The sequence below is a fragment of the Oreochromis aureus genome, linkage group 2 (assembly GCF_013358895.1).
Source record: "Oreochromis aureus strain Israel breed Guangdong linkage group 2, ZZ_aureus, whole genome shotgun sequence".
Taxonomy (NCBI): domain Eukaryota; kingdom Metazoa; phylum Chordata; class Actinopteri; order Cichliformes; family Cichlidae; genus Oreochromis; species Oreochromis aureus.
Genome location: NC_052943.1, coordinates 9,649,473 through 9,925,287, shown reverse-complemented (window position 1 = coordinate 9,925,287; position 275,815 = coordinate 9,649,473). Strand labels below are relative to the sequence as shown.

The window sequence follows — 275,815 nt, the reverse complement described above, 5'->3', positions numbered from 1 at the left end:
CTGTGGAAAAAATCCTGTTCACAGATTGCCAAAATCCAGAGGCACATTCTTGTTCAGTATATTTGGGGAGATAAACTCCAAATATAAACCTCTCTGGGGGGCGGTACATGTTACACATGCACGTACATAGTCATCATCCCCTTCTGTAACATGACAACCACAACACAAGAATATGCAGGCAAAGGATGAGCAAGCTTCTGTTTTTAACTGTGTGATTCTTGTACTCATTTTAAGGATTACAAACTCCATAACCAAAAACAAAAAATGCATGCCAGTGTTACAGTCGGAAAAAATAAATAGATCACATTGTTTGTGGTCTTTATTGTCTAGAAGGAATGTACACAGCTGAGGCACCAACTTCCTGACAACGAAAAGCGAAATAATAATCAAAAAACGGCAGTGCACAAAAAATTTGTTTTCGCTGTTAACAAACCACACTGAGCCATAATTGTTCACAAAAGAGAGCAAGGAGAAATATAATTAATTAACTGTTAATGAGCTTAAGTGTTCAGCGAGACCTGCTTTGGTAAATATGACATAGAAAGTAAATACTGAAGGTTTTATGATCCGTGCCCTGTGAATTTCTTTATTTGGTAACCTGCTGATAGGAAGGCATCTTTCACAACAACTTCAGCTCCGTTTCATCCAGTAAACTGCAACAGACTCACTTTAGTGATTGACTGAATCCATGAAAGTAATTTTTACCATTATAAGCAATGATGAGCTGTTCTCTGGCACCTGAGAACCAGATTAAAGGCAAAAGGCTCCAGCCAAGGATGATGTCTGCTGACTCAACAGTGTCTGAAGCATATATAAGATATAGGTCCATAATCCCCAGACCTTGTTTTTAACAGATGTGCTTCCTATCAAGGATTTATTCCCTGTGAAACTGTTGGTTATTTTCTGTAACTGAGAGATGGATTCGGCAGTGAAATTCAGAGACGCTCACCTCTATTGTATAAGAAGTGAAAGAAAAATATCACAGACCAAATAAATCTGCAGTAAAACTGCAAAACCTGAACTACCAGCAAGATGACGAGAAACTATTGATCAGTTAGATAAAGGCAGTGGATTTATGACTCACTGTGTTTTGATCCATTAACAGATATGTTCAGTTAAGCTAGAACTAATTTGCAAAGAGATTAGAAGTTAGAATTAAGCCAGAACTGGGTTTTGATTGTGTGGATACAATGTGACAAGACACATAATCAACTAATCAGTCTAATCAAATTACGATGGTTGGGTATGCAGTACCCACAATCTCATCAGATAAGCTTGTGAGATACAGAAACAGCACTCTTAGTGGCTATGTTGGGTATATTGTACAGCATTGGACCCCCCTTTGCCTTCAGAACTACCTTGTTCAACAAGGCGCTGGAAACATTCCTCATGTCCACATGGACATGATGGCATCACACAGTTGCTGCAGATTTGTTGGCTGTACATCCATGGTGATAATCTGTTACTGTTATCCTGCTGGAAGTAGCCATCAGAAAACGGGTACACTATGGTCAAAAAGAGATGGACATCATCAGCAGCAACAGTTGGGCCGTTCTTCTCTGGCCTCTGACATCAGCAAGGCATTTTCACACAGAGAACGGCTGCTCACTGGATATTTTCTTTCTATTTTCTGAAGTACTCAGATCAGCCTGTCTTACACCAACAACCATGCTACGTTGAAAGTCACTTAAATTACCTTTCTTCCTCATTCTGATGCTCGATTTAAACTTCTGCAGGTCATCTTCACCATGTTTACATGCCTAAATGCACTGAGTTGATGCCATGCGATTTCCTGGTTAGATATTTGCATGAACTAGCTGTTAATATATGTAATATATGTATCTAATATAGTGGCCAATGAATGTCTAAAAATAAGTTTTAAAAAAGACAAATGTACACACCACTAGAAAGTTCCCATTAGAATACAGACAGGAGCAAGTGTGTTCTGCAAGCAATCCTTTTTAACTAAATAATTAATAGCTGCCTATATTTAAGCCAAGCTTGATGAACATAAACCTCACGTGCCAATCTATTTAGGCATAAAGCCCAGAGAGCAGACCCTTCATTGTAACATTAACTAATTAAATTCCCTGTTGCAACTTATTGCATACATTTGAAAAGTTGTTAAACGTAAAAACGCAATACACTAGTAGGCTTATGACCACACAATGACACAAGGAGAAAATGACAATTCAAATGTTACAACTACAAAGCAAAACAACTATAAAACAAGCCTTTTAAGAACACAAATGATCACACAAGCTGTAAACTGCAATATCCTGGAGGCTGACATTTCAGATGCCATACAGGCTCAGCAAAACATGGCATCATCATAACAGGCAGTGATTATGGAAAAACCTTCTGTAACCATTGCCATCATCACTTGCTTCACAGACAGAAGGTTGATGACCTCCTTTTAGCAGGGCAGCCCATCATCAGGGGGCCCCAAACCAGATCAAAAGGCTCACTAATAAAACAAGAGGGCTTTTGTCACTTCCTCATTACCTGCATACCATGTTATGTGATCAATCACCTTAGTTTCCACAGCTGACATAAGTAATAACCGCTCTCTCTCTCTCTCTCTCCCTCTGTCTGTTTGTGTGTGTGTGTGTGTGTGTGTGTGTGGTAACCACACCTTACCTTTCAGGGGTGGGATCTTCTCCATCCCAGACTTCTGGCCTGGCACACCTGCGGTAATCAACTCACCTGGTGATCATCTGGTGATCAGTCGGCTCCCTTCAGATACTGAGGACATTATTTCAATTGTTGCCATCCCACTTTTTTTTTTTTATAAATAAATAATGTTTAGGGTTTTACATGTTGCTTATCTTTGTATTATAGTTCTACATTCTTGATATTTGACTTTCGGTTATTTCTTAGTGTTTTTGCACCTTGCTTATTTCCTTATCTTAAACTAGTTTAAGGTAAAGAAATAAGAAACTTTTGGAGTTATCATTTATGTGCTCCTGTTCTATAGGTTTGTTTTTTCTTTTTCTGTTTCCATTCTGTTCCTCTAGTCTGGTCTCTGTTTGTCTTCTGTCTGATTCAGGTTCCTATGTGTTCTTCTCAGTCTTAGTGATTTCCTGTTTTATTCTGATAATGCACATAGGATTAGAGACTTCAGTTACATTTGGCCGTGTTCCCCAGGTGTCTCCACTCTGCCCTTATATTTAAACCCTCATTTGGCTTTTGTTGCATCCTCCCTCATAGCTGTGTCCTTCCTCGTGTGTGTTTCCTGTGATGCATTATAATTGGATCGTTTACTCCTGACCTGTTTTTCTTGTATTCTGTGACAGCTCAGCAAGAAAACTGTTTAGTTTTTAAAGCGGAGTTTTAACTCGGGCTTCTGGAGTCCTGCATTTGGGTCCTAACCTGCCAGCCACACTTTCAGCTTGACAGTTAATCCATAGCTGACACCTTTATAATAACAACAGGTTCTTTGACTTGGTAAATGTGTGCTCACTAGCTACAATACTTTATTAAGCTTCAGTCCTTGGTTGCATGTTTATAGCTAAATTGCCCTAAGAATATATTTGCTCAATTAATACAATACTGCAGTCTTCCCCATCACCTTCATGGCAGACCACACCAGCTTAAGTTTATCTCTGACTTCAGGTCTAGTGGGCTGTAGTTACAGTTAAAAACAATGAAATTGGGAAACAGTAACAAGCAGATTTCAGTGTTAAAGTAAAATAGCTTTTTTATGCATTTACAAAGGCTTAATGACTTTGATGAAAGACAAGATGCAACACTGATGTGAAATATGCTCTCCATCAATTTCAATTAGTCATAGTTAAAGATATCTAGATAAAAGCAGCAGGAGCTTTAAATACAAAAGCCATCCACACAAGTTACTATGTGAGACTTTACTGAACAGTGGGTTTTGATGTGAATTCCATCTCATCTTTGTGGAGGTTCCTGTCATCTCCTGTGAGCAATAAACTGTGAGAAAATGTTTTTTCAATATATAAGAGATTTGAGCATGTTCCATATTATTTTAAGCGTCTTTTAAATTGAACAGCAGAAGCCATTACACGCATACCATCCTGCTTTGAATCAAAACAGTTATCACTGAATCATGTTTCCTCTGACCCACAGCCAGTTTCAATGAGAAACTCACAAAGCACTTGACTCTCCTTTCCATTAGTTAAACTGTAACACAGTAATGTTGTATACAGAACGTGGAAGAAATTAGTGATAAATGGCATTACATATGCTTTCCTTCCTGACTGCTGCAACATGGATGTGATGGGTCAGTGCTGCATTTTCTATGGTCAGACTGTTTACACAGGCTGAATGTGACTGTGGTTTTAAGGCCCACATTAATCACCCCCTATGTCCATTCAGGGCCTTGAGTGACCTTGCATTGTTGGACTAAATGAGGAGAGTACAGGAAAGAAGACAAAAAAGCCTCCTGCTGCACTCTGTCCTGATTTCACACAGCTAATGTCAATGCTTTAAGGGCACTTCCACGCAGGAATCAGAGATGGTCAGCTGTGAATGCCCTAATTCATTTAAACCACCAAAGTACAAAAAAGGGAATTGTACAGGGCTTAAAATTCCTGCTGTTCTGCTAGTTTCTCAGTCATAAGTGATAATGAAATAAAGATGAGTAAACGGCACTTTGATTTTCTAATAAGTCATTATAAATTTCTAGTCATTCCTCATTAAAGGTTAAAATAAGTTTTGTTTATTCAGCATTTTTTGCTAGACTTGCTTACTCTGAGCGATAGCTCGGGCACCGGCGTGCAGCCTCAGGAGAATCAGAGCTTAGCTCTGTCCCCAGTTGCCCTTTGTCACATGTTGCACACAGCGGGAGATCGTGCATCAGATGTGTTCTCCCTGCTGAAGCAGACCGTGCAGACGGCAGGACTCATGATGCCCACTTGGTCACTGTGAATTCTCTGGACAGTTTCCTGTACTATTCTTACATGGGATCAATTGTACATCACACAGACTTGTTCCTGGGGGACTGGCAACATAAAGACTGTGTAATGTCCACTCAATGAGTTGGGATATTTGTGTTCTCACCTGCTCCTCTGAGGAATTTTCTGGAAAGCTTCCCAGTTGCAGTGCTTTCTGTGAGTGTAAAAGCCTGGTGCTTTAATCACTCACAGAAATCTCACAAATTAACAGTGTACTTCAACATGTTAACACATTAACCATTACAAGCGGGGCCAAAGACTAGAGTCCACTGGTGTCCATAATTTCCTCCAAAGAAACTCAAACAGGAAATTTGTGTCTCGTCTGCATATTAAATAGTCACTAATCCAAATGGTTACAACCACTACAGTGAAGGCAGAGACTTGTGGGCTTCTAGTCCACAAGTATGTGGCAAACTGTGAGCACTGGATGGTCAAGCAAAGCCATGGCCTTTTTGGCAGACCCAGTCAAGTTTTCACATGGGAAGCTGGTCACAGCGGTCTCTTGCTGGGACTTCGGAGGAAGACAGGGAGAGACAGGAAGCCACAAATGAGAACAGAAGCTGTTTATATGGCCTTATGCATACCAGGCTGTCCATGTACATGCTTGGTCTACCCTTTAGGGCAAGTGGTCAAATGCCCCTGGGCCATGGACTACTGTTAAAGATTAAACACATACCCAGATAATGTGATTTTTGTCCCTCTGGGTATTCAAACTCTGCAGGTGAAATCAAACTTTAGATCCCCACAGCACATTTGTGCCCAAGAACCTTTGCACTCGTGTAGCTGTTAACAACAAAGTGCTCCAGACTGACCTTCTTGTTAAGACAAAAATATATTTGTGGCATTAAAGACTTACCTGGAGCATCAAGGACACAATAACCTTTCTTAATTTAATGTGTTCATATGAACAGAAAGCCAAAGAGCACCTTTTACTGGCCCAATAATGCCCCCTTCTATAAGTGGATAAGTAGAGATCACATTGTTGTGCATGTGCATTCACTTTCAAGCAGTAGGGAACACATTCTGAGCAAACGGATCATCAGTCACGCCGACCTCTTCAAGCTGTTAAAATATCAACTTCATGTCATATACACAGATGTTTTAGCAGCATAAGAATTTCCGTAGTTTTTGAGGCCGGATGCTGCTCCAGTATCTCTTGGTCTTGAGGGAATCCAAACTGATATATCCCTCGAGGTTGTATTTTTCAGCAGTAGTCATTGAGGTTGAAAGGGTGCTGTAAAATATATCTGTAAAGGCGCTTCTTGTTGTGGATCACATGAAATAAATCATAGAAAAGTTAAGATTGTCTTAAAAATTTCAGAATGATGCGATCCTCCCCTGAATTGTCAAGGCCAAAAACATGGCTCATTGCAACCGAGTCGGCAAACATTTATCAGACTTAACTGAGACAAGCAGAGAAAGGGAAAAAAACCAAACACAACGAGCCGCAGTGCAGCAGCTGCCATGGGTCTGCTGAGTTCAGTCAACCACGGGGACTGTGGTCTGCAAGCAATTACCGCTGGCTCACACTGACACTAAAATTACAACCATTACATTACTACACTTTGGTCTAGAATAGGAGATCCCTGTAGATTTTGAGCATGGTAATTAAGTTTGCTCCCTCCTACTAATGTTTACCAATTGCAGAGTGCCAGATTAGATATGAACAAACGTTTATATATTTTAAATACGTTTACAAGGCTTGTCTCTTTTAGAGATCTTTAAAATCACTCACTAATGATAGTCAATGATATGGAATAAATACTTCCAACTGTGTGTAATTCGGGGATTTCATAACCAGTTTAGATAGCTGACAAATTGCACTGATGACCAACTTGCAGTGGTACGATATAACAATGTCAAAGTAACTGTACTTTGTTGCAGGGATGGTAAGGAGTGTCTCAATAAGTTCTCTCATTTGACATTTGTGTGATGGTTTGAGGCAGTAAAAATCTCCCTCAGGTTTTCAGTTAGTTTGGCTCCTGGTCATAATCGTTAAACCATTCAGGAAAGTCTTTGGACACCTCCTTCATTTTGTTTCTGTAATCATTTACTCATTTTCAATTTACAACCTCCCTGTTTGTGTGTCTGTCTGTGTGCGTCTGTGGAGATGAATAACAGCAGAGGTCCTTAAAAGCAGGTGGTCTTTATTATCTGAGAAAACATTCAAGTGAGTCTAATGTGAAATTGCACTGTTAGTGTAGGCCTTTCTCACAGCTGACACTTGACTGGTCATGGTAGGAAAAGAACAGGTGTTACTAATAAAATGTGTGATGGCTCTGCTTGATTCGAGTGTCACAGCCTTGACAGTGTGAGAGTTGCCAATAGCAGCACCCTGACAGTGAAACGGTTTACATTGTAACTTGTCAAAATGCCTTAAAAAAAGGCTTTCACACTGTACCTCTTTTAGGAAGAAGTTTGTGTCGCTATAGAAAAAGAGGCTGTTGAACCAAAGCTGTTCAAAGTTTGTTTCTGTGTAGAGTAATGAGCTCTTTGGCTAGAAAGAAAAATAAATTATAAAGGGGTTGTGTTTTAGCTGGTAATAGCAAGGACATGAAGAAATGGTTACGATACACTCTAATCATCATATCTAATCAGCCAATCACATGGCAGCAATTCAATGCATTTAGCCATTTTTATGCCAATAGTTATCTGGGTGAAATTGCCTTGTTGATGCCAGGTCAGAGGACAATGGCTAGACTGTTTTGAATTGATAAGAGGGCAATAGTAAGGACTGCAGAAGAGCAGCTCTGAACACACAGCATATCAAATCTTGAAGCAGATGGGCTACAGCAGCAGGAGACAACACCGGATGCCATTTCTGTTGGCTCAGAATGGAAAGCTACAGTTTTCACTGCTCACCAAAACTGGACAACAGAAGACTGGAAAAATTTTGCCTGGTCTGATAAAGCTTGATTTCTGACCCTACCACCCTCGATAGTAGGGTCAGAATTTGGCATAAATAACATGAAAGCATGGATCCATCCTGCTTTGCATCAGTTGTTCAGGCTGCCCACGGTGTAGTGATGTGGGGATCCTTGTTAATACTAATTGAACATGATTTAAATGCCACATTCTACTCAAGCATTGTTGCTGATCATGTCCATTCATCTTCTAATGGCTCCGAGATAGCATGCCATGTTAAGAAACAAAAAGTACGAGACTGGTTTTCTGAACATGACAGCGAGTTCACCGTCACTCTCACCAGATCTTGGACGGATAGAGCAGATTTGGGATGTGATGGAACGAGAGATGCATATGGATATTCAGCCAACAAATCTGTAGCAACTGTCATGCAATATGAACTAAAATCTCTGAGGAATGTTTGCAGCAACTTGTAGAATCAATGCCATCAGAATTGAAGGCAGTTCTGAAGGCAAAAGGGGGTCAAACCTGGTAATGGGAAGGTGTACACAATTCACAGTGAGTACACTTTCAGTCCTTTTTTAAAAAAATATATATCATAATATATGCAATACATAGTATGAGTGGTTTTCATCAAAAAGCTGTTCAGAGGTCAGAAGCCCAGATCAAACAGAAAACACTTGCATCAAAGCAGGTGGGTCGGCCTGCTGCTCATCACGGTGGTTTCAGCTCAGAGCCTTGTGTCTGACCGATCACACAGTCCCTGATTACCTGTGTCTTTAGAGCATTTAATATATTTGTCTTTTTCAGTTTAATGTCAGTTGGCATTAAACAATTTCCCCATCTTGCCAAAATATATTTCAAGAGTTTTTCACCAAACTTTAAAGCAAGTAATAGCAATATGTGATTAATCCTTTTATTGCTCAAAAAGTCATGGCTAACACGCTGTCAGTGGAAATGAATCCCAACTTATTGAGCTTTTACACTGCAGCTCACCAAAAGAACCAATGTTCCTTGAAATTAGTATCACGCAGGCCATTGATCCATTACCTGAGCGAAAATTGAATGGCACATTTTCATTCCAATAAAAAAAAAGTATAAAGAGTATTTACCAAAAAGGTGCGACTTAAAAGAAGACAGTATGACAAAGGAGGATGAAATAAAAAGAGACCCTATCTGAAAGCTTGACTGTATTTTTTATTAGGTTCTGGTGAAGTAAATGGCATTGTATGCTTTTTTTCTGCTTCAAAAGCTCAGTGGGGCTTTAAATAGACATGCTTTCAGCCAGTGTTCCTGATATAAGATACTTCTAAGGACTGAAGGACAAACAGAATATCTCAGTCTTCTGAAAATTAAATTCATTCTGCAATAAAATAGGATTAGCTGAGAAATTATTAAGTATAATTAGATCTATGCTGTGTTAAAATTGAGCAAACTAAATTAGAACAGCACGCTGCTTTAACGTCCATTCATTAAAAGATTGTTACATTTTTAAAAAGTACATTTTCCAGCAGTAAAATTCCAATATTACAGTCGTGCAGTAAATATGAAGGCACGTCCAAGAACAGCTCCGTCCAAAGGTAACAAAATCAATCGAGCAGCACCGCTAAAACTCACACCTCGTATCTGGTTTGTTTAATACGTCCAAAAAACCTAAATTTGAAAAACGGCATTTTTCTGTCGCGGCAGCTCTGGAATATTTCTCGGCTGGATGCGGCAACTTCCTGGAGACACAGTGTCCAGTCGTACCCACACGTCCTGTAGACATGCACATGCCACACACATGCAGTAGATGCACTCAAGCTAAAATAAATAAAACATACATATACAAACACATTTGTCATTGTGCATGTTTAGTATCTCTCCCAGCGTAACTGCAACCATGTGTTCCCAACATGGAAGAATCTGAGCTTTTCCTAAATATTTATATGCTCCAAGCATCTGCGCTCACACAGTTTCATGACATCCAAAAACCCAGCTGAGATTTGTTTTTATTGGGCTACATAACTGATAATATCCTCACAGGGAAAGCACGTTGATTTCTATGAGCAGATATTAATGTAAGAGCCTCTCATGAATCGAGGATAAAGAAAAATTTTGCAGAGCCCCAAGTATTTTCCTTCAGACCTTACTCCTGGGATGAGCCATAAATCACCAAAGTGATGAATGACAGTAAACAGAAGTGGTTTTGATATCTTTTTTTTGATCACTGGCGAGTAAAAGCACCTGAAATTAGTTTCCAGTGGGAGCTGGACTTGGAGGCTTAAGTGCATGTCTCACAATTTGGAATTCAGCGAATGCCGATAACCTATTGGGTTCTCAGTGGCTTTGAATGGGTCCAGACCTATTTTTCGATCAGCTACAGAAAGTCCCTGGTTTTCTTTGCCACCGGAGGATCTCATGGTACACGACGATTCTCAGGATCAAAATATCTCCCTCCTCACAGAGGTTTGGCCATGGTCAGTGTCAAGAGAGCTATCTGTTAGGCCTTATTTTGGGACTTATTTACAAACTTCCATGCAAAGTTTATTTAGATTCGTGTCCTTTTTCCTTCTTGGCACGTCCCCCTGAAAGACTCTGAGATTATCACAACGCCTTAAGCAAACGTTTCTGCTGTTCATGTTGCGTTTCAGCGTGTAAGCAAACTAGAACTTATGATTGATATTTTCCAGTTTGTTGGAGCAGTTGTAGATAACAAAAAGCAGAAATTCCACATTAGCGAGTGAAGACAAGCTCAGTGTACTCGCATCGTGAAGCTGAGGTTTTAAAGTAGCTACAAAAAGAAAAAGTATGTGACCCAATAATTTTTCCCATCTAACCTTGGGAACGATATCTCTGTCTAAGGAAAGCATCTCTCTTCTTAGACTTTATGCGATGAGTTCTTCCAGCTGACTGTTGGGGGATATCACAACACAGCACGACCTTCATAATCTCCTGATGCACTCTTAACCTCATTGTGGGCCTCTTCATTTACGAGCTATTTTCATTTTTTGCCATACTACACACTCGCTCAGCAGAAGAACTCATCTATCTGCCTTGACGGCCTGACAATTTAAAGGTGATCAGATTATCAATTAAAGTTCAGGATTCTTAAACCTGGGGTCTGTTCTTGCAATTCTTATCATTTAAACTATGATTTTTGTTAATTTTGCACTCACCTTTGTCTTTCTAGAGGTAAAACCTGGATAACTCCAGCACAAGAATACACATTGAGGTCAGCAGTGCAAGTTTTCTGAATTTTCACAAGTTTAAATCAGATGTAATCAGCGTTTTTATATGTACTATGAGTCAGTGGATACAAAAATAATAACTACAGAGGGTTTTTTTAATCTTTTTTTTTAACCAAAGAAGAAAATGGCAGAAGTTCTAAAACACTGCACCAAACAGCAGACAGGCACGGTCTGGAAATAGCCGGTGAACAAAGTGCACCATTAAGCAACTGAAGAGCCAGTTATTCCCTGGAGAGGGATTGGTGAAGCACAAAGCAGAGCTAAATGAGAGCAAATAACAATTTACATTCAGAACAAAGTTAGAAACATGGGTACAAATGGCTGCAGACTGAATAGCTCTAAATCTACTGGATGTGTAATTTTTTATTTTTTTTTAAAAAAAGTAATTTTTATGCCATTTGTACTTCACACTCGTTTCTGCTGCCCTGTGTAGCCAAATAAATTTAACCAAACAACAGAAATAGGCAACAATTTGTTGGTCAACACCCAGAAAGGTCAATTTTTTTAGAATTTCCTTTAAGAATTTATGGTTTTATTCTTGATGAACACTTATTCAGCTGCTTGATGCTACAAAATGTCCATGCCTATGAGGATGTGATGGAAACTCGTACAGGGTAATGACCTTCAACTCGAGCAACACACATACCAGCTAAGCCACAGCTGCGTTATAGATATTTTTAAATGCAAGAACGGCAGAGGGGGATTCTAAGAGCATAATGTTTTTATGAGGAAAAACTAGTTTGATATATACTGACAGCTTTTCTTTTTTTAAAGGGGGGCCTAGTGTAACCAGAGAGTTCAGGGACCTGCGCACTCTGGTTGCACTCGGTAATATCAGCGTGTGCCATATCTTTTCAATGTCACATGTCCAGGCTATCCAAACAGATCCTGAAAGAGTGTCTCTTCCACTAAGAAATGTTGTTGTTTTCTTTGCATATTTTCTTTACTGGAAAGGCATTCCACAGATTCCTGAATGTCTCTTCTTTTTTTTCCCCTGCTTTTAATTATACTATAGGTGTCTCCTTTCTAACATTTAAGACATTTTCCAAAGAGTAAAGAACCTTTGATGGGTTTAAAGCACCCCAAAATAAATTTTCACTGGAGACAGAAAATAAGTGTGGGATGAGCACGGTGCAGCTGGACCTGAAGGAAAATCTCTACACTCTCAGAAATAGGGGTACACTGAAATTCCATTTATGACCTTAAAGGTACAGTCAGCATGAGTGTATCCCCAAGGGCTAATTCTTACACCTCAAGGTTACAACGTGTCTGTTCTAAAAGGCCAAAAGGCACACATATGTCACCAAGCAGTACATATTTATACTTCTTACAGTTTAAAAGGTACCATATACGGGGTTATATGACCTTACCGATACATTGTTGTTCTCTGTCTTGCCTGCACATTGGTTCTGGGTTTGAATCTTTACTCTGCCGGTGCCTGGTGAGTTCTCTGAGAATTCTCCCAAAAGATATACCTGCTTGGTTTGTTGGGCAGATATGAGATCAAAAAAAGGTTTTTTACAGAACTCAAAGCAGTCCTGGAAAAACTGAGTACACCCTGTGATTCAGTGGCTTCAGCTTTTCAAACCAGCTTTATCACCAATAACTTGAAGTTCTGTTGGACTTTATCAGTCTCTCATATTGTTGTGGTTGACTTTTGGTCCACGCTTCTTGGCAAAGTGACTTCAGTTTATTGAAGTTTTGCAGGAAGTCATCTCTTAAGGTCTTACCACAGTATTTCAGTGGGGTTGAACTTTTTTATTTTTGGTGTTGTGCTTGGGATCATTATCCTGTTGCATGACCCAGTTTTTACTTTTAGTTCTTGGATGGATGACCTCACATTTGACTCTAAAGTACTTTGGTATATAGAGAGGTTCATGGTCAACTCAATGACTGCCAGGTCCCAAATTCCTTTGGCTGTAAATTAAGCCTACCATCGCCCCACCATCATGCTTGACAGTTAATATGAGGTGTTTGTGCTGATTTTTGCCAGATGTGGCGCTATGTATTACTGGCCCAAAATCTCCACTTTGGTCCGGTCTGTCCAAAGGACATTGTTTCATGAGTCTTGTGGTTTATTCAGAGGTAACTTTACAAACCTAAGCTGTTCTGCCGATTTCTTTTCAGAGAGAAGAGACCTTCTTCTGGTAACTCTTCCAAACACACTATGCTTGTTCAATATTTCTAATTGTGCTGTCATGAACTTTCCACAACTGTGTGTTGAAACACACCTAAATGCTCCAGACCAATAAACTGCCAAACTCTTTTTATAGAGGTGCTGACACTTGCTGATGATCAGTTAATCAAGTGCATTTGATTAGCATCACCAAGTGGCAGCTAGTAGCAGCTACTTGCAGCTAGGTGCTTCCCATGGAAGCAGTAAAGGTGTATTTACATTTTCACAAGACTGTATTGTGACAAAGTGGATGAGCAGTTGCAATGCTCTCCATTTGTCCCATATGTGTTGACCTTTTTTTGCACATTATGCACATTATTCTGTTTCTATTTATTTGCTATGATTTGCTATTTGTCAAGTAACATTGCTGCACTAACTATCCCGTGTTTGTTTGTGTAAGCGTTCTGTTGCCGGCAAAACAAATATTCTGCAAATTAAGGCAAATACTCAGTTACATGTTTCTTTATATTTTATTGTGTTACAGATTAAGTCATTTGTTCATACTTACTTTGTTCTTTCTTTTCAGTCTTCATGTGGGTCATGGGGAAACGCCCGCCTAGCATTTCCTCATTTTAAGTCCTGATGATGTCAAACATGACATCAGCAGGTCGAACCAAGTGGAGGGGTTTCTTTTTCCATAGAAATGCTTCCTTTTGTTTGTTTCAAGGTCTGAAGGGATTTGTTGAAACGTTTTCTTTTCATTAATACAGCCATTTAGTTGTGTAAATGTGCTAAACAGACGTGTGAGGAGATTTTGTGTCTTTTTTAATCATCTGTGTAGCATTTTAGATCCCTCAGTTCAAGTGAGTGGTACTGCCTGGGCTAACTGAAGTTAAATTGATGGCCCTATTTAAAGCCAGTCTCTGCCAGATTCAGATAAGAGAGGAGAGGTGAACTGTGTTACTATAGCCATGTACCGTTGAGTTTTGTTAATTGAGTTATTTTGGGGGGAGGTTTTGTTAATTTACACATTAAATGGAGTTCACTGTAAATAAATTGCTCACCTCTAACAACCCGAAATGTCTGCGTAGTCTGCTTCCCTACCACCTACTACCAACTACTTCACATGTATAGAGTCCTGTGAAGTCTTTCGTTTCTAACAATACTGTAGTTAAAGCTTTTATTGGTGATTGAGTTTGGGAGCTCTGTACGAATAGAATAGAATAGAATAGAATAGAATAGAATAGAATAGAATAGAATAGAATAGAATTCCTTTATTGTCACTATACAGTTGTACAATGAGATACAGAGCATCTCCTACTCAGTGTAAACATGCTGGGGGGGGTACAGTTCTGCAGTGCTATGTACATATGGACAGTATTAACATAGGGAAAAAGATATATATATATAAAATGTACAATATACAAGCCGTATTTTTAAGAAAGAAAAAAAAGTAATATGTAATAAATAGTGTTATGTATATACAGTTGAGTTATTGCACATAGAACTGGTATTGCACAGTGGTGGTCCATAGAGGAAGTGGGAAGTGGGGGGCTGTGTTATCGGTGCATGTGTGAGTTCAGGGTGGTTATCGCTTTGGGGAAGAAACTGTTTTTGAGTCTGTGGGTTTTTGTGCTGATGCACCTGTAGCGCTTCCCTGAGGGAAGCAGGCTGAACATGTTGAAACCAGGGTGGGAGCTGTCCTTGATAATGTTTGCTGCTCTGCTGAGGCAGCGGGAGGAATAAATGTCCATCAGGGAGGGGAGAGGGCAGCTGATGATCTTTTGTGCTGTCTTGACCACACTCTGAAGCCTCACTCTATCCGCCTTGGTGCAGCTGCCGTACCATACCATGATGCAGTAGGTTAGCAGGCTCTCAATGGACGAGCGGTAGAAGGTCAGCAGCAGGTTGGAGTTCAGCTTGTACTTCCTGAGGACTCTCAGGAAGTGCAGCCGCTGTTGGGCCTTCTTGACGACCGCTGAGATGTTTTCTGTCCAGGAGATGTCAGCAGAGATGAGGACACCAAGGAACCGGAAGGTGTGGATCCTCCACACACTCCCCATTGATGTAGAGGGGGGCCAAGTCGGTGCTGTGTCTCCTGAAGTCAACAATGAGCTCTTTAGTTTTCTTAGTGTTCAGTGCCAGGTTGTTTTCTGAACACCATGCTGCCAGCTTCAGGACTTCCTCTCTGTACTCTGCCTCGTCTCCCTTCGAGATGAGTCCGACTACCGTGGTGTCATCAGCAAACTTGATGATGAGAGTGTTGTTGTGGGTCGAACTGCAGTCGTGGGTGGAGAGAGAATACAGGAGGGGGCTCAGCACACAGCCCTGTGGGGAGCCGGTGCTCAGTGTGCTACTAGTCCATTTCCAAGTAAATGAATGAAGATTAGTAAAATATGAACAATTAATTTCAATCCACTTTTCCCCTTTCTTAAATTGACCATTTTTCTACTATAACATTAAGGTACAAAATTCTTAGCTGAGGTTAAAGACATGTCTCTGTAACATAAACCACAAGAGTGGAAAAAAATTGCAACAGTGAAAAAGGAAAACAGTAAGAGCAACAAGCATTTGTTTCCTTGGGTACAATTATTATCAGAGCGTACACTTTTGTCTGGATAATTTTGACAACCTGGGGCCACTGGGGCTTGCAGAGTCATCACCTTCACCCAGACTCAATAACCTTTCCTTAAGGCTTCTGAGTTGAGCTGATATGACCCAACTTGGCTCTTCCACAAATGGGTCTGTTCAGTTTACTTGGATAAACAAGCAATATAAACACAGCGGCTGATATCTTGTGTACAAATTGCCTATACTGACAGTTAATACCGCAGGACAGAACTTCGCGGTGGAGGGGGGGGGGGGGATTAACGAGAAACTGGGACTATTCCCTCTGGGTTAAATAGCTGATAAAGAAAGGTCAATTTCCAAGATATTTCCAAGCTATCCTCTGGACAATGCACATTTCTTATCTTAATGGGTAATTCATGTGTAATTACCCATGCAAAAAAGCCCATCAAGATTTATCACCAGTCAGTTGAAGCAGATAACAGATTAGGAAATAAAATAATTGTGAGGAAATTTTGCAGTTTTTACCGAATCCAAAAAGGTATGAGCCAAATTCCATAAAGATTTATGGCTCATATTAGGGAAGGCAGATGGCTGAAAACGTTGGCTCTGCTTGCAGCACACCATGTACACTCCAAACCACAACAAATATCCTAAGACAGACGAGCAAAACACAAAGTCAGACTGAAGACAATGTCCAATCCTGATATCTGTTTAGGAAAAAGTGCGTTTTATAGAAGTCAATGACTGATTTGTTTGTTCTGAAACACTGTGAAAGTGTAAACACTCTAGAGCCATATGCTAGTGCTTCTGTACGGGACCACCAAATACTAACATCAGTCAACCCAGTATCACGGCAGAACGTGTAACAGACATCCCAGTCCACTGTGACCATTTCATGCTCTCAAAAACATAAAACGAACACACACATGCAGAAGTTGCAGTAACAGCAGTAACATGCTAACAACTCACAGTGACAGGGTTTAGCACTTTTAATGTTTACAAAGTTCAGCATCTTGGGTTAATTGTGTTAGCATGCTAAAGTTTGCTAATTAGGACTAAAGTGCAACTGTAATGATGAAACATCATTAGTTATACAGTGAGGGTATTTATGTTGGAACAGCAGTGTCAGTGTGATTAATCCTCTCAGGCTTCACAAATGTCTTCATGGCTTCAGAATCTGATATGTTTTAGGTCTGCGCTTTGTCGTCCTTTGAGCCATGATTGTGGTTTCTATTCCCCAATATATCACCTGTGTTCAATACTGTATAAAATAATCCATAACCTGTCATAGGAAAGGTGTGCAACTCACCAAGAAAGTGTCACTTTATCTTAACTTTATCTTTGTTTCTCCTATTCAACTTATTGATTCTACTCTCTCTATACCAGACAAGCAAGACAACCTAAACATTTCCTTGATATATTGTGAATGCATAATTTAAATGAGTGGCTTTTACTGACAGCAATTCATTTCACTTTAATGGTCCAGCGCCAAGTTTAGATTTAGTTTGCAGCCCCGCAGTTGATTAGCATACAGAGATGTCCTTATCATTCAGCAATTGATTCACAAAGGTTTCCGTTCCCTTTTCTTGCCCTTTTAATTTCCTTGATGTACCGAGACACAGGCCGAAGCCGGATATGAGGACCATAAGTGAATAAAACAGCGCAGTAAAGATTTGAATTTATTGTAACTGTGATTCCAGTTGCATCAGCTGCAGGATGGACGAACAAAGAAAACTGAAACACTATAATTTATCTGATTGCTTTTTATTCACATGTCAATATTAGTTTGTCAGCTCCATTTTTTCCACAATGACAAAAAAAAAGAATGCACACTACACACTTAACACATTTGTAGTCTTACATACTCTTTAATCACAACTTGTGCCAAAGTGACAATCAATCTTAAATTCTAATGACAAATACTTGCACTTTCTTTTGAATTTGAAAGACAATTCCACATCAACAAATTGCTACTTACGTCCATTTCCAGGTGCAGTAACATGGTGCAATCACATGGATTGCTGGTATTCCTGGAATAATGATGTTGAGCACAGAGGCTTTTTGTTTAGCAAATTACTACAATACAGGTTTTAATGTGATGAGAGTGCCACGAACATGCTATTTGACAGAGCGTATTGTCACGTCTTTGCAAAGCGGAGGTGAAACGGCATGCCTCCAGAGTAAAAAGAGACTAGATGTTTTCTTTATGGGGAAATAAAGATGCAATTTAATTTACATACCATAAACTAAAGAATTGCCTAAAGGCATCTCTCGTTTGAGTCTGCAATGAGAGATCGCTCGTGTTTTTTCCATATCATGCCAGAGTCATTTTTAAGATTTTCCAGAGTTGCTGTGGTGGAACATGGTGGATCAAAGACCTCATCGTGATCCTTCAGAGGAAACTTTAAAGACATAACAAGTCTCACCCCCTTCACAAAACCACAGAGGCAATCATCTAATGGTCGGATCTCACCGCATTGCTAAAGTGTCCACTCAGCAGCACTCAGGCTGTATGTACGGCCTGGGCTCCTGCCAGGCCATTTCCAGCCTAAGCATCATCGGCCAGGAATCCACTCTGATGAACACACCTTCTGACAGCCCAACTACAGTAGGGTCTTTTGTCTTTGTCAAACAACTGCACTAACAGTGATTTTGCAGGCTTGAGCATTTCAGCCAGAAACTGTACAGGATTTTATCAAATTCAAGTGATCCATTCCTACCTTCATTGGCTACAGTTTTGGGGAGGGGGGGGTTCAAATATAAATAGCACTTAAGATAGTGCAAGACTTGCAGTTTTTCCACTTAGAGAGGAAATCACTTCTTTGCCAGCTGTGCATTTCCAGTAGAGCAGATCCCATATCAATAAATGTCCCGTCGTACGGTTTATGCAACTGTATGGGCAATCATTGTGACCGTAACTGTGTGGGCAGGTATTATAACGTATTGTGGATGACTCAAAAGAGAGGCAGGGAGAGGTGGAAGCAGATAAAGTGAATGTCAGAGAGATCCTGAGCTAAAAGATAGTGTTTCCATGTATCTTCTACCAGATAAACTCAATCATGCGCTGGGCTTTTTACAAACAAGAGAAAAGGCTATTCATCTGTTCTTTTGTGAAGCCAAAACAGTTTAGTCTCCTCTGGCAAACTGGCAGCTGAGCAGCATTGATGAAATCCGTTTTCTTCCCTTTTCATTACTCTGCAGTGACTGATGCCTGCTGCTGAGCCGCCTCGAAGCTGTGATGTAACCACCGGGATCTTGTTGTCCTTAAATTATTGTACAGCACCGATCCAAGATCCACAAGTGCGAGAGCAATTTTCAAATAGTTTAAACTGCTTCGATTCACATTAGACAAAAACAAATGAATCAGTCTGATCAGACTGATAACAGTCGCTGTGTCAACAGTTTTCTCGGGCTCGATTTCGTTAGCAGAGGAAGTTCATGTTACAGTGTAACCAACAGGTAATGACACCACACAGCAGCCAGCACTATAAGAACCAACCGCAGCAACACACTTAGATTCTAGCTCGGTGTTGCAATAATTATGAAAATAAAATAATGAGAACAAAAAAGAAAAGCATGGCAAATGGTGAAGTATATGTTGGATACTTCTCTGTCTGTGGTTCAGAGCGGTTAATGTTAAAACCACCTGACTCTGAAGTGCATATGGTTTCACGGTTTTTCCACCATTCCACTGAAAGCACCTCATTATTACAATGAAAAACTTTTACTGACAAGAATACTATAAATCCCGCTACTTCAAACCAAATACAACATTATCCTCGCCACTACCGTTCCAGTAGCCTTTAAACTCTAATGCAATGCAACTGATGCAACCCAGAAACTGGAGAAGGAGTGTAAAAATGCAGGGAAGATGTCTGGTTGCTGTTCAGACATAAATTCCAGCAGGACACGGTAAGCAGTGCGCACATTGTAAAGCATATTAAATTATATTGTGGCTTGTCACGGCTGCGTTCTTAATATCCACCGTCTCTGCAGGTATTTCAATTTGCAGCAGAAAGCAGTTTGGGCAGAAAGGCATTCATGAAACATTGCCAAACTTCTAAAATCAGCAGTTTGACTTATTGGGAGAGGAAATAGCTACTACTCTTTTTTGTTTTTTCATTTTAGGTGAAAAGATTTGGTCCACGTCTGGACTTTTTTGTATAGATATCCAGTGGAGTATGTCAGACACAAGACAATAAGGCTGAATTGATAACTGCACAGTTTTTCTGAGCAGCTTCAGCTGATACATTCTTTTCCTTCCTCGCTTTCATTTATCCATAAAAAAAAGTCTCAAAGGACATTTTAACTCTGTTTCCCATTTACAGTGACAATCGTTGGAGACTTGGAAAGACATGTGGGTATTTTGCCAAAATATTTCATGTTATCTTGAATTAGAAACATTAATCAGTTGCCCCAGATGTCTGTTGCCAGGGAAATGAAAACATTAAAGCCGGCGTGGGTTTGGCTTCTGTGCTGTGGTTCATGGGAAATGTGCTACCAGACGCTTATGCCTGTCACATCTATGAGCTGAGGTGTGAATCGTCTGCTCCTCTGAACAAACCCAGATGGGACCTTCCTTTAGAAAAGTTGTTTTAAGAGACTTTTATTGTTCAAAGTATGACACATATGGAAGGCTTTATTTGATAATCAAACACTGGGAGACACTTGAAAGCACCACAGAAGCACCATTCTGACAATTTCAACCCAGCAAATGATCGTTTTGTATCAAAAGTCATCCTCACTACCTTCTATCAGGGTCAGTATACTGTTGTAATCCAACACAGATTATACAGATTATGGTGACTACTGGTCATGTGAGAAGAAGGGCATAATTTCTAGTGGTAATTATCATGGTAAGGTAGCCAGAGATGTGTGGTAACGTGTGGTTTGCACAGTGTGATCTCGAAGCTAGGAGTGGCCAGCAGTGCCTAAAGTCTGGCTACCGCACACAGCCCATTAGGGGACCACACAACGGCTTATGCTGCTGGAGTTAAGCCAGTAACAACCATCTCGAAAAGGAGGAATTATTTCTCCACACGACCGGCCTATAAATTGGCATCCAGTTATTATGAGCTCTAGCAACAATGAAAAGTTTGATGTTTTTTTAATCAGTTGAAAGTCTTTTTTTAAAGCCTGTTATAGATGTGAAGTTCAAAGTGCACTTCTATCTGCATGACCAAAAATATTTTTCCTACAGTGAAAAATAAAGTAAGGAGATGGTCTCAGCCTGGCTGTCCCTATGAAAACCGTATGGTTCCACTGACTGGGAATTACTTTTTCCTAAACCTTATCAGCCAGCACTTGAAAACAAATCATATTGTAATTATTTTAAGTCCAAAAGACTTTAAATCTGCCAATCCTGCAGCCTTAAATGCAGAATTTTGTTGCTATTTTAACCTGATATAACCAAGCACATAACTTCCATTCAGCAGGGCGAAACAAAAAACACTGAATGACATGATAACTGCCAACTAGTTGGCAATGGAAGCCGTGGATTGGCAATGAGGATAAAAACAACTGATAGGAGCAAATTAATATGCCAATACCATCTGAAATGGCTGACAGACCTCAGGGTACCTCAGGAGTGGTTCATCACAGCGAGCAGCCCTTTGCTGCATTATTGATGTAAAATCATTTATTAGTGAAGCTGTGAGGGTTTCTGGTTTAATTAAAAGCAGCATTTTCACCTCTGTTGTTATGTTTGGTCTTTTCTACCTGAAACTACTGATAACAAAGCCTAAATCAAGCCTCGCTTTCAGATTGTCATTTGTTTCCACAAAGCTTGTGCCTACAGAGAAAGCACCGCTTTAACCACATGCAGTTATCCAGGTGGAGGATTGCTCCCCGAGCCACCACTGCGGTCTGATGGATGATTCTGGCTTTAGTCAGTTAAGGAGGAAGCCACTGATGTGATGCTTATTGAGTGAGTGCGATAACGTTAATGGCTATGTTTTGTTCAGTTTGCTTTCTGTTTTTCTCATTTTGCTTCCTTCGTGCTCGCTCTATAGTCCTATATACAATATGTTAGACATCACTATAAAACATCCCCAACTGTTCCTAAATTATGAAGAAATGGTTGTGACTTCTTGTAAATTGTATCTTAAGGCACTTTGTTACTAGCAGCCTGTTGCAACAGCACATAATTTGTTCTTTAGCTGAATGTGTGAAGAAGATAACACAGTCTGACAGGCATAAAATTATAAGTATTATAAGTATTTTTAGCACCAACAAGGTTATTCCCAAAGAGCCATTAGTATGTCTTTAAACTTTTAGGAAACTGAACAAAGTGGAGGACAAAAGGAGAATTGGCAGGCCTAAAAACTATCGACAGTAGATGCACAATATCTGAAAGTCATGCCCTTTAGAAATAGTAAAAAATCCAGCAAAGACCTGACACAGGACCTGAGAGATGCATGTGGCGCGTCAGTTAATCCATCTACTGTTCACTGAAACCTCATCAGAAGTGGTCTCGGTGGAAGAGTGGCTGTCAGGAGGTCGTTCATAAGGAAAGGAAACAAGGAGAAAAGACAAATTCTGACCTACCATGAGACAATTTTTCAAAACTTCTGATGTGAAATTTTGGTGAGCCCGTGTAAGGTGTAATCCTCAGTTTGATGTTCTTAGCTGACAGGAGTGTTCACTGGTGTGGTCTCCTGCTCAGCATGTTGTGCACTCAGAGATGCTCTTCTGCACACCTTGGCTGCAAAAATAATGTTGCCTGCCTATCAGTTCAAAGGAGTCTGGCCATTCTTGTCTAATCTGACATCAACAAGGCGTTTCACCCAGAGAGCTGTCACTCACTGGATATTTTCTATTTTTCTGGAGATGATTGTGTGGGGACAATCCCGGCAGTTTCTGAAATACTCAGAACAGCCCACTCTGGCACCAACAACCACCAGTTTAAAGCCAGTTAAATCACCTTTCCTCCCCATTCTGATTTTTGAACTTTGACAGATAGTCATGACCATGTCTGCATGTCTATATGTGCTGAGTTGCTGCCACACGACTGACATCTGCTTTTTTGATATTGCAAGTTTTCCAAAAATTTTTGTTTAAATATGGAAAAGAAATAACTATTTTTCCCACTAATTGATCATTTTTATTAACATTATTCTAAATGCACTGAAATATAGCATCCGCTGAATATCCAAGCCTGATTTATTTCACAATAGAGCAGGAGCCTGTGTTCTTGGCTATTCATTACTTTGATGACCAAGAAAAGAAAAAAACATCTCTCTACGAGATGGATGCTCGAAGAAAAGAGTGACAATCCTGGAAGAGCAGATCGCATTTTATGTCTCTGAATCTCAGCTCCTCGAGTCTATTTATGGTCATTCCAAAAAATCATGCTACTAATCTGAAAGCCCAGTTATACAACAACAAAAAAGTATTTTCTAGGTCTCTGAGTATTACACAACATCACCCATATATGGTCTGGGAGAGGCTACATGACTAAACTACAGAAGCCCACTCAACCAGGTGGGCCGCTATAGATTAAGTGTATGTGGGGGCTTCACTACCAGCTGGCATCTGCGTGCCTATTGATGGCATAAAAACATCCACAGCAAGCATAAGGAGAGAATCCTGTGAAATAAGAAACTTTCTTACATAAGTAAAAACTGTATGTGTGTGTCTGTTTGTCTATTTTTACAGGTCACGCTGCGCTGATCCTAAACCAGCACTGTGTGTTTGGATTGTTCTCTTTTATTGGACTGCATAATACTGAACATATGGTGTGAGCATCCACAGCTTTTCCGCCACCACGTCACTTAGAGGTCAGGTTGTTGAACAGGAGCAGCACAAGGTCAAAGAGGGACGCATTCGGCTCTTAGCTCTCCACAGAGATGTCAGTTTCAAGCAAAGCCTCCTTCTCGCATTCGTGTTTGACAATCAGTCCTTAAAATATAACTTAGAGAAACAGGATTGTGCAAACACTACATAAATCTTTGACGTTTCAGAAGAAAATAAATGTGGAAAATAAATGTGGGTATGTTTTTATCTACTGTCTACTTTCTTAATCTCATTTGATTCATGTTAAATAGATTAAAATAATGACAAAATGCTGCGCAGAACTAGAAGCCTGTGTCTGTACAAAAGAAGGCAAATTACTCCTTGTCTTATGTAATTCAAGATTTATATTGTTTTTCCTGCCAAGAAGAAAAAGTGATCCTCTTGAAATTGAGGCAAATCTCACCACAGAAGCACATAAAACGAAAGGAGGATGCTCCTGCTGAAGTCGAATTTTCAGCAAATGATACTAAAGGTTTCGCTCACCCGGGGCACTTGGCAGCACGCTGAGCAGCTTTTATGTTATCTGCAGGCTCAGTGTATTCAATCAAGTGAAATGGTCAGTGAAACGCAGTAAAATCCAGTCATAGATACTATTTGAGATAATTCCAGGTGATTCCTCTTTTAAGGAAGATGCACATAATACTTAAGTACTCTGGTGCCTGCTGAAGGATTGAGAGGCTAATTCCTAATCCTCCTCTGAAGGAATGTCGCTCCTCGTGGTAAAGAAGCCTCTTGGTTTTTAGTTGGGAGTCTTTCTGAGCCCTGATTTAGCTGAAAAGGTGCTTCCATGAACTCTTTTCATTTATTTATTTGTGTTGGGCGACTTAAATGTTTTGACCTTCTAACTTTCAAACAGTGATAAGACCAAGGCTGTTTAAAGCCTTGTTCACATAGCCGGGGGACTGAACACTAGCTTCTGTTATGAGCTCTATCAGGATGACTGATCGTTCTTACACTTAATAAAAAATTAAGCTCATAAACTTATAATCATAATCTTTAGGACTTGACAGGAATGAAAGCGCTCTGTGTTCACTGACGCTGTGAATTGGTTTAGATTCAAATGATAAATAATCTTCTTGGCACATATTTGGTGTGAGTGTGAGAGGAACATAAACAAGTAGTCACTGTGCCCTGAAAAACATGGAGAAACCTGCAGGACGAGATCAACGAACGCAGGTCTGAGTTAAACTTATTTACGTGTTTCACTTCCTTATTTGTTTAAAATGTCGAGATAAACCAGTCTGGAGAGCAAATCATTTCTCTCCTTTTAGCAGGAAAATAAATTCCACTCTGGTTGTTTTTCAGAGAAACAATTTTGGCCTTGAAATCGTCGTTTCCAAAACCATTAAATGCTTTTACCTTTCTTTTCACTCTCGGCTTATTTTGCATTTTTTTCTACTCTAAAGAGATGGATGCTATTAAGCCTTGTGAATATGCAGGAGGTGGAAGCAGTCACTTCACATATTAGTCATGAAGAACCTGTTAATGCTCAGTTCAGAAATTATGCGAGTTTTATTTGGTACATCAGTAGAAAAGGAGAAAAAAAAACACATTTTACTTCATGAGTCCTGCATATTTCATGACTATCTTTATAAAAATGTTTGACACTATGACATCAAAGTGGAGAATTCATTTTCAGCACTTTTGACATAATTTATAGATATAGGTTAAATGAAATTAGTCACATACTTTTGGTCTAACCTGTATTAATTAGTTTGTCCAAAGGAGACCACTCAGGTTGTTGCTGCAGGTCATGTGTGTGTTGTGTTTCCCACAAATATTAAACATGACAAATTCTTTCAAACAATCTGGTCTGTGAATAAAAGCCGACTTTGCAGAGCACCAAATCGTAAAGCATGTAACTTCAGGTTTATCAGAGGACACCTTTGTGTGTTTGTCAGCTGCCTGTGTAGCATAAATAGTTAAACAGCTCAACAGCACTTTATAATAAAGCCCATGATTAAAGGTGCGATTTCCCTAAAACTGAAAGAAATGTTATTACATTTTATCTGACATTAAAAATGTAATTATAGTTACCTACAAATACACACACTTGGATAAGGGAGTAAATATTCAAGGTTTTGCAGGAAAGAAGAAATAATTAATTTGACAGTATTTAAGTAATGAGTAACCTCAGTTATTTTCTTCCAAGAAAGAAATTACACTCTAAGAAATGTTAAATAGGGTGTAAATCTGATGCATTTTAACATATTCACAACATAAAGAAAGGAAATATTGTTTGTTTCTAAGTATTTACAGAATACACTGGGGGAAATATTGTTTGATTTTATGTTATAAATACATGAAAGTAACTCACTACTAAAATTACTTACAGCAGAATTATTGGTAGCACTTTATAATAATGTCACACTATTAAGATTTAGTAAGCTATTAGTGTGTAATTTATCATTTATATTTACTCCTCCTTAATATATCATTCATAAATACAGATATGTTTACATCTGTAATTTTTATTATTTATGACTAAAGTCAGTGTGTAGTTATAATCGTGAACATATATTTTATTTATAAATGGTATACTAAGGAGGATTAATGCCATATAAATTATAAATTCATCACTTTTTGACACCTTGCTGATGCTTAATAGTGGGACATTATTTTAAAGTGCTGCTGTTTTTTTTCTTCTTTTCTGTAAACCTTTCAATTTTACTTTTAAATTCTAGTTTATGTACTGGTAATTATTTGCAGGCACATATATTTTTTGTAATTCAATAAACGTGAAAAAACTATACTTTTTTGGAAATTAGACCCATAGTGGTTGGCCTCATTTTAAAGTGCTTCTAAGAGAGGAACGTGTCTCTGGAATGCGCATGTGCCAGTCCATTAAGCCTGCCACTTCTTCCTAACTTATACCCAAGATGAGATTACTCTGAGGAACTCTTGCATTTTACCAAAATAGGAATATAATTCACGAGAGATACCTGTCATATGAGAGAGGATTGTATGTGATGTGTAATCTACGTTTGAACTTAATCGGTTTGAAGTTGAAGGCTTAACCATCTAAGCTGACTGCTGGAACATCCTGAATATTTACCGCAGTGAAACTGAGCATCTCTTACAGTCAGGGCACCTTGGCTTAAAATTATGTCATTATTTTCTCTGTCAACAAAACACTTTTTTACCAGCGTACCGCCAAGCAAGCTAGAAGTACCTTTAAAAAAAAACTGCACCAACGAGGTTTACTCTCACAAAGTTAAGTGGTTGTGGAACTTGTAAATGCCCAGTTAAGCACCCTCCCACAGTGGGGAAAAATAAATCGGACACCAGTGAAGTGCTTCACCCAAAAAGCGCGATTCCTCACTGCGTCCTGCAAAGTCAAAAAAAGAAAGAAAGAAAGAAAATGAAGCAACGACACTATGTGCGTATTCTGCGCAATCACGGCACTTCGTGCGGTGCGTCACGCGCACTTCATAAGCGCGTATTTAGGTATGTTTGGTCAATATATGGCAACGCTGCGTGCGGAGGAGAGGAGGCAGGAGATGACTGCTGCCCCCCTCACTTCTCCACAAACCTCTCAGGAGAGTGGGGGGAGACGGACTGCATGGGGAACGTACGGCTGCACAATGATCGCTTTTCTCTGATAAAACGTTTGGAAGCGAACTCGAAGAAGCGCAGTGAGCCATGCGCACATAGACCGTTTTGGCAGTTTGTGTTAAAGCCCTTTCTTTACAGCTACAAGTGGTCTGGAGCCTGCTATGGAGGACTTTGTGAGTCAAAATGAGTCTGAGCATTGACAATGTCACAGACTTGTGGAAAAATGGTTCCTCGAAACTCGACGGGGCGTCTTCCCAGTTCAATTTCAGTAACAGCTCTGGGGGTAACGATACGGTGCGCAGCGAGATGGACCTCACCCGAGCCATCCCGCTCGGCTTGGTACTCGGGGCTTTCATCGTGTTTGCCATCGCGGGCAACATCCTCGTAATCCTCTCTGTGGTGTGCAACAGGCACCTGCGGACCCCGACCAATTACTTCATCATCAACCTGGCTATCGCGGACCTGCTGCTGGGCACCACGGTGCTGCCTGTGTCAGCCACACTGGAGATCCTGGACTACTGGGTGTTCGGCAGGATCTTCTGTGACATTTGGGCGGCGGTGGATGTGCTGTGCTGCACCGCGTCCATCATGAGCCTGTGCGTAATATCTATTGACCGCTACATTGGAGTGAGCCACCCGCTGCAGTACCCGGGCATCGTGACGGAGAAGCGGGCTCTGCTGGCCATGCTTGGGGTCTGGGCGCTGTCGGTGGTCATCTCCATCGGCCCTCTGCTCGGGTGGAAGCAGCCACCGTCGCCGGACGACACGATATGTCCCATCACCGAGGAGCCGTTTTACGCGCTCTTCTCCTCCCTCGGCTCCTTCTACATCCCTCTCGTCGTTATACTGGCCATGTACTGCCGTGTGTACATAGTCGCCAAAAGGACCACTAAGAACCTGGAGGCAGGTGTGATGCGGGAGAGGATGAACTCCAGCGAGCTGACCCTCAGGATCCACAAGGGATCTCAGGTGCACGAGGAGCCCGGCAGCTCTGGCACCGGCAAGGGCCGCGCGCACCAGGCTAGAAGTTCGCTCACGGTGAAACTGCTGAAATTCTCCCGGGAGAAGAAAGCAGCTAAAACTTTGGGAGTTGTGGTCGGCATGTTTACCCTTTGCTGGCTGCCCTTCTTTCTCGCCTTACCCATAGGTAGGTTCCGTACGTCACTCAGTGGGGGTCTTTTGTACGCCCCATGACTACACTTCTTTTTTTCTTTTTTCTTTTTTTTTTCTTTTTTTTTTTTTTACATGAAGCAGTTTGCAAAAAGACGTCCACAACCTTTTCCCCCCTGGACGCCAGTTTTAAAACAGATATTTAATTTTTAAAAACAGCCTGCAGAAAATAAATCTCAGTCACATAAATGTCTCTGGGAAGCTAAACTGTTGCTGTTAAATGCTGCCGCAGGCATTGCAAATCATATCTGCCGCACACAGAATCTCCTGGTTTGCTCTGCTGTCATTAAACGTCTCGGTGGGCTCTATGGGTTTGGCCATTACTGTTGAAGTAAAACCCCTATCTTGTAGCAATATGTGACACAGAATGAATGAATCTATATCATTGATCTGGCCTAAGCCTCTATTTATGTCACAAAGTTAAAAGTTCACCATTTTCCTTTTCTCTTTCCTGTCAGTGTCTCTGAAATCAGGGCCCCATTGGAAACGCCAAAACATTTCAAGGAAGTGGAATTCACTGAAAGCTCACCCAAATACTGATTTGATTTGTTGTTGCACTAAATACACTGTGAGTGGTAGGTGGCCTCTCTCTGCTCTGGTCAGTCATTTCAGAAGCCTGTGGAGCCTGCTGAGGCTCCCTTATGATGCCACTGGCACTGGCGAGCATTCAACAGCGCTTTGCCATGAATGTTTAAAAAACTGCAGTGGAAATGAAGCAATATATTGCAGCCTGAGAAAACATCAAGTCTTTGTTTAGCGGTGGCATTTGGGAGGGGTGGGGGGGAAACGGCCTCACTGAAAAACATGCACTGTAGACAAGAATGTGCCGGATGGTCTGATTGTGTGGGGATTAACCCCGCAGGGGCACCGTGGGCTATATGTATATATTTGTGTACAGCCATGTGTCTGCATGTGTTCATTTAGCGTCGTTATAAGGGAGTGTGTTTATGCACCTGGCTTCAAGCTGCAGCTCATCACGTCCTCTCACACACACACACACACACACACACACACACACACACACACACACACACACACACACGCAGTACTTGAGGCAGGATCACTATGCAGTGCTACAAAGCAGGGCTTATTTTGCCCCAAGGCATCCTGGATGAGATACCGAATGTACATACCAAATGTGATTTTACAAAGTTCTGAATTTTCAGTTCTGAGAGGCTTCTACGCCTACATTCAGGGGTGGACTTCAGAAGGGCCCTCTTTAGACACTGCCAAAAAACAGCCCCCAAGTTTTTCTCTTTACAGTCTCTGGTGTAGAATACTGATACATTGTGACAAAGCACCATGCAGCTTTATTTACTGCCCATTTTAAGTGGCTTAAGAGATTCATAAAAGCATCCAAAGAGAGAGTCCTCTGGCATGGAATGGTGCTACTATATAGTCATGTTAAAGCTAGGCACTGAGTTTCCTCTGATTTTTTTTTTTAACATATTTTATTTTAGCCTTTATTTTGTTTAGCTTTTATTGTGTTGGGACAGTGGAGAGAAGGCAGGAAAGCTGGGGAAGACAAGCAGTAAAAGGCCTCGGGGCGGATTCAAACCTCTGGGTTAGCCTGGGTCGCCTGCTCAACCCAGGGAGCTGAACCGGGGCTCTGAGGCACCTCTATTTTCAGATGCAGATTTGTGGGAGATGTTGTTTTGAAGTTAAAGTTTGTGCTGCTCTCTGCTCTCTGGTGTGACTCACGTCTTAAGTCTGATAGGACAGCGGCACTATCCCTGTGTTGATCCGAACCTCCACCCACAGAGTGGGATTTCCTGTTTCACACTTGTTATTATCCTGCTCCTTCCTCTGCACACTGCCACTGTGTAACTTATGTGGTTGGTGATGTGTGCGGGCGCGTGTGTGTGTGTGTGTGTGTGTGTGTGTGTGTGTGCTGGTGTGCAGTGGATGGGTGATGAAATATTTATCCGTGTTTATGTGAATGCACTGCAAGTTATGCTCGTTTGTGTCTTGAGCGATTGTGTCAGCGTGACTGCAGATGCTTCTGCCTCATCCGTCACTGCAGCTTTTTAAACAATTAAAAGCTTTCAGAGATCAAAGTGAGGCTGGCCCTGCCAAAAGGAGCCACTGCAACCTCAGATCCATCAAGTTTTAACCTGTGAAGAATTATGTGAACTGTCCCTTAGCTACAGGTCTCACCTATCTTACGCAACGTCTGTTAATACTGTGGAGTTTATTTTTTTGTCATTGTACATAAATGGCAAGCAGGCAGCAACGGTTCCCACAGTTTGAGTCATTCCTTTTCAGGTTTTAAATGTCCTCTTTCCTTTTACGCCTTTAACTTGGAGCAAAAACCTCCGGATTATAAACACGACATCAAATTTTTTTTAAGTTAGTGTACTCCAAGCCAGCTACTTTGGACAAAAAGTGGTCCAAAATCTTACACTCGCTATGAACTTTCAGCATCTGCATATTTGTCGGTAAAAGCGACATACCTAAACTTCGAATGTATTAGCCTATTAGTCTGGCTGTTTCTCATAAAAAAAATGTAAAGCTTGTGATCACTTCAGGTTGGTTTCAGCGAGTTTCCAAAGTTTATTTGATTCTGATTTTGATTTTTCGGGAACAAGATTTAAGAAGTTCAGAGTAGGCACTACAGTGCAAACACAACAATTTGTAAAGGCAACTTTACAGTCATGTAAACATCCCACTTCCATTAATCATGTGCACCAGTGCCTCCTGATGCTTGTTGTGTTGACTCATCTGACAAACTGACCCAAACTGAAGCCGATTTCCAGTCTTTTAATTTTTGTTTTATTTTTCCCTAGAGACTCATTTTCATCCAAATATCTCAGTTATACTATATCCATCCAGTCCAGGTTTGCACTGGGTGCTGGAGCCTATCCCAGCTGTCATAGGGTGAGAGGTGCAGTAGGGCAGCCAGTACACTCCATAATGTACTTTTACTGTTGATAACAATATATTTACACTGACACTGACCCTTCAAATCTCATGTGTCCCTTAAGCAGGTCTCATTTAACACATGCACGATAAAAGCTTAAGGCAACTCTGCAGCAAAAGCTATACCAACATGGGTTCACATGCAAATTAAAGTGTTCCAAGGCACTGTGCACAGAAGCAGATTTTATGATTGTTTACAAATATTTATTTATTTCATGTTTGTGATGAGATGAATTCCATAGTTTTAATCAGCTTAATTAGACATTTTCATGTGTTTATCTTATTCATAAACAATTAAAATCTACAAAATCTACAAGATTTACTGAACAACAAAAGTCAATTTGCCCACATTAGTAAAATGACTGCAGCTCATATTGAATTGCTTGCTAAATAACTGAAAGTAATTCTGAGTTATCAGCGCTGTTACTAATTAATTTTTGCTCCACCGCCTAATCAGTTAATTGACTTTTCAGGCCTGCATAGACATAAATGAAGAAAAGGTTTCTTCATATTGATATTAAGGGAAAAAATGTGTTTAACTTTAAATAAATATACACACAAATAAATATATTTTAGAATCAGATCAACTGTTATGCTCACACTTGTCCTCATCTCTGCGCTCATCCAAAGAAAAGTTTTTAGTGCTTCATTGCACATATTTTCCCACAGCTCTGTCACAGCCAGCGCAGGCACTAATGTCCTGTGAAGGCCTCGCATCGAACAAGTGGTGCAAGCAGCGTGTCTAAATGTGAGAGAATCCAACACCTGAGGTGTTGTTTCCTCATTTTTTGGAGCAGAGAGTGCATTCTGTGGGATTCTCAGACAGTTTCTTTGGCTTTTAAGGCCGCTGAACTGGCTCGCCTGTGCGCTCCAGGGGTAACTCAAATGCTTTTTTGAGGAGGAAAAATAATTAGAGAGCTAAGTGTCAAAGCAATGAAAAAGAAAGGAGGTGGCAGAGCAGAGCAGGAGGTGCCACGGGGTATCGGGGTGAAGGCGAGGGGTCTCTGGGATGTCAGCTCAATTTTCCAAAAATAGCTTCATGCTACGGTTTTCATTGAAAGCAATGTGAGAGGGCAATATTGCTCGTGTCCTCTCAGATCAAGACATATTAATCATATTTGCTGCTGTGCTATGAAACAGGATGTGTGAGAGCAGATTGTGTGTGTGTGTGTACATGGCACAGAATAGGCATCACTACTTCAATTAGTTAGAATAACAGGATGCCATGTTTTGTTAAGATGTTCCTGTGTTTCAGAGTGAAATATGCGTGTGCCTGTCCTCAGGAAGGAGGTGCAAACATTTCTATTAACAGAAAGGGTGAGGCCGCAACCCGCCCACGTTTATCTATATACTATTGTCCCAGGGCTGAGCCCATCGCCTCCTCTGCCGTTTATACTATAGCCTTTAAACATAAACACTTGAGAGAGGACAAAAATGGACCACGTTCACACAGAACTTAAACACACAAACATGAACCATATCTGGACACTGGAAGGTCTGCTGTCAGCCAGCGTTTCCTACACTTTTATCCCACGTTTGTGTTGAAAGGAGACACGGGAACATGATGGCAGGTCCCACCTTATACTCTCTGTGGGAGGATCGGGATGTTGTTAAAGGGGGTTTCCGAGGATGGAGACGGTGCTTCGTATCTGTTTTGCCTGTGCAGATGCCGCTCTCGGTGTCCAATCCAGATGCACATGGTGTAGATTTATACAACTGTCGACCAAACAGAGAGATTACAGAACGTAAGCACGCAAAATATTTAATAATCAGGGTTGATCAGTTTGAAAAGGTTATGGGTGAGGAAAGAATAAGCAGAGTTGTGATGCAGGCAGTCAAATCCTTTTGATCTGCAGCCAGCTACTACACAGCGAAACAGACTGACAAATGGAGATGAATGGAGAAAGACAGACATGGAGAGAAATGAAGGAATGACCATATTTTAATTCACCAAACCCCCTCCTCTGTATCCCAATCACGCTCATAACTCACACAGTTATGTAATCACATTTAAGTGGCCGAGCAGAGGGGAAAATAGCATGTGAAAATACCAGCCACCAAGAAGACACTGATTCATCTGGAGTTTATGGGGCCAAGACTCATTCAGACAGCTCTAGTTTCATCTCACAATCTAGCTACCACACACACACACACACACACACACAGCTTCTAGTACTTGGAGCCACTCATTAGGATGAAAGCTGAAAGCGACATTTCCTCATATTGTCAAACAATCACTTTCATCAAGATTACAAATTGTCCAGAGCAGCGTGTACGTGTGCGCGTGTGCATGTGTGTGTTTTGGAAAAATCAGGCCTGGTTCCATGCTCTCGTGTTATTGCGACGTCGAAATGAAAGTGTGCTTTTGACCCAAGTACCTGCGTCAGTTCACCCTTTGGCTGTGTTGTGTATAATGCACCTTGTAAGGCTTAGAGTAATCGTTAAAGCTGTTGATCTGATTTTCATGAAGAAGTAAGCTGAGGTGTCTCTGGTTGTCAGAGGTAATTTCACACTTGAAAGCCTGAGATCGTGGTGCATCCTCAGCCTATCCAGGAATGTGATATCAATTTAGGAATGTGGGCTGGTGTAAAGAAACGTTGTTTTACTCACATCAGCCTACACACAAACACGCACCCGCACACACATACAATGTGTCTGTTTCACACTAATCACGCTGTGCTGTGCTTATTAATCCCCTATTTTAGTCTTCAGGCTTCCCCTCTCACCTCATTAGCTTGTAAGATATCCTTCCTGTATTTAAACTCAGCCACAGCAGGACAAAAAGCACCCCGGGGGGTAGATTAATGCAATTTAACCCAGCCCAGATCCACTCATTATCATACATGGCAAACTTGCCTCAGACTCTTTCAGAATGATGCTGTTTCCGTCATTTCATTTTTCGTGTAGAGTCTGACCAACGATCACGTACGCACAGCTTCAGCCGTGTTACCTGTGTAAACACAGACAAGGCCACTAGGCACCGTGCGGAAAGGAGACACTTGTGTTGCTAGTGTAACCTCCATAACCTCTGACAGGACAAACTGTCATTTCACTTCAACCTTTTTTTCCCCCTTTTCAGACCAGCTCGTCTCTCCCACGGTGTATTTATCTAAACGGGAATTCAGGGTCAGCTCACCTTTTCTGCTTACTTGATCAAGTGCATTGTTTTGCTTTGGGGGTTTTTTCTAAGGAAACACATTATCTGCTTGTGAAGGCCTTCCTAAATACAAGGCTTTCTGTAATGATGAATAACATATGGAACTGACTGTCTTCACATCCTCATGTGGAGACTGCAAATGGTCTAAGAGTAAAAAACCTCTGTATTCTTAATCAGTGCTGCCACCTGTTGGATTTGATGCAACATCAATAGAGGATAACTAAACCAGGAAGTCTCAGTCAGCCTGTGTAATGAGTATAAAATGATCTTAAAAAGACCTGATTAAATGGCTGTAATTGATCCATGTTGATCACTTTCTGTCAGTTACATTTATTCAGCCTCCTGCTGACTTTGAGCTGCCATAGTACACTTTCATATTGCCTTACAGAATATATAAATAACCTCTGCTGACTTTCACAGGAGAGATTCAATCCTCAAATTTGGCAAAAATGAGCATATCATCGCTCAGTATACAGTATAAATGTAGCTCAGGACTGCATGCTTATTCATGAGTCATCTGGTGAAAACATTTCTTTAGCACAACTTAATACACATTTTTTCCAACATGTACAAGGTCGTTGGAATCTCAGCTTCGGATGCTTCAGGTGAAAAGGTCAACTTTCATGACTGTGTTTCGAGTGTGGAGGTTGAGTCAGAAGGCGAGTAGCTTAGCTTGCTATGAACCCTGAATCTCTGCTGGTGAAACAGTGAGAACACATGACACTACCTAAAGTGAGTAAGGTCTTTGAGTAAACAACACTTTTAGTATGTTGATTGTTGAATTACTGTAGCCATCAGATCAATTTTTAAATTAAGAAAGCTGTTTCGATCCAGCTCAAAAGCCACCACGTTTTTATTTATTACTTTTATTTAACCTTTTTTTATACAGGTAGTCCCATTGAGACCTAATGTCTCATTTACAAGAGAGACCTGTTCATAAAGTGGAGATTGACACCAGAGAAATGTAATCTCCCCCAAGCTATCCTCAGCCATGCCTTTACCCACACCTCTGGAAGTGTAGACAATTGGCAATTAAGCCTTGGCAACACCCAGAGACTCTTGCACTGCCACTACAAGGCGAGAAAGAGTTCCAGAAGGGTGTAACAAGGTAAACAAGCGTATCTCTGAAAATAAAGCAGTCATTTAAAGACCCTGACATCAAGTTTTCAAATCTGAATTATATCAGAGATTTTTGATAGTTTGTTTTTACAGTAACAATTAAAGTCTAGTTAAAAAACAACATTATTTTTAACATTATTTTATTATTGGGATAAACGGAGTCTAACAGTCAGAAACTCAGCTGATTGGCTTCATTTGTACTGTGCAGGCTGGTTTGCTGAGATTTAATTGACGGCCTTGCATGCAAACAAGTTAATAAAAAGCTCAGGGAAAATAGTCAAAGCTGAGACGTTAGAATATTTGTAGGGTAATAAAAGAGTTTGTGGCTGACACGTGTTCTTATATAGAAAAATGTCTTTCACTTGAATTAGGATTTGACGGTTTATTTATCAAACTAAAGAGGTAATAATGAATACCATTTAGATATAATCAAAAATAAGAACTTACTTGTGTACAGGTCAGAAAACCATGACACCGTCGTCTTCTTAGGCCACGCCCCTCAAGTCACTAAACCACTGCTGTGATTGCATTGACATCCTTAAAGTGGTAAGCACCCATTTTAGCTCCTAATCACACGGTATCACCTGAGTTATCATTACATTAGGTTATTTAAACTGGCCATTCTAAATTGGCCTTAGGTGTGAATGTGAGTGTGAATGGTTGTCTCTGTGTTAGCCAAGAAGCTAGCTATAATGGGGCCTCTGGACTCCAACCCCTCCACCACCCCGCATTACTGACTGGATAAGAGGAAGAAAATAGAAGGATTGATGTTAGTTTTTTGTGAAATAGCCAAAGAACAGAAGGTTTCTGAGGCCTTTAAGAGGTAAAATTTGGATTTCTGTACAGAACTTCTGCTCTCTTATTCACAAAGGGGCCCGAAGGCCGGTAGCTCCACGTTTGATTTGGCAGATTCTGTCAGATCCCCGGAGCGGTCTGTGTCTCCTCCCTGGATCGAAAAAGGATCTTTCACTTGTTGTTTTGCCGAATGTGTAGACGACTACATCAGCCATGCTTTCCATTCATGACTCAGCAGCTCACTGTGCAGCTGGATACTGGACTTCCTGAGCAACAGACCCCAGAACGTAAGAATGGGAGAGCACACCTCCTCCACCCTCATTCTGAATGTGGGTGTCCCACAGGGCTGTGTCCTCAGTCCCCTCTTATACTCACTTTTCACCCACACCAGTAACACCATTATAAAATTTGCTGATGACACCACTGTCATAGGACTGATCGACAACAACGATGATTCAGCCTACAGAGAGGAGGTTCAGCATCTGAAGCAATGGTGTGACGACAACAACTTGCATCTGAACACAGCCAAGACCAAGGAGATGGTAATCGACTTCAGAAGAACAAAGCGATCTGAGCACTCTACCCTCTACATTGATGGGGAGGAGGTAGAAAGGGTAGAAAGCTTTAAGTTCCTCGGAGTCCACATCTCGGCCGACCTTACCTGGTCCACAAACATCTCCCACCAGGTAGGGAAAGCACAATAAAGGCTGTACTTCCTCAGGAAACTACGCCAGGCCCAATTACCCCAAAGACTGCTAGTAAACTTCTACCGCTCCACCATTGAGAGCCTTCTGACTTACTGCTGCACACTCTGGTTCAACTGCTGCACCGCGGAGGACAAGAGGAAACTGCAGCAGGTGGTGAGGGCAGCAGAGCGGGCAATCGGCACTTCACTAACCCCCCTCAGAGACATCTATACTGGCAGACTTCAGCAGAAAGCCAGCATCATCATCAAAGACCCCTCACACCCTGGACACTCACTTTTTTCCCTCCTTCCCTCTGGTAAACGCTACAGGTCCATCAGGTCAAAGACAAACAGACTCAACAGAAGTTTTTACCCACAGGCTGTCAAACATGCCCTACCTCCACCCTGATTGGAGGATAACTGCACTGTCAACACTCATGGACATTACACCTTATTTATAAATCGTATTTCTGTTTATACTTCAATGCAACCAACACCCTTACCTCTTTAAACTGTATTTATTATAACATTATTTAGTATAGTTCCAACAGCACCCCCCCACTCAATGTGCAATATCACCCCCCCACACACACACACTCAATGTGCAATATCACTGATCACACTGCACCTCTCAATGCATGTATGTGTATGTATATAGATGTAAGCGTGTATGTGGAAATATGTGTGTGTATGTATGTACGGATGCATATATGTATATATACATATATGTATGTATGTGCGTGTATGTTTGCAGGTGTATGTATAACTTGTACATATCTTTCTTGTGTAAATGTAAATTTGTCTGTTATTGGGTAAATACTTATGCTATTGTGTACTCCACACACATGGAGAGATGCCAAACTGCCTTTCACTGTTCTTGTAACAGTGACAATAAAAAGCTATTCGATTCTATTCTATTCTAAGAGCAGCTTCTCTTTTTACCCCCTGCTGTCCCCAGGGTCCTTTAATGTGCACCTGCGGCCACCTGAATCCCTCTTCAAAGTAATCTTCTGGCTTGGCTACTTCAACAGCTGCCTGAACCCCATCATCTACCCCTGCTACAACCGCGAGTTCAAGCTGGCTTTCATCCGGATCCTGAAATGCCAGTGTCACCAGCGCAAACGTCCTGGCTGGAGAGAGTATAATTACCGTTCCTCCACCTTTAGCTCCTCTGGAAACTCACGCAAAAACTCGACGGACCACAGCTCCGGCTGTCTGAACGGAAGCCAGCGTACTCTGCCATCCTCAACCAGCCCGAGCCCGAGTTACCTGAGTAAGGGTCTGCCACCTTGCCCTGAGGGGGAAGCATTATACATCTGGGGAGCTACCACCCCGACACCTTCCACCCCCAACCTGCTGCCCGGCAGCCCCATCGACTGCCAGCCGACAGCTCTGAGAGGGGGGAGAACCACTGAGGAAACTACAGGAGGAGTTTTCTCTTTCTCCTTTGTGAAGAATAAAGATAAGGGACGGGTCAACAAAGACCTAATTGTGCCTGTTGACAAAGTGTGACTCATGCGTCGTACTAAGATGGGACTTACTGGTTCATTCCTTATAGGGATCACAGTAACAAACAGAGCAGGGATGTAGGGTTTCACAGGCTTCACTGTACATGGTCCCATGATCATTCATCAGTCAGTGGATTATCATTGTCATAAGCTGTCAATGTAAGGTGAAGAGTACTGACTTTGCTGCTGTATCACAGGTATTTTGTTCCATGTTGCTGTAACTGAGATTGACAGTAGGGTTTCTTTCAGTAGACAGTAACAGCTCTGAGACAGTGTTTGCTGCCCTCTTTGGACTGGACACAAATCTGTGCATGCATGGTTTTTTTTTATTCAGACTCTAGGAGAAAAGACTGAAAGGACCTCCATCCAGCACAGCCTCTCCTTCACTCCCTTTCAGTTAAAACTCCACATCCGCTCTGTACAAAGACTGAACGTGTCAAAGAACCCGAGTCGTGTAAAAAGCGTGGAAAGACAAACGATCACTGTTCTGTTGCAGTCACTTGGTATCTTTATGGTATATTGTGGAATAAAGTATAACCTGTTTTATCTGCTGTGCGCACAATCATCCCATATCATCTTCTTTGTATGTTTGTAGAAATGTGATGAATAAATAAAAGTAGAATGTTGCTCGAATGCTGCTTCAAGGCCAACCCTTCATCTATTACTTTCCTCTGGGAAACAAAGAGCTCTCTCAGGTATTATCAGAGGTGTTAACATCACTCTGATGATGGAAGCAGAAGCAGATGGTGGTGTTTATTAGATTTTTTTTTTAAAAAGGTTTTCCTCATTATATAGATAGTTAACGTAAACACAGCTCATGATCGGTTGTCATTAAAGTATTAATCACCAACTACCAATTAAGAGTGTGATAAATCTGATTTTTTAGAAGATATAAAAGAGAGGATCCAATATTGGAGACAGAAACATGAAGAAGATCAGAAAAGTGCAAAAAAAAAAAAAAACTCAAGAACAAAAACTAACACAGAACTCAGAGGATTGTCTGCACTTTTGTCAAATAATTCAACACATAGAAGTAATCATTACACATATTTAAAGATTTATGATGTTAATTTATCTGCTTCTCATACTCTATTACATTAGCAGCAAAAATGATCCAGCAGTTTAGTTTTTATCTACTAAAGGATGCAAAATCCACCTTTTTATTTTGTCCTTTATGTATTTCATAAAGTCACACTTCCTGGAACTTTCCTTGACAGTTGTTGGTCCTTTCAACCAATGATCCAAAGCAGGCTTTGTCTGTGATGCATTACAGGTACAAAGACACACAGTTACACCGTTTGATTTGTAATAAAGGTAAAGTGGTGGTTTGTACTGTCACGTCACAGCATCCTGGCATATCCTGCACCTTTCCCAAAAACCGGGATAGGCTCCAGCTCCTCCCTCTGCAAGCCTGAACCGGATAAGAGAAGAAGCTGGATGGATGGATGGATGGATGGATGGATGGATGGATGGATGGATGCATAAAATAAAAACTGAGCAATTAGCATGCCTCTGTCACACAGTGACAATATCCACCCACCAGCATGTCTATAGATCACCAACACATCATAAAACACATTATATTTAAAGAATCTGTACAATCCACATACGAAGCTGTTTAAAAATAACAAGATAAGTGATTTTACTTTGTATTTTGAAAAAATGCAAATATTTTACATGGATTTTGCCACTTAGTACAACACAGTACATTCAGCACTTCGAGAGAGACCAGCTGTTTATTCTGCTTCAGAGAGTGGAAGGTGAGTGGAGCTGACAAAGAGTTGCAGGTAGCAGAGGAGGAGATAAATTAGCCCTGCGTTTCACTCTTTATTACCAGCTGAAATGAGGCCATCGCTCTCGCAAAGGTCCAAGATTTAACGCATTCAGGTGAGAAGGCTTTAGCATCTTATTCAGCAGCCTTGTTTTCACCTTATTTTCACCTCCTTTCAAGATGAAATACCTTCCTGACAATGTGCAAAGGTCTTGCATATTTCTTTTTATTCATTTGAATAAATCTTTTTCAGAAAAATGTCACATATTCAGTCTCAGCTGTGAATATTCTGGCATCTTCCTTTTATACTAAACAGTGATATAAAAAAGTATATTACTTGTTCTGTGGAATTGAATTTCAATTTTTTGCTGGTTTTTAGCCACCAAACAATTTTTTTTCACAGCACAGCAGTAGAGATCAGACAGGAAAGCAGGAAGAGAGCAAAGGGGAATGACACACAGTTTTTTTCCATTATTTCTCAATAACGCCCACAAAACAGTAGCTTCTACTTTCATTTAAAGGAAGTTCTTTTCTGGTGTAAACTGCTGAAACTCACCTGGACGACCTCGTTTGACATGATGCTGGCATTAGGACATACTGTGTTTACGTTCTGTTCTGTTCTGTTCTACACCACATGCTCAAACATGCAGATGTCCTTTTTTACGTCAGCGAAGGGCTGGAAAAACCTGATACAGGCAGGAGAATGGACATACTTTGCAGCTTGTGACACTCGTCTTAGGAAAAATACCACGTGTGGGGGTGACACATTGTGAGACGTGTAAGTGGAAAGGAACAGAAAGGTGGTTCAAATGGAGCAGGCCACTCCTTTCTTGACTCAAGAACTCCTTCCCTTTTTTTATTTCTGCTCTTTCGGCATCATGGCGTTCAGTGGGAAATATGAGCTGGAGAGTCAAGAGAATTATGTGGAGTTTCTGGAAGCAGTTGGTATGAGGATACTTTTTTAAAAGCCATTCATGGACTAATGTCAGGCATCATTTGTTGAAACTTTGTTGGACTTCTTGCTCTGGGATTTAACCCACTTGTTCACAGGTCTTCAAAATGCCAAGACAGACCACAAGGTGGTGACTGAGGTGTTGCAGGACGGGAATAACTTCACCTGGACACAAACCATCCCGAACTGGACCTGGTCCAATAAATTCATTGTTGGTCAAGAATGTGAGCTGGCGACGATGACAGGATCCAAATTCAAGGTGAGTAACTAAAATGCACAGATGAAGTGTTCACAACTTTTCAAAAAACCTTCATTTAACCAAAGCTCCATGGATATTTTTCTTAAGGCGCCTGTAACTATGGAAGGCGGCAAGATTTCAGTGCAGTTTCCTCAGTACCACTTCACAGCAGAGATCGTTGATGACAAGCTAATAATGGTAGGAGAAGGAGCCACTTATTCACTGCACTTTTTCAGTGAGATGAATAATTCCTTAAATAAATCCATTTGCTCTTTTAATACCAGATTATCTTTAATCCTCTTTTTTTCTTTTTTGCGTATGCAGACTTGCATAACTCCAGGAGAGAAGGGTGTGACCTTCAAAAGAATCAACAAGAGGATCTAAAGCCACGAGACTCAACACGCTTGGATGGAAAAGAGGCTGCAGAAGGTGAAGCATGGCAGTGACTGTTAAATGGGCCGAGGAAGAGCGTCGCTGGGCCTCACGGGTCTGAAACTTAGGCCCAACTCAGCAGAAGGGGTGAAACAACATTATGTACTGTATGTTTAAACATGTTCATCTGTAACACTGTTCATTTTTGATCCAATGAACATCTCCTCTTTTACTTTCAAAGTGCTAATGATCTGTCACTGTGCTCTGATTTTGAAAGTCAACATATTTTCCATCCACTTCCTTTATGTGTCATTCCACAGCCTTTTTTTTACTTGTATGTCACTTTCATGTGAAATCATAAGCATAGGGTGATCCCTTACATGGTTTAGACTGAATGAGTTTTTCATGACTATTAAACTATGATTTGATAACTAACAGAGTACTTTATGAGTTTTTAGTCAGTCTTTTTGACTGCTCTGTCCTCTGTCTTCTTGTGATGTGAAGAACAGCACGAGCTGAACTCACACTGACATAAAAGGCCTTTATTAGTACGATTATTAAAACCATTAGTCACACTTTCCCCTCTGATTCTAATGCTGCAAGCACACAGCGACCTTAAGGGTGTTGCTTTTTGGTCTCTTACTTTGTTCAAACTTGCGAGACCTTGTTCTGTAATTGCAGAGCGTCCTGTGAAAGATCATCATTCTCATCTTTCTTTACCAGTGAATGAAACTCGCTTACGCAGTGCAATCTTCCACAGCTGATCTCAAAGAACAGAAGTAAAACCACATCTGCTGACAGAGAGGGGAAAATGGGTCTTTTGCTCATATTACACCAGAGCCTGTGCATCTGATGCTTTTTCAGTTTCCCTTCCTTTCAAAACATGTTATCTTTTTTTTATGCATTAACAGAAAAAACACTTCGTTTAGCTTATGGTATGAATCGTCACAGTACTCCTTAACAAAGGCATAAACAAGAGGTACAGTAATTTTAATAACTTCCTCCGAGTCTTTTATTATCTTCATATTTTCCCTGAAACTTGACGGTGATACCACAGAGTTGATGCGCTGATGAACAAGATAAACTGCTGAAGAACTTCTGCAGCAACAGTTTTTAAAGTGCAAAGTTTCCTGTCATTTTCATCACTTCCTTTTTGTATCGAAATTATTCATGAACTCAAAGTCAACTTCTCTTTTACTCTCTTTCCTTTATGTTACTGTTTTATCTTGTTCTTGAAACTGTAAATAAACTCCGTTAAGTGGAAAAGCAAATTCAAAGCAAATTCAAAGCCAGTTTAACACATGGGAAAATATATTTCTGTGCATATTTGATACATGAAAACCCGAGGAGGGACAGATATCATAAATACAACCCCATACACATCTGTGCAAAATAAACCTGCTAGTAAAGATTGTTTCAGGTGGATCTTTAATCCTTTTTGTAGTTTGTGGTGCTTTGATTCATCAAAACCATTAATTAACCATTGACGTGTGACAATAAGCATTTAAATCTGTGCTTCTCCCCATCCCATTAAGTTTTAGTATTTAAAAATGGTCCCACACAATGAGAGGTAACTGATGCTACATCTCCTCTTTCAGCTCTGCTTTAAAATTATAGACCTTGTACATTATGTTTTCCAAAATAACAGATTATAGATAGATAAAGGATCAAATCAGATTCTAAAACCTCTAGAGTGAGGAAAGAGTGGAACAGCACAGTTTAGTAGTGAGAAAAATCCCGATTGTTCGGTTATTGCACGTCTAGTCCGTCCTACTGACCGATTCACCCTCAGCATGTGGTTTTGTGGCTGTTGGCTTTAATATGAATTTTGTGCTCGACACTCCAGGCTACAGGTGCGTTTCTCTAATCTCACCACTAGGAGGTGCCCTATTTCTTCATAAAAACAGAAGAGTTTGGCTTTTAAATCCATTTCAGAGTAAAAAAGATTTCAATCTTTGCAAGAGAAAAAAAAATATTTAAGAGATTTTCAGTCTGTTTCGAAACACTGTGGGAATTATTTCCCTAATAATGCAAAAGAAAATTTAAAAAAATACAAAGGAAAGTAAATATAGTTGAAAAAACTTTTTTAGTCTTATAAGACTGCTGTGTTCACTTGGACAGTGGCAAATAAGAAGTATTTATGCATATATACTTCTAATGCACTTCTATATCAGTGATACATTTCATCATGAAAGAGAAAAAACAGAACCTCTGTCATCATCATCTATAATCTGTCAAGTTTTAAGCTCTTGTGTGGTTAAAATCCCGCATATGATGTCATATCATAAGGTTCCTATCATGTAGCTGGGCTTTTTTATTGAGCATAACATCAAACATGTGGGGGTTTTTTCATGTCATGTGTACTTATGTGGAGGGGGGTGGGAGGTGTATTTAACAGAACACCTGTGCTTCTGAATCAGTGTTTTTAAGTGACGTTGGATAAAATAAAATGAAATAAAATAATGATACAGGGGGAAACATATGATACATGATCAACCATGCTGTTTACTGTCAAGTCAACTTATATACACATTTATTACAAATTTACATGACATTATAAAAAAAACCCTCCAATGGATCCTTACTGTATTAATCAGACAATGAACCCACTACAGTAAGCACTGGATATTTTAAACTATATATAGCACTCCCCTGCTGTACCAAGACAAAAAATATCCATTGTATTAAAGAAGTAGCACCCACATTAACCTTTATAAACAAAACATTTCTAGCCATGTGTTAGATGCAATTACAGTATAAGCCCTTCAATAACACTGATTAAATGTTGCATTGTGACATGAGGTGAGCAGCCTTCTCTGCATCCCCCTCCTCACCCAACCCTTTTCCAAATTCCTCTCTTGAGGACACATTCAAAGGAAGCCGGGAGCTTTCTTCTGTAGCTCTGCATACAAAAGCCTACAGGAAAATGATCCATTAACAAACTGACGCCTGGAGCACCACCCTCCCCCTCCCCTCATCCACACCTCTACAGATGAGCCCCCGAAGACTGAAGATCTGGAAAATTCCTCACAGTGGTATCATGTTTGTTTGTTGGTTCTTTAGGATTCTGTGACTGAAATTGTTAAATATTTGCAAGCAAACATGATTAAACAACGTTCCAGATTTTCTCAGTTCCACAGTAAGATAAATATGCCGCTGTGCTCCAGGGAACAAAGGTAAGGCTCAGCAGTCTCTAAGAGTTCACTATTGTGCATGCGACATGAGGAGGGTGGTCGGTTTGCAAGCATTATACAAGAGGATAATGTCTTGTTTGTCAGAGAGAGCCCCATCACTGAATAGGTTTCTATATGTCAAATGCCACACAGAAAGCACTGATGGAGCTGTGGAGGTGGACGGCAGGAGCAGAAGAGAGGCTTCACCCTCTACATCTGACTTCAGGTACAAGTCTCAGTCATGTCATCTGCAGAAATTCTCAGATGACTCTGCCATCGTGGGCTGTATCAGAGATGGACAGGAGGAGGAGTACAGGAGTGTGGTGGACAGCTTTGTCGAGTGGTGTGAGCTAAACCACCTACAACTGAACATCACAAAGACAAAAGAACTGCCACTTTAGGAAGCAGGCTCCTCCTCCTACCCCTGTCACCATCAGAGGGGCTGATGTGGAGATAGTTGAGGACTACCGGTACCGGGGGGTACACTTGGACTGTAAACTGGACTGGACCATGAACACCAATGCTATCTTCAAAAAAGGGCAGAGTCGGCTTTTCCTACTGAGGCGACTCAGGTCCTTCAATGTTGGTAGGAAAATGCTGACCATGTTCTATCACTCGGTGTTGGAGAGCGTTGTGTTCTTTGCAGCTGTGTGCTGGGGAAGTGGGGTGAAGACAGCTGATGCCAACAGGCTGAACAAACTGATCAGAAAGGCTGGTTCTGTCCTGGGTGTCAGACTTGAGAACCTGGAGGAGGTGTCTGAGAGGAGAATGCTAAAAAAGTTTCTTTCTATCATGCACGCCCCCATGATGGACCATCGGAGCAAACGCAGCAAAGGACTCATTGCCCCAAAATGCAGAACTGACTGCCACAGTAAATCCTTTGTGCCGGTGGCAATAAGACTGTATAACTCTTCCTCACTCTGTAGGTGATTTTCCTGAGACTATTACCTATGTTATTCTGTTCCTTTTCAGACCGTGCAATATTATCCCATAGTACCCTATTGAATATTATATATTTGTTTCATCCCCCCATCATACGCTGCTACTCCCTTTATTCTATTGCACAATACTATGTCACTTTCTAGAATCGCCTGCACTGATAGTTATTTATTCTCCAGGATACAGTCATTTATATTACTTCATTAGAGTTATTTGATACCATGTCTTGCACTATCCTACTACTGTACATTACTGTATACTACTATTCTTATTGTATATCTTGTATATCATCTTATTTATCTGTTGCTCTGTCTCTCCTGCTGCTTTGAGCATGTACATGACAAAAGAATTTCCCTCGGGATAAATAGTTATTCTTATTCTTATTATTCTTAACTTGTTCATCAGCACTCTGATTAGCAATGCTGCTCCTTTACTACCCCACCAGTGGTTACAGTGTGGGACTGACTGATTAAATTATTTGCTTTAGATTCGACCTTAACTGCAAAGTGCTGGAAGAGTATGCACATGCTAGACTGCATTCATGCATAATCTAAACACCTGTGCCGGGTATTTTTATTATTTTAAAGCAGAAGAAAAGACGAGAAACAGCACTTAAATAAATGTATTTAAACTGCTCCAGTGGCTTTAGCTCAACGCAGGGCAGGTTTAATGAATGGTGTGCTGCAGTGACAGCATGTGGTCACAGCTGGAGGGCTATGTATAAAACCTGCAGGAGTTGTTACATTGTCTTCTCTCTAAGACAAAGTAACAGTGGAAACCATAGTGCACCCGAAAAGCTGCAGGCACTTGAGAAGAAACACACCTTTCACACACTCACTTCAATCACTTGTGTGTTTATTTTTTTCATGGCACCTTATGATAAAAACAGATCATTTTATCATTCAGTGTCACATAAACCAAGGCTACAAAAGAATATAAAAATACAAATTGGATGTTTGTGGTGTCATTTCGTTACTATCACATTAGACGAGGGTTGTTTGGTGTGACTGGCATCAGCATTTCTTAAGGAAAAAAAGAAAAGCAAAAAAAGCATGGTTAAACTGGCTAAAAGACAAATGCATTCGGTAATATCTATCACTCCCAAGCCTGATGCTGCAATATGCAACATATTCATTGTGTTCAGAACCCGCCGTCCCCCTCTAGAGGAGATCCAGCTTACAGCAAGTCAAGTCACAATTATTAAAAAAAAAATTATATATAACTTATAAAAGATGAACCAGTGGTAAACATGAGACAGTGATGGCTGTGGTCAATTTAAACAAACAAACAAAAACAACGTATTGCACCTTTGACACCTCCATGAGAAGTTGCTCTTGAATTGAGAGAAAGAAAATTTAACTAAAAAACAAAAAACAAATCTAATTCACACCAACAGCATTCAATGAAAGAATATGAAAAAGACTGAACTAAAATATAATGAAGACAAATGGAATGCATAAAATACAACAAAACTGTACACAGAGTTAGAAAACAAAAAGGCATAGTATCATAGTTCATATGACTGAAACGCATCAACAAGTCCTTTTGGTGGATGCAGGATTATATGAATCTGGGTAATGCTGTTTCAGGAAGCTTCATGTAGTGTTGTCTAACAAATATCTGTACATGTCTGTGAGCCTGACAGCTGCTCACGACAAGGCACGGACATGAGGAGGCTCCCCAACGTCAACAACTAACACCAGAGTGAAGTGAAAAGTCGGGACATTTAAACGACAGGCAATTCAAGGTTCAAGAAATTCCAAGTAGCATATCTGAGTTTACACTTCTTCCAGAACAACATCACAGTTTTCTACAAAGCTGAGAAGACACTTTAAGTTCAGTCAACAGCGTGAACAATTAACAGATTCACTGATGTGTACTTTAAATGTTTCCTGACTCCAGCCTGCTTTTCTTTGCCATATATAACTGCAGATTTTCTATATTTAAGTAGAGTTAAAAAAAAAAAAAGTATGAATACATCAAACATCATTAATGTTTTTAAGCTGATTTCAGAAATATCACACAGTTCCTCAACCTAAAACCCAAACAGACGATTTGCAGCCCTAATTCAGTCAAAATATAGTAAAAAAGATCCCGAAATTGGAGTCAGCAAAGTTACAGTATCACTATGATACCAGCCGGCACCGGGAAGACTGAAGAAATGTGGAACAATTAGAAACAACAGGCTGCAGATCCTGGTGTGTCAAACAAGCAACCGTGGGCTTATTCAGCTATGTAGCAGACTATTTCATGCATTCAGTTACTGAGTTCTACACAGTATGGTCCAGTGATGAAGAAAGGGAGTATTACAGCCCCCGCAGATGCTGAATTAGCATCCACTTTAAAGCATAAGCACAGAATAATGAAGGAAAGGCTGCTAGCTTCAGCCTCAAAACCTGAGCCTGTTTCTATGAACAGTTACAAAGAAAACTAACTGACCAACGGTGGATTTCTAAGCTGGCAAAAAAAAACTACATAATATCAAAAATGAATATTTAAAAAAAAGTCATAAATAAAAGCTATGACATGTTTCAATGGCATCATATTCAAGTATAATCTTGTTAAAGTCCCTGATACTTAGTGGTTCATGTAAACATTTGAGTCATTAACACAGACACAGAACCAACAGTTCAGAAGGCAGCAGCAATTCATATGTACAACACACACCAGCGTCGTGTCTCCTTCACCACGCTGGTCCAGTCACATCAGTTTGTCTTTTAATTCTTTGAGTGGTGCTGGAGAAATTAAAACTTTAGCATGACAAAGCCTGCAGCTTTAACAGAGCCACACGTTCACCTGCATGCGTTGAGGGCTCAGCCACAAGGCTCGACTTTGGAGGTGAGAGAGAAAAAAGATGACGAGGGAGGGGGGGATAAAAATACCGCAGGCATGATCGAGCTGCGGACTTCACCTGCTGTGCACAGAACAATGACTTCTTCGTCCCCTCTGAGGTCTTATGTTGTGAGGAATTCTCAGAGAAGCCCTTCAGCTCATTAGATCAATGTTCAATGACATGCAGGAGACAAGTAAAATTTCCACTGACATACACAGTCTCTTTGTGCCCTGCCACGTCAGCAACAAGCCTCCATTTCTTTCATCTCTCTGAAATGGTGGCTTTAAAAAAAAAAAAACAATATCAGCCAAATTTTCTCTATAACACGTGTTCAATTTTTGGGATTAGTAATTTAAAACAAAAAAAAAATTAAAACGTCAAGCAGCAAGATATGCTTATCACAAATACTTTGTCTTCTGTGCACTTCTAAAATTGGCTCAGCTATCACAACTGAGAACAGGCACTGAATGAGGTGGGTGTTGGATCACACTGCTGCTTTCATCTCATTCACAGTGATGACAGTCTCAAAATAACACAGATTTATAAAGTCAGCTCGGAATATAGGGATAAGAATTTCGCAGCGCCTCAGTATTTCATGAGGCAGAGGAACAGTTGTCATGTCAGTGTGATGACTTCCACTGGATCTGTCTTGCTTTTGGACCTCTGTTTGCGTCTGAGGCGTCTCTGTGAGAGGGACGAGGGAGCTGGGCAAGCTGAAGCTGTTGCGGTGGCGACGGAGAGAGAAAGGAGGTCTGTAAGTGGGTGTTTGGGGATTTGGAGGTCTCTATCAGCGGACTCCCGTTGGGGTTTGCGTTCCCTCTCCGTCTCCTGGCGTCACCTGTCAAAGCAGCCAGCTGTGAACATGTGATGAGCCCCCAGGTAGCTCCCACTGTAAGCCATGCTCAGACAATGTCGCGGCTCTCCAGCAAGGGCCATCTGCACAGAAATAGGGCCCTGGAGCGGCAGCCCACGTGCTCCCGGTTGGAGACCTGAGGTTAGGCTTGGGTAGGAGGGGAACGCCCCCGCAGGAGTGATGGAGGCGGCCCCAGCTAGAAGACCCATCCTGTGACTCTGAAGAAAGTCCTGAGACATGTTTACCACAGACCCCAAAGCCTGGGAGTCAGCTAGTGCCTGCAGCTGGGACAGGGATGGGGAATGCTGGGAAATGTGTGGAAAGCTATCTGGCTGAAAGAGCAGCTGTGGTGTGGAGGAGGCTGGTCTCTGGATGGCTGACACTGGAGAGAGGTGAGAGGTCTGCGGCTGGGACTGCAGAGAGGAGGGCCGGTGAGGAGGCGTGGATTTGGCTTTATTGGCCTCCTTCACATCGTTGTCATGAGCACTAAAAGGGAAAGGCACATATTTCAGTCGTTATCACACCCCCTGAAAAAAATGAAATTAGTCAAGAAATGTGTGGGTTTATGTGTCCCTTACAGCAACATCAGCTCAATGCACTGGGTGAGGTGGTCCCATGTGTAGCCTGTTAGTAAATGCAAAGCAGTTGTCCAACTTGGAGAAATCTGAAGGCAAATACGAGATGCTGCCACACACGCAGCAGCAACCTGGGATGGTCTGAAACTCAGAAAGGCATGGTCTGTAAAAGAGAAAAAAGATCATCACTCTATGTTCAACACCTGTGTGACACATTAAGTAAAGTCCAGTTCACTACCCTCTTTTAAACTCACCCTGCAATGAAACCTCCAGGAAGTAGTGTGTGTATTTCTCCATGAAAGCCTTGGTCTTGGAGAGGGAGGACAGTGGCCAGCCATTGTAGAGGTCGCCCTCCTGCACTGAGGCATGGAGGTAGTAGTCAATAAAGTGGGCGGGTGTGGGCATACACAGATTCCAGCCAAAGGTCTCGAGCAGCAGGAGCTCCATTTTGATCAGATCCTTCTTGTTGAGAACTATGTTTAGGCTGCACATGAACCCCAGAGAGTTCAGCTGCTCCAGTTTGGGGACCCGGTCCTCCTTCTCCTCAAATTTGCCTGCAAAGAAGCAAAGATGTAGTGAGGGTGGCTATAAAACTTTAGTTACGCCTTCAGACTTTAGAGCCATAAAGACAAACAATAGAAACATCTAATATTTATTTAACTTATGTAACAGTTTACATATGTATTCAAGGAAGCAACCTCTGTATTGCACTTAGCTTGCAAGTTCTTAAAAATATAAAACCTTACACAAATGCTGAAGACTTTTAGATATGTTTTTTGTGTTATGAATAAAGATTTTCAACCAAAAAAAAGTCTTTACCATCTTTAAAAATATAAAATACATTTTGTAGGCTTTAATGGGTTTATAAAATATGAACCAACTCATTTAAACCGTCATAAGCTGCACCTCTCATAGTGACAAAAACATGCAATTCATAACTAACATCATCTCATGTACTGACAGGAAAGTAAGAATGGAAAATCAGAACCAGAATGAGTTGCATCTGGAAAAGGGTGATGATGATCTTTGCACAAGAATGTTATTTAATTGTTTTCCCTCTTTTTTTAACAAGACAACCATCATGTGCAGCAGGTTTACGGTTAGCTCTAAAGCAGTTTATTACCTACTAAGAATTAGCAATTAAGTTGGCTACTCCTGAACATCTGGCCATAGACCAAAGTGATTACGCTAATAAGCCCAGGGAGGCTTACAGTGGACCATAAAAGGACTTTCTATGAAAAACACGGTCTGCTCAATCCCCAGTACTTTTATCCCTTTGTTTCACTCCAGATCCTCGCAGACATTAGAGCAATGTCATTTTTGGTGAGTCCCCCTCCCCGTCCTAAGACTTCCTGCTTTCCATAGCAACAGCCCTGAGGCCTCAGGGGTCCATGTGACCAATGAAGTGGGGTGTTTCTGCCTTTAATCCAAGGGTCCAACAGGCCTCTTCTCAAACATTAAGAATGAGGGAGAGGAGGGGTCGGGTTACACTGATACAGACTTCTCTTTAAAGCCTGCAACGAACTGCATGCAGCTTTTACTACTAACTCGCAATGGAAGTTGCTGGCTCTCAAAGCCAGAGCTCACATTTTTTTAAATACTGCTTTTAATTATTGGGAAGAAACCTTGGACATTTAGCTGTGCAATAAGACACTTTAAAATTAAACAAATGGGTTATGGGATGAAACGTAATGTAGCTATAAGCAGTTTTTAAACACGTATAAGTCCTCCTGTGGACATATAAAAGTGCATCCTAGCAGATAAATTACACCAAAAATATAGTCAATGATTACAAAATAATATTCTGTAACAAATGTTTTCATACTGCTTAGACTTGCTAAATAGGAACAGATCAAGTTAATACAGTTTAGTTTAATTGCGAAGCACCTAAGAGAAGCATTTAACAAATAAATAAATACATACATAAACACATAAATAAATCAGTGCTGTATTATAGACAAAGAAAGAGAGAAAAGGTTTCTAAACTAGATTAAATATTTCTTTGGCCCTGACAACACGACTGCATGTGATCGTGTTGCCAGGGACCATTTGCAAAAAATACAGATAACCCAACTGCTTAACAATAAGCCAATATCGATCTGACTAATTAAGTATTTTTCTAATTTTGAGGACCACCAAACTTGTCATGTTTATTAAAGCATATTTATGTCTAAATGTCCAATTTGCCCTCTCTCGCTTTCTTTTTAAGGACAGTATTTACATAGTATAACATTGAGAAAAGAAATTTATTTGCGGACATTTAAATAATCAAAAATACATATTTTTCCTGCCTGGAGACAAAATGTCACCCCATTATATCACGCTGGTAGGATTAAACTGTTACGCTTCAGCTTGGTGAAAATATGCATTAATCTGGAAACAACGAAAACTCTCCGCAGGGGTAAATCTTCAAATCTAAGACAAGGCCAACGAACAACTGAAAACAGGAGCTTTACTGACCTTACCCGGCTACAGTTATAAACAAACAGCAAGAATTACCCGTTACTGTCATTGTCTTCAACAGACCTCATTTTCATATTTGAGCCCACGTCTAGTAGAGCAGAGTGTCTTCGTACAAGTGTAAATTTTATCACCTGGGCTGCAAACCACCATTAAGCAGGGGGAGGAAGAGAGGGAATGGGACTGGCAGGCCAACATGCAGGGATGTGGGGGTGAGACAGTAATTAGTAGAGGAGCAGTAATCGTGTCTATCAGGCAGAACAGGAAGCACAAAGAAACAGCGCTGTTTTACAACCACTCGGATTCAGTCCATGGCTCAGTCCACACTCGTCCCATTCTCTCACCCTCATATCCTCTGGATCAGGTCCCTGTCTGCTCCTAGACTGCTATGTCCACACAGACACTGCCATAAAAAGGCATCACTGCCCCCCTATCTCCACATAACCCCAGTCTCTTTGATCCTAAGAGACACAAGTCAAGCTCCTTATTGTGTTCTGTGCTTATTCCTCTGGTTTACAACAATGAGTGACCAAAAATAATCTTCAGTTAAATCTGCAAAACCATAACAAGACTTTAAACCAGAAACAGGTTTAAATTAATATCGTGGACATTACAGTGTGTCATTTCAATAAGTGAACACATCATCAAAAAACACAGGACGGTGAATAAATTCACTTTATTCACCCACCCACTTCTCTCCTGCAATCTGAAAGCATCTGAATATAGCAACTTAATGTCTGAAAGGGCATCCTCGTGTCATTTACACTTCATATTCAACAAGTCTGAACTACATGCAATCACACTAACAGATAGGCTTGATCAAGATTAGCACATTTTGTGCTTCTCTGCATGCCTCAGCTCACTAGAGAATAACCCTAAACAGCCATAACATATACATAATAAGAGTGTCTCGCACCAACTCTGTTTCTGATTTGCAGTAAGATTAAGACATTCTTGTATGATGCATTGCTGCCATTCCCGGTACACGAGAGCATGCTCCAAGAGGCTGTCTGAGGAATGATTCGACTGTCTAACCTAAACACATACTGTGATACTGCGCTTAGTGGCGATGACAGAGTGCTCCTCTTGAACAAAAAAGTTTAATTATACTTCACTAGATTGGACACACACTTGCAGCAGCAAGTCTTTTTCATGTGTGGCGAATACAGTGTAACATAGCTCTCTCTCTCCACCACCGACATGGGTCGGTCTGAGGAATCTTGTTCTGAACGACAGAAAGCCTGCACCATAACAGACAGATGAAATCAAAAAGCCTACAACTAAGACTACAAGTAGTTGCTGGTTCTATTTTTCCTGAAGCACAATAAATCAGACCAGTTACCATGGGGAATGTTTATCTAAAAGAGCACTAAAAATGTAACTATACATTATTCAGCCATCTATTCATAGTTTTTTCTGATTAACTAGCTTTAATTAAGTTAAGAAATAGTGAAAAATAGCCAATGTGTTCCTCAAAATTGAAAGATAATGTTCCCCAATTTTCACATTTTTATCCAAACAGCAGTCAAAAATGAAAACATATAATTTCCTCTAACAGAAGGCTTAAGTCATTTTCACACATACAGTGCAGCCAGGATCTATTTTTGAGATTACCAGGTGGAGCGGTGGTGGAGCGGACATCAAACAAACTTCATGTTTCTAGCAGAAACTCTGTGACGTCGGAATACCATTTCTAGGACTTCTAGGATCATAGTTTTTTTTCCTCCTACAACAGCATCTAAAATCTAACTCTGCTTTCCAGGAGACAATGGACAAGATGAACTACAGTAAGAAAATTACTTTAGACTAATTTGAGACATTTGTCTTCAAATACTATTTAAATCGTTAATTACTTACCAAAACTTTTGTCATATAAAATTATTGTTAAATGATAAATATCCAGAGCTAAATAGCATTATAGAGTCATTCCCATCTGTTTTGAAAAGTATAAAACAAAACCAACTGTGCAAAATAGTATATAGCACTACCCTGTTAAATCCACAAGTGTACACATACCAGTACTAATCATACATACAATCATACAAGTACTAATGTCAGTGTTTGGCTTTGTAAATTGTATCATATCTTCTCACTGTTATTTTATTGGGATAACAGTGTGCCGTTTCACTGTTGCCAGTATGAAAGAGATGATGCATTCCTCTCCTGTGAGTTCAGCTCACCTGGAATGCAGACGGCTACATGATTGTATCTCAAGTCAGTAAGGAGCATAGAGTGACACTCCAGAGGTTTTATTTAAAAGCTTTCCTTTTCATCTAAACCTGCTACTTCTCCATACAGAGCAACTACAAGACACCCATTTCTCACAGAACCCACTGGTGATAATAATGATGAGAAAATGTAGAGCAGGTTGTTGAAAATATTCAGACTTAATGATGTGTGTTACAGGTTAAGGGTTAGGAAGAGGTAACACCACGATGCAAGGCTTCCTCCCAGGTGTGTCATTTAGGGAAGAAATGGGAGTTGGGGGTGGAGATGGAAAGCAGTTTAGAGTGATAGGGGCTGTTAGGAAACCTGATAGTTGTACTCTCACACAGACAGGACTCATTTTCTGTTTCACTCCATTTTGCTGACAATGTGCAACTCTACCAGTTTTCAATCAGCCTTCAAACTTTCTTCACCCGGTAGTTCTCCACCAGATCTAAAACCATTTAAGCGTCTTTCCAGATTTCTTGGTGAAAATCTAAATATATATTTGAAAAGGGACACATTAAACCAGAAGCCCTGAATGACAAAAAAAAGACTTTATACACAACAAAGCTTCAAAGAAATCGACCAACAGCTCTGTGTACATGTGAATGACTTCCCAAACAGGATTTGTTACTGCTATCAATTAATGCTGATAATCTCACACAAATAAAGTTCACCCTGCTTTCTCTCTTCAACTTGACAGCCATAAAGGAATTTCCTCTGCTCTTTAAACACAATGAATTTGTCGGTTCATCTTTCATTGGCAGGGAAAAATTGGTCACAGCTCCATCACAGAACCTCTGTGTTGACACCCCTGGTTCTGCCAGCTCTTACAATGTAGGCCTGGGCCGACCCTTGACCCCTGATGCTGAATGGTTGGGTGAGCAGGGAGAAACTGAGAAGACTCAGTCCTGCATGTATATATGTGTGTGAGAATGTGTGGGGGGATTCAGAGGCTGACTGTGTGAAATGCCATGCAGTATGTGTGGTGACACAGGGAGTTTGTGGGGAAACAGAGCTTCAGGCATTGCACAACAAAACACAAAATTCGACTAAATATTGACATTTGCCTGCAGTTGTGGGTTATAATTACACAAAAGATCTCAAACAAAAAGATGGACTGCCGCATCTGTTTATGGATATTTTTAAGAACATTTTCAAGCAAACTTGTGGATCACAACACTTCTTTATTGTGACCACATGTCAACCGTTCCATCAGAATCACAGATTTGGACAGCGAGGGAAGTGAGTCCCCTATTAATCAACATTTTAGGGTACCCCGCTGAGTGGTTCAGTTCTAACATCTCCCATTTTGCAGGCTACCACCTCGCCCTCCCTTTCTACCCTGTTTAACATCAGCAGCCAACCTGCCTTTGAAGTACCGCTCCACTCATTTCCCAACCCCCTCAGGGATGTGGGAGTGCTTTTTACTGGCTATCCTGTCCCAGGACTGGCTCTCTCTGCCCGACCCTGACAAGGTGAGAGAACGAGGAGGAAACAGAGCCAGCAGCAGCAGAAGGTAAAGGGACATTACCAGAACAAGCCAGTTTTATGTATGTGTGTTGGTGGTAATAGTGGCGCCCTTTTAATGGCAAACTCTGAAATGGATCAGACATGAATGTGGATTTTAATTAGGTGACCACAAGAAAGAACTCAGTGGGTTTATCACAAGGTTGCCACAGCAACCACGTCCTCTTTTAGTGACATTAGCTTACGGCAAATCTCTACCATACACACACACACAAACACACGCCTGCACACACAACAACCTCCACCCCTTGGAGTGTGCTCCCCTCCCCCTCTATGGGAAGGGTCTGGCTGGCTGGCTGGCCTGCTTGCATTGACTGGCTTTTGTTTGAGGCCTGACTCGGAGAGCATATGGCAGGTGCCCCTCGGCACACAGTTCCTCCCCACCCCCGGGCTCCGACGCCTATGTAAGTGCACGATGTAGTCAATATGACTGAGTCTCTTTAGCTGTGTTGTTTCACAGGATGCTCTTTTCTTGTAGGGCTCATGGAACAAAATATTAAAAACCACTTTCAGCGAGAGCTTGTAAATGAGATTCATTCAGGAGCGTTCACCTGTCCTGATCAGAAAAAAAAAAATGTCAAGAAGACTGATGTATCACTGCAGGACTTCAACACAACATATACTTAATTCTGAGGGAATATATTGGCTTTCTTCTTAAAATAAAAATTAACAGTCAATAAACCTCAATTCCACTTAATTGGTTTATAAAAAAAATGACCATAACATTACCACAAATGAAGAGGAGCTCACCTTTGCGTAAACACAAGCACTCACAAGTTCCCACAAAAACACACATATAATGGAGTAACAGGATTAGGCAGTGACTGCTGTGAAGTATAAAAGAGGTACTGATTAATTAACAGAGTTTGGAAGCCAGGAAAGTTTAAAGAAAGACAATGTACGTGTCTGTCAAAGGCAGTCAGTTAGACCTGGGGAGGTTGTTCAATAACTAGGCCAGATTCCAAGGCACAGATGAAAACCCGAGACAACTTTGATTCAAATGCACTTTCAAGCCCTCATCAATCATGACAGAGACTCCCTCAAGTCCTGGAGGATTGTGAACACGGAGGAGAGCAAGATAAAGCCTTGGTATCTGAAAGCCACAATCAAAAGATTTTTTTTTTTTCTGAAATTGATTAATTATTAGTGATTAGAAGGATAACCTCTTTCCAGGTTGAGTTGATAATAATTACATCACTAAATTAACAAACTCACAAAGCTATTCTTGGATTCTCAGGAGATTGATTTTAAATAAAACCTCTTTCAAGTCTTATATTCAAATTTATCACACCACAGAGACTTCTGATTGCAAAAGCGGCATGTATGTGACTATCCATACACACACACACACACACACACACACTAACTGAGCCCTCCCAAGTGAACAGGCCCCATTCCAGACTCTTACTCTGACAGCATCATTAGTCTAATTACCCATGATGCCAAGGGCTACATTAACGTACAGAAATCCTCACAGTCTGTTAATCACCAGACAGGCATACAGACACTAATAACTACCACACAACCTACACCCTGCATCAGCACTAGGGGGGAGGGGGTGAGATTGATTAACACACCTGCTTTACACAAAACACAAAGAAACATTTTTTGACTTCAGAGCAGAAAAGCAAATTGTTACTAATCAAACTAAACCACTACTTCACTCACTTCTACAGAAAAAGACATTTTGAAATGGATGCAACTACAACCAAAGCATTCACATCTGTGCACACTGATGCATTTTTAATAAGTTTGAAACAACAAAGGAGTTCTATGACAAAGATGGAAAACAACAGTCTATTAGCAGGCTCAAATCACAGCTGGATTTGGTCTTTTTAAGTGTTTGCTGACAATAAGAAAGCACACAGTATCTCCATACTTTCTCTGCTGATCATAGCAGAAAAGTGCCATTAGAGTGAACATCTAATGGTAGTAAATTAGATTTGCATTGGGATGTTGTGTAAGCTGGAATTTGCAATCAATTAAATGTTTTCAATAAGAGTTTTTTTTTAAAGAACAAAATGTTGCAGCTTTAATTAGAGGACATTTTAACCTCAGAAAGTGCAACACTAGTTCATCTCGGGCTCAAACTGAGGTAGCCACTCAGATCATATTACAACAAGGATCAAAGATAGAGATAAAGTTCTGCAGGCATGAGCATAATCCCAACGGTTTCTCAAAAACAATGGAACCATCATGCTGTCACATTGGAAACCTGGTTTTATCTTAAACCAACAACTCAGTGAACAGTAAACTGTCAATACGGTTCAGTTAGAAGGTGGAGCTGGAAGGGGAAAAAAGCATCTCTAGAGTGTAACTCAAAATAGCTTAGTTGCAGGAAGTGTTTCACCTTGTGCCATCTGTGCACAAACCACAGTCAAAGCATTTCTTTTAGCACAACAGACTCACAGTGCAACCATGTGTAGTTACAAGATGAAATATAACACTTTTTAAGATGAGAACTTAAACCTTAACCTCAGTAAAGGTTCCTGTCAGATTAAAGCTTAAGAAAATCATCTAGAACATCAATTAAAACTTTCAAATAAAAAAAAAAGAAGAGTTTTAAGAAAGAAAATCAACTTCATGCTTCTTAACATGTTCATATGGTCCTTTTTACGTTAGAAGACACAAGCCAAAAAGCACCACAACCAAGCGTTTTTTATATTTATTGCTCTAAAACACAGAGTATCAAAAACACAGACCGAAACAGCCATGGCTTCATAAATAAACTAATTCCAATCAACTTGAATAGTGGGGCTAACTTGTGAAAGATAGTGTTAGAGAACAAGGTTTCTCTAACAGCAGCCCATTTATTACCTGTGTGATAACACGTTCAGCTATCAAAAGGTGTGAAATTACCTCTAATCCATTTAAAAGCATGATGGGATTATTTTGAGATAACGTTTAGGATTTTTATCAAGGACAATATTTTTTTAAGTGCTTGGAATATAGAAAAAGCAAGGGGCAAGTTTTGAGAAAATAAAGAGCTGATTCTGAACTTACTAGCTAGCAGCAGACAGGAGAGAGCAATGACGTAGAGCTGCCTGACAGCCACATCATAGTGGTCCATGAACAAGTCCAGCAGGTAGACTGCCAAGTGACGTGCTGTAGGACATAGCTGGTAGCGATTACTCAGGATGGCCAACAAGTCTGCAAAGTACCGTCGCATGCCAATCTGGGGAGAATGGGCCCGGTAGGCCGGCAACTTCAGCTCCTGAGGAGAGAAAAGATAACAGAGATGTTAACAACGGGGTGTGAGAGGAACAGGGTGGGCAGGAAGCAGTGATGAAAAAGCGTGGGGGTTGAAAAGAATATGCATAATAATGGTGACCCATGCTGACTAGATTCACTACTGTTAGGAGAGTGGTGAGTATGATACTCATATTAAGAAAGGAAATTAATTTTATACCAAAAACTCTTGATTATGATTCAACCCTGGACTAGTTTCATTTAATTCACCATTGAAGCAGAGAACTGGAGCTAATCTGGGTCATTGCAGGGGTCTCTGAACAAAGGGGTGAGGGTTTGTGTGTGATGAGTTGTGTATGTGGTATGGGGAGGGAAGGGGAGGGCCTCCAGTGGAGGTTGAGTGGTAGATAGGATTAGGTTTCACCCCTAGCCCATCTCCTATTCATGTTCAATTAGCTGCATGTGTTTCAAAGTGGAATGAAGACACTTGGGGGCATTTGCATTGAATCAGCATTGGGTATCTTCCCAATCAGCTACAGAAAACTGGAGAGAGACCAAGTTTCTAGTTTCAAAATCTGCCTCAGAGTAAGAAATAGGAGACATTTAGAACTGCACGTACACAGAACAGCTATTCCCCCTGAATTCATGATACTAATACTTGAATATGTTTTTTGTTTTTATGGGGGTTTTTTGCTCTCTGTATGGATGTATAAAAACAAGGGCTTTGGGATTTGATAAGAGATCAAGGATTGGCAGATTAATCTCCTTAGGGCCAGCAAGGGGTCCTTAAAATAAAGGGAAAATATCCACATTATGTCGGGACTGCTGTTCAAGAATATCCCATAGTTTAGGTTGGATCAAATCGTCCAATCTGACTAGTAATCAGTTGTTATATATCCATAAACTGCTGCCTTCCATTCTTGTTTATCATTCTTCGATTATAATGAATCACAAATTGGAGGGCAGCAGCTAAAAAACCTGGCAGATCAGCCAATACTAGTATCAGCCCTTTCTCTGAAATGCACTAATGGAAATGTGTACTATTATAGCCGACACGCTGCACAAAAATTATTTGCTGTGAATGCAAAACTAAAAAAAAAGTCCTCAGACTGGCACTTCAGCGGAATTTAAAAATAAACAGTACCCCCTACCAAATCAACATAGCAACACCAACCCCCGGTGCCATGACCTATCATATCACCCAGTCCTCCCCAAACTCTGCTCCATCTGTCTGTCTCGGGGTACAAGGGCAGCAGGAGAATGGGGGTGGATGTGAAAAGAGGGGAGGGCTACTGGAGTCTGCAGGGCTCTGGGGGGGTCTGCGAGGAGTGCAGAGGAGCCTTTGTGGGGGATCCGCACCATAATTAAGGATTCCACAGCTGCCTACTGATTTGCATGTCTGATAATTTGCCACATGCTACACACCACCGCTATCTCCCACATCAGGGCATTATCGCTGCAGCACACATCATTAAGACTGGATGAGACTGTGGGGGTAAAGGCGCCATGCAGGAAATGTGAAGACCGCGTGAGGGCCTATTTAAACACTGTTCTGACACTGACTCACCAATCTTTTCCATTACAGGTTTATGGAAATTTACTGTTTCTGAAGACATAAAACAACCAAGCAACTGACAATTATTTTATTTTTGAAAAAAAAGAAAAAAGAAGAATTACTCTAGATAAACGAGTTGTTCTGTTTGTCAGCTTTCAAGCCATCTAAAAGCAGCATTCTTTTTTCATCTGGCATGGTTAATCATCCATAAGTAAACAGTCATTTCAACGTAAAAACAGTTTAGTCTTGAGAACAAAATCTGAAATCTTGAGGTCTGTTCAAATTCAAATGAAAGTCTTATGGTCATTTATTACATGTAATCGGGGGATAACAGTGTACCCATGCTTCAATTTGCATTATCTGGTTTAATCCACTTTATTTTACTATTATTATTTAACTTGATTCTTATCTTTTTTTTTTTACTACTTAAAACCCAATGTGATTTTCTATGCTCTGTTGTCTTTCCTATATATCTTTTATTCCCCATATGGCCTAGGTAAAGCAATGATTGTCAAGCACTTCCCAATTTTCTTTGAAACAACTGTAGTGTGTTTCTGCATGAAGACATCTAGTGGTATCTGCGACCTTGCGTAGACGAACAAGACTCCTGTGAATTTGGGTAAAAGATTAAAGTCCATGACCAGAAAAAAATGTATAAAAAAACACCACAACCGTTTACAAATCAGTCGCCTGATCAAAATAATTTAGAAACTGAGAAAAACCTGACTTGAAACTGTCTAACTCACTGCAGTAAAACACAGGCAGGTCTGCACGGCATCCACCAGGTATTTCTGTATTGTAACTTTACATCATTTAGTGCTGCATATCATACTGTGGTGAAAACAGTTGCTTTAGATTTGACTAGAAACACTTGAGACGGACACCATGTCTCTCATTGTCACAGATGAGAAAAGAGTGGGCGTGTTGTTTTGTTTCCAGCTCTGCATAGAGACTTTCAGTGTAATTGACAGCTCGCTCTGAGTCAGACACTGTCCAGCATGCGTAAACTGATTCAAACGCTATGTAAGCGAGTGACTCATTACATGCAGCTCACAACCACCCGATACGCTACACTCCTCATTCTACACACATTCTTCCGATTTGTGGCACATTTAAGATACCTGATCTTCTAAACCTGAGCTCCATCACTATGAAGATGAAAATGCCAGAAAAGTGACAGATGTCTCCATTAAAGTGGCACATGGGGAAGAAATATGATCACACTCTGAGGTTAATTAAGATGTTCTCAATTAATGAGCCTTAAATCCTCCATGTAATCTAATTTAGACTATGTTTAAACAGACAGCAGGACCGAGTAATTATATTTTCCTCGCAACATTACATCTTGTTGTGGAATATCAATACAGCTCAGGGTTTAATCCAAATGCATGCTACAACTGCTCAAAAAAAGAAAAATTACTTTTAACATTTTCTTCCGAAAATCAATAGTAATCACTTGGTCTTTAGAACAAGGCTAAAGTGCAATTAAAAAACTAAAACTAAACAGTTATAATCCCTTTGAGTAACAAATTTTGGCAAAGCTGCAGTTGAGAGTTTAACATCAGTGTTTGTTGACTTACCGTTAATCACTTTAATTCACGGATTTGATTAGGCAGAAGTAAAACTGTCAATGCTTGCTGGCGTTTTTCTAGACTTCCTCTGAGCTGGTGATAAAGATAAGCACTGCACTGCAAAAGTGTAGCACGTTTTTTATTTTTTTAAATTCACAGACTGTTGATTTTGGCCTCACTGTTTGAAAATGTCAGCTGCAAAAGCCTAGTGCTGTGAGGAGAGGAAGGGGGTTACTGTCTTTAAAAGTGAATGTAAGTTATCCTAAGCGCAAGCAGTCAGAAGAAGGTCGGCAAAATAAAACTTCCTGTTAAAACAGAGCTTAGTTCAGACAAACTCACCTTAATGCGGAGGGACTGATGGATATCTGCAGCTAACTGATCCTTCCACCATTCCAGCTCCCTCTCCATCTTTCCAAGTTTTACCTGCTGAAAGCAAAATCAGACAAAGTTCAGGTACTTGAAGAAAGAAGCAAGGCCAAGCCAGTATAACCACCAAACTGAAAGTGTTGCGAATGATTTTACCACATGAGAGGAAAGAAGGTGAAGCTTAATTTAAGTCTTTCTACAACTGTTCTCTTTAATTTAAAATGTAGGATTAGTAAGCTAGCTGGTTTTTTTTCTTGTTGACAGTAAAAATATAATAAATTCCCTTTCGAGAAATGCGTTTTTGCTGAAGTTTTTAAACACCTTTATCTCGCTGCACAGGTCTATTTCTCCGCATAGGCCATTTTCTGTGTTCGGAAACGTAATGGTTCGGTTAAATGCCCCCTTCGACCACGCTGTAGGTCAGTCTCATCAAAGCAGCCTTCCATAAAATCTCACTTTTTAACGTGGTTGTTCGTCGCGACGGCAAATCACCAACCAGTCCTACATTTAGGTTATAACTGAAGGCGATTCCGCACCACGAGACTGCGGCCAAACAGACGGGCTACAAGTTAACTGTGCCCACCGAGCTCAGAAATACTGAGCCTGTTTTAAAAAAAAAAAAAAAAAAAAAACGATACCACAAAGCCGAACAACTCATCACAAACTCAGCTTATTTTTCCGGCAATCAGCAACAAAGAAAACTTTTTCTTTTTTTTTTTAGTCTTGGTAGTTCCACTCACCGCTCCGTCGGGAATGCCCCCCAGACCCCTTTGTCTCAGTCCGACATCCTGAACGAGAGAACTCCTCTACGGCTCAACTTTGAGTAAGACCTCTTTTTGTCGGCGAAAAAACAAAGTTAATAACACAAAACAGAATAGCTGCCACCGTTAAATCCCACCGACAGGCCTTCGGGTTCCCCGTTTCCCCCAAACTGCTCACACTTTTCCGAGAGAAACCGCTGAGCCGTTTTCTCTCCGGTGGCTTCGCTGTTAACAAAGTAGCCTCTTCGGCTCAGCCAGCTGCTACTGTTGGTCTACAGAGCTCGTGCGCTAAACGTGAGGTTCCTCCCCCCGCCTGGGAATTGTAGTCTTTAAAGGTCACCGCTAGAACTACAAATGGCCACAGTTCAGCAAAGGATCTCTTTTCATTTATTTAATATACAAAATGTTAACGAATGCATATTATATTATATTATATTATATTATATTATATTATATTATATTATATTATATTATATTATATTATATTATATTATATTATATTATATTATATTATATTATATTAAACATTTACCTATCTTTTAAGACAGAAATCCCAGACAGTATTCCATTTGAGCAAGAATTCCAGTGATTTTTGAAATGCTCTTAGTATTGAAGTTGTCTATTTAAATATGCTAGTTGGTGACACATCAAGTGTGAGAGCTAACTGTACAGTGCAGTGAAAAAGTATCTGACCCTTCTTTCTTTCTTTCTTAATGACCTGAAACATGTAAATATGACAAATATGAAACAATAAGAAATAAAGAAATTTGCAAATAATTGTGACAGCACTGTATCCCTGACTCTAAGCTTTTCCCCTGTACCAGTACGAATAAAACTCAACAATACACACAGGCTTCAACAGCCTTCATAAACTGTTCATCTGGGCACAAGATTTATGCTAATAATTATCTTAAACAGCAAGATAAAAAGAGCTTGTGTGTGCTTCTTAAAAACATTGGTTGAATGCTTTGGGCTAAATGGAAGAGATCCCCAAGTAAATGCTGAAACCCTGTGAACCACAAAAACAGTGAAGCAGATACTTTGCTTTCAGTATGGTATCTATTTGAATTAGTTTGGAGAAGGAATAGGATAGGGTCTAGCTGAGGAATTGCTTCAGTATATTTGTTTGATCCTGACAACAGCAGTTTAAACGAAGTCAGATATCACACTGACAATCATTTAGTCCAAACCTGTGTGAGTCCATTTTGCTAAACATCACTCTTGGCTGACTTTGGGGGATTTAAAGTCAGCATCTCTGCATGGGAACACCAGGTCCTATAGTGGTGCATTGGGTTACCTACTGAGCCACTGACAGAGATGAGAGTAAAGCATCATATTTTCACATTTTTGTTGAAGGAAAGTGTTTGATTCAAGTATAACACTGTTTAGAAGTGATTCTGTTATTTTTAGCTAGAGCCATCTAAGTAGGAGACTATATAGCATGCTTCCATGCTCCAAACAAAAAGGAAGATTTTGCAAACATAAAAACAGGGGAGCTGAGCCTGTATATAAATAAAATGCTGATTTCTTCCTGTTTACTTAAGAAAGCTGTTATCTGAGTGTTTGTAGCAGAGGCTGTGCCTGCATGAAGTGTACTGCAAATGATTTGACTCCAAATAGCTATTAATGCTTTACATAAGATTGGGTAAATTGTTTAAATTAGCTCCACACTGACTAACTATTCTAAAATGAAGTTTTCAGGTTTGCCATTGATGCATTTGTACTTTTACATAAGCACAAGCTTAAATGCAGAATTGCATTTTTTCCCTGAAATATCATGGGTTATGGTTACTTTAGTTAAGTAACACATTAGATCAAGTGTGATTAATTGCTTGCATGTGTGATGTGAATACCCACAGATGACTTTGAGACATTAGAGTATAAAACCCCAGTTAAAAATCCCCCCGTGGTCCATGAAATGGTGATAAACGGCCTCTAAAAATAAAGAAACACAGGAGGTGCAGCATGTTCTTGTGTTTCTCCCATCCTTTGTCTCCTTAATGCAGTCTGTCATTGTCTTGTATTTAGTAACACTTCACAATACAGCCCACGACTAATTAAATGGAATTGCAGTGGAATGTAGTTTATTTGAAATTACAATGTAATTATATTTACCTACAAATACTTGAAGGTAGGTACACTGGCATAAGGGGGCAAAAGTCTTTTTTTTTTTTTACAGAAAACAAAGAAGTATTTATACTGTGAATAAATTTAGTTCATGTTTAAGTAATTTTAAATAACACGTAACTTAAATTCACTCCATAATACGGCCAACACCCCAAAAAGCACAGTGTACTTATAATTTATGATGGCATAATTACCAGGAAATTATGCAATACTTATAATTGTTTATGCAGTTTTTAAATTTACTCACAGTATCATTTTTGTCTCCTTTCCTGTAAAATACCCAGAAGTTAGACATTACTTACAATGACTTAAAATGTCACTATTTCTTCTATCCTGTAAGTTACATACATAAAATTACTTATATGCTGCATAAATTTGCTTACAGTATAATTATTTCTCTTTGTTTCCTGTAAAAACCTGACTTATTTCCAAATTATTCTAATGTACCCACAGTTACGTATTTGTAGGTAAATTACATTGTAATTTAAAACAAAATACATAAAAATTCTGTTTAATTGCAGGAGGATTATGTCATAATCGCAGATTGTATTATAAAGTGTTAACCTGAATTCTATTAAGCCATTCAGCCCATGAAGAAACCTTAGACTGGAGCATGATAGCATTAAGTGAGAAATGTTTCTTTTTTTTAAATTCTACAAACACAAAACTGCAGGTTAATATTTACATAATTTGATACACAAGTCATTGGCATGACGTGCATATTATTTTATCTGAGTGCATCATTTCTGTTTATAATCATTTATTCATTTCAATACTCGCTGGAAGAAAAACATTTTGAGTTGAATAAATTTTCAGTTTGTTCAAATCATTTTTTTGGCATAAAAAGAGTGATGCAATAGTCTGATTTTTTTTTTTTTCATTGTTAAAATAATCAAATGCATAAATATCGGTGGTTTTAAAGCTGTTTTGTCTGAGCAATTTGTATGTTCTCAGATGTCAGGGTGGTGCAGCCAGAAACATGACACTTTTATTATTGAAGTAAAACTGTAATATCAGTAAACAGGATATTTCATCGTACAGAAGAATCCATTGTGTTTTTATAGCTGGCTTGAAAGGTTTGCAACTGTCTCTTAAGTATGTTTAAAACTGTCAGATTTAACTCAAGGCCACGCTTTAAGCTACAACCCATGTAAAAATGTTACTGTGTCATAAAAATCTTTAATCCAAATTCATTATACACATGTTTTTGCTACCAAACACAAGAGTTAATACAAGTGTTCAAGTAAAATGCCATTTAAATTGATAGTATGTGCAAAACTCCAGTGGCACAATCGGTAGAAATTTCATTTAATTAAATTAATAAAACTCTAAGATTAGTTATTTGATTTCTAAAATGCTTATTAGTTTTATTTAAAAGATGTTAGTTTATAGAATACACTTCTATGTGTCATGAAAGTAATTATGAACTTGAACACAAAAATACACGTCATGTTAATGAACCATACACAAATACTGAAAAACTGTTCCACCTATTTTCCTCCACTTATCCAATTCAGGGTTGCAGGGGTGGGCTAGAGCCTATCGCAGGTGCCACAGGCAGGGTACACCCTGGACAGGTCGCCAGGGCCAACACAAAGAGAGAGATAACCATTCACATTTATATTCTACCGGCAATTTAGAGTCACCAATTAACCTGATGCACCTAATTGCATGTCTTTGGACTGTGGGAGGAACATGAAGAGAGGAGGAAAATTCCACACAGAAACACTCCAGAACAGTGCTAACCAGTATACCATTGTTTTGACTCAAAAACACAAACACTGTAAAATAATTTATCTTACAATATAATTTACATTTTATTTCAAATTGTGTTTTCTAATGATTAATAAAGGAAAAAAGGAAAAAAAGAAGAAGATGGCACTGTGCCATCTCCTATCAAGGAGTTAAAAAAAGAAACGGAATTAAATTATTTAGGTTATTTTGGGCTACATCATTTAAAATATTTTATGAGAATAGGGCATAATATTGCAGGTAAAATGTTTTTTGTTCATTATTAAGGCTTTGTTGGGTGATTCCTCCAGTTGATTTTCTTTCTTTCCTAGTGCGCCTCCTGGTGACGGATGTCTTAAACAACTGAAATTCCACAAAGCCCAAACTTGTGAAGTTCAATTCAATATATATTATAAATCTTCATTACAGTTCATTCATTTTCATCCTGAGCATTTGCTTTTCTATCTGCTTCATTGAGAAATTCCTGGTCAGGGTAGATTAGGAAGCCCGTAAAGGTGCTGTCTGTCCAAAAAGGGTCAAAAAAGAGTCCGTTCTGTTCCGAGTAGAAGATCTGCAGCCAGACCTGGTCTGACTCCTTCAGGTGGAGAACAGTAGAACCAGACGCCACGTCATAATTCCCAGTGTTTGCATCAAATGTTTTGATCTTGTACTGCCCATTGTGAACTAACCCGATGGCGAGGTGCTTGTTGGCCAGTGTGATGTCATAGGTAAAGTAATAAACTCCAGGGATAGCACAGACAAACTTCCCACTGGAGGCATTGTAGTGATTCCCCTCATTCAGCAGGATCCGGGTAAAGCGGATGGGCGTGCGCTCTTTAGGATAGCTCTTTGTCACAGCCACCGAGAAAGCTGATCGTGCTTGCTTGCCACAGTTACAACCACCTGGAGCTCCTTCCTCGCCCATTTCACCCACGTCTCCTTTTTGTGCCCGGGTTCCAGATATTCCGGGTTTTCCACGTTGTCCTTTCAGTCCACGAGGTCCGGCCTTGCCAATAACACCCTCACGACCTTTCATACCCGGTTTACCTGGGTTCCCAGGTCTCCCTGGATCACCTGATAACACATAATCATAAGTATAATCTGGGCACCAGTATAGCTGACATGCTTGAGCAGCTTAGCTTTGTTCTATAAGGCTATTGAAGATGCCTGGGTTAAAGTCCATTTATCATGGGTCTCACCAAGATCTGATAGCATTCCTGTCTTCTCTGCACTATTCTCTCTAAATAAAGGCTAAAAAGTCCAAAATCATGTTTTAAACAAATACTGTGCTCAAAATAAATAAAGGAACACATTTAAATCAGAGTATAGGAAATCAGTTAGACTTCTGTGATATTGATCTGGTCAGTTAAGTGGCAGAGGGGGTTGTGAATCACTTTCAGCTGCTTTGGTGTTCATGAAAGACAGATTCCTAAACAGGAATGGTTTTACAGGTGAAGGCCACTGACACCCTGAACTTTGTTGACTGTTTTTTTTACTACTTTTACATTTGTCTAGGGTCACTTGTAACAAACTGGCAGGATGAGGTGATACCTGGATCCTAGAGTTTCAACAGGTAGTTCAACTCTTGAATGGCACATCACTACGTGTCATTAACAGAAGGTTTGCTGTCATAGAAGAGATTCCAGGGGACAGACAGTTACTCTAGGGGAGCTGGACAGGCCATAAAAGGGCCTTAGAGACTGGTGTCTGCTCATTTGTGCAAAGAGGAACAGGATGAGCAGTGCGAGAGCCCCCCAGTATCATGGCAAAGCGTGTGGACATGGTGGACTAGCATGCCTATTACCCTCATTTTTCCCCCATATCTGATTGTTTTTAAAGTGTCCTGTTAATTTGATGAGTAGTTTAATTGTTTTGATGACTAAAAGCTCTTAAGAGCCTAAAACATTCCCCAAGAAACTGTCACTGATAAAAGAAAAAGGCATATTAATTGGCATGTTAGGGCTCGTCTTTAGATGTTTTCTGACTCTTCAAAACTTGTGATAATAAAAATAAACCAATAAACCAATAAACCATATGATGTGAAGATCATTCAAGTTCACAGTAACATACAACTAGAGATTAACTACTACCTTGATCTCCCTTCTCTCCCTTCTCTCCATCCTTCCCATCTTGGCCGTCCACCCCGGGGGGGCCCATGGGGCCCATGGCCCCGGGTGATCCAGGGGCTCCTGGGTTCCCTGCAGGCCCCGCTGGGCCCGGCAGACTGCAGACCAGCTGGGATGAGTGGATGGTGAAATTCCGACCTCTCTTAGATGGGGGATTTGTTGACTGCGAGACGACAACTGACAGCACATAGATCATCACAAACATCTGGAGCATGATGGGAACTGTAGAGTCACAACGAGGCAAGGGGAAGCAACTGTTTACAACAATTATACTGACTTGAGTTTTGCAGCCATTAATCAGATGATGCAAACATCTGGTAAAAGATTCCTGGAGTCAACCAGAGACTAAAACCTAACACAACATGTGGACGGGCATCTAGATGGCGTGGTCATTTTCATGCTATCACTCAGTAACTAATGACAAATGTGATGGATCTGTTATATGTTCTGGTTACATAAAAACATGCAGCTTACAGCAGGTTATATAAAGGGAGTGTGTCAGCCATTTTAAAAGCACAGAGTAAGAACTCACCAGTTGAGAAATTATGACCCATGGGTATTTTTCAGCTCTGTCCGAGCCCTTTCTCTGCATCAGAGCGCACAAACCTTCCTACATTTCCAGCAAACGATTGAGGCAGCATTCTTCAAGAGAAGCTCTGCAGAGAAATGTGCAGCCCAGAGCCTCCGTAACATCCGCCCTGTTTATGCGAGTGATAGGCCAAAAAAAAAAAAAAAATACTTTCACCATGATGTCATTACATTCAAGTCAGTGCAACAGCTGAAGCAGTGACACATCAGTGGCTCACAAACTCTGCTGTTAGGAAGCAAGACATTACACAACGAGGGCTAAAAAAGATAAAGCAGAAACATTTAGCTTGTTACACTTTATGCATTTAGATACTAATATCCTCAGAAGCGGTCTAATGTTGCAATAATAGAAAAAGAAAATGAAAAAAAAAAACATTTGCGTTTCCTTCTCTTATTAAGAGCACTAAAATAGTCCTGCACTGTACACTGCAAAAAACACGTCTGCCATGTTTTAGGTTTCGGACTGTGTTCATGTGTAATGCACGTGGATAATGTGTGCACCTGGTTAATGAGGCACACAAGGACAGACTTCTCCCTGCAGTCTGAGATAAGGCACGCTGGGATTGACTGCTTGTTTTTGGTGTCCTCTTCTCCACCTCGGAACCCTCATCAGGGCTTTCCAGAAAATCACCCAGTGAATGAAGAGATAGCCATCTCATCTTTGCATTCATTTTTCTGTTCAGTCCATTAGGTTAGGTGACGCTCTGGGTGACTTTTTTTTTTTTTAGGTATTTGAGATTTTATTCATTTCCCTTCTTTCCCGCTTTATCTTTGCCCTAGTTATGCTTAACACACATCCAAGGCTATAAAAAGCAAAGTTAAAAAAGTACATAATTATTTCTTTTTTTCCCAAATAAATTATCCAGAATTGTTCTTCGCTGCTTTGAAGCAGCATTTCATTCAGAAGGAGAGCGTTACGAAAGGTAAACACACCTTGCAAGGTGGTTTTTAAAAGCTTATGCAGTAAAATAGTTCTAAAACTCAATTTACATGTGAAAAACCGTGTTACCTAAAATAAAAACTAGACTTGGCGGGGGTCAAAACTAACTGTGACATGATTTTGTAATCCTGGCAAACGAATACAATTAAATTAAATACAAATATTGATGAAATGTCTTTAGTTTTTGTTTGTTAGTTTAGTAAAGTTACAGCTTTCCCCGATGAGGTTTCAACTGACATCTCTAATGAGAGTTTGGAGGTCTACAAGACTGTGAATGAACTGTTTTCAGAAGCTGCGGGATTTTTGTGTGAAACTTGAACTGCTCTTCTTAAATCTTGCCTCCAGCATTTGCCCTCTGTAAAATGATATTTTGCAAGGCTAAAGCTAATAGTGAAAAAAGCAAAACATTAAAACAATAAACAAGTAAAAACTAAAGTGAAAAGCACAGGCTCAAGAGAGTCAAAATGAAATTTAAAAATAATAAATAAATAATTAGAAAATACAATAACTAGAATAACTCTGGTGGGCACTTTTACAAAGAACTGTGGATTTAGACCCTGATCACTTACACAGGGAACATGATCACTGAGCACATTACATAAACGAGCCGTTCCCTACAGCAGGGATTCAGTGAAGGGTAGAAACTAGAAGGGTAGCTTCAGTTTCATTTTGGCCTGTAGTGGAGGTCAGTATGAAGTAATCCTCTGCTTTCTCTTCAGATCAGTACTTAAATCGATTAAGTCTCAGACCTGACAGAAATGTTGGAAATGCCTTTTGAAGAGTTCTTTCCATATAACTTTCTGTTCTTGTGTACCAATTTACAAATCTCCCCACACACTTAAGTTTCTTCCATGTCTTTCTTTGGATCTGGAGTCCATAACTGGAAAACATGATATGTATATACAGCCGTGTTAACAACAGCTACTGAGGTTCAGCAAAATTAAGAGGATCAGCCGCTTGATGATACATGTAGGCCTTGAAAGCCAACCCCAAGTCATGTTTCCATCCATTGCTCATACCTCATGTACAACCCTCCGCCCCCACAAAAAACAAACAAACCCAACAACAACAAAAAACCATACATTCAGGCAAATGGATTTTATTATAAAAAAAATGCAGTTACGTTTCTCATGTTTCCTGTAAAGACTGAATTTGAAAGGTTTGAAAGTATTTAAATGTCTCCTGTTGAAGCGAAACACCTTTTTTGTTGTTGTTCTACATTTTATGGACCTGAAGCTTCAAAACAATGTGTCAACATGAACTTTTACAAAATGCTGTACACAGTTTCTCCAGCACTTCTTTCCAAAACACAAAACTTGAGTGAATGAGGGATTTTATATTTTACTGAGCAGCTGCTCTAGTAGAGTCCTTGGGGAGAGTTTAGGGGAATCTGCAGGGACTGAAAAGGTCACTGTCCCAAGAAGGAAGCCATGGGATCATCTGGCCTGCTGCGTTTCATGCGGAAGGCCTCCATCTCCTCCTCAGTGGGCGCCTTTACTTCAAACAAGCTGTTGTACGGCCTCTTCCTCTCATCCAGCTGCATTAGCACCTCCACCTGCTTCACCCGCTTGTCCTCTGCTTCTAGGGCCTGAGAGGGAGACGGCGGTTGGAGGTCAGACACGGAGAAACTCATCAAAACAAACACGGCAGTCAAACAAAAACAAAAACATTACCTTCTTCAGCTTTTCCTTCTTCTTCTCCTCATCCTCCGAATCACTGCTGTCGGAGTCGCGCTTCTTGTTCTTTTTGTTCTTCTTTTTCTTCTTCTTCTCTTTCATCTTATCTTGATGCATCTGGTGATCACGAATATTTTAATAATGAACATTACATTTAAGCTTATTAACATTAACTGCTGCATTTTTAAAAAAAACAGTGTCCCTTACTTCTAGCAGAGTCTTGGGCTGTTCCTCCTCCTGTGGCTCAGTTAGTACCTCTTCAAATGGAGTGCACTCCGAGTTGTTCTGCAGGGGTTCATAAAAAAACACAGTCGGAAAGTGAGAAATCTGTGACCACTTTATAAACTGATATCCTATCCATCAAACAAACCCTTCAAATACTCTCAGTAAATGTACTTACAATTCCAATTCCAGCTGATCCTGTGCAGTAACTCTGTTTGACCATGGAGTGGCAACACTTGTACCCCCAGAAGCCATCTTTCCAGTAGGAACCCCAAATACACTAACAAGGAGATATGATCTTGATTTTAGGATAAAACATAATTAAAATGTACAAAAATTAGCCACACATTTGCTACAGTCTGCCCTCCTTACAGTGTGGTTGTTGATGAGCACGTCCTCCTCATATTTGGAGCGAGCGACAGCCTTTTCGAGTCCTTTCAGCACAGCGCCGTGACGTGAATACTCCACGTAGTCCTCCGTCTGGGCCAACAGCAACTCCCGCGGTGGTGCATCCAAATGCTCCTGGCCTCCATACTGATTGTCACACACAAGAGCAGAAACATCATCAGTAAAGCCCAGGCTGTGACTGATATGGAGTTCAGTCTGAGATTCTGATATATCAGCCGATTTTTTTTCTTTCCGATATCCCTAACATTTTTAGTTATTTATTTTCTCCTTTACACAGCTGATCCAAGCCCGACTGCTCAGATCGACTGGTTGTTTGTGGCGTTCTCAAACGTGCTGCCAACAGAGAAGCTGCAGAGTGCCATCCGGTGGACAAACTATGCAACATCTGCAATCATAAGATGGTTGAAGAATGTTTCTCCCATCTCTCATGTATAGTTCACTCTTATTTCCATTTACTGGCCATTATATATGCTCATATCAATAAATCCTTCAACACTAGGTGGTGCTGCTCCAGCTTTTCGAGTAAGGGGGGGATTCAGATTAGAATTGGGAACTCGGAAACTACAAGCGAAGTGCAAATAAATAAACAGCCACTTCTAGCAATCTACTAGTTTCCACACAGTGTTATCAACAGAGATTAAAGACCAAAAAGTCACTGAGGGGGCAAATTTCACTGACTGGCTGGTAAGGTTTGCTTCCAGGCGTGTGTGGTTGCACTGAGTGGGTTTTCACCTCAAACCCGGGAGGTTTGCTGGATGAGGATTTAGGGTAAATGGTTTATGCATCAGAAACTGTTCAATAAACTACATTTTTCCAGACATACTTTTGAGAGGCACATACAGACAGTGAAGTTAAGCTACAATGGAAATATTGGAATACTGTTCCTGATCGTGTCATTGCTTGGCTTTATGCATGCTGCGTCACATATTTGGAAAAAATAAATAAATAAAAAATGTAGAGGCCTCATCCTGTTGCTAAATAAATATATATCAGCCGTGTACCTTCTCCAGGATGCTCTCCCTCTGTTCTTCTTTGAAGTCCTCCTTCTTGACCTTGAAGGAGCAATGCAGCAGCTCCAGTTTGGTGGGGTCAGCCTGCAGATGCACCTCGGAGCCTTTCTCATAAGCCTCCCAGGCAAACACTGTCACAAGGCAATGACAATTACAACAAATTACACTCTGTGGTCCTATCAGATAAGAAAAAGCTCAGATTTCATAATTCATTCATAATTATCCTTTACTAAGTAACTAACTGAAACTGTAACTGCCTTTTGGTTTCTCATATATAACATACGTGTGACAGGAGAGGCACTCTTTTTAATTTAGCCATGTCTAAATAGATGTATAGATGTTAACCACTATTGTTAGCAAGCTGCTTTTTACATTTTTGCAGCTGATTTTTACTCTATAAATGCTGATTTTTTAAATTTTTGGATGACTTTTGGTAACCTATTATAATCCAGTCAAACATTCAACAGTTTTGATCACAGTGGCCAAAAATAAATAAATCTCTAGAGTTATTTCCAATATAAGTAAAGTCATACTTCCAAAACCTAAAGAGTTAAGGTTATGAGGTGTTTGAAAAGAAGGAACCATAACTTTAGGACTTACATTGTGTTTGAGCCATGGAAATTGTGTCTCCACTGTAGCGAACAAAGTTGTCTCCAGCGTACCCCACTCTGTTACACAAAACAGTTCAAAAATGATTTCAGAGTCCACTCAGTTACTGCGAGACTATTTCTACTATTCTTCTGTTGATTTTATTTAAAAAAAACCAAACCAAAACAACAACAACAACAAAAAACCCAAACCCATAACTTACTCATCAGGGTTCTTGCCCGTGTTGGAGTACGGGTTCTCTCTCATTGCTCGGGTCTTTGGATCGTAGTACGCTGAATTTGGATCCAGATTTCTCAAGTACTGTGAAAAACAGACACGAGGAGTTCAGATTACAGAGAAATTAGTAAATTGCAGTACCCCATCTTTCATATACAGAACTGCTGAAAAGTCATTTGATTTTTTTATATTTCACTTGAAAACAAACATGAAGGAAACGTGCAAACACAAATGAAACACAACATATGATGCAAAAACAGAGTCTGTGTAACTGCAACAGCCCTCTGAGTCAATATTTGGTACAACCACCTTTATTCATTAACACAACTCTCTTAGGCAGCCTTCTTGTATTTTCTGTAAGTCGTCTGCAGTAATAGTTCTCCAGGCTGCTTGAAATATTCTAAGCTTTTTCATGTTCACAACTTAAACAAGAACCGGATATAACAGTCTTGTTGTAAGAAAAATATAAAAGGAATATGGTGTGGCTCAGAGCTTTTACACAATAATGTGGGCGGTAACACGGTGCTCTGTATTCATTTTTTCCTGTGTACACAGTTTATCATCAGAGAAAGCACAAATGACTAATGTTTTACTACATGGCTCTTACTTTAGCTGTGTCTTCTCTGATACGCAGATTCCTGACAGTGATTCGTCTCTTGGAGTCAAAGTTCTGACCGGGCATGTCGATGTCATCTGCATATTTGTCTTCATCCTCATCTTCACTGTCATGTTCCCGCTCCTACAAAGAAAGAATGTAAAGTTATTAAACTGCAGTCTGATATTTGCCTCCAAAACTGGGAAAATGTATTATTACCATGTTAATATGAGTGAGCACTTACAGTCTGGTCCAGTTTTCCCGAGGCCAACTCATCCTGAAGTTTCTGTGCTTTCAGTGTCCTTTTGGCCTGAGAAACAAATAAGAATTCAGTCGTGTGGTGGCGGACCACAACAACACCGGCTAACCAATGTTTTGACCTCTGGAGTTCAATCATGCTGGTCCGCTTACCAGATCTACTTTGGCGTACTCTTCAACAATGCGCTGATGTTCCTCGGGGTCGTAGCCATTCCAGCGATCACGCTTTCCATCATAGTCCATGGTGAGCTGGATCTGAGCGTGTTCATCTGGAGCAATCCCTGTTCCTGTGAATTTGGCACCAACTTTTCTGGGTCGCTGGTGTGACAAAATGAAAGGTAAGATGCTAGCTTAGTACAAATAATATAACAATAATAATAATAATAATAATAATGATAATAATAATGATACGCCTTTGACATCCAGGATAAGCAAACCCTGAATATTAATTTGTTCCAGCAGATAATTGTAAAACTGTTTCATTGGTTTTACCTCCAAGCAGTCTTTCTTCTTGTGTGTCATGGCACCACAGTTTTCACAAGCCCCTTTACGGTACTTAGTTGAAACTGCATTCTGTGTGGAGACACAAAGTGAAGCTTTTAGATTTTGTGGCAATATATCTACTTCTGTGTCCACATGAGAGGAAAAACTCGCCTCATTCTCACCTCCTGCACTCCTCTCTTGTACCACTCTCCGATTGCAGAGTACTGCTTCTCATTCTCACCCTGTGGTCTTTGATGCTTTAGTGTGGGCCTTTTTGATGGGTCGATGTACCACGGCACTGATGAAATGTACTGTGGGATGTGGGGGTTTATGTCCCTGTAGGACAGAAGCGTTCACGTTACATATCACATCATTCCTTCCATCAGCTGCCTGAAAGCACACACTTTCTGCCCAGGCAAAAACTTACTTCCCCTCCTCGTCCACCTCAGCTGGAGCATTTCCCAGCTTTCTCTGCTCCTCCAGCTCCTTCTTCTTCCTCCAGTCCTCTCTGGTCATCTTCTTGGGCTCATCCAGGCCCACGATCCCCTCCGAGTTAACGCTGGTCTGCTCGGTCATGTCTGAACCTGCCGCCGGGGACGCCGTCACGGGTTAATATAAACACCCGTCCTGTTCACCTACACTCAACAATTATGTGCTTCCCTTCTTTAAAAAAAAGACTAAAACTACAGTTTTTATAGCAGTATTGGCTAACCTAGTTTACCTGCCCAATGACGTACATGTAGAAGAGGCATTTTACTTCATTTCTGTGAAAGTTAATAAACCAGCTCACTCACTTACCTTGATAAGGCTCCACAAATAAACTTGATGTTTATATTCTTTCCGTAAAATCAGCAACTTTCCCTTTATTTGACCCTTTTTTTTAAAACTCGTCGGTTCTGTTTTGACTAAAATGCGATCGTCGCCATTTTACATCAACTATAGTTACGTCACATCCTTTCTGTGGAATCGCTGCCGGAAACAGCGACTTCTAGCGGACATAGTCGGAACATCAGGCCGACCGCCGCTCCCTCTGCTCAGAGTACACCACCTCAACCGCAAGAAATCAGGTGGTCTTTACTTTCTTTTACTTGGGAAATTTCATATCAATAAAGTTGAAGCAATTCAGTTTCTAACCCTTTATTTGAATGTTTTTTGATCTGATATCTCAAGTCTAAAAAAGCATAGCTTAAACTATATTGTTAAAATTCACTCAGAAGTGTTTCTCTGAAGAACTGTGTCAGTTTTATGCAACATGTAGTCTCTAATGTGGCTTTAATTTATGATTTCTCTTAGTGAAATGAACTTGTGTGTCTGTACATAATTACTGGCCACGTTTTAGGTACTCATTATTACAAATCTCTAATCAACTAGCCACATGGCAGCACCTGAGTGTATTTAAGCATGTAGAAATATTAAAGCTGGTCGGGCAATAGAAAATAGTAATCGTGTCCATTCCTGTATGGCACCATGTACCCATCTTCTGATGGCTGCTTAATGGTGTCACGTCACAAAGCTCAAATCCTCACAAACTGATTTCTTGAGCATGATGACTTTAAGACAGCTCTGAAAGCACAAAGGTGGTCCAACCCAGTAAGAGCAATGTGTATGTGTATAAAAGATGCTTCAGAAAAGGTTCTTCTTGTTACATGTGGACAGATCCTTGGATACTGAGATCCAGTAAGTACAAGGATTTTATTCTAATTTAGTCAGTGCAACAGCAGCGGCGGTTATAAAACCAACACTGGCGACATCTGTGATTCATGTTTAGGTTTTGAGAAGATGACGCTTTTGTCTTTTATTTCTCTGTGCCAAAGATCCTGAGCTGTGAGCTACTCGTTGGAAAAAACAAACAAACAAACAAACAAACAAACAAACAGAAGGAACCAATCAAATAAAAGAAACTGGGGTAGTTTTTGTTGTGAGAAGATCATTTATAGCAAGAAGACTCCAGTGGGTTTATTTCTGCATTCCTCACAAGCACCAGGCGCGTACTCCCTGTGCCTAACTGTAACACGGACATGTGAGAACAATGTTTTGAGGACTCCTCTGATTGGAAAGACAAAGTTAAGACAGTAACAACAACATAAGATGCCCTTAAGATGACAGTTTGGTCAGGTGAAGCTTCCCACCTTTTTTCTTATATTCCAAACAGGGTTTTTTTTTCTTAAAAAAAAAAGCCAAAAAATGTAAACATTGTTAAGAGAAACAACAAGAGAAAAAAACAGCACCAGACACATACATATCAACAGAAGTAGAAAGGGGCTGAGTGAAGCAGCCGTCGAAGCCTTAGCACCAGTACTCATCCCTGCTGTCAGTCCAGCGGTGTGCAGATGAGAAGGCAATGTTGTACCAAAGTGAAGGCAGTGTTGCATTCAAGTAGGTACCAAAATATGAAACTCTTTCAGGCCTTTCAATGTCTACTGAGAGTTTTGCTGCTGAGATATAAGGAAGGACAGGATGAACAGTCACTTGTCATCATCCTCCACTCTCCCCCAGTCCTCCGAGTCCTCACCCTCCACCTCTCCATCGTCTTCCTCCACATAATCACCCCAAGTGTCATACTCGTCTCCGCCCTCCTCGTCCTCCTCATCATCATCCTCTGGCAGATTTCCTCCATAAGGTGGCTCATCCTCCTCGTCCTCTACTATCTCCATCTCCTCCATATCATTCTCCTCGTCATCGGCCTCTTCTTCTTCTTCGTCTTCTTCATCGTCGTCGTCATCGTCATCTTCCACGCCCTCGACGTCCAACCCGCACACTTCCCCATCTTCCACCTCCCCGTCCTCTCTCTCTGCCTCGGAGGAGGCAGGAGTGGGGAAAGCTTTCTCGTCAGTTCTGCCCGTGAGGTAGGACCTGCCGGAGGGGACGAAGCTTGAGGTAGCAGTCTTGGTGTTGATGTAGAGACGAGGAGGAGGCTCTTGCCTCGATGAAGTCGCTTGGCCGGCTGGGGCGGAGACGGGAGCGGAAGGACCGGCTCGTCTGGTGACGGGGACGAAAGAAGGGGCGACGGGCGAGGCAACAGCCCCGGGCCTCATGGAGGTCGTGTTGGGCATGTATTCGCGTATCTCCCCTGGCTCCAGCGGGTCGGGCCCACAGGGGTCATGCTCGCTGCAGGACAACTTGCCGTCCAGCTTGGAGATGAAGAGCATGCCTTCTCTGTGCTCCTTACAGTATGAGTTGGGGCACATCTCGCAGAACGAAGCCGCCTCTTTGCCACATACGTCACACTGGTGCCATGGACACTCCCATCGGCCTGCAGGCAAATCAAATGTGGAATGAATACAGTAAACATGCGCAAATAGTAAGATTTTTGACTCACAAATAGCTAACAAAAATATAATATTTAACATTTCTCGTCAAGTTCACATTCATCAAAACTACATTTTATTTTTGCCTTTTTTTGGAGAACCTTCACCTCAGAAACCACCCAGTCACCTCTGTTTGCTCCATGCATGCTCGAGGATATTCAAACCCCCTGAGAGCTCGATGTAAAAACGATTGGCTACACACGGCTATCAAATTGTGTGCTCTCCTTAAAGTCTACTTGCCTGCAGGCCTCTTGGCCAGGTTGAGGCAGTCAGCATGATAGACCTTTGGGCAGCCCGGCTTCTTACAGGAAACTATCTGACCCCCGTCACCACAGCTGAAGCACTCATCTTCCCTCTCCTTGGTCACCTCTTGCTTGGTCTTCTTCTTCATGGGGACCTTCCGTTTTCCTTCCTTAGGTTTCATTTTCTCAGCTGCTGGCTGGTTCTATACGCGGACGAGGAACGGGAAGGTCACAAGGCAGCTCTTCTTGTAAGTGCGGTCAGAGGATCATTTAAATGAAGGTAAAGTTGTGAATAAATATAAAGTTTTACCTTTGGCCGGACACCCAGGAAACCGCTACAGTTGGGTGCTCCACATTTACAGGCGGTCTTCCCGTTGCCACGACACTCCAGGTTGTAGTTGAAAGTCAGCTCCTCACCTGAAATAGTTGTTGCATTAGATCGGATGTGTAATTAAAATAATCTGGATGATCTTGTTAAATACAACCCTCCCCCCTAAAAATTGAAGAAAAAAAAAAAAACCTTTTCAAACCTTTTGGGACGTCTTGTAAAGCAAACAGCCCCACTCTGGTGTCCCCATTCACAGTCCACTTCTGAGTCTCACAGTTCGGCTGGCAGCTGTGGTTCATGAAGCGAGCCTGGTTGCCTTTGGGCCCCGCGTCAATGATGCGATCCTGGAGTGAAAAAAAGCGCAAATGAGTGTGGACACGTCATCCGATCTGCACTGTTAATCAAGCGTGCCGCGTTCAGGCTGCATCTGTTAGTATTTGACTCAGATACTTACCTTGTCCAGTGTAAGCATGTAGAAGTTGCAGATGTCATTCTCCTGAGCGTGCCTGATCCTGGCACGGCATTCTTCTTCATCTATCACCTCGCCCACGTACTCACTGATAAAAGCTCCCTGGGAAAGACAAAAAGAGACGGAGAAACCGAGGAATGAGTAAAATGTGGTTACAACTAAAGCGATCAATGCTGGCCTGATTTGTTTCCGACCCACCTTCCTGATGTCCGACAAGCCGCGCAAACCCCAGCCGCAGGACAGAGTCCTGAAAATCTCCACAGGTGTGTACTGGCGCTTTGTGAAAGATTGATTTTGGCATCGGTCCCCTGCCGCGCACACCTGAGGGTGACACTCGTACATCAGCATACGGTTAATGCACTCGGAGTCGATGCCGCACGGGTTCTCGTCAAGCGCCTTGCAGTTACATCGTGGAACCTCTGAGAGGTCAGCGGTGATAATCTGCACCTTCCCAATTGGCCGGTTTACCTAAGAAACAGAGACGGGTGAGATTTTAACAGCACGTCTCAGTTAACTGCTCTGCCGCGGGCTAGATGAGCACAGATGTACACACGGTACCCTAATGTGTCGGTATGGAGGAGGCTTCTTGTCATTCTTTCTGTCCTCCTGAAGCTGCTTCAGCTCCTTTTCTGCCTGAAGCTCTTTGAACCGCTCGGCCGCTTCATTCAGCGCTACAAAGAGACACACGATCTTTACTATTAAACATGCGCCTTACACCAAGAATCAACATGCACTCAGCAACCTTAAGCACGCACCCTTTTTGTACACTGCATCTGCACCCTTGCCCATTTTTTCTATGTTGTGAGTATCGCCCTCCATGTAGGGAAACACTCTGGCCTGGTATGTCCACACGAAATCTTTGGAGCCAAAGAACTGCACCGGGAACTCCCCAACCTCATGTTTCATCCTTAAGATGTTATTTGGGACCTCTTTGGTCAGGCAGACCTCAGCAGGCCACCACCTGAAGAGACACAGCGGGTTTCAGAAATACAAATATGGCTCCAGTAGTTGTTGGGCAGAGCCTCTGTGTGATTGCCAGTGTTGTTAACCTACCTGTAACGCCCCCACTTGACCCACAGGATGTCCTTAATACGGGGCTTCTTTCCAGCTTTGCAGTCGTTGCAGAACCAGCTACCCTGTGGCATCTCCATATTCAAGCATTCCCGATGGAAAGCAGCAGGACAGGCTTCACAGCACAGCAGACTGCCCCCTAGAAACACAACCCGTGAGCGATTAGTGAGCTTTTTTTATAACACGTCATAATATGGCCTGCAACAGTCTGTAGTTATGTTTGGAACAATGATTATAAGGTCACACAGGCCTGCAAATTGTCTTCTAAGTTGGTAAGGGAGAACAGTCCATATCACATATAAGCATTTGTGAGGTAAAACAAGCAAATAAGCACCAAGCTGAATATTTATCATCAGCAGCAAGCTAATTCAGTAACTGACTTATTATAGTGCCACTACAAGTGACACTAATCAGTACAAATGTAGATACTCAGGACTAAATGAGGTGAGTCGGAGTATTTAAATGAGATCAGTGGCACTAATTTAAATCAGTGTCAGAAATAAGAGCATTAAACATTAACATGTTACTTCAGCAGTCAAACTGTGTGTTTTTATAGCTGCTGGGTTTCAGAGGCAGATTTGTGAGTAGAGACAAGAAGCAGAAGTAAATTTATAGATCCATTTGCCAAGTGGGAGCATTTAAGTGGAAAATGGGACAGAGCATAAAAATAATTTGGAGCGCATTATGTTGAATTGAATAATAAAGCCCGGCGCTGAACAGCTGCCTTTCTTTGTGTGTGTGTTTTTTGTTTAACATTTGAACGGTGGAGACGGTCTGTTGAAAGCTCATATTTTAATCCTGAACTCATTATTAGACATGCACATGCTACAAGACTGCGCTGACCTTCAGAGCAGACAAAGCACCAGCTAACGTTGATGTGCTCGTGGTTCTTGCAGCCTTTGCGAGGAGTGAAGTGGTTCGGACAGAGGAAACTGTTGTTCGCCAGCACCAAGCTGCCCGCTGCCATGCAGTTGTCGTTGGCGTGATAGGCGACGGGACAGCGAACGCATCGAGCCAACCGACCTGAGAGATGCAAAAGTGAGAGGAAGCACGGCTTAATTCAGGCACATCTGGATTGTTTTTTTGTTTTTTTTTAAACAAAACAACTCATACCATTTATGGAGCAATTTTACACACTTTCACTCCAAATGTTGTCCCTGGATTTGGAACATAAGACTCAGTCTTACAGGATTATTAAGAGAGATCGTAGTACAAAGCACATGGAAGGAGTCTCGTCAGTCCACTGAATTAAAACTCTGGATTACATGCCAAAATCCTGCACAGTCAGTATTTTATGAAGCCACTTTAAACTGCTAAAAATCAAGGATTATGATGTGCACTTGGTACTGTAGGTGAGGCTATAAGTGTCAAAAAATCTCTGGCTAAATGCCCGATTTCACATGACACACGAGCAATGAATCCAGTTATTACACATACTCAAGTGTCAGCCTGTGCTTATGCAAAGACACTGAGTCATTCATAAGAAAAAGCTTAATCACAGAAACAAATCCTAATATCTCCAGGCATGAAGTGCAAAGCCCTTAAATAATCCAGAGTTCAAAAGAGGCCATCAATATTCAAACTAACAAGTGACATGCAAACAAAGACTGTGTCCAAAATCACGTAACCTGTTGTTCTTATTTAAGAAACAAGAATCCTTCCTGTGGTTGGCGAGCATCAAGATTAGAACAGCAAGGTGAAACTATAGGGCCTCTAAAACCCTGCAGTCAGAGCAGGGTTTGAGTTTGGAAAGGATTCAGTTTGTAAGAGATTTAACACTACGTGCTTAGATCATATTTAAAAGGGCAGAATTTTTATTTATTTATTTATTTTTTAGATGTTTTCTAGTCTAATCTGGCCTTTCTTTGTTTGTGTGTATCAAGTGGTTTGTATGCGGAGATAAACCCTCGGCATTTCCATTCATGGAGCCGCCTCTTTTATAGACCTTGACAATGATGCGCCTGCCTCGTCGAGTGTGTTCTTGACTCGGCTAGATGTTCTGAAAAGATGTTTTTTAACCAAGGAAAGAATTCTGCAATCATCCACTTCAGTCGTTCTCTTTAGTCCTCACGGTCCTTTTTTTCTTGGTTTGGCAGTGCTCATGAGTGCATTCCTTTTAAGAATAAACCAAGGTGTTGTTGATGCGCTCACTGCTAAAGTTTCTGCTATTTCTGCTATGAATCGAAGACTTCCTTTACTTGCATCAACACCTCTTTGGACTGGATGCAAATTTTTAATAATAAACCTCGGTGAAAATGAAGAAATAACTATCAGCCAGCTGGAGAACTACTTTTAAGCACATTTCCGTGGGAGCTGTTTAAAAGCCACTTTAAGCTGCTCCCCTATTCACAAGGGGCTGGCCACAGCGGGTAGCTCCATGTTTGATTTGGCAAATTTGAACATCGGATGCTCTTCCTGACGCAACCACAAAATGGATTTTTGTCTCCTCCCGGGAAATAAATGACTGCAGTTACTAAACAGACTGATTCTAGTTGTTAAACCTTCCTAATTAAAGGTAAAACACTACACTTTAAATAAATCTTGACTGCTCTATTTTTAATTCACTGTCCTGTTAAAAAACCTCACATCACCTAGTTGTAGTCTTGCAAAAAACGACCCTGGTTTCTGCAAAATCTTAAAACATCCTAACATAGAAGCATCTTCTGGTGTATGGTAGGCCTAACCTGGATGAGGAGAAAGTAGATGGCTGGTTGGATCAAAGCCAGCAGTGGCGCTCACCTTTAGAGCTGCAGATGTTGAGGGGATTGGTAATGTGGCAGGACAGGCACACATGCAGGGGGCAGCGGAAGCCTTTGTTGTGAGGCTGGGTGGCCGAGTAGGCCATTATACAGTCCGTGTGGTAGAATTTCCCACACAGTGGGATTATGCAGCGCTTCACCCCATCTCCGGACTTCTTACACACGAAGCACGCGTGAACGCCTGAGAGGATCATTAACAACCAGAAGAATTAAACTCAGGTATGCCGTAGCGTGCATTTTTTGTGCTTTCAGGTGTACCCACCAGTGTTGCATTCACGACAGAGGAATTTTCCCTTCGGAGGCGCCGACAGGCCAATGCACTGTAGGTGAAAAGCTCCGTAACAGTGGCCTTCACACACCAGCAGGTCTCCCGTCCTCTCACACACCTGCTCAAACACACGGAGGAAGACACCCAACTAATGATTTACTGGTCCCAAATATAGGGATGTGCCACAAACCAAGCAGAAAATCTAGACTTTCTGATAGACTCCCTCTCACCTGACAGACACTCTCCTTCAAGGATGCAGCTCCTATTTTGCCTTTTACATCCACCTGTGAGGACAGACTGTCATTCCAGCCGGCCGGCAGCACCTACGGAGGTATTTGTTAGTCAAGTGCTGCTTGTAAATGAAATACCACAGGTGGACGACCAAGAACTCAGCAGCTTATCAGCACGACATACATACCTCGGCCTTGGGAGTTAGTGTTCCAGTGTTTTGTTTCTCCTCAGTGCTGCAGGCCTCCACCTCAGCCTCCTGCTTAGGGGTCTTGGATCCTTTGGGGCTTGGAGATCTGCTCTCTGGGGGCTTGGAGGCAGCAGAAGCAGCAGCAGGAGAAGAGGATGTGCTGAACATGGGCTTGTCGTTCTTCACAAATCCAAACTATCCAATATGATGAGATTTTTTTATGATTAATTCTAGTATCATATTGTTTGGTGTTATACGAGAACGCAGAGAAACCACATCTCGAGGTTTTAGTACCTGTCTTTTCTTCACCAACACCTTCACCTCCGATGTAATTGCACTGTGACGTTTTTGCTCCTGTAGAACAAAAAAATACTTTCAGTGCTACTACAGAGCGCTCACAGAAAAAGCTTTTGTCCCTATCACAAACGCTCCTAGCTGCCTAATGTCATCTCAGTTACCTTCTTCTTTGCAGGAGCAGCAGGCACCTCTTCTATGTTACAGTCCAGCACCTTGTGCGACAGCTTTCTCGGCCTCTTTCTTTCTTGGATTAATAATTCCGTCTCTGGAGTAAAACCATTCAGTATTGCATATTTTAAAATAGCATCTAAGAGACAGGAAAAATAGTTGATGTTGTAAATACACCGGTTACGCTGTTAGCTTATTTACCTGGTTCAGGAGGTAGATCAGTTTCCTCTGGGGTGTCTGGGTCAAAGGGGGGCTGTGTCGTGACTGAAGCTACCGAAGGTGCTGCAGGAGAAAGCTCGTCCTGAGACGGACTCTTTTCCAACTCTGCCGGAGCCTCGGCGGGCTCGTCTGATGGAGAGGCTGGGGTAACAGTCTCTGACGTGATGCTGAGGTCGTGGAGTGCTGCAATCCCTGAAGTCTGCTGAATGTACACATGACAACAAAGGACCGCTGAAATCCATCACATACAAGGTTTTAAACTAAACACGGGGCAATCGTTTCCGTGCACTGTGGTGGCAACATGTTCCAGCAACATGTAGCAGCCATAGCTGTTGTTTATCAAATTTGCTTCTACAATTATATCCTATTATCATTCAACCCAAAAAACCTTAAATGTCAAAACAATAGGCCGATGTATCAAGGCATAATCAGAATGATGTTATTGCTGCTTTGAAAGCAATTCACTTTATTTACTTTATTTAATTCTGGCAAAGTACAAAGAGATATGCTTTACGTCTACTGAGTGGGTAATTCTAGATGGGTCAACCGGATAAACAGAAACATCTGTCTTTTTGAAATGGGTGTGAATATGCAGAAAAGCAAAAAGGCTACAGCCATGCCTTTATATTGTATTGTATGTGCACAATATATACAGGATGCACAGGTTCTTAAACATGCCTTTAAGGACAATATATGCTGTAAGCTAGAGGTTCTAAATCTTTCTAGACTTAGGGACCCCTTCCAGGGAACAAAACTTTCCAATGGCCTCATAATCCTCACACCAATCCAGCTGGTTCGGGCTTAGCGTCAGATGAGTATGTGAATGGGCTTAAATATTAACAGCTGGGAGTGATTTCATGACAGATTGTTTTCTATTGTCCCACTGATAACGCGGGAGGGAGTTATGGGCACAATATGCTTGTTTTATTGGTGTAAATTGTTCCCATCTGTAAAGATTCACTTTTAAATGATACCGCACAAAATTCATGCTTTAAATCAAAGCATGTTACAGGCCTCTGTGGATATACTGCGTGAGCCTTAGGGTGTCAACAAACTTGACGCTAAAGACTGTACAGTTAGCACTTGCGTTGTATTTATAGCTTGAAAGAGGCTGCTTACTTGCATTTTTATTAAAAGGAAAATGAATCATACATTTCTTACCATTTGGGAAGATTCTGACAAGTGCGTCTTTGATCTCTTTTTTGGGGCAAATATTTGTTCGTACTCCTCGGTCGACTCCAACAGACGTTTGGTGGGTTTCCGGAGGCGTTTGTTCTCTAAATAAAAATAGGAAAATAATAAATTATGTATCATTTACTTACTGATTTTACCAGCGCTGGAGATGAAGCTCAACAGGAGCGCTTTGTCTTACCGGCTGTGCTGCTTCCGTCGGACAAATGCGAGTCGCTCTCCGTGCACTTGTCAGCCCCCGGTTCATTATCTGGTGATGCCATCATCTCATCAGACGCCTCACTCAGGAGTTCACCCTTCCTCTCGGCAGCCTCCTCAACTACCTGCCAGCGCTTCTTTGGAGCCAACATGGCTTCTGAGTTGTTATCGAGGTAGCTGGTGGAAGGATCGGCAGTGACAACAGGAACCGATCCAGAATCGGCCAAATCGGCATGGCCGCTAACAAACTCCCTGCCGTAAGCCATGTCGGCCAGGTCGGAGGAAAGGCCAGATATGCTAAGTTTAAGTTTGGCGGGTAATCTTTGTTTCCTACGTTGCTTGTCTGAGCTTCCAGGCGGAGTACGAACGGGAGAGTCTTCACAGTGGTTGGTGTCAGTTCCGGTGATGCCTTTAGTCCTAATCTTTGTTCTTTCCTCTGTCCTGTGGGGTATTGTGGATTTGCGTGACTGGCCATTTTCAAGTTTGACCCCATGAGTTAATCCCTCACAAGAACCATTGGGAGTGTCAACATCTGTGGAAGCAGGGATCACTAGGGGTTCCTCTTTGATTAGGGCAGGTGATGGTGGGATTGTCAGCGGTTTGCCTTCTTTTTCCCTGGTATCATGCAGGTCTTTCAGAAGCATCAGGAAAGTACTGAATTTATAATTGGAATCAGGCCGAAATGCAGCAGTTTCAGAGTCACTGCTGTCCTCCTTTGCAAGAGATTTAAACTTTATTTCCTGGATATCTGGAAAGGTATCCAAAGGTGACAGGGACAAGGACTGAGAAGTGGTTGTGATATCCCTGACAGTGCTTTCTGTCTTGATCTTAACAGGTTGCAAAGTGGACTCAGTCGTGGCCACACACTTGGACTTAATCCATGAGCCATTACGAATTAGCTTCTTATCAAGCTTCCTTGCACGCCTTTTTGGGGAGCTGTGGTTTACAGACAGTGATACACTGCAGGAGGATTCCCGAGTAGGAGACATTTCAGTGTTGACGGAAGCATTAGTAGGTGTATTAGCAGGAGAATCATCAGCAGAGGCTTCTGCTGAGATGTGGCTCGTGGCCACAGCATCTTTGAAATCGGTCTCTTCCTCCGCCTGCAGAGCCCTCGTCATCAGGCCACTGCTGGCAGGAAGATCCACCGAGGTCTTTTCACTTTCAACACACCTGTCCAACCTCTGGCCAGAATTTGTGTTTTTTGATGTCCTTTTGTTTTTTAAGCTGCTAAATGAGTCTGCACCCCGGCTCACTTTTTCTGTACTCTTTTTAGCCTTTGTCGAACTTTTTTCTCTTTGGACCAGTCCCTCTATACTGTGTACTGGAGACAGCGCTGTGCGTTTCGGTCGATGCAGCATCGGAACTGAATCCAGGTCAGCATAAGGCGAGTCCTTCGGCTCTTCTTTCAGTGCACGCGGTGCTGTGTGAAGCTGGCCTGTCGAGGATTCCTTTGATCCACTAACTATATGACCAAATATGTCTGACAGACACTTCTTTTTCTTCTTCTGAGCTTTATTGTTATTGCCTTGATTTGTAGAGTTTTTGATGAGATGGTGCTCATTTCCATTAGAGGCCGTAGAAGATGCTGGAGGTCCACTGGAGTCCACAGAGACAGACGGGCTCTTGTGTGTCTTCTCATTAGGGAGCGGGCTGGGTATAAGTTCATCTCCTTTGACCGACACTGAAAGCACCGTTTCACTTTTCCTTTGCCGACCCGGGAGCAGATACTCCGCTTCTGCTACACTGACTTTCCACGCAGTCAGCAAACTTTTGGGTATCTGCAGAGAGGAAATATAGTTATTAAAGTATTGTTCACAGTGAGCAAACAAAAGATTTTCAAAGATTCACTTCACAAATTATACCGTATACTTGTAGTCTTTCTCCTTCTGCTTCCCTCGCCGCCTGAGAACAGGAAGGTCTTCAAACTGATGGCCTCCTTCAAAAGGTAGAATAACGTTCCCCGGGACCCAGGAAGACTCTACAATCTCGCCAATTGTCTCCAAGAAATACATACGGCAAGGACGGGGACTGGGAACTGGATCAAAATGTTTTTTAAAAAGAAAGAAGAGCACATTAATGAACTTCGACATACACTACAATGCCGTCAACAAACTATCAACAAAACAGTCAAGTTGCGTGAAACGGTTTTGTGTAAAATAATCAGTATTCACATCAAATCTCACCTTTCATCTTAGTGTGAATCCCCTGATCCGGGTCACTTGTGACCTGACAGGGCCACCAGGGCCGTCTGTTGAATTTTGCCCACACCAAATCCCCTTCCAAGTATTTCACTGCAGGAAGAGGCCTTTTCTTTGGGCTGTTGGACTAATCATTACAAGAAAAACACAATAATAAGTGATACAGAAGAAAAAATAATAGTGCATGTATCAAATCAAAAATCTTGTCATGTATAATGACAAGAATAGATGATATCCGCTTTTGAATTCTAATGGTGATGAGAAAACACCACATTGATTGCTTTGCTGGCCTCAGATTTGAACTGTTTTCTACTCTTTTGGGTCAAATTTTAAAGCTTGCAAGATGGCATATGTGCATACTGATGACTCAGGGTAGTTAAGCTATGCTTGATTATAACATAGCCACATAAACTTGTGTGGATTTGGTTGTACAGAAGTTGCTAAGTTTGTACCTCAAGAGTTTTACACTCACATTAGAGTTGGTGCCAGCTGGTGAGATAAGTCCTGGGTCAACAGGGGAGAGAAGTTCACCATCACTGTCAGATTCCTCACCCAAACTCCACCCATCTCTCATGGAGATGTCTGGCAGCGCGCTGGGGCTTAGTGTAGGGTTGAGCTCAGATATAGTTTTGGACATTAGATTAAAGACCGTAGGTTTGTATGTTCTTTTATCCACCCCTGAGTCGCATGCGGTCTTACACTCTGTAACAGTTCGGTCCTGACTCGGCTGTGGGGAGTGGCAAAAAGGTGCGAGGTCCTCGCCGCTGTCCCCCTCCTCATCGTCCCCCTTGACATCGCTGCTGTCGAATAGTGTGGACTCAAAATGCAGGCATCCATTTGGAATGGGGGAACAACGCTCAAAGCTGTCAGGACTGTGCAGGAAGAAACCATTCCTGCTCATGTCCGGCAGAGTTCCAACAGGCTCCATGTCATCGTTGCCTGGAGAAGGAGGCAACTGGACAGTTGGCGCCTCAAACTCGTCATCATCATCATCGTCGTCGCTAATTGGGCTTGCACAGAGCAAGTTGCTCCGAGGATGAAGGTCCCTTTCTGGGTCAGGTTTGTTGATCGCAGTGTTCAGGTCGTAGGGCCTCCTCAAAGAACTGTAGCTTTTAGATCGGTTAGTCTGATTGTACCCTAGTAAAGCGGGTTGTTTGAGGCTGGAGGATGGCAGCTGCACAGTTGATGACTGGTCTGATCCTCGCTTCACAATGCCACATTGGTTTCCATAGGAAGTGCTCACAGGGCCATTGTGGGGCCTCAGCTCTGGCGGGCCTGAGCCAAACACTGAGCCTACCCTAAGACCCGGTCTGTATGACTGCTTCATGTTGTCATGCCTACATCCTGTCAAATGAAACAGAGGCAGGGTTAGACAAGGTAAACGTGCCATAGAAGTTTCTCTCTAAATACACTCCTGTGTGCTTATGGAGATGTGTAAACAAAGTGGCTTGTACGAGTGATAAATATCAGAAACATATCCATGAAGGTCCAGCCATGGCCAGTGCGCGCGTACACACATACACAGGCACTCACACACACACACGCCGATAAGCCGACATTGCATGGCCTCCATTCTAGAGGCCAGTCGTACGGCACAAGACAAAACACAGAAAACAACCGTGCTCACTCACTTCATTCACAAACTATTAGAAAATAACAGCGCTTTGTCTGCTAAATGTGGGTCACCCCGGCGATCGCTGACTTGTACAGTCAATGGAGGAGCGCTGAAGCTGTAGTAGAGGAGGTGACACTGAGCCATCACAGAAACAGTCAGTGGCTCACACAAACAAGCTACAGCCGCACACCGACATAGGAAGCTACTATTAACTCACGAAAAAAAAGAAGGTCTGATCGGCACTACAAGTTCACCGCACTATCAACACGTGGAAAAAAAAAAGGCGAAAAACTCACCGTTTGGAGGTCGGTCATCGCGAAGCCAGCAGCTGCTCTTTGATAATGTGGCACCAGGCGAGTGTTTCTCTCGGTTTGTGAAAGCAGATCTCCACAATCCCAGCTGCAGCAGCACTAGTAGTAGGCCAAGGCACGGCTCTCATTCTCGCTTCATCAGCGTCGGCCCTCTTAAAAAAATGTCACCTTAAATAAAAAATAACAGCCGACTGCTCCATTACGCCGCAACGTCTTCAGTGAGCCACAACCGGTCCTGTAACAGCCACAGCAATTTATTTACTACATGGTTATTATTATTATTTTTTGCCTGCTTGTCGATGTGCCCCTGGTTATGTTAAAACAAGCCTAGGCTGTGTGTTGGTGAGCAGTAACCAATCCGCAATGCTACCCAACCCCCCGTCTGTAGAGGGCCGTGACACTCACCCTCCGCGTGCACGCGTGCACACACTGGCGAGCACGGACGCACGACAAACACGCACGCTCACACGCGTGCACACCCAGGTGAAGTTTGCAGTAGTTATTGGTATGTAGTAATCGTAAATGAAGGCAACGGATTTCTAAGTAGTTTGTCCCGTTTCTGCTCTAACCCCCCTCCGCCTTCAGTCCTATTGTTTAACTTTCCTAGTTGATGCAGGCCTGTGTGCGGGGTGTGTGTGCCTGTGTGTGTGTAGGAGGAGAAAGATCGACCATATAGGAAAGAAAAAAAAAAAGACTGCACACCGATAATAACCACACGGCCTTTCCGGTCAAATCACACTCTCCGCGCGCCATGTTGGCTCTCCACGGAGCGCTCTGACATGAGGAAACAGGCCGCCAGGCGCTCAGGAAAGCACGATCGAGAGTTGAGGCATTGAGCATATGAACTGGTTTCTTTCTTTCTTTCTTTTTTGGTTTCCTGCGATTAAAAAAAAAAAAACTGTCGGCGGCCGTTTTTCAGCCCGCCGGCACGTAACTTTGATGGTTTGTTGCGTGTCTTGTTGCTCTAACTGAAGCAGATCCACAAACGCGCAAACTCAAACAGAGAAGCACAAAAGGCTCGCTGCAGTGGGCCAGTCCTCAGATCAAAGAGCGTGCAGTTACATGCCGACTTGCCAGCAGAGCAGCTACCCTCTGCCGGCATTTTAAAATGTTTAATATCCTACACTGTGGTTTGTTTATGTCTCCAAAGGCCGCGCACTTCTATATTTTGGTGAATTATCATGTACAGAAAACAAAGATTGAAGACGCAGCTCACATCATGGCGGCTTCATCAAAACAAACATGACCTATAGTTTTTTTAACCTTTTCTTCTGTCACGTACCTCGTAAGAACACGCCCAAAAAGTAAGATCATAAACGTCGGCACGCCTTTATTTAGTCTAACAAGGTGTAAATAAAGGTATTATGACAAAGTGACTGCCATGTCACAGGACTCAAGCCCCCTTGTGTCCAGAGCAAGAATTACACGTGACAGGAAACTGAAAAAGACCATTTGTTTCTTTTATTTTGGTTTCACATACAGGAAATCATTATTATTATTACATATGCCACAAAGCATTAGTCGTTCCCCCCTCTACTGATCAGTCTAACATACATGCACAAGTGGAAGTGCTTATCAAGTGACTGTGGATATGGAAACAGGCTGTTACAATACATGATGCAAACTATATTTACAAAGTGCAGAAACAAAGGGGGTATTATGCTTTAAGCTTTCCCAGTTTGAGTCAATAAAAACGTACCGCAGGGCTCCTGCTCTCGATAAGATGCTGGATTGTATCACAAAATAAACCACATATCAGACAAGCGGACAAAACACAAAGAACGACTACACGGTTACATATTTATGCTCGGGAAAGATTTGGTTTCATTGACTTTTTTTTGTTCTAAAATGTTTATGCATGTAGAAAATGTCACACAAACAAACATATTCATGTCTTAGAACAGAGTAAGAGAACATGTCACAATTCAGAGGAACCAAATACATCAGGGTTACTGAGGTCTGAACCACAAACTATACTGACTGGTGTTATTTCATGTGCATGCACCTCTGCCATACTGGAGCAACATATTTGTGATTCAGTCGTTTATTAGGAGAGGATGATGAGAATGCCAAACACTGTACAATGAAAACTTTGAACCACTGTAAATGAAAAAAACAACTTTTTCTCCCAGCATACATGAAATGCCACAATTCCTTCTAGTCCTCTTGTTCATGCAACCAAATGTTTTTCAAACACCGGGGAAGCAGCTGCAGAATTTATCTCTGTGGTTTCATCCACTTTATTGCTACCGGGCTCACAGAGGTCTCTTTTCTCCATCATGGTGTATGGAAAAGATGAAACATCACAGGTAGTGAAGTCCAGCTTCTTGGGAGCACTGCAGTTGCTAAAGTCCAGCTTCCTGGTGCCGTCGCATCCGAATTCTAGCTTCTTGAGGCGAGTGAGGCTCTTGATGCTGCCGGGGGGTCTCCCAGGGCTCACCTTATATCCTGCAGCTTTGGTGGTTCCAAGGGGCCTACCTGGGCTTGTCTTGAAACCGGCTGCTCTAGTTGTCCCAAGTGGACGCCCAGTACTTGTACGGTACCCAGCTGACTTTGTGGTCCCCGATGGCCTCCCTCTCCGCCCTGACTTCGCCGTGCCCTTCTTTTTCTTAGAGCCCTCAGGCCCTAGAGCTTCACCGGCTCTGATTCTCACCGCCTGTGACTGGAAGTCATTCTGGGCGTCTTGTAACTGGCACGCCATGGCTTTGTGCATGCCCTGTGGCAAAGGGGCAAGGCTGGCGAGGGACAGCTGCAAACCAGGGTTTGTCGGAGAGGGGTAGAATTTGTTGGACTGTGTACTACATAAATCAAAGTGGGTGCCTGGATGACAGTCCTCTGTCAGTGCACTCATGCAATAGTCACTGCTGCTGGTGGTCACTTGGTGCATCATTTTCTGTTGGGGTACACAGAAATACATGAGCTAGAAAAGCCACGTGTTTTACTGACAAACAACCCAGTTTTTAGTAGCTGACTTCTAGTGGCCCAAACAGGCCTTTTTAGCACTGCAACACAAAACAAACAAAGATAAGTGATGTCCGAAAGAAAGATGTTCAAACAGAGTCATAGTTTGCAAAAATGCACGGCATGCATAATAAATTTAAATGATTACTGCCATAGATCGCCGAACTACTCAAAGAGCGAAAGATGAACAGTTCGTACCTCATTTGTTGGTGGACGTTGGAGTGGAAAGGGTTAATTTCGACTCGTCTACACTTCCTCTCCCTGACGGCCACAACATCTTTGTGAAGGCGCAGCACTAACTACGCCCTGGCGTCTGCGAGTGTTGTCTCGAAGCGGGTCTGCTGCATATTTCAACGCTCAGTTAATCCTCTACGCAGAGGTTTGGATGAGAGTGGCAGCCATTTTCACCCAGAAAAAAAAAAGAAAAGGGGAAAAAAAAAATTAAACCAGCAGAGAACTGCGCATGCGCAATAAAAGCGTCCAGGAAACGTAGGGCCTGATCCGTGTGACGCAATGGGTTTCTGTAGAATCGGAAAAGTATCAAAAATCTATCTAGTAGTGAAGCATGGAACTGTGTTAGCCATGGAACCAAAATTGTATCTCGACAGCACAGTGGTAACTATGCAACTGACACACTGTATTGAACAACCTGTTCATTTATTAAAATATAGTAATGATGATATTGCAACTAACCTGGCCATGAGATCACTGGTCAGTATAAAGGAAGCTGTGTATATGTGCTTTACAAAGACAACAAACATCAGCGATCGATTTTTTTTAGTTTTTATTAACATTTTAAGCACAAACACTGGATTTATAGGGCAACAACAGTGCTGGAACAGGTCACAATCTACAATTTTCAAAGTTTCTCCTTCGCCAATGGTCGTCTTTGCAAAATTAAGTCCACAGGACTTAAGTTTCCCTGATGAGCTTGGTCAGCTTCTGGATCTTTGTTTTGGTGGACATGTCCACATACTTGTCTCCGATGCTGACGATCATGCCCCCCAGGATGGAAGGATCCGACTGTGAAGAGACGGGTACAATTGTTAGCCAACACATATGAACATGAGACTTCCCCTTACATTACATAAGACAATCATTTATTTATTTATTTTTTCACAAGTTTCCATTTTTTTCTGGGGGGGCGGGGTTATAGTAAAGAATTTAAAATAGTGGATTGAGCCTTGTTTAAAATCTCTTTCATATACAGTTTCCTCAGCTTTTGCAGAGGAGACAGTGGACAATCTATAAACATTTTAACTTGTCAACAGCCAGAAAAAAAAAAATATAATGTTCTATAATTTAGGCTCTGAAAGATATGAACATAATTATTAGTAATTATCTTGAAAACATATAGAAATAAAACTACTGATAAAGTTTTATTTCTATGTAAATGATTGCTCAGAGTCTCGGGGGGGGGGAAAAAGATGTAAGAAGATGTTTTTCCATTTCCTGGAATTCACTATTTAAATGTTCATCTTACAGCCAATCATAATACAAACTCCTCTAGTTGATTATGTACATTTTTACATTCATATTTTTTAATGCAAGTTTCCAGAAAATATTTGCTTCACTATGTAAATTATACAGATTGTTAGATTTGCACTAATTTTCATGAGTGTCAAACAGACAGTGTAGTAAACACCAAAATGTGCGCTTAAATGTTATCTCACCAGTCTGAGATAAGACATGTTATGCAAGCAAAATAACCCCACATCTTAGAATTGACTAGTGCACAAAAAGAGTGCACTAGCAGATTTTTGGGACTGTGCATTAGAGTTGTACCTTTGTTTCCAGCTTGATAGTCTCACCCTTCTGAAGAAAGCCTTTAAGAGCCACTTTCAGCTCAGAGAGATTAGCTTCATCCAAAGGCTGCAATGGATAAACATTCATTATGAAGGTACAATATGTCTAAATCAATAATATTGCAAGTGATAAAATGAATGATATATACAGCAGCAAATATTGCTTAAGTGATGAGACCTGTTTTCAGTATCTGAAAAAATAAATATAGGAACATATCTTGCATATACACCCATTTCATACCTGCGCAGTAGTGACGGAGCAGATCACCTCTCCACGGTGTGCACTCATCATCTTGCTGAAAGCGTTAATAACATCCCCAGTCAAAGTAAGACGACCATTGTCAGCCAAAACATCTAAAGAGGGAGAAAAAAAAAAGACAAAACGTGTTTGAGCAAGATTCCCCACTTTTCTATCTGCTCAGAGCAAAGTGTAGCTTTTGTATTACATCAGTTTAAAGTAAACAGTGTGTGATTTTACCCAGTTCTTCCTAGTAATACTTGTTTATTTACCCTTAATCAAATCAAAGTTTACATCTATAGCGCATTAAAACAACTCAGTTGAAAAAGTGCTGTACAGGCTATGCAAAAAAGACATGAGAGTCACGAAATCAACAACAAACATACACCAAAATACACAATACAACCATAAACCTTGGTTAAAGGAGGAAAAAAATAATCAAACTGTCGTATAAGTAAATAGGACTGCAGAATAAAATTTGCACAATAAAAAACCTGTGAAAACCTGCTCAACTTAGACTGTAAACCAGTGAGAATAACCAGTTTCTTTTTCATCAGTGTTTTGAAATGACGGAGTGTCTGGGCAGCTCTTATGTGAAAAGGTAGATTATTTCACAGATTAGGAGCTGCAGCTGAAAAGGTTCTGCTGCCTCTTCTCTTTTAATCCTGGATCTAGGAATGTTCAAGAGCAGCTGGTCTGTAGACCCCATAAAACACAGCTTGCGAATGTAGTCAAAACCTTATGGCTGGTGTGTCAAAGTATTTTCATATACATGTTATTTTCTCATAATCAAGATACTTCCAGCTGCTCTATTATTTCTCCAAGGGGGTTGCAACAGCAGATCTGCAAGATTTCATTTGCCAAAGATTTTATGCAGAATTGCCTTCCTGATGCAACTGAATTAATGTATGAATGAGGATTGTAGTAAGGAAGCCTTGATAGAGTGTTCAAATAGGGTCAAAAAGAGCTATGCAAAGAAAAGACTATTTAGGCTTCAGACTAATACTAAAGTTCACAAGATGGCTTTCTTTATGTTTTGATCAGAAAGAGTTTCCTAAACAATATTCAACCCAAATATGCCCAATTGGGCATTAAGAATAATGAACCATGTGAAATCTCAAGGACCTGCATATATAAGTGCTGCAACCATCACACGACTACTTGCAACAGCATGTTCCTTACTTTGTGACCTTGGTAACATCATATCTGGAACGTGCTGGTGGACTGTTGTCTTTGAAAATGTAACAAAACTAGGTTCAAATGTATTACATGTGTACACACCACACCACACACACACATACACACATGATTAATGACACAGGGGTCACAGCAGTAACACGGGTCTGTGATCACTCACTGATGAGGTTGACGGTGATGGGTGAAACCTTGGCCTTTGTGAGAGCATCGTTGAAGGTCTTCTGCTTGAGGCTGCGCTTCACATGAGGATTCATTACAACACTGTTCATTTTAGGGTCCTTGATCAGGGCCTGAAAAATAATGTGGCAGACAACAGCAAAAAAAAGGAAGTAAGTACTAGAGGAAAGGTAGATGGGACTGAAACTGCTTGGATTATCAATATTTAACAATCAGGTCACTAATCTCATTATTAATTAAAAAAAACAATATATTTAAACATCCTGTGATGCTACTTAACTATATCACAGTAATATGCACATAACCGTGTGATCGAATATTAAGTAAAGCATCATTTTCATCATTCAGTGGCAGCAACGTTAAAAATAGTTTCCTTTTTTGTTGACTTACAGACACTTTTCCCAGCTCCTGCTCCACTTGGTCCAGTTTGTTCTGCTTACTGGCAGCTGAGAACAGAGCAGTGGCATAACGGCCCTCCACCCCATACACCTGGATGGGAGGCTACAAGGACATTTACAGGGATAAGCTACCTTAACACCCATATTAACACTGTCACAAATTACCGAAGATGGTTATTGTACTGTACGTCACTCACCTTAACCAGTTTGGCTGCAGGTCTGATCACAGACGTGCTGAACTGGCGTGCCTGCAAAATAAAATTTTGTATGAAAACCAAAGCCTGAGCTGATGAATTATTGGCTCGCTTTGCACCGTTTACGTTTAACTCAGTTAGCTAGTTGGCTAACACGTTAGCAGTCATTCAAGTGCAATGCCTCGTGTGAATTCTTTTTGAAAGTTCAGGGCTCATTTCTGCTCACCACAATCAATAAAACTCACCAAACAAGTTTTTGAAGATATGAAAACAAAAATGAGCCCTATTATAAAGGTTAAAATTTTAAAGAGATAACTGAATGTCATACCTGCTGTCCTAGCATGAATGCTGCCATTTTCTCCTACAGCTGTCCAGAGTAGAACGACCGACTGCGCATGTGTGCTTTAGAGGAAGGCGTCTTGCTGTGGGTAATGTAGTTCTTCCGGTGCAGTTCATCGTGAATACGAGTCCCCAAAGCAAGAAGCTGTTACGGAATTAAATAAGTTTGTTTTGTTTTGTTTATTTATATTATGTTTAGTAATTAATATTTTAAGCTATAGCAAATCTATGTACCATCGAGGAAGTCTTTTTGGAGTATTAGGTGAAATATAGCATAATTCTCTTAAGATTTAAAGTAGACAATAGCAGACAACAAAATACTTTTTTTGTATTCGATATGCCTGGTCACATTGACAGGCTAAAACCAAAGACTGTATATAAAAGATGGACAAAGCCACCATAAAACCACCCACTGGTAACAATTTGTCTGCCTCTAAAAACAGTTGCATTAGAATGTTGAAAACAACATGATGTTTATTTTATAAATTATGGTTGGGAGTATATGGGCATTGATTGACATTTGGAGACAACCTCAAGTGGTCATTTAAGAAACTGTAGTTGTTTCACTGCTTCATTTTTTTTTGCCCCAGAGTTAGCTGCGGGACTAAAGGAAGAGGAAATTACTTAGAAAGTCTAATAACTAATTGGAATACAAAAACAGTGAGAAAAGGGACCTGCTAGTTTTACATTTTAAAGCATACTTTGTGAGTTTAGTTATTTCTCAATAATTAGCGAATGCATTATATGAGTCCTATGAAGCCATTTTAATTTTAACATTTAAACAAGGTGACTCTATATGCTAAAATGCTGCATGGATAATTTCTTGTGTGTCACCCCACCTTCTTGCTTTCCTTTTAATAAAGACTAAAAAAGTAGTTAATTCAGTATTGTTTTTCTGGTTAAAATGTACAATATTTAGTATTGGGGAAAATGCATGGCGTCACCCCTCATTTATTTATGTTTTTCTTCAAAGAAGCCAGACTTGTAAACTTCTTATAAATTTTTAAAATGTTCTTGAACAGTAATTCTCCAGGCTAACTGGAGGACTTTCAATGTTTTTCTTTGTACATTGGCTGCTTTTTTATTCATTTTCAGTCCATGACTTGAATCTGGACATTTTCTGAGGAAGCAAAATGTTTGTTAAGGTAGTTAAGAAACAAAAATATGAATCATTCAAGCATAAAAAAGGCACCTAACTCAAGGAATGAACCAGTGTTGTGTCTACACATAACAGAGAACTTACCAGAGAACCAATTTTAGATTGTGTCTTTAGCCAAAGTTAACACAGTTTGATAGACTTAAAATAGCATTTTTGCACCAACTAGGTGATTCCCAAAAAAGCATATCTTGAGATGGTGTCCTTAAAAATCTAAGGAAACCAGACAAGTGGAAGACAAAAGAAGTGGGAAGCTTAACAAACTATCTACCTGATCTGACAAAGGACTTGAGAGATGCATCTAGTCCTATATACATACTGTTCACTGAAGCCTCATCAGAAATGATTTCATTAGAAGGATGGCTTTCAAGTAGCCATTCTTCAGTAAGGGATACAGGGAAAAAGGGATGAGCTATGCCACATTATACAAGACCTGGACTGAAAATCAGTGGCAACAGGTCTGATTGAGTGATGAAACCAAATATGAAACTTTTGGTTCAAATCAGTATATACAGAGGAGGTCAGAGAGAGAGGTACAACAGTGAGTGTCTACAGCCATCTCTAAAACTATGGAGGCTCTTCCATGGTTTAGAGGTGTATTTCGGCCAGTGTTTGTTATCTTTGACAAAACTGATGGAGTTATGAATGCAGAAAAGTACCCTCAGATTTTGACCCACCACTCAATAACATCTGGAAAGCATCTGACTGGCAACAACTTAATTTTTCAACATGACAATGATCCCAAACACTTTTTTCAATAAATCATTGCATGTTTTTGACATGGTGGTTTGCGCAGTTATTTGACGGGAGCAGGGGCGGACCTACTGTGGTGGCATGGGGTGGAATTTGCCACCCTAAAATAATCTCTTGCAATAACAATGTTGTTTATTAAAATAAGCTAGCATTACCACTTTGAGCCTACCTACAATTAACATATATATATTATAAAACTGAATATATTGCATAGTGTTATCCCCTCCCCACCAATTAAAAATGAAGGTAAGAATGAAGGTGAGTTTTATTAACCCTCTCAGGTCGAAGGACATGCAGGCGTGTCCAAATCACATGACTGATTAAAGATGACAGAGCAACAAGACACAGCCAAGGTCAGTCTCCATATCAACTTGTGTTGAAATTGAATGGAATTCAAACTATATGTGTTGATAGGCCACGGAAAACCAGAGTCATTACATGTGATGCTTTTTTCTGAATACTGTTGTCACATTTAGTGCAGGAAGAAATGGTAAAAACTGTGATTTCTAAGAACACCGCTTGCAAGCATTATCTGTTTGCAAGCAAAACACAAAAAACAAGAAAAAAATTCAACCCCTTTCCTATTGTGCACCAATGTACTATGTTGACCAATCAGAAATCATATGGCAACGTGTAGCATTTGGTTGATTAGGAACAGGGAAAGGTTTTGGGACTAACAGTGGCAAGAGAGAGTGAGTGAGAGAGAGACAGTAATATCCATAGCGAGCTTTGAGATTATGAGAGATTTGTGACATATGTCATGTTTGGCATGTAGTTTTGCTTTGTGTGTCAAAACAATGAGGGCACTAGTGAATGCGACAGATGCTGTCAAAAAGCCACCAAAGGCAGACTGCAATGTCAAGACTGTCTCCAGGTGGAAAACAGGAGGCGTGATACACCTCCTGTTGTCAGGCCTGTGATGTTCTCCTCTGTCTTGTGCTGGGAACAAAGTATTTTTTGGAGTAGCACAAATAATTTGTCTTATTGTGATACCCTATTGTTCTTTAATTTTAGTTTTAATAGTAGTTTTAAACTTTTGTACAAAAAATGTCTGAGGCATTTTGGGGTATTTTTATGCAAACTTTACTGTTTGCAAACCCCCCCCAAATGTTTTCCTACTTGGATTTTATGGGGTTTTTGTGTCATTTTAGATCAGTTGTGTTAATACAGTATGTCAAAATGAAAAAATAACTTTAAATTCCGACATGTGAGATTGTGCTGAAAAGCATGATACCAAACAAGGCAAGATGAACAGTTGAAATATAGAGGTAAAATCAAAACTAATCAAAAACGACCAATTATACCCTGGACCCCAGAGGGTTAAACCAGTAAATTTTGTGTAAAAAAAAAAAAAAGTCTTTATGACAGTGGAAATTTTTGACATCTTGTATAAATTAAAGCATTTAACAATTTGATTATTTAATAAAAAGAGTGTGAAAAGTTAAACTTGTATTTCTAACTGATCCACCTCGTTTTGTGTAGCTTCTGGATTTTATACTTATTGGGCTACATGCTTATTTACTATATAGGCTATACAGTACATAAAATCAAAATTCAATTTTTTATGTAACTGAAATATGGGCTACAGAAAGTTACAGAAAGTTACAGACTATGTTTATATGAAACGTGTATACTTAGAGCACTTGATGTATTATAACCATATATAACACATATTACAGAATGTAACACCTGCACACAGGGCGTTCGTGGCCTGTTTGGTGCTCTGGGCGAACACTCCTTCTGCAAGAGTACACAAATGGTCAACAAACAGCCATTATAATTCATCATACACTGACAATAGCAGACAAATCAATAATACACCTCTTCCAATTAATGGCTAATTAATATTATGCTGAACACAGTCCAAAACATTCAATAAGCCACATCAGTGTCAACTGTCTGTCTACTGTTTACTACCAAGTGGCTAACAAAGGTAAACACAAGTTTTCCCAATCCCTACTAATGAATGTTATCTTGTTTCAGGATACATAATACCTGCCATTATCCAAAGACACATCTGCTTACCTGTATCTTTTTCTCATTTCTCCTCTTCTTTTCTCTCTTTTTTTTATAAACTGAGAACCTGATGGCTTTGACCTTTTCTTGTCCATCTTCCATCAGTAATTTTGCACTCCAGTATTAACACCCAACCCCACAACAGAAACTAATAGACATACACCTTGTATAGGGTCTTTTTTTCTGGGATTTCACACAACCCAGGAAAAATAATTAATACATAATGGGCTTGGATTAACAATATTATGAATGAAATGTGCACTATTTGGAAGCAGCCCGCCACCTCAAAGTGTGTGTGTGAGACTTCAGCACAGCAGCAGCAGCAAGCAGGCTATGTGTACGTGTGTGACAGAATTTAGAAAACACATTGGTGCAAGTTATAAGTCTATATCATAATATCTTCAGTTTTTCTGTTTGTTGTAGGGCTGTCAACGTTAATGCGTTAACGCTGTTGTCATGATTAGTGTGATTAAAATTTTTAATGCAATCAGCCCACCTGGAGCGCAAGATTGACAAACTTTGGACAAACTGCCCGAAATGTGTTGACAGAGACATTTCAGGCATTTTGAGTCATTCTGCGCTCCAAATGGATTAATTGTGTTAAAATTTTTAATCATGTTAATCGTGATGACGGCGTTAACGTTGACGGCCCTAGTTTGTTGGTTTGTTTTTATTTTGTTTTATTTAGCAAGCTGGTTATTGCACTCCAGCCAGCCAGAGAATCCCCCGCCGCCCTGCCCCTCTCCTCCCTGTTTGGCAAGCAGCAGGCGCACCTCGCAAACGGAGGGTGCCTTTACTCCCCGCAAATGGGCAATAGAAAACCAAACAGTGCCCATGCAATCCCCAAAATGCGCTGGCATGATGTCGGGGCAGCATGGGTGCAAGCAACTTTTTTTTGCGGATGCCATGATGCCACCCCCGCCACGATGCCGCCCTGGGCAACCGCCCATGTCGCCCATATGAAAAACCACCACTGCCTGCACATGTGTAAAGAAATGGCTGTGATTTTGCCACCCCGTTTGATTTCCATGCCACCCTAAGAAAACTTCTTATCCGCCCCTGGATGGGAGCATACGCGCGCGCGAGCACACGCACATGCACGCGCTAGCTGCGAATACACCAGAGCGAGTCAGTCAGTACGACGTAGCGTAGCAGGGACACCGAAACGTAACGAAATAGCGAGATATTTTCCCGAGGAATTTTACAGCTGGTCGGCTCGCTAGCTGACGGCAAAGCAGGCATGGACGACAAGTCATTCACCAAGGAGCTGGACGGATGGATCGAACAACTGAACGAGTGCAAGCAGCTGACAGAGAATCAGGTCAAAGTCCTCTGCGAAAAGGTGAGGTTTACCAGGCGACTTAATATTAGTACCCCACATTATTAGCTTTCCGCAGTGCTAGCCGACGCTTAGCCCGTACGCCCCCCCTGAATTGCTCCTCTAATAGAAATATTGCCTGGACTCAGACGTTATTGCATGTGGCCTTACAGGAGCACACCATTTGACTGTAGCTGCATGCAGTGGATTTCTAAGACAAGCCGAGAAGATGGAGGGGGGATGCCTGCGAATGTTTTCCCTACCTACGCCCACTGCTTGTCCTAAAGTGCACTGACAGAAGCACACAAGAAAACTCTTTAATAATCTGATTTTAAATAAAAGCAGGAATATTGACATCTGGCTTATTAATAACTTGTTTACTCCACAGGCTCCCAAACTGCACCACATTCTGGTACATGCTAACCTGTTTTCTTGGTTCTCATGCGTAGGCCAAGGAGATCTTGACAAAAGAGTCCAATGTGCAGGAGGTGAGATGCCCAGTGACAGTGTGTGGAGATGTCCACGGACAGTTTCACGACCTGATGGAGCTGTTTAAGATTGGAGGGAAATCTCCGGACACTAATTACCTCTTCATGGGAGACTATGTTGACAGAGGCTACTATTCTGTGGAGACTGTTACACTTCTGGTTTCTCTTAAGGTATTTTTTTAAAGTAATCTTAACATGGATCTGGATTTAATTTTTTTAATGAATTAATGCTGTGCAGAACTGCAAATTTTGGTATTGATGCAATACCAAGTAAACACAGAGCCAGTATAACGGATATGTTTAATGTATAAAGGCAGCTTATTGAGGGGAGAGCAGTGTGCCATGACTTGTGAGATGAATGTTTATAAATTTACTGACCTTAGAGGATAGAAGCAAAGTATCCATCCTATTGTGCTAGTTTCGATCTGATACCCGTATTGATATTTGGATTGATGCACCAAACCTCTATTACAAATGTGCTTTTCTTCGTAGGTAAGGTTCCGCGAACGGATCACAATTCTCAGAGGGAACCACGAGAGCAGACAGATCACGCAGGTGTACGGTTTTTACGACGAGTGCTTGAGGAAATATGGAAATGCCAACGTTTGGAAGTACTTTACAGATCTGTTTGATTATCTTCCCCTTACCGCGCTGGTAGATAACCAGGTAATGTTGTGTTTTCAGACACAACGTGAAGGACAGGTACACTGAGCTGTTATGTGTTGTTTATTTCATCTTTCTTCTTTGAAAGATATTCTGTCTCCATGGAGGATTATCCCCATCAATAGATACACTGGAACACATCAGAGCGCTGGATCGCCTGCAGGAGGTTCCTCATGAGGTAAACACAGATTACGTAAATGCTGTCATAACCCACTGATGTTTAGAGATTAATTTGGGAAATATCCCAGCTGACTGCTTTAGTGTAAGCATACACATTCAAGAAAGTTCACCATGGAGTCTGTAGGTAATCACTGTATGCTAACTCTCTTCTTTGTACTGAATAGAAGTTGGACTAAACAACACTGGCGTTCCCTTCACCTTTCAGGGTCCAATGTGTGACTTGTTATGGTCAGATCCCGATGACCGCGGTGGCTGGGGCATATCACCACGCGGTGCTGGTTACACATTCGGGCAGGACATTTCTGAGACATTCAACCACGCAAACGGCCTCACTTTGGTTTCAAGAGCCCACCAGCTGGTCATGGAGGTACTCTGACTTTGTTTGTGTGCTACGAGTAATTCTGTTTTTTCTTCGTCAGATGTACCCTTCACAGTCAGTGGCTATAAAATAGCTAACATGCAGCTGATGTCTTGATTTAGGGTTATAACTGGTGCCACGACCGCAATGTAGTGACGATCTTCAGCGCACCAAACTATTGCTATCGTTGTGGAAACCAGGCAGCAATCATGGAGCTTGATGACACGTTGAAATACTCCTTGTAAGTAAAGTTTGTCATGTCTAATAATGCAAACATATCTTTTTGCAATGAGGGGGCATGCTACGTACAAAGTTCAACAAAGCCAGTCTTTCATTACTTTAGCTGGCTCAGCAACACCTGGTTATCAACTTTCGCTGTTAAGTCACCCCTTATGTCATATGACTCTTCTTCCTCACAAAATGATCTCCGTGAGTGCTACCTACTTCAGTCACCGATGCTATCAGATGATAATGATAAAGTGGTGATGACTAGTCTATAAAGAACATAATCTAGTAATTTAGTGCACAGAGCAGTAAAATAAACATTTTAATTCAAGTTAATAATTTTATGGCTGAGTGCAGTCTCAGTGCTGCTGTCTGTTCATTTCTAAGGTGATGGGTGCACATTAGAGCTCTGACACTTTAAACTGGATCCCTTAAGCATTAAAGGTTACTGTCTTATAGCCTAATGAAGCAGACGGGGAAATCCCTTTAGTTTGTTGGCAGATCAAATTAATTAATTAATGTTATTGATTGAACGAATATTCCTGGTGTGCATTCTGGATTCAGCATAAATAATTACATGTACATTGCTGGTAATGCATCGGGAATGTTTGCACTTCATTCAGTGGTTTTAGGTTAACAGCGGTTTAACAATCTATAATAAACTTACTGTAAATAAAAGAGTCAGGGAAAATGTGCCACTTTCAGCCGATAGAACATAACTTGCTGTCGACCAGGTTGAGCATTCAGCATAGGTTACCATGGTGATTTAGCCAGGCTACCTTTGTGACACAGCTTGACATAGCTGGCTAAACAATGAATCTCACTTTGCAGACTTATATAAATAAACCTTATTATTCAGTCTATGAGATGACGAGGAGCCCTGCCCTTTGTTTGTTTTAGCCTACAGTTTGACCCTGCACCACGCAGAGGAGAGCCCCACGTGACGCGGCGTACACCGGACTATTTCCTGTAAAGATCACTGCTGAGAACGGTAATGGGCTGCACAGAGGCTTGGGGAAAAGAAGCATTCAATCCCTCTCCCCTGAAATTGTGTGCCATAATTACAATAAAATGGAAACTGTAACGTCTAGATGAACACCACCGTCCTTTTAACTCCTTCCTCTCTGTGCATGATGTTTTAATTGCTAGAAATGATTGCTACTATGAACAATACTGTCATAATACCTGCTGGATTGTCAGGAAACATGAATGAACTAACGCTGAGAATAACGACTAGATGTTGATAAGCAGAGTGTGTCGCCACATAGAGTATATACGCTGCATCTTTCACTTGGCATGGCCTCAAACAAAAGGTTGCAGTGCATACAATGTGAACTCTTTTCTTTTTGTAACCGAAGCGAAAGTGCTTATTTTGTGAGATGATAGAAACGAGTATGTTCTCTTTGCACTTTTGTATTTGATTTTTATCACACGGCACTGACAAACTTTGTTCTTTTTATATCCCGTTATAGTGTAAGTAGTTCTCTTTCTGCTGTCTCATATGGGAGTTAATGTGTTTCATTTAACTAGGCAATACTGCTACAAATGGCATCAGATGTAAAATAAATAAAAATAATAATATAACTTAATGTTTTGCACTCACAGCTATAAAAAAAATTAAAACTGGAGTTGCTGTGTCATTTATTTCCCCTTTTGTACAGCTTATAACATTATTCCCGAGGAGTGACCACTAGATGGAAACAGACACTCAAAATCGGTGCAGGTGATCAGCTCAGACACTGATAATGAGCTTTATTGTGAGTGGACTGTTTGCAGTAAACTGGTCATTTTAACATCTGTTTTTCTTATTTATTTAATTTCTAATACAGGATTTTTGCACAGTCTTTTTAACATGAAAAAGGTAGGGCATTGTTTGCAGCATGATGTTTTACTTTTATTATGCATTTCTGATATTAACCAAATAACCTCTCGTTTGCTTTAATTTTCCTCCACATGTCATGGACCACTATTAATATCCGTTTATTACACGTGCATGTGTGGAAATCCTCCCAAGTTTTAACAGATATTAATGATTTACTGCCTGTAAAATCAATGTAGCGATAGTTCGCAGAGCACTGGCGGATGTAGTGCTAAAAATAAAAGCATGATTTAAAGGATTTGGCGGATTGCAGCTCAGTTTCTCCCCTCAGACTGCTGATCACAGCGCTTGCTGCTTTGCGGAAGATTGGATCATCACTGGGTGTTTTTTCCTGTCATTATAAGATGTTTTTCCCTAGTAATAAGCGAGGCAGGGCTTTTATTTTGTCGGTAAAGCCCCTCGCGGTTCCTGTGCGCCCTCCGGCCGAGCTGACACTGCTGCATTGAAAATTAGCTGGCCGCAGCCTTTCAGGGACTCCTCTTGCGGACCTCCGGAGACCACAGTGCAGTAAGTAACCTGTGCTCGTTTCCCAAAATGGACCGACAGCTTTGTGCCGTGTGCGCTTTGTGTGTCCGACGTGTCAAGCAGTGATCAGACAGCTTTTTGCTCCTTGGGAAGCCCACTGCTGGTGTGTGGATGTGGCAGGCTGATACTAGTTGAATCTGGGGCGCACAGCTGGACAATTAACGGGCTGGACAGATGTAGTGGCTAATTTGGCATTTTTAAAACGGTCGCACCTTGATTTTCATTGTTTTGGGGGGAAGAGTTTGGCGCTTTTTTTTTTCTTCTTCAGATCACAGAAACACCTCCAGTTACAGTCCAGATTTAACTGGTCTACGTCGGGTTGGACAACAAACCGTATCCATTCAGGGGGCATGTTTACCCTGCGACCACGCACACAGAGCGGCGTTTTCTAGTGTAGCACATACCAGGCTGACAAGGATACAGGGGTTAAAATATGTGGGATAAATAACATAATTGATTGTAAGGAGTTGTTGTGAATTGCAGGTTAATGTGTAGCCACGCAGGCCGCCGTTGATTGGCTGAGAGTGAGGGCAGAAGCAGCTGTGCGTTTATGGATCAAAGGCCGTGTTGGTACAAACTTCACTCCTTTCACAGCGCATTTATTACTGATTTGACATCATATTATTCACCCTAACTCGGGGGTTTGAGGCCAGGAAGTGCCCTTTAACCTATTTCCAGTAGCAATTTAGTGTCTTATTGGGCCACTGAAGGCTTTTTGACATCTCGTGAGAACCCCCGTTGAATTTAATTCAATTTAAAGCGACAGCATGCTTTCTGTACTGCACAGATTTCTTATTTAGTGCCGATCCAGCAGCCATGTTTCAGTTCGAGTTCATTGCTGCTGCATGCCTTCTCACAGTAGTTCATCTGAGGCAAAGAACAAATCCAGATCAAGCTGGGTTGGAACAGCATGCTGCATGCACATCCACAAAAAACATCCACTGGTGTTTTTCCATTGCAAGCCAGTTCTGTCTGCTTTCAGACTAATTAATATAATAAAGTTTTAAGTAAGTACCCAGTTATGGCAAATAAAGCCACAGACTTTACTCAGTTTGTAACCTTTTGGTTAAAAATGCCACTTTCCCAGCTGTCCTATACATGCAGGGTGCTTTTCAGTCTGGGAGTTGGTGTGTGTGTGCCCAGTTGCAATTTGGTGTTTCGCAGTCCTCCTGTTAGGTCAGCCCTCACTTAGCCACATTATGCTGAATTAGCAGCGTGGCAAAAGAAGCATTGTGCTCCGTCAGTCCTCCCTGGCTGACTTTTGTCTGCAAGACAAATGAAGCCCGAAGGGGAGCTAACTCCTCTGCTGAGTGCTGGAGCAGGGCCCTGGATTCCTGGAATAGTTTCAGCCAGTTTCCTGAAAACGTTGTAAATGTGAAAAGGAGCTTTACTTCAGTGTTATTATTTCATAATTACTTCACAAGAAGGTTCCTGGAAATGCTTTAACCTGTTCGTCCTGCCTTTCCATATGAGGCATTAACTCAGACTTTAGACTGCTCTGAACGCTAGTAAATTTTTTTTGTGTATGATGTCATCCCCATGCACCTGCTGTTCAGACCTTCTGTTTGCCAGGGGAAGCCAATCAGAAGTTGGGTTAAAGGGAGTGAATACATTTAGAAGGTGGTATTAAGTGGGTTGTGTACCAATCAGAATCTTGGTGAATCAATTTCCAGCTTCTCCGGTCCACATGTTGACACATCCTTGGAAAAGGTACTGAACGTCGAGTTGCCCAAGATGCATTCATCGGAGTGTGTGTGTGAATGTTTGAAAGTACGTAGGCATAGATACATGTGTGTGTGTGAATGAGTGAATGGGACTTGTGGTAGAAAGCACTTTGAGGGTTCAAATATAGCAGAGACATGGTAGCAGTCCATCCATCTATTTTATCACTGCCCAGGATTATTTCAAACTGTGAATCATGCACAGCCACTCTGCTCTAGTCCAGGAATATAAGTGTGGAACCGAAAACAACTATGATAAGTATCACCATGTGCAAAATTGCACCTGTAACGTTTTGTTTCCCCAGATAAAAATGGCAGCCGAGCTATCCACTTCCATAAACATCAAGGAGCCCCGCTGGGACCAGAGCACATTTGTGGGTCGGGCTAAACATTTCTTCACCGTCACAGATCCCAGGAACATCCTCCTGACAAACGAACAACTAGCACACGCACACAAAATCATCACTGATTACAGGTAACCAGCCCGCTCAGTTTTTCAGAAACAGGCTGTGAACTCAGTGCCACTGTAAGACGAGTAATATGATTTTACACGCTTGCTGTCTTGCAGGGAAGGTATAGTCTCTCCAGGGCTGACGGAGGATGAACTGTGGAGAGCCAAGTATGTTTTTGACTCAGCTTTCCATCCCGACACTGGAGAGAAGATGATCCTGATAGGCCGCATGTCGGCACAGGTTCCAATGAACATGACGATCACTGGATGCATGATGACATTTTACAAGTAAGATCATGTGCGAGTTAATTGTCAGACAGTCACAGCCACACCCAAGCCTGTTATAGCTTCTTATTAAGCAGCAGAGCATGTCATCGAGGGAAATTCAAACATGCTGGTTTAAATTTTGCTGCTAAAGTTTCACAGGGCCGGTGTAGCACATGCAGCATCGCTGTTTTTGCTTGTATAGAAGGAGCCAGTGTTATTGATGCTTGTTTGGATGATGGCATTCCTACACAGGGGAGTACAAATATCTGTTTACACAGTAATCCACATTTTTAATGATTTAAAACTGTATTTTCAATTTACAGGACAACTCCTGCTGTGCTGTTCTGGCAGTGGATCAATCAGTCTTTCAACGCAATAGTGAATTACACCAACAGGAGTGGTGACGCTCCCATAACAGTCGGGTAAGAGGCAGCTGCTTTGGCGCTGATGCCGGCACATATTAACCCTTTAATTTAACAGTTCTGGTGTGGACGGTGGTTTTTGTTTGTGTGATGTGACCGGTGCCTCTTTTGTTCGCAGTCAGCTTGGCACAGCTTATGTGTCTGCCACCACGGGGGCAGTTGCCACCGCTCTAGGACTAAATGCACTAACAAAGGTATCAGTTCATCTAACCCCATCCTACATCTCCTATTAATGCTTTGACTTCAGACACGTGGGGGTGCTGGCATGAAGTTAGCCACACATTAATTGTTTCTCACTAAAAGCCCATGTTGTTTAGAGCATCACGCTCAGTAATCATGTTGTCATGCAAGCTTTTATTTGGACTTTGTGGCAGAAAGGCCTTTCTGTAAAGCATCTGAGATATTGGTGTGAATTCTTCAAGCTATGTTTACATCTGAGCTTCCTCCTTTCCTCCTGCTGCAGCACGTTTCACCTCTGATCGGACGGTTTGTTCCATTTGCTGCTGTAGCTGCTGCTAACTGTATCAACATCCCGCTGATGCGACAAAGGTAAAGATCACTGGTGTGTCCATCCACTCTTAATGCAATATGTATACTAAAGATTGCCTGGTCTCAAGGATGAACTGATTAGAGTCAGTGTCATAACTCTGGTACAGGAGGAGAGACACACTGACTTGATGACATTATTTAAACTGTCCTGAGTTCTCCTAACTGCAGTACTTTTGTGCTATAATGAATTGACACGTTGAGAAGAGCAGGGAAGTTTCATGTGTGTTAAATAGTGTCAAACTCCAAGTTGGTTACGAACCCTGGGCTCAGCTTGTTTTGATGTTCTGATGATTCGTTTTCCTTTCTTCAATCATTAGACATGTCATACAGGAATAGTTATAAATGGAGAACACTGCACCTTACTGAAATGATAATGAATAATCAAGCAGTCAGAGCTGTTTCATGTTTTTATAAGGACAATGCTATTTTTAATGTCTCTCCCTCTATCTGTTGCTCTTATTCACAGCCCTGCTCCTGGATGGGTATTAAAACAGTAATTAATGCATAAGCAGAGCTCAGAAAGCTTTTCTCTGGAAAAGCACACATTTGGCATGTCTCTAATTATAAAAGGAATCGTTATAACGTTTTTTTTTCTCTTTTTTGGAAAAAAAAATTAATGCAGGGAAAGCAGAAATATTTCCTGGATGCTTGCAGCAGGTTTTTCACTGATGAGGCCCACCTGGCTTCTTTATTTGGATCCAATCAGCGTTTCAGATCATAAATCCACTGTGATTGTGAGGTGCTGCTACTTGGGTGTCACCCTGCTTTAAAGTCTCAGCAACTTCAAACTTAAGAGCCATTTATTTTCTTTCCTTCTGAATATGTTGAACAAGAAATGGGAATTTTCCTAAAACTTGCACATTCGCTTTTTTTCATTTGATATCTCGACTTCTCCTTGTTTCCTTTGTTTTGTAAGTTCTGTATGCAGGATAGCTAGCTGAGTTTGGGAGTGACTGCTAATCTCTGTAGTGCAGGGGAGAAACTACTATTACTGCACTACTGTATTCTACCAATGATATCATTTTGTTGTGATAGAAAATAATCTCTCCATGCTTTTGATAATATGTTTTCATGATATAAAGTTTAAGAAAATAAAATTATGTTAAGCTTTTGGTGGGTTTTGCCTCTTGCATGGCCCCCTCTACACCATTGGATAATCAGGCCCAGACTTCACTATAGAACTGTGAACATGTTCTCAGTTTAAAAGATATTTTTTGGTATTATTTGCATAGGAAAGTCTGTTAAGATCATATTCATGCGTAGTATCTGTAAGCAGTAAGTAGAAGGCTACTGATGGAAAACCTAATGGGCTGTCGTGCAGACAAAGGTGCTAAGAAGTGCAAAAAGGTTACTGATATAAATGCTAATAAGCAACTAGTTAATGACTGAAAATGTGTAGTCTACTATAAGGTGTCATTGTTCTGTGTTTTCAGGTCATACATTCAGATTTCCATACTTTAATGAAATCATAAATATGTGTCTGCTCATCGCTGTTTCTGATTTATTAATGTGAAGAACGGGGAGTTCGTTCATCTGTGTGGAGTCCCCATGACATGATACATGCATACATGTACTGTTCAGAGTCTACAGCATGCAGTGAAACTGCAATCAGTGTTTTCACTTTTATAAGAAAACTTCAGTTGTTTTCATTTAAAACAGGTTTCCCGACATTTAATTTATGGAAGTAAGATGCATTACACAGCCTCTTCATCCACTTTATTTCCCAGCTGTTGCTGTATTTCATTTCAGTTTCAAGGTTCTTCAGCAGGAGCTCTTGTGCATTTCCATGCATATTATGCACAGTATTCACCATTCACACTCATCTATCTCCAGAACTGTAACCAGTTTTGCTTGTTGTCTTCAGAGAACTTCAGCATGGTATACCTATAACGGATGAAAATGACAACAGGTTAGGAGAGTCATCAAAGGCTGCGCAGCAGGCGATCTCTCAGGTTGTGGTTTCCAGGATTCTCATGGCTTCTCCAGGAATGGGTATGGAAGTGTTTTCTTACTTTAACATCTGGCCTCAGATATTATTATTAATTTCGGAAATACAATCCATTTTGCTCTCTTTTCAGCTATTCCCCCATTTTTAATGAACCATTTGGAAAAGAAGGCCTTTCTGAGGGTAAGCACATGAGTTAAGACAAAAACTGAGAAATGCATTTGTTGCATTAAATGTCAGCAAGTTAGACGATTATTAACTGCCTGGCTCCCTTTTATAATCACACATTAGAGAGACGAAAAGCCCCGAGTGCATGAGGCCGCTCTCGGATGGGAATTCTCTGCCGCTTTTGTGCCTCTCATTCATTTTTTTCTGCCTGGCCTTTTTCAGAGGTTCCCATGGATGAGTGCACCTATTCAAGTCGGCCTGGTGGGATTCTGGTGAGTTGCCAGAGATAGTTCACCTGATACGTTCACCATCATGGGCAGTCTTCTTTTTACTACAAACACCCCACAATCATAATATAAGATCACACTGATGATAAATGCTTCCATTTACAGTGTAACGTAATGCCCCTAATAAAATGCCCTCATTAAATTTGTTAGCTTAGTGGATAACGATATGAAGATGCTTTAGCCTGTGTGTGGCTCAGTAACTCAATTATTTTTCATATGAAACTGAATCTGCTGCTTCCTTTTTTTTCTTCTTTAAAGATGACTTGCACATCATCCCAGCTTTGCACTTTATGCTTCCTACTCGGCGTTGCCTCATGAGCCCTGAGTGTGACCAGTTAAAGTCACGTGTAACTCACATGACTGTGATCAGGACCACATTCTGCAAGCTAATCCACAAAAATGGGGAAGCAGGCTCCTTTTAGGAGAATGCTATTTCACTTCCATAATGTGTAATGGAAGTGTAATTATATGCTTTATTACTTAAATAACGCGCAGATGTTTCTGCACCCACATGGATTAAATTACAGTACACCTCAGCTGGGTGTTCATCAGTGCTTCAACACATTTACAGATAGTGTATTTGCCCTCCGTTTATGCAGACTTTCTTCTTGGCTGCCCCTCGTAAATTGAAGGTGTGACGTCACCTGTTGGTTTCTGAAGTCCCATTTTGAAGCTTCGAGATGAACGTTTTTGTCTCTGCCATCTTGGTTGCCAGTAAATGGATGTGACACGGACTCTGGCTCTGATTGATAGCTAGTTAGCTCATGAGTGTGTGATTTCCATATCTTAGGTAATCCTCCATTTTGAAACATGGTACGACCAAGATTTACAGAATAGGTTTCATTTTTTTATATGATGTGCCCCTAAAGAAGTGATTCATCCCATAAACTCAGCAGTGTTCACAAGAGGTCAAGAATGAAAGCTTTTCATGGAGATTTCTAAATTCAGAGCTATCGCCATCTGGTGGCCTTCTGATAGAATGCAGGCTAGGATGCAGGGGTCTCAAACTTAAATGACTGGTTGGCTGCTGCTGCCACTGTCATCTCATTCGAGGGCCACTTTAGTGTTCAAGTAGTAAAAAAAACAACGAACCAAACAAGAAAACACCCACAAATATTTCCGAAAATGTAGTGTCTTATTTCTTTTTTAAAGATTTCAAATAATTTTGGCCCCCCGGCTGTGAGTTTGAGACCCCTGTTATAGATTATAGGTGGGCAGATTGATCTAAATGCCAATAATTTCAGTACCAGCACTGGTATTTGTATCAGACTGATATCAGTATTTCCCCTCAATAAGCTCCCGATAAGTGGACATTTACATCATTATTTGAAATGATAACCATGTTTTATAGAAGCCCCCACCATCACAGCAGTGTGTCTGTTTAAATGTGTGAGTTTATGTAAACAGTTTGGTCCATTCTTCTTTACAGCGTTGCTTCAGTTCATTCAGGTTTGCAGGCATTCATTAAAGCCACAATGTCACAGTATTTCAGTCAATCTTTGGCTCGGCCATTGCACCTTTTTTCTGTGCTTGCTTCTGTACTGTTTAGGCCAAGCTTTAGCATTTGACTCTAGAACACTTTGGTATACAGATGCGTTCACTGTTAACTCAGTGACTGCAGGGTTTCTACAACCTGATGCTGCAAAACAGGCTTTCCAAATCATCAGCCCTCCACCATCCTGCCTGACAGTTGGTATCAGGTGTGCTGGTATGTTGTGGTTGAGTTGCTCCAGAAAGCTTGAGGTTTGTTCAGATGCAACTTTGCAAACTTAAGCTACCATGTTCTTTTTAAAGAGAACAGGGTTTTTCTTGGAAGCCTGTCCAAACACACCATACCTGTTCAGTCTTTTTCTAATTGTGCTGTCATGAACCTCTTAAATTTAACATGCTGACTGAGGCCTGCAGAGTCTGAGATGTAGTTCTTGGGGGGCTTTTGTTACCACTCATCTATAATAAGCTGATGGGGCATTGTTATCACCTGGCCAGGCGGTGTGGACACGTAAGTTTGCAAATGCGATAACTCAAGAACCAAGCAATATAAGAGCTTTAAATTGATACCATTGGTGTATCTACCAAAAATTTGCAAATTTGAATCTCAGTGAGCTTGAGAGGCCTTCAATTTAAAAACATGTGAGTTCATCATTTCCGTTTCTTGTTTTTCAGCCTTGTGTTTGCCACACCACTCTGCTGTGCTTTATTCCCTCAGAAAAGGTGAGTGAACCATTTTGAAGTTATTAGTAAATAGTCTTATTATTATGTGAATATATGCAGAGTGTGCATGAGTCTTTTTCTGCCCAAAAGGTTGCATTACATGCCCACATTGTATGCATTTGACCCATTAACCCCTTTTATTTTTTTTTTTGCCCTCTAATCCAGCTCTATGTCAGTCAGCCGCTTGGAGCCAGAGCTGCAGGAGAAAATCCGTGCCAGCCACCCAGGAGTGGAGAGGGTTTACTTCAACAAAGGGCTATGAGTGTGTGCAACCCCCCCCATCACCGCCCAACCTCATCCGAACACTGCCATAACACAGCTGCAGGCTCGGTCCTCACGTCTCTGCCAGCTCTCCTCATTCAGTGTGCCAAAGTTAAGTTTTTCTCTCCTCACCTCCACCGATCCAGATGGATATCTGAGGACTCCCTCTCGCTGTCAGCCTCTTTGTAATGAGCTGTTCACGTTTGTCAGTGTGATTGTAGATTTTACTGAAACTGCTGAAGATGTTCTCCAAGCGGGATGAAAAGTTTGATGTTTATCTCGACAGATGTTTAGTGGCCCATCGTAAAGTTTTCTTCTGTGCCATATGTTTTTATTACTTTAAAGTCTGTGACTTGTTGATCTTATGTTGCCATGAAACCACTGTCACATCTGTCTGCCCAGCGGTTTTTCTTTTTTCTGGTCTTTATTCTGACTAGTCAGATCTGATTACATTTGCCAAATCTGTACTTTTTAAACCTCTGTCAAGGATTTCAACCTCCTGGTATTCACTTTGATTCACCTGCCAAATGAGTGATACTAAACAAGCCTTCTCCAGGGATACACCCTTTAAAATGGGATGTTGTAATAGGCCAGCATGGTGCTATTTCATGTCTGAATAATCAGTGTTTATTGTTCTATTTATTCTACTTGCCAGACACGTGTGAACAAACCACTCTGGCTTGTTGAAAAGTATTTTTCTGCCTCTTTAGTGACACAGAGGCTGCGTTCAGGAACACTGACAATAAATGTTAAATTCATATCAATCATTTCAGGAAACACACGCTGGTTCTCACTTCCACCAAGCCCAATTCTAGTATGAGAGATCTGATTACAACAAGACAAAGTGGCAGATTTTAAACTGATGTGGAAGATTTTCAATGTTCTCGAGGTGTTTTTACATCGTTATATGCATTTAGAGTGTCAGATATAGATGTTAGTACTTCTGATGGATGCTATTTGTCAACGCCACACCTAAATGGTTCATCTCGCTAACATTCTGCCTGCTTTGAAGACTTCAAACAGTGACACATTTCAAGTCCGGTGAGTTTGAGGAATGCATAAACTCACCGCCAAAAAGATACCTGCAGCAAAGACCTCCAGCGCCCCCTTTTATTTTATCTTTTATCAGTCATATCAGCACATGCCATGACCAAGTTCAAGCCAAGCGAGCTGATAAGGCAGGTACATTTCACACTCTGTACTTTTGTTCTGCAGTCAGGATTCAGATAACACACATGTGTTTGGACACAGTTGGCTTAACCTGTTGTGTCATGAGTGGGGTAAAAAAACAAAAACAAAGATTAATTCAAAGCAACAAAACTCACACCTTTAACCCAACTCAAATGTGTTTTTAGAACCCAGTGTGCATTCAACAAAATTGAAATGCTTTTGAAAGTTTTACAGACTCCTTCCCATATGATGTGATTTTTTTCTGTGAGGTGTTTTTAATGTTTAACACTCTGTAATCTTTGAATTTATCGCTGTAAAAGTACAATTCTAGATTTTCAGTGTTTTCAGAGAGATGCCTCGGAGTTCTCTCCAGTTTATTTGAAGTGAAATTTGTTATTCTAGTGTTCATGGTGACTGAATGTAGCACTTTCCAAATCCAGCTGTTTGCGGTGTGTCTAGAAAAGCACAATGTTGTAGCAGATTTCCAAATGCTGCACATTTTTAGAACTTGTTAAACTGTTCAGTTCCCTGACCACACCGATTTCAGTCCGTGCTTGATCAGTTAACTCTAACAATTAAGAAAATTCAATTTACCAAATCAAATGAAATTTCAACACAGCCAAAGCGAGATGAATCAACTCGAGAGGAAGTCATTTATAGCTTGCATTAAAAAAATTTTAAAATACTGTGACAAAGAATGTTTTCTGATTGTTACACTGGGGTGATGTAACGTTTTGACTAACCAGATGAAATAAACTTGATAAAATCCCACAGCGAGGGTCTTTGTTGATCCACAGTGCCATCTAGTGGTGTAAAGCAAAAACAGCAACGTGATGTTACAAAAGCAATTTTATTCTAAAAAGGCACACAATGTTCAGAAGAACGCGCAAACATGGACACAGATATCTGAGGCCTTATGGACACTTGTAAAAGGCATTGCACAAAAACAGCATACTGGCAGAACTGACCAGACCAGAGTGCATCATGGGGAAGCGGCAGGATGTGCTGATGTTATCATCAGGAGGAAAAGCAAGAGAGATATAATTGGGAAGCCAAAATAGCTCACCTGTTTTCTAATGATTCACAACAGCAGTGGCTGCTCAGTATCCTCCTCAGATCTGGTGAGATCTAAATAGTACTGAACTATTACTATTATTCTTCAGCGTTTGCTTCTCGGTAACTTGTTTGGCAGACTGCTGGGACACAGCTGTGTTTACTCTGTTCGTGCTGAGTCTCTTTGTGCAACAACATCAATCCTATTAAAAAGGAAAGAAAAAAGCTGAGAAGGTGACAGCCTTGCAGTAACGACAGAAACGCACAAGAACAGTAACAAAACCTTGCTTATTGTAGACACAAGGAAGGACACGACGGCATTTAGAGTTCAGCCATTTCAAAACACAAGTCTAATTGCAACAACTCATAAAGACATCCAAGAACATCATAATCCATGTAACTTCTGCTTCACTGCAACAGCGAATAATCTTCACATACATTGACAGATGACTGACTACAGCTGGAGCGAGTTGACACATGCTGAAACTAGAGCTTAAATCGACCTTCAGCAGACCTCTGCTCACACTTTGTGAAGATCAAGTCCAAGATAACCTCTGAATGCTGCTATCTTTGGAATGTGTTGGACTTTGCCAGGTGGCACTTCAACTGGCACTTTAGGTAACACTGACATTCACATCTCACTCCTTAGTTTTGCTTAATCCCTTTTGCAGCTTGTTATAAAGTTTTTATGCATTACTTTCTGAGCAATCACACATTTTTTTGGGAACGTCAAAATCATAATTTACATTTGGATTCAAGAACTTCATGTTTTACATCGATGTAGTGAAAAAATAGATAAATAATAGTATAAATAGTTTGGAATATAATTATACAAACACTTTTCCATTTAAGGAAGATTAACTAAAATAAAACTCTACTGTGTCCACTCTTAGGAAGGGCACCACTGTTTAAATGTCTTTGGATAGATGTTCAAGATTGTAAAGTTGCAACAATGATCACAGCTCTGCTTCCTGGATGTGGCACCTGCTTCATGGCTCTGAAGAAGCTGACACGGGAGAGTTGTGGATCGTAGTGTCAATTGGTTTCTCTAAGAGTGTCTCCAAGGGCGGTAACCTCAACAAAACACATCTCATCATAGTCTGAAGAATGTGATCAGCTGGTTGAGCTAAAAGGAAACAAGGGACATGCAAGCTTTCTTCACGTAAACAGTGCTGCCCTGAGGGTACCTACAGCAGATGGAAGGGCCATTATTCAATGTAACCCTTTTGGCTTAGCATGGCCCAGCCTTGAATAAATGCACTTTCTATTGTAAGCTTCTCAGATTCAACACAAGTCATCCTCATGGCTCGCAGCCTCCCCGACCAGTAGTGAGTGTTTGTCGGGCTCGCTGAGCACGAAGCTGTTGAGCGAATGCTTGTCTGAGCGCAGCGAGTTGATCGACGCTCGGCTGTAGTTGACGATGCGGTCTAGCAGACTGAGTTTGGGGGACGGGCGACGCATCTCGCCCATGCCGATGTGGACGCTGACGTCAGACAGGCTGCCCTGCCGCCTGCTGGTACCCAGTCTGGCCTCCAGCTTCTCTGCAGTGGGTTTAGTGTAACTACATAAAGATGAAGTGGATAAAGTGGACAGAGATTTTTATGAATTAACACAAAAGGGAAGCACACAGGGGACACAAAATACTTCAACAAAACCCCAAATATTTCATTACCATTTGAGTAGAAGTGAGGACAAAACCACAGAGACGGATGACAGCGCCATGGCAGCCGAGCCCATCCATGGCTGTAACACCAGGCCGATGGGAAGGAACACCCCTGTAAATAGATGAGGTTCGTATTTCCACTGAGCTCAAAGTGATTTCATTATGATACTAAAAAAGTGGATGACCTCACTCTGCATTCAGCCCCCCAAAGAACCTACCAGCAGCAATAGGAATTCCAACCAGGTTGTAGATAAGAGCGAAGACAAAGTTGATCCTGATCCTCTTGACGGTCTTTTTCGAGAGGTCAATACTGCCGACCACATCCAGCAGGTCATTCTGCAGACAAGACAACAACACTGGGTGAATGAGGAGGGCGTTAATAGCAATTTGTGGCAAAAAGGTGAAAAAGTTTAAATGCTTTAAGGAAAATCCTATCAGCACAAAGGATTAAAAAACAAAACAAAATAAAATAAAATCACACCAAGTTAACAAAGCATCTAGTTTACTCAGGTTTTTACAGATCAACTGTTTTTATTTCAGGCTACAAGGTTTTTTTATGTTCGATTTTTGTTTCTGTAGTTGGAGAGTCACTGGTGACCTCTGTGTCTGCTGTGATGCAGTCGCCTACGTCTGCATGTGATTCACATCATGCTAAATATCATCTGTGCTGCTTTCATGTTACAAAACAGACACCTTTGTTGGATCAGATTCTCACCCTGATCAGCACAACATCTGCGGCCTCTATGGCCACATCTGTCCCGGTTCCTATGGCGATGCCCACGTCAGCCATGGCCAGAGCGGGCGAGTCGTTGACGCCGTCACCCACCATGGCGACCCTCTTTCCTGCCTGCTGCAGCTGTTCCACTTTGGCCACCTTGTGGGAGGGCAGCACCTCAGCGAACACTTTCCTGATGCCGACCTGGTGGACAAAAAGCAGAATGATGAGCTCAGAAATCAAACACGTGTTGGGTTTCCGGCTTAATATGACATTAAAGCAGAAAAGCAAAAAATCTAAGCCATCATCTCTGTTACAACTTCACCATCTAGTAACAAAAGTCTAACGATAGCATCAGTATTAATCAGCTCTTCATTCGTCAGCTTTGCTTACCTGAGCAGCAATAGCCCGAGCTGTCTTGCTGTTGTCTCCAGTCATCAGCACAACTTCCAGACCCATGTTGGTCAGCGTGTGGACCGCCAACTCAGCCTCTGGTTTCACTGTGTCTGCTATGGCTATCATTGCACACAGCAGGTCTATGCACAGGAAAAAAAAGGTTTTTATGTTTCAAGCAGTCAGAAAGTGAGAGAAAAGAGAAAAGGGAGTAAATTTTAACATTGCTACTCACCGTCTACGGCCACCAGAACAGCAGTGCGTCCTCTGCGCTCGTGCTCGATCATGGCTTCGTCGATTTCAGGTTTGACTTGCAGGCAGTTCCTCCTCATCCACTCCCTGTTCCCAATCAGGACTACATAGGTGGCTGTCTGAACCAGGCCTGCAAACAACAGCACAAGTGAAACACAACTTTACAGCAACTGTAATTGTGCAGTAGAAATGCACTTCCAAACATACTTTGCGGCTGTGGGTCCATGATGAGTGGATGGGAGCTGGTGCATGTCCGGCTGTCGCTGATCTGGACTAGGACACTGTTGCGCTGGTTGTTGTCCTCGCTGTCACTGTCCAACTGCTTCAGCAGATTCTCCGTGTTGCTCACCTGACATCGGATGCCACAGCCTGGCACTGCCTGAAAGTCCACGCACGTGCCAAGAGACTCTGTGCCAAGCTCCTGCACGCAAATAAAAATGGATCAAAATCTTCCACATATACATACTGTAGATTATCATTCATCTCACCGTGGGGTCAAATCTGATGAAAGGCAAACCTGTTTGCAGTATTTGGTAATAGCGGCTCCCAGCGGGTGTTCACTGTTGTTCTCAGCTGTGCCTACAATGGCCAGCAGGCGGGAGCGAGGCATCTTATTCCCCTCCACCGCGATCTTTACTTGAACAACCTTTGGGGCCCCGTATGTAATGGTGCCGGTCTTGTCAAACACCACAGACTGAACCTGCATATGAAAGATAATATTATAAGTTATTTACTTTGTGACCCCAGAAATTATATCTAAATATAAAAGAAGTTTATCACCTCCAGCATTGAGAATTTAATTATTTATTCATGAGTCTCATCTTTAACAGTCTTTAAGATTTTTGAAGTATTTTTTAACAATTGAAGTAGGAGATGGGATTTTTTTTTTGTGTGTGTGACAATAACAGACGTGGAAAAACAAATCATTCCAATTCATGAAACAAAACTACAAACTTAAAAATACTGGCGCCCCCAGTGCTACCCTTCAGGCTTCTAGTAGATATACCTATTGTATCAATTTCAAAATCCTACAGCACCTTGTTCTCAGAGAACTCTGACCTTGAGGTTGCGGTCACAGAGACTAAACTGAGATTTTTAGTAGATAAACCTATGGCATGAATTTAAAACTCCTCATTCGAGTTATCGCATTCACAGACATAACAGGGTGATGATAATACCCTGATAACCTCCTGAAAACTGAGGGAAAAAAAGGATCTTCCCATTGAACATTTTTGTGATTTCCTTCCTCTTTGGAGCTAAAAGAGGCCACCCAAACACATGAGACATCACTGGAAAACCCAGGATGTCCTTTATTTAGTACATCAGGACTTAGTAGGGTAGCTCAAATAAGTCAAAAGATATAGACCAAAAACAAATGTCCATTACAGAAGACATAAATGAATAGGCTGGTTCTCCGGAGGATCATACCTGAGAGGTGAAAATAACCCACTAAAACAAAAATACAGCAAATGCATTTGTGAGGTCTAAAAAGCTCATTTTAGATGATGGCAATAAATAAATAAATCACTAAATAGCTGCTTTATGCATGTCACGTAATCGAAAAAGTGCATACATGTGGCTGTACGGATAAATCAAATTTAATGCATTCAGTCTCACCGATCTGATATCTGCCTGCATTTATAGAAATATAATTTTATTTCTTTGTGCGTTTCCCTTTCTATTAGTTTTGGTTCAGACATAATTTAAACGTATGATTTTTTTCTTTCCAAATAGTTAAAGTTGTGGAGTTACTTAAACAGTGCAGGATAATAAAAAGAGATTTTAATGTCTTATGGTATTTAATTATCTATTCTATTATCTGCATGAATGTGATTTAGAAGCAAGGACACCAGAGCTATTCAACGTGTTAAAACTGACAGATGCTCTCTCATATATAACCACCTGGCTAACACAGAGGTGTCAGAAAATCATCATTAACACACCTTATGCGCCATCTCAAGTGGCTCTCCCCCCTTTATCAGGATGCCATTTTGGGCTCCGACCCCTGTGCCCACCATGACAGCTGTCGGGGTTGCCAAGCCAAGGGAACAGGGACAGGCGATGCATAACACGGTTATGGAGGCCTGGAAGGCGAAGCGAACCACTGCCTCAGTTCTGGAAATGGATTTGTCGTAACCCTGTGTGAAGGAAATGTTAGTTTTTCTTTCCAATTCATAAAAACGACATAAAACTGAAGTAAAAAGGAAAAGAACTCACAGGAAAGTACATCTCCACTAGAGAGAAGTTCAAAAAGCCAATGATGATCCAGGCGATCAGGGTAAGCACAGATATGCCAACAATGAAGGGTACAAAGTAGCCACTAATTTTATCTGCATACTGCTGGATGGGAGCCTAAAAATACAAAGTAAAGACGTAAACACTTGTACAGCATTACTTTCAAAGCTGGTATATACAGTGCACAGGCCAAACCATGTAATTCACCTTTGAAGTCTGAGCCTCCTCCACTAGTTTGACAATCTGAGACAGCGTGGTGTCCATGCCAACATGTGTAGCACTGACGAGCAGAGAGCCGTTCTGGTTAATGGAGCCTGCAATCACCGAGCTCCCGGGCTTCTTTGTCACTGGCATGGCCTCACCTGAAGTCATAAAGCAACAGCTGGTCAACAAACTGCAGTACAGATAAGAAAAAAATAAACAAAACACCCCTACTAATATTTGGTTTGGTTCCCATAGCAAGTTGCACTCCAACCAGATGCTTTTGGCCTTCTGGAGAAAGGTTTTAAGGTCAGACAAGACAAAGACTGAGCTATTTGACCACCCTGACAACAGGCTTTCAAATCTAAGAACACTGTCAAGCATGGTGATGGTAGCATCATGCTCTGGGCTGTTTTGTTGTCAGTGGATGTCACGTAATAATAATAAAATAACAATAAAGGAGGACTACCTCTGAATTCTTCACCTTCCCCTGAGAGCAACAGCCAGAAACACACAACAAAACTGCTTCTGGAATGAATGAAGCAGGCTAACATTAAGCTTCTGAAATTGTTTTTCTCAAAGTCTCAACTTCAACCCTATTAAAAATTTGGGGATTATGTTTAAAAGTCAGGTCTATGCCAAGAAACAAACTAATTTAAATTAACTCTACCAATTCTGCCAAGAGTGTCCAGGAAGGTTGTTGATGGCTACCAAAAGCATCTGGTGAGGTGCAACTGGCTGAAAGAACTAAATATTAATTATAGATGAGAGAAAATCTAAAATAAATATAAACTTATGAACCAAATTCTTGTCTTTTTAAAGTAATGAAAGATGTATCCTGTACAATCATTCCACCCTAGAAAAATAACATTTCAAAGAAATGATTAAAAGCCCCAAATGACCATGAGATTCATGCCCACGATGAGTGTAAGCAACCTTCTAACAACTGTTTATAGACATCCAGCACCAGTCCATGTATAGATACAGGTCCTACAATTAATTACGACCAACCTGTGATGAGGGACTCATCAGCCATGGAATGTCCTTCAATGACCCTCCCATCAACTGGAAACTTTCCCCCAGGAACGACTTTGACTATATCACCCCTCTGAACCAGCTCCACATCCACCTGCTCCTCACTGCAACACACAAACATAAAATAATGTCAAACACTATTACTACAATATAAAAATAAATTCATTTTTGACACTGAAAAAAATAGTAAGATTATTAATAATAATGATACTAGACTGTTTAGGGAAGGCAGTTAGAAGACACACAAGATCAAAATTGTCAATTAAATCTGACACTAACTCTGGAAATTCCCCTGCTGTTTTTTTATACACCTTTTGTTATGCTGTTGTCTATTTCAACAGGTACTCTAACCGCAAACATTTCATTATGTTGTCATTTAAAACCAAGTCAACATGTGAAAGGTGAGGGTAGAGAACCAGGAGTACCTGAGAACTGAATTATCACTGCCGAGAGTGACAACTGTGGCCTCAGTGGCTTGTAAAGACATCAGTTTGGACAAAGCCTCAGAAGTCTTGCTCTGGAAGACGGCACATAAAACAATTTGACTTTATACACGTGTATCGATTTGCAGACTTTTCAAAAAAGTAAAGTTACTTGAAATGTCACAGATATTATATAATGAGCTAAACCTTGGCTATCTGTTCCAGCCAGCGTCCCAGAGAGATGAAGACAAAGAGCATAGGCGGTGTGTCGAAGAACGTGATGGGATTGACTTTTGCCTTCTCCGCCATGGCCACAATTAGGACGACGCATGAGTAGGTGAAGGCTATGGAAGTGGCCAGAACAATTAGCACATCCATGTTAGCAGACTTGTGTTTCAAGGCTTTCCAGGCTTGAATGTAGAAGTAGCGACCTCCAATGAACTAAGGAGAGACAAAAAACAAAACAGAAACCATTAATATGACTCCACAACTTTTCTCTCCTGAGGGCAAAAATTAATACTACTATTACTACGACTACTACTACTAAAAGTTCCCTATCATGTTTCCTGTGAGTGAAGTTTATCCCTGTGATTTACCTGTACTGGCACACAAAACAGGAAGGAGAGGAGGTTCATGATGGAGAGGCCTGGGAGCAGCTGTCTCTCCAGAAACATGGTGGAGTGGTAGTGGTTGCGGTCCTCTGCCGTATTGTTGTGATGATGTGAAACTGTCATCTGGTGGTCCATAATAATCATGTAGGTCATCATGCCCATCACAGGCACACAGAAAACCAAGCTCACAAGGAAAGACTTCCTCCACCTTAGCAAGGAAAGATAAAATTCACTTAGTAACAGAATTTTTTAAAATGAGAAAGCAAACCTATGCAGACTTTAATATTCATAACAAAAAGAACAAAGACACAACTCTCTCACAGCCAGGATGACTAAACAAAACTACATTCATACACATTTGGAGCGATAATTTGTGGGGCGACATTAAAATGATATTTATTAAATAAATATAAATGCTCTGGGAATACTACAAACAATCTCATGCACCAAAACCCTGAGATAATGTTAGTCGAGCCAACTTACATTAAATCAGCTCAACTCAAAAAGCTACGTCCTAATTCACAGCAAGCTAATGGCTCAGTCACACAAGTAAAAAAATAAAATACGGGTTGCCCAGAGCGTGAGAGTCTTACACACTCACAATGACTTTAGATCGAAAAGTGAGTGAACAGGTTGCCTGGTCAGTCTGACTTGACCTGACTGGAATCACTCAGAGAGATTGTTGAAGGTTTGACAATAACTGCAGTCTAATTTATAAATGCAGACAGATGCCAACATGCTGCCATCAGTCTGAATGAGTCAACGAGCAAAACTTGACTGCCAGCTGATTATGTTCCTATAGTACAGGAAGGCCACTGAGTATCAATGTCAGTTAAATTTCTGCTGAATGTGTAAATATTTCTATCTTTAGTGCAACACGTGTGTGATTTTCAACCACTTATCACACTTTACTGTTGTATTATCAGGAACAGATTCCATGTTATTGCCAACTTGACCCCATTCAATTGCAGAATGATATCTGCCTGCAGTTGAATGGGGTCTGATATAAGACTGATACCAGACTGACCGCGACTTACGACGCCACTTACGCCTGACTTTCAAGCCAGTGTTGTACAGGTGACAGTCTATTGGGAGGAAAAACTAAATAAATAAATGAAGGGAGATAACGTTATCTTAGATAAAACAGACACTGAAGTTTAACTGCGAGGATGAAATCTGCTGTTGAAAGAACAGGTGATAAACCATAATAAATGTTACAGCAATACTCAGCATATTTCAAAATGTTAAAAAGTGCAATAATATGAAATAGTAAGTGAAGCAGTGTGATAACATCGTATCATGAGGTGTCTGGTGATTCCCACCTCTATTCAGTTCCTAAAATATTTGATCTCTGACAGCATTTTTGGATGCTTGTAGAAACCACAGGTTTGCAGGTGCTATTAGTATTATTTTTTAAACAGCTTTTTATAAAATGGCACATGATATTATTTAAAACAGTGCAAATCAAGTAAATGGCTTCAAAGATATAAAAAATTTGAATAAAGAAAAATGACAGTTATATGCTCCAGGTAAGAGACATTGTACCATATCCTCAATTTTGCCCCCCAATTTTCAAATGAATGCATGCGCAGCTGAGTGTAAGGTCAGTGTTACAACTTCTGCTCCCATGGGCATGTGAGAGGTCGCTTGGATCTGAAGGACGTAAATAAGAGAGGGACAAAATAACAGGGCTCTGTCCCATGACCTGCAGCAAGACACGACACTACAATGCTTAATTACACATGCAGCCTCCAAGTGGACTTGGCCTTCGTGGCCTTGCATATGAAATGTTTTCCCTCAGCTGAGAGTGCTTTTTAGAGCTGAATATGAAAATAACCTCCTCTGAAGCATATTACATGTGCAGTTTAACTTAGCTCGATTACCTTATTGGGTACAAAGAGAGCTACCTTTGTGACACTGAAAACTAGCTTCAAGCTCAACATGCCTCACTAACTGATTAGTTTCAGTCCCTAGTATCACTCTCTGATAAGCCTCAGTTAACATTTTACTGCCTATAATGGCCTAAGCACTTCACTCTACAAAAAGGTTTTTCTTAGGAAAGTCAGATAAACGATCAAGCCAACATTCAGATGAACAAAAAGGAAAAAGAAAAAGAGTACCTGGTGTTCAAACTCATGTCCCAACACAGTATGGTAACATACATAACCACACAAACAGCAGGTTTTTAAATGTACAGACACCAAATGCTGCTTACTGTCGTATCTCTTTGCTGTGGTCCAGGTGGCTGGCAGTGCGGTCCCTCTTTACCAAAGATGCTTCAAATCCTAGATTCTACAAAAAACAAACTCCTGATGAGACCTTTAAAGGCTTTTACTAATTCATCAGTCTGGATAAAAGTATAACTGAACACATGCATAAATAAACAGAGGAAGGCATAATACCTCAATCAGCTTGATGATGTCTCGTGGTCCAATAACTTCAGAGTCAAATTTAATGTGTGCTTTGTTGGTTGCCAAGGCAACAGAGGCATAGATAATCCCCTTTTCTTTCATGAGGTTGGATTCAATTTTGTGAACACAAGAAGCACACGTCATTCCTCTGACCTGAAAGAAGGTGAAGAGGAGCAGACAAGCAGACGAAGAGGTGGAAAATAATGAGAATATGAAGGGAGGAATGCACCTCATCTAGTGAATGAAATATATTCTTATTGAGAAATGTTTATGATTTTGAATGCATGCATGCATTAATGAACATAAAGTCAATGCAGCCTCACAGTGACTCACCACTAATTCAACAGTTCCATCTGAACCTTCATAGTTCTCCATAACAGAGGCGGTAAAGCCCAGCTCCTTCACGCACTCGGCTATCTTCATAGGATCGGTGACTTCAGGGTTATAACGGACCTCTGCTTTACTCGCCATTAGCGCCACCAGAACAGAGTAGATACCTGCACGACATTACAAATTTTCTCTTTAGTTCCTAATGAAAGCAAAAAAATTTAAAATATTTTATCAAAAAAAAAACAAACAAACAAAAAAAACAAAAACAAACAAAAAAAAAAAAAACACACCAGGTTCATTCTTGAGATTTCGCTCGATGTTTGACACACAGGAAGCACAGGTCATCCCGCCGATCTGGATGTAGCATTTAGAGTTTGTGTCTCCACTCTGTCCCTGGGGGGTTTCTTTATGGTGGTCACTGTCCACCTCCTTACCTTTGACAGGTGCTATACCTGAAGACTTTGATGAAAGAGGATGTGGTGAAGGCAGCAGAGAGTTGGTCTCTGTTTACAAGAAGATTTATTAATTAATGATGCTAATTTTGCTCACCAGTCTCTAAAAATAAAAGTGGTCTAGGGGTGAAACTATCTGCGTAATTAAATGACTCTGCCAATATAATGAGCCCTCTTACCAGGCAGAAAGGCATCGAAGCCCATGTCCTCTATGGCCTCCCTCAACTCCTCTGGTGTGGTCAGCAGAGAGTCGTACTCAAAGATCCCCTGGTGATCAGTCAGAGACACCTGGGCTGACACGACTCCTTTCTTTTGGGAGATCATGCCTTCAATGGACTGAACACAGGAGTTGCATGTCATTCCCTCAATGTGGATATTCACTACAGATCCCAGTGGCTGATTAAAACAAGGCTGCAAGACAGCAGGTTTGGCCTGGTTTGCTCCTCTAGACCATGATGATGATGATGTGGACACAGGACTGAGGGGACCCGAGTCGTCCCACGGTTGAGTCTTAAAGTTTCCTGGAGGCAGTGCTTCAATTGCCTGCTGCAGCTGAGTCACTGTGACCTTTTGGGGGTCATAACAGATGGAGGCCTTCTCGTTCTCCAAAGACACCTCCACAGAAGACACACCAGGCAGCACTGAGATATTGTCCTGAATGTTGACCACACAGGAACGGCAGTGCATGCCTTTGACCCTAAGCGCGACGAGTGTGGTGTCTATGAAGATTTCAGTCTCCTCTGAAGTCTCAGATGGCGACGAAACTGTTTGTTTTTGAGAATCAACAAAGCGCTCTATTTCACTGGGGGACAGCTGCAGGGGGCGGGGCTTAGACTTCACAAAGGCCTTGAATCCAACCACAGCAATTTGATCAATGATGGTTTGGACAGTGAGGAGGTAAGGCAGGTAGACGAGTGTAGCTTCCTGAGACTCTAAAACAACTGTGGAAGAGATGGAAACAGGAAAGTTAAAACAGAAGCACAAAGCAAACAAAAACAAATGAAATTCTTGGACAAGAAGCGGAAGTCACCGTGTGTGAAACAAGGACAAAGATGTTGGCAGAGAATTAGACACACAAAATACAATTGATGTGACATCATTTTGACGGTCCAGCTTAAAGCTTCAGGAGGCAAAGCCTTTACTTCACTCTGAAGGTTGTTACACACTGAACATGTTGCATAAAAACGACACGAAATTCCAAAATTCCGGATCTAAACTTGGCCTACATACAAACCAAACATGTTACATTTTTGTGGAACATTCGTCCTCAGAAAAACACGGACTGTGACAAAAAAAAAAAAAAAAAGTTCATGCTGATGTTTCCAAAACAAGAAAAGGAGGAAACAGAGATTCTGGGTTCATCGAATTCTCACGAGAAAGCAGCAGCAGGGACAATTTTATGCTTTGATCTAGAAGTTAAAATTGTATCACGCTCGCTTTGGTACATATTTCAGGATGTCAGTGAGGCAGTTTGAGCTCTTGTTAGCAAAGATGGGACCACACTTGAGGAGGCAGAGATAATTTCATTTCAGAGAGACGATTATGAGCCAGAGCAGTGTTTAGCTGCGTGTCTGAGGTAAAATAGTATCAATGTATATATTCAGTACAGGTGCACGATTTGAGCTATGAGGGCACTTGTTGCCAAATGCACTGATCTGATTGGTCAGAGCTGTTTATTTGGATCCAAAACATCAGAAAGTGAAACTACATGTCCTGTATGAACAACTGCAAAAAGAATAGGTGAGCCCAAAAGATATTTTTAGCTCACAAAATATTTGGATGGATTTTACACATCCCAGAAAAAGCCAAATTGTGCCATTCAGTAAAATGTTTACTCTATGGGCCGATTTCCATTAGGTTAAAAAATAGTCTTCAATAGATGATCAAACGAAGAAATAAGAATTGTCTTATGCCAAAAACCCATGGTTAATAAGTATGAATACCATGCAAAAAAACAAAAAAAATCATATCTAATACTGAGCTTCAGGGCAACAAACCACAAAAATTAAAAACTGACTTATTTCAAATACGTGTAATTTTTTCTTTTTTATAAAGGAAAATAAATGCCATCATTACTATAAAACTGCCCTTTTTGCATCAATTTGAAACAAAGTTTAAAGAGCAAACAGTACACTGACAGAATGTGCATACAACCACATTGAACGCAGGGATCATTCTGCACTCAACCACCATAATCCCGTCTACAAGTCATTCTTTCCAACCAACTGGGATTTCATGAGTCATAATCATATCGCACTAAACAATCTCTACGTGCTGAACCTACAGAGAGCCTCGCTGATCCACAATGACATGACACCTGAGATGTAGGACGTGCAATTCAGCAGTCGTGTTACAACATCTCTTCCAGCTCAGACTGTAAAGTTATATATGACTAAGTTTGCAAATAGGTCGAGTACATCACCTTTGATCTTTTCAATCCCTTTCAGTTTACCAATCTTTCCTTCAATAGTGGTAGTACAGGAGTGACAGGTCATTCCTTCAATGCGCAGCTTAAGGATGGCCGCTCCGCCTCGCGTGGTCTGAGATGGAGAGGAGGTGGGGTCTTTTTGCAAAGGGCTGCTCGGTGTGGGGATCTCCGGCGGCGTTACGCTGGCCACTGCCTCACTAAGCTGCTGCGTGGACGTTAGGGAGGGAACAAAGGTGACGGTGAGGCCTGTCTGTGGCAGGTTCTCTCTGACATCCAGCACTCCCTGAATTTGTGATAGTTTCTTCAATGCTTCCTGTTGGGCTGTGGGTGTCATGCCTGAGGTGGAGACCACCTGGGTATCAGTAGGGACTGGTGTGGCTTTGCTGGAAGCTGGCAGACTTGATTCAAAGCCCATGTCCTCAATGGCCTCTGACAGAGACTCTGGGCTCTGATGGCTGGGGTCAAATAGGACAGTTGCATTCTTGCCCTCTAAAGACACCTGCAAAAGTGGAGTTGAAAGAGAAAATGTAAAATGGACTAAACACAAAATTAGAATAAATGCTAAGCTTAACCTTAATATACAATATGGCTACATTTAAGATGTGGCTTCTATTTTATTCAAGCAACAATCAGATTTACCTCCAGTAATACTCTTAAGCACTTAATGCCGATTCAGAGTTAATTCCGATACTATGAAAGGGCTATTTTTGGTCTTGTGTAGCCATATAGATTCCTTAGATTTTATTATCACCTAATGCTTTTACTGTCTTGTCTCAGAACTAAACCTTTATTAAAACAAAAAACCAAAAAAAAAAGAAGAAAAATGCATGACTTTGGCAAGCTCACAGCATGTGCTGTCAGCATGATCCCCCTCAGCTCTCACTTTAGCAAGAAAGAAACATGTGACACATTGAAGGCATCACCTGACTTGGCCGTAAGTTAACCAGCAAGTGAGTAAGTGTGACTGCCTCCAGGGTTAACCTTTATTCTCAGAATAAAGGGGAAAAACTAATCAGACAATGACCGTTCTACTAAGAACATAAAATAAATCTATTTACTCTTTGCAGATCATGTCTGTATAGATTAATGTAAAATAATCCAGGACCTAAACTGTCTTAAGAAACAAATGACATTTTCTGTGGATACACACAGAGAATATATTGACCTGATGTCAGAGTCCCACAAAGGGCAGAGCACTATCTGGAACACACTATTACATTATATTCTCATTTACCCTCAGCCTCAGGGGTAAACACACAATAAACAAAACAGCAGGCCGCAACTATTGCAATTAAGCCCTCTCTCATGGCTACATTGATGCTACTTGGTTCTTAATCAGACGAGCGAGTCCCGAGGGGGTAGGAGTAGGGTATCAATCAGGCCGTAATATGGGTGGAAGGAACCTTTACTTAATATACTTTTTTCTTTATAAGATCTAATACACGGTTTTAAAATACTTGACCACTGTTACAACATCTAGTTATTTCAGATCCTGTAGTTAAACAGTAAGTATCACGAGGGAAGTACTGAGTAAGCAAAATTTTATTATCAGTTCCTCAACAAAGACTGCTGAATGATATTTAAACTAAAAATTAATTAAAACTAAATTCAAACCCACCAACCACCACAAACAGCTCTAAAGAGCCCACGTTTACCTTTATATACATCACTCCAGGAAGAGACCCAATGCGCTGCTCTATGGACTGGACACAAGAGCCGCAGGTCATACCCTCCACTCCAAGAGAAACTGAACACAGGCTGCGTTTCTGTGTCATGACTGCGTTTCCTAAAAGGACACAAGAAAGACAATGGTTTGCCTGGCAAGTCTTTGCTTTGAGGAAAAAGATCACAAGAGCTGAGTAGAGAGAGACAGGGTAGTTCTTCTCAAAATGACAGTTACGTTAATGTATAGGGCAAACACAAACACACACACAACACTAAACGTACACAATCCCTTATATTACCAATAAAATCTTCAAATCGAGACAGGTGTGGGAGAGTTAGTCACAGTTAGTTTTGCTTTACTAAAATAAAACAGGCTGAACATCAGTTATGAAAACTGCTAATTTTAAAGGAAACAGACATGCCACATGTTTTTAAAAATGTGTCATCAAGGTGAATCTCCATTTTCATTTCTATAGCAAGGTTTGAAACTGTCAGAAAAAGACAGTAGGGTGATGTTATTCGATGTGCACAGCTGGTCTGCAGCTGTACAAAAACTAAACAAATTTTGTGACATGCAACTGCTGCTTCCACTTCTGGTACATTTATTAGACAAAACGTGGAAACAAAACAAAGCTTTGTTTGTACAAGACGGTTAGTGTTCCTGTACTTCCTTGCTGGCATGGACTAATCAGGTTGTCCAAACATTGCCGTCGAAGTTAACGCTTGAAACATGATCCCAGTTTCATTTGGCTTACAATAACGTTCGTTTCGTTGATGGGCTGGAAACAAATCTAAAGTTCAAGTTTCGACGGATAAACAATGTTTAACTTAAGTATGATCTCTGTTATCCCCTCCTGGGCTTTGAGTGAATACTGTCACGCCAACAGACGATCACTTACGGATCTGGCGCACAAACAGCACTCTTGGCTGTATGTATAGCCGTTTAAAATCCCATGAAACTGATGAGGCTCATAGTTAAACCCTCCTCAGATCGGATCCGTTGAATGACATAAAGGGACTCGTACGACACTAGAGAGAAAGACCCGGGTCACGTTTAGAAAAAGCGAGAGAGGCACCGATGAACTAATCTAGATAAACGTTAGGTTAACACGAAAGATGTAACTTAATAAATGTTTCAAATACTTTTTAGATTAGGTTACACAAAAACCGCATCAGCTACAATGGAATGGAAACTATTTGTAAAGCTAGTTTGTCGACTTTGTCAGCCGTGCGAAAAAGCTGCTAATCCCTATTATGAGCAGTATTTGCAACTCTAAGTATCACCTCCACGTAGCTAAAAATACCAAAAATATTACTTAATGTCTTTTTAGGTTTCTATAGGAAATAATTCCGTCTCTTATTAGTTACAATGCGGACAACGTGACAGCACCGAAATATCTGAGAAAAACTTACCGTCTCAGTTCACAGCGTGAAGCAAACTGTTAGCCACAGGCTAGTACCCCGACTGTCAGACTTGGCTAAGTTTAGCTAGCAAGCTAACTAGCAGGTATCTACTCTTCATCCTACGTTACAGTCAACAAAGCGGACACGTCGCTGCATCGCAAGGACTGCTAGAAATAATCGCCAGTGCTGGATTGAGGGTTTTCTTCCTCTGTTATCACAGAACTCTGCTATGTGGACCTAATTTTGTTGTGTCCCCTCATGCTGACGTGACGGGCGGCTGCACTCCTGTACGTCCACGGATAGGGGCGGAGCTACGAGAGTTACCACTACGTAAAAGGGGGGAGCTTTGCCCTGTACTATGCCTACAAGGCCGTGGCGTTCTCCAAAGGGAACCATCTTTTATATGAATCGTGGTTAGATGTTGTTCGATTAGATGTTATGCAAAGTTATTAGTAGGTTAACGAGTTCGCGTTAGTGGACTGGAATTATCAGTCGAAAGTTTAGTTTACGAGCCTTGCAGACGATACTCAGGGTAAAACTAGTGACCAATAACAAATGAGAATGAGAATTTAAGATAAGATAACATTACCTTAATTATTATTAACATTATTATTATTTCTCCCTTGTTATTTATCCCTTTTTACTGCAGTCGAGTAATAATGATAATGATAATAATAATAATAATAATTTTTAAGATGCCTTTTTTATGCTATGTTTTGCTTCTCATTTACCTACAGAAATTAAGGTTGTTATAGGCAACAAAAATAAACACGACAATGGAAGTAAAAAATTAAGCCTTAAACTATGGAACCTTGTTTCAAACCACTGAAAAAAATAAAATACAATAATCAATAAAATAATATTCAGGCAGCACTGAGTCAAAATGTTAAATGTTTATGTCTTTTGGGTTTCTATCCTAAAATTTCAGATTAGGTATTTCAAAATGTCGAGTTACTCACTCTGACTTCTGAATGAGTTGAAATTTTAAGTCATTTAGTTGAAATTTTGAGTTACAAACTTAAATTGTTGAATTATGGCTTACAAAAAAACCAAATAAATAAATAAAACATCAGTGACATAAACAAGCTTCCATATTAAAGCCTTGCAACCATAAAATAAGACTTTACTGTTAGTCTTTGTCAGTTTGGGCAATTTTAGTGCAAATGTTTAAATTCAAGTGTTGTGTTCAGTTTTTCAGACCTAATTGAAACGTTGCAGATCTTGTCTTTTCCTTAATTACTGCCAGACTTGTTGAATCAATGAACACTTAAATAGAACCTGTGTGACAGAGTGAAGGAGGATAACAGAAAAGCAACACATCGTGCAACGATCTACTGACATCTAATTGATCCCCGAGACTTTTGGAAAAATATTCAAAAAGTTGAACTTCTGGAAAAGTTTGTGTCCAGTTATATCTGGTATAAAACTAATAAAAAGAGCATCACTAACACAGTATTTTATTTAAAAAAAACATCATATCAACATTAAAACATGGTGGTGGTAGTGTGATAGTCTGAGGTTGCTTTGCTGCTTCACTACCTGGACGACTTGCTGTAAAAAATGTAACTATGAATTCAGCTCTCAACCAGAAAATCCTGAATGGGAAAGGATAGCCAGCAGTTTGTGCCCTGAGGCTCAAGGGCACTTGAGTTATGCAGCAGGAAAATCATCTAAAAAATACCAGCACCAGCAACAACACACTCTGACTGGCTAGAGAAACAAAATCAAGGTTTTGGAGTGGCCTAGTCAAATTCTGGAAATAAATCAGACTCAGATGCTTTGGTATGACCTTAAACAGGCCATTCTGTTGAATGTAAACCCTCCAGTGTGTCTAAATTATAATAATTCTGCAAAGAAGAGTGGGACAAAATTTACAGCGATGTGAAAGAATAATTGGCAGTTATTGCAAACATTTGATTACAGTTCTTGCTGCCAAGTGTGGTAGAAGGGTTTTTTTAGGTTTTAGGGGCAATTGCTTTTTTACAGGGGGACAGGTAGATTTGATTAGCTGTTTTTCTCTTAATAAATTAAATCATCATTTAAAAAATTGCAATTTGTATTTACTCACGTTATCTTTGTCTAAAGTTAAAATCTGTTTTTTTTATCATTTTAAATATAAAAGAATGACAAATGGTGCAGCACCATCTTTGACATAATCAATCAGCTTCAGATTGTTCTGGTTTTCTATGATCTGAGTTTTATAATGTGGATCGCACTTATTAAACACATTACATAAGGTGGTGTGTGTGTCTGCATAAGACTGGTTTAAATTTAACCTTGCAGACAAAAGTTTTTCTCACTCTACTAATAATTTCTCGTCCAAAAAAAGGCTGCCCCATCCTGCGGTGTTCCACAGGGATCCATTTCGTAGTCTATACAGTTTGGCTTTAACATGTTGCCTCTTGGCTTCATACTTATTTTAAAATGTGAAGATTGGACTTTTGACATGAGGCACTTTGTGACATTGACTGCGAAAGATGCTTTGTAAATAAACCTTTCTTAGTTAAGACCCCAGGCTGCACAATAGTCTGTGCCCAAGGTTTTCTATGTCAATTTTCTACAAATTGTTCTTGTGCCTTTCCATTTAAAAATAATTTTGGAAATGCCCCTGCACAGTGTAGTCCCCAGGGTGGTAAACATGAGCATCTCTTCTTGTCACTCCTCCCTCTGTTGCTACTCCACTCTGCAAACTCAGTATCCAGACATGCAAGTATAGGCCTAAAACACTGGGGTTGCCAAAAGCCCAAAGTTCTGTAAGGTACTGAGAAATAGCAGTCAAAGTCCGAGGAACAAACTGTGATTTATGACTTGTAGGGATGAACAGGTTAAAATAACAACAAAAACCATGCCAGTATTTTTAAGAGCAAACTGACACCATAGGCATGACAGAATCCAGATGTAAACATCTGAATGGTTTGATGTTTTTCACCTTGAGCTTGTAAACCCACATGTGACTGCTATTTCTTTTATTGATTTTAGATAAATGTAAAAAATTTTTTATCAGCTATAGTTGTTGCTATCTGCTTTAGAGGTGCCAGCTTGTGAAACAGCAAGATTCATAACACTAAGAAACCATCCGACGTCTTATTCTAACTTTTCTTCACCCCTGATGGCCGCGGTTGATAATTTGTCATGTTTATAACGTGTGTTCCTGTGTGGGGGTTTAATGAGCATGTCCACAAGATCACTCTCTCTGTCACACAAACACACGCACGCACACTTTGACACACTGACCTAGTTTCTGTGTGCACGCGTGCACACACTATCTTGTGCCCTCTGCTCACTGGTCATGAGGACGACAACAACACACTCATTGAGTGACCACATAAATCAGAGTTAGTGTAAACAGTCCTTTCCGACTTCCTGAAATGTGAAAATATATGTCCTCCGCTCACGCAGAACTGTTAATCTGTTTTTCTGCGCGCAAGATGGTGGTGGGAGATGCCACCGAGCAGATCCATGTTTTCCTCAGCTCACGTGTACCGGCTGCTCGGCAGCGCCCGTCAAGCTGTCGCTAAAGTGAAGAGAGCTTATTATGGGAGCTGCTCCTGCTGTCCTATATCAACAGCAGCCAGCATTTCTCCAGTCATCTCCAGCCATGGCTCCAAGTGGACGCTGTCATCTCCGCTGGCAGAGCACGAAACCCTGCGGAAGGCGTTGTTTTTAAGCCATTCGGGTAAGTAACCCTGAGCTTTATTGATATTTTGGACTGTAAGTAAAAGATCGATTGCGGAATTGGAGGAGGCTGGAGGAGAAGGGCTGTGTTATGATTCGGTCAGCTTTGCTGCAGACTCATAAATACTCATAGAACACCTGCATTTATGCATTTTAAAGTTTCTGTTCAGCTTTTTTTTAAGCATGTGCAACATGCAATAATATGCAACGACGATAACAACAACAACAACAGCAACACAATACAATGCAAGGAAAGCAATAGTAGTGCTAATAACAGAGGGACAATACTATAAATGGTTTTAAAAAAGATTAGCATGTTTCATGGTTAGTGAGACGCGAACACCATTAGCTGATACTTTATTTAGAAGACCTTCGTACATATTTTGGAGCCAGTATTGACTCTTGAATAAAAACAACATCAGCTCACAGACAGATTTTTACAGTGCATCTCTGTAGGGTTAGTTTTTAGATACTTTTAGTTTTTAGACTAGTGGCTGTTGCATTAAATTTTGTCTGTGCTTATAGTGTCTGAGATTGTTTGCAAGTCTGGTGACAAGTTTTAAGATAAAGGACAAAGAGTTCAGCTTTAATATCAAGTGTTTTGAGAGTAGTTTTTTTTATATATATATATATAAATTCTTTACTAACCTTATATTTGCATTACAGAGTGCTCATATGTCCTTCGGTTTGACATAGTTGGGAGTTCATAAATCTAGTTCTGACAGTATTTATTTGAACAAAGCTGTAAGAGAATTTTTTGAAAATGGTTTGAGTATAGTTTGGCTGTCAAATAAGGCAGATAACATAGAGAGTGATACATTAAAGAACTCTGTGCTTTTAGTGGAGAAATAAATATTTGTTAAAGTTCTTTGTTCTTTTTATTATACTAAACAGAAAGATGTCACTGGCCAATACTGAATGTGTGAAAAATGGAGAAAATTTTCATTGGATCCAGACACATTTAACACTCTTTGATTTATCAGCGCTTTGGTGGCTCCATAGTAGTTACACATTTGCCCAGCAAGCACAAGAACCCTGAACTCTGAAAGAAACCTGAGACTAGAAAAAACTCAAATTGGGGCTTTGACAGAAAGACAATCCAGGGTAAAAGTTGCTGTGATGACTCACTGTGAATAATGGTGCAGCCAAAAGTAGCTTCTTTGTTATATCAGGGCTTTAAAAACATATAAAATTATAAAAGAAAATAATTAATGAAACATTTCAGGAAGCTATAATTAAGTGGGTAATAGTGTTAAAGCAGGTAATTATAGAATTGGAGATGTTTGTCCCTAAACACGAAACCTGTTCAGTGCTACCAGCATAAACTGAGTTCACATTGTACTGCAATTCATGGCTTGTGTAATCCCAGCACACAGTAAAAACTTAACCCTGCACAGTCCTTTTAAACAGATCCTTGTTTTTATGACACCACAGTGGGCTGATTTGTTTCAGAATGAAGCGAGGAAGGACAGGTCTGAAATCACAGTGTCAGATTTTCCCCTCCCTCGGAGAGTGGGCTAAGAGACCGAAGTGGATGACTCCAGCACAGGACTGGGGGAACCTGCCCCATCACGTCGTCCTGCAGATCTTCCAGCATCTGTCCCTGGTCGACCGGGCCAGGGCATCATCTGTGTGCCGGTGCTGGAATGACGTCTTTCACACCCCTGACCTGTGGAGGAGGTTTGAGTTTGAGCTCAATCAGCCAGCCACGTCTTACTTACGCTCCACTCACCCTGACCTCATTCAGCAGATCATCAAGAAGCATGCCCAACACCTGCAGTATGTTAGCTTCAAAGTAAGAGCCTCCCCTGCCGTCTCTCATTTCCTCTCACCTGTTTCACCTGCTGTGGCCTCTTTCTCTTCTTCCATTTTCACCACATACTGTCTTATAAACAATACCTGCCCTCCTTAATATGAACTGCTGCAGAGTCGAGTATCACATGTTAGCAGTCTTAGCATCTGCGTGCTTAATTATCTCAAGTGATTCTTACACCTCAGTCTTTCATCACTTATTTTAATGTCTCTTCCCTCCTCTCCAAAATGTTGAATCACTGCTGGTAAATCAGGTGGACAGCTGCACCGAATCTGCAGAGGCAGCTTGTGACATTCTCTCTCAGCTGGTGAACTGCACCATCAAGACCCTGGGGCTGATTTCTACAGCACGGCCCAGCTTCATGGATGTATCTCAAGTAAGAAACGGCCTGTTTATTTTTGGTTTATTTTTTAATACACATAATATATGCTGATATTTCAGGTCATCTTGAAGATTGTATTCACCTCTTCTCCTGGTGCATTATTATTTTTTGCACTTCCTGTAAAAAAAATTTGCACAGTTTTCTACATCACAACAACAAATAATGAGTCCTGGTTTGATGAACATCATTCTTCTCTCCTCAGGCCCATTTTGTGTCTGCCCTGACGGTGGTGTTCGTAAACTCCAAGTCATTATCCTCCATCAGGATTGATGACACCCCAGTGGATGATCCGTCCCTGAAGGTGCTGGTTGCCAACAATAGTGATACCCTTAAGTTGCTGAAGATGAGCAGCTGTCCTCATGTCTCCCCAGCTGGTTAGTACACCTGCAGTATTTTAGCTTCAAAGGGGGCACCGTGAATACTCGTCAACAAGATGCTCAATTTTGATTTTCTTGGAACTGAAATACTTCGGCATGGAACTGATTACCAAAAAGAAAATTAACTTCACAGAGTGTTTATGAAGGTGAATATAAGCAACATGATGTCGCCTGTCAGCTTATGGACTCCCATTTTGAAGCCTTTAAACAGAGGAGTGGAGCTGACCCTAAACCCACTACTATAGCACACTACAGGCCAGTTGGGTAGTAACTTGACAGTCACAAGGTGGCCCCACCCTCAAATCGTACCATACGACCATAAAATCATTAGGAAAGTGTTTATTGTGGCCATAAAGCAAGTGAGAATTAAGGTTATCGTCTTATAGATTTCTTTACAGTTGACCCCTGCTGCCCAAGAAAGAATGCAGTGTTAAAGACAAACCTTTAATACCCAGAAGCTATGCACACCTTTTAGTATACAGTCTGTGATTAAGGGTACAACTGTGCCTCAGCTAACATACTCATATTTAAAAGGTATATACATTCTCAAAAGCTCTAAAACATTCAGACACTCTTCTCTTTTTTTCATAAGGTATCTTGTGTGTGGCAGACCAGTGCCATGGCCTCAGGGAGTTGGCGTTGAACTACCATCTCCTAAGTGATGAGCTTCTTCTTGCCCTGTCTTCTGAAAAACACGTTCACTTGGAACACCTGCGCATTGACGTGGTGAGTGAAAACCCTGGCCAGACACATTTTCACACCATCAAGAGGAGCAGCTGGGAGGCTTTGATCCGCCACTCGCCCAAGGTCAACATTGTCATGTATTTCTTCCTGTATGAGGAGGAGTTTGAGCCTTTTTTCTGCGAGGAGACCCCCGTCACCCACCTGTACTTTGGCCGAGCTGTTAGTAAAATGATGCTAGGGCGTATTGGACTTAACTGCCCTCGGCTGGTGGAGCTGGTTGTGTGCGCCAATGGCATTGAGCCCCTGGATGAGGAGCTAATCCGCATCGCAGAGCGCTGCAAGAGCTTGACAGCAATCGGGCTAGGCGAGTGCGAGGTGACCTGCAGTGGCTTTGTGGAGTTTGTCAAGATGTGCGGGGGCAGGCTGACTCAGCTGTCAATCATGGAGGAGGTGCTCATCCCAGACAGCAGCTACAACATGGAGCAGATCCACAGTGAGGTGTCGAAGCATCTCGGGCGCATGTGGTTTCCTGATATGATGCCCACCTGGTAGGCTGACATGAAGCCAGAGCCATCAACGACGGGCATTAAACTATGTTTACAGTTTACATTTTCAATAGACATAACATTTAGAAAAGGAAAAACAAAAAATCCATTTCAAGATGGCTCCTGACTGGAAAGCCCTGCTTGGAGAAAGACTTTGGGCCAGAGAAGCACAGGCATACACATTTGGCTCTGTGTAAGATTGGAACCCTGCTTTCCCAGGTGAAAATCCACTGCCAGCACACCACCATCACCCCATCTCTAGTCTTCACTCTTTACACATACATGTGAAAAATGATTTGATTTCTTATGTTCTTGCACATTTGTCACACTTACATGTTTCAGATCATCAAACAAATCTTAATGTCATACAAAAGAGCCAGAATAAATACAAAATGCAGTTTTTAAATAACAATTTAATTTATTAAGGGAACAAAAGCTATCCAAATCTACCTGATCCTGTGGGAAAAAGTAACTGACCCCCAAACCTAATAAGTGGTTGTGCCACTCTTGTCAACAAGAGCTGCAATCAAGTGTTTGTGATAATTGGCAATGATTTTGGCCCACTCTTCTTTGCAGAAGAAGAGTTGAAAACACTTAAGGTCATGGTGAAGTATCTCAATCTGATTTAAGTTCATACTTTCACTAGGCTTCTCCCAAACCTTCACTTTGTTTGTTTGTTTTGGGGGTTTTTTGGTTTTTTTAGCCATTTAGAGGTGGACCTGCTTGTGTATTTCAAATCATCGCCATGCTGCGTAACCCAAGTTTGATTGCGCTTCAGTGCATGAACTGATGGTGAGAAATTCTCCTTCAGGATCTTCTGGTAGAGAGCAGAATTTATGGTTCCATTAATTACAGCCGGTCATCCAAGTCCTGAAGCAGATAGTTTGATTGCAGTTCTTGCTACCAACAGTGGCACAACCAGTTATCAGGTTTAGAGGGAATTAGTCTTTCACACAAGTGCCAGGGAGGTTTGGGTACCCTTTTTCCTCTCAACAAGCAAAGTCATTGTTTAAAAAAACTGCAGAATGTATTTATTTCAGTTTTCTGTGTCTAATATGAAAATTTGTTTGGTGATCTGGAACATGTAAGCATGACAAATATGCTTGGGGGGGGAGGTGAAAGGTGAAAACACTTTTTCACGGCACTTCTTGGCCCGGTCACTCTGTAGCTGTTGTGTACCGTCAATGTATTTTATGTAAGAATAATACCGTTCTCTGAAAACAGTTCATACATAAAAACGTCTGATTGCTTTCTGTCTGTCACTTCATGTTGTAGTGAAACATGTTGGCTGTAGTTGAATGATGGGCTACATTTTCAACCATTGTGTATAAAAGGGCGTAACTCTGCCATCTGCTGGTTGTTGGTTGGAAAAAAACAAAATATAATTCATAAGTTCTTTACGTTTCTACATCCTTCTGAAAATCTTAAAATTAATGAAATAATTAACCAGTTAATTTGCTCTTCCTTAAGTTACTGATTTTTCTGAAATTAACCACATTTGCATGCATCCAGGTTAGGACACCAACCACAGTGATGCCAGTTCATTGCAGAAAGAACAGGAGTTTCCTGTTCAGTTGGAGCAAGTCACACCTCCATCGAAAACACAATGGGTCTTTTGTCTGTTGGCCTGTTTGACTTTGCCGTCTTTTCATTTAGTTGACAGGTGTAAAAAATTAGGTAATAGCAGGTATTTGACTAAAGGCTTTGAACAGAAATGAATATGCAGAACTCAGATTAGTTCAAGGTTCAAGGTTCAAGGTTTTTTATTTGTCACATGCATAGTTATACAAGTATAACACACAGTGAAATGTATCCTGACACGCTCCTCGACATGTGCAAAAACGGGGGGGGTGGGGGTAGAGGAATAACATTATAAATATATATATGTATATATAGTATATACATTGGGTGAATGTGCAGTAGAAGCAGCAAGCAGGTGAATTCTGTACATTAATATGAATAGACATCTGACTATTTTACAGAATGGACACTCTAAACATATTTAAAGTTAAAGGAATTGAGTGTCTGGAGGAGAGTCTCAGTCAATTATAGATGATGTGAGATGGCGGGGTGTGTGTGTGTGTGTGTGTGTGGGGGTTGGTTTAGGGTCCGGATGGCTTGAGGATAGAAGCTCTTCTTGAGTCTCTCTGTCCTTGCCCGGATGATGCGGAACCTTCTACCAGATTGTAGAAGTTGGAACAGTTTGTTGCCAGGATGGGACGGGTCCTTCAGTATCTGTGTTGCTCTAGTCCGGCATCTCCTGGTGTAGGTGTCCTGAAGTGGGGGGAGAGCAATCCTGCAGCAGCGTTCTGCTGTACGGATCACTCTCTGGAGAGCTTTTTGGTCCTTCACACAGCTGTTCCCAAACCACGCTGTCATGTTCTGTGTGAGGATGCTCTCCACAGCGCCTGTATAGAAGATCCTGAGGATCTTTGGAGAGACCCTGAACTTCCTTAGTTGTCGGAGGTGATACAGGCACTGCCTAGCCTTCTTGGTCTGGACCTGAATGTGGGCAGCCCATGTCAGGTCTGAGGAGATGTGGACGCCAAGATATTTGAAGGACTGCACCCTCTCCACTGGAGCTCCATTGATGATAATGGGCTTGTAGTCTCTGTGCTGACTCCTTCTGAAGTCCACCACCAGCTCCTTGGTCTTGCTGACGTTCAGCTGGAGGTGGTTGTCCTGGCACCATGATGCCAAATTCTTCACTTCGTCCATGTAGGCCGCCTCATCGCTGTTGGAGATGGCGCCCAACAGCACTGTGTCATCAGCAAACTTCACAATGGTGTTGGAGCCGTGGGTGGCCACACAGTCAGAAGTGTAGAGGGAGTAGAGCAGTGGCGAGAGGACACACCCCTGTGGTGCTCCTGTGTTGATGGTGATGCCGTCGGAGACACACCCACCCACCCTCACCACCTGAGTTCTGCCGGTGAGGAAGTCCAACACCCATGCACACAGACGGCTGTTGAGTCCCAGGTCCCTCAGCTTTGTGAAGAGTCTGCTGGGCACTATTGTGTTAAACGCTGAACTGTAATCAACAAACAGCATTCTCACATAGTTACCCTGTTTCTTGTCCACGTGGCTGAGGGTGGTGTGCAGGACATGTTGATGTGGTTGTTATACGCTCAGTTTATGCTGTGACACTGTCAGGTCAACAGTTCTTCTTTTCTTTTTTTTAAAAACATGTGCACTTAAAAAAAAGATTTGCTGTCCTCATAAACATGAAGCAATAATTTTGAGGCAGCTGAAATCTATCAAATCAAAGGTTTATTTATTAAAATAAGTAATCATTAAGAAAAATATGTTTGGTATAAAATGTACTACCAGATTCCTTTAAATGTAACATTACATGGGAAAATTTACATGTAATCAAATTACTTAAAGTCAGCACTCTGGGCATGATTTGTTTTTTGAGTGTTACATTTTTTATTTTTATTCTTATTTTTGTTTTATTATTGCCCTGTGGGATTTAATATGTAGTTAGTTCTTTGCTTGTAAGGGAGTACCAACTCACAGTCGTTCCTCTGTTTAAAACCGAAGTATTTGTATCAAATCTGATTATGATGATAGTTTTGTGCAAAAGGTACAAATGAAACATTACAGGCCCACGATGTGCAATGCCACGCTGTCCCACATACAGCTGTAAAGATCTGTTTTGTATTTGTTTACTTTGCATGGATGTAGTTGTAGCTGGGTTGGTGTAAAGACCGGGTGAGATGAGGTCAGATGATCTCAAGAAGAAGAAGAAAGAAGAATCGCTGTATAAATTTATATCACTTATTGTTAGTGGTTTTCGTGTATGTGCAGCATTGATGTCAGCTTCATTGAAACTGCTTTTTATTCTACACAGGCTGTATTTAAATACTAATAAAAAAAAACATGTTTACATAACTTTAATGTTGCATGATCTCCTAAACACTGAAGCCTGATCCAAGCTGACTTTGTCCCATTTGACCTTTCTGCAGCACTTCGTTTTCAGCTCTAGAGGGCAGCAAAGATCTAACCGGGGGGAAGCGGGACGTTATATAAGCAGAGCTGCTACTGTATAATGAGGTATACCAATGATACCTCAGCCATTTTTTTTACAAGTGGATTCGCTTGTGCACACTCGATTTCCATAAAAAAAAGCAACAGACTTTGTAGCTCAGAAGTCTTCGCTTCTGATTCTTCTAAATTTATCTTTTTTGGCTTGTTTGATGTAGATGCTCCAGCTGGATTTACATAAAGCTTGACACACAAACACACACACACACACTGGGTGTTGGTGTGGAAAATAAAATTTGATTTCCATGCATTTCCATGGTAATTTTCACAGACATGCATATAACACACAAAAATTACTCCCAGGCTAGCTTATAAATGCTACTAATAATATTAATAATGGCAGTAAATTAAATAGAAGATCTGTAAATGTGGCTGTTTAGGATATCTAGGTGAGAGGACCACATTAAACCAGCTAAGCATTTTGTCCTGGAAAAGTGCCACTTTTTGGAGGGGTGGGTGGTATGACTAATTGGGTTACCACTATGCGCTGAAACCCCATCAGGAAACTAACAAGCTTATGTGTTACTTTGTTAGGAGGAGAGGAAGGAACAGACGGCCCACGTGCTTTTGTCACGTAGTTTATTGCAAAATAAACTCCAGTTAGAGAGCAGCAGTATCTCCCTGATTGCATTTCAAAAATGAAACATTAATGTATACAGGAGACTTATGCACTGTATATACAATCTTCTGAATAAATAATCATCTTAGAATTCCTTTTCCCTTCATGTTCCCTGTGAGCCTGCAGACTTTTGATAGTTTTTACTTATGACATTCAGTGTGAAATCATCCCCCATGATATCAGCAACCGCAAGAGACTCGGGAATGAAGTCCACAGGGGTCTCCAGGGTGGGAGAGGGGGGGGTAGAGAGCCTAGAGCGTTTGACCTGCCCGCCGCCCCTGTAGCTCCTCAACTCCTTCATCCACTCTTCTCTGATGGAGGGGTCCTTACGGTCCAGATGCTTAGCTTGTATGAACGGGGAGAGGGCGATAGAGTTCCGCAGCACGTGAAAAGTGTACCTGAGGGAGAGAGTGTGGTGGTGAGAAAGTAGGCCAGTGAAAAATATGCAGCCCTTTGATGTAAATCAGAGCGTTCTCTCTAAATATCAGCACTTTCAGACGCATCAGCAACCAAGAAGAAGAAGACCAAGCAGTGGTGCAGTCCTTCCTGACCTTCACGTTTAACAATATTTAACTACAATGCTGCAGGTAGGCTTTACACACCGTAAGAGCCTCATAATTTCATAGCAGTTAATGATGTACACAAGTCAAAGCGTGCTCTAGATCAATAGAAGTAATTAAAATATGAGACCGGCTAGCTTTAAATATGTGTGCAAATATAGACTAAAATAGTGATTTCTGTTTTTGTTGGTTTTTCTGTTGCTGCTCATCTAAGGTTATCTATGGCCTTTTGTGCAGAGATGTTCTATAATTTTTTTTAAAGATTTTAAGTGGCTAAGAAAAGGGTAACATGAGAGAAAAGTAGCATTGTCTGTTCCCTTTAAAAACCTCAGGATGATTCAGATTTGCCGTTGAGAACCACTGGGCTAGAAAATCCAACACAAATAGACGTGTATTAGGAAATAGACATAAACATAATTGGAAAACTGCTCAAATGGGTTTTTTGAAAATCGCTTAAGTGAGTTATATTTTGAACATGAATTCAGCATTGAATGAGTCATTCTTTAACTGAAAATAGAGAATATTTGCTTCTTTTTCTCTTTATTCCATTTTGAGTCACCGTACCGTTGACTGTGCTGAATGCAAAATACATTTATTAAAAATTATTATTGGTTTCAGAGCATTTTTATTTTCATCTGGTTCTCATATGACAAAAAAATTGAGAACATTAGAGTTTAATATCCTTAGTGTTGATTAACACCTGTGCGGCTAATTGTTGCTTTTCCATAATAATAGATTTGTAAGTGTATGTACATCCTTTCACATCTGGTGACTCCCTAAAGTAGAAATGAAGGAAATACAGAGGAAAAACCACCTTTTGCTGCTCATATTTCAAAATTAGACTATGTGATTGTTAACGATCGACACTGAAAAGACTTACCAAGGCTAGAAAGTGCTCAAAAATACACCCCAAAACTCAAAAAAAGCAAAAGCGACCATTAAAACACCCGCACTCTTTAGCCCCACTGGGTTTAAAGAGTGACAGACACGGTACCTGGGCAGGAGAGCCACCACAGTGGAGAGGATGCAGATAAGGTAGAACATGGGGTCCTCCATCTGGCTCTGGAGGATCCAGTATGGGTTGGAGGGAGGGTTGCAAGTTACACAGACGGCGCTGTAGGCGAGTGTCACGATGAAGTACAATGCCACACTGCCCAGCATGATTATCCAGTGAACCACCGTCTGCAGCACAAATGACAAAAAACAGCAATTACACGTGGTGGAAACAATCCAGTTAGCAACAAATACCCGTTAATTTTCTGCTGCAAGAGAAATATTTATGGCAAAAACATATTTTTTTCATGCATCCCTCTTCATCAGTTTTTTTGCATTACTTTGTTTCCATGCTTTTTTTTTCTCTTTTTTTTAATGTATTACTTCTATTGAACTTGCATATAAATACCTGACTTAACATTTTGGAAAGTATGCATATGCATAAAAAGTTAGGAATAGGTTTAGTGGTTTGTTAGTAAATGCAAAAAATTTAGTCTTTCTAAAAAAGAGATACGAATATTTGTATTTTGAATATTTGGAGTAAAAGCCGTGAATTAAAAATTAATACTGAAAAAAGGATGTAGCTCCTTATTCCTTAATCTTACTTTATTTCTGCCTATATTCAGAGGGTTTTTACAGAGGGGCTGTTATACATCATCCAGATTTCAAGAACATTTTTCTCCTGGAAACATAGAAAAACCTCCTCAGTTAACTCTATTGGATTTTCTAACTTATGTGTGTCTTCCCTTCATTTAAAACCAGTTTAGAGGTTCTAAAAATGTTAGAATTCAAATATGCACTAATAAAAAGAAGTGAATTAAAGACATTTCTGCTGAGGTTTATCATGATTATGTCAGTTCAGAACTCACCCAGGATTTAATCTCTATTGACAGATGCAACAGGATGATAAATAAAGCAGATGTGTTCAAAGGTGTTCCAAAAGTGAACATATCAATGTCTGAATCCTGGTAGACCTGAGATAAAAGTAAGTAAAGTAAGTACACTGTCAAATTTAAAGCAGAAAGCAGTTATCACATAGAGTAGTTAACCAGTAAATAACTGAAATGATGATTTCAATCAAAGATTAGACTGTTTAAAATTTGCACTTACAAGATATGGAACAAAGAAGCAGACCAGACTCTGATAGAAGGCATCGAGGATGGAAACCCAGAAAGTTGTAAACCTGTAATCCTGAACAAACAACACAAAAGTTGGAATTCATGAAGACAGAAACTAATCAAACTAATCAAACATTTTTATTCAAGACCGAACGCTTGCATGACTTTTTGGGAGTGTCACTAACCCCTTCACCCTGTCCAGTCTTGTACAGCTCGGGCACACCCAGCAGCATCTCCGCTGAGATATCTTTGTCCATGATTCCAAACATTATGGGTGGCAGAGAGGTGAAGAAAAGGTTGAAGAAAATCATCAGCCAGTAGTCGATCATGGCAGTGGCAGAGAATCCACAGAAGAACTGATACCAGAACAGCAGGTTTACGTAGGCCTGAGAAACATATTAAACACAGACGGTTAAAGGATGAATCATTACAGGATGTTAATTTAGACAGCAGAGCATCGGGATGCAGAACACTCACCACATTCTTATAGAAGAAATAAATGATCATGTTGGCCAGTCGAGTGTAGCACCAGTGTCCGTGGACCAAGAGAAGTTTTTTCAGGTGTTTGAAGCGAGATATGGCAAAATCACTGGCCATGACAGCCTGTAGATGACAAAGAGGAAATTTGATACGTTTGATGCTGTGAGGCAGGAGAAGAAAGCACATACATGGAAGTAAAGAAATCGATTCCAACCTGCATCCCCTCCTGTCCAGATATCCCAATGCCAATGTCAGCTGCTTGGATCATATTGACGTCATTTGCACCATCACCTAAAAACACAGAGCACAGATGCTGATTTAGTGGTTCATACAGAACCTTAAAATGTTTTAAGATTCACTCGCTTCACAAACTTTATGCACTGTATTCAGTCTTATTGTCTTTACTACATGGATTTAAGTCGTTACTGAACATGACACTTACTTATTATCACGTTTTAAGCTGGTATGGGAAAGCTATTAGGAAACGTGTCAATATGATTACTAATTTATCTCATTTAGCTCTGTGTTTGTTCTCTAAAAAGCTCTCTGATAACCATGCATTTGCATGAAAATAAAAGCTTTAATGGTAAGCACACCCTTACAGCTTCCTTAGGACTTAGGAAGCAGCAGCCAGGTGCTGCTAATCAAATTGATCAGTTGCTATAAGTTTGCTGGTCTGGTGCAATATGATGCAATAATGTATTACAATTAGAAAAAGACTGGACAAGTATGTCTTGTTTTGCAGGGTTCCCAGGAGGAAGCCTCTTCTCTCTAAAAACAACATGGCAGCAAAGTTACATCTGAACCAACCACAAGACTTGTGGTAGAATGTCTGTTGGACAGGTGAGATCAAAGTGGATCTGGCAGTAATGCATAGCACCACGTCTGGGAAAAACTAAACACGGCATATCATCACAAGCACCTCACAAAAGTGCATGGTGATGGAGGGGTCATCATTTGGATTTGTTTTGCAGCTACAGAAGCTGGGCATCTTGAGTCAACCAAGAACTCCTCTGACAGTTAAAGCTTAGCTGAAACTAACTCATGCAATCATCCCAAACAGAGAAGCAAATCTACAACAGAAAGATTAAAAAAAGACAAGAATCACGATGGTGCATTGGTCAAGTCAAAGTCCACACCTCAACCTGACTGAAATGCTTTAAGAGAACTGTGCACATAAACAAATGCCTGCAGACCTCAGTGAACTGAAAACTGTAGAGTGAGCCAAAGATTCCTCTACAATGATTTGAGAGACTGATAAAGTAATAACGAAAACAATTTCTTATAGTTATTGTTGCTAAAGGTGGTTCTACAAGCTACTGAATCATGGGTGTATTTAAACTTCACAGTCCTGTGAAAAGTCTTTGCTGAGCATGTATAAGTTTTTTTTGTAGGAGCGGCTCTCTGTGAAGTGAACTAAAGCACAACAACTAAACAAACATCTGAAGTGGGCTCCAAATACAGGGGATAATTTTACCGTCGTCAATATGAGCACTTTTTCACTTTGCTACATTATTGTCATTACCATCAGCTAACCCAGTAAAAATACAGCCACGATTCCCATTGTTTCCAGTCAGACTGTCTCACTGATTTGTTGAGGTTTCCAAAAGCTTTCCAGTGTCTATGTGAGCCTCTCCTATAGGCTATGACTTCTTTCTTTTTGCCTTTTAGTTTTACCTCTTGAAATATTTGACCCAAAGTGTACCTGTGTTTGACCTCAGCATGGATTCATTTTAAAAGGAAGTTTCAGTTTATCTTGCATCTCAAGCTCTAGTGTTTGGTTCAGAAATTATACAAAGAAAATGTTTTTGGTCACTTTCATATTATTTTTACTGTATTTTATGTATGATAGGAAGAAGTCAAGAACACATTAAATCAACTTTTTACTATACTGTACATGTAAGCATTTCATTGATTTTCTTACCAACGGCGAGTGTCATGACCTTGAGTTTCTCCCGGATCACTTTCACCACTCGGCTCTTCTGTAACGGCGTGACTCTGCAGCAGAGCACGGAGCGGCAGTGCTTCACCAGGGCCACAAAGCGATCCAGCAGGTCTGGCGACAAAGCCTTGTCCAGGGTAAGACCGTCAATGACCAGAGACATGTTTAGGGTGGTATCCACATTACGAGGATCAGCGTTGTACCTCCTCACTTCTTCCAGAGTGCAGTCCAGGATGTTCGTACACGTGATCTGAAAAACAGCAGATGATCGTTTAGATGATTTTTGCTTTGAAGTTTGTCAAACGTGAGCTAAAAATTGTGGAAAAATAAAATTGTTGTAAAGAGTTCCTACTTTCCTCTTTTGTTAATAATGGAAAACTAAATATGCTTGGGTTCTGGACAGATTTCCAGACAAAATAAACACGCCCATTTTTTTGATATTTTAGCAATACGATTACTCTACTGCTAATTCACGCTCTGGTCCCATCAGACTCATCATTGTTGTGTGTAAATAACTCCAACAAAAAGGAAAATGATGGAAGAAAAAGTTTTTTTTTCTATTTTTATTATTTTAAATTTCATTAGGCTTTGGTAGGACAGTGGTTGTGGGAGTGTATCTCTCAGGTGATCACTGAGTTACGATGGTAGAAAAAAATGGTTCGTTTCTAATATGTCTCCACTCTGGATTATGAGAGAATTATTTCCTCTGAGGGTTGAACATTAGACTGGTAATTAGATATGAAAGCATTAGTTATTGTGTTGAGGCTATCTCACTCCATTCATCATCAGTGACTAGTCCATCTGAGGGAAGCGCAGCAGCCCGTTTGTTTCAGAAAGTCCCACATGTATCCCTCAGGGCCGACAGCCAATTTCAGTCTATTTGAGGCTGGCGATGATTAGACATGGTCAGGTTGTTATGAAGGCTTCATTTCGGCGGTACCAGTTCTTTAATGACCTAAGAGAAGCAGGGCCACACCTGACACCTTATCTTTCTCTGATGGAAATGCGGGGGTTTGACCTTTAGTTAAAATGTAAAAGTGGTCACAAAGGTTCAGTCATTTAAATTGGAAGGATACAAGCTCACAGGAGGAGAAACCTACTGAAGTTACTGCTGGGAAAACGCACAACTTTCCCTGAATGACCATTAAAGAAAATCAGTGTTGTCCCCTGAAACAAGCTGTATGTGATTCTGTGAAATATAAATTACACGTTTCCCTAATCTGCTTTAAAAGGCCAATGTTTAATAGACTTTTTGAGATCTGTTAGCTACTAATGCTTCCGGTCTTCACAATGTTTTTAGTTTTTGATGAATTAAAATAATCGAGGAAATGGTCCTATTTCCTTTGAACCCTGTTAGAGTATTTATTATTTACTAATGGTGTGAATCTGTGTGTTTATTGAATAATTATGAACTTCAACTAAAAGGGTTCAGGATTTAAACTAATTCCACATCTTTTACAAGAATTTTGTAAAAAAAATTTCATTTTAATGAAATCAATATGCACACTATACTCTGTCTAATGTTTTCCTCTTCAGACATAGGTGATCCAATCAAATGTAACCATGCAAACAGTTTAATGTGCTTCTACTTAGTGCTCTTTGGTCAGCTGTGCCATTTAACTTCAATATTTTTTGTATGAAACAATATCAAACTGCAAGAGCAGTTTGATATCTTTCATACAGAGGGTCATCGCTGCTCTGTTACATACACCTGCAAATCTCCAGACAGAAAACTAGGCACCCGGGAATGTTTCTAAGGTTTTTTTCTGAGTCTCCTGTATAATCTGACACTCTCTGTCCCTTTAATTTCTGTTTTATTTAATTAGTGGTAGTTTTCACACTCCAACAGTGGCGCTTTTTGCCTTGAAAACTGGGAACATCTCTTCTGTTATGGATCAGGAACACTGAAAATGAAGGTAAATTTCTGATTTGATTGGTGTAGGAATTCTTGTATAAAATTCAACCAACTTTTTGGTAGGCTCTCTAGAAGCAAGATTGCTTATTCTCCCATATGGAAAAGAAATAGTAAAAACTTATAAAAGACTTGCATAAGATGTGGCCTACTTCATATAGTGAATCATATAAGGCTTATATGATTTACTCATGAAAGTGGCCACTTTCTCATTGCTTTCATATATTGTTTTAGTAAGTATCCAAAACATACAAGTTTCATTTATATAATTTTTCAAAGAATCTTATATCTGTTTTCACTCTTGTATGCTTTTCATACAAGTTTCACACAAGACAGATACAAACTTTATCTTTTCCATATGGGCTGACTAAATCAACACCTCTAAGTGATCAGATTATGTGCTTATTTAAATCACCAAAAGATGCACATTAACAAAATTTTTAGCCTTTTATTTAAAATTCTTATTTTTTATTAATAGTTAGATTCCATGATTTGACACCACAATCTGCACAGTAAATAAGAAGATGCCACTGTTAGTCAGTTAGCTTAGTTTAGCATCTTCATCTAAGTTTTTTTTCTATCTTCATGTTAGATTTGGCAAAAATGTGGATGCCTTTTCTGACACTACCCTCCACATTTATCCAGGCTTGGGACAGGTACTAGGAGTACACTGGCTTGTACACCTAGTACCCTGGCCCCCTAGGATAAAACTACTTTTGACTGCTGCCTTGATGCAAGGACTCATCACAGCAGGTGGTAGATTTTTTTTTCCAAGTCAGATGCCGTTTCTGACGCAACCCAAAGGGGATTTGTGCCTCGTCCTGGGAACTTTCCCATGTTTGCAGAATCTGTACTATCTACATATTTACCATGCACATGAGTGTTGTAGGTTGCACAACCTAAGTACATTACTTTGATTTCCTGAAAAATTAATTAAAGCTCCATTTTCAACACATGCCATAATGAAAAACACCTCATTCAGCAAACCTTGAGTGTGAGGCCTCCTCACCTTGTCTTTGCAGCCCATATTTATTACCAGGTCTTCGTCTTCAAGGAGCCCACAAGCATATCCAATGTTGACAGCTGTCTCTGGCTTGTCACCTGTCAGCACCCACACCTTGATCCCTGCCTCGCGCAGTGCCTGGATGGTGTCTGGAACGTTCTCCTGCAGACGGTCTTCAATGCCTGTAGCTCCTGCAGATGGACATATTTCAAATAAAGGCACCATTCGCACACAAATATTACACAAAGATATACAGTATACAGCAACCAATGCACGATTGGTGGATGTGTCACCTAGCAGGGTGAGATTTGTCTCTAGCTGCACAGCAGTGTCCATAACGAGCCTCTCTCTGTCTTCTATAGCAGCCATAGCTTTCTTTCTGTCCACTGACCAGCGTTTATACACTGCTTCACTCACAACCTGAAACACATGGAGAAAAAAATGAAACAAAGCTTCACTTAAATAAGCAAATCATGCTGGTAAATAGGATAACGTATGATTTTGCACCTTCTTTGCGATGCACAGTGTGCGGAGCCCCTCTTTAGCGTAGCAGTCGAGGTGACGCTGAGTAACAGTTGCTATATTTTTCTTATTGCCACTGAAGTGCTCTGGAAATATTACAAATTAATTAGAAATGCACTGACCAGTTAATATAGATGCATACTATAAGCACTTAATGTACTCTAATCTCAACATACCTGCATAGGGTGTACCAAGTAACTCCATGATGGCAAAATCTGCGCCTTTAGTGTACAGCACATACTCTTTGGTGATTGGGTGTCGCACCAACACAGACATTCTCTTCCTATTGGAGTCAAAGGTCAAGGTGTCCAGCACCTCAAAATCCAGCACTTCCCCAGACGGTAGTTTCACTGAAACACTGTCAGGGGTGCGAGACAGCAGAGTGAAGCCATATGCTTTGGCAGCATAGACCAAGGCAGCCTCATCTGGACTCTCCGCCTCATATCTCAGATTATCTGAGGTCAGCGCAGGCTCGTCGCTCAGGGATGGAGGATGAAGCGAACACGGCTGGAGCCCGGTGGTGCGGACCCCCTCTGTTTGTCCAGAGGGCTGAAAATGCTCCTCTGAGTCCTCTGTGAAGGTACGGTTTCTCTTGGGCTTGCGCTTGCAGAATTTAAAGATGCTGCCAGCATTTCTCATCAGTCTGGACAAAGTTTCCAGTGGAGTATTTGTGTGCTTGGCTTGTGGAGACACACTCACCTGAGAAAAAAAAAAAAGAATCAAGAAATGTATTAAATAGCTTTAGGAAGACCTCTTCTCACATTACACATATGGTAACACACCAAAACGTCCCAGTAACAATTCTTTTTCCACTCAGTTTTTCCACTCAGTTTCTTTTTGTGCATTAACCCTTGTATGTGAACTCAGGGAGGAAAACACACAGATTACATCCATCATCCATCTGCCAGACTTCAGAACTGCACAGTCCAGAGCAGCAAATGTTCAACTTAATGAAGCTTGCTCTGTTTGCAAATCTCCACTTGCTACATGTCAGTTTAGTGAAGACTGTTTTTTTTTCTTTTTTTGTTCTATTTGAAGTTTGACAATGGAAGTTTAAAGAGGGCACATCTTTCATCTATCATTTCTCCACCGGATGTGCCCTCCATCTCTACTTCCCATCCACTGTCGCAGCAAACTGAGCACTCACCCTCCTTCTCTGACTTGTTGCCATGGAAACCACCACTGTGTTGCAAATGGCGAGGGCCAGAAAAAAATCCAGGTAAGCATCTGTCTTCTGGCTGTGGCTGAGGCTGCTGCCTGATGTCCTGCTAATCTTCTGAAACAGCTTCCCGTCTGGGACCACCTCAGTTTCCTGTCGGAGAGCAAGTTAATGATTTTGTTAATGAAACACTTTTATTAGTAGATTTATTGCTTACGTTATGCTTTTCCAGCTTTGACTTGAGGAGACCGGATAACGTTTCTCTGTTTTCATTGTGTTTTTGTTTGGTCCATGTTTAAGGAAGAGCTGCGAGGAGAGAAGGACAGAAGGAAGGAAGGAAGTGTTCATTCATACGAGCATTCAGCTCTGTTTGAGACGCAGCATGAGGAGTGGTAAGATGGGCTGTGTGCTACCTTGCTGGCATAAACATAAGACTTTTTCTGTCTCCGCCTGTATGCCCAGGCCTCCGCTCTCTGCCCCGCAGATAAAAATAGGCGCAGAGTTACTGTACTGTAAATCAAGACGACGATGACTAATCTATAGTGCACATTTACAGTTTATGTGACATCACCGGCCTGTGCCAAATGATGCTCAGCATGACCATATGTCCTGTCACAGACACAGGGGCAGCTTTGAGCCAAAATGGATGTGCTCATCACTGACACCTAGCAGCTCGGCCATCTGCAGCAGGGACTGGGACCTTCTGACAGAAGGTTGGGTCACATTTGGGTAAAAAAGTAAGAGTTTGAAATTAGGTTGAAATAAGGATTCAGATGTGAAATAAGGCTGAGGGTGGACTTCCTCGTTTAAAACTGAAGTTGTGAATTGCGCAATAGCTGAACAGCAGATTTGGAGGAAAGCAGGAAAACTGTTTTCTCTCACCTGCATAAGCAGGTATCCAGACAGAGAGAAAAAAGAAAAATAAACATCATCGTACCAGTGGGCTGCTGAACGCCACATCGCTCTGGGCATTTCCTGTGACTTTGCTTCTGCGTCGGCTGCCATGGCCATGTGTGTCTTCAGCGTTGGCTTCTTCACTATCCAAGGACCAACCAGTCGGTAGAGGTTGTGGATGCTGGTTGAAGAGGACCTCCTCTTCTGCCTCGGGCTCATCCAGGACAGCCAGGCGGATGGCTGCAAATCACCCCAAAAAACATGTTGACACATGCATTAATACACTAACAGTGCTGCGGGACTGTTTAAAATCCGAGATTAGACAGCTGAGTGGAAGGACTCTTTCAGTAAGTCAAAAAACCAGAGCATTCAGCAAGGTAACAAGATTATTAATAATTAAGAGAGCTCTCTTAATGTTTCTGTTAAACTAGTGATAACCTTCAGATTTTTTTTTAACCTAGTTTTCTGTCTGGTTTAATCACATTTTCATTTGGAGAAATCTGCATATCAAAACACAGTTTGTAACAATGTTACAAAACAGGTCATAATCATGACGTTGGCTAAAATGCATCAGCTTTGGGTTAAAATAACTCATTGAAGATGTTTACCGTTCTCTTTGTGTGGGTACTCGGTTCCCATGATGGAGCATCTCCGAAACACCATCTTGTTCTCAGTCAGGGTGCCCGTTTTGTCTGAGAAGATGTATTCAATCTGTCCCAGGTCCTCTGTGATGTTCAGAGCCTTACACTGTATGCGGCTGTCAGTCTCCTCGTCGTACAGATCAATATCATTAGTGATGAAGAAAATCTGGCTAATCTTGACCAACTCGATGGATACGTAGAGAGAGATGGGAATCAGGATCTTGAGAGGAGAGGGGTAAATAGGAAAAAAGGTGAAAGGTAACCCAGAGAGTAAACAGGAGGACAGTAAATGAGACAAGAGGAGAGAAGATTAGTTTAATGACTTCAAAATGAATAACAACACCCTCCAAACTGTCAGAGAGAGCAGTACCTGCAGCAGGATGATCATGGTGAAGAACATGTAGAAACTAGCAAGACTAGGGCTGTCCAGCTGACCGCTGGTGGGGGGTACCAGGTAAGGGGGCACAACAGGCATAGCATTAAGCCATAAGTAGTGACCTGCATACAGGAGGACAGCAGGATTAATCACTGACTGCAGTGCACGGAGGAAAGCTATTTTTAGCAGCATACCTTCCTCTGTCTTCTGTCTTGATATGAGCTTGGGCTTGTGCCCATTTTTTTTTTATTGGAAGTTAATGTCCCCTCATAAATGTAAAGCCATCAAACATGAATCATTTTGTGTAGCGATTTTACAGTTAAGAGATGTAATTCATTACCAGTGTTGGTCAAGTTACTTGAAAAAAGTAATCAGTTACTAATTACTGATTACTTCCCCAAAAAAGTAATCCCGTTACTTTACTGATTACTTATTTTCAAAAGTAATCAATTACTTAGTTACTTAGTTACTTTTTAAAAACACGATTTACAACCTGAATAGGTGATAAAGCGATAGATCTTTCAGCCCAATTCTACTTTTTCTGCATAATCCATCATACAAAATGTAATCAAATGGAAAAGTCTCTTTTTAAAACTTTAAACTTTAAATCTTTTAACATTATGCATCAAGCAAAAACTTAATTATATGCAACATTCTCTGACTGGAAGAAATTTGTTTAACAATTAAACCTATTTTCTGCACATTCCAGCACATAAAATAAAATATGTTTTTGTGTTTACACTCACTCTTTCAAATAGATGAAAGTAAAACACAGCAGAAAATAAATAAAATCAAAGACTAGCGGTCCTGTTGCTCTATTTTCACCTGTAAAGCAGGACTGGGTTAGGCGGAGGTTTACCCTGGTGCAGGTGTGCCGCAGCGGTCAGTGGAAGAATCCGCGAGTTTCTCTGTGAATTTCCCATTACAGTCGTGAAGCACTCGGTGCTTGCTTGGAAGTTTAGGGGTTTTTTTCGCTGTAAAAAGAAGTTTTCTTCCCACGCACAATGGACACTAATGTTTTTGTCACTTTTTATGGAATCAAACTCAAAATAAGGTCAGTACTTCCACGCTTTGAACGCTGCATGCTCATACTCTCTCGCACTTGATATATTATGATCTGCACACAGCTGTTGTCACGAACGTCGCACTCGCTTATGTCACTGTCATGAGACATTCTCGCAAAAAATCACGGTTTTAGTAACGCAGTAACGCAGCGTTCCTACGTGAAAGTAACGGTAATCTAATTACCGTTTTTGCAATAGTAATCCCTTACATTACTCGTTACTTGAAAAAAGTAATCAGATTACAGTAACGCGTTACTTGTAACGCGTTACTGCCCATCTCTGTTCATTACTGACCTAGTGCTCCGATAAGACACATAGTGAAGAGGAGAATGACGCAGAAGAAGACGTCTATGTTCAGCCTCCGCTCGAGTTTGCTGCGCTTGTATCTTGGCCCGCTGTTGTTGAGCATGGACTTGGTTTCATGGCCTTAAAGGTAGGAGGAGAAGGTGTTGATTCCACACCCCACATGGTGAGTGAAAATCGGTATCACACGTTAAGACATGCATAATACATAAGAGACTTTACTGTCATTGTGCCACTGTCACATTAGCTTGTGCTCACTAAAAAAAAGCAAAAAATCTTAAATATTGTAATAAAATACTGTAATTATATATGTGTGTGTGTGTGTGTGTGTGTGTGTGTATGTGTGTAAATGGAAATTTATTTATTTTGGGATTAAATTTATTTTGCACTTTACATTTTTGGTTAAACACATTTATTTTTTTAAGGCAGGCATATTTTTTTTTACCTTTCCCATATAATATCTCAGGTTTTTTAATACTTGATGGACTTGATGGATCCTGTCAGCACACTAGACGTTTTATGCAAAATGAACATCATTTTCATCTGTTCATTCTCTTCAGTCCAAGACTCCAAATTCATAAATGCTAACATGCTAAATAAACACTAAAACAACATGGTGGCAAACGTCATCATGTTAGCTTTTTTTTTTTTAGCATGCTAACATTAGCATACAGGGCTAAAAACTGAAGCCATGGTGGAAGTGCTGATACTTGCAGTTCCTTGAGGGATGGTACACCAGTTTGTTACGATGAAGACTGATGTACCAGTACATCTATGTTTCCATCTCCATCTGTGGTCATGAGGCTACAAGCAGCGACAGAAAGAATAATGTTGCTGATACAAGTGGCAACAGGGCTCTCTCTTACAGATAGTGTGAGGAGCACGGTAATTTAAGAGGGACTCAGAGTGGACACTAGATTTCTCCACAGGAAGTGATCACTTTCGCCATCACTTTGTGGCTGGCTATCAGTCTCTGGTTGCCAGGGTAACTCTCTAATGTATTTGTCATTCTGTTGTATCTTGGCGATAGTTGGTGGTTGCTTCAGTCAGGACCCACCCACTTCACCTGTTTGCACACCCCTTAAGACGTCCAGGTTTCTAATTCCTATGCCTTGTTTTTTCCTGTTTTTTTTTTCTTTTTGTGCTTTTTCTAATAAACCTCATAATTTTTAGCATTAGCTAAGAAACTAGCACTCCACCCTCTGGTCTAAATGTGGTCACTTCTGGCTCCAAAAACCCAAGCTGTTAGAGGTTATATGTTAGACTGACCAGTGGGTGAAGGGATGATGGCTACTTCTGTCTTTTTTATACAGTCTGTGATTATGATTATGATTATGTAAGTCTGACAGAGCAGCTGGCTTTGTGGTTCATTAAACTGCACAATAATTACTTTTCTGACAGTAAAGAATAATAAAGGGAAACATAATGAATAAATGTAAAGAAAATGTGACATTTTTAAATAGTAATTTTGAGTTACGCTTGTAGTTTGTGAAAAGCGTCTTCTTGTGATCTCAGTATTTCAAGAATCGTGGTGGGAACAAACATTAAAAGCTCAAGGTTAAAACAGTGAACCAGCTGAGAAAATGGACAATATACCTGCATATACCACAAAGCCAACAGCATGGTCCGTGTTTCTCACTGTGCAGCCTCGCAGCAGCAGACTTTCAATTCCAGCTCCCACCTTCTGCTTATCGGGTTTCTCTCTGCAGCAGGAGAAAGTCAGAAGCCTCCTTTTTACTGTCAGATCTCGTTAGATATTCATTACTGCTTATATATTCCCCATTAGCAATTCTCCTGCTTTATGTCTATAGCTGGCCAGCATAGGCAGACCACCTGTAAGAGCTGTGGTGCCTGAGAAAATCGATTCTAGTCTATTACAGCCCCAATAATGCCTATGGTTGAATCAGGAAGTCCAGCAAGGGGGTTGGAATTAGTTTTGCTTGGCTGCTTTGAAAGGCTAATAGAAACTGGGGAGCAGGGAGGGGTTCATGTTGTCTGTGTTTTTGATACCCACACGTAACCCTTGAAATGATTCAGGTTGTTGTTGGGCTTTTCACACACCACGATCCCTTTGAAGCTTTCAGGCTCAAATTTTGGATGCTGGGAAAAGGAAAGAGAGAAGAGACACGGGAAAATCATTACAATGGAAACTTTTTAAATGCAGCTTAACCTGTACTTCAAGATGTCTCCTGCACCCGGGAATGGCAATCCCTCTCCAAATACATGCGTTAAAGCTATGTAATCCAGCAGGTATGTCTTCACTTACTTTGACACGTTGTAATGATTTGCACTTTAAGTGACATCCGGACATGACACGACTGTTTTCAGAGTGTATTCAATTTCAGTCACGCAGAAAAAGAAGGAAGGAGAAAACAAAAACCGGGAGGCAGATTTAACTCTCACCGTGTTGCAGACTCCAGACACAGGTGTCCTCTGCTTCAGGTTGGTCTCTCCATCCAGGTTGGCTGTCTCTATGTGACACACACCGTTGGGGTCTGATGTGTAAAGCAGGAGGAGGTCTGCAGGGATGATCTCATTGCAAACCACCTTCACAAAATCTCCCACTCGCACATCTTTCCAGCATCTCTCCACAAACTGCTTCTCTTTCCTGAAGAGATGCCAGCGATCATTAAATTTTTATCTGTGAAGTTTGTTTTTGTTTTTGTTTTTTTGTTTTTTGGGGTTTTTAAAAAAAACCCAAACACTTTTATACTAATTTAAGCTGATGTTTTTGTCACGTTCATTAAACATAGCATTATTAGCATAGCCATCTTTTTTATAAATGCATGCAAATGATAACACTTTCTGATGCTGTCTGCAATTTATGATTGCCCAGACTAAGCAGCTAAAATACTTACCAATAGATACAACAGAACAACTGGAGGTCTCAAAAGAAAGAAGAAATAAATTATAACACTTTGTAAGCTGCACAGTATTATTAGGGTTGCAGGCTATTACACAAAAAAGGGAAGCCAAACTCATTTTACAATGTTGGCCTCATGTGGTCCAGTTTAATCTTAAGTAGGCTGAACTTGCCCCCTTTCAGTAAGTGTAAAGACTTTTACACACATTTAAATCATTATAATATAAAAAAAAGTGCAATTTCAATTGTACATCTCAGTTTTTCTGCACAACAATAATCATTTAATTACTAATTAATTACTTTGTTGTAGTATAAATGGCAATGGTGGTGGTGAAAATGAAATACAGTCCAAAATCTATGCAAATGCAGTGCTCTGGAGTGTCCTCTCATTCGAAAGTGACAACACTAAAACGCTTTAGACCTGAAAGAGTCAAGGTCCGGCCTAAAGGACAAAGTAAACAGTTTGGTTTCAGTATTAGTTCAATAGAACAGTTTTTATATTATTAATTTATTTGTTCTTTTACTATTTTAACTTCACAGTAAAAATAAATTTCCTTATTAAACATCAGTTGAGAGTCTATTTTAACCATGTCTTCTAGCAACTTGATGGTGTTCTGGTTGCTTCGTTCCATTTAGCTTATTTTTGTCCTTTAGGTTGGGACATGACTTCACAAACCTTTAAAGGCCTTAGGCGTGTGTCTTCAGGTGTGTCACTTCTGAATGAGAGAACATGCCAGAGCGCCTCCCTGTAGAGGCAATTTTTACACATTAACTGAAGTGTACTACAGGTGGTACCTCAAAATAATGTTTAAATGTATTATCAGAATAGACGATTATGATACTCTATGAAATTGTCCCTTGTCCTTTCCTTTGAATTACCCCTACAGTAGTCATTACTTAAAAATACTTAAAGTTTAATTAGTTTCTTCTTTCCTTTGTGACCTCTAGTTGTTACATTTACTGTATACTTAAAAATACTAAAAAATACTACAAATACGAACCATTCTACTGAACCTACTGGAAAGTATGTTTTTTACTTTCCAGTATGGAGGGAATGCAGAGGTGTGATATGTGTTTCAGAAAAGGAAAATTGTAGAGATGGTGTTTGTCAATAAAGCACAGCACGTTCCACATTAACAGATGAGGCAGTTCCCAGGTAGTGAGGTTTAACCATGAGGGTGAGAGATGCAGGTATGCTGCTCTGCATGTAGGACCTGATCGGTTAGCTGCTGCTGAACACCACGCCTCACTCCAAACAAAGCCAGGACCGCAGACTAATATATTTTTAGTTTCTTGTGCTTATTAATCTCACAAGACGCACGCACAGTCCTTTTCATGTCCGGAAGGCTTTACAGTTGTTACATTAGTTTTTGTTTTTTATACGTCAGGCGGTTGAATTCCAGGTGTGGGAGGTGTTAAGCGTGCGCTCTAACCCTTGACATCATTCCTCTGATTTATTTAATCCGTCATTCTGAAACATTTTACGAGATATGGTTTCTTACTAAGACTTATATAAGAAGACACACAGCTGATGAGCTGTTAATGTTAAATTAGGAGCCACTGCTAAGAGGCAGTTAGCTTAGCACAAAAGACTGGAAACAGGGGAAACCTGTTTCCCTAAAACCTGACTTTATTCAAAGATTAAACGCTTGCGCCTACAATTACGCAGTAGTCATTATGTGCCACAAAAAACTGTTGAAATAATACTTGAAAAATGAACATGTTACTTGGTGAGCTTTAGAAGTGAGCTGTTGAGTTGGTGAGCTGTTTAATGGAGACAGCCACTTATTCCGAAAAAGAAAATTTTAACCTCAAGACTCTCACAATTATTAAATTCAACTGCTCTGAGCCACAGTTTTTTGGGGGTTTTTTTGAGAAAATGATGCTCCTTTATTAGTTTGCCTGTTTCTTTGGCGATCAGGTGACACTTGAAAGCAGTGATGATACAATATCAGCCAGATTTGTTTAGCTGAATTAAACAGCAGACATGGGAACAGCCTGTGAGGTGTGGTGGCTGGTTGTAATGCTATGCAGTGAGACAACAAGAGGAGAGCGTGACGTGGCATTCAAACGCAGTGACAAACAGCCGGCATGCTTCATGCTTGGCGCGTTTTCACGCAGGTGGACTGACAAGTGTTTGAGACAAGATGGGTAGAATGACCCAGAAGATAAGACACGTTCTGCTCAGACACTTCACACTTCTTTGAAAACAATATTCTGTTGAGATAATGGGGAAAATACTACGTGCCTAAGAGATGGCGCGATTGATTAAAGTCTGATCTCTGTCATCAGGCTGCACCTCCACGTGGGCCTTTTCAGGTAAAGATGTGTGTGGAGGCCTAAAAATCCGTCCCTAAGCTTCTTTAGGAAGTATTTGTATACTTCAAAGAAATCACAACCAACTGATTTTGTTCTAAGGTTTATGAGCCCAAAATGAAGCTTTAGCATCTCCTCCCAGTGAGCCGTGAGAGACCCGCAGGAACCTGCACAGCAGCGCACAACTGCTCTGTGTGTGAGGCAGAGGCAACTACTGTCCAGATGGACCGGCGTGTTCTCTGAAGTGTTTGAAATGTTGTGTCTGGAGACCACCCTTCAGGCCACCTGGACCCTGTCACCACACACACACACACACACACATACAAACACACACACTGTGGGCTTTTCCCCCAGCTGAGGCTTCCTAACACCTCTGCTGTCTCTTCGGGGAAACCAGCAGCGGGCGGCGGGTTAATTATAAACCCTACCAGAAGTTGAGGCTTCATCATTGGAGGCGGTGTCTCCAGTCTCACGTCATACCCACCTCCCCGCTTCCACCATGTCCCACTGTACTCCAAAATCACAGCAGCAGGAGGGATGGAAATGACAGTGTTTATCCTCCTTTGTGAATTATTCATTTTTCACCAGTAATTATAAAAAGCAGATAACATCTAACATTACTGTCTTTGCTGACGCAATGCCCGAACGAGGATTTCATCAAATGTGCACAATGTGACGGTGAGAGATATTGTTATGAGGCTCTTCAAAGGAGGAATAATCACCCACACATGTTCTATTTCTAAGTCGAAAATTCCCACGGGGGTGCTGCAGCGCAGAGGAGGTAGAACACAATTGTACAGATCTACGCAATCAAACAGCAGGGAAGAGAGGAATCACAAGCACAGATGTGGATCGTTCAGGGCACATCGTGCATAAACAGCAAGGCACAGCTGTTTCTATATTTGGGACATGACTGTCATCTAGTCAGTTACCTGCTGTAGATGAAGCACGGCATGTTGTTAAGCTTCCTGTCAGACTGGTACCTCCTGAAGTCCTCCCAGGCGTCCTTCATAGCGGTCAGAGACAAGATGACACAAATTGGGATAAGGGCTATTTCTGGCTGGAAAGCATTCACTTGAGGGATAAAGTTCAGAATAACAAGCCCCACAAAGTAGAGGTTGGCCAGACGGTGAAACTGCTCATAAAGATTCATGGGGATGAAGAAGAGGAGGCTGTATTTTGTGGTCTTGATGGCATTTGATGTGAAGTAGCGGTTAGGTTGCTTTCCCTTCTCTAATCCTTCATAAGGTAGATTAGACTCTAAGCTGCGGAGTTCGTTCTCCCGTGCCCTTTGACCTCGCAGGGCATCCCTCACCAGGGCCAGCGGGCTCCTCCACGTCATGGTTGCCTGTCTGCTTTCCTTTTCCTCTTCTCACCAATTTTTCCTTCCCATCCTCTGGAAATCCACTGCTGGTTTGTGTTAAATAGACTCTCCTCAGGCTCCGTCTTTCCTCCAGAGATTCTCGCTGAGTGTGTGAGGCCTGTGCCGAAACAAGTGACAACACACCTAGTCCTTCTCTTGAGTCCTCCCCCTTGCACTGACAGGTGTGTTGCATTCTTTGTGCTCGAGCTGTCAGGGGAAAGTAAGCCAGGTGATTACACCCAAAAAAAATGTTGTGATGTGTCTTGAAGAGTCAGCTGATTTCAATTTGGGTGGCAGTGATTTCCTTCCTTAAGTTGTATCATGTTTTCGACTGAAATAATCTTACACTTCATTGTGGTGAGTCTGTGTAGTGTGTAGTCGGTATATTACAGACTTTGGGTGTTGATTAAAAAAATAACACACATAAACAAAAAGCTACTATCACATATGCAAGTCAAGGGCCCTGAAAAGCTGACAATGTCATAGTTGCAGAGCAGAAAATTGGTGCAGTGGGTCATAGGGAGATTTGAACTGACAGCACAACACTGAACAGACTGCCCAGGGCCAGTATATATGAAGAGTCTGCATGAACCCGGCAATGGATAGCAAGGCTTTTTATTGGTGCACAGGAGACAAAAAGTCCTCTGCTCATGGTCTGCTGTCTCTGCAGAAAGGTCAGAGGTCAGCTACAGAAGCTTCACAGGCGTTCCAGGAAGACTTCTTGTCGCCGCTTTAGGAGGACAGATGTAGAATTTTCCGGACGGGTGTGTCGAGAGCTGGAACTTTGATGGCATTAATTATGCAGGAGTCTGCGAGCGGAACTGCTCACATGCATGTGTGCGAGTCTATGTTTGATGGACTACAGCAAAGCAGCCTCTTGCACAGATGGCAAGCATGTAGGATGCTTTCCACTTCCTCATGTTGACATATGTTGTCTTTTCCAAAGCAGGCTGCCAAACCTGTTTAAGGAGGCCTGATTTGCACCGGGTCAGTCGTTTAACGTGCTTAAATTTAAACTTCAGGGGTATTTATAGTGACTGCAGTAAATCTATATGTAGTATTTTACACACAGCACGTGGAGATGGATGATCCTTCTGGTTTGTAAGGATGCCACGCATGACCTTGCGGGTGATTTATTTTGTTACAGAACAGATGACACAATCAGGTTCAGCTTCACCGGGGAGCTCAGCATGTTTTTCCATCAAATATGTGTACAGCGAGGAGGGGGGCGGCTCTGGGTGTAGCATTATGGGAGTGCGGCAGACTCACCCTCTCACCCGTCCCAGTCAGCTCTGGCTGGGTTTGGCTTGGCTGGCACACCGACTTTCACAGTGGCGCAGCTGTGAGTCCACACACACGCACACACACAGAAACAAACACGGTCTTGGAACAACACGCACACACCAGATTCCACAGAACAGAGGTCTGTGCATTGCTAATTATGCCAGTGACATGGAAACACAACAAAGTAGAAAGCATCTGCCTTCCCCCCCCCCCTTACATGACAACACTAATGCCCTTTTTGAAAAAGAGAAAAAGAGAAAGAGAGGGAGAGAGGGCCAATTTAGCACAAACCATCTGTCTTCTGTAGTGAGATAATACATCTGTTATACTGAGCGGGCAACAGTCGTGTAGAGCTGCTTTTTTAGCGATGCATGGAGGAACCTGGAACAAGGTTACATGTCACATTACATCAGTTTTTACACCAATTTGCCTTTTGAGATAGTTTTTCTTTTTACTCCCAGCAGCTTCACACATGCAGAGTCCTATTCAAACGTAAAACATAGTTCCTCTTTTTTTCTCATAAACAAACAGCAACTACAAAACACTCAAAGATGATCCTCTCTCAGCCTCGCTGTTTTTTTGTCCTCTATTTTCCAGAGCTCAGTGACAGAAATCTTTGGCTGATAATTTGGTTTTCTGTGCATTTTCATCCGCATTTTTTGCCTGATTTTTTTTATATTCACCAGTTATTTCCTCACTTTCCTAAGCTTAAAACCCAGACATTAGCTTCACACTAGAACAAAATCCCACTTTAAATAATAAATATTCAGTGTTTTGCGCCATTAAATATTCACCAGCATCCATTTAAGTGGTCAGCCAGTGCACGCAGAGTGCACTCGCTTTTGCTGCGTGACGGGGAGGATGCAGCGAGAGGTCGTGGCACGGATGGCTGCATGGATGGCTCGTTCTCTTTCTTGTCCTTTATTTTCTTTCTCTTCGTGGCTTCAGCCAGAGGGCCACAGTTGAGTCCGCAGAGTGCCTCCATATCTATGGCTCTCTGCGTTAATGCCCCCCCCGAGGCCCGGGTTAAGCTCAGCCCTGCTCAAACCCCAGCCAAGCCCATCACAGCCAGCCTAGACCACCGCCACAGCCTCTCACTCCAACTCCTCCACTATCCATTATGCAGCCAATAGTCCCAGCTGCAGCACTCTCGACTCTCTGTTCACCCCTACATTTGCTCCTCTCACATGCCTACTCATTCCCCGTGCTGGGCTCAGTTGTTCATTCGCTCATGCAGACACTCAATCAGCCATGCAGCTCAGACAGTCAGTAATCAGGCTCTCATTCATGCAGGACACATAAAACTGCCACCCATGAACTCTGTTGTTGAAGTGATAGACTGAATTGAGTTTTAATTGAATTTAGATACATCTTCATAATTGCTGACAATCATTACACAAGATATTTACAGTCATTATGAAATATTACAATTGGAATTTACAGAAACTTTGTACAAAATATGCCTGACTTCAATGCCTGGATAGTGGGGTCCTTGTTAAGTCGTTTCCGGAGAGCAAAACATTGACCCAAAAGTCACTGGTGTCTGGAAGTGCTTTAGTTTCAGCAAGTAGATGCTTTTAAGAGTCCATTAAAAAGAAAAAAAGAGAGAAAATCCCAAAAGGTACAGAGTCAGCAAAGTTGTGAATTGTGTTTTCTTTTTTTTTCTTTTTTTTTTATCCTCGGTTAAATTGCTCTTTTCTTTTTTCGTTATCTTTTTATTTTCTCGACTGAATGGAACATTTGATCTGTAATTCAACTGCAAAAACAACAACGAAGACCCATTTAAATAGAATAAATCCGTAATATTTACACAATAATGTGAGTACTGGTTTATAAAAATGAATCATCTCTTTTTCTTTAAATATGACTTTATGTTTATCTACATTTTTTTCAAAACAGAAACCTATAAGCACAATGGAACGCATCATACTTCTATCATTCAATTCTACTGATAATGATGGATTGTGGATTGCCATATTTATGCAGCAAGTCTGGTTGCAATGAAACTCAGCTCAAAGTCCCCACAGCAGCCTTGGTTGCGTTGAAGCCGTTCCAAGCCTCTCGAGCTCTTTGCGTGATGGCGGAAAGTTTAGGGAGTCAAGTTAAGTCAAACAAAACAAAAGAGAAAAACAAAAGAAGAAGAAATAAACACGTGTGGTGAAATGGATTCGATTCCATCAGCAAAAGCGAAAACAGAAACTTGGCTGAAGCTTCAGTGTCCACTCTTCTTTTGGCACACAGCAAGCTTTTCCTGTTGAGCGTTGCCACCACGAAAGCCCCACATAGACGACCAGAGAAGAGCACGCCCCCTGCTGTCCACCTGTTCCCATCCAGCGACGTTCAAAACAATCCACCCAGGTGAGCTGTGCTAAGCCAAAGCTGCAAACGTTAGCTGACAGGACAACCTCTACTAGCACAACTGAAAATGCTTTGCACTCCATCATCATCATCATCATCATCATCGTGACTGAGATGCAAATGAAATCAAACATAAGCATGCTTTTAAAGGATGTTTTTGATATACAATAATTATAGGAAAATAGACTATCCAAGGATGACTCCTTTAAAATCATTTATAAAGCTTTCCTGGATGCAGACAGCTCGGCTACGAAGTAAATAGATACTAAACAAAAGAAATCCTTAAAAGTATATGCAAACACAAGCATAAATATTTGATCCACAGAGAGTAAGCTACGAATGACAAATATTAGTGATATATTGAAATTCTGGAACAGGCACCGTTTCTGTCTTTTTAAAACTCTCTCTTCTTTTTTCAAGAGCTTGTCAGTCGATTTGAAGGTGTTTCCCAAATCCTAAAAGAGTCACTGCCGACTGAAGTGTTGGGTGCTGCTGCAGTCCGTCTAAAAGTCTTTTGTATCTCCGTATTTTCTCTAAAACGAACCACCTAAAAAAAGTCGGTGCACTGTTCATCTCACATTCTCTCTCTCACACACATCCTCTCTCATCTCCTCTCATTTTTTCCCTCCTCCCCTTCTTCCCTCTTTCTTTACATGCCTGCCGCGGCTCGGTTTAATGGACGTAGTAAAGCCAGTAGACCACGTTGAAGAAGGAGAAGACAGTGGGGAAGATCATCCTGGACCACTTGTCAATAGAGTTCACGTCAGACAGGTCTGGGATGTTCACCTTGAGCTGGGAAGCCCGTCTCCGTAGGCGCGACTTCTTCTGGGCGTGGCGCTCCAAGGCGCTGTGGCCATAGTTCTGGCGTGCCATGGCTGCCCTGCGGTACTGCAGCGTCGAGCTATCATAGGCCAGCATGGTGTTGCGGGGGTCTCCGGGCGCTCCTAGGCCCCGGGACAGATCCCCGGCGCCGCCCATCTCATTCTTCATCTCCAGGGTGCTGAAGAGGATGTTGTCGTCGGGGGTCATCTGTGTGAAGGTGCAAAAAAAACAAAACAAAACAAAACAGGCGGAGCCATGAGAAGTTACTGCCAGGGAGGAAATTTTGGAGCCTTCAGTCTACGTCTAGCAAAATTATAATTGAAGTTGTAATGATAATTATGCAGTTTACTGTGTAAAAACACTGATGGGGTGCTAGAATGGGTAATGCAAATGAGTCAAAAATCGTGTTACTTACAGTGAAGAAAAGATTTTAAGCACTTTAAAAAAAAGCTCTAAATAAATCATTGATCATCTGTCGTCGTTATCTGAGTGACAATACAACCACAAGACTATGAGATAACACTCCTGGAAAAGCACAACGCACTCCACAAACTTAATTCTCATGGAGAAACCTTCATTGCCATGTCAGAATTTCAACCAGCGTGTGGTTAAAATTCTGTCGACTCACAAGACAAACTGAACAAAAACAGAAAAGAGAAAAGCAAAGGAAAAGGAAAATGTGACAGGAGAAGGTTGAGAGAAACTGTAAAGGACTTTGCAAAGATGGAGGAGAGGCTAAAAGGTTCAGGGCAGGTCAGGAAAGACGTTGTGGGAAGTGAATTCGGATCAACATTTCTTCATCCATAGCCTGACTTCTGAGGAAAAACATCCCAATAATCCAATCCCGTCCTGCTGTAAATGTCAGCCTGATGCATTTTGTTGATTTTTTTTTGAGGGGGTTTAAAGCGAAGCCACTTAGTTGGAGCTTTTCATCAAACTGCAAATGATTTCTTTCTCTTATCTGGAGATGCTTTTTTTTCTTTGCTTTTCTTTTCTTTTCAATTGCTTCACTTAGTTTCAAGAGATTAATCAGTCACCTTAGAGATACAGTATTTCGGTCTAGATGATATTATCTTAAGAGGAGCTACTGATGTTTTCATTTCTCTTGTTTTCATTTCCCATTAATTCAGATGTACAGCCCAAGTTAAGATTAAATTAATGCCTGCAGAAATCAAACTGCTAAGCCATGTTTGTCAGGAAAATGCATGAAGAGCAAACCAAGAGAGGGAAAAAAACACAATGGTGGGAGTGATGATCAAGGTTGCCTTAAAAAATCTATAAAAAATCAAAGAAATGCACAAAAAACTACAGCATTTTCCTCTGATCTGGATTGATTCAGATTGATGACATTGTTAGTTTTGACTTTCAAAACCTCCAGTACCTTATTTCTTTGCTCGCCTAGTCCTAATGCGGCATCGTCCACAAAGATGGGATCCCACATCGAGTCATATGCGTCAATTTCCCTCTGTTTCATTCTGGCATACAGAGCATCATCTCTCTGAACTACATTTCCCACCAGCCACTGCAAGCATACAAAATCAGCACTGTTACTTAGGGGGAAATCGTAGCTTGCCACACTCAGAAGGAAAGGGTGTTTGATTTCTCTTTTCTTATGCTGCCGTTGTTCTTGCTAACTTTAGCAGCTGAATAAAATTTAAAGAGAAGGCTTTGGCACCACAGCCAGTGATTTTTCCGAGGCGCCTTGCCCTTTGGGAGACACAGAAATATGGAGATAAAGTATAAGCCAGTCATTGCTTCTGCATTCACTCTTTCAGATCCTAGCTGAGTAATAAAGTTGATACACAGGGCTAAACCAGTGAGAAATGGAGAGCTAGAGCAGGAGTAAAGAGTGCTGGTAAAGGACATCAAGCATTGATCACAGCATCACATTGACCTTGAAAGGAGAAGAGGTAATTTTCTCGCACAGAAACAAACACGCACATTAACTGACAACACGGATACCTTTGGAGGAGCTCGGCTCGCGCACGTACCTTGTTGGGGTCGGGTCTCAGCTTCTCGTTATTGGCGGTGGCTGCTTTCTCGGCCGCCTTCTTCTGTCGCTGGGGGCCCTGGCCGAAGAAGATGTAGTTGACGAAGGCGTACTCCAGCAGGGCCAGGAAGACAAAGACAAAGCACCCCATCAGGTACATGTCAATAGCCTTCACGTAGGGGATCTTGGGGAGCGTCTCTCGCAAGTGGGTGTTGATGGTGGTCATGGTCAGCACCGTGGTGATCCCTGGAGATCAGCGGAGTCACAGTTTCAGAGACAAGAGCCCCGCATCTGGTGTTTTGTGTCAGGTGTTAGTGAAGTTTAGTCGCGATATTCAACTTTTCTAATCATAATCACTTTTGTGATTCAACCACATTTCTGTCTAGAGTGAATTTCTTTAAAGCTTTAAGAGCAAATACCTCGAGAACTGATCTGGAGCTGCAGCATGCGTTTACGATGCTAATACTTTTTTTTTTATTCGGTTTTATTTATGTATTTATGAGTTGCCTCAAGGTGCTTTATATTGTAAGGTAAAGAGTCTACAATAATACAGAGAAAACCCCAACAGTCGAACTACCCCCTTTGAGCAAGCACTTGGCGACAGTGGGAAGGAAAAACTCCCTTTTAACAGGAAGAAACCTCCAGTAGCACCAGGCTCAGGGAGGGGCAGCCATCTGCCGTGACTGGTTGGGGGGAGGGAGACAGGACAAAAAACACACTGTGGAAGAGAGCCAGAGATTAATAATAACTAATGATAACATGCAGAGTGGTTTATAAATGTATAATGAGAGAGCAAGGCAAGAAACAAAGTGCATCATGGGAAGCCCAAAGCAGCCTAGACCTACTGCAGCGTAACTAAGGGAGGATTCAGGGTCACCTGATCCAGCACTAACTATATGTTTATCAAAAAAGGAAAGTTTTAAGCCTAATCTTAAAAGCAGAGATAGTGTCTGTCTCACAAATCCAAACTGGGAGCTGATTACACAGAAGAGGGGCCTGAAAGCTGACGGCCTTTCTCCCATTCTACTTTTAAATACTCTAGAAACCACAAGTAAACCAGCAGTACGAGAGCAAAGTGCTCTATTTGGGTGATACAATACTATCAGGTCTTTAAGATAAGATGGGGCCTGATTATTTAACACCTTAATACTAATACTACCACGATGAACCCTTTAAATTTGATGTTAGTCATCAGTGTGGTCACATTAGCATGCAGAGCTTAACATGCTGATGTTAGCGTTTGGCCCAAAGCACCGCTCTGCCCAAGTCTATAGGTGAGTCATTCCCTGTGCAGGCTATGGTGCACTATAGCTACTGTCTGCCATTTTATTCCACTGGTTTTAGACAAAAAACTGTGCACAATTTTCTGCATCTGATGCCACAACTCTGCATTTTATATAAGCTGCTTACAACTGAGGATCTACTATAGAGGCAGTGCATAATGAGTGAACACAGATGTCTTTCTCGCTTCGCTGGAATTTGCCCCAGCATCAAACTAACTGAGCTCAGGTGCTCATCTTCAAAGTATACATGCTTGGGAACATGTGCATTTGCTCTTATGCTGTACATTATATAGTGTTTAATGAGCGCAAGCAGTCAAAGTTGAGATGATGTGAGTCCATATGGATGAAAAAAGATCCCACGAAACCACCTGAGACTGCGATAGCTTACATCCCGTCGTGCAACCAAATGATGGAACAAACTGTAGGCTTTTAAAAAAAGGGCCACATTGCCACTGTAAACATCTGCTGTTAGTCACAGCACGATTCACCTGCTTTCCTGACATGTACACATTGTGTTTGATACATTAGTCATCTGCCTGCACAATCTGCATTTGGTCAGATTCACACGTATTATAAATAACCCGGCAGCCAGCACTGTCACAGTAGCACAGAGCCTCGTCTCCCCATTGGCTGCACTTGTTCTCTTTTGGTTAGGACGCTGAGAGCAGAGTGGGGGGGGGGAGACATCTTTAAATCACGTTACCCTCTAAACGCACCGTCTGGGACTCTGACCTGCCAGCCGTCCCCAGCTCCGAAAAAACAAACGGTGTGTGACAAGAAAGAGACGCGCAAAACGGAAAAGCTACCGACGTGCTAGTTTGACATTGGCGTGAGAGCGTGAGCTCCAACGTGCACGGTGCATTTAAACAAATACAGCTGCGCTCGGGCTCTGATAAGCTGCGATCTCCGGCCAGCGAGAGGCTCCAAAAGACAGACAGGATGAGAGAAAGACAGCACACTTCAAGGTCGAGCTGCAGTGCCTCTCGCTCTGCATGACTCATGCATATAGTCATCTCTGAACAACAGACATTTAGCCAGGCAGCCTATCACACACTGCTATCACTCACTGTGCTTAGAGCTAATGAGGAAAAAAAGTAAATGCTGAGAAAATACAGGGAAAACATCAGGCTCGGCACAGACACAATAATGCAGAAATCCCGAGCATTATAATGTACGTTAAATGGCTCTTTTCATGCTCTGCTATCATTTGGCTCTGGGTTATTTCTGAGGGTCAGCGCTGAGCAGAAGCGAGCCGATCCTACCCAGGGCCACTCTGGCAGCCGATGCATCGTAGTTGATCCAGAAGGAGACCCAGGAGAGGATGGTAATCAGGATGGAAGGCATGTATGTCTGCAGGATGAAGTAACCAATGTTCCTCTTCAGTTTAAAGCTGAGGGACAGGCGGGGGTAGGAACCTGAAGGAGGCAAAGGAGCAGAGGAAGTGGGATAGAAATAGAGTTTCCTCAGTGACACCAAGTACATTTTCCTTGACGCAAGAGAGCCTGTCACATACACTCTCTCTCTCTAATACTGACTGTTGATTTTATGTTTAACAAAAAGGCCAAAAAATTGTTAATGCAGCAGCTTATGCTAATTAAAACCTGCAAAACCCAGTGAAGCTTCTGCACACCTGTGGAGAAGACGACGTTCTTAGAGATGAGTTTGTAGTCGACGATCGAGAACTGAGGCAGCTCTATCCTGTCCACGCCGGACACTGCGCCATCTCCACCTCGCCAGTAAAACTCAATATCGTCTGTGGTGTATCCATCTGCAGGGGAAAAAAGCCAGGACACTTAGAGAAACATTATCACCATCCATTAATGCTCTATAATACATCACAGCAAAGTGCTGCAATGTTAAATGTCGGTGTCTGCGGTTTTGTCTGTCTTTGCCCTTAACTATACTTAATGCTCGGCAATATCCACAGCAGCCGTCACCAACTCCAATTACATCTGAGGGGTCATAAGATGATTAGGAACTTTAAATAACAGGAAATTTAACAACATATTTTATGCTTTCTTGAAAAATAGAATAAAGGTGCCATTTTAGGACTCTAAAAATATGAAATCACTTTTGGTTTAAAGTATTTAAAGTGTTTAAAATTTAAGGAGGTGTTGCAATTTGACTTTAAGTGCCACAAGCCAGAAAAAAGTCCTGCGGCGCTCACTGCAGAAACAAATCTCTATGGTTGGGGTTAGGGTGAGGATCATTAAACTAACACACATTTAAGATCCTCCATTTAGCCAGCCACTGCTGCAGAGGCCATCTTTGAATTAGGGGCTTGTCACATTTTAAAATTTTAGGTTATAAACAGCAGGGAAGATTACAGAAACACCTACAGCCCTCAGAAATCTTTGAGCGGTGCTCTGAGTATTTGCTGACAAACTTTGTGGAAGCGTAATCTCTATAAACATGCATTCATCCATTTGTCACTCAAAATTAATCATGAGTGTAAGAAGGAGGTGATTGTTGGTGATTTCAAAAACTTGCAGGAATTAGTAGTCTCTCAGCTCCATCACCGGGACAAGAAAAAGAGGAACGCTCACTAAAAATGTGGCTGCCGGTTCACTGCAGGTTTGTTTCCATAACCTGTTTCCGTGTAACTGCAAGAAGTTATCTGGTTTACAACGTGTTTATTTTTCAGCACTTTAAAGCAGGAAGCTAATTTCTACATAGCTGCACACATCGTGAATGTAGACAAAGGAACCTATCTGCATATAAAAAATTAATCAACACTCAGCATTTTCAGCTCTCTGTGTGTGAAGCACGTATATGCACCATGAAACATGTTCTTGTCGGAACTTTATCCCGCTACAGTCAACGGAGCGGCGTCGCGGGCTCACCCGGGGAATGGCCGTCTCCCTGCTCCAAAGCTCCACTTTGACTGCCGCATGCTCAAAATAGAGGCAGTGACCTATTCAGATGTGATGAATAATTAAACTCCGAGGCTTTGATTTTTAAAAATTAACACTAAATTCTTTGTTGCTATGGCGCTGACACTGAAGGTGAAGTTAGTCACGTCGGGTTGTTATTGGTCGGACGGGCAGCCAGCTTCACCCACAGGCCTTTTTTTTTTCACAGCAGACATTTTGATTTGTCATAGTTGGAGAAGCTCAGGTGTTACTAATAATATCAGCAATGGCTTCCTTCTGCACGAACCTGCATGCACAATGTCAGGAAACTCAACAGCTACCATTCGGTGTATTATTTATACCTGTGCTTTTCCTACTGCGATGTGTCTGCTGTGGAAGAAAGAGACTCTGTCTCCAGGGTGGTTTTAACATCTTGCATCACTGACAGTTAAGGTAATGGCACACAAATACAGATTTTCTTTCTTTCTTCTTTCTTTTTGTTTTGCTGTTTTTGTTTGAAAAACGACTAAAAAAAAGAAAAGAAATCCCCTGAAACAGCTGGGTCCTGTAGCTCATGGCCAATTTTACTCAAACAGGAGTAAATTCTGCATCTGTTCAGGTTCTGCAACACATTTGGTGCTCTGGTGAGTATTCACAGCAGCAGGATGAAGTACGTGGGATCGACTCAAAACAAACTCACAGTGTGTGATGACAGTAATGAAGAAGCATGTCCATCAGTGCAACACAGAAGCTCTCTGGTGCAGAGGAAGCACTAATTTCCCCGATATTTGTTTAAAATGAGTCTTATTCTTTAATTAAAGCTTTTCTTGCCAGGGCAAACTATGGCACTGAATACTGAATGTATCTGCAGAGCATAAAGCAGTGGATGCTGGAACTCCACACTGGCAGATAAATAAGCTCTGCGTTATCGTCACAGCATTACCCCAATTAGTGTACCATGCTGCTGTTGAGGTGCAGCTCAGTTAAGTTCTTATCAGCCACGTCAGACCGGGGATCAGCGGGGTGTTGAGTCATTTGGTAGAGGGGAGGGTTTTTTCGGTATGAAGGGAGCAGTTTATGGCCAGTACATTCAGTTAGTTTGTAGCTCCATTCGTTCCAGACCATTGTCTCTGTTAGTGCATTACATCACTGCACTCAACCTGGCCTATCAAGACTGATGTGAAGAGTGCCTGAGCCAAAGATGGGCATGGGTACTGTATGTCAGCATTTATATGTGCATAACAGGTCGTATTAGTCTGTGTTAGAGGGGAAGAAATACTTCCTTTTGTTTTTGTTCAGTGCAGCACGTGAGACCAGCGGCCTGAGCCGCAGCAGTGAGTCGCTGATGTATCGGGGGTTTCTGGGGTTTTAAGACTTGTGTCTGTTAAAAATGCATTGAGTTTATCAAGGGGAGTGAGACTTCTCTGGGCTCATTAGTCTGAATAAAATAGCATGCTCTGGCATGAAGAGATTCCAACGTTAAAACCGTTGCCAGTTAATCCATATGAGAGCAGATACTGCCTGGTGATCAAAACTGGAGCTGTGTGTGTGTGTGTGTGTGTGTGTGTGTGTGTGTGTGTGTCTGTGTGCATTTCTGCCTGAGAGAGGAGGAGAGAAAAAAAGAGCATATGAGTGATGGAGAGAGAGATAAAAAGGCTGGGAGGGAAAAAAAAGAAGAGGATGAGACTGTGCGAAGAAAGGAGATGAGAAACGGAAAGAGAGAGTGATGGGGAGAGAGATGGCGAGCATAATGGGAGAGGAGCAGCAGGGGGGTGGGGTGGTTCTGACCCGCGCTGTTTTTGTGCTGCTTAACGCTGCTGGCAATAGTGTGATCAAACCCGGGAAGACTGAGCCCTACACCACATCCCAGCCCCATAATCCTTCTCCTAGGGGACCCAGATAATACACGCAGAGGACCTCGTCTTTCTCTCTCACGTTCCTCCTCTCTTTCCTCGCTCCCCTGACTCGAGAGCACCAGATCACGTACAATTACAAACTCCACGTGAAACCGAGTCTTTGTACTTCACAAACATGGAGGCGGCTTCACGAGAAAGCTGAACACAACATCCACTATCAGCACCCTCCTGAAATACTGGACCTAATCAGGCTCCTCCTCGCCTTGGGAAGCCACTGCAGTAGCAGTTGAATTAATTAGGCTGGATGTTATCAGTCACTGAGCCATTAGTGATGTTCCTCTTCTTGATGCATATCTCTTGATATCTCATCAGCCTTTCTCAGCATTTTACATCCTGTCTTATCAACTGTCTTTCTACCTCGGTGCCACTGGGCCGGCAGACTGTTTTCAGGCCGGTTTTCCGAGCTGCATGCGTACGTGGGATCTCTTTAATTCGATGTCTTCGTGTGGGTGTGAGAGCTGGTTGTCAGGGACAACGGTACTTACAGCTTTCGATCTCCAGGGTGCAGTTTTGCTCATCTAGAGGGTAGCGGCGCAGGTCCATCATGCAGGCTGCGGTTGTAGTGATCCTACACACAGAGAGAGGGATAAAGAAATATAGGATTCAACGCAGAAACAGGTGGAGGCGGCCACGAGCAGGCGGGGTTCATTTTATTTGACCTTCACTGCGCAGAGTAATGTACACATCCCTGCAGGATGTTGGCAAACCTGAAGAGCGCCAGACATGAAAGCCATTCTTCCGGAAATAATAGGTTCAAATGGAAAATGCCATCAAATGTGGGGATCAGGATTAATTCAAAATCAGATGCTGTTTGGCAAATCTGAGAAACCATTCCAACCGGCCGAGGCAGATGGCCGCGCTCCCGGAGCCTGGTTCTGTCTGGTTTTCTTCTTGTTAAAGCAGACTTTTTGCGCCGCATGGTTACCAAGTGCTTGCTCAGAGGGAGTTATTTGGAATTTTTGGGTGTCAGGAATAAATATTGTGATTTTTCTGTGATTATGCCACAGGTAGAGTTTTAAAGAAAAAACAATCGGGCATACTGCCCAAACAGCAATGCTCTGTCCTGCCTTTAAAGTTTGGTTTCTACTTTCAGGGTTAATCCATGCTACTAACATGCAGTGCTTTATTTTCTGCATCCATCCTTCCTCTTCTCTCAGACCCCAACGCAGGACTAAAAAAGACTACATTATCTAAAAGTTAAATTAATTAAAGAATGCACGCAGAGAAAAGCCATTGCATATGCCAGAGACACACACGGGTGTCAGCTGTGTGGCTTTCAGGTTTCCCAGGTCCAGACTATAAACCTAAAGTATTGGATTGGCCAGTTTTGTCACACCGATGTACAGCTATGTATGCAACTGTTGTTGTTTTTACTATGGTGTTGATGCACTTTGTTGTCTAACCATTAAAGCAATACAGGAAGAAAATGGATATATTAATCAGATTTTAAATATATGTCAGTCTCAGTTCAAGCCTCCATAAATCCTGAGCTGATGATGTCTTTTTATTGAGAAATTCTTTTCTGCTTTTATTATGAAATTCACTGCATATTTTATTCTAATCACAAGATTGGGAAACTATTAAAGCTAGTAATTATTGTACTTAACAAAGTGTGGAATTTGGACACTATGCTGGTTTTACTTTTATCCCATAAAGAGATTAAAAAAAAGCAGGGTTCAACCTCTGGTCAATGGGCTCCTTAAAAAACAGAGCCGCCGAGCACAGGCCAGTCATATCCAACAGGTTCAGTCAGGGTGACGCACTTCCTGTTATAGATGACAAGTTGGCCAGAGCTGAGACGGGCTGGCACCCGGCCGCACCAAACCCCTGAGGCTGTCTGAGAGAGACTGGACACACAATCTAACTATGGGGGCTAAATCTAGCGTAGACGTGTAAGACGAACCCCCTCACACACACGCACACACAAACACACTGATTGATATAAAACATGATGGCGTCACGCGACCATTAATAATAATAGCAGCCTGTGGGAGAATTCCCAGTATAGGTTGAAGTGTTTGTCATAACCGCGGGTTTTCCTTGTCACAGCTGATTACGGTCACATCATCGATTTATTGTGTTAGCGGTCCATTCATTCGTACGTGACTATGAAAAAGGCCACTGAGTAGCCATCCAGTAAAAGTCACGCTACATTTACACTTTACATTCGTTGGACATTGAGTTCAAAAACAAGGATCCCTCAGTGTCGCACAGTCATAATTTGTCTTTATTTATAATTGCACTTTCCACCAATATATTAGTTCATCTGTCCTTTTATTCTTTATTTCTTCAGTTTTATTCTTTTTTCATATGATGCTGTGAAAAACACTGCTGCCTTTTAGTTGTACAAACTGCAGAATGACAATAAAGACTATTTAAAAAAATCAGTCTTTATTGTTAAATTCTAAAAGTTTATTAATTTAATTAAACTAAAATGAATGAGACAGTCTTATGACATAATGTTATTGTAAGGACATGTTTTCTGTAAGGGTCTGATTCAGTCTTTCAAATATAACTTTGAAGACCATTTGTGAAACAGTGTTTGTAATGGGAACAAATGAATCTTGCTGCTTATCACTGAGTTTGAACTAATACAAATATAAATGAAAGGTAAACTGTCCTTATAAGAGAGGTGAAGTGAAGAAAAATGCTTCATGATGATCATTTTACTGGGTTAAGCTGTAAAACAAACCCGCTGTCCTCATTTGAGGGCTTATGAGGGTCACCTTTGCACATCTCTGTTCAAAGATCGGGTCTCAGGAGGATATACAGTTTTATAAATCAGGGACAATAAATATTTAATAATAAAAATCAGTTGTTTACCATTAAAAAAACAAGCAGTGGCGTCTGGATTTGCTTATTTTGATAAATCAAAGACTTTACGTCATTCCACTATTTATAAAATCATAATGGAAGTGCTACCATGGGAAAAAAATGTATGACAAAGTGCTGAAATGTATATTGTTTGGTGTGCACTGTCATCTCCTGAAAGCCTGTAAATGTTTTAAACATTAATAGAAATGGGCAAAAAAAATGTTCTAAATTCACACATTTTTCAAATCGCTGCTGCTTTGAGATTAAGAACGTGGTCCCGTGGAGCTGCGGGGACACTATGGCAATAAAAAAACACAATCACAATGCCTTCTCTCGGTTAACTTCATCACATCTACAGACGCATCTTTAAGAGCGCCTTGTCTTTAATAATTAAGAGCAAACTTTATTTGAAATCTTTCTGCATAAGATGTTCAGCTCCCTCAGGCCGAGCCTGGCAAGTTTGGGATTTCATTTTTTCGAGCTGCAGAGACTCGCAGTCTTTCTTTCACACACTCGGGCTCTCTCCGTCTCTGCCTCCTTTTTTCTTGCTCTCTGGGCTCTTATGTAAGAGCCAGTTAGCAGGGCCATGGTGCACTGGGGGATTAAAACAGGAGGCTCATTTCTGTCCTAGTTTACCCCTTTTTTATGGCCACAACTTCCCAGGATGTTGCGCTCGCACAGCCAGGCACTCATCACTCACCATCATTGCCATCGCCATCACTAAATCATCGCGGTGGCACAGAGGAAACACAGGGGAAAAGCAGAAATGAGGCCAAAATGGCAGGGGTAAAAATAACAGCCTATTTATAGCCCACCTACATCATCAGCAGAAGTCTCACAGCTTTCTCGTCTGAGACTCCGCACGGCTGATCAAGAACTGCTTCTGCACCCCCCCTACCCCACCCGGCTGAGCTAGAGCATCCAAAACCTGCGCTAACAATTACCCAAAAAATGCAAATAATGAGCACGCAGGAGAAGCAGGACGAGGGTTTCTCTCTGCAGGATTCCCTCCCCATCTTTGAATCTCCTCCTCCTCCTCGTCTTCGTCATCTCCACTGCAGAGAGAGTCTGCTGTGGACCTCTGCAGCAGCAGCAGTTGTCATGAAGCACAGGCTTGTTTGCTCCTCATCAACATCAGAGCCGGTCCGTCTCTCGCTTATCCCAACCTGCCGGCGGAGAGGCCATGCTCTCGCAGATCACGCAGAATCAAACACGCTACATTTGCTCTGCGTCGGAGCTAATAGGACACAGAGTTCTAAAAAAGGCAGTTTTTTTCTTGTTTTTTTTTTTTTTTTTGTTCCTCTCACAGTTCAACCCAGGCGCTCTCTCTCTCTCTGTATATGTGTGTGTGTGTGGACCCCCCTAAGGCGGCCTGTGCACCTTTATTCCAAATGACCTTGTTTACGGACATAACACAACCACCACGAATTCCCAGACAGAATCTCATTTCGAGGGAGCATCAGAGAAGAAGAGGCCAAAATGCAGAGGGGAGGAGGATGTTTGCAGGTTCCAAACCTGGTGCAGGCTTCACTTAAACTGACATTTCATCACGCATGCAGGCATCAGGAGAAAAAAACAGAAAGATCATTTCAGAAGTTAAATTAAGATGGAGAAGCTTCCTCCATTTTGGATAGAGAGCCCATGTTGAGCTGAGCTAACACATGCAGGATTGTCTCTTCCTGCTCAGGCAGGTCACAGAGCACATCCAATCAAAAAGCAGGAAAAATGAAGAGGAGGTTTCTACGTTTCCCTCTCGCTTGATCGGTAACTTCAGAAGGCGATAACTCTAAAAGCGATCCCATTGACAGCATTCGCAGAAAAGAAGGCAGCTTTCTCATCCCAGGCCACGGGATATCATCGTGCATTTTAGCTGCAGAGCAGAAACGCTCCTCGGCCTGACAGAAGACGACGTCAGTCTCCAAAGCACAAGGATGTGTCCTCTCACAACACAAAAGGAGTTACAATATTCACAGAGAAAGGAGGGAGGGTGGAGAGGGAGTGGGGAGAATCCTAATAATTTCTCCATTTTGAATGAAGTCTGACCTTCACGTCTCTTTCTCCCTCTTCGGCTCAGTCTCTCTCTGTATGCCAATGTGGAGCGACATACAGCAGGAGTCACGCACTCGGTGTCTGTGTGTATGTTTCTTTTTCATTTTTTCCTCCATTCCTGCATAAAATGAAAAGCTAAGTGGAGTTTGTGTTTTCCTGTTGTGTGTGTATATGTGTGTTTTTTCCTCGCAGCCTGGGCGGTATCTGTGTTATTGGCTGAGCCTTTTCAGGGGCTGGGTAATTAGATCAGACTGCCTCTCCCCGAGAGTCAAACCGAGCTCTAAAGTGACAGTTGGGAGCACTGTTGTAATTTTCTGCTCCTCCTGGTAATTGAAGACCAGGATTTGGCAGGATTGGGATGCACTATATATCCACAGAATAAGGAGTAAACAACACCCTCACCCTTCCTCCTCCGTGTGCACCCCTGAAAATAACACTCACTCATTCACACACACACACACACACACACACGTACCCAGAGACACAAATTGCACACACACACACACACAGAGACACACACATCTCCTGCAAACTAAACAGTTTAACCTACTGGTGTTTCCCAGTTAGCGTGTTAGCTGGTTTCAGCCCAGCACAAATACTCCTCCTGCGAGATCAATAATATGTTTACTTTTGCCCCTCATTATCTAAGGATTTAGCAAGATTACATGATACTTTATAGTCAAACATTTTAGCTTAATCTCCAAAAAGACAGATTCAGCATATAGTAAGGGCGTAAAATTATAGGGGCAGGAAGCTTTCTTGTTTTCAGTCTGTAGTTCAGGCACTATTGAATAGTCACTTTGAGCAGGCTTCGCTTGCATTAGAAGGATGGCATGTGATAACGATTAGCTGACAATTATTACTTGCCAAAATTAGTTTGCTCTATCCAGAGGCTGAGTCAGCAGACCAGTCGGTAATTTTAGAATAAGTTTTTTTTATGTGTAATTTAAAATTTATTTAAAGGTTTACAGACTGTTTGCTTGGTTGAGTTTTGCTGTGTTTATATTGTGCAGATTGAATAAGAGAGTCGCTGTGTCCTGCATGTGGCTTCATCTACTCCAGTGATTTAATGTCACAGCAGAGGTGAAGATATCCTGACCGCAGAGCTCCATAAACATGTCAGCACCCATAGATTTCTAAATGACATCTTTTAGTTTCCGAACTTCTTCATTTTTTACTAATTTAATGCAAAACTTTGCTTTAATAAATGAGGAAATGAAGAAATCTCTGTATGTTTGTGATGTTTAGCAGCCATTCATGCAGTTTAGTTCAAACTTGGCAGGTGTGCCACTAGAGGCCTCTGGAAGTGCTGTGTAGAGTTTATCCATATAATAAAACAGAAACGTGGGACCCACCCACTGCATACTGCCAGTGGATATTAATCACTGAAGTCACTGACTTTCTGATTGCCACATTGCTGCAAATCAAAATAGAATAAAAAACAAATCACAAAATACATACGACTTGGAAAAATTGGTGGTTGCTGGATGATTGTATTTAATTTTTAAAAAATGCAATGGCTTGCAAGTAGATAAGTATCCAAAGTCCTCAACCACTGGGGGACCACTTTAGATTGCAAGATGATTGCACAGGTCGCCTGATGGGAGGCAACCTGTCTCCAAACACTCATCGTCTGACTCACTTTCAGAAAAATCAGCAAAGATTTGCAAAAATGCATTTATAATTTACAAAAGCACATCGGGATCAATCTGAGTCAGTCTGTGCTGATGGATACAACTTATCTGCAATGCATGTCTTTGCAGTAGGAGACTTGGCCTAACTAGTTGCCAACTGGTTGCATTCTGGTTCTAATATGTCAGAGCAGGGTTGCCGAGGTTGTCTTTGTGATGTTGCAGTTGAATCATTGTCCTGAAGAAAATATGTCACTGTTTTTGGAGGAATTTCTGAATTTCAGTCTCAAATTTCAGAGCTTCTTGCTGGACACTGAGTGGAAGTAGTTAAACAGTGTGGTTTTTCACTTTTATGTGGATTTCTGTGTATGCAGACGGCAACAGACAGCAAAAGCTTTATGATTGTCTGCGATTTATTCATTCACAGTCACTCACTATATTATCACAACCAGTATACATGGAATTGTCACCTTGACCCTACTCAGTTGCAAACTGATGACAGACTCATCGCCTTTGTGACAAACCTAAGTTGCACTGATCGGGGCAACTACCTGTAAGACCTGGTCCTCATGGCTAAAGCAACCATTTCAAAAGCAACAAGATTACAAGATTTCAAAGGCACAGCTGCAATAATTTTAATTACCCTCCGATTCTTCAATGTTCTTTTACATCAATAGTTAATGTTTATGTCCTACATACATATAGATTTACTCATGAAAGTGGTCCCTTTCACAGTTTACATGTTTATAAATCATAAGGAAATGGCTGTCAGGGACAGTAATTATGGTGGAACAACTTGGAAGCATTTCGTCTCTACTTTTCTACGTTTTACTCAGATACATGTACAGACAGCTGTACTCCACTCTTCCTTTTTTATATTGTAGCTACAGTCAGTCAGCTTTAGAAATATGATGCACTGGTATGAATTAAACAGCAGTGTGTAAAGAAAGTGAATTTTATTGTCAAAATGACCAATAACCACAGTAAAAGGCTTCAAATTATGCATCCGTTTTTAATTTGTAATAACATGCTGATGTAATTTTGTGCTCTTTCTGCAGCTTCATTTCTACATTTTCTCCCATTTACTGTTTCCTTTTTCTTTAACTCTTAACTAAAACGTCTTCCATCACCGCTGACCTTTACCCCGATGACATGCCTTGAATGAGTTTATAGCTCCGGCCCTCTGACAGGATGTGTGCTCACATACGTCCTCTTTCCTATAGACTCTCAGTTAGCCATCTTCTCCACACCCACTAAAGCTGTGCTGTTGCAACCAGCTGACCCGTCTCTACAGGTACGTGTCAGTGTGCTCAGAGCACGCAGGCATCTGGCCGGGCTGACTCTGACAGCAGCTTGTGTCTGGACTCGCTAGCATCAAATAAAACCTGGACCAAACCCACGAACCAAATAACAGAGGAGCCGGCAGGCACCGGCACTGACAAGGACAACGCATCCGAGGTAAAAACCACATGTCTCTGCTGCGCACACCCCCTTAAAATTTCACAACACTCTTACAACTCCCCTGGCTTTCAATGCTTTTTGGCTGTTATGCAAAAAATATGTGTTAGGCTTATATAATTGAGTCAGAGTGTTCGGAATTACATTTCTCGACTGTTGAGACAAAATGTAGCGATGAATAATGTGGTGCAGTGCAGATACTTAAATTTTTTAAGCAGCCTTTGCGCAAGAAGGGCATCTCAGTCAAGAGAGGGAACGACTGCAACATCTTGAATTAGCAACAATAACCTCAGCTTTTAAACACACACACATGCATGAACACACGCGCACACGAAAAAGGGGGTGACAGATCAGAGGAGGCAGCGGCACAGTGATGGACGGGTTGCGTTAGCCTATGCAGTCAAATACGCAGCGTCAGTACAAATACAGATTCAGTGTTTGTATTGAACTGCTACATTATTGATTCTGACTTTATCAATTATGGATGACAGCATCCTCAGAGGCATCGCAGCCCTGCGCCACAAAGAGACGTCGTGTAGATGGGCTGCACAGAATCAGAGTCAGTTCACCTTTTTATTATTGATGATCATCAGGAGATATGAAAGGCTACAGTACAAGTGCATATAGTTCCTCCTATACACACCTCCTATACTTCATTAGGACCCGGGGTGTTATTTTTTAGATTTGTGGCTTGTGTGCAATTAATTCGATGACATTGGCATGGACAGTCAATGAGTCAGTGGTATAGATTATCGAAGTGACTGAGCTCTAACTTAAACAGTCAAACGTAACCTTTCTGTGCCCAAATACAATCACCAATCCTTTGATATCAATAAAGAATTGGAAAAAACAGGAAATACACACATTTTGCACTTTTTCCTACTTTAACAGGTGCTAATTTTGTGTCATATATCAGCTTTTTTAATAATCATATTTAGGTTATTCTTTGAAAACACTGCCTTTTAAAATATATCTGGGTTTTATTTTGAAATGCCTTGTTGTTGACACACCTGCCTCGCTTGGCCTCCGTGTTGCCTCTTCTTTTCAACCTTGTTAATCATCTCAGAAAGCGGCACCATGGGTGGCCTCGTAATAATCCCTCATTGCGTATGAAAAAGTGCAGCTTGACTGCTCTGAGTAGAGTTTGTAAAGGCTGAAATATCTTCTCTTATTTTCTTAATTTTTTTTCTTTTTTTGTGGTCCAACCAGATCATTTGACAATAAAAACAATTCATAAAGGCACAACTATGACACATAAAAGTCTTACCTGAGTCCATACAGCACCGTTCCATCAGGGTGGAGACGGATCATCCTGTTCTTCACTGTGACGCCATGCACAAAGGACTTCTTGTCGTTGAGGAAATAGGTGTCAGGGACCCACAGCTGGTCAGCCACTCGGTTATCCAGAGTCAGGTTGTAAGCAATCTCAGAGTAGGAGAGGCGCTTGTCCCGCCACGCTTGCTGGAAGTACATTGTCAAGGTGTAGTCCTGCCAAACAGAGGTGAACAACATTTAACACCACAGTCAAACTCATTGTACATTTTGTCATATATGCTTTATTTTCATCACCATCTCAACCGGGGAGCACATGAAGCTCCACCGGGATGTCATGTCACGCTCATGTCTGAGCTGTGGCACGTTTTCATGGGCTCTGCATAGTGAGAAGGTCAGCCAAAAGGTCGTCGGTGGTCTGAAAGGCCACAGCCTGCACTAGGGGGCCCGTGGTGGCCGATTTTGGGGGGTTAATATTCAACTATCCTCCCTTAATTTTTAGACCATAACCAGAGGGCAACTTTCTCAGCTGGCTGACTATTGTCTCATGCTAAAAATATCTGCTTCCACTTGAGCGAACGAAGCTGCTTTCTGCTTTACAGAGACGATACCCTCTTTAATGCAAACTCCTGGTAGATATCTGCAGCTGGGGCTTCCTCCCTCTCTCTCTCTTTTTTAATGTTCTGACTTTGCATAATAAACAATCACAGCGACTGAGATTCAGGGGAGACTTTTCCAGATTTAACCTTAGTGGGGAGGGGGAAAAAAGCAGTATTTATACTGTACAGTTTGTTTTTACACATGCTCAGAGATGTGGCAGAAAACCGTACCTCCTCCTCCTCCTCCTCCCTCTCCGTGTGTCTCTTTTCTCTGCTTCTCACTCTTAAAAAAAGACTCACACCCACACACGCGAAACACAGCACTGCAGTCGGATCTGCTTGGTTACAGTGTGTTGCAGTGCAATCAGCGAGTGGGAAAACAAATTAAAAAATACGGTCTGTGAAACAAGGCCCTTGAGCTTTTACTCCAAGCAGCCATCATCATCACTTATCGCCGTGTTTCTATGTTTCCGAGCCCCATCACAACGCATCGGCGTGACGCTGCCACGCAGTTGCCACTAAACACTAAATTCACTGCGTGGAGCGTGCCCAACCGAAGTATTAGTGTAAAAAAGGCCATCTAAAAATACACCAGATTCTGACATCGTGATTTTTTTCTTTTTCAGGAATAAAAAAAAAAGTCACGCGAGGACAGCTGCTTCCTTATCCTGTTTTACAAGGGTTCCCACTGAACCCTCCTCTCACACTCGCTCCCTTTCTGTCTCATTATCAGCCTGTCGATCGGATATCTCTATCACCTTTGGGATCGTTAGCTGCTGCCTGCAGGCTCAGAGTACATCACAAACCCAGGCAGCACATCCTGCGATACACTCCTGTCTTTATCGCAGGAAAACAAACAGGCCTCTCTTTAGCAAAATTACAACCCCCCCCAAAAAAACACACACATAATATTAACCCAGAAGAAACAGTCTGAGAAGATGGTTCCAGAAATTATTGTTGTGGAAACATGTTAATGTGGTGTCAGTCTTTCAGAGAGAAACACCTCAAGACATTTTGGTGGATAAAGTCACAATGTAACAAAGAGGCTAAGTAATAAACACAACAAACTGCAGTTCCTCACATGGCCACTCGAGGCTAGCTTCAAATGTGAGTGAATCCCCATAGACTTCCATGTTAAAATGCCCACCTATGCAGCTGTGCAGTCCATCTGGCCACTACTAGATATTCTGCTGAGGCAGTATCCTTGCTTTTAAAGCCCCAGCTGCAACTCAAAAACACTCAGAATAACTCGGATAATAGTAACAGAGTCTGTGTATGGACCTTGCTAACCAAGCAAGCAAGCATTAGAGAGGCTAATAATTTATCTATGCAACTTTTTCTCGAACTGCTGTGGTTCATGGACACAAATTGTCGAGTTCCTTCGTGTCAGTAAGTGTGTATTTGTAAGTAATGTACTTCAGCAGCACATATAGGTCATGCCATAAACACACGAGCAATAGGGAGGCGTTGTCATGGCAATCAAGAAAGCAAACATTAACCAAGTCGTTTTTAGTGCCTAAACTAAGCAGCATATTTTTAACCCTGTAAAGCCTGAACTATGACATAATTGCCAGTAAAATCTAATTTTTGGAAATCGAAGTGTTTATGAACCTTCTGAGATATTTTATGTATATATATGTATTTGCATATATGAGTTTTAGGTTGCATCATTTTTGCTGCATCCAGCATTTTTTGTGTGCAATTTATGATGTAATTTATTTATGTTGTTCTACAGAAAAAATCACTCTGATCTCTCAAAAACAAATATATCAAATATCATACATTTATGGTTACAGCGTTAATCAATAAAAATTAAAAATGACAGAAATTACATGTGAAAAGTCTGTAGCTGAAATTTGAGTCTCTGGCGTTAACAGTGAATTAATCTGCTCCACAGCCATAAACCCATCCACCCTCCGAATGCAGACTTTTAAATGTGGAAAATATTAACATAGTGAAAATGGAATCAAATCAGCACATATGACATGGGCTGATAAAAAGTTGTGTTCATGGATAGGAAAAAAATGTTGGGAATTTTATATTGAGGAAAACAAAATGATGCCACATTTGTGCCCATAAACACAAATCATTAGATTAAAAGGTCATGATAAACTGCTGTAAGGAAAGGTTGTGTCCAAATATTGTTACTTCTGCCTCCAAGAGCCAAGACAAAAACGTTAGTCCATAAACCAAAGGGTGATGTCACAGTCGCCAGGTCCATCTTTAATATAGAGTCACTGGTGTGAACCGGGAGTGCCATAATCCTATTTTTGATTTTCTTGTTTGCATTCCCAGCTCTCAACTTGAAATTACTCGAGGAACTAAAACCTAAAGATTTAAGAGTCACGATGATATAACAGAAAGATAATTCTGGTGATTACCTGGTGATATTAGTTTCAGTCCATTTCAGCATTATTACACTGAAAATGAATTTAACTTCAGTTATAGTGATCATTTAATTTAACTTGTTCACACTGAGTTTTCTGGACTTTCAGCCTCCATACTTGTTTCAGTTAATTATATTCTGACCAATGATCATTTTCACACTCAAAGGACTGCTACTGTTTAAGTTTAGGTGTAAGTTCAGGTAATGAATTAAGTAATAATCAGACTGTTAACGTAGCATGTTGTCTTTAGATGTTGATGATACAATGGAAAATGTGTATTTCAGCTCATATATGTGATTGTAACGTGTTTACAAAAAGCATGTGAGAAGATGGAAAAACAACTGACTGTTTTCTGTGTTCGAGGTCATCAGGCACTTTCTGTGTCGTTGTTATCAAGCAGGCGCCCACGTGACAGTGAGAAGAAAACCCTCTACAGCCGATCACAAAGTTTGTATCCACACAATGAGCATAAAGGAGCTGCTAATTTTCTTTTCTGTATCGATGCTAATGCGAAGACTGTCTGTACTGTATTGATCCCTCTGCAGAGTTTCTTTCAATAAATCTCAGAAAACCAGTTTGGCTTCAACGCTCAGTTTATTTTTTCATAAGAGTTTGTTCACTTTTCATGGAAGAAGACTGGGGCCACTGAAAAAATAAAAATTAAAAACTAAAAAAAGACGGAAATTTGTTTTTAATCTAAAAATTCTGACATTTTTCAGACAAAATTCAAACTTTAATTCCAGACTTCTGTTTTTAATTTTCAAATTTTACAATTCTAAAGTAAAGTTAGCTTTATTTTATTTCACCGATTAGAATAAAACAATAAAAAATAATAAAAATAACAGGCTGTTACCAAAATCTGTCACTACTCCCCGTATAAACAGTACACACTCAATAGTAGGCAACAAATAAAAATAAAAATCTGATTTTGGATCATTGTGAAGTGTCTCCTGTTACTCAAGTACTAAATGAGTCACATATTCACAGCGGACATTTTATCCTGTCATAGCAGGAAAAGTTCAGGTGTTACTAATAAGATAAAGATTTCTGACATGACAGCGTGACAGTGAGGCAGTTACACCTGTACTTTTCTGACTGTGACCTCTCAGATTAGATGAGGAGTGGACACCAAACGATGTGAAATGCTAAATTAGCTAAATCTGGATTTTAAAGATGCCTGTCCTCATTTTAAAGTGTTGAGCTTGCATATTTGCAGGGCCTCTGTGTGTGCACGTTAGAGGGTTTAACAGTATAGATATGCACAGAGAACACCTGGGCCTGCACGCTGCCTCCTGGCTGTGCTGTAAAATGGCAGCATAATTACGGCCTTGCAGATGGTGCTGTTTACCTTGACTTGGACATCGCTTGAGCTTAGAGAGAGACACAAAGTACAGCTGCCTCATCTCTCTCTCTCTCTCTCAGTGCAGCCTGAGAACCAAATCTGCAACACAGAGTACTGCAAGGGAACAGTTTTGTAACAGACGAAGTGCTGGCTGAGTCATGCTGTACAGGTGCTGTGCAGTAAAGTAAGCAGGACAACCATGTTATTTTTATGCAAAAAAACCCCTCAAAAGCTTAAAAAAATAACGAGATTATCTTTGAAAATCTGACAAATATGTTGCTGTATCTTGTATATTAGCATTCAGTCACTAGGGCTGTGTAAGGAGAGAAAATCCTGATTGATATTTCTCCCATCCGCACCCAAAAAAAAGCTGCAGCTAGTCAGAGCATCCCATGCTTGAGCACTGGTCTCCAGAGCGACCTTCAATCTCCTTGTCACAAGCACTTCTCAGAAACTCCATTAACATCACACAGACAGCCCGGTAAGCATCAGTGAGGGAGACATCTTGTGGAGAGCACCAACATTTAAAAGAAAAGGCACGACAGCACCGAATACATAAACACAAAGAGCATACAAATGAGGCTCGGCTAACTTGAAAAAACATCAAGGCTGGGTGCACAGTGACAGTGTCTCGCTGCAGATATGTTTCTGGGCTAACAAACCCCCATTAAGAACCTGACAGAGTGACAAGGAGTACATTTGTGTTTCCCTGAGAAATCTGACAGACTATGGTTGTTACAAGTCCTCCATTACAACTACATCAGCTGTCACAAGCGACATAAGAGGGGGGCTGCACATAGATGGGGTTAACACAATATACTGCTGGGTTTGTAAATTTAGATTTGAGGGAAAAGTTGACTTTAAGCATTCACTTTTCATAAAAAAATAAACTGCTTCCTCTTTTCTGTCTGTGCAAAGCAGTCACATTAGGTTTAGGAAAGGCTAACGGTGACGGTATGCGCCTGAAACTTGAAACCGATTGATGCTTTTGTTTTTTCAGATTGAACTCATTTTTGGGTAACATTATTTTCCAAGTATGGTTTGGTTTATTGAAATTGCTAATCAATAGTAAAGGATGATATTTATCATACATTTATTTAGATAAAGGTGAAATTCCTTTGATAATCTTAAAAAAATAAAAATAAAAAATACTTTTGCACTGACTACCCTGCTACCCTGTGAAAATTCACTAAATTTTATATAATACATATAACATAATAAACATAAAGAGTAATAAACTTGTAACGTTAATCAATGGGATAATTTTTTACAGTGTGTGAAAAGACACGTCCACCGACAGTCACTTTCATGTTCTTTATTAATTTCTAATTAATAATTTATTAAGTCGCTGTCCTGCACTAATTCCCACCGTAAAACATAATTAAATATGATGGATATAATTTGTACTTGTTGTTAATAATGCTTTCTACACAGCACTCCCTTTTTTTGTAAAACATTTTCTGCGACAGACCAGTCAGCCTCTCTGTGGTCTATATACACACAATGATAAATACATTACAATATTTATGAAAAAAACATGGGTCTATTTTTACTTGTTCGTTGTCCTCATTATTATTATTATTATTATTAATTTTACTACAGATATTTTCACTGTGGTGAAATATACACATAAAATAAAAATAATGCTAAAAAAAACAGATCCATGGATGTTTGGTTTGTGCACCTTTCCCTCGTCTCTCTGCAGCTTTACAGCAGTGGACAGACATCCACCATATTGCTAATGCTCTCATGTGCTTGGTCCTGCTGTCAGGCGCTCCAGCAAAAGCAGGAAGAATCTGCTAATAACAAAATCTACTGTGTGTGAGGAGACAACTGGACATTTGGGCAATAACGAGCTCGTCTGCAGACGTCTCAGCATCTTCGCCATTTACAAGCGGGAGCACACACCCAGAACAACTGGTCAAGCTGAGCGTATTCATTTGTCGTTCTCTATCTGTGTTTCTGGTTAAGTACAGTCTTCAAATTAAATATTAGGGGTCAAGGGGGCCGTAAGTGCATTCTGAATGAGTTGCCAGCCATGCACATCCTGAGGGAAGTGACAACATGGCCTTTATGACTCTCTTTCCAGTTGGTCATTTTTCAGCTACTTAGTTTCAGTGGAGAAAGTGCCTGACAGAATCATTAACAGAGTCATCAAAACACATTAAAGGCTTTTAATGGAGCTGGATAACTTACATCCCACTTTAGGAAGCATAGATTTTTTTCCCCTTGCACTGGCCATAATGAAATTAGATTAAAACCAATTTAAAGTTTGTGCAACTTTATGCTGCGGGACTCTACAAGGGTAAGTTAATAATAAGAACATTCAGTACATTAGCAAAGCAGCGATTTCCTGTTATTATATAACTCCCGTTGGAAGAAATCGTTTAAACATTGGCATAATTTTTGCATTTCCATTTAAGTCACTAACTGCCTAGTGTTCAAAATATGCATACTTTCCCACATTTAACAATGTATGTTTTGCCAGATTTTACCTTTAGGTGTAGCATAAAGCTCATTAGTGTGCCTCTTTCCAGTACCTTAGGTTTAACAGTTTAAGTGACCATGGACTAAACATTAAGGCAGAAGAGCCGGCATGCATGTAAGAAAGCTGCAGGATTAAGTGTTGTTCTTGCGCTGTTGTAATTATACTGCTTACCATATTAATCTGTTACTGTGTGCGTCCACTCAGCATTACTAATGACAGTGTTCTAGATAACCTGGATTCTTCTCTTAAGCTTTTTTGGAAAGCTCAGCAGAGCAAAGGCAGAAAGAAGAATCGAAGCAGCAACACATGAAAAAAAGTCTTGTATTTAAATGGTGGAAAGGTGTGAATATATCTGTATGAAAATGTGCAAATTTAGGTAACTAGGTGGTTTTTTAAAAGCCAGAAGCTCAATAACTTTTTAATCAGCTTAGATGATAAGCAGGGAGGGTTGTGGGTTCGAAGCTCCTGGTGAGCTGGAGGTTGGAACCAGGCATGCTTTCCCTAGGTTAAGTGCTTGATCCTAAACTGACTGCAGGTGTGATGTGAACACCTGTCTGTGTCTCTGTGTTGATGGGATGGTGTTCAGAGTGTCCAGTGGCTTCCAACCAGCCACCACCAGGACTCCAGGTGGATAAGAAGTTAAGAAAATGGATGGATAGAAATAGAAATTAAAAACAAAATGCTAAAACAAAGTCAAAACAACCTTCACCTGGAATATAAGTGATAGAAAACCTCAAAAATGTCTCATCAACAAAAAAAGAGGCCTTTTTTCCCTTGACTTCATTGGATCCACCATATAAAAAAAGAAGAAGAAAAAGAGGAAAAAGAAATGGCTGGGTTGTCATAGCAACACTGAGTAAAAATAACACAAGCTTATTTTCCACAAGCTGAAAATAAAATGGAACAGGATCAGTTTGGACAAACAAGATCAAAATGGTTGCTAATTCACAGACACACAAGCGAAGCTGCATCACACGGACGTGCTGCACGGCCGTTCCCGTCCCTCTGGTCATCGGCCGTCGTTATCTGACGGCCAGATCCCGTTACTCACGTAAAGAAACACAACAGGCACCAGTCGGGATAAAGATCTTAATAAAAAGCTACACTCACGCCCCACTAATTCCTCCATCCCAGAAGCCACCACAGCTGGTTTGTTTAAATCTTTTAATTCACAGCCAGCTAATTAACATTCAGAGAACAGTATTATAGTACAGGCAGTGCCTCTTAACAACCACCAACCTCAGGTATTTTACATGTAATTAACAACCGGGAAGGAGAAGAGGGAAAAAAAGAGGAGTGAAAATACTCATTTAACTCCCTCCGCATTCCTGCCTTCCAGTGCACAGCTATGCTCAACATATGGATCGCATACTGAAGGCATTATTATGCAGCGCTGATGCATTGCTGAGACAACAGACTCGACTTGTATTTAATCAGCTGCACCGGCTGTGTGCAGAACACTTTTTAATGCACCGTAACCAGGGTTTGGGTTCCTGGATCTGTGGTTTCAGCGAAAAAACAAACAGCATTATGCAAATCAAACTTCAGCTGCTAAGTGAGGGAGATGAGTGATGGTGAGGACAGACAGACAGACAGACACAGAGATAAACCGTGGAGTAGGGTTGGGGGGGTCTCGGCCATGATATCATATCTGTGCCATATTTTGCACTAACCCCAGTGAGTCAGCACAGCCCACCCAGCAAAGATGTGTGGTCACACCTCGGACTCGGAGGACACTTTCCTCTCAAAATAGCACATTTGTAATGTCATGCAGGCGAGGCTGCTACCACAGCGCTGACTGACCTGCACATTTTTATGGCCCCACAACATGGCTGACCTTTGAGCCTGAGCAGGCCAATGCTGCAGATCGCACAAGAATGCACAAATATATATATATACACATGTATACTACTTCACAGCTGTGGCACAAACACATGTGAACAGGCACTGAAACAGTGAGAGGAGCAGCAAAACTACAATTCCCACAACCGTCATGCCCTTCATGTCAGCACAGAGCAAAAAATAAATAAATAAAATAAAATAAAAATGCCACAATGGCTTCAATCAGCCACCCCCCGTTCAAAATGCAGAGTTCATTCTCCACCAGAGGCGTTTTTAGCGTTAATTAGAGGAGCGAGCAGCTGTCTGCAACCCAGTGCTGCACACCACCATGAAAGCGGGCCTGCACACAAACAGCTGATTTCAAGATCACTTCGTACAGCCAGGGGCGCCACCGGGGGTGGGGGCATTGGCCACCCCCCAAAATTTGCTGCCCTCCCCTTCCTGTCCTATGTTTGTAATAATGTAATAAGGTTGCAGAAAAGTTGGTGCCAATCCCTGGACAGATTACTGGTGCAATCGGGACAGGTAACAGTTCACACTCTTACATGATCTAATACTGAGAATTATTAAAGTGATGCCTGGGACTTTCACTCACTCACTCACTCACTCACTCACTCAATCAATCAATCAATCAATCAATCAATCAATCAATCAATCAATCAATCAATTAACTCAGATTATTATCGATTCTTTTCTATTTCTCTTTGTTGTCATATTTTTCAGGTAACCTATATTTGACAACAGCATAATAAAGCTGTAAATTCTGTTTTTGGTGTGCCACCCCAAATACTTTTATTGGCCCCCATATGGCCACCCTTATGAAAACATCCTGGAGGTGCCCCTGCGTACAGCTGATTCCTCCATTTTCCTTCCCCTCCACAAACTGCATTCATTTGGAAACCTGACTTGGATGAAGTTGGATTTATCCCTAGAAAAGCTTCTTCAGAAATCATTCCCATTTGAATATGTCTTTAGACTTTCAGTTTTGCTTTCAGAAAGTTAGTCTTTGCTCTGACTAGGACAGCCTGCAGAACATTTTTTGATCTTGAAGATGGTGAAGGTGGACAGCACCTTCAAAATCAGCTTAATTATTACAAGTTTAACATCTCTGCATTCTTCGTTTTAATTCTGAGCACTTGCACAAGTTACAACAAATCAATTTTCTTCTAACTGCCAGCTTGGCACTACAGGCAGAAGAAAATAAAACAGGCATTAAACAATGTCATGGACTAGAAAGTTCCAGTGGCTATCTCTTCTGACACTGTTTAGACAAGACTGCACGACGCACATTTGCAGTCATCTAATTTGCTTGATGCAGAGCTCTGTTTTTAACCCCCGACCCTGCACCAAAGTCATAACAAACTTGTGGTTTGTAGCCAAATCTTGGACCACGAAGGTCCCATAGATTACTTTACAATACAGCAGACCTCCAAAAGAGTGTGGGAAATTATGCACAAGCATGCAGAAAATTTCCATTTCATTAGGTGACTCTGCCACAAAAATCTTGGGTTTTGATGCAAGTTTTTAAGGTTGTATAATTTCAGTGGGGAAGCTGAAAATAACTGACAAGGAATACACACGTGTGCTAATACTGGATGTCAAAATGGAAAAAAGCGGCACTGCGTTTAGGAAGGACACTCCAGATCTTCTGTGCTGGCACAAAGGTCTGCAGCAACTTTACTTCAGCTCACACCATGTGTGCAGATATCATTAGAGGAGATGCCGAAACTGATCACAGTAACCTTCACATCCCTCCCACCCCGCTCCTCGCCGCCTTCATCACCAGTTTCATCCTCGCTTCTCTCTCTCCTTGTTGTTTTCCCTCTCAGCACTTTAATCTTAAAAGCAAGCTGCCCCTGATGAGGAAGATCAAAGCAGCCCTGCACCAAGCACAGGTCACCGACTCCATCCTCGTGATCACGGCGCACGGTGATATTATTGATTTCACAGAGATCAATCTCGTCAACTGCTGTTATCCTCTACTGCACCAAAGAGAAGCCGGACGTGAAGATAGAAGGAGGAGGAGGAGGAAATTCCAGCGTGTTATGTAAGTCGCAAGGAGGATTTTTCACAACGTAGCACAAGTCCACAAGAACTTGGACTTTTTTTTTTCCCTTTCTTTTTGTCTGAATTTGTCTGTCGTGTCAGAGGGACGCTTGTGCCGATTTGGCAGGGAGAGCTTTTCTGAGAAATGAGAGAGATGAATGCTCTCTCATAGCCACGGGGAGTTGCATGACGTCAGTCGCCATTCACTGTTTGCGCTCAGTTTTGTGTTTTGTCACAGACACACACACACACATGGATGTATGAAGCAGTGTTTTTTTCCAGATGAATGCCTGCATAGATGCCTAGTTCTTAAGTAAGATAACCCTTTGGAGCAAGGCAGAGGTGGATTACATGGCTGCTGAGCCCAGAGTCACATCCAGGGATCCAGTCAATGTGGTGGGAGGGAAAGATGGAGAAGGGAGAGAGGAAAAGTGAGAGGGAGGGAGAGAGACAAGGAGAGGCGGAAGCTGGTGAGGGGTTTCTATTTCAAATCTCCCCGGACCCCCAAGGCACTTCCGTTCTGGCAGCATCCTCCACCAAAATGAATCATTTCCATCAAAGGAGAAGCTCTGACCATTGAGTGCTTTTCCCCACCCAAAGCAAACTCACATCACTGTCGTATCTATCTGCTGAAAAAAAAGAAAGAAAGAAAGCCCACTCTGTCCGCTTTCAAACGACCATCAGAAACAGCGGCTTTAACGGGCTGCCAAATCAAAATCTGACAAGCAGAATGAACTAGACGTCAGCTCAGAAAAAAGGAAAAGCTTCTGTTAATGATAGAAAACACACCTCCTTCCATTCCTGGTGGCAAACTTGTTTTTCACGCTCTTATATAACACATCTATTATGTTGCCCTGCAGAGAGGCTGCTTTAGAAATCATCTTTTCTCACACTCTGAGTTCTTCAATATGGCCTTAATATTTTCATTACCCCCCCACTCCCTCCTCGCCTTCCTCCCATGAGCAAAACCACTAATTTTACAATGGAGGCAGACAGTATTTGATGCCCTACAGCTGCAGTGAAGTAGCTTAAACTGCTTGGCAGTGTCATGTGTGCTGCAGTGGTCCGTCTGTCTGTCTGTCAGTCACATGGATCAATAGGTGGTGCTCTTGCATGGGCTGCTTAACCCCCCCCCTCTGCCCTATCTCCAAGTCGCAGAAGTTCTACATCTTTGTGCACCCCCGAACCAAAACACACACACGTACACCCTCCTTCTTTTTTGTGTGTGTGATGGTGGTGGTGGTTGAGGGGGGGGGCTTTTTCTTTTCCACCGCCGTGTGATCATACATTTATTAATAACAAATTGCTGACGTCATCTGACAAATAGAGGGGAGATCGCCTGTGTAGAGGTTGATGATTTGATTGGCCGCTGAATTAAAAAGGGCGAAATTATGCGCATTTAGAGGAAAGGTGGTGTTTTAGGTCTCCTTCTTTTTTGCGTGTTTTGTGCGTGTGTTAGAGAGAGGCAACAAAATTACAGCACCGAGGCTTGACAACGTGAAGCAGTGACACGCACACAAACACACACACACACACACACACACACACACACACACACACAGAAGCAGCTCTCTCCGTGCGCGCAGCCGGGGCTGTGCGTCCGAGTGCGCCAGTGAGTGTGTGTTTTGAATTCAAATGCAGCAACACACCAGAACTGCAAATGCGGAGACTGAGGAGAGGATGGCGATGATGTGTTTGGGGTAGGAGGAGGGGGGACGGAAGCCTTCACATTTTTTTTTATATCCCCCCCACCTCTAAATGTAATTAACGACCTGGCTCCATCACGTACACTGCCCCCATGATAAGTATAGCTCACTTCAGAGGACATTGCGGCCGTGCCAGGTACATTTGGCAACATGAAGCGGGCGGTAATGATAATAAAGATTCACCTACCATGTTGACTTCTGAGACCATGTCTATGCTGGCTATGTCTATATTCATCCCCACAGCCACCGGGGCACCTGTGAAGGAAGGAAGGGGGTGGTGAAAAGGAGGCATTAACACGGGACATGAATTATTCTCACCATCATGTAAATTTTAACAAATTCGTGACGCCAGCGCAGGTTCCTCTCCGAACCCCGCACCTACAGGAGGCTTGTGCATCATCAGCCCGATCAAGAAAAAAAAAAAAACCCTACACGCTTGATACACAGATGAGCTTAAATGGTGTTAATTTCATTTATTTAGCGGCGTAATCAAACATTGATGAGCGGTATCGATCACGTTAAAAGCCCCCCATCATCAAATGAAATATATGCACATCATCTCTCTTGGGCTAATTGGAAAGGCCTATTTGACTGTGAAGGGATAATTATGTAAATGAAAGCAGATTTTGCGATTCATTAAACATGTATCGCACGTCAGGAGGGCGTGAAAACATGACATTCCCGTTTTCAATTTGCTCGTTACCTCCGAAATCTGGCCTCAACCGAATGTCGTATCCTTTCATCAGCCTGTCCACTGTTTCTTTTACCAGAGGCATATTGCTCGGATCTTTGATATCCTTGACGCTGTGGAGAAAAAGGGTGGTGTAATGCAAGAAAAGAACCACATATTTAAAAAATAGCGCATTAATGTCACGCGCCAGGCACGCGTTCACAGAGCTAAAATCGCATGCAAGACACACAGACGCAAAAAAAAGCGTAAACGAGATTACCTTTGAGCCCACACAAAAGTCACTAGTAAAGAAAAAGTCAAAATCCCAAAGTGGTTTTTCCTGATCCTCCCCATCGCAACAGTTTTTGAGGCGCCTTCGGGATGCGAGTGAGGAGAGCGCACATCCAACTTACTCCAGACAGTGCAGAGGAGCCAATGAGGGGCGCATGCGTGCAGCCAGCCCAAGATCAAAGAGTGGAGACTGATGATGGTGGATGAGCAGTTTCCATTGCAGAGAAAAATATTAAAGGGACAAGTGAATGTGCGTAATGAAGAAACAAGCGTTTGTGGCAGGAGTGAAAACACCGACAACCGCGTTCGTTTAGGCTGCTTTTATTCTTCGTGCTGATTACACGGCAGATGAGTTTGTCTATTTCCTGACAAGGTCGAAGAATGGGATAAACTGCAGGGTTTAAAATGGTCAGATTAAGTTAAGAACAACTTTATTCCCTCTGTTTTCATCTTACCGGATATATTAAGTGGTGAAAAACAGAATCAATCCATCACAGGTACACAAGTCTACCTTTACACAACTATCTTTTATGCACAGTACATACAAAAATAGGAAAAGAATACCACCATCACCCATGGGTATATATCCTACTCCTCCCTGCAGTGTTTCCAGAGGACCTGCTGTACTTCTGGAAATGCAAGGGGAGCACCAAAGCAGAAATGTGGGATGGAAAACACAAGCCCACAATTCTTCTTCTTCTTCTTTTTCAGGTTTCAGTACATTTTTGAGGCTTCAAGGAGGGATGCAGCCTCCTCTAAATTGCCTTTGATGTTGTTGTAGTGGGAGCTGTGTTTCTGTAGAGGGCAGGCTTCTGAAAGCGTTGGTTCACTGTTGCATCACCACCAGTTAAAGCCATCATAGATTATATCATCCACATCTTTTTGATGTGTTTCTTGGTTTGTGCGTGTGTGCGGGCGTCATGCATACCGTGTGTTTGTGTGTGTGTCGTCAGCTTCGGTCCGGGGGTCTCAGAAGTTGTCATGTGTGCCGCGGTGGGGTTTTAAAGTGGCCGAGGCCCGTGAAAGGGCGGCTCTTCAGCTACTGATCAGAACACAAGTGGGCAGTGGTCATAGCCTGTGAAATGAATAGATGTGCAGCGGGAGAATAAATGAGTTTCTGATTCATTTCCTCTGTCAGATGAGAGCACAGTGAATGCTGAGAGCTCGTTCGCTGAGGCAGAGGAGGGTGAGGTGAGGCCGGCTGGATGCTGAAGGTCTCTCAGGCTGCACATGCCCTTTTCCAGGTCTTCTCAGTCTAGCTCCATATCCCTGCAACACCAGAATACAGCAGAGTGGAGGGGGGGGGGATGTGAGCAGAGTGTACAGAAGCCTCTCTGTTTCCACATTCAGAGATGCTCTCTCTGCAGTATACTGCACAGCCAAAACTGTTACCGTGCTCCCTGTCCTCTCCTTTAAAAAAAAAGAAGAAAAAAGTAGCAGGCGAGAGACATGGCGAAAATATAAAGGGGAAGAGATGTGATGCAGCTGCTCTCATGCTCTCCATCTTGTCTCTCTCATTATTCTGCAGAACGTTATAAACAAAACAACCATAAAAATTCTCTGACAGGAACATGAGAAGCATGATGAGCAGATTTGCACTCCCCAGTGTTACATAACAGATCTCTCCCTCTCCTTCCTTCTCCCCCACCATCTCTCCCTCGGCCTCTCTCTGTCTTTTTGTACTGTACCTCTCTTTTTCCTTCTTGGACATGGAGCTTTGTGCTCTATAAGTGGCTAACTTATAGGTGGGAAAGTGGAGAAGAGACGCTTGTTCGTGTGGTTGATGCACAAAGTAAACTCAGGTTTGTTGTCATTAACACAGCCACCTTCCCTCAGGTAAACCTTACATAAAAGAAACCAGAGAGTGATGCTTACTTTCCTCTCAAATTAGCTGAGAGTCCGGCCTGTTTTTGTATTGTAAATCTATGATGATGATGATAAAAGCCTCAGCGCTGGCGTCAATGCAGCAGCAACGCCACCTAACATCATTCTCCTTTTCCTTTTTTTTTTCTTTTCCTTTTTCGCCTACAGCTCCCGGGGCTGTTTCAGCATTAGAAATTATTGATGTCTTTACTGCCTAGATAAAAGTGTTTGACAAAAATTGTGGGTAGTTATGGTTCCACTGAAACTATTATATGAGCAAGACAGGATTGTGGCTCTTTGGGACACGGACTAAGTATGTGTGTACACATTTTTTTGTTTTTTTTTGTTCACCGTAAGATGTTTTTAAGTTCATCTGCAGAATGCCAGATACCCTCCAACTCTGTGTCAGCCATTTTCACTGCTTGTGGCGCTGTCACTTGGTGTTCGCTCGCTCTGTGGTATAGTATCACTTCCTGTTCCTGCTCAAACACAGTGGTGTTTCTGAGTAGCTTTTCTGCTTAGCAATTTAATTTAAATCTTTTGATACATCCCTTTTTCATAGTATAATCTTAACGTGCTTCATCTGAATCACCCTTTCTGTGTACTCACTACCTAATTTATAGCCAAAGTATTCACTCACTGTCTCTTTACTGTTTCGCTAGCTTAGCTTAGCTCGTAGCCGACTCGTTAGCACCATGGCTACTTCACCTGTCCCTCCTGCACTTTCCTGCTCATTGTGTCAGATGTTTAGTTACTCCTCGGCCTCCTTTAGCAGTAATGATACCTGTAATAAATGTAGCATATTTGCAGCTCTGGAGGCCAGGATTACTGAATTGGAGACTCGGCCGCACCCTTCATTCACCCGTAGCTAGCCAGGCCCCTGTAGCTGGTGCAGCCGAAGATAGCGTGGCCCCGCTAGCTGTTCCCGGCAGACCCCAAGCAGCTGGGGAAAGAGGGCGGCTGGGTGACGGTGAGGAGGAAGCATAGTCTTAAACTGAAGCCCCAGGTACACCACCAACCTGTTCATGTGTCTCAACTGCTTTTCCCCACTCGGTGACACACCCGCCGGGGTCAAACTCTGGTAATTGGTGATTCTGTTCTCAGACATGTGAAGCTAGAGACACCGGCAACCATAGTCAATTGTCTTCCAGGGGCCAGAGCAGGCGACATTGAAGGAAATTTAAAACTGCTGGCTAAGGGTAAACGTAAATACAGTAAGATCATAATTCACGTCGGCAGTAATGACACCCGTTACGCCAATCGGAGGTCACTAAAATCAATATTGAATCGGTGTGTAACTTTGCAAAAACAATGTCGGACTCTGTAGTTTTCTCTGGTCCCTCCCCAATCAGACCAGGAGTGACATGTTTAGCCGCATGTTCTCCTTAAATTGCTGGCTGTCTGAGTGGTGTCCCAGAAACGATGTGGGCTTCATAGATAATTGGCAAACCTTCTGGAGGAAACCTGGTCTTGTTAGGAGAGCGGCATCCATCCCACTTTGGATGGAGCAGCTCTCATTTCTAGAAATATGGACAAATTCATTAAACCCCCAAAATATGACTATCCAGAGTTGGGACCAGGAAGCAGAGTTGCAGTCTTACACGCCTCTCTGCAGCTTCTCTCCTCCTGCTACCCCCAAAAACCCATCTCCATTGAGACTGTGTCAGCTCCCAAAAGACAAAAACAAACTAAAACCAGCAATAAACAACTTAAACATAAAAATCACAAAGAAAGAACAATACAGTATCCACATCTGAACCAAAGAGTAAAACAGTGAAATGTGGATTATTAAATATTAGGTCTCTCTCCTCCAAGTCTCTGTTAGTACATGACTTAATAATTGATCAACAAATCGATTTACTCTGCCTTACAGAAACCTGGTTGCAGCAGGATGAGTATGTTAGTTTAAATGAATCAACACCCCGAGTCATTCTAACTACCAGAAATCCCGAAGCACAGGCCGAGGGGCGGTGTGGCAGCAATTTTTCACACCAGCCTATTAATTAACGAAAGACCAAGACAGACTTTTAATTCATTTGAAAGCCTGATTCTTAGCCTCGTCCACCCCAGCTGTAAAACTCAGAAACCAGTCTTACTTGTTATCATCTATCGTCCACCTGGGCCTTACACAGAGTTTCTCTCTGATTTCTCAGACTTTTTATCTGATTTAGTGCTCAGCTCAGATAAAATAATTATTGTGGGTGATTTTAACATCCATGTAGATGCTAAAAATGACAGCCTCAACATCGCATTTAATCTGTTACTAGACTCAATTGGCTTCTCTCAAAATGTAAAAGAACCCACCCACCACTTTAATCACACTCTAGATCTTGTTTTAACGTATGGCATAGAAACTGAATATTTAACAGTGTTTCCTGAAAACCCTCTGCTGTCTGATCATTTCCTGATAACATTTACATTTACAATAATTGATTACACAGCAGTGGAGAGTAGACTTTATCAAAGTAGATGTCTTTCTGAAAGTGCTGTAACTAAGTTTAAGAATATAATCCACCCACTGTTATCATCTTCAATGCCCTGTACCAACATAGAGCAGAGCAGCTATCTGAACGCTACTCCAACAGAGGTCGATTATCTTGTTAATAATTTTACCTCCTCACTACGCATGCGACTCTGGATACTGTAGCTCCTGTGAAAACTAAGGCCTCAAATCCAAAGTCCCTGACTCCGTGGTATAATTCTCAAACACGTAGCCTAAAGCAGATAACTCGTAAGCTGGAGAGGAAATGGCGTGTCACAAATTTAGAGGATCATCATTTAGCCTGGAGAAATAGTTTGCTGCTTTATAAGAAAGCCCTCCATAAAGCCAGAACATCTTACTATTCGTCACTGATTGAAGAAAATAAGAACAACCCCAGGTTTCTCTTCAGCACTGTAGCCAGGCTGACAAAAAGTCAGAGCTCTACTGAGCCAACCATCCCTTTAACGTTAACTAGTAATGACTTCATGAACTTCTTCACAAATAAAATTTTTATCATTAGAGAAAAATTACCAATAATCATCCCACAGATGTAATATTATCTACAGCTACTCTTAGTACCATCGATGTTAAGTTAGACTCTTTTTCTCCAATTGATCTTTCTGAGTTAACTTCAATAATTAATTCCTCCAAACCATCAACGTGTCTTTTAGACCCCATTCCTACAAAACTGCTCAAAGAAGTCCTGCCATTAATTAATTCTTCGATCTTAAATATGATCAACCTATCTCTAATAATCGGCTATGTACCACAGGCCTTCAAGCTGGCTGTAGTTAAACCTTTACTTAAAAAGCCATCTCTAGACCCAGCTGTCTTAGCTAATTATAGGCCAATCTCCAACCTTCCTTTCATATCAAAAATCCTTGAAAGAGTAGTTGTCAAACAGCTAACAGATCATCTGCAGAGGAATGGCTTATTTGAAGAGTTTCAGTCAGGTTTCAGAGCTCATCACAGCACAGAAACAGCTTTAGTGAAGGTTACAAATGATCTTCTTATGGCCTCTGACAGTGGACTCATCTCTGTGCTTGTCCTGCTAGACCTCAGTGCTGCGTTCGATACTGTTGACCATAATATCCTATTAGAGCGATTAGAACATGCTGTAGGTATTACAGGTACTGCACTGCAGTGGTTTGTATCATATCTATCTAATAGACTCCAGTTTGTACATGTAAATGGAGAGTCCTCTTCAGACACTAAGGTCAATTATGGTGTTCCACAGGGTTCAGTGCTAGGACCAATTCTATTTACATTATACATGCTTCCCTAGGCAACATCATTAGAAGACATAGCATAAATTTTCACTGCTATGCAGATGACACGCAGCTCTATCTATCCATGAAGCCAGGTAACACACACCAATTAGTTAAACTGCAGGAATGTCTTAAAGACATAAAGACCTGGATGGCCGCTAACTTTCTGCTTCTTAATTCAGATAAAACTGAGGTTATTGTACTCGGCCCTGAAAATCTTAGAAATATGGTATCTAAGCAGATTCTTACTCTGGATGGCATTACCTTGGCCTCCAGTAACACTGTGAGAAACCTTGAGTCATTTTTGACCAGGACATGTCCTTCAATGCACATATTAAACAAATATGTAAGACTGCTTTCTTCCATTTGCGCAACATCTCTAAAATTAGAAATATCCTGTCTCAGAGTGATGCTGAAAAACTAGTTCATGCATTTATTACTTCCAGGCTGGACTACTGTAATTCACTATTATCAGGAAGTCCTAAAAACTCGCTGAGAAGCCTTCAGCTAATCCAAAATGCTGCAGCAAGAGTACTGACAGGGACTAGAAAGAGAGAGCATATTTCTCCTGTTTTGGCTTCCTTCATTGGCTTCCTATTAAATCCAGAATTGATTTCAAAATCCTGCTCCTCACATACAAGGTCTTAAATAATCAGGCCCCATCTTATCTTAATGACCTTGTAGTACCATATCACCCTATTAGAGCACTTCGCTCTTGCACTGCAGGCCTACTTGTTGTTCCTAGAGTATTTAAAAGTAGAATGGGAGGCAGAGCCTTCAGTTTTCAGGCCCCTCTTCTGTGGAACCAACTTCCAGTTTGGATTCGGGAGACAGACACTATCTCTACTTTCAAGATTAGGCTTAAAACTTTCCTTTTGCTAAAGCATATAGTTAGGGCTGGACCAGGTGACCCTGAATCCTCCCTTAGTTATGCTGCAATAGACGTAGGCTGCCGGGATTCCCATGATGCATTGAGTTTTTCCTTCCAGTCACCTTTCTCACTCACTATGTGCTAATAGACCTCTCTGCATCGAATCATATCTGTTATTAATCTCTGTCTCTCTTCCACAGCATGTCTTTCATCCTGTTTTCCTTCTTTCACCCCAACCGGTCGCAGCAGATGGCCGCCCCTCCCTGAGCCTGGTTCTGCCGGAGGTTTCTTCCTGTTAAAGGGAGTTTTCCTTCCCACTGTCGCCAAAGTGCTTGCTCATAGGGGTCATATGATTGTTGGGTTTTTCTCTGTATTTATTATTGTGCTATCTACTGTACAATATAAAGCGCCTTGAGGCGACTTTTGTTGTGATTTGGCGCTATATAAATAAAATTGAATTGAATTGAATTGAATTGAATTGCTTTCAGCATGACTCAGAAGGTAAGATTTAACCATTTACACTGAGATGTAAACAAGGAGAAATACATTTGAAAAGTTGTGTCTTTTTCACAAGGTTATCTTGTCTGGATAATCTTTACGAATATATTAAAAACAGCAAACCCACAGTCTACTTGTGCAGCGCTGCACCACTTTTATGTCCCCCGCTATGTTTAGATTGCTCCCCAGATCAGATGTCCTGTTTTGACCACTTGGCATCTGTGAGTCGGTTAAGGTGCAGTGTTGAAATAAAATTTCATTTTGGGGTAGAGTGAGTGCAGATTGTGTCCTGTGGCTAAAACCCCTGCATTTTGAATCCTCTGTTAGCACAACGGCACATTCTCCCTCAGACCTCTCAGGACATTGTGATCCAACCCTGTGAAAGCCCGAGCTACACTCTGTGGAGTCATCTGCTTAAAAACTCATGTCGCTTGTAATTATCCACAAAATGAAGGTCAGAACTTGAATATTGAGCTCCATACAGAGCAGGAACGCTAGGAACGATGCAGGGCTGCTCAAGGAGACCATCTTGAAGGGGACTGTGGTCTAATTTAAATCAATGTCTTTTATTTATACCTGATATTTTAAGCAGCGTGAAAAGGAAAGAAGAGAAACTCTTTGTTGAACTGGAAAATGTATTTATCATGTTAGGGCAAAAGCCAGTGGTGCCCATTTCCTCTCTGATGTACTGAAATAAAATTGCAGCCTTTTAGCAGATGTACTCAGATGTGTCTTAGTTGTGTGCTTAGTGGTGTCTGGACCAAAATGGAGCTGTGTAGCACAGATAAATAAGCTCATGCTTGGCATCACGCATTTCGTTTCCACCTTGTTTTTTTCACAAATTATTGATGATTACTTACCTTTTAAATATCTGGACTTGTATATACTGCCTTTGCCCTATTAGACATAACAAATAGACAAAAATAGATGTACCAGTGTAATTAAGAACAGGATGTTTACCTGGGCTTCTCCATTGTGTCCTTGACCAGATAAATATACCAGTAAATCAAGTTGAAGAGAGCAAAGGAAAGGGGGAAGAGGATGCGGGCATACGCATCAATAGGGCTGGTGCCGGCCAGCTGTGGGATTTGGGGAATGGCTGAGCCCTGCTGGAGGAAAATGGGCAGATGGGGAATATCTCCTGGCTCACTGCGGCTCACTGAGTGGTTTCTCCTCTTCAGGCCTTCCCGGGGGCTGCTGTCCGACTGATGGGGGGAGCAGCAGGCATGATTTTGTGGAAAAGCAGAAAGAGGTAAAATGAGGTAAGTGTTGGTTTTGTGGTAATCACTGAAAGGGAGGGGTGGATGTAAAAAAAAAAAGAAAAGATAGGGCAGATTTCTAACCTCCAAATTTATAAATGGGAACACATGCTAACGTGTTAGTGTCGTGTATGCAAGGCTGCAAGCCGTGTTTGTTTCTACAGGAGCGTTCTCGCCATGGCATGCATCTCTACATTTCTATAGGAAGCAGCAGGAAGTTTTCAGGATGCATATATGATGGCTGTGAGATCACACGGGGAGGAGTGCTGGAGCTGCTCTCTGTTCTCACACTGAAGCTATTTTTAAAGCAAGCATCTAACCATGAGATCTACACGTGAGGCAGGTCCCAGGAGGACACCAGGGTGGCTTACTGTATTAGCATAAAGCAGAGAGTATATAGCTAGCCCAGAGATGAGAGTACACAACAGCCCATATTACTTTTTAATGCATGGTGTGCCCCAAGTGAGAAGAGCGAAAGAGGCAGGGGGACTACTTGGAAATGCATAGAAAAAGAGCCGTGTGTGTGACATGGTTTCTTTTTTCTGCTTCTGCAGCTGCTGACTGTCTGCTCGTCACTAACATCACTGCATCAACTAGAGGCTCAGAGGCTCTGTACCTATAGATTTGCCATTATTAGTGCTGTAAATACACTGTGGAAAAGATGATGTAACTGAGCATTGTGTTTCTATATAAAAAAAAAAATTAAGACAACCCTTATCCAGTCAACTCATAAAACTGGCTATAAAGATGCAGCCTATGGGGTATAAAAGTCTCCATGTTCATAAGTGGAAACTCACTGCATCTTGGCAACATCCCTCCTTAGCAACAAAATGAATAAGTGCATTCCCAGATATAGCCTTTAAAACATACAGTATATAGTTTTGCTTTGATGAAAAAAAGGATTATCTCTTAAAAGATCAGGTTAATCTAAACTACATATTTAGAATTGCTCTATTACACCACTGCGAGACTTACACTACCTCTCAGCATCACGGTTACTCCGTAATGTCCATGTTTTTGAAAGAAAAGCAAATTGTTCTAATATAACAATTATAAACTGATGGAATTGGAACTACAAATCCTTGATTTAATGATTTTATTGGAATATCTATAAAAGCCTGTTTGTTCTGTTGATATTTTATGTTACCTGTTTTATGTTTATCCAATGTAAAGGTTGATTTATCACTAAAAAGAACTTTTCTCATTTACGATAACGCCACTAAGAACTGTCTGGAGCTTGAGCCCCTGTGGGGTTGATTATAGTCTCACAATCAACCTGAAAAAATAAATTTGGTCTTTTTCCAAGTGAATGAAGATTATACCACACAAGAAATTGTGCCCAAAAGAAAATTCACACAAAGGAGTGTACTACTCTCTTTCAAACCACTACAATCTGGCACTTTAATGAAGCTGCCAGTTGAGGACCTGTGAGGTGTTTGTTTCTCAGGCTAAAGACTCAGCTGCTCAGATCTCCACTTCTCTTTTTATTCAGGTTAAAAACCGTGTGTCCTGTTCTGTGTAGGAAGTAGTACACACCAGAGGTTTTATGTCAGGGTCCCACACAAATAGCCTTCATTTCTCACATCAAGAATAATGATGACTGTTCTACAAAAATGTGGGGTTTTTAAAACTACAGTGTAAGCACAGGGGCTGATTTCTCACACACTCACTCACTAAATGTGTTCCCTCTTATATTAGTGTGAGTGTAATGTTTTCAACAATATAAACTTGCATTAGATGATGAAAGTGCCATTAGTGTCACGATTGCTAAAAATGCCACTCACATATGCATTAAAAATCATGATTAATAATTCCATTTATCAGTTTTTGTTATTTCTGATCGATTTAATGTAAAAAGTAGTTTTCTTTTAAAAGCAAGACATTTGTAATTGACCCCAAAGATTTAAGCATTAGTCACTTTTAAAAGGCATCAAAATAGGTGGTTCAGATTTAGAAATGGCTTCTTTACATTCATCTTTCTTAACACTATCTGGTGACTGCATTACCCACAGTAAACCCCAGCCACACTGGCTCTTAACAGTAAATGTAGCTTGTAACCATTATCCCACAGAGCTTAGGAGCTAGCTAAAGAGGATTCATTCTGTTCTCACCCCAATGAAATTTGTTCATTTTCGAGTCATTTATCAGGCCCTCTGGTGGAAAGATCAGTAGGGTTCCCCTTTAAAGAAGTTATATACAGCTTTTCTACATTTTAATATGAAAACTGCTTACCGAAACTGTGTCATCATCATCGCTGCCGGTGGCCAGGACCTCAAGCTTCTCCTGTCTGGCTGCCTTTTTCTTCAGACGGTGGGCCTGCAAGGTGGCGAAGTAGTTCACTGCCGCAAATTCGACGAGAGCTGACGCCACGAAGGCAAAACACACAGCAATGAACCAATCCATTGCTGTGGCATAGGCTACTTTAGGTAGAGACTGGCGGGCGCTGATGCTTAAGGTGGTCATGGTCAGCACTGTGGTGATGCCTGAAGGGCAGCAGAGTATTCATGAATCACACATGCAGAGGGAGATTAGATCAAACTGGGCATGAGGGAAGAGTGGGCATACCAGCAACTGTGCGTGCAGGAACAGACTCTTTGTTGATCCAAAAAGAGACTTGTGACAGTACGACAACCATGATAAGAGGGATGTAGGTCTGTATGAGGTAGTAGCCCAGCTTCCTCTGGAGGTGAAAATGGACCACCTGCACAGAGTAGTGACCTGCAAGATAAACAGCACGTGAGAAGACAGCGAGCGTGAGGGACAGAGCGTGGTCACACAGAACGGATGCCCTTGCTTGCCCTTCAAAAGGGAATAGCAGCTGAGAGAACCAGTTATTGATGCTGCCAGGACAGGAACAGGCTGCTAAGTCTAAGGGAGCAAAAGAAAGAGGAGATAGGAAGAGAGGAGAGAAGACAGTGGGACAAAAAAAGGAAGGAAGGAAAGAGGAAGAGGGGGAAGGAGCCAGTGAGGTGGGGGCTGGCGGAGAGCATGCAGTGCCACTATGTGTTTGCTGCCCTGCTCTGTCTGAACACATGCATGCAGACATTCACAGACCGAAAACGTGCTGCATCATGCACGCACACACACACTTATTTAGACGTCCTCTGTCTCACTCTGTGTTTCTTAAACGTGTATCATTGCTACATTTTGGAGCCTGCCTCATCCTTTTCTGCTCCATTCGAGGATTGTGCTGGATTCACAGCAGGGAAGCTTTCTCCTGGTGAAAAGAGAAAATGCACACACATAAACTCACCCCCCACCCCGCCTGAGCATCCACTGGGGTTCTACATGGTTTTTAAGCGGTTTACTATTTATATTTTATTCCGGCACCGTTGATGTGGAGCACCCACAATTTTGTTGTACATGTACAATGACAATAAAGGCCTATTCTATTCTATTAAGGTGCACAGTACACATTAGGGCCTGACCACTTAAGCATCTTAGATGGTGGCTCAAGGAAGTCTTTGCTTTTATATATCAGCCTGCTGCGGGGAGTAATGGACACTAGTGCAGGGCTTGCAGACACTCGTTTGACCCCTTTCTACTCAAACATTAATCAGCACTTGAAGATCTTTTAATTATGCTTGTATATGTGGCTACGGCCATAATAGGCTGCTTATGAAAATGTTTTTTTTTTGCATTACCTGTGTTTGATTTGAATATCTCACTGGACAAAGTCTGTCCCACAAGATCGTACTGCAGAAGACTCATTGACTCTTTGGGACAGTCCACGGAATTTATTGGCCCCTTCCTCCAGGTAAATATAATTTCACTGCTGGTGTATGCATCTAAAATAGGAAGAACATATCACATCAACATGCTCAAGGTTTGGTCATATTTAAAAATCTGGATATTCCTGGATGCTAGCGTTGGTCTGAAATACTCACAGCTTCCAAACCGTAGAGGACAGGAGTGACCGTCCATAGGGAAATCCATCAGGCTCATTGGACACTCTGCACTGATTGTGAGCCTGAAAGCAGGAGCTGGGATCAGTCTCTGATAAATGTTTTAATTTGGTCTTGTGTTTAGCAAAGATGATCTGCTCCAACAAACACAAAACAAAGAACAAAACTACACGTTCACTGTTAGAAATCACCTCATGGTGTAAAGGACAGTCCCGTTCTGCATGATGCGGAAGAGCTTGTTGGGTGTGGTCATGTTATGGGAAATGGACTTCTTGGAGTTTCTGAAGAAAGTGTCTGGCGTCCAGATTTTGTCCACCATGAGGTTATTTAGCCGCAGGATTTCAGTGGGGCCCTCGAATTTCAGCCTCTCATCAACCCACATCTGGCGGAAGAACATGTCCATGGTGTACTCCTGAGGCACAAACGTAATATTTTTTCATACAAAAACCCCCCACAGCTACAATCCCAGATTCAAGAATGAAATTTCTATCTTCGTCCATTCATCAGCACGCATAAGACCGAGGCGACATTTCAATACAGAGTGAAAGGTGAGGAGAGATGATGAGGCAGTGATGGATGCCACTCATCCCGGATAATCATTAATCAATCCACTCAGCCATCCTCGCTCTCTGACATGTTGTCATATTGATTTAGAGGCCATCAATAACGGAGTTATAGGGCTGGTCAAACAGATTAAAGCTCATTAGATGGTCTCATGGCAGAGTGCCCATAAGGCTGGTCACTGAAGCACTATTATCTCCCACAGTCAGCGCATACACACTTCCTGACAGAAGTAGTATCTTACCATTTCAACATCTGAAACGGGTCCAAAGCTGGTGACAAAGATGTCTGTCTTCACCTCGGTGACACCGCCTGCAACATTAATTAACAAATGGAAAATGTACCTAAGAGCACAAAAAGTGCTGTTGCATAATGTCGTTATCTCGAAGGACTCAAGGAGCAAGGCATTAGGACATAAAGTTTAAATTACCTCCAGAACCGGGTCGCAGTCTGTTGTCATAACCATCTAGAAGTCTGTCCAGAATGCGAGTGATGTTGTCTGAGTATATCTTTTCATTTCCCCATACATTACCTAGACTGCAGAGAGAAAATCAAACCTTAAACTTGCACGATCACTGCTTTCTGCTCCATGTTTAACTCCACAGACAGGATTTACCTCATCCAGCAGATAAAAGCAGCTAAAGTTAATGAGGGGACGGCCATCCTTGGTTTTGAATCAGGTTTCACAAGTTCATAAAATTAAAAAAAAAAGATAAAAAGAGCCACTTCAGAACAGGTTTTCTGCTTATGTGTCGCTAAAGTTACCAGTAGGTATGCATATGGACGCAGGAAGCAATGAGGCAGGGAGAGTAATCTAATTAACAGATTAGCAAATCCACTCCATTTTTAGAAAAACTCCGGATTCAGCTGCTTTACTTAGTTAAAATAACTAACTAATAATAGTTAAAATAGGAGCATTAAAAACAGGAAATAAATACAACACGTGACATTTCAGTAACATTAAAAAGAAAAAAAAATCCTAGCAAAAGAGTCTATGGTGTGTCTCATGGGAGCAAGGTTTTCTAATTAATGTTCATCCTATCGGGCAGTAGATGGCGCTGCAGCTTCACTGATTTTCACAACCGGAAATGACACCGAGACTGAGAAGAAGAAGAAGAAATTTGGAGCTTGTGAGGGGCAAAACACCACAGGGAGAGGTAAAATACACCGACTTAAAAACAGTCCTTTAAAGTTAAAAACATATAGGTAACTGTAACAGTTAACCGCACAGCAAGCCTCCAGCGTATCTTCGACCTGCTCGGTTTCACGCTGGAAGCTGGTAGGGGAGGTTAGCCGACCCGTGAGCCGGCGTGCAGCTGTAGCATGTCGGTACACTTCGAGGAGAGGAGCGGTGTCGTTCCCTGCAAGACGCCATGGGGCTCCTGGTACCAGACCATGGAGGAGGTCTTCATTGAAGTCAACGTGCCTCACGGGACTACTGCTAAAGAGGTCAAGTGTCACTTGGGGTCCAGAGACATCGAGCTGTTGGTCAAGGGAAAGGAAATATTCAAGGTAGGGCACCAAAGTGACTCCCCCTAGATGAACCTGAATGCTGTGATCTGTAATTGCAGAAAGTAAGATAATGCGATTCCTGGTGTATCCTCCAACCCCACCCCACTCTCACCCTCTTTTACCCAGTGACTGAACTGACCAGTAAACACAATCCAGCGTTGTAAGACCATTCACGTAGTCTTTTTCCGTCATACTTATCACAGTTGGGCCTAAAAGTCCACGTCACAGTTAATCAGCAGTGTCACCTATTTTGATACCGTACGGTGAAATCAGTCTGGCTGTTGTGTGTACGCATAGAGTATGTAACTTCACTGTATTTTGTTGTAACCTCTCGTGTCATCATGTGCAGGTCTTTTAACTCTTCCAAGAACAGGTCCAGATGTGCTGGTATGAATAAAACGGATATTATTCATTTTTTAAAATTTTATTTTATTTTATTTTTGCCAGGGAAAGTTATTTGGAACAACTGTGTCAGATGAGGCCACATGGACACTAGGTAAGTGACACACTCACAGAAATATTAAGGGAATTAATAACTATCCTTATAACTCTAATGATTGCTGTTGACTGGCTGTGTTAAGACTTGTGATATTCATCCATTCATGTCTTTATGTTACTTATGTTAAGTTACTGGGGGCTTTATGTTCACTCTGTCTATTATTTCATTTTCGAATTAGAAATGGTCAAATAGAAAGGAGACATTCTCTGAAACGACCAAATTAGACTTTAATGAGAGCCAGCTTGATGCATCGTTTGTTTTGCTGATCATCTCCTCAGAGGATAAATGTCTTATCCGGATCATTCTGATGAAGACCAACAGAGAAGCAGGGAACTGCTGGTCCTCGCTGCTGGAGGGGGAGTATTGTGCGAATGCTTGGGTCCAAGACCAGATGCAGAGAAAACTCACTCTGGAGAGGTTTCAGCGAGAGGTGAGTTTGATTCGCTGACCTCTGTAGCAACATCGACTCTACTGTACGACCTAATGACTGTCGTATGTTGCACGCATGTAATCCTAATACATTTCTTCTACTGCACAGCTGCTACTTTTTCAGCCAGGTTAGGACCACCTTCTAAAATAGAAAATTTTAAAGGCTTTACATACACTTACTGATCACTTCATTAGGTACATATCTTACAACTGCCTGGGTTTGGAGCCCATTTTGCCTTCAGGGCTGCTTTAATTCTTAATGCCACAGATTCAACAAGGTGCTGGAAATATTCCTTAGAGATTTTGTTCTATGTTGACATAATAGCGTCACACAGTCGCTGCAGATTTGTCAGCATTCATGATGTAAATCTCCAGTTCCCCCCCATCCCAGAGGTACTCTAATGGATTGAGATCTGGTGACCGTGGAGGCCATTTGAGACCACTGTCATGTTCAAGACACCACTTTGAGATGATTTGAGATTTGTGACATGGTGTGTTATCTTAATGGAAACAGCCATGAGAAGATGGGTACGCTGTGGTCATGACGGGATTGACATGGTCAGCAAAAATACTCAGGATTTGGTCTGTGGGCCCATTAGTACCAGTTGAGCATAATTTAAACACCACAGCCTATCTCCAGTATCATTAGACCATCACCACCAGCAGCAGTCTGAACTTTTGATACAGGGCCACGTGGATCCATCCAAATGTTGCAGCAGAAATTGAGACTATTGTCCAATTTGAGCCGCCTGAATTGTAGCATCAGTTTCCTGTTCTTAGCTGACAGGATGGGTGTTCTGCTGTTGTAGTTCATCTGCTTTTGAGTTTCAGCATGTTGTGTTTCCAGAGAAACTCTTTTCTACATCTTGGTTGTAACAAGTAGTTATTGAGTTATTGAAGCTCCTGCTACCTGCAGCTTGAAGCAGTCAGGGCACTCTCCTCTGACCTCCACTATCAACAATATATGTTTTCTTACAGAGCTGCCAATAACTGGATATTTTCTCTTTTTCAAACCATTCTCCGCAAACAGCAGTTTCTGAAATATAAATAATCCAAAAAAGTTACTTAAATGATCTTTTTTCCTCGGTCTGATGCTCAGTTTGAACTTCAGCACATCATCTTGACCATGTGTGTATGGCTAGCTGTATTAAGTTGCTGCCATGTGATTGGCTGATTAGATATGCACATTAACGAGCAGTTGGACAGGTGTAATGAGTGTATGTTTTGATGGATTGTTGAAATATAGATAGCTGACTAATGTTTTCATTTCCAATCCATTAATAATAACTCAGTCCCCAGGTTGTGATAAATCTGTTTTTCTTTTAAATGAAGCAAATCCATAAATAATGAAGGGAAATAATCAATGGTCATTTCTGGGTAGGCCAAGGAGAAAAAAATAACCATGCCACCTTAATTCTCAGAAATGCAGCTGACATGCTCTTTGAGTTGTAGGATTAGCAGTAACACTTAAGCTTGAAGGAAAGATTGGAAAATGTCTTCCTCATTACGATAGAGATTTCTGATGTAATGTGCGACATTGCTAACTTGCAATTATGTGGCAGTGCGTCGAGTCACTGACTTTTAACATCTTACATTTTTTGTGTAATGAAACCTTTACTGGTTTCGAAAGTCTGGCTGTCAGAGCTCATTCCTGTGTTTTAAAGGTGATGATCTGTTAAGTTAATCAAGGCATTGCGTTCAAGCTCAAAGCCCTTTATCAAGCAATCCACCCATCAGTTCATCTTCTTAACTATTTATCCAAATCAGGATGAGCTGGAGTCTCTCTGCTGATATTGTGTGAGAGGCTGACAGGTCACCAGTCTGTTGTAGGGCTAACAGTGAGACTACCAACCATTTGTGTGCACACCTGTGGCTAATTTACAATCACTAACTAACCTAATAAGTGTGTCTTTAGACTTTATTAAACACTCATTGCAGTGTTACTGCTGTGATTCTGGAAATTGTTGAGATGAGCACATCTGTTTCTTAAACTCAGAGACATTTATCCTCAGGATATCTTAATTACAGATTAACAATCAGCAGTATGTCTTATTGATTCTTTTTTCCTTTGTTAGAATCCTGGTTTTGACTTCAGCGGCGCAGAGATCTCTGGGAACTTTGCCGGTGGCGGTCCAGACTTTTCCAGCTTACAGAAGTGACCCTTACCATGATGCTAGTACATGCTTGAGGAGTACCTCTGCCCATCATGCACAATGTGCAGAACAACAGTGGATTCATTCGGTCTACTGTGACAAGAATTTGCCTTGAGACGAACTAAAAACCCTGGCTGTCACATCATTGGTCTCGTCCTCAAAGGACTGATTTTGTGCAAACCAGATGTGGGGAGTGGGAAGGCTCTACAAAGGAAGTTGATAACTCTCATTATGAGAATTTTCTGACGGGTTTTAATAAAAACGAAGTGCACTCAGCAATAGCTTTTCAATAAAGTTTTATTGAAAGGTACAAATACATAGGTTAATCAGATGGCGTATTCAGTCATTTTGAATTCGAGACCACATTTTGTTTTGTCACTAAAATCAAACTACACAGGGAAACTGGCACAGAAAATGTGATATAAATTTCAACCTGCATTTCCACTGCAATGACCTTTTTTGGGGTTTTCTGAGTGCTCTCTAAAAAACTAACAACTGAACTCAGTATATTTGTGGTGCTTCACACGGTGTCCACAAATTAAGAGTTGGTGAAAACAACTCATCTGTAACCGCTGGTAACGTTTCATCTCAAACACTGATGAGCTGTAGATAACAGGATCATCACTAGCTTCATTTGCCTGGTACAAACCAGAGCTCCCTCGCCACATCAAAATAAAATGTTTTCTTTAACAAAAAAAAAAATCATCACCTTGGGTAGGAGTGTGCATTCAGGACAGCTTAGCAACCTAGGGTGGGAGTGAAGGACTTTGGGCCCGATCTTTTGGTTCCATTTTTTGCTGTTCACAAAATCCCTCTCCCTCCTCTTCCACATGGTGGACTGAGGACCTAGGTGGTTCTATACTTATTAGCTTAAAACCAGCAACCCGTTCCAGGGAAACACCAAACACCGTGGTACGGATTTAAACAAGAACATACTAGACACCTGTGCAAACGGCTCAACCAAGAAAGTAAAACTTCAACCGTTCTGAGGAAGAATTACTCCTTGTCATAGGGATAGAAAAATGTGTCTGATCAACATATGATTACAAACTTGAGGGATAAAAAAAAGCATTTCCTTAAAGACATCCATCATCACAGATGAAGGTCTCTAAGGAAAATAAAGCTGGAGCTGTAAGTGGGTGACCATACTGCATGCTACATCCAGTCAGAGGACAAAGATGTAACAGTGGTAATGCTGTGATCTTTCTTTCCATGTAAGGTCACCCACAGGTTTTAACAAGCTGACTCAGGTATGGTGGGAAGGTGAGTGATCTTGTAGTAGCTGTGCTTCAGCTGACGTGCAGTTCTTCCCGAAATAGTCCAGCGAAGTCTCTGGACGTTTGGCCTGCAGCACTTAGTGGTGGCGTACTCAGCCAAGCATTTTCCAATTAGCTCCCGCATGCAAACCACATCCCCGTCTTTGATCTGCAGGAAAGAAGGATGAGGCTTCACATCATCTCTGCTTAACACTTTAGCATTAAAATTCATTAAGCTACACTGCATGGATCATCACCACCTTAGACAAAAATACTAATAAGCAATAATGTTGAAAAGGAGCCATTTTGGTTTGAGTTGAGCAAAGGCTCATTTTGATACAGTTTTTCCTACTCTTTGACCTCTATGTTGATAAGAAGGACCTATTCTTAATAAGGCACACGGGTGTAGCCATGAGCACACAAGTCTCACTGACCTGTTGTTCAAACCTTCTGCCTGCTAGGCGCAACCAATCAGAAGAATGTTGGCTTAAAGGGCTTGTGTCTCTGAGGCCCAGTTTAAAATAAGGATTAGTTTGAACTGCTCGTATATATTCTTTAAAGCAAAAGGCTCAGAGCTGGACTTACATTTAACTGCTGCTGCAGATTGCTCAAGGCCTCAGATATTTTGTCAAGGTGCTCTGGGTCATGTTCATCATGGGCCTCAAAACACAGGAGAGCCAGGGCAAGCAGAGATGGCTGCACAGAAATACAAACAGTCTCTTGTTAACAACAAAAAGTAGAAACTATGACAACATTTAAAAGTAAATCGGCGCAGATGACCTACATTATACCTGAAATACAACAACAAACGAGAAGTGTACAAGACGAAAGCAGTCTGATTTTCAATGAAAAGTGCAGAAAAGCATTGAAATAAGTCATTATTTTCAATGTGGAGAGAGTAGTTGTTTTGGCTTACCTTTATTTTGGAGAAGACAAATGAGCAGTGACAGGCTTTCAGCTGCGCCTCCAGTCTCTCAAGGCTCAGGATCTTCATGCTAAAGGGAAAAAATGCTTTTAGTGTCAAAGCAAACTGAATGTGAGGTACAGCTTACATAAATAGTGATAAAAAAGCCAACCAAAAGGATTTCTATTTTTTAAAAGGTAACGTTTGAAAAGGGGGACTTGCATATTTGTTTTCTAACACCCTGTCACATGTCTAAAAGTCTACACGATTTCAAACAGGACTGTGCCTGTTGGCTAAAAAATATATTTTTGGTTAGTGTTAGCTTTCAAACCAAATATGAGAAGACACATTTTAGTAGAGTAAATATAATCTCGTTGAGTCATAGCTCAGCCCTGCAGGTTGGTGTGACCGTCTGTCCTTACCTCTCAGCGTCGAGCTGCTCCAGGACGTGGCTGTGAAAGACGCGGAGAAAGCGAAGGGCCGTGGGGGCCTTCACCTTCCAGTAGAGCTTCTCCATGATGATCTTCTCCATCCTCATCATGTCAGACACCGTAAAGCGATTCTGACTGATGCGAATCAGGTCATTGGCCAGAGGCACGTTCTTCTCTTCTTCTGTGGACTTCACAGCGATGTAAAAGCAGCACAGGCCGACACACGAAAGGTGCTTTGGCTGAATCTGTAGGAGACGGGGAAATGGATATTAGAGCACGGGACAACTGTTAAGATTTTAAGAAAGCAAGCAAAATGTACTGCATTTACAAACCTTCATGACAGACAGAAATCGGTCCAGCAAACTGACAGCCAGCGAGAAGCTCTCTGAACTGAAACCAAAGAACCTGGTCAGCGAGAGCAGGTCCTTCACCTCCAGCTCCCTGAGTCGGGAGGTCATCCTGAGGCCGTTGTCCTGGGCGCTTTCAATGAACCTCAAGCCGCTCAGCTTTGGTTGGTATCGGCCCTCCAGATCAATCAGGGCCTTCAGCTGGGCTGCAAAGGGCTGTGCCACAGGGCCTGTTACTGTGTCAATCATCTGCACAGACAGGAAAATAAAACTTAGTGATACAGTAAAAAAAACAAAAACAAAAGATACACTGGGATTAACTGTGTGACCATAAAATGTGTATTAACTACTAACATAACTCTGATAAACATCTTAGTCTCTTTAATAAGGCAAGGCTCTGTCTGCCACGTAATTAAAATATTAGGCTGTTGTATTTTAAAGGACATCTGGTCCAAAACAAAAATGGTTAAACAAATACAGTGAGCGTAGTTTACTAACAAGAGAAGATCCTGCAACAAGCCTTCCGCTAACACATGCCCGTCACTGAACTGGACTAAACTGGACTGGACAGGAGCAATGACTGTATATAAACAGGAGGCGAAATGAGACGAATATAGAACAGGGATATACTTAAATAAAGTTTCTCCGTTTTTAGTTAAAGCGACATTTCTGCTACTAAAAGTGTGTAAAACACGAGCTCCACAGCTCTAGTGCTAGTTTGTGAGGCCGCAATACATGTAGCCGTATCACAGCAGCAGGCCTGTGTATGTCAGGGCAAGGACCGGCGTCATGTCGAGACATGTCCCTGCCATACACACCAATGGAGAGCTAACGCAAAGCATGGCATGGCACAGCAAACCAAATTGACACTACGCAGTTTAAACAGTAAAGCTAAGAGTGAAACAACAACATAACTCTGTAAGTACTATGTAAGGTAAACTTCATACTTTATTAGAGAAACCAGAAAATGACAAACTACTCTTTGTTGACGACGTAAACTGTTTAGCAATCAAAGCTAACGCTAGCTAAAAATCCATTTCTAAAACTAGTAGCATTTTTTTTTTGGCTGATAGCAACACATCATTTACTGTTTAGAGCCACGAACACCACTAGATAAAAAATATATCACATAAGGAAAATGGGTTTACTTACCTTAAACAGTTACGTTGCTTTTTATATTTTCAAAAAAAAAAAAGAGCAAGTGAAAAAATCCACGCGCTTTAAATAAGCGGGTGAATGGAGAAATAAAACACACAAAAATGTAAGTATGAACTTTCACTAAAGAAAGTTTTAAGCATAGGTTAGTTTCTGCCTATGCACACCCCCTACCCTTGGCGTAAGGCGACGGGGAAAAGGACAGTGAAGGCGTTAAAACAGGCATAAAACCAAGCCCATGACCAACCATGCCGATTTTCTATTGGTCCTCAACAAGTAACGTTAAGAGCTCTACATTTTAATTGGATATTTAACTAGCTAGTCACATACAAGGTCCACCTCATTCATGCATTAGGGCCAATCGCACGTCAGAAGGTGGGATACGACCCAAAATAGCGTCGTAATAAAGTTGCCTCCTTTGGTATATAAATTATATTCGATTACAATTTTTTTAATTCATTAATAAATAAATACAGATATACAAATGATATCAACATTTACATAGTAATGTCTTTAGTGGGTAGTAAAATAGATTACATTTTTAAAAGGGTGTCGAAATCATAGAAAACTATATATAAAAAAAGACCCACACACGCACACAAATTTTATAGAATTTTCTTCTAAAATTCATGTTTTTAAGTGTTTCCATGGTCCAGATGTTAGTTTAAGGAACACACACACAAAAAAAATAACCATACTATGCTGAGGGCCACTGGCAAGTTTCTGGAACAATCTGGAAGGAACCTGCATTTTCCATCACTTCTTTGGTCTTTTCTGTCCAAAAATCAAAGTAAATATAGAGAGTACACTGTTCATTTTTGAATAAAGTAACTCTTTATTACATTAGGATTTAAAAATCTGCCAAGCAGGTCTACACAGACCCAGTATATAGATCTTATGACATAAAGAGATCTAATCCTGAATTTATATACAGTTTAAAGTATGAAATCTCTCTCTCTCTCTAATATTTATATATATATGTATATTGCAAACACAACAAAGAGCTGACAAGTTAGTAGTACAGGTTACCATTTATAATTGGATATAAATAAAGAAAGCATATTTACTATAACTGATTTAAAGTGCTTCTAAATCATAATGATTCACAATCAGTACCTTTGACAGCAATAATCATGTCAGTTTATAGTATATATTTCACAGTGTAACTTGTCATTTATCAGAAACCACAAGCATAACATAACAGACAAAAGTAGCACATTTAGTACAAAAAAAATTGGAAATTTTGGTATTGGAGATATTTTAATACTTGCAGTTTAGGAGCCATGCAGAGACCATGCTACAGAGCGCTGTTTAAAAAGAACATTGTTTAGTAGACATGGAAGACTTTGACTCACTTCAAGTGAAAGTTCAGCAAAACCTTTATTTTAACACTGTAAAAATAATAAACTTGAGTAGTTAGTCTGTGATCTTTAGACGTGGTAGAAAGTCTTCTAATTCAAATTCCTTCCTGAGGTTAGGGAGCACGCAGATGGGAGACTAAAGAAGCTATGAGAGGAAAGAAAAACCACATCATCATTTATCCAAACAAGCATCAGTCAGTAAAGGTCATGTGACAAATTCAACAACACTGCACATGTTGATTAAAAATAAATCATGTTGCTGGGTTTCCTGTTGCTGCCACTGATTGAGGTAAAAATAAAACAAGCAACACTGTTAAATAAATCAAAATCATCAGATGTGTTTTGGGTATGGCACGACACAACAGCTACAATATGAAATGCTTTGAGCCAACCAAAGGGCTCATGCAATGGAAGTCCCAAAGCACTGAGGCATTCCAATGGAAATGGGTTCAGGTGACACACAAACTGATGCTCTATTCTGTTTCCCATCATCTCTCTTTATTTAAATGTAAATGAAGGCAAAGAAATTGTGTTCATTTCCTGATTCACTGTCAGTAAATTTAATCATGTTCTTCATAATGCTGCACAGAACACTGCTTAGGCAATTGAAAGATATCACCTGAGAAAAACAACAATTAAAAAAGATCAGTATATTCATATACGTTACAAAGCATCTTGTGAATAAATGTATTAATATATACGTAGAAAGATTATTCAATATTCATTTTTTAATATAAAGTTCTGTTAGTGTCTCATTGAGAACCAGAGACTTAAAATTACAACTGAAGATGAACATACATTCTTGTCAAGAACATAAAATTACACAAGTTACATGTTATGAACACAGTCCATTGATTTATTATTATTATTGTGTTTAGCACAATCAGCATATGAAACTTAAATACACTGAACAAGGCTCCCTTTCTGATCCGTAAGATCGTTTTTCCCATGCTGATGGCACAAACATTCCTGGTTTCCACTGATGTTTGATCCATAAATCAACTGGAAGGGGAAAAGAAATATGACAAAATATGGCAAAAGAAAAAAAGGATGAAGGATCTGAAATATGGCAGGAATCAAAAGTAAATAGTGAATGAATGGGAATGCAAGAGTGTTTGGGTTGAAACATGCTGGCAGCTCAACTCCCATTACTGACACTTTAACATTTAAATCACATTTACTAACAAATATCCCAGACAGACATTTAGCTGTGTGACCAGTCTGAGGTTTAAACTGTCTCTGAGCTCAAGTCCAACAGGAAAACACTGACACCCCAGCTCTTTATACACCAGCAATGGCAATACACACTCACCAGCCACATTATTAGGTACACCTGTTCAACTGCTCATTATTGCAAAATAACCCAAAATTGGACAATAGGATATGGAAAATGTTGCCTGGTGTGATGAATCTTGATTTGTGCTGCAACATTTGGATGGCAGAATCAGAATGAAGGCTGCTGGTGGTGTGGGGGATATTTTCTTGGCACAATTTATGACTCTTAGTATCTAGGCATTATTTAAACACCACAGCCTAACTGAATATTGTTGCTGACCATGACTATCTCTGTATGGCGAGAGTACCCATCTTCTGATGGCTCTTTTTAGCAGGATAACTGATTTCTTGAACATGACAATGAGTTCCCTGTACTCAATACAAAAGTACAAAACCTCAGTACAAAACCCCTGTACTATGGCCTCCATAGTCACCAGGTCTCAATCCAATAGAGCACAATGGGGATGTAGTGGAATGGGAAATCCACATTGTGGATGTATACAGTGGTCCCTCGTTTATCCCAGGAGTTACGTTCTAAAAATAACCTGCGATAGGTGAAATCCGCGAAGTAGCCAGCTTTATTATTTACAATTATTATAGATGTTTTAAGGCTGTAAAACCCCTCACTACACACTTTATTCACTTCTCTGAGACAGGCATGAACATTTTCACACTTTTCTCTCTTGTTTAAACATTCTCAAAGTTCAAACCTTTGTAGAAAAATAAGTCCAGTATTATAGAATGAAACCAAAGATCAAACCCAGATTTCAGGTCCAGAACAGAATAGAGCAGCTGTGAGAGAATTTAACATTAATGAATCAATTCAATTCAATTCAATTTAATTCAATTCAATCATACGGAAGTGGAGGAAGCAAGAAGAATGAGTTGAGTAAAGTTTGACTTATCTGACTGTTTTGTTTCGCTTAATGCGCCTTATAATCTGAAAAATGTAACATCTACCGTCCTTTAGCATGTCCAGAAGTGCCACTTTTTGTGTGATGGTTAGCATCTTCCTCTGCCTTTTGGGTGCTATCGCAGGTGCCTTTGACGGTGCAAAACGTTTCATGGACATTGTTGTGTTTGTTGGGGAGAAAACTTGCAAACATACAGTATAGCACTTCAGAGTCACGCTGCTAGCGATCGAGGATTTATGTAAATTTGACAAGCTGAAAAAATTCTGTACTGTACAGGAGACACGGCACGGAAGAGATTGATTGACAATGATCTACAGCCAATCAGGACACAGAACACAATGCGCTGTAAAAAATTCAAATTCAAATTAAAAAAAGCATGCAAAATTGCACGAAAAAAAAAAAAAATCTGCAAAACAGCGAGGCCGTGAAAGGTGAACCGCGTTATAGCGAGGGACCACTGTAGCTGACAAATCTGCAGGAGCTGTGTGACACTAGTATGTCACCTCTGAGGAACATCTGAGGAATGTTTCTAACACCTTGTTGAATCTGTGCCATGACGAATTAAGATAGTTTTTTGAAGTAAAAAGGGAGGTCAAGCTGGTACTAGCAATGTGTACCTAATGAAGTGCTCAGTGAGTGTATTTAAAAAAACAACAACAAACAGACTTTTTGGTTAGACAGTGACTTTAAATACTCTCCACTTGCAATCTTACCTTAACGCTTCAGCTCACTCTTGTCTACAGTAAGATTTTTACAAACATTTCCTCATCTTTCATATGACATATTTAAAGGATTATTTTATAAATCCCTTTGTGTATATGCTTAGTGTATGAAGCTGTTTTGAAATGCATAAAAATGCATTTATTGCTTTTTCAAAAACAGTGTTATAAGAATAGCAGGAAGAATTATTAAAACATTAAAATACCTGAAATCTCTTCATCCACCTCACATGTAATTATACTGGCTAAACGCCTCATAAAATTTTACTGTCTGGAATACTGAAGCCCTTACCATTAATAGTAAATGTTTCCAAGAAACTCTGCTCACTCAGTTCTTTTCGTTTTTCTATTTAACTGACTATTGAGACAGCTTTGGTGTGCTGTGTTTTACAAGGCTGATGCCAGGATCAAGCTGCATTTAAAGTGTACGCAACTCATCATGATTACAGCTCTTTGCGGGATGTATGAGTATCATCTGTGCTCTGCATGGCGTGAGCATCGGTGAGACCAGTCCAATGTAAACAGAATTGTCCTGCCCAAGATACAGTCTGGCAGGTCAGCCTGCAGAGACATAAGCATCAGGCTGTGTCATGCAAGCTGTGACCCTTCCTACAGTGTCTGGGCACACAGTGTCAGTCTGAATCTGTCCCCGTATCCTTTTCTGAGCCAACATGGCTGCCGGGAAGATAACACTATCTCGTTAATCACGTTCTACTGCTCCCCCCTTTCCAAAAAACGCCACAAAGACTGACCTCCATGATATGTGTCAATGGCTTGTGAATATAATGTAGATTGACAATGGTTATCCATAAATAGCTTGATCTCATGGTATTACTCATTGACTGTATTAATGGTTCTGCTGACAATCAGTGTGTGAATGAAGCAACCAGCACAAGGTAAATGCAAACACATTAACTTACTTCTTCTTGTCTTTGTCCTTTTTGAATGGCTGCTGTGAGCAACCTTGGAGTGCCTGTCCCATCAGTGTCTCTGCTGCAACCTTCCTCCTATTGAAGGCATTCATCTCCTCCTCCAGCTCTCGTCTTTTCTCCTCCAGATTCTTCTTTTCTTCTTGGTGCATACGCTTGAGCTGCTCAAACCTCTCATGAAGCTACAGGTGATGATAATGTATATACACAGAGCAATGTCATACAAGCCAAATATAAGATATGATCACGCAGGAGTTCTTTTATGACTTTGTTAATCCTCACCTCTTTTTCTTTCTCTTTCAGCTCAGCTTCTGTCTCCTTCACTTTGTTGACAAACATCTGTCTCATTTCTTCTTCTTTGCGCTGCAGCTCCACAAGAAATTCCTTCCTCTTGGCTTCGTACGTCTGCTGAAGGCTGAAGATCAGGGTAAAGTCAATAATATGCTCACTTTACTGCCCTATAACTTCACACTTCGTTGAGCCATAAAATCTGTAGAGCAGACGCTGCAATGTTAACTACAGCTAACAGAACTCATCCAGAAAAATGCCCTGCAATAGTAATAAATAATAATAAACAAGCAATATTTTAACTCAACATTCAAAATTAGAAAACAAGACACACCAAATTATAAAACATTTTAACTGTGATACCGAGGGATTAATAGTTTTCAAGTCACATTCTTTATCTAAATCTCCTTAAAACATTGACTTTAATGTGCTGTTTATGAATAATCCAATTTATTTGCACAGTTTTAACCTCATAAGAAAGCTAGAGTTTTGTTTTGGGTTTGGTTTTTTTTGATAAAGTAAATTGCCCAGATGCATTTGCATCACTGCTTTCCCTAATTTCACCTGAACGACTGGCTGTCAGTGCCTGTGTCCTTGAAGCCCATCTCTTCCAGCTTGCAGCGACGGTACAGCTCATAGTGACGAGCGTGCGTTTGCTCCCGGAGATCCTCCATGTTCACACGCAGCAGCATCTCCCTCAGCTTCACAAAATCACAATGCTTTTCGTTTTCCACTGAAAAGAAAAACTGGTCTTTTAATTGCTCATAAAATCCATCATGTTTATACGTCAAATAATAAATAAATAAAAAGAAAACTGGAGTTGAGCAGCAGGCATCTGACTAAACAGCTCCCTCATGATGACTGCCAAACCACTTCAGCCTACTCACCCTCCACAGATCCCCAGGGGTACAGCCTTCCTTTCACCATCTTATTTCCTACTTTCACGTCGTCTACGCTTCCAACCACAGCAAACGGCAGAAGAGTCTGTGACAAAGAGTACTGATAATGTTAGAATATGGAGCTATTAATAATGCTGTGTCATATCCAGGATCCTAATATGCTATTATGCATTATATAATGCTTCTAAAAATACTGTTTCCTCACCAATGAACATCTATTTTCAAATGACATGGCAAAGTTGATCATCCTTACATGTGATTATCAGCATAATATTAGTTTTAATTAGCTTAAAAAAGAGAGAGCAAGTATGCGGATTAACTGATGACTACAAACAAGCACTAAAAAAGTGTTAGGTACCAAATGCACGGTGCAGATGTTTTTATGTTTATCTGTTTTTAGGACTCACATTCATGGAGGAGTTGATCTCTGCAACAGCCTCATCCTCTGTGGGAAACTGATATATCTGGACTCCATTGCTGACCAGCTCACTCATAACCTTGATCTTTAACTTTTCTAGCTCATTCCTGGACACAGTGTCTGCCTTCGCAATCACAGGGATGATGTTCACCTGAAGATAACCAGAAGATAAGCGATGGACTCAGTAATAACTGCTGAAATGCACAGAGCTTGGATCTCTTTTCACCTTGCTGTCCAGTTTCTTCATCGTGACGAGATCGAGGGACTTCAGGGAATGTCCGTTGGGGGCGATGAAATACAGGCAGATGTGGATCCTCGTGTCGTGGTAGTTAAACAGGGAGCGCTTTATTTTTAGCTCCTCTTCAAGAAACTTCTCAAACTGGGCATCGATATACTCAAGTATGGGTTTGTAGCTGCATTAAAAAAAAACATTACATGCATGAACATTCAACTTAATGTTGTTCAACAGACATATCGGTAACCAGGGTACAAACTCTGTACACAGCCAAGCATGTTAGATGTGTACACTTCCTGCTGATGGAGCACTCAAACAGCTATTGAAACCACATTTGCTCTATCAGTCACTCCCCCGTTCCCTTTCTTCCTCTCCAATTTAAATGCCAGCAGCGGGGCAGAGCTGGCTCTCGATTTTACAATCAGAAATTGTTTCAGCATAAGAGAAAAATGGGAAAGTGATTCAGGGTTGGCACTGATCTATCAGGTTTATAGTGTAATCTCTGTTAATTTTCAAATGTTTTCTTTGATTTCTAAACTGTTTCTTCCTCTTTAAAAAAAAAATAAAATCATTGCTCAGTCTGGATAGCAGTCATTTTACCGGTAACTAAAAGTCCATCATCACATCCATCAACAACCTGTACCTCTGTTCTTTGTTGATCTGGTCTCCAAACCCTACAGTGTGCACAACAGTCAGCTTGAGGTTGACATTGCTCTCCTGCAGTTCATAAGTGTGCGGGCGCAGCTCCACCTTTTGCTCATAGTGGCTGGCTTCCTCATTTTCAAATGTTGTATTGAAAAGAGTGTTCATCAATGTGGACTTGCCGATCCCAGTCTCACCTTAAAAGCAGACAGAAAAACAAAGAGCGAAAATTGCAGATGAAGCAGGATGAATGAGTGCATGTGAATTTCAAATGAACTCTTGTTATGGTTACAGGACTAAATTTGAAGCTCCTCCTGGGTTCAGACATACCCACACAGAGGATGTTGAAGCAGAATCCCTGTGCAGATGCTTTGCTGACCAGCTGATCTGGAAGGCTGTCAAACCCCACATGGCCACTGAGCTCCAGAGTTCGCTTGTCTTCATTCTGAGAAATTACAGTGAAAACAAAACCATATTCATCCTATGCTAGTAAATATCCAACAAAACAAAACAGTGACCGGAATGGTGAGCTTAAAAGGTCCATCTGTCACATCCCATCCACACACACTCTGCTCCTAGGCTTAAAAGCATCTTTTGCAAATGAGGTCATCTCTCTCTCTCTCCCTCTTCCAATTAACACACTGAACAGTCCCATCTATAAAAAGGAACCATCCAAATAGTGAACCAAATTCCAGTTAGCACTGATGTCACGTTAAATGTATCATGTGCTTCGTGTGTTATGAAATGGAGTAGATTAGAGTGTTTTTTCATGATTTCATTGGCTTCAAGTGTAATTCAATACTCATATTAAAAATGAATTAATTACACACACAAAACTACATACACAAGCTGCTCTGTATATACCAAACTCCCTGGGACCGTTTTCCAGCACACTTTAGAGGTTATAGCAGCTAAACTTTGGTACAGCCTCCCTCAGCCCTCAGGTACAAAAATAAAGATATTATTATTATTGAACATTTAAATCATCAACAAATATTTGTTTGATGAATTATTTTAAAAACTGGAGCTTATAAGTAACTTACTGACAATCATATCAGTGAACTTTTTTGTATATGTAGCCAGAGACTAAAGCTGATAAACTCACTCAGAATTCCCAGCTTTATTTTGAGTTTTGGGTATTTTGAGTTTGTATATAGTAGCCCAAACTATACGCAGTAGGATGAATGATGCTACGGCCTGGTAAGCTGGCACTGAGAGACTGTTCCTCCAATACCAGATTCACCCTGGGAGCCTGGCATCTTGCAAAAAGGCTCAACATGAGCACCAGGATGTGTTCAACACAACAATCCTCTGCTTCTCTCTCACATCTCTCTCTCTCACACACCCACACCCACACAAAGAACTCTTTATGTGGATGTTATTTCACAGGATGGGAGGATATCCAAGCTGCTGGCTGCACTGGTACCCCCCTCGCTCCCCTCCACAAACACAAACACTACATTAACTTGAACTCTTCCATCCTTTACAACGTAGACAGGAAACTAAATTCCAGCTATGTGAGGTGAGCCATGATGGGATCTAATTAACGCATGTCATTACCCTGAATTACATGTCTGGCTGAAAAATGCTGACATTTTTTTGCTGAGCAATATGATGCTGACGGTTGAGGAGCTGGTAGCTACCACTTACTACTACTTATGTTTATCCTCTTAACTCAGTCTCTCAGTCATTGCTGACCTGGTCTTCAACCACATGCTCCTTTCGTGCTGTTAATTCAGCCCCAGTGCACACCTGTCAGAGGTGCTGACACGATGAACAGGAAAGTACTGACACACAGCAGCGCGCCTGGATGCTGAAGTGCGCGCTTTCCGCACGTCTCCAAAGACCAGCTCCTCAAAACGGAGCGACGAGGCATTTCTCCGCTGAATCAACCATCTTCATCGCGATTCATTACACATAACGAGCTTTCCTCATCACCGCAGCCATCCTGCTGCAATCCCCGCACACATCAACTTGCTCTTACTTACACCTGAATGTAAGAAACCGTTTGCTAGCTCAATGCTGCTCTTCTAAAAACCGCTCGTCACCGCTGCAGGCCCGCAGACAGCCCATCGTCGTACTTACCGCAAAAACATCCACCTCGCTGGCCGCCATCGTCACAAGTGGCTGTGTGCAGGAATTATGAGTGTTCAGCGCGACCTGCACTCCATCCACATCACACACACAGACTCACACTGCTCTCAATATGGCTACTTGAAGGCAACACCCCCTCGGTGCTGGAGGGTGATATTACAGCAGCTCGAAATATACTAAACTACACCGAGATAGTTGCTTTTGATGAGATTTTACGCGAAATTACGATAATTACGATAATTGATTGGGTTTGGAACGGCTGCCACGGAAAACCTCAGCAACCTGGTTCACAATGGGAGCACTTTTTAACTATTATTTGTAATTATTTTCAATGGAAATGGAAATTGTACATTTTATTTATTAGAGGGAGTTTTTCTGCCGCTTTCCAATATTCATCCGGTTTTCTTCCTTGAAAACCTGTACCACGTAATTGTCGAGGTTTACATATTTACACAAAGTGCCATTAAATAGTAATATCTGCACTCAGAGAATGTTTTTATATACGAACATATAACTGCATTGCTATTATGAAATTTCAGTGGAGTTACAGCAGAGTACAGAGCCTATAAAGAAAATGAACTGCACAGTAGGACCGTGGGAAAATGTATGCATTTTATACCTGTTCACGTTAGTTTTTCTATTTAATGCTACTTAAATATGTATTTGATAACCATGGTTGAAAATGTAAATTTACAGAGGAAATATATGATTAAAGGAAAAACTAACCGTGCAAACAAATGCAAAATAGTTAAAATAGGCGTCCGTGACCAGCTACAACATGCAGACAGCAGTTTGCTACCGAAATCTGTCTTTTAATAGGTTTATTTCCACTTCTCGTGTATTTACCGATTTCGTTTTTCAAAGTAATTTAATTTTAAAAGCCAATGATGACATATTTGAGAAATTGAATATATTTGTGGTATGTAAATGTAACCCCGTCTATATACACACACACACACACACACACACACACACACACACACACACACACACACACATCTTGTCCTCATGTATGACGTAAAGAAATACTACGCCGATAGGCTTATAAAGACAAAATACAGACATTTTAATTTCAAACTTTAAATGTAAGATTTAAGGTTTTATATGAATCCACTGATCACAGGAGGGTCATCCCTGCACACAGTCTTTTTAACTGGGAGGGCCGCAATAACATACGGGTGGATTTATATGGAGAGGCGCCGGAAGCAGCAGGTTGGTGCAGGACAGCAGAGAGGGGAGCAGGCAGTGCGGGATTATCCTTTGGGCTCTGTTTAAACCATCCGCTATATCTTTTCATATTTTTGCGCCGCCGGGACAACATGGATCTGACCCAAGAGTCCATTTTGTCCTTTTTACTGGAGCACGGAGGCAAAGTAAAGAACTCGGAGCTGCTAAACTATTTCAGAAGCCGCATCAACTGCAGCGATCCCGCGGAAAAGCAGCACAATAGAGAGCTTTTCAAGAAGCTGGTGAACAGCGTCGCTGTGGTCAAACAGATCGACGAGGTGAAGTTTGTGGTCGTGAAGAAAAGGTACCAGGACTTTATTAAAGAGGCGGCACAGGATGTGTCGCAGAAACTGCAGATGGATGACAGCTTCTCCAGCCAAAACACGAGTTTTTCCTGCACATCTCCAGACCGAGCCGAGGCAGCCAGGACTGATTTAGATATTGAAAACAATAACGTGAGCGACGCCTCAAACTGTAATCCCAGTTATATCACCAATGTAAAACACATGTCCCTGGGGGAAATTCAGAAAAAGAGTCTGTTATCTAGAAACGTGAGTATCGCGGATACGACCACCGTTAAGGTCCTGAATATCTCCGGAGATCAGGCGAGCAGAGCGGGGAAATCTGGAGCTGTGTTCGCTGTCATAGCTGTGAAATCTCCAGGGAGAGACTGTGCACCAGCAGCACTGGGCGGATCACACTCCCGAGTGCATCAGCAGATAACTTTAGACAAACCAATTAATTCGAGTGCTAAAGTTTCTACACGACCAGCACCAACTTCAAAGATGGTCACACACAAAGATGACACACACCCACAAGTTTTACCAGAGGTGAGGCCGCCAAACAAGACCACAAGACAAGCAGATGATGCCAAGTACTCAGAGTCTGTGCCTTTGGAGCCACTGGCTCATGAGTGGTTGGTGAAGTGTGCAGCTGGGATGTGGGGACATATATATGCTTTGCTGCTGTGGGACACTGGTTTAGCCCAGAGGAAAGACTTCATGTCAGGGTTCACAGCACTTCACTGGGCTGCGAAGGACGGCAGCAGCGAAATGATACGCAAACTCATGGACATCCCCAGGAAACGTGGCATCCATGTAAACGTCAACACCAAAGCACATGGAGGCTACACGCCTTTGCACATTGCTGCCATACATGGGCACACTGAGGTCATGGTTCTGCTTGTGCAAAGATACAGAGCCAATGTAAATGAAAGAGACAATGATGGCAAAAAGGCTTTTTACTACCTGGGCAAAGGTGCTCCGGCTGAGGTCAGAGCACTTCTGGGGATGAAGCAGAGGGATAAAGCAGAAGATATAGAGTACAGAGAGCAGACGAAAGGCTTCAACACAATCAGTAAACTGTTTCAGCCTCATGGGAAGAAACAAAAGACTAAGTTTGCTCATGACTGGTAAGAAGAATCACAAAACAAGCTGTGACATGAACTATTAAACCTGAAGGAGATAACACTGTTTATACTTTACACCTTACTAAGGCTTTACATATCTTATAGTCTTTCACTGAATTACAGAGGACTTACGGTAACCATTTTGTATGGCACTGCACAGTGCATTTTTTTTTATTATTAATGGTATTTATAATAATCATTGTTTATCTTAAATTTCATGTAAACTGATGTGTTATTTTTCTCACTGATTAACACCACATGGATATTTTCATTACCTAATGTGTAGTAAATGTTTACAGGTCACTTCTCGATTCCTGACTTTTCAAAGTATGAGGAAATACAAAAATAGACTGTACCTTCCTACTTCTTGGGAAATAGTAACTGTCAACTCATCAACCTGTCATATATTGATCTAGTATGCTCACTGCCTTTGTGGACTACTGATCACATTTACAACCACTTTTATCATCCAAATGAAATCAGTTAGCTTTGTCAAAGGAAAAGGAAACATTCAGTATAGCTGAAGAAATAAATAAAATTAGGTTTAACATATTCAACATCTCAGTGTTAGTACATGCAAAGAGGATGGAAGAGAAGCAAAGCAGGAAAGAAACTAGTTAGGGTAGTGCAGTGTTTGCTTTATACACTTCTTTGTCAACAGTTTGTACTGTATGAGGAAGACACTGTTCTGTGGGATAAGCAGTATCGGCCAAAGCTCTAAAACATACTGCAATAAATACAAAGCAGCGTCCATATCTTTAAATAAATACATTAAGATTAAACTGTATTCAAAAGTTAATGAGCAAGGAACACTAACTATTGCAGTGACTTGATTAACATTTAATTACATTGAATTTAATACCTTCAACACAATGAAGTGGAAAAAGCCTTTGCAATATTTTATCTAAACTATATAACTAAACCTAAACTTATTAAAACATATTTTCTTGTTTAGACATGACTGACTAAACATAAGTCTTTTTTCAAGACCAGCTATGCATCAAAACATCATTTTGGGATTAAATAACCTCATTTGTTACTTAGCTGACCCAGTCTGAAAACAAGTTTGGGTCTAAAAGGCACTTGGACAATAAATCCGTATTCAAAGCAGTGCCCGAACAATGTCCTTTGTGTTGTTATTGAGGAAAAGAAGCTGCTTACATAAAGACAAAGGACAGCTCCACTCATAGAAACTGTGCCATGTGATTATGAAAGGAAATCTCCCACAGAAAGGTTTCCTATGTCCCATGATCCAAGCAAAACTTCTAAACATCAAAGTTTTTCTAGGGTAACTATATTAGATCCTGTTAATAAAAATGTTTTATTCATCAAGATTTTATATACTAACTGCACTTGCTGTAAATGAACTGATTTTATTTGCTTCAGTACTTGTAGTAAACTGGGGCAAAGCTATAACCAAAGCTCTGAAATGGTCCCTTGAGTTTATAGTTACACTCTAGAGAACACCAGTACAAAAAGCTGTAGTGTGGTGCCATAATTATATGATGTGCCACAAGCGTGGTGTTTGAGAACAAAGTTAGGGATCAAAGTTTTTACAATAAACACAAATCTGTGGGAACACTATAAAAACCAGTGGGTGCAACGTGCCAATCAAGTACAAAACAATTTGTGAGTGGAGACTGTGATATTCTGGACTGATAGTGATACTAACGTTTAAAATAACAATATACCCCATGAAGATATTTAATCACAAATTTAAAATCACCCACTCCATACACAAAGACCCCAGCTGGAACCTGAACCAGACACCATGAATTAACCATGCTAACCGTTGCACCACCATAGCACCCCAATAATTTTTTTTCATTACTATTTTTTCCAGTTTACCTATTACAGGATCAACAACTAGAGGCAGTTAATCATTCACAATCACGCTTATACCGACAGCCAGTTTTTGGAATTATGTTATTGGAGTGTGGAGGAAACTGGAGTATTTGGAGAGAACATGCAATCCCTACATTTAAAGGTACAGTGTGTAAAATCCCACCGCTAGATGTCAGTAGATTGCAGTCAACTGAGTTCTGATTTCTTACCCCTCCTAATTCTAATGTATAATCCTAGCTACAGTGTACGGCAGCCAAGAGAGAGCAAAACATTAAATTTAGACTGCTCTATAACAGCCACGGCCAGCTGCTTTGCATTTCTGTACAAAAACATTTTTCTACACACTATATTTTAACATTTTTCAATAATATCACCCCTTATCAATAAATCAGGAATAGAAAAAAATTGCAGAATTTTACATATTTACCCCCAAGTCCACTCAAAAAACTCTGGCTGATGTTCATCTATAGTAAGTGTAGGCTGTCAGTCCACCATTTATGTTAGCAATATGCTGGAGGCTTTGTGAAAGGAGCCTGAAATGAGTCAATGAGCCAGTAAAACTCACGTCTGTTAGATGACACTGATATTGAGGATATTCTGAACTTCTCTGCTGCTAAGCACTGCTATATCTGCCAGCTATATCTAACATTGCTGGACTCTGATGCTTAGTGGATAAACTCTCACGTAAAATGAGAATGTAACCAAACTGTTTTTCAGAGGCTGTGATTTTTAGGACACTCAAGCGTAACATAAGCTGGGATAATGTTAGCTAATACCAGCTATTGTTGATGTTTAGATTCCAAAGATAATGGAAATAACAATACAAATTAGTCATCTGGCACAGTATGTCAGGTCCAATGGTGAGAAGCCGTTCAGTAAACATAAACCCACACTTCTGTAGTGATGACATGACAAAACATACTGTCACATTTGACGAGCTGATGAAGGAAATAAACCGTTTCCGTCAAAAACTACACACATTTGTCTGGGACATGGTCCAGATTGGTTATTTAAAACTCACACATAAATCTGTTGGCAGCCTTTTCAAGCTGTCCAAATAAAATGGTGTAAAAAGAAAGAAAGGAAAAAAAGTGTACTGGGAAGCTGGCAAAAAGTAAATTTTGTTTGTATGGCTTGTTTATGTTCTTTATAGCATAATACTTTACTGTTCTCAAACTTGTTTAATTATTGAGTTATCTCTTACCGTGTTAATGGGAACCAATGGTTCCTGCTGCGAACTCATTTCCCTGAAACATACAGAATACCCTTACTAACACATACACGTTCATCTTTGTAAGAAATAACGTAGCAGTTAACTTTAACTGTTAGCATAATTTTTGTTTTTAAAGCAGGTAAGCTCAGTTAAATGAAATTATTTAAGATGTAGTACGTTTGAATTACTGAAAGGTAATTCATTAGTTATTTGGCATATTTTTCCACCTAAGTTAAAAATAAATAATCAGCCAACTATGTATTTCTTCACAATTTTTGCTTTAGGTTTTTCGCTTAAACTTAAAACACAAGAATATGAGTGGCGCCGGAAGTTTGGAGGAACCTCTTCAAAATAAAAACATATTGCCATGCCAACATGTTGGTTTTTGTTCGCTTAAATTCTTCCTTATCCATGCTGAGAAAACTCAGTTCAGTTTATTTTATGTCTATATTAGATATAGATACAGATATAAAATAAATCTATATTAGAAAATGAGGTAACTAAAAATGTTAAAACAAGCATTTAAACAAACAAGAAACGCATCATAAATACATACACAATAAAATGATAAATGAAGCAGCAGATATAGCTGCACAGTGGTATTTTTATTATTAGGTGGAAGCACTAGTTAAATACCGGATTTAAAAAGGCGTGTTTATATATGTTTCCTGAAATTATCTGTAGAGTTTCCTTTCCTAAGATTTTGTGGTAAGCCATTAAAGTTTGGCAGCAAAAATTGGGAGAGCTGCGCCCCCAGTTTTTCTCCGCGAGTACTACTGGATAACTAAAAATTAGGCAGCATAGGATCTAAAACTTACAGACTTACAGAAATATAAAAAGGCAAGAGACCATTAGGATTTTATATGCAGGTAAAAGTAAATAATTTAAATAACAATTTAAATAATTTCTGAGATACTGGTAGACAGTGTAGCTCTGCTAAAATTCACCTACCTTAGGATTATATGTATTTACATTTGTAAAAGTGTATTTCAAATCTGTTTAGAAGGCTCAGTTTTCCACTTTAAATGTTAAAATGTGTAGTCTGACCTTATTTTTACAATAACCGGAAACGTACTTCAATACCAGAAGTTAAAGGTTCACAGTTTAATCAGAGCTGGTGCTTTACATAACAAATTTCTCTCACTTATGCTACATATAAAACAAGCTCGCTGCAGTTTTGATTCTTATTTTTCACACGACCAAAGCCACAGGGTCTCCTGCAGCAGCTTTCTTTTACATGACAAAGTAATATCAGTGATGGAGCTGATTGCCAACACCTGCGCGTGTTGATCAGCGGCAGCACGTGTTCGCTCCTGTTGACCTCGAGCTCTCCACAGAGAGTCCCGATAGGTTTTGACCGGTTTCGTTGTTTATAATGGAAAAACAAATGCTGATGTCAGTTGCCCTTCGTCGTTTTCGCACTGTCGCTCTGCTGCTGCTCGTCACCTGCAGCTTCCCGCTGGTTGCGCCCTCCACGCCTGCCTCTAACGCGCAGCACACCCTGACGGACTTCACCTACCAGTACGACAGCATCTTCTCCCCACTGCTGAAAGCTCTGTCGGAGCACGGGGGGTCGAGGTGGAACCCCGGTCTGAAGAAAAAGCTCAAACCCGAGCACAGGTACATGAAATATCTGACGGAGGTTTACAAGAAGTCCTCCAGAGTGCAGAGGAGTGTGGACGGGAGCAAAATCTACAACACTGTCCGACTGATCAAGCCACAAGATGAGTGCCTGGCACAAAGTAACAAAGGTGAGCAAGTCACACGGACAGCTGACTGCACTCGGAGAAAACAAAACATTGATGCAGTACTGATGCTCCATGGCCATTTAAATAAACGAATAGGCTCTGAAACGTCGCACACAGCCTTAAAACACCGAAAGGATACTTGCTTAGGGTCATGTGCTTAAGATTATAGAGTTTCAATGTTTTGGAGATATAGGTCACTTTTTCAAAGATGCAGTAAAGCAAAGCGGAATTACCAGAGCTTCCTGGATCTCAGAAGAACCTCAACTCCCAGATGCACCTCAGGATAAGTATCTCTGTTTATATTTGGTAATATAAATAAAGTTTTTGAGTCAAATGTCCCAACAAACTGACTCAACACAGAACAAAAAGTGGTTCATTTAATGGTATTACAATGTTGTGACTGTCCCTACTACATCTCATCATCTTTACCTTGACCTGACCCACTTCTCTCTGCTGTACCAGGGGCAGACTGAGATCATATGTAAACAATTCCAGCCCACCATGTACATCCAATACACTAACCACTGATTTTACAGGTTGTGCATTGAGGCTAGTTATAAATTTGGACTCTGTGTTCACCTGGAATAACTTTATTCATATTATAACATTAAAAAGGCAACCTGGGACTGCCAACAATCCTAAATACTGAATTTCAAGGTTATGTTATGGCTTTTGGTGCACCTGCATAAATCAGTAGGCTGCATGTATGGTGAGTGTTTGTTTGATCTGGTTCATAACTGGGATGTTTTTTGCAGCATTTAGCTGCCTATCTGTTCTTTCTCATTTTTATTCCCTCCCTCTCTGCCATACCTATATTTCTTCCCCAGATCATCCATTTTGCTCTGCACTTTTTTGTTATTAGGCTGAGCAGCAGGTAGATGTTCGCTGCCAAGAGATGCACGTACATTTGCACACACCCTCACTCACCTAGGTGTGTTGTTTGCACTGTTGACACACAAACTCACTAGGCCCAGTGTGGTGAAGTTAGTCATACCTGCTCTGAGGATTGTGTTGCTTGTTATATGATTGCTGGTGCAGCAAAATTACAGCAAAACTGCTCAGTCAAGCACCTATGAAATGCCATAACTTAACCTTAGTGCTAACCCAAATTATAGATGGTACCATGGGAAACCTTGTTTAAAGGGATTAAAGGGAGAACTAATTTCTACACAAGGCTGGTATATACTGTGGCTGCTGGATTTAATGATGTTCCAGGAAAAAGATGCACGTCTTTAATTGGATTTATGACATAAACTGTGAGGGATTAAGGTAGGTGGTTCCTAGATGTTTTAGTCTTTCAGTTTTTTGTAAGGGTTCATTTTGTAGTTCTCTTACCTACAAAGCGTCTTGAGTGAGGTGCTTCAGATACTTTTTAAGTTAAATCTATTACTGTAACTCTATGAATACGGACTCTGATGGATGCAGCTCAAGTTAACGCAGAATGAATATTGTTTAAATTCACAAAATATTTGAATGTCGGATCTCTGACAGCAGATTGGATGCCTGTAGAAATCAGTTTTGCAGGCAGGGGACTGATATATTATTTATAGCTTCTAATATACAACCCATAATATCTTAAATGGTTCAAACCACATGAATGGTTTCACAGATATTAAAGCTTGAGGTCTTTTTTCATTTTTTTTTAGTCATTCAACTTTAGTGTGATAATACTTGGCTATGCTACAATATATCAGTATTTTTTTTATTATATATTTTTTTTAGAAGTGTGTAAAAGTTGATGGTGTAGATATAAAAAGTGTGCATTTTTAGGGGTTTTTTGTGTGTAACTGATTATGGAAGTGCATTACTGTCACTAAACAGGCATTTTCACTTTCCCTTAAAAGTAAAAATGTAATTGGTGGAATTGGCTACATGTATAAGTTGTGCATGTTTATTAGTTAAAATTTGGTGTAATCTTGAGCACGTTTGCATCATGACATGATGGTGACTTTCTGCCCTCTGTGTTCTTGTGTTCACCCACAGAGAGTTTTATGCAGGATTTGTCCTACAGCCTCCATCAAGTGAGAAGAAAAGAGCAGCTTCTGAACTCGGCCCTGCTGTACAGTTTGGACTATGAAAGTTCAACACCTGTCAGCTCTCTGTGTTACATCACTATCCAGGAGTATGAGCGGTCGAATCAGTGCCCGCTCTGTCCTGGGGTCCAACGTGCAGTGAACTTTTCAGCCAGCACCGGCAAGAGGAGCCGAAGAAACTGGGTGGAGATTGACATCACCTCATTTTTTATCCCTCTCCTAAAGTTTCCGAAAAAGAACATACACTTGTTTGTCAACATCACCTGCCCAGAGGAACAAGGAGCCAAGGGCAATGGTTGCAAAGGTCCCCTGGAGATCACCTTGAGGTCCCCTCCTCTACTTCTTTACCTCAATGACACCAGTAAAATCGCCCACCAGAGGTCACTAGAGAGTGCTAAAGCAAGTAAAAGGCCATCTGTGGCCTTTAATACTTTTCAGAAGGAGGGGGCTTTAAAACCAGAACACAGTCATGGGCGCAAGAGGAGATGGAAAAGGGAATCTCCAAAGAGCAAACGAGGTGATACAAGGTTGGACATCCAGCTGCCTGAGCTTCTCCCAAGTTCCGAATTCCCAACACATGACTGCGCCTTGTATGATTTCAGGGTGCGCTTCAGTCAGCTCAAACTAGACCACTGGATTGTGTTTCCGCCTAAGTACAATCCCAGGTACTGCAGAGGAATCTGCCCGAGGATCATGGGCTTCATCTACGGTTCACCCGTCCACACCATGGTGCAAAACCTCATCTATGAGAAGCTTGACTCCTCTGTCCCCAGGCCCTCGTGTGTCCCCTCCCACTACAGCCCCCTCAGTGTCATGATCTTTGAAGAAGACGGCTCTTACGTCTACAAGGAGTTTGAAGACATGGTCGCAACCAGGTGTACATGTCGCTAAGCCAGCTACCAACATGCCTTTCTCTTTTTCAGGCTGATCAGAATGTCACCAAACCCTCATCAGCAGTCATCCCACAGGTGGACTGTTTCCAAGCATCAAATATTCTGACCTGGCTCGGTGATTTCATGAATTTATAAAATCGTTGTGCATGAAAGAAGTTTGATCTGGAGCAGGTGTGTTTACTTAAAGTATTTTATCATGTAAAAGTGTGGCATTTATTTCAGTTTTGTTAAGGCATGGCCAGAAAAGGTGCAGATGCATCCTGATCTTCAGCTGTTAGAAATGTTCTAATGAATCTAACACACTTGAATATGAAAATGTGTGATGTATGATTTATTTTAAGTTTGCTTGTTTTTGTTAATTTATTCTGGGTGGGGTGTCTGTCATTATTCTTTAATTTAACACAATTTGGCAAATTTTAAGTAGCCCTGTTCTGGACAAAAAGAAAAAGCAGTCACAAACGCTTCCCAAACCTTTTACATATCGTTTTATTCATGGGGATTACAGACGTCTGTCTGCATAATGTCCAGAATGAAAGTTGTCGAGGTTTCAGTGTGTATTTATTACTTCTGGTCACCGAGTGACTGCATACGTGTGAACTGACTGCATGCTTATATATTTGTACTGGTTGAATGAGACTAAATGCACATCATGTCTATTTATGCAAACTGAATGAATTCACTGTGTGTCTGTGCTCAGCTTAGGAATATTCGAAAGAATGAAATTATGTAGGCAAAAGTTGAAAAAAATTAAAAATGGCATGCATAAACCTCGTCTTTGTCTAAATGGAATTGTGTGAAAAGCTATGAACCACTAAAGAAAAGAGCGTTTTACTGTTGGAATAGTGTTTTCTGTGTACAATGCCAAATACAGACGAGTGGCACTGAAATTGTGGGAATCTATTGAAAAAAGAAAAGTTTTATGGCCAGATGAGACAAAGATAGAGCTATCTGGCCACAGAGATGAGAGGTGTCTTTCTTCATCACCTTAAATCAAAGCTAGACAGTATGAACTCAGATCTAATTGTGTGTTCCAACAGGACAATGATGCCGAGCACACATCACAAGTAGTTTTGGAATACATAAAGCAGGCTGATATTACTTTTGTAATGGTCTTGCCAAAACACCAACCTCAACCCTTGTGAAAAATTGTGGACTATGCTTTCAAGGCAGTGACTGGGCATTTAAACAATCAATTTAAATGAACTACCAATTGTGCCATGAAGAGTGGTCATCCAGCCACAAATGTGCCTCAAGCTTATTTATGGCTACCAAAGTCTCTGGTTGAGGTGCAACACATTAAACGAGTGGAAGTGGGAGTGTATATATTCATATTTAAGCCTGTATACAAATGTATACTAAAGAAAATCCAACACAAATTCAATTCTGCACTCAATTCTTGTTTTGTTTTTTGTTTTTGTTTTTTTAAGTGATTAAAGATCTATGATGCATAATCATTCCACCCTGGATCATTGAATAAAAATTAACATGACATCCATGCCCATGATGAGTGTATGGGAACTTTCGATCACAACTTTACCTGTTTTTTTTTTAAGTCCTACTGAGGAAACAAACTTTTAGAGCTCAGTCGATTTTATTGCATTTTATCTGATGCCACCTTCTGAGTGTGGTTTGTTGTGGCAGCTAGGATCTGCGGCCTAAACTAGATGACGCCCACAATGAAATACTGGAATATCTGAAAACACACGAGCACAGTATTAATAGACCTGGAACTAGAAAAAACACATTTTCCTCACTCAGATCATGGCTTGCCGTTCAAACCCCAGCCCGTCAGGCGGCAGTAATGCCCTCGGTGTGAGCTGACGCCTGAATAGCAAAGGTCGACAGACACCGGAAGTGTTCAGAAACACCGTGGACAAGCAAAGCGGTGAGTCTCAATGTCATTATTTCAACTGCATAGTTTTTCTTTAATTTATCCGTAATACCAAAACATGAGAAGTCAGTACATTTTTATAGTGAAACAGAGCTAGTGTGAGCCTATTGTAATTCAAATACCACGCTTTCTTGCAAGCTCAAGGTCTGTTTGTACCTCAGGAGCTAGCCTGTTTGAGCTAACAGACGAGCTAACATTTAGCGCGGCTAACCTTAGCTCGTTTGGGATTTTAATTTTGTGTTCTTTGAGACAGGCTACATATCAATAATCTGGCACCCTTTGGGGGTTCTGTGTTAGTGACTATCACAGGACGTTTTTAAGACAAGGGCAGGTGATTGTTTATGTAATACTGTTACATAAAACCGCTTTATAAAGCTGACTTGTGAATCTCATTACATAAGCTAACGTTTAAATGACGACTTTACGTTAAAGTTAATACGACACGTATGTATTGCCCTTTATGTATATTTAAAATTCAGTAACCCCAATAACCCCCTTTCCAATGACAGGCTGGTTTCTAAGGAGAGCATTAGATATATTATCCAGCTATTGGGTTAAAAATATTTGCTTTAAATCCAGCTCACAGAAACACTTAAGCACTGATGACTGTGTTTGTATGCGTCTTGCTGTCTTTTCAGCCCAGCTCTCCAGTAAACATGGGACGCCACTTTGGAAACTTGGCCAAGGTCAGGCATATAATCACATACAGTCTGTCCCCCTTTGAGCAGAGGGCTTTCCCCAACTACTTCTCCAAGGGAATCCCAAATGTGTGGAGGAGGGTCACGTCATCTTTCTTCAAAGTTGCACCCCGTGAGTGTTTTTCTTTTACACTATGTTAGGATTCTGGTATACCAGCTCATTATGTCAATATCAGTAAATTCTTATAATTAAATGAGAGCATATGTAGCATGCTTGGCCTGTTTGTTTCAGCTCTGTCGTTCATATTTTCCTAGTTAAACTGGAATCTGGGAGTTGGGTTCTGAGCCAAAAACGCTGGTATTTTAAGCTATAAAAGGATCTTCTTCGGAACTACTTTAGGCTATTTTTAAGATAAAAAATAAATAAATAAAGCAAACCTAGATGACCTGTTAAATTAATCGATTATAAGTTTGACCATAACAGTATTTGTGCTAATATAATAGAAGTGTTTTAGTTGTGTCATGTGTGAAGCATGAGTGAAGATTTGAAGAGAATGGAGAGAACAGAGAATATGATTTTTAAGGATTTACTAAAGACAGTTATTTCACATTAAGGTGCAGCTACTATATATAAAGTGTCAGATCGCTGATGCTAATCTGTTTTGTCATCATCCTTTTTGCAGCAATGATCCTTATGTATCTGACCTACAGCTGGGGCAACAGCGTCCATCAGCAGGGCAAGAGGAAGAATCCAGCCGACTACGAGAACAATCAATGAACATGCACCGCCTTTCTAAACTGCCCTCTGTTTATAATTCCAAGTCTGTACGTCTAACCAATAAAAAGTGAAAATATTTATGTGAAATCAGTTTTGATTGACTGTTGGTTCACTTTAATTCCTAACATTGAATGACAAAATAAAAAATAGTTCAGTTAGAGTGTGACGTTTGGAGGATAAGTGTGGTACTCTCACAAATGAAATTTGGTGATGTTCTGGCCAATCATCTGATGCCTGTGCACACCAGTTTGTCATGTTTCCACTTAGAATGTGGTGGATGTTGTGATAGGGCTGCAGTTTTACATGTTCTAATACATATTTTGCATTAAATTAATTTATCAGTGCACAGAAAAATTAACTATGGTTTGGTTAAAAATGTTGGAATCTGTGTTTGAGCAAGATCCCAATGAGTTTGAACATTTTGATGTGATTATTTGCTATTTTTGATCCCATGAGAATAATACTGATGAGGCAGAAATGGTTGAACTGCAGAAGTTAATACTAGTCAGTCATAAAGGCAGTGCTGAGGAATGGGCATATAAGACATATAAATGTATTTATTTTCAGGCTCAGTGTTTCTGGAATCATCCCCATGCATGGAGGCAGTGCCACAGCTGTCTTTTTGCAGGACAGTGAACTTTATGTACTGTATTCCTTCCCTGTGTTAGTTGATTCATGAGTCTCTAATAAAAGTAGGCCGATTGACTTTGTGATGTTGTAGAATCCAGTGTCCTGCAGGCCACAGTCACTGGTGAGTGCTGTTGCCATGGCAGGATCTGCAACAGCGTAGGTGGGTACTATGTGTCAAAGTAAAAGCCGAACATTCAACAACATGATTTTGCATCACCTGATGCTGATTTGCTAATATGACTGCTTGATATGTTTAACTGGTGAGAGTTGCCAGAAACTTGATCAGAAGTCTTAACAGTCAGACAATTTTATTACAGCTGATTTGAAGTAGTTGTGATACTTAAGAAAATACCAACCTGCTAATGGTTGGCACTACAGCTACCAGAAGTCAGATAGCGATGATACAGACTCTAGTGAGATACTGGGATGTGCAACAGGTTAGGGTGATTATGGACAGAGGTGGGCATGTACTAATCAGTGACCAGGGTGTGCTAAGAAGGTGGAAGGAGTACTTTGAGGACCTGATGAATGTATAAAATGAGAGAGAGAGGAAGATGTAAATCAGGAAGTGCAGAGGATTAGCAAGAGGAAATGATGGCAGCTATAAAAAGAATGAGGAGTGGAAAGGCAGTTGGTTCAGATGACATACCTGTGGAGGTATGCAGAGCTCAGCTGAGTTTTTAACCAGATAGTTTAACACAGTCCTGGAGAGTGAAAGGATTCCTGAGGTATAGAGAAGAGAAGAAACAAGTGTAGACCGAGTGATAGTAAATATACAGAGATAAAGCTGATGACCCATACCATGAAGATATGAGAAAGAGTTGGTGGATGGATATGGAGCTTCCACCTAGGAGGAAAAGAGAAAGGCCACAAAAAAGATTCATGGATGTACGGAAGGAGGACATGCAGAGTGTTGGTGTGACAGAAGAGGATGCTATGAACGGTGAGAAGGAACCACATGATCCGCTGTTGCGACCCCCAAAGGAAAAAAAAGAAAGACCTGCTGATTGGATACCGGGTCTGAGCTGTAGGTGGCGCATGACATCTCTCTGATCCCCGCAGTCGGATGCTATTGGTCAGTGCACAGACAGAAAATTCCTGAACGCTGTCACGCATCTGCCGGCGTACCGCATGCTGCTGCTCAGCTTCATGGAACAAGAAGAACAAGGGTGTATCACCGTCCGCTGACTGAGAGCTTCTGTAGCCACCGCTGTCACTTTGAGCACCGAACTGTATTTTTGTTCCTCCTTGTAACTCCACACTACCAAGTTAGCTAGCGATAATGTCAGTTGTAGGCTTTGACGTCGGGTTTTTGAACTGCTATGTAGCAGTAGCCCGAGCCGGAGGGATTGAAACTGTCGCCAATGAATACAGCGATCGATGTACACCGTAAGTACGACTAGTCACATCATTGAGGATGCTTTGCAATCTATCGTGTGCGTCGATAACACCTACAGAATGTGAACGAATGTACTTTTCTATATCCTAATATTGAGTGAAGCTAACATTGCTAGCTAGTTAGCATGCTAACAGATTTCACAACAGGAAACAGCATGTGAGTGCTAAAGCTAATGCTAGCAAGCCGGAACGAAATTGTTGGAGAAAAAGAAACCCTGGGATAACTTGATTTTAATTTATTGTTTCTTTTGGGGTTTGAATACATTAATACCATCGAAAAAACATTTAAAGGTCGTTAAGTGACCTAACTAGTCAGGTGATGGATGTTTTACTGCAGGCTGACGGGAGGAGGCCGGAACCAGGCTGTCAAAACCACATTATCAGCCTATTGTGCTTCATTTTTAACGCTCTCGGTCCACAGAAAAACCACATAAAGGACCATAGAATTGTGATTTCAGAATCTCAAAAAATACACGTGAAAAAGTTAATATTATATCGCCAGTTGGTGAACTAGCTGCACCATTGTGAAGTAATTGTTGTAGATGAGAGAGGTGAATTGTGTTTTCTGTTTTTAGAGCATGTGTTTCTTTTGGACCCCGGAATCGATCAATTGGTGCAGCTGCAAAAAGCCAGGTATGTTTTCACTAGAAGCTGAGGGGTGCTGGGTACAGGTTTTGCTCAGGAGACCATACGGGGTGGGGGCTTCATCACACAGTGCACAGAGCATGAATAACTCTCTACACAGAAACTGCATCAACACAAATCAATTTGCCAAGTCATAAATTGACAGTTTGCGCAGTTAGTAGTTGTGCATCAATTAAACACAGAGTTGTTTCTCTTTTTTCTCTGATTAAACAGGTCGTCACAAACTGCAAGAACACAGTCCAAGGGTTCAAGAAGTTTCATGGCAGGGCATTTTCAGATCCATATGTGCAGTCTCTCAAAGAAAACATGGTGTACGATATTGCACAAATGCCCACGGGAACAACAGGCATCAAGGTAAGACGAGTAGCGGGAACATTTGCATTATAGTTAAAATTTTTGTATTCTTTTTCCAGACCTGACTTTACAGTAAACTTGGTCTAACATTTTCTCTAGCGGTTGAGAATGGGTTTGTTTTTCTTTAAGGATCTAATCGAAAACCTCTGAGAACCTGTTGCTCCTCTGTGTCACTAACTGGAATATATTAAAGAAGCTGCTGCTATACAAAACACTTATTTTGAGCTGGCGTGTAATAAACTTCCATGTCTGTCAATTGGATTTTTGTTAAAGGTGATGTACATGGAGGAAGAAAAGGTATTCAGCATTGAACAGGTCACCGCCATGCTTCTCACCAAACTCAAGGAGACGGCAGAGAACGCCCTGAAGAAGCCCGTGGCTGACTGCGTTGTGTCTGTAAGTATGCTGTCATAACAAGTCCATGCCTCACACACATGCATTTGTCATGTTACCTGATCAGACTTGTCCTGAATCTCTTTCATTAAGTAGGTAGGTTAACACAATAACACACAATCTCTGAGAGAATGGCAGTCTGGATGAAGTCTATGTTGTACATAGTTTGGTTTCATTAAATCCAGTCTTAGTTATTGAATCATCCATATTCTATCAGAAACCCATGACCTTTGATTGTGCATCAGACTTATTTTAGAGTTAATACTTAAACTCACCTCCAAGAACTTCTGGTGGTTACAGTAGTGATTCTTCTTCTCTGGAGATCTGCTGCACACTAAACCAGAACTTGCAGCAGGCAGACACGTGATTCATGTTCCATTACGCTTAACTCTTCCAAGCAGCAGAGCAGAGGACAGCTGACTGGAGTTGGATGAGAGACTCATTTTTGAGACAGCTGCTTATAAGTTGTTGTTTTTTTTGTTTTGTTTTGTTTTGTTTAATTGCTCAGAGTTCTTTTCACATTGGCAGTGAAATTTTATTTCTCAGCAATCATAAACAAGCATTTTCTTCCGCTTGTCAATCTTCAAAACAATAAAAACCTGTGGCAAATACTAAAGATGCGTGTGATATTCAGTCTGTGACTTTAATGTAATTCAGACACTTGCTTAACATGAGAGCATATTCGTGTGACCAAATTATCTACTGTTTATTAGCTGAGAAAGATCAGAATCACATCATCCAGCTTATAGTGTGTGCCACCTTGCGGGCTGATTAACCAGGCTAATTGACTAATCAATGGACTCCCTTCTGTTCTAACCAGGTTCCTTGCTACTACACTGATGCTGAGAGGAGATCTGTAGTAGATGCTGCTCAGATTGCTGGACTCAACTGCTTGAGGCTGATGAATGAGACAACTGCAGGTCTGTACCAGGGCTTTTAGGCAAGGAAGTGCATCTCACTAATCAACTCTGATCTGACAGTAATTGAGACCCATTATGCTCTTGATCATTTTCTGTCATATTCAAAGTGGTGGATGCTCAAATCAGTCGAACTGCTCTACATACTCAAATTTCAAACAGGTTTTTTTTTTCTTAAAAGGAGATATCACAATATGATCATATCAGGCACTAAAAGGGCTACATCACTGCCCAGTATAAATAAAATTGAGTTGAATATAAGACGAGGATTATTTTGAACTTTGAGTCATACAAAGCCACTGTAGCTTGGTGTTGTTTGTAAGCATACTAGCTCCCATCTTCTAACTAGTTAATAAGGTACACCTAAAAATTCTAATTGACTTGATTAATGTCCTTGCAGTTGCCTTGGCTTATGGAATCTACAAACAGGATCTGCCTGCTCCTGAGGAGAAGGCCAGGAATGTGGTGTTCGTGGACCTGGGCCATTCTGGATACCAGACATCTGTGTGTGCCTTTAATAAAGGCAAACTCAAGGTGTGTAGAAATCCCAGTGCACTGCACATAGTTTATCAGTCTACAACTGAGTTTGTGTCATAACCATAACTCTTTACCCTGCCGCTCAGGTTCTTGCCACAGCATGTGACCCGCTGTTGGGAGGAAAGGATTTTGACGAGGTGCTCGTTAAACATTTCTGCGAGGAATTCGGCAAGAAGTACAAGCTTGATGTGAAGTCAAAGCCCCGGGCTCTGGTCAGGCTCTACCAGGAGTGTGAAAAACTGAAGAAACTGATGAGTGCTAACTCCTCTGACCTGCCACTCAACATCGAGTGCTTCATGAATGACATCGATGTCACTGGAAAAATGAACAGGTAGTTCGACAAGAAAGTAATTTTTTGCTGATTGTTGATATCTGCTTTAAATCTGACGGCATGTTCCTCTTTTCTTTTGCAGGGCTCAGTTTGAAGAGATGTGTGCTGACATTTGGGCCCGAGTAGAACCCCCTCTGCAGAGTCTGTTGGAACAGGCCAGTAAGTTTAATTCAGAGTTTTTGTCTAATTGAGTTTAAAAAAGGAACTCATTAGTTTTTCTTTATGTTTAAGATTAAACTTTATTTTTATTTCATAAGAACTGAAGAAAGAAGACATCTATGCGGTTGAGATAGTCGGCGGAGCTTCCAGAATCCCAGCTGTCAAAGAGAGAATCAGCAAATTCTTTGGAAAGGAGTTGAGCACTACACTGAATGCTGATGAAGCTGTGGCCAGAGGATGCGCTCTGCAGGTGCACCGCAGTCGGGTTTTATTCTTATGTCTACTGGAAAATAATCAGTTGTTTGCTTCTGACGAACTTTAACAAGTGTTGATGATTGAGAGGAGTTATTATAATATAATGCTACTGCAGCGCTCATTGACACAAGGCCATCTCTCTCCTCAGTGTGCAATCCTGTCTCCGGCCTTCAAAGTCCGTGAATTCTCCATCACAGATGCCGTTCCATATCCCATCTCTTTGAAATGGCATTCTGCTGCAGAGGACGGTGTGAGGTAAAAAAAGAAAAAGTCTTCTTTCTTTTTCATTATTATTATTATTGTCATCATTATTTATTTGTGCTGACATTTATCTTGATTATTTAATGTAATTTAATATTCATTTGTTGCAGTGATTGCGAGGTGTTTCCCAAAAACCATGCTGCGCCCTTTTCCAAAGTGCTGACTTTCTACCGGAAAGAGCCTTTCTCTTTGGAGGCTTACTACAGTTCCCCTAATGAGCTGCCTTATCCAGATCCCACTATAGGTAAGAAATGAAGCCTTCCTAAAACTGTGTTACCTACACATCAAGCAGACACACAGCTAGATTAAGTACCTATGTTTTAATTTTTTTCCCCCATAAAGTCCTTAGAAAAATATCTTGGTTGGTGTACCTTTCCTCACTTTCAAATTTACTGCCTGGAAAACAATGTCACACACTAATATGTAGTTGGACCCAAGCTTTGATGATGGTGCTCATTTGCCATCACTTCTTTTCAATAAGCGTATGCAATGTCTCAAGAAATATATATGTCCAGAATCACATTAGTATCTCACCAAGATCTTGTGCTCACGAGTGGAGAGGTGGAGCACTGTGTATAGTCTTCTCCAGCACACCCTAAAGAGTTGGTTTAATGTCTGGACTTGTTGATGTCCCATTGAAACTGATGTCTCGTGGTACCTGAACAACTCCTTCACAAATTGAGCCATCGAGGATGAAGATGAAAAAAATCCCATGATCGAAAAACTTGATCACTCACTGTATCCAGATTGAAGTTTTGGGTGCAGAATGTTGTTGAACCAAGAACTGACCAACTGAAGGAATGCCATTATCAACACTGCTCTTATAAGCTTGTACTCCACACTAAGGATGATGAGTGCATCACTTAATCCGCCTTTCTTTGTACCCTGATGTGACCATCACAGTAAATCCTTAACAGATCTCATGATCTTTTTCCGTCGCTCCAGAGTCCAATTTTTATGTTCCTTCTGCTGACTGAAGCATTTTTTATTAGTCTCACTGATAAGAGTTTTTCTTAAGGCTACACAGCTGTTTAGGCCCAATCCTTTGAGTTTCTTGTGGTGTGTGCTGGAAATCCTCTGAATTTCACTATTAAACATAGCCTTTTTGTGTGTGTGTGTGTGTTGTTGTTGTTGTTGGGGTTTTTTTTTTTTTTTTTTTTTTTTTTTTTTTTTTTTACACCAGTTTGAGCTCACTACACCTCTCTCTCTCTCTCTCTCTCTCTCTCTCCCCACCTAATACATCACGGGTTCACCATTATCATCCCAGGTTTTAATAATATGTTGCAATCTCCCTAGAGTTTTTTTTTTTGTTTTTTTTTTTTTTGTTTGTTTTTTAAATAAATGCAGACCTATAACTGACCCGGAGTGATATCTTTTCAATGACTGTGGGATATGGCAGGCAGCGATTAACAAGCTGCACCAAAGCTGTTTTTCCTACTTCATTTTTATCCTTACTCCTTTTCACCCTTTATTTCCACAGGTCAGTTTATGATCCAGAAAGTTGTCCCCCAGGCATCAGGTGAGAGCTCCAAAGTGAAAGTGAAAGTGCGGGTGAACATTCATGGAATCTTTAGTGTGTCCAGCGCCTCTCTGGTTGAAGTGCAGAAGTCTGATGAGGCAGAGGAACCAATGGAAACCGAACAGGCTGCCGACAAAGATGGAGAGGTAGTTTGGACAAACGGTTCATCACAAAGTGGCGTGTGGTACTGGTAGTGAGATGCTTCTTAGTAACTTAAAAAATTTTTTTTTCCCCACAGCAGAGCAAAATGCAGACAGATCAGGATGAGCAGCCGGCTCAGGGAGATGCTCAGAAAGAAACAGAAGAGAAGACGCCACGAGAGAGTGAAGAGATGGAGGTGAGATGTCTGTGTAAAATCAGTTAAATATTAAACTGATGGCCCAGAATAAAGTCTGTATGTAACGTTTTCATCCTTATATGTGTATGTGTATGGGTTATTGAGACTAAATGTATGTGTAGTGTGAAGCTAATTCATTTGACTGTGTAAATGTTATAATACAGTTGTTTCATTCTGTGTGTTTATATTTTGTTATACCTTTTCATTTTTTTCCTTAGACTTCCACAGAGGAGAACAAGGGTGAGAAGAAGTCTGATCAGCCTCCACAAGCCAAAAAACCCAAAGTCAAGACAAAAGTTCTGGAGCTTCCAATTGAAAACAACCCACAGTGGCAGCTAGCAAACGACATGCTCAATCTTTTTGTAGAAAATGAGGTAACTATACTTTCACCCATCTCTCACACTCGCATTACACAATCCAGTCATCTCGCCTGGGAGTAAGAATGGCTGTGTTTGTTCTCCTCAGGGCAAGATGATCATGCAGGATAAGCTGGAGAAGGAGAGGAACGACGCCAAGAATAATGTAGAAGAGTACGTGTACGAAATGAGGGACAAACTGCATGGCATGCTGGAGAAGTTCGTCAGCGAATCTGTGAGTGAACAGCATCGTCTCATTCATCGTTTAAGATAAGCTGTGATGTAATTAGCAGCAGATTCAACGTTCCTCGACATAATGTGAAATCATTCTAATTCTTTAGGACCGAGATGTTTTGTCCTTAAAGCTGGAGGATACTGAAAACTGGCTGTATGAAGATGGAGAGGACCAACCCAAACAGGTGTACATTGACAAACTGGCAGAGTTGAAGGTGATTATTGCCCTGATTTCTTTCTTATTTCTTTATTTATGTTTCTTGTCTTAGTCTGATCACATATTGATTCCTTTAACTGATGTGTGTACCATGTGCTCTGCAGAAACTCGGTCAGCCGATTCAGGACAGGTATGCCGAGTCTGAAGAGAGACCTAAAGCTTTTGAGGAGCTGGGAAAACAAATCCAGCAGTACATGAAATTTATCGAAGCCTACAAAATGAAGGTGACTACTATTAACTACAGTATTAAGAAATGTATTTGTTTTTAAATATGTTTAGATGGTATTGTTTAAAAGACATGAGAACTACTGTTAATAGCTTCTGTTGCCTGCACAGCACATAATATTGCCTGTTTGATTTCCAGGATGAGCAGTATGACCATTTAGATGAGGCAGATGTAAACAAGGTGGACAAACTGAACAACGATGCAATGATCTGGATGAACAGTGCCATGAACCAGCAGAGCAAACAGAGCCTGGCAGTGGATCCATCTGTCAAAGTCAAAGACATTAAAGCAAAGACAAGGGTGAGTTTAAGATTGTAAGCACTGGGAAAATTAGACTGTAGGGTTGGTTCAGTTTTTATTGAATAAACCTATTATTTCATTTTTCCACAGGAGCTTTTTGGTGCTTGTAACCCTATCGTGACCAAGCCCAAACCCAAAGTGGAGCTTCCCAAAGAGGAGACCCCTGCAGAGCAGAACGGGCCCGTCGACGGCCAGGAGAAACCCCAGGAAGCAGCGGCAGACAAGGGAACGACCGAGGCTGCGGGCAATCCCGCCTCAGAAACTACAGAGAGCAAGCCTGACATGGACCTTGATTAAAGCAGCCCGATGCCTCCTCGAGCAGAGCTGAGCAGGAGCTGATTGTTTTAGATTGAGACGCAGCCTAGCTGTATATCAGAGCCGGTGACATGTTTAAGGAACTGCTCTCTACGGTCAAAAAGCAGGCAGGGTGTTTGGCACACTGAGCCCAGCTCCTGGTGGTATCTCTGTCTGATGACATAGCATGCCCTCTCTCTTTCTGGATGACATAAATCAAAAGCCAGCTGCAATAATTCTGTTCGGCAATGAGCGCTGTACACATGATGGTATTTATTTCTGTTGTGTGCTCTGTAAGTGTTCTGGTCTGTGTCACAATATGGTTTTAATAAAGTTATTGAAAATCACTCGCACCATCATCATGTGCCATCTATCATTTTTCAGAGAATTTTTCAGTGTTAATAGCATGAAGCTACAATGAATTAGGAATCATCCGAAAGACAAAACTCCTAAACACAAACTCAACAATGTAGTGTATGCTGTACAGTGTAGCGAGGAATGCCCAGACCTCTACATTGGAGAGACCAAACAGCCACTTCATAAACGCATGGCACAACATAAAAGAGCCACCTCCACGGGACAAGACTTGGCGGTCCATCTGCATCTAAAAGACAAAGGTCACTGTTTCGAGGATGCCAATATTCACATTTTGGACAGAGAGGACAGATGGTTTGAAAGAGGAGTGAAAGAGGCCATTTATGTCCACTCTGAGCGACCATCTTTGAACAGAGGCGGTGGCTTACGACACCAACTTTCTGCCATCTATAATCCAGTTTTGAGATCCCTTCTCAGACGCCTTAACGCCCACTCATACCCTGGGCCATCTGACCTCAGGGAATCCAATGATAGGGTGGGGCTAGGTTTCCCAATGAGCTCACCCGAAACCTTGGGTGATTGTGACCTACACCCGTTTTCGCACCTTGGCTCATGTGATTAGGTAGAGGATCATTAGGGGGTCCTTTTTTCCCTCTTGGGGGGACACTCCCACAGGGTTTAAATCTGGGACTCTCCACCATTTGACCCTAGAACTGAAGAAGCTTCTTGGATGAGAGGTGAAACGTCTTCAAGAAACTTAAAGTCCAGACGCTTTTCTTTCCAAGCTCCTTTGACAATGAAGAAGGAAGGGGATTTAAGTAACTTTGAATGATGTTGTTAATGCCGTATAGATCTTTGTATTTCACAAAATGCTGATGTGGAATTTTTCTACAGTCATTGGGTTTTCACAGAATGGTCCAGTTCTCTGGGAGAAAATGTGGACTTGATTTCAGAGAAGAATGGCTCAACTGCTTTAAGCTGACGGGAAGGCAAGACAGCCACTTATTACATCTCAAAGATGCAGAAGAGCATCTCTGAGTGCAGAACACATTGAACTTCGAAGCAGGTGGGTGGGTTATGGCAGCAAAAGACCATATTGGATGCCACTCATGTCTGCTAAGAACAGAAATCTGAGGCTACAATTCTAAAAAGCTCACCAAAACTGGACAACAGAAGGCTGAAAAACGATTTCCTGGTCTCGTGAGTCTCAGTTTCTACTGCAACATTCAGATGGCAGCGGCAAACAACAAAGCATCCTGCCTTGTTTAAAATCCCACAACCTACTTAAGTATTGTTGCTGATCACCCATCTTCTGATGGCACCTTTTTACCTTTTTGGCAGGATAACCAAGTTACAAAGCTCAAATCATGTTTGCTGAACATAAGTTCACTGTACTCTTTGATTCATTCATCCTACAAAATCTATTGAGATACCATATCAAATAACACCAGCCATTCACTGATTATCAGTTATCTTAGTTCAACATTTGCACACCCTACTTACATATAACCTTTAACCAGCTTGTGGCCTCTGATGTTGAAGTTCACAAAGCATGGACTTTATTTTAGGTCAACACCACAACTTTTAACTTTCATGAGGGGAAAGACACCCTGCGAAACCCAGTTTATGATCAGAACGACGCAACATTTCAGACCTTCGATCTTTATCATGCATTTTTTTTATTAATTAACATACAATTTGAAATTTTCTCATTGCATATAATATACACACAGGATCAAAATCAGTTTGTCATTACAATGTGCAGCTTAATAAACACTGTGACTGCTGCAACTGAACTAATGGTATCACACATCCATATATCACACATATGTTTTGCATGTTGTACATTAATTAAAACTAGATGCAAAACATGTAATGACCACACGGTTCAAGCAGAGACCAGCTGCATCAAAACGTTGCCTCTATTTCTAAATGAGTTCTCATTAATAAAACGTCTTTCCTGTCTCAGTCCATAAATATGTGCATGAAACCACATGAAATGTCAGAGTGCAGAATTAATCAGGACTGTGGCACCCAGTGAGGTTTTGGCCTTACCACAAAGGAAGACTACCAGAGCTGCAGCAAAGTACACAGACCTGTGTTAAGTAAGGTAACACAACCTTTGCCTCAAACTGAGCAGTTGTACTTATATGCTTAATTATTCCTTTAAGGCACATTTTGAGCAAGGTGTTAACTTTAATTTTAACTGCTCTATTTCCTTAAATTATCACATATCTTTGGAGCCACACACTTGAGCCTGTTTAAGGTGGAACCTATTCTTTAAGTATGTTGGATGATGGGGGATAAATGATGAAAATGCGGTGCGTAACCCTCTTACCATCACCCCCAACCACCCAACCACTGTCCTTTTTTGTTTGTTTTTTTGTTTTTTAGGACAGTAGGTAGGTGCGAGTTTATAGATGGCGCGGTTGACTGAAAGCTGCGAGTGATTTGTGATCTTGTTTAGGAACCTCAGGGCTCCACCTGCATGTCTGGTAGAGACTGTGAATGCTTCTATCCAGGCATATACTACAGCCAAACACCAGGGGGCAGCAGAGACTATCTTCTGAACTTCTGGGGCGCTATTAGTTCGTCAGTTTTTATAAATGGCAGTAGATCGGGAGGTCAAACTTATGAGTAAATGTGGAAAATGCTGTAATAGCTTTCTTTAGGAATTAATTCTTTGACCGTTAATTAAAAAAAATGTTTATTTACTGTCAAGATTATTTATTTTATAATCAATATTGGTTTATCTTCTACTCTGTCCATTTATAGTTATGTTACTCTGCCTATTTATAGTTAGTTAAATCTGTGCCAGAATCTGGCAGAGATCATAATGCATCAAAATACAACCGGAGAAAGATCTGACTGACTCTCCACGTTGAAAGATGATTCAGTCGCTGCAGACATGACCTTAAATCGTCACTAGCTATGACGTCATTTTGAGCAAAACAGGTAAAGTGGTAGTTGAGAAAACATCGGTATTTGTCAAACTAATTTTATCCTTTAATTATTAAATTAGGAATTCTTCATGGAAGACCTGAACTTGTAATAAAGTTTTGTATGCTGTTGTTCTGGTAGGTTTACTGACCACTATCTCCACCATTGTGACTATATACTCTAGTATTGCAGCCATTTGTCAGTGGAAGTTCTTGAAAGCTGTTTTGTGTGGGAGAAACTAAATTTAGGCTATAAAACAGTAAAAACAGCTGATAAGTACTTACAAATGCCCACCCCTTCTGCTCTTGAACATGTCTTTTTTTTGACTGGCACTTCATTAAAACTATTACTACAAAACCTTAACCTATAATAATTTAAACAAACAAACAAACAGAATAACACAACACCAAAAAGCCCCCTGACTCTGTTTCTTTTAGCCACCACATAGTAATCACATCCGCCTAACAAGAATTACCAAGTAACATATAACTATTAGCAATCACAAAGATAAAAGTGCAATAGAAGAAGGGCAGGTGCTGAATGATGAAGATTGCAGGTACTTTAACAGTTCATCCAGCCATCATCTTCTGCTTACTCATGTTAAGGGTACCTAAGTGCAATTTAGAATGACCAATTAACCTGTTCCCACTTACTGCATGTCTTTGGACTGTGGGAGAAAGTACCTGAAGAGAACCCACACAGACACGAAATAGAAAGACTCAGTTCTAAGTATATAAATGTCACACAATTTTCACTGCATGTCAGGAAGAAAGTCTTTTATTTTATCATAACGCATTTGCACACAGTAAACACCAATGTTCATCTTATACTTGTTACTGAATGGCACACTTATAAAAACCTGTAAAAAGATTTTATCATAAAAACAATAGTTAGGACAATATTCAGGATAAAATGGAGAAAAACAGGATAAAATTCACAATTAAAGTCTAATTTAAGTAAACTCTGTCTGGATAACTAGTTTTAAATGTACCAACTAGGTAAACATAACAAATCAGCTTTAAATCTGCGAATGAATTTTCATGTAATATAAGAAAACAGTTCTGTTTCTCTAACTGTGATTAGACCAACTGAGAATCAATATATGATGATCAATATATGTCATTATTTAAACATGATGACAAAAACACATTACAGAAAATCAATTTGAGACAAATTCAGATGATTGAGAATATATTATCATTATTATTATTATTGTTGTATGTGAAAGACAAAAAAAGGAATAAAGAATTATAATTTTACATGATCTATAACAACCTGAACAAAAGAACCTGAAAAGAAAAAAGTAAAATCAAGTTATTTGTTCCAGTATAATCCATAGAGAAAGTATTTATTGTAAAATAACATATTCATAACAGTTACTTTTAAATGTTAACCCATTATCACATAAAAAAACAGTCTAATCTCAGACACTATTTCTCTTTTCCTGTAGTAATGCTGTCATCTCTACAAGTCCCACCCTTTCACTTATGTCACTAAAAACTCTTCTCATTTGAGTAATGAGTTACGATGTGAAACCAAAACTGAAGGGTTTTGTTTCTCTGATGCTTTAACACATTTCATCCAGACTTCTAATAGCTTCTTCCTTAGGGATTTTTTCCCACTCACTAGGAATCTCTCCTCTTCCCTGGAATTTGTACTCATAGTACTCTTCCAGCTGATTTTGAAATCGATACACAAACCATTTCCAGTACGCCAGTTTAGACTGATCAGCTGTGATTTTCCAGTTAGCATACCTTGGACCAGCTCTTCTGTACTCTTTATAGGGAAAGGATTCCTCTGAATCATGAGGTCTAAATTTGCCATGACTTGCAACACTTGTTGTGCAGAAACTGATGCTGAATTCCTCTGTTCCTCTTTTGTGCCATCCTTTGATTCCTTTAGGTCGATGAAAAGGGACGCTGTGGTCATCAGGACTGTGATCTTCAATGGTGTTAGTACAAACAGCTGCACAGAAGGGACACATTACCCAGCAGCACTTACACAGCTGATCAATGAGGATTTCATCAGGCTTCAGCCTGGATTCTTTCAGCTTATCCAATGAGAGGCTGCTCATCTTATGATTGATGGATGTAAATCTTTTTGTTATCTCTTCCTTCAGAAACTCAAAATCATGTATGTCACTGAAATTTTGAGAAGAAATGGTCTCAAACGTTAGCTCACCCTTTAGCAAACTAGAAAATTTCTTCAGCCACATGTTTATGTCTCCTCTTTCAGTTTGGACTTTCTGTGTTGCAGTAGATAAAGCATTAATCACAAGTGTGTTTAAGCCTTCAGCATTGTTTTTGAGTTTATTCACAATTTCATCTTTGTGATCTGTGAAGATGTATTTCTTTACTTCTGCTTTTATAAAAGCTTCTGTTTGTTTCCTTGGTTTTCTGATGTAGGTGATGTAATCATCAAAGTTTTCATTCTCAGCGAGTGACTTCAGCACATGTTTCTCCAAGTTCAGCCTGTTCCCATTGAATGCTGGGAAATTAGACCTCATCACTCCAGCCAGGTCAATAACAGTCTTGTTACAGACAGCCTCAACAGTGGAAGCTTTCAGCTTTTCACAGATCAGTTCCCCAAGCACAACAGCAGATGAGCTTCCTTTACAAAAGCTTCTAAAAACACTGTAATACTGTGTTTTCTTGTTTTGTAAATAAATGAGTGGATCATGCTTCATTTTGAATTTGTTCTGGGAGTCTAGAATCCAATGCTCTGATTCTGAGAACACACACAGTATGAGATCGACTGTAAACTCCTTCTTTAAAGTATAGTTTTCCTTTGTCTGAAAATTGTCCACTTCTTGTTTTACCTGTTTGGCAGCTTCTTGCAAATAAGCTAGTTTGTAGCCACTTTTAGCCACAGGCTTTTCTGTTATTGCATGAAGTGACTCATTTTCAACTTTTTCAATGAGTGATCTGATATGTTGCTGGTTTTCATATGACAATGCATTCTTAAATGTCCATTTAAGAATTCTTTTTTGTTTTTTTTGTTTTACATAACCTGAGTAATCTCCAAGCCTTGATATATTCTTGTATCCGCCATTTTTTTTTCCAGTCATTTATGAATGTCTCTTCAAAACCAAGTTCTTTAAGGATAGTAAACTGATCTTCTTCCAGTTTGATGTCTTCTATAGGTTTTATATCAGCTGTTAATTCAGTAACCAAGCCACTCCAAACAGAGCTGAACTGTTTGTTAAGCTCTTCTTCATCTTTGGCCTTATCCTTCAGCTGCTGAGCGAGCTCTTTGCTCTTCTTTAGCAGCTTGTCCTCAAACTCTTTCTTCTTATCATCCAGCTTTTCACAAGCCTTCTTCTGTTGAATAACTTCATCCAGTTTTCTTTTTACTGTGCTCACCTGTTCATCATGAAACTCTTCGATTCTGGTTTCAAATCGGCCTCTCCACTGTGCCAAAATTTCTTTCTCTTGGTCATCCTCAAAGTATGTTGTCATTTCCTTTTTGATTGTTTCACATGTTTCATGTGATTCTTTTTTAAGATAATTTACTTCCACCTTGTCAAGATTTCCGTTTTCAATTCTGTTATAAAGCTGATTTTCAATGGTCAACATGTTGCTCCTGAGGTCCCAGGTCCATTTCCCGTACTGGGACTCCAGTTTTCTGTACGCTGCAATTTCAAGTGTGTTTTTAAAACTGAAAACAAAGTTTTCATTGAGGAGGGCACTCCACAGGTCACGAATTTTGTTTTTGAATTGTGTGAGAGTGATCCCTGCAGCCTGTGAAGCTTTAGAGAGGATGGTGTTCTTCACTTCTTGGATGCTCTCACTGTAACCTGGATTAGGAGGAGCCATGGGTGGACTGCCCTCCCATAGCTGGGCACAGTATTTCACATCTTTTTGGACATCAAACTTAATGACATCACTGAAGCACTCTGCATCGCAATCCTCCTCTTCAGCTGCTAGTTTGGCCATCTGGTCCAGTTTTTCTAGCAGGCGTCTCTTTCCATCCATGTTTTTCTCTGCTGCTGCAACATCTGTGACATTCTGGTGAACAAACACACAACTGGGAGAAAGTTTAACTTTCTTCATCCTCATGAAAGCCTGGACAACAATCTGCAGGATGTCCTGCATCTCAGATGGATTCTCTCCCATAATGTTGATCAGTGTCAGGTTTCCCAGACCAACAACAAATGTTCCCAGTTTGTTGTCATGGCAACCAGTGGTGGTACCTTTCAGCTCAAGAGCGCGCAGTCCTTCAGTGTCCACCACTAGAAGATAGTCAAACTTCAAGTCTTTCTTCATCTCCTCTGATACTTTGAGCAGCTGCATGAAGACACCTTTGGTGCACCTGCCTGCACTCACTGCAAACTGCAATCCAAACATGGTGTTCAGCATTGTTGATTTTCCACTGCTTTGTATGCCCAAAACTGACAACACAAAAACTCTCTGGTCCCCCAGTTTCTTGATGACTTCCTCTAAAAGACTGGAGATCCATGTTAAAGGCACGTGACCTGCATCACCATCCATCAGCTCCATCAGGTGTCCTGATATCATCAGCTGTGCAGCCAGCTCAGGGTATTTAGACCAGTCAGTGTGTCTGCTCTCTCCTTCTATTGCTCTATGAGCTTCATAGATCTGTCCCATTTCTCTGAAGATGTGCTCCAAACCAAAAGTTGCTGACTGCAGTTTTTTCGATATTTTTTCAAGCTCACTTTGTTTTTTTATTAACAAGTCAGATTTTTTCTGCTTGTCTGCCAACACTTCTGATTCTTCAGATTTGTTTTTTAAAGCCAAGATCTCAGACCACTTTTCATCATAGCTTTTGAGAATACCAGAAAGATCATCTGTGGAGAGATCGTCTACTAAGATTTGAATCCATTTCAGAAAATATTCTTTATCTTTTGTTGGCAATAGTGAGAGACTTTTAATGAACAACTCCATAAGTTCGCCGGAAGCAGCACATTGTTTCTGACGTATGTTCACCAGTTCCTGTTGCTTTTTACATTTCTCCTTCTCAATATCCCCTTTGAGATGATACAGTTCTTTGTGTATTTTGATCCACTGATGCCACAGATGGCCTTGATAAGGAAGGAATTCATCTTTGATATTTGAGATATCCATGTTATCCTTTGAAAGAAGATCCATTATTTCCTTAGCAGCAGATTTCCCTTTTTTAAAGGCTGGGTCACTTTCATCCACTCTGATTCCAGAGAGCTGAGCCATGGTTTCAAGCTGGAACCATCTAGAGATGACAAAACTTCTCTAATGATCTGTTTCAGTTCTTCAGATATATCTGACTGGCTTCTGTCTTGGAGACCCATAATATATTTTCCATGTTTTGTCTTAACAACATAACAGCTGTCATCAACACAGAGACAAATGAGAGGTTTGTGAGACATAAAAAGAGGTGATATAAGTGATCGACTTTCTTCATGTCTTTGCAGAGATGAAACAAGAAAAATATTGATGGAAGATTTTTCAGTTAGTATGTCACGCTGTTTTTCAATCGACAGAGCATCACCATGAAGATTACAAAAGGCAATGCAGTCATTGAAGGCATCATTGGGTTTTCCAGCAGGACAGTACCAGGCAATCTCTGCCACACCATTCAGAAGGAAACGAGACTTGGTGCTTCCTGGACAGTTTCTATGGAAGAAGGTGCTGTGACGGTCGTTGATCAAAGTGTTGATCAGCTGAGATTTAGACAATGACAGAGAACCCAGGCGGAAAAATGACACCAAGGGTGTCTGAGCTTTGCAGACTGGAACACTCTTCATAGTGACAATGTTTGAGCCGTCTTTGATTTCAGTTACTTTCCAGGTTTTTGTTATTTGTCTGAAAGTCCACAGAGGACACTCGATCTTCATTGTGACTGGGTCAGGTACAAGCAAAGGTAAGGCATACTGACACTGAGAGAGCTTTGTAATCATCATCTGTTTAAGGAAGCTGTCTGAGCAGTGAAATACTGCCATCTGAACGTCCATTGGATGCAAATGAGTCTGTTTTGTGTGATCTTTGTCTGTACTCTTGCTTAATAAAGTATCCAAATCACTGAAATCATTCTCAGTGGTCTCATTGTTTTGAACAGGCTTTGGATGTGTCCCCTCAGGAATGTCTGGTCTTACAGGAATATATCTGGCCCTGTAATCTAACATCATCAACCTGTATAGAAAAATGTGAGCTAGATCTTTCTCAGATGTCACATGGTGCTGTTTCACAGTTGAACGTATTTGAAGAAAATCGGCTGGTGACAACTTCTGCTGAAGTTTGTCTTGAAGTTGAAGTCTGACAAAAGGGCTTGTTTCTTCATGTGACGTTGTCTTACTGCAATCTTCAGGACCCTTCCATGACTGCAGTAAATAAGCAAATAAACATGTAGTCTATGTAAAGAAATTCTACTGTTAAACAGTATAATAAAGTAAATTGTCTTTAATATCTTTTTAAGTAAATAGTGACTTTTTTTTTTTTACCTTTTCATTGTTTCCATTGATGTCCTCCTCTGAGGTTTCTGCAGTTTCAAGTAGAACCAAAAAGCCAAGTCAATATGTGCTCAATCTAATACAAATTTCTAGCTTTTGTTTCAAAGCCTTTCAGCCCTTTTTTTTTCTTAACTCCAAAGTATTAATCAAGACATTTGCTTAAGACACAAAATCCGTGGTTTGAAACTGGAGAAGATGCAAAACCCGGATAAGGTTGTGTCCGGAAGGACACCCAGTATGAAAAATCTGGCTGGTAGAGAGGACCCATATGCAGGATGGATAGACTAGAGAGCACACAAGATGAGGAGATGTATGACCAGGACATGACAATTAACTAAAGAAAAGTAGGGATTAGAAGCTTGATACAGACATTTTGACACTGGAAAGATTCTGAATCACAGATTTTTTTTTCGAAATGCTGCTCAAAATTGCGGTTCCAAACACCCAGGTCACATGATTATGACTAAATCCAAGGTCTTGGTGTGCTTCACCACAGTTTCAACATTGTTTCTAGGCAGTGTGAGGCACCAGGTTTAACATTTTGTTAGGAACCAGAGTAAGTTGTAATTACTGAATTATTGTTTTTGATACTACCGTTTTTACTTATTGCACACACATGTGTTAAAGAAAACAATACCCCATTTCTCATGATTATTTTTGCTGTGGATTCTGAAGAATAATATAAACCATCCAAGCACTTAAACACTTGAATCAAAAGTAAAATCAAATATATTTATTGGCCTATTCAAATGATTGCTGGCATGTAGATGAGAGAAAGCAAGAAAGACAGAGACTGGTGGGTGAGCTCTACTGACTCCTATCAGCAGAAAAAGCAGCACACTGCAGTGTAAACTCATCAAAATATCCCAATAAAAAACGCTTCTGCTTTCAAGGAGAAAATAAGACAGGCAGGACTTTTCAGCTCTGACTCCATCTGTTCTCCAGTTATTTTTTACTTTCAACAGAAAATGACAGTATTTGGTGCATTAAGTTACCTCATCCTCAGTATCCTGTTACTCACATACTGTGCTACCATAAGGAAAATATTTATACTGTAAAAATAAAAACACATCCTTAAACATTAATAACAGGCATCTTTTTCGTAACAATTTTCATGAAAAATGAATTTTTTCCTTCCTCTTTTATATTCCCACTGTCGCTTCTGGTGTGAATCTCTCATAAAGAACAGGAGGCTGCAGGTTCACTAAAATCCAACAATCCACGCTCAAACAACATTTTACAAAACACAGTCCACAGTAGGTATAGGTTGCAAACAAAGTTAAGAAAAGTTTCTTCATGGTTCAGAGGTTACTCAGCAGTGGACTCACCAGTGTACAATGGCCAATGTACTGGTCAACGTGGGTGAAATAGTTTTGCGACTGGTAAAAATTAGCCCATAGCTCACAAACCTGATGACACAAACTCCAAAATAACTTAACTCAACCAAACACATCCAATGTTTGAGCAAAAAATTAAGCCAACTGAACCAAAAAACAGCTGTAAACCATTGTGGTTATTACAATATATTGTAATAACCACAATTAATAAATACAACAGTCTTTTCTCAGTGTGTTTTACTTAATAAAGTGATTTGCTTTGGGCAACATTGAAGTTAACAGAAGGAGAACTTTTCTTAAGCGCTCTATTCTTTACAGCTCGTTGTCGTTAACAAGCTCATTATTAATTTTCTTGATGTTATTGTACAGGGATTTCTCTATTTGTGCTTATCAATTATTAACAGTCTGGTATAATAAGTAATTTTCTTTGGAATTGTGCAGGGACTGTCTGTGTCATTGTTTCACAGAGAAGCATTATCAAGATGGAGTGATAGCAGGTATCACAGCAGGTTTCAGATTCTTTCAAAACACTTGATACAATTTCAGCAGAAATGTTTCACAAAACCTCAATTTGATCATTACTAAAGAAAACTGAGGGCTTAAATACACACATGAGGTAATTAGAAAAGTGGAACACAGCCAGGAATACAGATGAACTAAATCTGACTAAGGAGACAGGGGAAGCAAACTTAAACATAATGCACACAGGACAAGAGACTATCAAAGACATAACGAGACATATTAATAAAACCCATATAGCCATGTCCACACAGATATATATGTTTGTTGGTTTCTCTTACTGCTTTTCAGTCATCTTTCATTAACTGGATAATGGTGAACACCAGAAAACATCTTAACTAAAAATTTGGTAATCACATTAAAAGTACTAGCATTCATTACAGTGTTCCTGGTCATTGAAATTGCATAAAAACATTTTTCTTCTTTACACTTTTATACAGTGCTTATTTCTATGCCCTTTATCAACAGTTAATCTGAAATGCAGGTCTGCACAGAAACCGTTTGCTGTTAATAATCAATGCAAACCACTGCACCACCAGGCTACACTTTTCCAGACTGTTGAAGGGCAGGGGCAACAAAACACTGGAAAAGCAAGTCGTCTTAAAAAGAAACAGCTGGTGGCAAAATTGAAGACAGACAGAAGTTCATCAATCTGCAAAAAACTGGGTCTATGAATTATGGAACAATATCAGAAACATATTTCTCATAATAACTTTTCAAAACCTTTGAATGTGATACTATGCACCTACAGTGCATAATATCATCAAAAGATTCTGAGGTATTGGCATTGAGCTATCCTGCTGTAGGATTACAGTCTAACACAAACACCAGACATTACTGTATTTAGTCATTTTCTTCATTTTATCACATGGTGTAAAACCATAAATAGAATTGAATCTCGGATATTTTTCTGTCAGTATATAATTTACTGGGAAAATGAAGCATCATTAACACTTTACCTTTTTCTTGATTTGGGGATGACCCTGGGGGCTTGGCTTCAGATTTTCCTCCTGATGTTGTGCTGCCATCCATATTCTCTGGCTGTTTAACTTCAGTGCCTGTATCATCCTGAGAAAACAAATACTTGAATTTGTTTGTGTGCTAAGAATCATTGATGTAAAATCAAGATGAAAAGGACAAAACTGTAACAAAGCAAATTCTTAAACAAAACTGTTTCCACTTCCCTTATCCAAGCTGTTAATGTGCAATGAAGGATAAATATTTTTACAAGAAATACATCACAATTACCTTTGTTTCACTTGAAGCCTCCTCCTTCTCTTCTTCTGCAAAGAAAATAATTATTTTACAATGCAGGATAAAGGAAACCATCCAATACTCATTTGTGCATTTTGAGCGTTAAAGGCTTTGATACTGTTTCAGTAACTAAAAGTGGACAAAGCAAACATCACAGAAGCCTCACACAGGACAGAGAATGGCTGAATTTGTATGCGTTTACTTCCAAGACAGTGTTATTATTGTCACTTTTAGTTTTAAAATGAACTTTTTAAGCACATTTATGCTCAAACACATTTGTACCACAGGAAGTGAAACTGACTTTTACATTGATTTTCTTAGTGTAAAATGAACAGTCTCCAACAGGCAAAGAGAAGAGTCATAGCTGGACAGGCCATGGGGCATACCGGTGATTTTTCGTTTTTATGGGCCAATGATTTTTTATTTATTTATTTATTTTATAACAGTATAAACAATGAAAGGTGATGGATTGGCCAGATGCTGGCAGATGTGTAACTCAGTTGTTTGGTGGTGGCTATGGCGGAGCTGCCACAAGAGGACAGGTGGATCAGGGAAAGGGGAGGCAGGAGGAGCAGAGACTGGTTAACTGAACTTCAGGTAAGACGTTATGACCTGCGGTCTATCTGGGTCAGATATAAACCAAGTTTAGGTGGAGTTTATTTTCGTTGTGCTGAGTTTTTACTGTCAGTTCCAATAACTTGTACTGCATACTAGCTAGCATGTCGGAGTTTCTACAGCTGGGTGGGTGATATGTTACTGATAGTGAACTTTATTTTACTCATAAGGTTAGTTAGTAGAGTTGCCAACCGTCCCCTAAAAAACAGAATTGTCCCGTATTCAGAGAAAATATTACGCGTTTCGTATTGAGGTGAAAAGGAACACAGTTTGTCCCGTACTTCAGCTAGGATGGAAAAAGACACAAAGCTGGAGTTTTTCTCTGTCTTTACGCTGTCAGCTGTCTCTTCTTCTCTCATTCAATCATGAAACTGATCAATGATCAGCTGATCGGCTTTTCTCTCTTGTTTGTTTATCGCCCACTTTGCGTCAGAAAGAGGTAACCAGCGGTTGTCGCGCTAAACAACAGCAGCATGTTTAAGCTTGATCAGCTGCTGTTAGAATTGATTTAATATTAATTTCTAGTATCAGCTGATGTTTGCTGGAGCCACAGCTGTAAAAGCTGCTGGTCATTATGTCGGTTTGGTTATCTGGGGAGAGGGAAACATAAGAATGAAACCAGGAGATGTCCTTACTGAATCATCAGAGCTGAACAGGTGATGGAGAAACAGGTTTACCTTTTAGGTGACATGGATGAGTTGAAGGGAAGTTATGAACTGTTTCTGAGAGACAAATAACACCAGGATCCTTTTCTATGTAGCTGACAGCTGGTAACTGTGCAGGGGTGGGTCTAGCAAAGCTTTGCCAGGGGGCCAGGTAGGGCATTAACAGGGAAAAGGGAGCACAAAGAAATACTTTTCCTTCTTATTCTCATTTAAAATGTCTCGCTTTTATTAAATAATTATCTGAATCTTACAACCAAAGTTTTTATCTGATGTACAACGTATAGAAATCATACATATACCAACAAGACAGTGTACATCACTGTCACAACAGCGTTTGTTTTCATTCAAAGGCTTTATGGTTTTTCCTATAATACCTGGTGGGCCGGTCTCTAGTCAAAATGCCCGGGCTGATTTTTTGTCCCAGTCCAGCCCTGGTTGTCATTAACGTGGCTTCACTCCACATCAGCCACGCTGCTTTGCTAGCTAAAGCACCGGTGTCGGCACATAAGGACGCTGTCATAGCCTGTCAACAACGTTGATTAGCTGCGTATATACGAATGTGAATCGCATAATTGGCTGGACTATAGGATAAGGTGGCGTCGTTCTAATCCCATACTGGAGCAGCCAGTCACTTACTGACTAACACTGCGAAACAGAATTGTTAAAGTTTTCATTTTAATTTCAATTCAGGTTAGATTTTTTTATTTATTTTTTTTAAATTTTTTGTGCGCGACACAGATTTTCAGTGCGCAGAGATCATGCTAGCAGTGCGCAATTGTGAACGCGCGCAGCTTAGTGGGAACATTGATTAAGAGTGATTTGATTTTAATTGGATCCGAAAAGCTGGACCTCCACAGTTTTGGTAGGATAAGGTTATCATATTGGCTTCAAAATTTGCAACCCAACAAGGGTTATGAGTTTTGAAAGCCATAGAGACGTGGTGTTTAGAAAAAAATGTGTCTCAACTGTTCTGATACTCCTGACACATAAGGGATCACTAAGGACTTTTGCGTAGGGAGCAGTTGTCCTTCTCTCCTGCATCGGCTGGAGCTTTCTTTAGGTGCCTTTCCAGCTTTGACAAATGTCCAGCTGGGATAACCACATTTACTCAGGGCCTTCTTGATTTGATGAAGGCCCCTTGACCATCTTACAATCTTTTACCATCTTACAACGACATGATTGCAGCCACTCCCCAACTCTCTGGGAATGATACTCATGGCCATTGATCAATGATCATTGATCAATGATCATGACAGTTTGCATATTAATGATCAAGGAACTGACCCCACAGCCCATTATTCGCCAGTGGTGCTAGTTTCAGTCATTTTGCAAATATACTGTTTATAAGGTTGGAGAAACCTGCAGTCAGATGAGACTGAAGAAGTCACTTGGTGGATGAGTGACAAAACGTTTCTTGTGTCTGGGATTTTTTACTAAGGATAAACCAGTTTTTGTGTGAGTTTGTGGCTGGGTCTGAAGTACACTGGGATGTCGTGCTTGGAGAAGACTTTCCTAAGTTTCTCTGGTAAAACTGCTACATAAGGGATGTCATTCCATTTCTCCCTAGTTGGTGTCAGACCTTGTTTATTGTGCGTCTATGTCAATTTGATGAAAGCCCAATTATGATAGCCACGTTTTAAGAGTTTTCTTTACAAATGTGTTCCGTTTCTTTCCTTTATGCCGTAAAGGTCATGTTTTCTGCGTAGTGTGGGAGGATCCATATTACTCCAAGTTTGTAATCCAGAGGTTGGAGGGAGTGAAAGAGTGTGGGGGGCTTCTGGTAAACTCCAATGTTGAGGTTTCCATTCTTCTCAATGTGCACAGCACGATCCACAAATAGCAAACTATTAGCCTTTGTATCTTCCCTGGTGAACTTTGTTTCTATCCACTGAGTTGATGTGAGCAGTGAAGGTTTCTTGGGTTTTGATTTTGAGCTAGGTGTCATCCACATATCTTTACAAGTGGCTAGGTGCTGTCCCTTTAATAGAGCCAAGGGCCGTACTTTCGACCTTCTCCATGTAAAGGTTGGCCAAAATGGGTGACAATATATTTTTGTCTGTACAAACCTTCGTTGTGTTTAAAATATGTGGTGTAAGACAGAGGTCTAAGCAAGTAAGTAAAATTTATTTATATAGCGCTTTTTAAAACAGGAAGTTATTTCAAAGTGCTTCACATGGGAATAGAAGCATATCAAACGAAACACTACAAATGGTATAAAAAGATATAAAAGCATATCAATATCCAGTGTAAGTTTTTAGATCTTGTTGATGAAGTCAGTGAAGTTTTTGATGTCATGTGTGGTGGATTTTTGTTTGATATGTATAACTATGTAACTATATACACTATATATCTATGTGCACTGAACATATATATTTCAACTTTCATGTGGAGTCTTAAGCACAAGACATTTTTGCTTCACCGAGGTTTATTAAGTTGGTACTGTAACAGGGCAGTTAATGTAAGGGGAGAGTTCTCTTGAATAATTTACTTAATAATTAATTAATTTAACGTCTTTAACGCAGCACAACCAAAACAGTAACATTGTAATAGAGATCCTGAACACATCACGATAAAATATCATACAAAATACACACACACACACACACGCACACTTTGAACCCAAACTGAAGTGTTTATTATATGTTATAAGATTGTGCCACTTGCTGTATAAGATTTAATAATTAGGATTAATGTCTGACCTTTGACCGTGTCATGACCTATTGTGATAAGCCAGAGCAAGTCAGAGTCAAAGGCCAGTCAGAGTCCTGACTGGCCTTTGGCCAAGACCTTGGCCGCTACCTGACCCCAGCAGCTGTGCTGGGCGTGTGGGAAAGTTACCCAGCAGCAGGGGGCGGGGATACTGGTCCCTATATTAGGGGACCAGAGGACGCCCCTAGAGCTCTTTTTCCTCCTGCTGCTGCTACCTGTCCGTCTCTGTGTTGCTCTGCTGTCTGTGCTTAAGGCTGTACACCCCGGGGTTTTGCTTTGCTTGCTTTCTGCTTTGTAATTTTCTTGCTAAATGTCTGTATGTATTTTTCCTGCTGTTCATATGATTCAGTGTATTAAACTCTGTTCCAAGAATTCTACTCTTTTACAGAGCATCTTTTTGAGTGTCTTGGTTTTAATTGGATTTGGATCTCCACATCGTTGGTGGAAGAAGGTTATCAGAATGGCTTCAAAATTTGCGACCACACATGCAGTTTGTTTCCCACAAAGGGAGCTAGAATGGCGAGGTGCTTTGAAATGTTGTTCGTGGCCGAGTTTATACTGTACATGTTAATGGTGTGTCTCACTCAAGAACTGCCAATAGTACTTCAAGCTCAGAGACTATCCTTTTTTGGTCCTCAGCCAGAAACTGCTTGTGTTCATCAGCCTACTCGATTTTAAACTGCTTAAAGTTTTGCTCCACCTAAGGCCACCCATCCCTGTGGCAGCCAGCCCCTAGCCTGTTCCTGTGCCAGTTCCTCCTTCCAGGTGAGCTTTACTTTTTGCCAACAATAATTCCTGTGCCTGACAGCCCCACACTGCCTGAACCCAAGCTTGAGGGTTTCTCCCCACCTCTGCCAGAGGCCAAGGGTCCAGAGCCTGTGGTCTTCGCCAGAGACTATGGGTCCATTGCCACCATTGTCCATTGAGTCTGAGTCAGAGACTGAGGGTCTCTGTTGCGGATGTCAACTTCCAACTATACCACTCGAGGTAGCTCATCGTCTCCATCGATGCAAGACTCCAATGAATGTTCTCCATCATCGTTGGCCTATTTCCATTGTTGGCTTCCTGGGACAAGACGGCAAAGAAAACCAGCCAGCCCTCAGAGTTGGTCCTTCTTCAGTGATGGCCACTGAGCCAGCACCCTCAACAGCTTCACTCTTGCTTCCAGGTCCAGCTCCTCAGTTTTGCCCCAAAGCCTACTTTGGTCCCAGAACTATTTTCTCTTCATTGCCTAGCCCCTTACATCCTCGTGTACTAAAGGAGTTACTAATTAATTTTCCCACCCATCTTCTCTAATTTCCACATGTTGTCCAGGTTGGTTAGCAAGAAGAATCTCATCTGTTATGTTGACAAATCAATGAAACCCGTTTACTTGCTAATGCTAGCTCATACAAAGCGCTGATCATAACTGATTGCACAATGCACATGCACAAACAGAAAAAGCTGCTGGCCTCTTATCTTAAATAAAAATGTAATGATAGCAATATTATTGATTATGCAGTTATGTCATGCTCATTTTGTCGAATGTGGTAGATTCTGAAGGTGATATTTTGGATAAAATCTTATCTGATAAGCATTGTCGCATCTGTGTTGAGCTTAAGAATGTAGTACCAGTAAGGAAAACAATAAATGTAAAGAATAATGGGGGCCAGACTAGACAAAAGATTTTCCAAATTTGTTTTGATTGTCTAGATCAGAAGTTAATTAGGGATGCATTAAATTAATTAGATACAATTGATGATATATACAAATTGATGATACGACATATTCAGATTTAGAATTACTTGAACTTCATTCAGGTAAGGGAAATCCTAACCTATTAATTACAGTATAAATTTCAAAGAAATAATACAATAAGTCATCAATAAGACAAAGGGGTACATTAAACATTAAACAATATTTATACAGCCTATCATTTCTTCAAAAATACATTTATCATATCAACTGATCCTTCACAGGAAATATAAACAGCACATAACATGTAATGAACCGCTGATCTGTACCATAAGTCATCCTTGCGGGGGTTTCGGAACTGTATGCGCAGTCGCACTAAGGACAGATGTGCTCAGAGGCATGCCCCGTAACGTGTATGGATGTTAAGAGATTTTTACATTTACTTACTTTGATAACCTTTATTTTGCTTAAGTATAATTTCTTGTGAGAACATGATGTGCCTGCAACCTACAGATTAAGGAACAGAAGCATGCGTGAGGAAGTTACAAAGTCACACACGCTCAGGCAGAGACAGTTCCAACCTGAAGCTGATATGACAAAAGATACTAGTTCCTCTTGTCTTACGGATAACGGCCACTCATGCGATAACCATATCTAGAGATGTTTTTCTATTACATATGCTCCACCTAGGGATGCTGTGTAAGCTATTCTCTGCTATAAAATAAAGAACGGACTGAGGCTCTGCGCGACTTGCCTGTGTCTTGCCACGCAGTAAGCCTCGCCCATGTACATGCCATAACTTGAGTTTGTGTTTCTTGCTTCTCTAAGGTTTTTTCCTTTGACAATGGAGCATTCTGTCGTGCGGCAGGAATAAGTTGTACAAAGTCCATGTTCTGTACTTACGTTACTTACATCCATGTGCTATTTTTTTTAGCTTAGACATGTGTGTCATGCAAGCTAGCAGCACCCCATGAGAAACGGGCCGAAGTGTTTA

At 41.0% G+C, this 275,815-nt stretch overlaps 21 protein-coding genes, 1 long non-coding RNA gene and 1 pseudogene across 32 annotated transcripts; 10 read left to right on the top strand and 13 right to left on the bottom strand.

Annotated features, from left to right (window-relative positions):
• The first annotated feature begins 26,206 nt into the window (after positions 1–26,206).
• Positions 26,207–39,042, top strand: LOC116329170 (alpha-1A adrenergic receptor-like). The gene is made up of 2 exons (XM_031751152.2): positions 26,207–28,203; positions 37,860–39,042. Exons 1-2 carry the CDS (start codon positions 27,240–27,242, stop codon positions 38,411–38,413), a joined length of 1,518 nt encoding a protein of 505 aa, XP_031607012.1. The 5' UTR covers positions 26,207–27,239; the 3' UTR covers positions 38,414–39,042.
• Positions 39,043–40,964: 1,922 nt separating this feature from the next.
• On the top strand, positions 40,965–42,177 carry LOC116329193 (gastrotropin-like). The gene is made up of 4 exons (XM_031751178.2): positions 40,965–41,125; positions 41,231–41,391; positions 41,479–41,568; positions 41,695–42,177. Exons 1-4 carry the CDS (start codon positions 40,990–40,992, stop codon positions 41,752–41,754), a joined length of 447 nt encoding a protein of 148 aa, XP_031607038.1. The 5' UTR covers positions 40,965–40,989; the 3' UTR covers positions 41,755–42,177.
• Positions 42,178–46,673: 4,496 nt separating this feature from the next.
• Positions 46,674–64,004, bottom strand: ccnjl (cyclin J-like). 2 transcript variants are annotated; one of them, XM_031751174.2, is made up of 6 exons: positions 63,735–64,004; positions 62,968–63,054; positions 59,317–59,527; positions 50,370–50,669; positions 50,119–50,278; positions 46,674–50,026 (listed from the first exon to the last, which is right to left on the bottom strand). In XM_031751174.2, the coding sequence occupies exons 2-6, from the start codon at positions 63,034–63,036 to the stop codon at positions 49,522–49,524; spliced, it is 1,245 nt and encodes a 414-aa protein (XP_031607034.1). In that variant the 5' UTR covers positions 63,037–63,054; positions 63,735–64,004; the 3' UTR covers positions 46,674–49,521. The 2 variants fall into 2 exon arrangements, with proteins under 2 accessions (XP_031607034.1, XP_031607035.1); XM_031751175.2 differs by having other exon boundaries at positions 62,968–63,051.
• A 2,852-nt stretch (positions 64,005–66,856) lies between these two features.
• Positions 66,857–70,728, bottom strand: c1qtnf2 (C1q and TNF related 2). 2 transcript variants are annotated; one of them, XM_039617240.1, is made up of 3 exons: positions 70,272–70,728; positions 69,704–69,916; positions 66,857–68,687 (listed from the first exon to the last, which is right to left on the bottom strand). In XM_039617240.1, exons 1-3 carry the CDS (start codon positions 70,291–70,293, stop codon positions 68,044–68,046), a joined length of 879 nt encoding a protein of 292 aa, XP_039473174.1. In that variant the 5' UTR covers positions 70,294–70,728; the 3' UTR covers positions 66,857–68,043. The 2 variants fall into 2 exon arrangements, with proteins under 2 accessions (XP_039473174.1, XP_031607029.1); XM_031751169.2 differs by having other exon boundaries at positions 69,704–69,961; positions 70,272–70,715.
• A 1,618-nt stretch (positions 70,729–72,346) lies between these two features.
• slu7 (SLU7 homolog, splicing factor) lies at positions 72,347–77,701 on the bottom strand. The gene is made up of 15 exons (XM_031751171.2): positions 77,543–77,701; positions 77,172–77,328; positions 76,927–77,080; positions 76,754–76,834; positions 76,415–76,579; positions 76,248–76,313; positions 76,016–76,147; positions 75,395–75,492; positions 75,184–75,251; positions 74,575–74,714; positions 73,538–73,699; positions 73,344–73,445; positions 73,151–73,228; positions 72,941–73,060; positions 72,347–72,855 (listed from the first exon to the last, which is right to left on the bottom strand). The coding sequence occupies exons 2-15, from the start codon at positions 77,318–77,320 to the stop codon at positions 72,676–72,678; spliced, it is 1,695 nt and encodes a 564-aa protein (XP_031607031.1). The 5' UTR covers positions 77,321–77,328; positions 77,543–77,701; the 3' UTR covers positions 72,347–72,675.
• Positions 77,702–78,422: 721 nt separating this feature from the next.
• nsd1a (nuclear receptor binding SET domain protein 1a) lies at positions 78,423–93,106 on the bottom strand. Of its 2 annotated transcripts, XM_031751159.2 has the most exons (24): positions 93,090–93,106; positions 91,793–92,042; positions 90,354–91,225; positions 89,867–90,008; positions 89,546–89,718; positions 87,664–89,461; positions 87,453–87,568; positions 86,274–86,493; positions 86,066–86,169; positions 85,902–85,961; positions 85,608–85,802; positions 85,420–85,512; positions 85,184–85,307; positions 84,902–85,102; positions 83,006–83,185; positions 82,145–82,301; positions 81,847–82,052; positions 81,650–81,762; positions 81,290–81,559; positions 81,077–81,193; positions 80,825–80,966; positions 80,605–80,711; positions 80,293–80,497; positions 78,423–79,997 (listed from the first exon to the last, which is right to left on the bottom strand). In XM_031751159.2, exons 3-24 carry the CDS (start codon positions 91,206–91,208, stop codon positions 79,210–79,212), a joined length of 6,366 nt encoding a protein of 2,121 aa, XP_031607019.1. In that variant the 5' UTR covers positions 91,209–91,225; positions 91,793–92,042; positions 93,090–93,106; the 3' UTR covers positions 78,423–79,209. The 2 variants fall into 2 exon arrangements, with proteins under 2 accessions (XP_031607019.1, XP_031607020.1); XM_031751160.2 differs by lacking the exon at positions 93,090–93,106 and having other exon boundaries at positions 86,274–86,490; positions 91,793–92,190.
• Positions 93,107–93,246: 140 nt separating this feature from the next.
• Positions 93,247–95,197, bottom strand: si:ch1073-44g3.1 (UPF0461 protein C5orf24 homolog). The gene is made up of 2 exons (XM_039617227.1): positions 94,967–95,197; positions 93,247–94,700 (listed from the first exon to the last, which is right to left on the bottom strand). The coding sequence occupies exon 2, from the start codon at positions 94,695–94,697 to the stop codon at positions 93,978–93,980; it is 720 nt and encodes a 239-aa protein (XP_039473161.1). The 5' UTR covers positions 94,698–94,700; positions 94,967–95,197; the 3' UTR covers positions 93,247–93,977.
• Positions 95,198–95,535: 338 nt separating this feature from the next.
• atp5po (ATP synthase peripheral stalk subunit OSCP) lies at positions 95,536–99,215 on the bottom strand. The gene is made up of 7 exons (XM_031751177.2): positions 99,106–99,215; positions 98,781–98,831; positions 98,576–98,686; positions 98,169–98,298; positions 96,815–96,927; positions 96,554–96,640; positions 95,536–95,791 (listed from the first exon to the last, which is right to left on the bottom strand). Exons 1-7 carry the CDS (start codon positions 99,130–99,132, stop codon positions 95,681–95,683), a joined length of 630 nt encoding a protein of 209 aa, XP_031607037.1. The 5' UTR covers positions 99,133–99,215; the 3' UTR covers positions 95,536–95,680.
• A 4,910-nt stretch (positions 99,216–104,125) lies between these two features.
• Positions 104,126–107,901, top strand: LOC116329188 (serine/threonine-protein phosphatase 2A catalytic subunit alpha isoform-like). The gene is made up of 7 exons (XM_031751172.2): positions 104,126–104,383; positions 104,809–105,018; positions 105,340–105,513; positions 105,599–105,688; positions 105,896–106,057; positions 106,171–106,289; positions 107,174–107,901. The coding sequence occupies exons 1-7, from the start codon at positions 104,282–104,284 to the stop codon at positions 107,244–107,246; spliced, it is 930 nt and encodes a 309-aa protein (XP_031607032.1). The 5' UTR covers positions 104,126–104,281; the 3' UTR covers positions 107,247–107,901.
• Positions 107,902–108,118: 217 nt separating this feature from the next.
• Positions 108,119–117,103, top strand: sfxn1 (sideroflexin 1). 3 transcript variants are annotated; one of them, XM_031751163.2, is made up of 12 exons: positions 108,119–108,134; positions 108,548–108,659; positions 110,704–110,873; positions 110,967–111,137; positions 111,440–111,538; positions 111,657–111,732; positions 112,002–112,087; positions 113,952–114,079; positions 114,166–114,215; positions 114,423–114,472; positions 116,651–116,698; positions 116,864–116,960. In XM_031751163.2, exons 3-12 carry the CDS (start codon positions 110,710–110,712, stop codon positions 116,958–116,960), a joined length of 969 nt encoding a protein of 322 aa, XP_031607023.1. In that variant the 5' UTR covers positions 108,119–108,134; positions 108,548–108,659; positions 110,704–110,709. The 3 variants fall into 3 exon arrangements, with proteins under 3 accessions (XP_031607023.1, XP_039473127.1, XP_039473123.1); XM_039617193.1 differs by lacking the exons at positions 108,119–108,134; positions 108,548–108,659 and adding an exon at positions 108,761–110,387; XM_039617189.1 differs by lacking the exons at positions 108,119–108,134; positions 108,548–108,659 and having other exon boundaries at positions 116,864–117,103.
• A 1,665-nt stretch (positions 117,104–118,768) lies between these two features.
• Positions 118,769–135,687, bottom strand: atp7a (ATPase copper transporting alpha). 2 transcript variants are annotated; one of them, XR_005614278.1, is made up of 24 exons: positions 135,409–135,687; positions 133,986–134,116; positions 132,325–132,829; positions 130,082–130,843; positions 129,741–129,953; positions 129,454–129,617; positions 129,112–129,273; positions 128,925–129,001; positions 126,695–126,917; positions 126,306–126,539; positions 126,102–126,193; positions 125,653–125,780; positions 124,648–124,802; positions 124,423–124,557; positions 124,149–124,343; positions 122,723–122,905; positions 122,413–122,626; positions 122,189–122,335; positions 121,954–122,096; positions 121,561–121,764; positions 121,064–121,181; positions 120,855–120,957; positions 119,196–120,743; positions 118,769–118,932 (listed from the first exon to the last, which is right to left on the bottom strand). XR_005614278.1 is itself a non-coding variant. In XM_031751162.2 (23 exons), the coding sequence occupies exons 2-23, from the start codon at positions 134,103–134,105 to the stop codon at positions 120,467–120,469; spliced, it is 4,554 nt and encodes a 1,517-aa protein (XP_031607022.1). In that variant the 5' UTR covers positions 134,106–134,116; positions 135,409–135,687; the 3' UTR covers positions 118,961–120,466. The 2 variants fall into 2 exon arrangements, 1 of the variants encoding a protein (XP_031607022.1); XM_031751162.2 differs by lacking the exon at positions 118,769–118,932 and having other exon boundaries at positions 118,961–120,743.
• A 3,089-nt stretch (positions 135,688–138,776) lies between these two features.
• On the top strand, positions 138,777–143,950 carry fbxl3l (F-box and leucine-rich repeat protein 3, like). The gene is made up of 5 exons (XM_031751155.2): positions 138,777–139,075; positions 140,527–140,869; positions 141,141–141,263; positions 141,472–141,643; positions 142,239–143,950. The coding sequence occupies exons 2-5, from the start codon at positions 140,528–140,530 to the stop codon at positions 142,880–142,882; spliced, it is 1,281 nt and encodes a 426-aa protein (XP_031607015.2). The 5' UTR covers positions 138,777–139,075; position 140,527; the 3' UTR covers positions 142,883–143,950.
• Positions 143,951–147,481: 3,531 nt separating this feature from the next.
• On the bottom strand, positions 147,482–167,155 carry atp10b (ATPase phospholipid transporting 10B). Its single transcript, XM_031751173.2, has 21 exons — positions 166,617–167,155; positions 162,909–163,113; positions 162,520–162,605; positions 162,102–162,208; positions 160,497–160,628; positions 159,133–159,260; positions 158,730–158,982; positions 158,165–158,361; positions 157,216–157,380; positions 156,245–156,767; positions 156,054–156,154; positions 155,840–155,966; positions 155,553–155,737; positions 152,614–152,881; positions 150,904–150,980; positions 150,687–150,812; positions 150,395–150,595; positions 150,202–150,282; positions 149,961–150,065; positions 149,093–149,280; positions 147,482–147,936 (listed from the first exon to the last, which is right to left on the bottom strand). Exons 1-21 carry the CDS (start codon positions 167,024–167,026, stop codon positions 147,642–147,644), a joined length of 3,960 nt encoding a protein of 1,319 aa, XP_031607033.1. The 5' UTR covers positions 167,027–167,155; the 3' UTR covers positions 147,482–147,641.
• Positions 167,156–169,675: 2,520 nt separating this feature from the next.
• On the bottom strand, positions 169,676–202,210 carry gabrb2a (gamma-aminobutyric acid type A receptor subunit beta2a). Of its 2 annotated transcripts, XM_031751150.2 has the most exons (10): positions 202,137–202,210; positions 201,890–201,990; positions 201,374–201,441; positions 188,772–188,992; positions 180,038–180,120; positions 176,415–176,552; positions 176,047–176,199; positions 173,503–173,747; positions 172,893–173,033; positions 169,676–171,718 (listed from the first exon to the last, which is right to left on the bottom strand). In XM_031751150.2, exons 1-10 carry the CDS (start codon positions 202,208–202,210, stop codon positions 171,362–171,364), a joined length of 1,581 nt encoding a protein of 526 aa, XP_031607010.1. In that variant the 3' UTR covers positions 169,676–171,361. The 2 variants fall into 2 exon arrangements, with proteins under 2 accessions (XP_031607010.1, XP_031607011.1); XM_031751151.2 differs by lacking the exon at positions 172,893–173,033 and having other exon boundaries at positions 171,362–171,718.
• Positions 202,211–202,460: 250 nt separating this feature from the next.
• On the bottom strand, positions 202,461–215,816 carry gabra6a (gamma-aminobutyric acid type A receptor subunit alpha6a). Its single transcript, XM_031751153.2, has 10 exons — positions 215,471–215,816; positions 215,285–215,391; positions 215,099–215,166; positions 214,485–214,705; positions 214,276–214,358; positions 214,033–214,176; positions 212,954–213,106; positions 212,621–212,871; positions 210,090–210,334; positions 202,461–203,416 (listed from the first exon to the last, which is right to left on the bottom strand). Exons 1-10 carry the CDS (start codon positions 215,515–215,517, stop codon positions 203,398–203,400), a joined length of 1,338 nt encoding a protein of 445 aa, XP_031607013.2. The 5' UTR covers positions 215,518–215,816; the 3' UTR covers positions 202,461–203,397.
• LOC120441775 lies at positions 204,143–211,342 on the top strand. Its single transcript, XR_005614269.1, has 3 exons — positions 204,143–204,323; positions 210,311–210,391; positions 210,943–211,342. It is a non-coding gene; the product is annotated as an uncharacterized LOC120441775 (long non-coding RNA).
• A 114-nt stretch (positions 215,817–215,930) lies between the features above and the next one.
• nudcd2 (NudC domain containing 2) lies at positions 215,931–219,757 on the top strand. The gene is made up of 5 exons (XM_031751158.2): positions 215,931–216,011; positions 216,086–216,366; positions 216,814–216,862; positions 217,144–217,295; positions 219,370–219,757. The coding sequence occupies exons 2-5, from the start codon at positions 216,178–216,180 to the stop codon at positions 219,451–219,453; spliced, it is 474 nt and encodes a 157-aa protein (XP_031607018.1). The 5' UTR covers positions 215,931–216,011; positions 216,086–216,177; the 3' UTR covers positions 219,454–219,757.
• ccng1 (cyclin G1) lies at positions 219,727–223,753 on the bottom strand. Its single transcript, XM_031751157.2, has 6 exons — positions 223,538–223,753; positions 222,371–222,634; positions 222,030–222,283; positions 221,620–221,698; positions 221,289–221,399; positions 219,727–220,872 (listed from the first exon to the last, which is right to left on the bottom strand). Exons 2-6 carry the CDS (start codon positions 222,632–222,634, stop codon positions 220,681–220,683), a joined length of 900 nt encoding a protein of 299 aa, XP_031607017.1. The 5' UTR covers positions 223,538–223,753; the 3' UTR covers positions 219,727–220,680.
• A 1,148-nt stretch (positions 223,754–224,901) lies between these two features.
• On the bottom strand, positions 224,902–239,308 carry LOC116329183 (septin-8-A-like). Of its 3 annotated transcripts, none has more exons than XM_039617124.1 (11): positions 239,185–239,308; positions 238,999–239,041; positions 231,551–231,665; positions 231,222–231,417; positions 230,570–230,756; positions 230,333–230,494; positions 229,914–230,010; positions 229,591–229,759; positions 229,021–229,153; positions 228,730–228,920; positions 224,902–225,046 (listed from the first exon to the last, which is right to left on the bottom strand). In XM_039617124.1, exons 1-11 carry the CDS (start codon positions 239,208–239,210, stop codon positions 224,992–224,994), a joined length of 1,374 nt encoding a protein of 457 aa, XP_039473058.1. In that variant the 5' UTR covers positions 239,211–239,308; the 3' UTR covers positions 224,902–224,991. The 3 variants fall into 3 exon arrangements, with proteins under 3 accessions (XP_039473058.1, XP_031607026.1, XP_039473067.1); XM_039617133.1 differs by lacking the exon at positions 224,902–225,046 and adding an exon at positions 225,064–225,903 and having other exon boundaries at positions 239,185–239,307; XM_031751166.2 differs by lacking the exons at positions 238,999–239,041; positions 239,185–239,308 and adding an exon at positions 233,306–233,459.
• A 728-nt stretch (positions 239,309–240,036) lies between these two features.
• Positions 240,037–244,453, top strand: gdf9 (growth differentiation factor 9). Its single transcript, XM_031751170.2, has 2 exons — positions 240,037–240,758; positions 242,739–244,453. Exons 1-2 carry the CDS (start codon positions 240,383–240,385, stop codon positions 243,677–243,679), a joined length of 1,317 nt encoding a protein of 438 aa, XP_031607030.1. The 5' UTR covers positions 240,037–240,382; the 3' UTR covers positions 243,680–244,453.
• Positions 244,454–245,436: 983 nt separating this feature from the next.
• LOC116329184 (cytochrome b-c1 complex subunit 8) lies at positions 245,437–247,078 on the top strand. The gene is made up of 3 exons (XM_031751168.2): positions 245,437–245,566; positions 246,211–246,382; positions 246,894–247,078. The coding sequence occupies exons 2-3, from the start codon at positions 246,229–246,231 to the stop codon at positions 246,986–246,988; spliced, it is 249 nt and encodes an 82-aa protein (XP_031607028.1). The 5' UTR covers positions 245,437–245,566; positions 246,211–246,228; the 3' UTR covers positions 246,989–247,078.
• A 1,564-nt stretch (positions 247,079–248,642) lies between these two features.
• On the top strand, positions 248,643–256,710 carry hspa4b (heat shock protein 4b). 2 transcript variants are annotated; one of them, XM_039617116.1, is made up of 19 exons: positions 248,643–249,007; positions 249,592–249,649; positions 249,875–250,015; positions 250,289–250,411; positions 251,229–251,328; positions 251,726–251,859; positions 251,949–252,193; positions 252,276–252,352; positions 252,451–252,602; positions 252,756–252,862; positions 252,979–253,112; positions 254,349–254,533; positions 254,629–254,724; positions 254,943–255,098; positions 255,190–255,315; positions 255,422–255,529; positions 255,636–255,755; positions 255,896–256,057; positions 256,148–256,710. In XM_039617116.1, exons 1-19 carry the CDS (start codon positions 248,901–248,903, stop codon positions 256,352–256,354), a joined length of 2,538 nt encoding a protein of 845 aa, XP_039473050.1. In that variant the 5' UTR covers positions 248,643–248,900; the 3' UTR covers positions 256,355–256,710. The 2 variants fall into 2 exon arrangements, with proteins under 2 accessions (XP_039473050.1, XP_031607021.1); XM_031751161.2 differs by having other exon boundaries at positions 248,647–249,007; positions 254,626–254,724.
• Positions 256,711–261,173: 4,463 nt separating this feature from the next.
• On the bottom strand, positions 261,174–264,222 carry LOC120443671 (annotated as a pseudogene).
• Between the last annotated feature and the right edge of the window lie 11,593 nt (positions 264,223–275,815).

Excerpts from the sequence above, each read along its gene's own strand:
- LOC116329170 (XM_031751152.2), top strand. The coding sequence starts at position 27,240 with ATGAGTCTGAGCATTGACAATGTCACAGACTTGTGGAAAAATGGTTCC. Across the intron at positions 28,204-37,859 it reads CTTTCTCGCCTTACCCATAG|GGTCCTTTAATGTGCACCTG; the intron begins GTAGGTTCCGTA and ends TGCTGTCCCCAG.
- LOC116329193 (XM_031751178.2), top strand. The coding sequence starts at position 40,990 with ATGGAGCAGGCCACTCCTTTCTTGACTCAAGAACTCCTTCCCTTTTTT. Across the intron at positions 41,126-41,230 it reads GGAGTTTCTGGAAGCAGTTG|GTCTTCAAAATGCCAAGACA; the intron begins GTATGAGGATAC and ends ACTTGTTCACAG. Across the intron at positions 41,392-41,478 it reads TGACAGGATCCAAATTCAAG|GCGCCTGTAACTATGGAAGG; the intron begins GTGAGTAACTAA and ends ATTTTTCTTAAG.
- ccnjl (XM_031751174.2), bottom strand. The coding sequence starts at position 63,036 with ATGGAGAGGGAGCTGGAATGGTGGAAGGATCAGTTAGCTGCAGATATC. Across the intron at positions 50,670-59,316 it reads CTCCTGTCTGCTGCTAGCTA|GCAAATTTGAGGAGAAGGAG; the intron begins GTAAGTTCAGAA and ends GCTTCTTTGCAG. Across the intron at positions 50,027-50,118 it reads TGCATTGAGCTGATGTTGCT|TGCTCATGACAACGATGTGA; the intron begins GTAAGGGACACA and ends TTTCCCTTTTAG.
- c1qtnf2 (XM_031751169.2), bottom strand. The coding sequence starts at position 70,293 with ATGGGTCATAATTTCTCAACTG. Across the intron at positions 69,962-70,271 it reads GGGTCATAATTTCTCAACTG|TTCCCATCATGCTCCAGATG; the intron begins GTGAGTTCTTAC and ends GTGACTCTACAG. Across the intron at positions 68,688-69,703 it reads GGGAGAGAAGGGAGATCAAG|GTGATCCAGGGAGACCTGGG; the intron begins GTAGTAGTTAAT and ends ATGTGTTATCAG.
- slu7 (XM_031751171.2), bottom strand. The coding sequence starts at position 77,320 with ATGACCGAGCAGACCAGCGTTAACTCGGAGGGGATCGTGGGCCTGGAT. Across the intron at positions 73,700-74,574 it reads GGGAGAGCATCCTGGAGAAG|TATGGAGGCCAGGAGCATTT; the intron begins GTACACGGCTGA and ends TGTGACAATCAG. Across the intron at positions 72,856-72,940 it reads AGAAGGAAAAGCTGAAGAAG|GCCCTAGAAGCAGAGGACAA; the intron begins GTAATGTTTTTG and ends TCTCCCTCTCAG.
- nsd1a (XM_031751159.2), bottom strand. The coding sequence starts at position 91,208 with ATGAAGCAGTCATACAGACCGGGTCTTAGGGTAGGCTCAGTGTTTGGC. Across the intron at positions 90,009-90,353 it reads CAGCTGGCACCAACTCTAAT|TCCAACAGCCCAAAGAAAAG; the intron begins GTGAGTGTAAAA and ends TGTAATGATTAG. Across the intron at positions 82,302-83,005 it reads GTGCTTTGTCTGCTCTGAAG|GGGGCAGTCTGCTGTGCTGT; the intron begins GTCAGCGCAGTC and ends TTGTGTTTCTAG.
- si:ch1073-44g3.1 (XM_039617227.1), bottom strand. The coding sequence starts at position 94,697 with ATGATGCACCAAGTGACCACCAGCAGCAGTGACTATTGCATGAGTGCA.
- atp5po (XM_031751177.2), bottom strand. The coding sequence starts at position 99,132 with ATGGCAGCATTCATGCTAGGACAGCAG. Across the intron at positions 96,928-98,168 it reads CATCACCGTCAACCTCATCA|ATGTTTTGGCTGACAATGGT; the intron begins GTGAGTGATCAC and ends CTCCCTCTTTAG. Across the intron at positions 95,792-96,553 it reads CTATCAAGCTGGAAACAAAG|TCGGATCCTTCCATCCTGGG; the intron begins GTACAACTCTAA and ends GTCTCTTCACAG.
- LOC116329188 (XM_031751172.2), top strand. The coding sequence starts at position 104,282 with ATGGACGACAAGTCATTCACCAAGGAGCTGGACGGATGGATCGAACAA. Across the intron at positions 105,019-105,339 it reads CACTTCTGGTTTCTCTTAAG|GTAAGGTTCCGCGAACGGAT; the intron begins GTATTTTTTTAA and ends TTTTCTTCGTAG. Across the intron at positions 106,290-107,173 it reads GACACGTTGAAATACTCCTT|CCTACAGTTTGACCCTGCAC; the intron begins GTAAGTAAAGTT and ends TGTTTGTTTTAG.
- sfxn1 (XM_039617189.1), top strand. The coding sequence starts at position 110,710 with ATGGCAGCCGAGCTATCCACTTCCATAAACATCAAGGAGCCCCGCTGG. Across the intron at positions 110,874-110,966 it reads AAAATCATCACTGATTACAG|GGAAGGTATAGTCTCTCCAG; the intron begins GTAACCAGCCCG and ends GCTGTCTTGCAG. Across the intron at positions 114,080-114,165 it reads CATGGCTTCTCCAGGAATGG|CTATTCCCCCATTTTTAATG; the intron begins GTATGGAAGTGT and ends CTCTCTTTTCAG.
- atp7a (XM_031751162.2), bottom strand. The coding sequence starts at position 134,105 with ATGACACAGAAACGCAGCCTGTGTTCAGTTTCTCTTGGAGTGGAGGGT. Across the intron at positions 129,954-130,081 it reads CTTCGATGCCTTTCTGCCTG|AGACCAACTCTCTGCTGCCT; the intron begins GTAAGAGGGCTC and ends TCTTGTAAACAG. Across the intron at positions 120,744-120,854 it reads TCCTCACTTCTACTCAAATG|TTACACTAAACCCACTGCAG; the intron begins GTAATGAAATAT and ends ATCTTTATGTAG.
- fbxl3l (XM_031751155.2), top strand. The coding sequence starts at position 140,528 with ATGAAGCGAGGAAGGACAGGTCTGAAATCACAGTGTCAGATTTTCCCC. Across the intron at positions 140,870-141,140 it reads TGCAGTATGTTAGCTTCAAA|GTGGACAGCTGCACCGAATC; the intron begins GTAAGAGCCTCC and ends CTGGTAAATCAG. Across the intron at positions 141,644-142,238 it reads TCCTCATGTCTCCCCAGCTG|GTATCTTGTGTGTGGCAGAC; the intron begins GTTAGTACACCT and ends TTTTTTCATAAG.
- atp10b (XM_031751173.2), bottom strand. The coding sequence starts at position 167,026 with ATGACGTGGAGGAGCCCGCTGGCCCTGGTGAGGGATGCCCTGCGAGGT. Across the intron at positions 162,606-162,908 it reads TGTCTGGAGTCTGCAACACG|CATCCAAAATTTGAGCCTGA; the intron begins GTGAGAGTTAAA and ends TCCTTTTCCCAG. Across the intron at positions 147,937-149,092 it reads GTGGTGGCTCTCCTGCCCAG|GTACACTTTTCACGTGCTGC; the intron begins GTACCGTGTCTG and ends TCTCTCCCTCAG.
- gabrb2a (XM_031751150.2), bottom strand. The coding sequence starts at position 202,210 with ATGGGGAGGATCAGGAAAAACCACTTTGGGATTTTGACTTTTTCTTTA. Across the intron at positions 173,034-173,502 it reads TGAGACCCGACCCCAACAAG|TGGCTGGTGGGAAATGTAGT; the intron begins GTACGTGCGCGA and ends GTATGCTTGCAG. Across the intron at positions 171,719-172,892 it reads TAGGCGAGCAAAGAAATAAG|ATGACCCCCGACGACAACAT; the intron begins GTACTGGAGGTT and ends ACCTTCACACAG.
- gabra6a (XM_031751153.2), bottom strand. The coding sequence starts at position 215,517 with ATGGCCGTCCCCTCATTAACTTTAGCTGCTTTTATCTGCTGGATGAG. Across the intron at positions 214,359-214,484 it reads ACTGTCCTTTACACCATGAG|GCTCACAATCAGTGCAGAGT; the intron begins GTGATTTCTAAC and ends TCCTGCTTTCAG. Across the intron at positions 214,177-214,275 it reads TCCTCTACGGTTTGGAAGCT|ATGCATACACCAGCAGTGAA; the intron begins GTGAGTATTTCA and ends TTCCTATTTTAG.
- nudcd2 (XM_031751158.2), top strand. The coding sequence starts at position 216,178 with ATGTCGGTACACTTCGAGGAGAGGAGCGGTGTCGTTCCCTGCAAGACG. Across the intron at positions 216,367-216,813 it reads AGGGAAAGGAAATATTCAAG|GGAAAGTTATTTGGAACAAC; the intron begins GTAGGGCACCAA and ends TATTTTTGCCAG. Across the intron at positions 217,296-219,369 it reads TGGAGAGGTTTCAGCGAGAG|AATCCTGGTTTTGACTTCAG; the intron begins GTGAGTTTGATT and ends TTCCTTTGTTAG.
- ccng1 (XM_031751157.2), bottom strand. The coding sequence starts at position 222,634 with ATGATTGACACAGTAACAGGCCCTGTGGCACAGCCCTTTGCAGCCCAG. Across the intron at positions 221,699-222,029 it reads GAGCAGCTCGACGCTGAGAG|CATGAAGATCCTGAGCCTTG; the intron begins GTAAGGACAGAC and ends TTTTCCCTTTAG. Across the intron at positions 221,400-221,619 it reads TTGTCTTCTCCAAAATAAAG|CCATCTCTGCTTGCCCTGGC; the intron begins GTAAGCCAAAAC and ends ATTTCTGTGCAG.
- LOC116329183 (XM_039617124.1), bottom strand. The coding sequence starts at position 239,210 with ATGAATTACCTTTCAGTAATTCAAAC. Across the intron at positions 231,418-231,550 it reads CTTCAACATCCTCTGTGTGG|GTGAGACTGGGATCGGCAAG; the intron begins GTATGTCTGAAC and ends TCTGCTTTTAAG. Across the intron at positions 230,757-231,221 it reads CAGATCAACAAAGAACAGAG|CTACAAACCCATACTTGAGT; the intron begins GTACAGGTTGTT and ends TTTTTAATGCAG.
- gdf9 (XM_031751170.2), top strand. The coding sequence starts at position 240,383 with ATGGAAAAACAAATGCTGATGTCAGTTGCCCTTCGTCGTTTTCGCACT. Across the intron at positions 240,759-242,738 it reads CCTGGCACAAAGTAACAAAG|AGAGTTTTATGCAGGATTTG; the intron begins GTGAGCAAGTCA and ends GTTCACCCACAG.
- LOC116329184 (XM_031751168.2), top strand. The coding sequence starts at position 246,229 with ATGGGACGCCACTTTGGAAACTTGGCCAAGGTCAGGCATATAATCACA. Across the intron at positions 246,383-246,893 it reads TTTCTTCAAAGTTGCACCCC|CAATGATCCTTATGTATCTG; the intron begins GTGAGTGTTTTT and ends TCCTTTTTGCAG.
- hspa4b (XM_031751161.2), top strand. The coding sequence starts at position 248,901 with ATGTCAGTTGTAGGCTTTGACGTCGGGTTTTTGAACTGCTATGTAGCA. Across the intron at positions 250,016-250,288 it reads CGGGAACAACAGGCATCAAG|GTGATGTACATGGAGGAAGA; the intron begins GTAAGACGAGTA and ends TTTTTGTTAAAG. Across the intron at positions 255,756-255,895 it reads TCGAAGCCTACAAAATGAAG|GATGAGCAGTATGACCATTT; the intron begins GTGACTACTATT and ends TTTGATTTCCAG.